General features: G+C 38.9%; 35 protein-coding genes, 1 long non-coding RNA gene, 1 other non-coding gene and 1 pseudogene across 54 annotated transcripts; 21 read left to right on the forward strand and 17 right to left on the reverse strand.

Moving 5' to 3' along the window:
* Positions 1-17827: 17827 nt before the first annotated feature.
* Positions 17828-21067, forward strand: LOC135617245 (short-chain dehydrogenase TIC 32 B, chloroplastic-like). 2 transcript variants are annotated; one of them, XM_065117276.1, is made up of 8 exons: positions 17828-18022; positions 18166-18397; positions 18480-18559; positions 18637-18790; positions 18894-18972; positions 19891-19975; positions 20065-20111; positions 20744-21067. In XM_065117276.1, the coding sequence occupies exons 1-8, from the start codon at positions 17905-17907 to the stop codon at positions 20921-20923; spliced, it is 975 nt and encodes a 324-aa protein (XP_064973348.1). In that variant the 5' UTR covers positions 17828-17904; the 3' UTR covers positions 20924-21067. The 2 variants fall into 2 exon arrangements, with proteins under 2 accessions (XP_064973348.1, XP_064973349.1); XM_065117277.1 differs by lacking the exons at positions 19891-19975; positions 20065-20111.
* A 1893-nt stretch (positions 21068-22960) lies between these two features.
* On the forward strand, positions 22961-26635 carry LOC135617247 (putative pentatricopeptide repeat-containing protein At5g59900). The gene is made up of 3 exons (XM_065117278.1): positions 22961-25955; positions 26047-26211; positions 26315-26635. Exon 1 carries the CDS (start codon positions 23098-23100, stop codon positions 25852-25854), a length of 2757 nt encoding a protein of 918 aa, XP_064973350.1. The 5' UTR covers positions 22961-23097; the 3' UTR covers positions 25855-25955; positions 26047-26211; positions 26315-26635.
* Positions 26636-27088: 453 nt separating this feature from the next.
* LOC135583838 (histone H2B.11-like) lies at positions 27089-30078 on the reverse strand. Of its 3 annotated transcripts, XM_065117283.1 has the most exons (4): positions 29505-30078; positions 28605-28725; positions 28431-28519; positions 27089-27427 (listed from the first exon to the last, which is right to left on the reverse strand). In XM_065117283.1, exon 1 carries the CDS (start codon positions 29993-29995, stop codon positions 29537-29539), a length of 459 nt encoding a protein of 152 aa, XP_064973355.1. In that variant the 5' UTR covers positions 29996-30078; the 3' UTR covers positions 27089-27427; positions 28431-28519; positions 28605-28725; positions 29505-29536. The 3 variants fall into 3 exon arrangements, with proteins under 3 accessions (XP_064973355.1, XP_064973356.1, XP_064973354.1); XM_065117284.1 differs by lacking the exon at positions 28431-28519; XM_065117282.1 differs by having other exon boundaries at positions 27089-28519.
* A 251-nt stretch (positions 30079-30329) lies between these two features.
* On the forward strand, positions 30330-36080 carry LOC103991723 (coatomer subunit zeta-1). The gene is made up of 6 exons (XM_009411258.3): positions 30330-30482; positions 33596-33755; positions 34855-35002; positions 35115-35192; positions 35642-35726; positions 35828-36080. Exons 1-6 carry the CDS (start codon positions 30480-30482, stop codon positions 35885-35887), a joined length of 534 nt encoding a protein of 177 aa, XP_009409533.1. The 5' UTR covers positions 30330-30479; the 3' UTR covers positions 35888-36080.
* A 1335-nt stretch (positions 36081-37415) lies between these two features.
* On the forward strand, positions 37416-38058 carry LOC135617250 (uncharacterized). Its single transcript, XM_065117285.1, has 3 exons — positions 37416-37571; positions 37659-37764; positions 37850-38058. The coding sequence occupies exons 1-3, from the start codon at positions 37428-37430 to the stop codon at positions 37936-37938; spliced, it is 339 nt and encodes a 112-aa protein (XP_064973357.1). The 5' UTR covers positions 37416-37427; the 3' UTR covers positions 37939-38058.
* Positions 38059-38285: 227 nt separating this feature from the next.
* On the forward strand, positions 38286-39760 carry LOC135617248 (protein SLOW GREEN 1, chloroplastic-like). The gene has a single exon (XM_065117279.1). It carries the CDS (start codon positions 38502-38504, stop codon positions 39537-39539), a length of 1038 nt encoding a protein of 345 aa, XP_064973351.1. The 5' UTR covers positions 38286-38501; the 3' UTR covers positions 39540-39760.
* Positions 39761-42925: 3165 nt separating this feature from the next.
* LOC135617249 (uncharacterized) lies at positions 42926-49129 on the forward strand. Of its 4 annotated transcripts, none has more exons than XR_010488659.1 (11): positions 42929-43364; positions 43646-43741; positions 45044-45128; positions 45264-45385; positions 45503-45527; positions 45613-45696; positions 45797-45826; positions 45945-46050; positions 46159-46223; positions 48024-48257; positions 48562-49124. XR_010488659.1 is itself a non-coding variant. In XM_065117281.1 (10 exons), exons 1-9 carry the CDS (start codon positions 43275-43277, stop codon positions 46220-46222), a joined length of 702 nt encoding a protein of 233 aa, XP_064973353.1. In that variant the 5' UTR covers positions 42926-43274; the 3' UTR covers position 46223; positions 46647-48013. The 4 variants fall into 4 exon arrangements, 2 of the variants coding, with proteins under 2 accessions (XP_064973353.1, XP_064973352.1); XR_010488660.1 differs by having other exon boundaries at positions 48624-49123; XM_065117281.1 differs by lacking the exons at positions 48024-48257; positions 48562-49124 and adding an exon at positions 46647-48013 and having other exon boundaries at positions 42926-43364.
* Positions 49130-50805: 1676 nt separating this feature from the next.
* Positions 50806-52370, forward strand: LOC103991727 (protein SODIUM POTASSIUM ROOT DEFECTIVE 3). 2 transcript variants are annotated; one of them, XM_065117286.1, is made up of 3 exons: positions 50806-51770; positions 51841-51916; positions 51976-52370. In XM_065117286.1, exons 1-3 carry the CDS (start codon positions 51318-51320, stop codon positions 52134-52136), a joined length of 690 nt encoding a protein of 229 aa, XP_064973358.1. In that variant the 5' UTR covers positions 50806-51317; the 3' UTR covers positions 52137-52370. The 2 variants fall into 2 exon arrangements, with proteins under 2 accessions (XP_064973358.1, XP_009409538.2); XM_009411263.3 differs by having other exon boundaries at positions 50815-51770; positions 51991-52370.
* Positions 52371-73786: 21416 nt separating this feature from the next.
* On the forward strand, positions 73787-75958 carry LOC135617252 (exocyst complex component EXO70H1-like; annotated as a pseudogene).
* A 569-nt stretch (positions 75959-76527) lies between these two features.
* LOC103991729 (ankyrin repeat-containing protein ITN1) lies at positions 76528-80911 on the forward strand. The gene is made up of 4 exons (XM_009411264.3): positions 76528-76666; positions 76753-77295; positions 78477-78886; positions 79844-80911. Exons 1-4 carry the CDS (start codon positions 76645-76647, stop codon positions 80669-80671), a joined length of 1803 nt encoding a protein of 600 aa, XP_009409539.2. The 5' UTR covers positions 76528-76644; the 3' UTR covers positions 80672-80911.
* Positions 80912-81557: 646 nt separating this feature from the next.
* LOC103991905 (uncharacterized) lies at positions 81558-82091 on the reverse strand. Its single transcript, XM_009411444.2, has one exon. The coding sequence runs from the start codon at positions 82089-82091 to the stop codon at positions 81558-81560; it is 534 nt and encodes a 177-aa protein (XP_009409719.2).
* Positions 82092-87095: 5004 nt separating this feature from the next.
* On the reverse strand, positions 87096-87787 carry LOC103991730 (histone H4). Its single transcript, XM_009411265.3, has one exon. It carries the CDS (start codon positions 87650-87652, stop codon positions 87341-87343), a length of 312 nt encoding a protein of 103 aa, XP_009409540.1. The 5' UTR covers positions 87653-87787; the 3' UTR covers positions 87096-87340.
* A 4877-nt stretch (positions 87788-92664) lies between these two features.
* Positions 92665-95761, forward strand: LOC135616291 (protein NETWORKED 2D-like). The gene is made up of 2 exons (XM_065115490.1): positions 92665-95400; positions 95494-95761. The coding sequence occupies exons 1-2, from the start codon at positions 92678-92680 to the stop codon at positions 95519-95521; spliced, it is 2751 nt and encodes a 916-aa protein (XP_064971562.1). The 5' UTR covers positions 92665-92677; the 3' UTR covers positions 95522-95761.
* Positions 95762-97154: 1393 nt separating this feature from the next.
* On the forward strand, positions 97155-101094 carry LOC135583850 (glycine-rich protein A3-like). Its single transcript, XM_065117292.1, has 3 exons — positions 97155-97204; positions 99815-100096; positions 100666-101094. Exons 2-3 carry the CDS (start codon positions 99838-99840, stop codon positions 100893-100895), a joined length of 489 nt encoding a protein of 162 aa, XP_064973364.1. The 5' UTR covers positions 97155-97204; positions 99815-99837; the 3' UTR covers positions 100896-101094.
* A 197-nt stretch (positions 101095-101291) lies between these two features.
* On the reverse strand, positions 101292-108418 carry LOC135617253 (kinesin-like protein KIN-5A). Of its 2 annotated transcripts, XM_065117287.1 has the most exons (23): positions 108141-108418; positions 107651-107831; positions 107439-107568; positions 107196-107351; positions 106634-107107; positions 106286-106383; positions 106050-106206; positions 105895-105964; positions 105484-105560; positions 105294-105347; positions 105129-105209; positions 104911-105022; positions 104540-104626; positions 104263-104438; positions 104009-104170; positions 103784-103891; positions 103535-103693; positions 103364-103447; positions 102453-102658; positions 102256-102357; positions 102026-102135; positions 101785-101939; positions 101292-101679 (listed from the first exon to the last, which is right to left on the reverse strand). In XM_065117287.1, the coding sequence occupies exons 2-23, from the start codon at positions 107815-107817 to the stop codon at positions 101467-101469; spliced, it is 3138 nt and encodes a 1045-aa protein (XP_064973359.1). In that variant the 5' UTR covers positions 107818-107831; positions 108141-108418; the 3' UTR covers positions 101292-101466. The 2 variants fall into 2 exon arrangements, with proteins under 2 accessions (XP_064973359.1, XP_064973361.1); XM_065117289.1 differs by lacking the exon at positions 103535-103693.
* A 2124-nt stretch (positions 108419-110542) lies between these two features.
* TRNAE-CUC (transfer RNA glutamic acid (anticodon CUC)) lies at positions 110543-110615 on the forward strand. Its single transcript has one exon. It is a non-coding gene; the product is annotated as a tRNA-Glu (tRNA).
* A 717-nt stretch (positions 110616-111332) lies between these two features.
* Positions 111333-129987, reverse strand: LOC135585971 (thylakoid membrane protein TERC, chloroplastic-like). Of its 3 annotated transcripts, XM_065117290.1 has the most exons (14): positions 129788-129987; positions 129612-129692; positions 123310-123446; positions 123116-123192; positions 121397-121484; positions 121229-121309; positions 121081-121137; positions 118751-118832; positions 118122-118171; positions 117948-118004; positions 117789-117867; positions 113331-113389; positions 112044-112101; positions 111333-111895 (listed from the first exon to the last, which is right to left on the reverse strand). In XM_065117290.1, exons 1-14 carry the CDS (start codon positions 129921-129923, stop codon positions 111801-111803), a joined length of 1137 nt encoding a protein of 378 aa, XP_064973362.1. In that variant the 5' UTR covers positions 129924-129987; the 3' UTR covers positions 111333-111800. The 3 variants fall into 3 exon arrangements, 2 of the variants coding, with proteins under 2 accessions (XP_064973362.1, XP_064973363.1); XM_065117291.1 differs by lacking the exon at positions 121397-121484 and having other exon boundaries at positions 121229-121281; positions 123105-123192; positions 129788-129986; XR_010488661.1 differs by lacking the exons at positions 117789-117867; positions 117948-118004; positions 118122-118171; ... (6 more) ...; positions 129612-129692; positions 129788-129987 and having other exon boundaries at positions 111864-111895; positions 113331-117782.
* Positions 129988-130508: 521 nt separating this feature from the next.
* Positions 130509-133873, forward strand: LOC135583858 (protein MODIFIER OF SNC1 11-like). Of its 4 annotated transcripts, none has more exons than XM_065117293.1 (6): positions 130509-130904; positions 132350-132430; positions 132528-132653; positions 133133-133181; positions 133277-133332; positions 133510-133873. In XM_065117293.1, the coding sequence occupies exons 1-5, from the start codon at positions 130555-130557 to the stop codon at positions 133301-133303; spliced, it is 633 nt and encodes a 210-aa protein (XP_064973365.1). In that variant the 5' UTR covers positions 130509-130554; the 3' UTR covers positions 133304-133332; positions 133510-133873. The 4 variants fall into 4 exon arrangements, with proteins under 4 accessions (XP_064973365.1, XP_064973366.1, XP_064973367.1 ...); XM_065117294.1 differs by having other exon boundaries at positions 133546-133873; XM_065117295.1 differs by having other exon boundaries at positions 133280-133332.
* Positions 133874-134942: 1069 nt separating this feature from the next.
* LOC135617255 (uncharacterized) lies at positions 134943-136491 on the reverse strand. Its single transcript, XM_065117297.1, has 4 exons — positions 136352-136491; positions 136134-136270; positions 135749-136038; positions 134943-135329 (listed from the first exon to the last, which is right to left on the reverse strand). The coding sequence occupies exons 1-4, from the start codon at positions 136362-136364 to the stop codon at positions 135077-135079; spliced, it is 693 nt and encodes a 230-aa protein (XP_064973369.1). The 5' UTR covers positions 136365-136491; the 3' UTR covers positions 134943-135076.
* A 669-nt stretch (positions 136492-137160) lies between these two features.
* Positions 137161-156704, reverse strand: LOC103991734 (pentatricopeptide repeat-containing protein At5g02830, chloroplastic). Of its 2 annotated transcripts, XR_672234.3 has the most exons (13): positions 156119-156704; positions 155852-155939; positions 149562-149766; positions 146252-146359; positions 145623-145787; positions 144914-145507; positions 142753-142818; positions 141488-141568; positions 140012-140109; positions 139062-139278; positions 138353-138413; positions 137492-137849; positions 137161-137396 (listed from the first exon to the last, which is right to left on the reverse strand). XR_672234.3 is itself a non-coding variant. In XM_009411274.3 (12 exons), exons 1-12 carry the CDS (start codon positions 156696-156698, stop codon positions 137548-137550), a joined length of 2565 nt encoding a protein of 854 aa, XP_009409549.2. In that variant the 5' UTR covers positions 156699-156704; the 3' UTR covers positions 137417-137547. The 2 variants fall into 2 exon arrangements, 1 of the variants encoding a protein (XP_009409549.2); XM_009411274.3 differs by lacking the exon at positions 137161-137396 and having other exon boundaries at positions 137417-137849.
* A 3028-nt stretch (positions 156705-159732) lies between these two features.
* On the forward strand, positions 159733-163411 carry LOC135617256 (L-ascorbate peroxidase, cytosolic-like). The gene is made up of 9 exons (XM_065117298.1): positions 159733-159922; positions 160018-160192; positions 160279-160344; positions 161866-161914; positions 162532-162614; positions 162701-162780; positions 162902-163004; positions 163102-163160; positions 163245-163411. Exons 1-9 carry the CDS (start codon positions 159804-159806, stop codon positions 163258-163260), a joined length of 750 nt encoding a protein of 249 aa, XP_064973370.1. The 5' UTR covers positions 159733-159803; the 3' UTR covers positions 163261-163411.
* A 152-nt stretch (positions 163412-163563) lies between these two features.
* Positions 163564-164477, reverse strand: LOC135617257 (salt stress-induced hydrophobic peptide ESI3). The gene is made up of 2 exons (XM_065117299.1): positions 164132-164477; positions 163564-164056 (listed from the first exon to the last, which is right to left on the reverse strand). Exons 1-2 carry the CDS (start codon positions 164210-164212, stop codon positions 163973-163975), a joined length of 165 nt encoding a protein of 54 aa, XP_064973371.1. The 5' UTR covers positions 164213-164477; the 3' UTR covers positions 163564-163972.
* Positions 164478-167128: 2651 nt separating this feature from the next.
* Positions 167129-167970, reverse strand: LOC135616126 (LOB domain-containing protein 1-like). Its single transcript, XM_065115308.1, has 2 exons — positions 167715-167970; positions 167129-167606 (listed from the first exon to the last, which is right to left on the reverse strand). Exons 1-2 carry the CDS (start codon positions 167946-167948, stop codon positions 167250-167252), a joined length of 591 nt encoding a protein of 196 aa, XP_064971380.1. The 5' UTR covers positions 167949-167970; the 3' UTR covers positions 167129-167249.
* A 5742-nt stretch (positions 167971-173712) lies between these two features.
* On the forward strand, positions 173713-176927 carry LOC135617258 (elongation factor 1-alpha-like). The gene is made up of 3 exons (XM_065117300.1): positions 173713-173846; positions 174938-175404; positions 176306-176927. Exon 3 carries the CDS (start codon positions 176386-176388, stop codon positions 176725-176727), a length of 342 nt encoding a protein of 113 aa, XP_064973372.1. The 5' UTR covers positions 173713-173846; positions 174938-175404; positions 176306-176385; the 3' UTR covers positions 176728-176927.
* Positions 176928-177422: 495 nt separating this feature from the next.
* On the reverse strand, positions 177423-178870 carry LOC135616345 (uncharacterized). The gene has a single exon (XM_065115533.1). The coding sequence runs from the start codon at positions 178299-178301 to the stop codon at positions 177423-177425; it is 879 nt and encodes a 292-aa protein (XP_064971605.1). The 5' UTR covers positions 178302-178870.
* Positions 178871-179007: 137 nt separating this feature from the next.
* LOC103991740 (lipid phosphate phosphatase gamma) lies at positions 179008-187780 on the reverse strand. The gene is made up of 3 exons (XM_009411279.3): positions 187167-187780; positions 186877-187093; positions 179008-179302 (listed from the first exon to the last, which is right to left on the reverse strand). The coding sequence occupies exons 1-2, from the start codon at positions 187641-187643 to the stop codon at positions 186887-186889; spliced, it is 684 nt and encodes a 227-aa protein (XP_009409554.2). The 5' UTR covers positions 187644-187780; the 3' UTR covers positions 179008-179302; positions 186877-186886.
* Positions 187781-188118: 338 nt separating this feature from the next.
* On the forward strand, positions 188119-193145 carry LOC103991741 (PHD finger protein ALFIN-LIKE 2). The gene is made up of 5 exons (XM_009411280.3): positions 188119-188394; positions 188500-188532; positions 188619-188841; positions 192439-192559; positions 192637-193145. The coding sequence occupies exons 1-5, from the start codon at positions 188295-188297 to the stop codon at positions 192886-192888; spliced, it is 729 nt and encodes a 242-aa protein (XP_009409555.1). The 5' UTR covers positions 188119-188294; the 3' UTR covers positions 192889-193145.
* A 1173-nt stretch (positions 193146-194318) lies between these two features.
* On the reverse strand, positions 194319-196649 carry LOC135617259 (jasmonate-induced oxygenase 2-like). Its single transcript, XM_065117301.1, has 3 exons — positions 196035-196649; positions 195636-195966; positions 194319-195170 (listed from the first exon to the last, which is right to left on the reverse strand). Exons 1-3 carry the CDS (start codon positions 196502-196504, stop codon positions 194907-194909), a joined length of 1065 nt encoding a protein of 354 aa, XP_064973373.1. The 5' UTR covers positions 196505-196649; the 3' UTR covers positions 194319-194906.
* A 16040-nt stretch (positions 196650-212689) lies between these two features.
* Positions 212690-216282, reverse strand: LOC135617260 (metal tolerance protein 1-like). 3 transcript variants are annotated; one of them, XM_065117303.1, is made up of 3 exons: positions 216123-216282; positions 212971-214208; positions 212690-212875 (listed from the first exon to the last, which is right to left on the reverse strand). In XM_065117303.1, the coding sequence occupies exon 2, from the start codon at positions 214206-214208 to the stop codon at positions 212982-212984; it is 1227 nt and encodes a 408-aa protein (XP_064973375.1). In that variant the 5' UTR covers positions 216123-216282; the 3' UTR covers positions 212690-212875; positions 212971-212981. The 3 variants fall into 3 exon arrangements, with proteins under 3 accessions (XP_064973375.1, XP_064973376.1, XP_064973374.1); XM_065117304.1 differs by having other exon boundaries at positions 212690-212882; XM_065117302.1 differs by having other exon boundaries at positions 212690-214208.
* A 4045-nt stretch (positions 216283-220327) lies between these two features.
* LOC103991744 (protein trichome birefringence-like 3) lies at positions 220328-222243 on the forward strand. Of its 2 annotated transcripts, none has more exons than XM_009411286.3 (6): positions 220328-220507; positions 220592-220832; positions 220898-221069; positions 221156-221355; positions 221424-221582; positions 221658-222241. In XM_009411286.3, the coding sequence occupies exons 1-6, from the start codon at positions 220363-220365 to the stop codon at positions 221989-221991; spliced, it is 1251 nt and encodes a 416-aa protein (XP_009409561.2). In that variant the 5' UTR covers positions 220328-220362; the 3' UTR covers positions 221992-222241. The 2 variants fall into 2 exon arrangements, with proteins under 2 accessions (XP_009409561.2, XP_018684449.2); XM_018828904.2 differs by having other exon boundaries at positions 220335-220432; positions 220572-220832; positions 221658-222243.
* Positions 222244-235653: 13410 nt separating this feature from the next.
* LOC103991746 (protein trichome birefringence-like 28) lies at positions 235654-238475 on the forward strand. Its single transcript, XM_009411287.3, has 5 exons — positions 235654-236592; positions 236684-236855; positions 236933-237132; positions 237214-237372; positions 238031-238475. The coding sequence occupies exons 1-5, from the start codon at positions 235961-235963 to the stop codon at positions 238389-238391; spliced, it is 1524 nt and encodes a 507-aa protein (XP_009409562.2). The 5' UTR covers positions 235654-235960; the 3' UTR covers positions 238392-238475.
* Positions 238476-238587: 112 nt separating this feature from the next.
* Positions 238588-239589, reverse strand: LOC135617263 (protein SLE1-like). The gene is made up of 2 exons (XM_065117307.1): positions 239055-239589; positions 238588-238969 (listed from the first exon to the last, which is right to left on the reverse strand). The coding sequence occupies exons 1-2, from the start codon at positions 239230-239232 to the stop codon at positions 238749-238751; spliced, it is 399 nt and encodes a 132-aa protein (XP_064973379.1). The 5' UTR covers positions 239233-239589; the 3' UTR covers positions 238588-238748.
* A 1759-nt stretch (positions 239590-241348) lies between these two features.
* LOC103991748 (probable protein phosphatase 2C 32) lies at positions 241349-245214 on the forward strand. The gene is made up of 4 exons (XM_009411289.3): positions 241349-241900; positions 242277-242624; positions 243058-243237; positions 243350-245214. The coding sequence occupies exons 1-4, from the start codon at positions 241418-241420 to the stop codon at positions 243509-243511; spliced, it is 1173 nt and encodes a 390-aa protein (XP_009409564.2). The 5' UTR covers positions 241349-241417; the 3' UTR covers positions 243512-245214.
* LOC103991911 (putative cell wall protein) lies at positions 244860-245186 on the reverse strand. Its single transcript, XM_009411451.3, has one exon. The coding sequence runs from the start codon at positions 245184-245186 to the stop codon at positions 244860-244862; it is 327 nt and encodes a 108-aa protein (XP_009409726.2).
* A 1297-nt stretch (positions 245215-246511) lies between the features above and the next one.
* LOC135617262 (mitochondrial succinate-fumarate transporter 1-like) lies at positions 246512-249247 on the forward strand. Its single transcript, XM_065117305.1, has 2 exons — positions 246512-247001; positions 248498-249247. The coding sequence occupies exons 1-2, from the start codon at positions 246576-246578 to the stop codon at positions 249032-249034; spliced, it is 963 nt and encodes a 320-aa protein (XP_064973377.1). The 5' UTR covers positions 246512-246575; the 3' UTR covers positions 249035-249247.
* A 3006-nt stretch (positions 249248-252253) lies between these two features.
* Positions 252254-253740, forward strand: LOC103991912 (mitogen-activated protein kinase kinase kinase 18-like). Its single transcript, XM_009411452.2, has one exon. It carries the CDS (start codon positions 252337-252339, stop codon positions 253732-253734), a length of 1398 nt encoding a protein of 465 aa, XP_009409727.2. The 5' UTR covers positions 252254-252336; the 3' UTR covers positions 253735-253740.
* Positions 253741-254710: 970 nt separating this feature from the next.
* LOC135617264 (uncharacterized) lies at positions 254711-258544 on the reverse strand. Its single transcript, XR_010488662.1, has 4 exons — positions 258205-258544; positions 257940-258097; positions 255873-256177; positions 254711-255050 (listed from the first exon to the last, which is right to left on the reverse strand). It is a non-coding gene; the product is annotated as an uncharacterized LOC135617264 (long non-coding RNA).
* A 286-nt stretch (positions 258545-258830) lies between these two features.
* LOC103991750 (pectinesterase/pectinesterase inhibitor PPE8B) lies at positions 258831-261531 on the reverse strand. Its single transcript, XM_009411292.3, has 2 exons — positions 260366-261531; positions 258831-259673 (listed from the first exon to the last, which is right to left on the reverse strand). The coding sequence occupies exons 1-2, from the start codon at positions 261309-261311 to the stop codon at positions 258976-258978; spliced, it is 1644 nt and encodes a 547-aa protein (XP_009409567.2). The 5' UTR covers positions 261312-261531; the 3' UTR covers positions 258831-258975.
* Between the last annotated feature and the right edge of the window lie 20282 nt (positions 261532-281813).

Genomic DNA, 281813 nt, shown 5'->3' on the forward strand with positions numbered 1-281813 from the left:
TTTCTCGACTTATGCATCTTGAGCATGTTGACCTTGTGCCTTCCCTATAGCAAATTTCTTCAGGCATGTCGGGTTTTTTTAACTCATGAGTCTTGGGCACGTTTCGCCCTATGTTTCTATAGTGGATTTCTATTGGCATAGGTCAGGGTTTTCCAACTCATATGTCTCGAGCACATTTTACCTTGTACTTTTATCATTGCAAATTTTTTTACGCTGGTTGAATTTTTTCGACTCACATGTCTTAGGCACATTTTGCCCTGCGCTTCCATTATAGCGAATTTCTATTAGAATAGATCGGGTTTTTCCTACTCACTCATACCTCTATCATAGTGAATTTCTTTATGTAGGTTAGATTTTCCCAACTCATATGTCTCGGGCATATGGCCTTGTGCCTCCGTCATGGCAGATTTCTTCATATGGGTTAAGCTTTTCTGACATATGTTTTAAACACATTAGTTTTGTGCCTTCAACATGATAATTTTTTTCTCACATGGGTCAGGTTTTTTTGACTCATGTGTCTTAAGCACATTAGACTTGTGCCTCCGTTGTGGTAGATTTTATGTGGGTTGGGTTTTCTCAACTCATGCATCTCGAACATGTTAAGCTTGTGCTTCCGTTGTGGCGGATTTCTCCTTCTCCTATTATGGCGGGCTTCAAGTCCTCCCTCTCCTGTAGCATATTTCGGGTCCTCCCGCTAAGACAAGCTTCAAGTCCTCCCTCTATCGTGATGGATTTCGTGTTCTCCCTTTGTCGTGGTGGATTTCTCTTCACACGAGTTAGGTTTTCCTAACCACGATAGCCAAAACTCTGTAGAAAACATCAATGTTTCTTCTATAGTGAGCATGGGGTGCAGGAGGTAGTCCTACATGATGTAAGCAAAAATCACCTTGAGGAGCCACCCCTCATGCTTCTCACTATTGAGGGTGATGGAACCTTGTAGGCTCTCCCACACGATGCAGTTCACGAAGGTGTTAATTATGGTGGACTTGCTAGAGCCATTTTCCCTAGCATCACGAAGATCTCTCCTTCCATCACCTCGCCAAAAATGGAATTCAATAGTGTCTTGATCCTAGAGATCACCTCCAACAGCCCGAGGTCAACAGTAGGGTCAATGAAGAGGTCATTCTTGTATAAGAGCGATAGCTTTCGATATTTCTTCACACTATATGAGAGATTTGGGAAGATGAGGATGAAAGGGATGGAGTCGGAAGGTCAAGTGATCACCGACACTACCTTTAGGGTCAAAGTCATCAAGCTCAAGGACATGGTGTTCTAGGGAGGCATAGTTATCGCTCTCAGAAATGTTGCTACTATGAGTGTCACCGACGAGCTTCAAGAGCTAGCCAAGGGTGATGGACTTTTCATCGTCGCTGCCTTTGGAGTCATAGTTGGCGTTAGCTCTGAGGCTGTGGTGGCCAAGTAGGCCAAGTGGTGGTGATAGTTTTCGATGCTTCTTCACACTATATGAGAGACCGGTGAAGATGAGAACGAAAGGGATAGAGGTGGACGACCAAGTGGTCATTGGCACCACATTCAAGGGCAAAGTCATTAATCTCAAGGATGTGGTGCTCTAGAGAGGCATAGCTATCTCTCCTGGTGACGTTGTAAATGGCGTCGATGCACCTAAAGAGCTAACCGAGAGAGATAGACTTTCTACCACCATCATCTCTTGAGTCCTTAGTAACATTAGCTTAATGATTGTGGTGGTCAAGCAGGCCATCACAGTCGATGTCCTTGGCCTTTGCCATCAGGAAGGAATGTTGATTAAATAAGAATATATTATTCATGAATTAAGGCATAGTATCGCTTCACTATCCCCTTTTATCTTGTTGGGTCTCCTATTGGCGGTCAATACTGATGATGGTTAAGCTACTGATCGAAGTTGAGATGGTGGTGTCGCTTTTTGGACTAATTGGGGCAACAGCAAAATAATAATTTGCATCATACCCATTAACGTCTATACCTACTGGGAAAGATTCTGGAACACCTCAATAAGGATAAGCAAATGGCTTGGGGTTGCCTTCAAGGGTGAGAGGCCTGGATCATTGAATAAATTGCCTATATCGTGTCAACGTTTGAGCCAAGGTGGATGCATCCATATATGAAAAAGGGTGGTTGTTGTCTTCGTTGAGTGAAAGTACTATGGGTTGGGAACATACCTTCTTGCTTGAGCATTTGTTAAGAGGGTTAGTAAGACTTTCTTATGATATCGGGTCCTTCTTTTAGCACCAAAATATTAGAAAAAAATATCATTGATGTCTTAATCAGCCTGACATGGTTCAAATCCATATGCACAAGTGTTATCCAAGGTGCCTCAGAGGTGGAAACACAAAGCTCTCGAGATGCCACGTATATGAAAATTGAGGTCGAGAGAGGTTTTTTGACCTGATCCTTTCAATACTTAAATTAGCAGTCTAATGTCCTAAAATATGGGTTTGAGTAATTCAAAAAGAGTCCTCTAGGCTTTAGATGTCTTTTTATATTATAGAAGATAAGAAAGGAGTTTGTGATTGTCTTCCTCGTCAAAATGGATGAGAAGAAAGTTTGTGATTACCTTTTTTGTCATAATAGATAAGAAGGAAGCTTGTGTTTACCTATTTTGAATCATTGTCTATATAAGCTGATGGGCGAAGGGTGATTTGGATCTCACGTGATGATCACATATCAGACATTGTATTCCCTATTAAATGTCATCACTAAAGTGAAGACAAGTGTGTGTGAGTTTGTTCAACGTAAACAGAGCCAATGTGTTGGCTTATATTCAATTATTATTATTATTATTATTATTATTATTATTTGATATGAGTTAGTTTGGGTTTGATATGAGTTCAATTAAACGTGAGACATATGAAAAGAGTGATCATATAAACCTCTAACATGATACCAAGGTAGTACAACACGAAAAGAATATTTGATGCTTATGTCTCAATCTAGGATTCAAAAGATTTGTTTTTTTTTTTTTGCTACCTTTAAATTAGGTATTGGATGGTGATAGGAAATTTAGCAACAGTTGATATGCAGTCATCACGTATCATCCAAGTCATCTACCTATATAGACAAAATTTCAAAGCAAAAAAACATAAGTTTCATTAAAAAACATAAGTTTCATTTTCGTTCATGATGACAACTTTTTTCTCTCCCTTTATGATAAATAAGGCAATCCTAAATTTTCCTCTCTTTCTTTATGATAAAAAAAATCATAAACTTTCTTCCCCTCCTTCAAGATATAAAAACACATTCTAAATAAGAGAGGGGGACTCACTCTTTTTGAACTACTTGAACCAATATTTGGGGATCTTAGATTACTAACCTGAGCATCAGAAGGGTCAGGGTGGGAAACCCCCCATCATTGATCGCTTGTGCAAGACCCTAGTGCGTCTAAGGAGCACTACAGGGTGAGGCCAAATGCACCCAAGCTTGGTTGAGGCGCCCATTACGACGATTGCAAGACCATCACCGTGAGTCAGCAACACATTAGGAGTTCACTTGTCATCTTAGCTCCTTGCTCGGGTCGCACCATCGCCCTCGAACGGGCCCCTCGGATGAATATTCACCTTTAGGATCGAACCAAGCCATGTTGGCTCCCCAGTTAATGTGCAATAATATTTTTGACTCAGAACAAAATGTGACTTATCAGATAAGGGCTGAAAAGATCAATAGATGCTCAAGTTAAGTTTAGATATTTGGATACATATTTTAGATTCATATTATCATTTCTAATATGGGTTATGTTAGGACCATATCAGCACTACAAGGGGGGTGGGGGGTGGGGGGTGGGTGGTGAATAAGTGCTTTTGAAAAATCATGTCGATTTGAAAAATTATGTTCAACGATAATCGATAATGAAAGTGAGCTCAACTTAGAGTAAGTGTAAAGTGGAGTGAGCAATAAAATCAGTAAGCAATAAAGGTAAACAATAAAGAAAAAAAGCACAATAGATTTGTAGTAGTTCGATCATCGTGACCTACTATCATGGACTTAGCTGGTTTTGCCTAAGTCGTGCGGCACCTATGCGTGTCCATCCGCATAGGTCAGCCTCCCCGAAACCTCTCATAGTCTCTTAGGACCTACAAAAGAGAAAATGGGTTAGAGAAACCGCCTCACTTGGGATCCATAAGCAAACCTTTCAGGAAACACTTCATATATAATACAAATTACAAACAGACTTTACAAGTTCTGAACGGTTACACAACAAAGGATCAAAATGGTCCACTATAGATTGATATCTCTCACAGGTGTCCACATGATACAACCTTTATTTACAAGCCTAAGAAGGCTACCAAACCCAACTAAAATAGGACTGTTAAGCCTTCGATCGTTCCTCTACATGTTGTGCAAAGCATGAACAAATAGAAAGACACGGACATACATAAATATTACATCAAACATCCTGTTTAGAACTTTGTCCATGACATTCTCCCTCACTTATTCCTTCGATGTCCTCTTCGAAGCCTTTACCGACACTATAACTCCTCGCCTTTGCTGAGTCTTCAATCTTCTGCTCCAGTTATAATGCGCCTCTTGGCTCCCAACTGCTCTTAGCTGCTGTTTTTGAGTAGTCAAACCTTTGATCCGCCATGCTGCTTCAACTTGCCAATGACTCTAACTCTAGTGTAGGGTTGGCTGAGTTGTGTTGATTCTTGTTGGTTCCTGTGGATCCTCTAGGTGAAGGAAAAGACCATCATTACTATGCGCCAGTCTCTCAAATGCCTCATACTGCTTGAACTGGGTGGATGCTTATTGGAGCTTTAACGAGCATCGCCTCGTAAACTTCTGAAGTTTTGGGTCCTTCCTCCACAAAATTTGCTCATCGACTCTTCTTTCACTTAGTTGTTACTTCTAAGTAGATTTACATCACTTTTATTTTCGATTGGCATTTAATTGAGTAATAAAGCGGATAATTTACTCCCAATAGCACTGATCACCATTGGTGAGGATTTGACAACTATTGTCTTCTAATATCTTCGAAGGGTTTTTGAACTTATGCAGAGCTCCTCTGTTGGATAGATAAGAGAATTAGGGTACTTGGTTTCGCCTATTCTCTTAAGAGTTGAGAAGGCAATGGTTACTTGATGTAATGTCCTCCGATCTCCTTGGTGTAATGTCCGAACCTTCAGCCTGATGCCCGAACTCATGGTACGAAGTCCTTCTGGCACGTTAACCATTCCTCAGGCTCAACGTCCAATCTTCTAACATATTCTACTTCGACCCAACGTCTGATTCTTCTTGCTTCAATCGAATTATCTTTCCTTGATCAAGGTTAGTCCTGCGTCACTCAAACGTATATTAGATCATAATTTGATATTCAACAATCTCTTCTTTTTTATGATGACAACTAATTAATGATGGAGTTTAAACTAAACTCCCCCTATCAATATGTCATATTGAATTAAAGTATACTCTAATTCAAAAAGAATGATAACCTTTGAATTCAAGTTGAAACACTATTATTACATACATCGTAATATCAAATCATGAGTTAAAATATCATTGCATGCATAATTTGAAATCATCATAATTTTAAAATATATCAAGTATATCATACCATGCATGATCATCATCGTAACTTCTCCTACTTTATCATGAAAAAAAGGAGAAAAGTACAACTAGCAAATTTTTGGAATATGTAAGCTAGTAAAATAACAAGTTTTATATTATTTTAAAACTTGTAAACTAGCAAGTTTTAGAGATGTGCAAGTTTAGCAATTTTGCTTCTCTAAGCTTAGCAATTTTATTTTTTTTATAATATACAAATTATCAACTTTCTCTCCTTGAAATGTGCAAGTTAACAAGTTTTCTTTTCTTTGAAATATGCAAGCTAGTAATACTTTATTCCCCTTTGTTATTGTAAAAAAGAACAGAAGAATATAATGTTGTAATTCTTTTTTCTTTACATCAATTTTCAATTCACGACAAAGATAAATAACAAAGATAAATTTACATTAATATTTCAATTATAAAAAATGAAAGATCGTGTCATGAATACCAAAAGACTGAGTTAATTTTTCCAAATATCTTCTTTTGTCAAAAGAATGAATGATAAAAAATAATCTTAATTTAAAAAGAAAACTCGAGTCATAAAAATCAAGAAATCAATATCATGATCCGAAAAATGTATAAGAAGAGTTTATACATTTGAGAGATTTAATAATTTATCTAAATTTAATATTCAAGTTAGTACTTTTGGTTCTCTTGAGATACTAGCAATTTTCTTTCTCTCTTTAGTCATTTTAAGAAAGAAGAAAAGAGAAATAATATAATGGTGCAATTTATTTCCCTTTATATAAATTCCCTAAGCATCATATAAGGTATATAACCATAAACACAATGGAATTATACATAATGAAACTCATGTCAAGAAAGATATAATATCAAAGATCATATGAATACCAAAAGACATGATTTATTTTGATCTCCTTAAAAAAAAATTGAAAAGAAATCTTAGGAGACCGAATAGTAAGGTAAATCTTAAGTTATGAATTTCGAAAAAGATATTCTCTTTAGTAAATAGTAAGAAGAAACATAGGAGAATAAAAGATCTTGATTTATGTATAAGAAATCTCAAGTTGTCAAGATTATGATTCATATATTAAACAAATTCAAGTTATAATTCTTAAAATTCACAAGAAAAACATGATTCATATAAAAAAAACTTCTCTTAAATAATAAGAAGGAATGATACAAGAACACATAATAAGATATTTTGATTTATAAAAGATTTCAAATTATAATTCCGAGGACTCAAGAGAAAAATCATTATTCATTTAGATAATACTCCTCTTTAGTAAATAATAAAAAGAAATCTTGGGAGATTAAAGATCATGATTCATAAAAAAATCTCAAGTATCAAGTTCATGATTTGGATAAAACTCATTCAAATTTAATTTGTCAAATCATCAAAATTACTTTCTTACTTCAAGAGATTCATCAAATAGATTCATCACTAAGGATCACTTGTTGAAAAATCGAAAAGCTTTAGAGATATTTTCAAGAAAAATGTATTCCCTTTTTAGTTTTAATTTATATGATTTATTTCATATAAGCATGTCTTTACCTTTTATACCAAATCCATGTATCATTATTTAAAACCAAAAAATAAAAAATTATCACAAAAATCATCAAGATCAATAAACCATAAATCATAAAAATCATTATGCATAATTTCAAAATATAAACTTATTAAGCATGATTTTAAATCATCATTGCTTTAAATCATCATTAAATCATCAAGCATGGTTTCATTAAACATAAAGCATCTTCAATTAAAATCATTTTATTTCGACTAGTGAGTTTTGTGAAGTGTGTTGAATCTCTGGTCATAAGCCTTGAGCATCTAATATCAAAATTTTATTTTGGCACCTAGCTTTCGATTATAAAGATATCTATAAGAAAAGTGAGTTTCCTTTAGATACTCATTTAACTTTAGGTCTCTCATGGTTGGATCTACCTATCTTATTTTTTGGCATTTGGTCATTTATGATTCCTTTAGGAATATCTATCATAAAAATTATACTTAACCTTAGGGGTAATATACAATGTGGGTCCTTTAACAAATAAAGTTAGTTTTTGTTGACCGGTGCTACTCATAAAATCGATTCCTACTTTTCTATATATATGACCCTTATTTGCAAGAATCATGTTTAATGATTTGCTACCAATTTTAAATTTTTCTAAAGTTTATTATAATACTATATTTTTCTTTCTTAAGTGAGTCTAATTCTTTACATTTAGTGCAAGAGGTTAACATGTAATTATCATGCTCATTTTTAAATTTTTTAAAATTACTAGAGAGAGAAGCATGATTCTTTTTTAACACTTTATATTTTTTACCAACTAATTTAAAATCATCATATAAATTATGAAAAGTATTTAATAATTTATCATAAAGTAAAGGGGTTTTGGTTGAGTCATTTACCTCGTCAACGAGAGCCATCAAAGTATAGTTCGTCACTTTATCTTTGGTTTACTTATCGTCTGCATATGCACTCGATTCATCCTAAGTCACCTTAAGTATTTTTTTTTTCTTTGGCAGCTTATTTATTTTAAGTTTATTTTTATTCTTAGATTCTTATTTTATAATTTTTTTAAATTTGCTTGTGAGGAGTTTAAAGTCATCATCACTTAAGCTTTTCTAAATGTCAAATGCTTCCTGTTCTTTAGAAGGTTATTCTCATATTCATCAAGTTCATCATGTCTTACATGTCATTTTATAGGTTATTAATGACTTAATAAGTTCTTCAAGCAAAAAATTGCTTAAGTCATTTACTTCTTGTATTGCAGTTACTTTTAAATCCTAATTTTTAGAAAGAAATAGTAAAACTTTATTAATAATTCAAGATTAAAAAAATATTTACCAAGAACTTTTAAACTATTGATGATATCCATAAAACGGGTGTACATGTCAATAATAGTTTTGCTTGGTTTCATTCAAAACAATTCAAAATCATGCATCAAAAGATTTATTTTAGACTTTTTAACTCTACTTGTACTTTTTTAACTCTATTTTATTTTAGACTTTTTAATTTCAAGAGCGTGCCAAATGTCATGTGCAGTTTCACAAATCGAAATACGATTAAACTCATTTTTATCTAAAACATAAAATAGAGCATTCATGGCTCTAGCATTTAAAGAAAAGTATTTTTTCTCCAAATTATTTCATTTATTCATTGGAGTAGAAGACTTTTAAAAATTATTTTCAATAATATTCCATAAATCAAAATTTATAGAAAATAAGAAAACTCTCAAACATATTTTCCAATAAGTGTAGTTTATCCCATTGAACATAGGAGGATGAATGATAGAGTGACCCTCTAGATTACCAGAAAAAGTAATCTCTTTGGGTGTTAAACCAACGAAGAGAAACATGGCTCTGATACCAATTGTTAGGACTATATCGGCACTAAGAGGAGAGGTGAATTAATATTTTTAAAAAATCACATCGGTTTGAAAAATTATGTTCAATAAAAATCGATAATGAAAGTGAGCATGACTTACAATAATAAGTGTAAAGTGAAGTAAGTAATAAAATCAGTAAGCAATAATAAGTTCGGTCATCGTGACCTATATCTACTCCCCATTCCTCTTCACTCGAGGCCACCGGCTTCCATTACCAATCTTCTTTCAATAGGTGAAGATCAACTACCCTTACAACTCTTTCTCTTTATGATAAGCCTAGGAGAGAACCTTTACACCTCTTTTTACAAGGTAACTCTCACACACCTCCCTTAAATCTACTTCTAAACTCAATAAGGAGGGAACTTAATGTTTTAGCAGAGTTTTCTCAGTTTTTTTCTTAAGAATTCTTGTTCCTTTCTTGCTACCCAAGTGGGGTATTTATAGGCCCCAAATGATTTAAAAAATAGAGCTAAAAATTTAAATTTTTGGGTCTTCCGAGTAGGGGCGGTACCATCGCCTGCCAATTTGACACTAGGCGATACCATCGCCTGACACACTGACACTAGGCGGCACCACTGCCCGGTCTAGCGGTAACACCGTCTGACAGTCTCGGAGACTAGGCTTTTAACTTTTCCAACTCATAAGCGGTTCCATCGTCTGACCCAACTTTTGGATCATTGAATAAGCCTCCTAATGAGCCCAAATTAATCCCATTTTAGGCCCAATTGGTCTCTAATTGAGTTATTTTGGTTACACCCAAAAATAACTCAGTTAGACCTAAACTAACTTGATCTATACATAATCAATTACAAGCATGAATCCTATATTGTTCGATATGTCATTGGTTTATCCGACGCTTCGTCCAATCCTTCGATGCTTGTCCAATCCTTTGGCGTATTGCCCAATCAACATGTTGACCTCCCACAATTTTTGATCTCCTTGGTGCAATATCCGATCCTTCGACTCGATGCTTGAACTCATTGTACGAAGTCCTTCCGAGATGTCGATCATTTCTCCGACACGACATCTAATCTTTTGACATGTTCTACTTCGACCTAACGTTTGATTTTTCTTACTTTAATCGAATTGTCTTTCCTTGATCGAGGTTAGTTTGTGCATCACTCAAATGTATATTAGATCATAATTTTATCAATTGATTTCATCATCAAAATATGAAATTCAACGTGTTACAGAATAATAATAAGTAGGATTTATTTTGGGAGGTATTTGAGTATGCTTAAATCACTTTTTAGATACCTTTTAATCAGATCTAGGATGAAAGTATTCGAGTTAGATTCAGCAAATGAAAAATAGAATGCTCTTTCGAGGAATTGGAGTTCAAAATGTTGAGTGGATCCTCCATTGGAATTGACTCCCAATCATGAAAATTTCAACACAAATGTGCTGCCTTAATTTTTCCCATGCAAGTCACTACTGAAGAAAATTGATTACTTGGGCCGAACTTGACCTTGATTCCAAACCACCTTGACAAGTGATGCAAATTTTTGGAGAGTCTGGAGGTTTTCAATAAGATTGATCATGAACATGCTTTGACCTCTTTGTTCCTTGTAAGATTTCCTTAATTTGATTCTGATATCATCACACTCCACCATATCCATGTTGTGGATCTGATTTTTTATCTGTGCATCAACATAGGAAATGCTTGAAGACAAAGAAAGCAGAACAGATTAAGAAATGCTTGAATAAGAGGTAAAATGAACTCAGAGAATTAATGCATGGATTCATTGATGGGCCTCTTGGAGGTGCCACGAAACTCTCAATCTTGATCACCAATGTAATAAGAATTCACTAGAACAATCCTCTTCTCTATTCACTTGACCCAAAGTTGGCTTTTCATACTTCTCTGTTTCTTGTCTGTGCTTTGTATCCCCATCTTAACAATCTCTTGGTGCTAATAATTTCCAGATCTAATAGTTGAACAACAGGATTTGCTAACCAAATTTTCTGCAATTTACTGCCAAAATGTGGCCAAGCCAAGACTTCATCCAAGATAAATAAACCAAATTCATGTTTATTTCTTGTCCTCCATATGAAGGAAGAAATCTTGTAGAAAATTCCAAAATCCTGTGACAGGTGGTGGATACTTAGAACAAAGAGAACATTTGTGCAAGAATCATGCCTTCAATGTCTGATCAGCAAAGCAAACAATATAACAGACTTAATATTACAGCAAGTGAGGATTTTCCAGAGAGAATTGAAGGCATGTTTTCATTGCCACTAAGATTGCTATGGGCTTATCAGATGATGACTCCCTTGGAACTGTGATAATATGCATGCACCTACTTCGACGCAATTAAGTATTTATTTAAAAGCTGAGCTATCCAATAATAATGATATCTGTAAGGCATGGTCTGCAATTAATCCTTATCCAAACCCCTTCTGAGACTGTCTGTCAATTGTCTTCTTTTTTTCGTTAAGGTCCTTTAACTCCATTTCTCCAGCTCATTTAGGATTTAGCCATATCTGCTCCTATTGGAGAACTTTCACAACTTGAGAGCATGTGTCTCAGACTAGATAGTTCACAAAGTTATGAAGAGCTTACACAGGACTGTATCTAATTTCATATGTTCATCAGTCAATTTGAGACTCCTAATCAAAGAAAAACTTAACAGTTGCAATTGCATGGATAATAAATTTCCAATGACATAGTTCTTCAAGTTTTGTGGATTCAGTCCAGGGTAGAGAAATGCATTTATATCACCAAGACAAAGCAGGCAACATCCTTGCAATGAGCTGTAACCTTCATTGCAGATGTGATTTCTGAGGACAACATCACATGCCTATTGATGGTACAGAATCATGCAAATTGACCTCAACAGTCACTCAGATGCCTCACCTAGATTGCCGGGCAGAATCTTTCAACTCTAAGTGTTTCCCAAGGCAATGTTGGTACAGTGAACTGAATTAATTGTATTAAGACTTGCCAAGATCTGGGTGGATACCATAGCTCCATGAAGGATCTGCACAAGCTTGATCAAGAAGCTCAGAGCAAGAAGTTAGTCCGGACTTTATCTGGCTGTTAGTACAGTGAACTGAATCGATCGTATCAAGCCTTGCCAAGATCTGGGCGTATGTGGTGGGGTGGCTCCATGAATGATCTGCTCAAACCTGATCAAGCTCAGAGCAAGAATTTATTCCGGCATTTAATCGAACACTTTATCAAGGTACTCATGAAGTGTGAATCTTCTCTTCTTGCCATTGAGCTCATGAGAATGTGAATGCAGGTGGCCTGAGGCAGCTAAAGCTTATCAGTCTTCTGCGTCCTCCGGCCATTTCATGCAAGCTTACACTGGAAATCTGCTGTCTCTCTCTACTTCAACCATACGCTAATATTTTCCGGCGCAGCCATGCCGTCTTCAATGCCTCATCCACCAAAAGTCGAACACATTGAAGTCCTTCAACTGCTCTGCTGGCTCCTCAGGTCCCCAGTGGCCATGTCGATCATGGAGGATGCCTCCAGCATAAAGACGAATAAACGCCGCCAAATCCAGTCTCGATGAACACACAGCAGACAGCACTCGCAAGCCGTGTACTTCTCCTAGCTTGGACCGATCCAGAACGCCACAACACGGAATACCCGAGTAGGAGAGGATGCACGTATTGATAATTGATTTTAGTTCCAGGTAATTATAGGCATGTTCTAAGTAGTGACAAATCATCTAGAAGTTGTAGGATGATTTCTATATTTAACTCAATCATGGAAGACATGATGGAATGAGGTAGTTACTTCTAAGTCCTATAAATAGAACCATAGTTCATGAAGTAAGATAGAATATGTGTGCACTTGGGAATATTTTGTAAGTATTCTTGTATTACCTCTTATTTAAATATTACAATAGTTTTTTTGATCGAAATGATTCTTTTTAATTGCATCATAGTATTCTGTTTTTATCATTTCCTTGCTCCTCCATCCCCAACATTTGTAGTATCAGAGCTAAGTTTCAATTTGAACTGGGTATTATGATTTTCAATGATAATTCCATGTCGCAACCCTTTATTCCCATCTTCTCGAGCAAATGCTATGAATTTTGAAGTATCAAGATGAAAACTCTATTCAAGTCTCAAGATCTTTGTGACTTGATAGAGAATGGATATGTAAATCCAGATGAAGAAATCGGGCTGAACGAGAATAGAAAGAATGACTTAAAGGCATTATCAACAAGTTATACATGAAACAATCTTCTCAAGAATTACAGTAATGACAACCTCAAAGTAAACTTGGTTAATACTTCAAAATGAATTTAAAGGCTCATCAAGAGTGATTACGGTAAAACTTCAAACCCTTCGTCGTGAGTTTGAAATTTTGTTTATGAAAAACAATAAATCAGTGCAAGATTTTCTTTTGACTAAAATTGTTAGTCAAATAAAATCTTATGGTGAACATCTTCCTGATCATATAATTATTACAAAAGTTTTGAGAAGTTTAACTCCGAAATTTGATTGATCTATGTTGTTACCGTAATTGAGGAATCAAAACATTTAATCTACAGTTTAATTTGATGAACTAATGAGTTCTTTGCAAGCACATAAGTCAAGATTGAACAGATCACTTAAAAAAAAGTGAAAAAAAAAAAATATTTCAAGTTAAGGGAGAGTCTTCTACTTTGAAAGAAGATAAAAAAATCAGTAGGAAGTTGACGTGGCAGAAGAGGATTTTTTGATAGAGGAAATGAAAGAGGAAGAGGACACTTTGATAGACATAATGAATAAAAGCAATCAAATTATGATAAAAAAACTACAAAAGTGGAATTCAATATCACTATTATAAAAAGTTTGGTCACATAAAGGCAGATCGCAAGAAAATAGAAAAACAAGCATGGAAAAAAATGAAGAAAATAGTAAGTGATTTATGACTCATTTACAAGTTAATGATATCTTAAATGATATTTAGTTTTTGGATAGTGGATATTCTAATTATATGTAAGTATAAGATCAATGTTTAGAGATATTGATAAAACTCGTTTCCAAGTTAGACCTGGAGATAACAAGTAAATCTAAGTGGAAGGAAAAAGAATAATTGAGGTGAAGATAAGTCAAGGGAAGATAAAATACCTTGATAATGTTTTCTTTGTTCATAGTTTATCACATTACTTATTGAGTGTTGGCCAATTGATAAATGATGGATATTCAGTTATATTTGATGATGGTTCATGCACTATTAAGGATAAAAAATATGGTTTAATTACGTTAAATATTTATATGACATAAAACAAGATATTTCTACTTGATGTTTCAAAAATTGAAAAGCATACTCTTGTTGCAACTTAAAAGAATGAGTCTAATTTATGACATTTAAAATATTACCTTAACATTAGAGGTTTAAGATTATTAAATTAAAAAAAATAGTTTTCGGATTATCCAAAATTAATACACTTGATGTATGTGAAGTATGCAACAAATCTACTAAAAAAATCTAACATGATTAATTGCAAAGCTATAGCAACACACATGAATGTAAATGAGAAATTGAAACATAAAGATGATACATATTTGACAAATGCAAGATACTATAGAACTTTAGTTAGAGATTTTATTTATCTAACTCATACTTGACCAGATATTACAATCTGTAGTATCTAGGTTTATGCATAGCCCAAGCAAATATCATCTTGGAGCTGTTAAAAGAATTCTACGTTATATTGCTAGAACTATAAGTATTTAGTATTCTCATAATTTTAAATTTAAATTATTTGGTTTCACCGATAGTGATTGAGCAGGAGTTTTAAATGATAGAAAAAGTACTTCAGGTAATATTTTTAGCATCGAATCAGGAGTTATATCTCGGAGTTCAAACAAGCAAGCAATAACTACGTTATCGACATCGGAAGCATAATATATAGCCGCAACATCAGCAGCTTGTCAAGCAATATGACTTAAAAGACTTCTAGAAGATCTTTATCAAGAACAAAAAGAAGCAACGAAAATATTTTGTAACAACAAAGCCACAATTATAATAACGAAGAATTCAACATTTCATGGAAGAATATAGAGATACGTTATCATTTCATCCGGGATTTTGTAGTAAATAGAGTCATAGCAGTGAAGTATTATGAAACAGATAAATAAGTTACGGATATCCTCACAAAGTCGCTTCTAGTTCAAAAGCATATTTATTTCATGTCGCAAATCGGTGTAACTATGAATCAAGGAAAAGTGTTGAAAATTGATTCATAATAGTTATCTAGGTAGTTATCATGTTCTATGTAATTATAAGTATGTTCTAAGTAGTGACCCATGATTTAGAAGTTATAAGATTCTTCCTATACTTAACTCAATCATGGGTGACATGATACAGTGAGATAATTACATCTAGGTTCTATAAATATGATCATAATTCATGAAGTAAGATAGAATATGTGTACACTAGCGAACATCTTGTAACTATTATCTTATCTTTTATTTAAACAGTACAATATTTTTTTATTAAAATGATTATTTTCGATTGTATTATAGTATTATATTTTTATTGTTCGCTCCTCCGTCCCAGAACCGTCCTTTTCGTAGCGACGATCTGCCAGCGAGATGAACAGGAATCGTGCTCCGGATTAGGAATCCATTGCTTTCACGGCCTGTGCTTGCCGTGTTAGCTCTCCACGGTTGTTTGAGCACTAATGGCATGGACAATCACTGCTGATAGATGGGACGTGGAGGCGACTGAGACTCGAGACCATAGCATTCATTCGGGAGCGCTCTTTTGGTAGGGACAATCGGCCGAGCGGTGGAATACATGCGGGTGTGGCACGCAAAAAGGACGCCACGTTAACGATGGACACGGACAGAACTGAACCCCCACAAGATTCGTGCCGGCACGATCACCCGATCACCGCCCACAAGTCGAGAGCTCCTCTCAGCCCGGTCATAGTAACGTTTTGGGGCCCACACCATCTTCCCAACTGCCCAACGAATCAAGTACCATCCACGGCAGCACTTAAAAGGCCTCAACCATCTCTCGTGGGCTTTTATCATTTGGTGCTGTTCAGCGCAACATTACTAATCACAAGAACACTCTAATTTTGAAGTGAAATTGGTCACAAATATTTGTATTTAATGCAATCGTCCTCTTTTATCTAACACGATTAAATGCCTTAATTCTAGCCCTTGATTTCGATTGCGAAAACTCAACCATCACCACCAAAGTGATACAATATAATTATTACATCCAAAATATACTATTTGAATATCTAACATCGATATCCAAGTCATTCTCACGTGATATAAATCCATGTGCGTAAAAAGGTCTAAGTATCATCAAGATATTCCTGATATGAAAAATTTATATCCTTTGATGTGATCTACACAATGATGAGGTTGAAGGGTTTTTTCGATCTTGTCCCTCTGACGATTAAGTTAACTCGAGGAGATATACACACAAGTGATCTTTTATATAGAAAGAGAAGAAATTATTCTTTATAATATATATATATATATATATATATATATATATATATTATCTCTTGTCGACATAGGCATAAGGGAACTTACAACATAGGCATAAAGAAACTTACAACTATCTTGATTGGACTTACATCCGTGTGCATAGATAAAGGGAGGCAGGTTTTTGCATTAACTGGACTATAACGTCTATAACCATGCATTGAATAATAATTAATTGATAATATTTTTATTATCAAATATTATTTTTGATATTTTTCATTCAACTTTATCCTCTGGCATCTAACTATTTTATATTTTCTAGACCATCAATTAAAAGATAAATAATAGAATCTTGATTAATAAAGTCTATTGTCTTTTCCATTGTTTTTTTATTATAAAAAACTAACTATAAGATAACGAGAGTTGCTGCATTATCACTCCTATTATGTTATGGCTGAACGGCCAATAAAATTGTATAATTTCTTTAGAAAATAATTATATTTTATGTATTTCTTAATCAATATTTTTATTTTATTATTTTCTCAAACAGTATATTTAATTAAAAAATATTTAAATTATCTTTCAAAATTTTTTCGTTTATTACAATGTTATAGACTTTCAACCTAAACCAAACTAATTACAATAATCGTCTACGAGCAATAACAATCAAAGAGACACATATGATATCGTATTTTTCAATAATATTTACAGTATTTTTAATACCTTAATGAAACACTATGAATATTATTTAGAAAATAATATAAATGAGTGAAATAAAAATACTATAATAGTTAAAAATAGATAAAATTAAATTAAAAAATTGATGAGAAAACTTTCGAGGGATATTTTGAATATTTTTAAAAATTAAGATTACTTTTTGAGAAAAAAATAAAAAAAATATTCAAAATATAAATATTTTCTAGGAAAAGCATGCAATACAATTCCACTCATGCGTCGTAGCCAAACACCCAATTCCACATGGTTTGGTTAGTCCAAACAAGGAAGATACGTCCCTGGTCATTTATGCTGTCGCACCCCCCCGATCACCTGCCTCTGCATTGGAGCCAACCTCCGGGGCCCACATTCCGAACGCGTGTGCCCAGAAACGAGAATTGAACCACGAAGTCAATATTTGACGTCCTCATATTTAAAAAAGAGTTTTAAACATATTTCAGATGACCTACCCACTCCGATACCTGCACTGTTATTAGACGGGACACAGCAGGCTCCTGATTGGTGGTCTTCCGGGGGCCCTCAGCCAATCACATCCCCCCAACTTCGCGCATTAACTCGAACGCAGATGCTATGCAGGCTACTATGTAGCGAAAACCATCCATCCCCCTACTCTTCCAATCTCAACCGCCCATCGGAGCGGGTCAACTCTTGATAATTTAAACAAACGGTTGATATGAACCTTTAATCCTTTCCCGTGCAAGTTACCCTGCACAGGATCGACAACGCCTCACCCACCCCGAACGCTCTCCCGGCTCCCATACAATCATAAATAACGACCCGCCTCTCTCGATTCGCTCACCTTCTCTTCCACCACCTTTCTCTCTGTCTCATCACCTTCTTGCGGCGTCGCTGCCACCCTCCTTCGGCGGAGCAGGAAGAATGGGATTCTTCAGGCTGGTGACGGGGCTGCCGGGTCCGAGCGGGTTCGGATCCGCTTCCACGGCCGAGCAGGTCACCGCTGGCATTGACGCCTCCAACCTCACCGTCATCATCACCGGTCCGTCCATCCTCTGCTTTACTTCTCTTGCTGCTCTGCTTGCCTTCTTGACGATGCAAATGTCAATCCAAGTAGAGAATAACTTAACTTGTTCGTATGTATTTCCATTAACGATCATCAATGAGGGTTTTTACCCGATGCAGGAGGTGCAAGCGGAATCGGCACAGAGACCGCGAGAGTTTTTGCGCTTCGAGGAGCACATGTCATCATTGCTGCAAGGAACTTGAAGGCTGCCGTTGGCGCAAAGCAACTCATCCAGCGAACTGCTCCAGCATCCCGAGTCGACATCTTAGAGCTCGATCTGAGCTCGTTGAAGTCCGTGCGAGCCTTCGCAGATAAATTCCTTTCCATGGATTTACCTCTCGACGTCTTGATGTATGTGATTCTTCTTGTTACTGCTCTTCCATATCCGGCATCACAACTGAGACAGAGTTTTGTGCATCAAATTTGTTTCCAGAAACAATGCCGGTGTGATGTTCTGTCCCCATCAACTCTCCCGGGATGGAATCGAGATGCAGTTTGCTACAAATCATCTGGGTATCATATGCATTTATATCAGTGTTTTGAGTTCTTAGCGAAGCTGTTGGTTTAATCAATTGAACTTTACACTACAGGTCACTTTCTGTTGACGAATCTTCTACTTGAGAAGATGAAAAGCACAGCGAAGAAGACAGGAATGGAGGGTCGCATCATAAATCTATCATCGATAGCTCACAAGCATACATACAAGGGAGGAATATGGTTCGATAAACTTAATGACAAGGATGTGTAAGTTTCAGTTGGCAACTGCTCTGCTGCATTTATATGAGAATGGTTATTTCATCAATAAAGCTGGTTGATGTTTTCTTCTGTTTCCTTGTTGCTTTATCAGATACTCGGATAAAAAGGCATATGGACAGTCCAAACTGGCCAATATATTGCATGCAAATGAGCTATCTCGGCGCTTACAGGTACTCAGTTTGATGCATAAACTACACAAGGAATCATACCAAAGAACAAAAATACATAACTACCATTATATTTGATTGATATACAAATATGTTTCTCAAAATGGACTCTTATACGAACAGTTTGCAGATATAAACAATTCGTCCATGGTCGACATCTTTTTATAACCCTTTTGCAATATTGTCACAGATAAAATGTATTACCTTAGCAAAGACAAGTAAAGACCCTGCTCTGTTCATACATCTTCTTCCTTCTCATTCCTCAAATTTATTCACGCTGTTTATGTGGAGAAAGAGGAAAATAAAGCATGAACTAAATCATTTTCTGGATTACGCCTAAGCTCAAAGGAGAAGTCTGAACTCATAATTTCATGCTTAATGTGCCATTAGGTGAATCTGGCTAACTTAAGTGCACAAACCTGACACACCAGCTGAATTGTGCATCTGCTGCTGCTCCATGTCGTCATCCTGGCTTATCCACCTGGGTGACCATTTTAGTACTTTTAGAATCACAAGTACAAAAGATCTTATCCATCTTTGAATGACTGACAAGATTGCTCTTGGTATCTAAATAGATTTAGTAACAGGGATAAACAAGCAACATACTTTTATCAGAAAGGAAGTCACTTTCTGTTGATCAAAACCTGGATCATCATCAGGGCAGGAGCATGTATAAGTTAATTTGCTCTTTGTTTCCACTTCCATTCAAACAGGTTTTGCACAAGACCTCCACCTGAAAATGTGCTGTTGAACCATGAAACACTGCATTAAAATGTCCCTGTAGTTCCTTCAGGTGGTGAGATTTTACGCTAACTGGCCCGTAAGAAGCATCCATACGTACATGTAGCCTGTTTTGTTTTCTCAATCTGAATTCTATGACAGGTTGGTTTTACACAGATTTACTACTCTCATGGTTAACAGGAAGATGGGGCAAAAGTTACAGTAAATTCTGTTCATCCAGGTCTGATCATGACAAATTTGATGAGGCATTCTTTCCTTTTAATGCGTATGCACGATGAACCTTCCGAGTTGATTATTTTATTTGAAGAGTGAAAAGTTCCGAACTCATACATTGTGCATGCTGCTTGCTTGCAGGGGTGCTAAAAGTATTCAGTTTTGTCTTCTGGAAGAATGTACCACAGGTGTGATGCACTCGGTTGATGATTAAAGCCGCCACTCTATGCATTAAAAGAATCCTTTTTTCCTGCAAAAGATATGGCAATCTGGATTAGAATCCTGCGATGCAATGGAGAATCTAATTTTCCTCTTGCTCATCTAGTATCATGCTAAGCTATATTTCTGATTAGATAGGTGCGAGTTGAAATGACAATATTAAGCCAACTTCACCTGCCAATAGTCCGGCCGGCTGGCTTCTCTCCTCATCTTGAATAGGTTGTGGCCAATTTCTGCTGGAGGTGGTGCTCAAGCAAATGTTTGACCTAGATAATTTTATAGGCTCCGCGGTTCTCAATAGAAGAAGAAAAAAAAAATCAGAAGAGAATCTCTAAAAATCTTAATAATTCTATATGATGTTAATTGCAAGGGGTAAACGTGAGAGTTGTGTATTCTACGTATCAGCAGCTACTATAATATTAGATTTTATGGCTCTTTATAATTGAATAAGATATATATAATATAATTAATTAGATTCTGATGAGATGCCGAGTTATGTAATATAATATAATTGATTGAATAAGATATATATAATATAATATAATTGAAATATATCGATCAATAGAAAAGAAATCCACTTAAAGTAGAATTATGTATGCAGGGAGCAGCTACTACATGCTACGTCGCACTGCATCCGAGCCTCAAGGGTGTGACCGGGAAGTACTTCTTCGACTGCAACGAGGAGATGCCGAGTTCCTGGGCCAGAGACAAGAAGTTGGCGAAGAAGCTCTGGGGCTTCAGCGAAAAGCTGGTTAAATCAAGCCTAAGAGATCTCCCATAAAATTGTTGATATTTCCCTACTAGCAACCTATGACTGTAAGGTTTCAATCTACCTTTCTTTCTTTCCTCCGATTACATGCTGCAAAATTGTTGAAGGTGTAACTATAGTAATCGGCTGTCTTCATGCCAAAGATCTTTTAGATCACTCTGAACTGCAACGCTCCACACCTGGAGCAACAAAATTACAACCTCAGCTTTTTAGCAAGTAGGAGACAAAGCATCATCTTGAACTAAACATCCCACTTTTATTATTATTCTTCTAAAAGTAATTTCAGAAAATTAATGCAACATCTTCTTGAGGTAATTGCATGTAACATAATGTTATTAGAGTTATCCAACAATTTGGAACCTTTGAGATTAAACATGTAGCAAATAAAATCCATGTAAGCAGTAGATCAAAAGGATTAGATCCATCACATAATAGTCTGCCACATGATAGTTTCACAAGACTAGCTTATCTTGATCAGAACACAAATGTAATCTCATTCTCACCCTCTGACAATAAAATGATCAGATTTAAGCATCCAAGTAACATCAATTTGGAACTGTATGATAGATACCTTTGCTATCTTAAAAGTTATATACAGTATATGGATCAGGAAATGTGATAAGGTAAAGAGCTTAGTACATCATTTTACCCACTACAGACAAACAACTGTGAAATAAATTTAAAAGACATCCAAAAGATAATGACCCTTAGGCATCATTTCCATTTCAAAACATTCAATCCAGCCAACCACATGATCACCAATCACAAGGATCATCTGAGAAAACCTCAACCCACCAAAACACATTTTTCACATACTCATTAGGACTTCTCAAAGTCAGTGATAGGAGGAGACATGTTCAAGTAGCAGACAAGGCACACACTACTGCACTCTTCACCTTCTTGAAACAATACTAGCTGTTATTGAACAGAAACTCATTACACAGGATCAAAAGTGAAACAGTAAAATGTCAGAAACCACAAGTAAGAACTGACATCATCATCAATCACTTAACATAGATCACTTTGTAATAGGAACAAGGAAAACAAAAATGTGCAGCTGACAAATGAACTATAGAAACCAAATGCAAAGCTGCATCCAAATCAAATCATTTAACAACTAGGCCAAATTAGCGGTCATTGTCCTATCAATTTTACAGAAAGTTAAACTTAAACAATGTCCAACCACATTGTCCTTAGCTCAAAATCATGATACAGCTGAAACAATTTGAAAGCATACAATGCAAGTTAACCATTAGCAGAAGATAGGAGCTGCCCACATTTTAACAAGAAAAATGAATGCTAGTGAAGAATATAAGAAATGACAACAGCAACTTAGCATCCCAATTGAATCATTCACAATTTGGCCAAATTCAGCCATCATCTCCACAATTCTATAGAGAATGTCTAACATCATCATCTTAATTTTATAGAGAATGTCTAACATTGACTGCCATCTTAGTGCATCACTTATCATCTTTCATAATAATATATATGTTATCTCTAGTACATTGATATTTGATTAGTTAAGTTATATTATATATGATGGATATATATATATATATATATATATATATATATATATATATATATATATATATATATATATATATTCTATGATCATTATATTATTAAGTGATTTCATGACATACACGATTCTATTCATGCATAGGAATCTATTTAATAAAATGATGTGTATCTACTTAGTAGAAAGCTCTTTATTTTTTCCTATTGGGTAATTTTGCTTATTATATTATTTTTTAATTGATCGCAATAGATTTCGATTAAAAAAATGAAAATCTCAAAACTCCAATCCTGCCTTTGGTATTTACTCTTTATAAAATAAAATAAAAATTGATAGAAATTTTCTTTTAGGATTTTTCTAGAGAAGTATTAAAGGGGTGTTCGAATCAGATACTTTTTTAGTTAAATAAACGTGTATGACAAAAGACAATTTCAGTTTCCACTATGGATTTCATGAAGTTCGTAATGGGATAAATGTTTTAGAATTCATACACGTGGCTGTTTTCTAATGGATGAAGCTTTGGTTTGGGCCGGCTTTGGGTTCGGTTCAGTTTGGGTCAAGTTGGAGCTGAACCGGGCTTTCCATTTGATCTCGACCCGGTTAGCTAATAGGTCAAGTCGCCACTATGTGAGACGGACGCGTCGGGTTCCGTCTTGGTCGAACGATGAATCGGCGTCGTCGTTCTCCGCTCCTCCACCCCGCTTGCTTCCTCCTCGCCCGACCGCACTCCGCCGGGATCCCCGTCCGGCCGCCCAACCCTCCTTCCCCCGACAACAACGAGCGCGACGAGGGCTTCGTCAAGATCCTGTGCGACATCCTCCGTTCCCGCCCGCAGGGCTGGCGCGCCGCCCTCGCCTCCCCCTTCGTCGCCAACCGCCTCCGTCCCCGCCACGTCGAGCGCCTTCTCCTCATCCTTCACCATCAACGCCACGACGATCCTCGCCTCGCTCTCCGCTTCTTCGATTTCCTCGGCCTCCACCACCGCTTCCCCCACTCCCCCCTCTCTTTCGCCCTCCTCGCCCACGCCCTCCTCCGCGCCGGCCTCCACTGGCCCGCGTCTTCCCTCCTCCAGACCCTTGCCTCCCACCCCGGCGTCCTCCCGGTGGACGCCTTTCGCGCCGTCGCTGAGGCCGGCCGCCTCTGCGGCGCCCCCCGCTCCACCATCGCATTCGACTTCCTGGTCCAGGCCTACCTTCAGATCGGCCGCCCTTTGGACACCCTCGCCGTCCTCAGTCTTCTCCCGGAGCCCCGGACCTTCAGCGACGTCATGCACGGATTGGCCAAGGCCAGGATGTTCGATCTGGTCTTCGCGGTGTTCGACGAGGCCGCGAGATCTGGGATCACCCTCGACGTCTTCATCTATACTGCGGTGGTGAAGGCCTTTTGCGAGCTGAAGGATTTGAATAGTGCTAAAGAAATCATTTCCCGGATGGAGGCCGATGGGGCAAATTCTAGTGTCGTCCCGTACAATGTGTTGATTCATGGGCTTTGCAAGAACCGAAAGGTTACGGAGGCGATGGAAATCAAGAATTCTTTGGGGTCGAGTGGGTTGAAGGCCAATGATGTGACTTATTGCACTTTGGTTCTTGGACTTTGCAAGGTGGAGGAGTTGGAAACGGCTGTGGAAATAACCAAGGAAATGATCGACTTAGGCTTGGTACCGACCAAAGCTGTTTGCTCCACAGTAGTGGATGGATTGAGGAGGAAAGGAAAGCTAGAAGAGGCTTTTGGATTAGTTCATAAGCTGGGAAACGTGGGATTGATCCCCAATCTGTTTGCTTATAATGCTTTGATCAATACTTTGTGTAAGAGTGGGAAATTTGATGAAGCTGAATCTCTTTTTGCAAAGATGAAGGAGAAAGGTCTATCTCCGGACGATGTTACCTATTCAATATTGATTGATTCGTTGTGCAAAAGGGGCAAATTGAATAATGCCCTCCAGTTGTTCGGCAAACTGAAGGAAGAAGGTTTGCGAGTTACCATTTACCCGTTCAATTCTTTGATCAATGGGCATTGCCGATCAGGAGGTTTGACCAAAGCAGAGGCTCTCTTTAGGGAGATGACTGACCAAGGATTGTCACCAAATGAATTAACTTATACTTCATTGATAACTGGATATTGCAGGGAAGGGGATTTGGCTAGTGCTTCGAAGCTTCACCGCCAGATGCCTGAGAATGGTTTGACATGGAATACTCATACTTTCACAGCCCTTATTAGTGGATATTGTCGGGCTAGATTGATGGTGAAAGCTGCTGGATTGTTTGATGAAATGGTAGAACTGAATGTGTTGCCGAACCAAGTGACCTATAATGTCATGATAGAAGGATATTGTTCTATAGGAGATACGGCAACAGCTTTCCAGCTATATGATGGGATGGTAAAGAAGGGCATCACCCCAGACAATTATACTTTTAGGTCCTTGATAACTGGCTTGTGTATGTGTGGCAGAGTGGCTGAAGCCAAGGAATTTGTAGATGATCTACACAGCGAGCATCAGGCACTAAATGAGATGAGCTGCAGTTCCCTTCTTCATGGATTCTGCAAACAAGAAAGAATAGATGATGCCTATGATCTCTGGAAAGAAATGGTGGAGAGGGGAGTAAATATGGATCTTGTCTGTTACAGTGTGCTTATTTATGGATCTTTAATGCAGCAGGATAAAGTAAGATCACATTCACTATTAAGAGAAATGATCAACAAAGGAATTAAGCCTGATGTTATTTTGTATACTAATATAGTTGATGCATATTCGAAGCTAGAAAAATTTTCAGAAGCCTCAGTTATCTGGGATAAAATGGCTGTTGAGGGATGTCAGCCAAATGTTGTGACTTATAACGTACTGATAAATGGATTGTGTAAAGCAGGATTCTTTAATAAAGCACTGATGCTTTGCAAAGAAATGCTAGTTAGTGGAGTTCTTCCTAATAGTGTTACATTTGGCTCCTTGCTCGACTGCCTTACTAGAGAAGGAAATATGAATAAAGCTGTAATGCTGCATCGAGTGATGCTTAATGGAATTTTAGCCAATACAGTTACGTACAACCTGCTAATAAGGGGTTTCTGCAGAACTGGGAGAATTCAGGATGCTGCTAGCCTTGTTGGTCATATGGTTCAAAATAATATTTTTCCTGATTGCATTAGTTATTCGACACTAATTTATGAGTACTGCAGAACGGGTAATCTAAATGAAGCTTTTCAGCTATGGGATGAGATGCTTAGAAGTGGATTGAAGCCTGATACGTTAGCATACAATTTACTTATACGTGGTTGCATTATAAGCGGTGAGCTGGCTAAAGCTTCTGCTTTATACGATGACATGATCAGATGCAATGTGAAGCCAAATTGGGCGACATATACCTCTCTTATTCATGGTATATGCTCGATGGGCACTAAAGGACGGCAAACATTTCTTATCGAGTAAATGTATTTCAGAGTAACCTGTGGTTATATGCTCTCAGCAATGGATTGATCAACAGGTGGCAGGATAGCTGCTATTTCCTCTATTCAATGCATATTGCTGAGGTTGGTTATAGTTTGTTAATCTAATAGTCAAACCATTGATGGTCAACAAGTATGATGGTTCCAATAATGATCTGGCTTGTATTCTGTGCAGGTTACTGGTCGGTCGATTTGATATAAAACCCACCAATTAACTCGGTTACAGGTGTGGTTTTGTCTGACATATTTAAAAGTAAAGCTATTTCAATGTATTGATTCTCTCAAAACTACATGGTGAGAGGCATCTTCAGAAGGGCCCTTAATTCATCTGTGGTTTAAGGTATAATCTCTATTTTCTTATTTAAGATCCAAAAACTTGTAAACTAAACGAAGTATGTTCACTGCATGTCGATATTGATGCGTGTGCCCATGATTTTATGAAGGTCATTTTAAGATGTGAAAGAGTTTCAAAGGAAAGCATTTACTGTTCCAAAAGTTCAACTTGAAGGAAGGTGATGACTGACTCTGGCAATCGATAACCATAACGCTGCAAACTAGCAAAATCTGATCTTCCATGAGTTGGAAAGTAAGAACAAAAGGAAGCATGCATGTTTCAGATATTTCTTCATTCTGAAGTTGTTTCCTGCTTCCGGTTATCCCTAAAACTATACTTCTCTCTAATTTTCCTCTGTTCAATTTTTCTGGTTGTAAATTCTTGTACAAAACTGCTTATTGATTTAGTTACACATCACAATCTTTATAAATGTTACTTGCAAGTAGTTATCGTACCATAATGCTTTGTCAGATTATTTAATGTGTTTTCTGATAAAGTTTAAGAGAGAGGAGAAGATTGGCGCCATGGAATGGTTTTTTGGTTTGTGACCTGATTGTGAAAATAATCTGTCTCTGCATTTTGAACTTCATAAAACCCTATGTTTCTGGTAGACTTTTAATCATGCTGAGGCTCATGTGTATGAAGCATGGAAATGAGCAAGAAAGTTGTATAGGGTGGGCTACCAACTGACCGGAAGCCCTCGTAGGATGTCATTTACTGAAAACAGCTAAATATGTTATGTCTCAGCGATCCTTCTGAACGGATTCTGGATAAGTTTTGATGTACCAAAATTTCTCCTGAATTTGTCATTGAAATTACTTGGGTAAGTTAAAACAATCTCTACGTTTGTAACATTATGCACTGTTGATCGAGTCTCAACAAATAAATAAGTCAATTATTCCATCAGATTAGATGGTGACTAATGTCTCAAAACATGTTACTACTAGCTTTGATTCTTGGCTATGTTACCAGCTGAGCCGCAGACCACATCAACTCATCCTACTTATTACAGACTTGAAATGCCAAGGTGGAGCAGTAGTTTTCAAATAAGGTGTCACTAATTTCTTAGATTCAAAGTTAATCTTCACAATGCAGTTGTTCCTCTTTAGTTCTCCTCGGACCTTCCATACCAGCTCTACACCTTCAACTTGCTTGGCCTCCTCCACTTTGCAAAGGACAACATCAGCAGCTAAGATTTCTCCATCACACCTGATAATGTAACCTGTATCCACAGGTCCAGAAAGGGAATCCAATGAGCCATCACATTTAATAGTGAAACTGAGATCAAATTATTTACCACAGATCTAGTATTTGGAAGAAAAACCCCTTGGAAGCCCTCAGAAAGACCTCTGTGCTAAGCATGATCAATAGTACAAGCAAAAACTTGCCCAGATAATTGTGAAACAAGGATTTGTTATGGTTAACCCAAAGAAACCAATGAGATAGCTAATAGGCTTCTTAGTGGCCATGCATCTCAAAATCTGTATCGAAAATATATCAATTTATTCGAGTACCAACATCCCAATGTGGAAAAGCTAAAAAGGAGTATAATGTCATTTACTTTTCATGGAATCATATCATCACACACGAGCGTCAAAATCTGAAATATCATGTCCAAGTATTTTAAAGACCTTTTGTAGAAGAAAATTATAGGAAGCAAGAAAGGAGAAGAGATAAAGAGCTAGTGCATAATTTGAGATAGTAATGGCAAAGGAAACTAGCACTGAAAGCATGCCATGCTAAATACTTACGCCAAGTAATTGACAGAACTACCAGAGAAATACTAATGGCAAGGTAAACTAACAATGAACCATATCCATGCCAAATACTTATGCCAAGTAATGACAGAGCACTAACAGAAAACCGAACTATTACTTTCTTTTTTGAAAAAGATATGCTTGCACTATAGCAGATTCATCGGCCGATCATCTTATGCACTACATCTCCACGTCGGCAGAGCACTTTGATCACTTGGACAATCGCTAAAAAACTTAAATGTCTCGTCTTAAACAAGTTTTTATGAAGAAATTTCAAAAAGGGGGGATGAGTGATAATCATAGCTTTGCTTGTCCAAGGCTTTGGAACAAATTTAGAATCAGAACTGCTAACACAAACATAGGCTGTAAAACAATAACTAATTTTGCTGAATATCTGAACATCATACATTGCAAAAATGACCAAACCAATCAGCAGTGATAGAACTATGATATTGAGAAAGCAGTCACCTAGCCACATGGAAACCTGCTGACTAATTGAACTTCTACATCTTAGCTACTTTGAACTTTGAAAGAAAAGTATGCTATAAGAAGTTCACCTGAAAATTGAAAAATAAGGCATCTATCAGCAGGATAGTTTAAGAACAAATAAAAGAATCAAGATGATTTAAGGTGAAAAGGCACCTGTCCGGTTAGAGACAAAAACGTATATAATTTCTTCTCCAATCTGATTTTTGCTCAAGTCTCCAACAAATCCAAGGACATTAAATAAATTCTGACCATCTATCGGGATGATTGGCAGATTCTGATACAAACATTCATAAGCAAATTAGTCACCAATCAGGAAGCCACATAAAAGATATTGAATCATATAATAATACCACATCCAGTAACATAAAAAACAAAGACAAAAAGCACTTGACCAATTACAAAAATAAAATGCAAGAAATTTCCCCAAATCCAACTTTTGCTCAAGTTTCCAACAAATTCAAGGACATAGCATAGAAATTCCAATCGTCTATCAGAATGATCTGTGGTTTCTGATACTAACATCCATAAATACATCAAGCAGAAAGCCACATAAGCATCGCATCCATAACATTAAACAAAAAGAAAAGAACCACCATGACAAAGACAATTGGAAAGGGAACACTAGATGACACACTGTAGATATGCTGAACAAATTATTCCATGGAAAGAAGCTGGAAAGAGGAAGATAGAGATATAAAGCATTGTGACAACAACCACAAATAAACATCCAACAGCCTCATGCATCAAACCCTTCGTCCAAAATCCTCATAAATGTAGAATACTTAATCTAAGAAGTCCCCCTGACCTTTTGTATCATGCATCAACAAGTATAAAGTACGCTTGTTAGACTGATAAAGAGGTAATACCTATCTTTCCCAAATGTAACGTATGAAAGCGGTGTCATTTTAAGATTTATATTGACTTATATCAAAAATCATATCATCAAATACCCCTTTTCCTCAACACAGCTCATAAACTTAAATGTAACAACCACACGCCCATCATATCCAATACAAAAAGAAAGCATTATAACCCTAGCAGCCATTTGCTCACCAAAGCAGTATAACCCTAGCGGCAGCCACGGCTCAAGAGCTGGTGAACTTGGTCACCGCTTTGGTCCCCTCAGAGACTGCGTGCTTGGCAAGCTCGCCAGGGAGCACCAGACGGACGGAGGTCTGGATCTCGCGAGAAGTGATGGTGGGTTTCTTGTTGTAGCGGGCGAGGCGAGAGGCCTCCTGGGCGAGCTTCTCGAAGATGTCGTTGATGAAGGAGTTCATAATGGACATGGCCTTGCTTGAGATGCCGATGTCCGGGTGCACCTGCTTGAGCACCTTGAAAATGTAGATCTTGTAGGTCTCGCTCCCCTTCTTAGTCTTCTTCTTCTTCTTCCTGTCGCCGGACGCGCTGTCCTTGGAGGGGAGGCGCTTCTCGGCCTTGAGCATCTTCTCGGCCGCGGACTTCTCCGCATTCTTCTCCTTGTCCTCGGCCGGCTTCTCGGCGGCGGGCTTCTTCTCCGCTGGCCTCTTCTCGGCCTTGGGCGCCATTAGAAGCGAGGGTTTCGGGAAAGCGACTTGCGTGTCGCGCAAGAGAAACGAACGATCGTGGAGGACAAGCGGCGATCGCAATGGAGAGAGCGGCAGACGTATATAAAGAAAAGGGTAGCGTTTTGATTGGAGGAGGTGTTTCATTTGGGATCCTTGACGTGTCACTTTCTTGGATCATCAGATTGAGCGTAAATATACGGCTATGATTCGACGTACTTTGACGGAGCGGAGGCGTTGGATACGATTCGATCCGATTACGACCGGTGTTATTGCTTTGCACGGACCGTAGGAGGCATTGAACGCAAACGGATCTGACCCGAACCCGACTTGATGACACCACCTTGGGTTTGGACTTTGAGGTGGTTTCTAAGACTGCCTCTTTTAATCTCGGGAGACAGACTGCGAGCTCAGCATCGGAGGTCGCTGCGCCAATTGCCGATTGGATCTCGTCGTTCCCCTTCCTTTTGCCCTTAGAATCTCTCGAATGGTACGTTCTTTGATCGTCTCTCTGCCTCTCTAGTCGATTGGATCTACAGTTTTCCTGCAGTCTTGTGAATTCTGGTAGATTTTGTCGTTGTCGTGACAATCTGGCCGACAAACCTTTAGATCTAGATCTGTTCGACGATGATCATCTGGTGTTTTTGGGCGTCATTGATGCATTTGGTCTAAGCGGAAATGAAGTACAAACGTAAAGAAAAGAATAGATCTTAAAGCAGAAAAGGGACGGCGATCTAAAACGGATGAAAGGAAGAGGATCCAAACGAGATGCTTCTTTGATGGGTGGTAGAACGGGTGACAGGCGCATTAAGTTTAAGAATAAGAATTATGCGATCCTTTTATTACATCTCATTGATAGAAGATTATGGTAGAGGGAAATAAGAAATGATAATTTTGTATTTCTTACATGCTTTAATCTTCAATCAGTCTATGATTTAGGATCAATCGTCAAGATATATGTGTATGATTTGAGCACATGGTTAAGATAAATCTCTCCCTCAAATCTGCATAAATATGTATTCCCTTGATGAATGAAATCATTCATTTCATAACAAATTATTTCTTCACTAATATCAAGAAAAACTATGTGACTTCTCCTTCCTTTTTCTCTACACTGTAATTATGTTGGTGATTGCATTAGCTGATTTAGATTATTATACAGGAATTTTTACTCTTGAAGCTTTGTTGCTGTACAGTTTTGTGTAGGAGAAATTGACAATTCATGTAGCTACGCAGTCAAGCTTCAAGTGCATTGAAGTGAGATCGGTGCTAGAATTTAGGACTGACATTGAAGTAGAATGGACTATCAAAAATCTGATCAGGTTGACTAGTATCTGCTTCAACAGATATTTGTCGGGAGTCTATGGGATCTGATCTTCAGATCGACCAACCTGGTACAGTAAACCATGTCAAGGATATAAATATCTCATCTGTAAGAAGTAAGAACCTGAATGTATATATGTCTAAAAGGTCTTGTACATACATCTTATAGTATAAGGCTATAAGCACAATGAAAATTGGTATTCTATATTCAGTTACTGTTCATACATTCTGGAGATATACATGTAGTGATAAGCATTGAAGGATGAAATGAGCTGAATTGTTGAATAAACTGAGCAAGCTTTATCTCTAACTAGTTATGTGATCTCAAACACTCAAGGAACTAAAGCATCCATTTGCATGAAGTCCTGTAGTGTAGAAATATGGGCGTCTATGGGATCTGATCTTCAGATCAACCCCATTTGCATGAAGTCCTGTAGTATAGAAATATGGGAGTCTATGGGAGTCTAGTATCTGCTTCAACAGATATTTGTCGGTAGTTTATGGGATCTGATCTTCAAATCGACCAACCTGGTACAGTAAACCATGTCAAGGATATAAATATCTCATCTGTAAGAAGTAAGAACCTGAATGTATATATGTCTAAAAGGTCTTGTACATACATCTTATAGTATAAGGCTATAAGCACAATGAAAATTGGTATTCAATATTCAGTTACTGTTCATACATTCTGGAGATATACATGTAGTGATAAGCATTGAAGGATGAAATGAGCTGAATTGTTGAATAAACTGAGCAAGCTTTATCTCTAACTAGTTATGTGATCTCAAACACTCAAGGAACTAAAGCATCCATTTGCATGAAGTCCTGTAGTATAGAAATATGCAAGTTTCTTTGATTATCACAGGTTGGTTGAAGATGTGTATTCGATCCTGAGCAAACAGAACCTCTTTATATAAGATTGTACATGAGGCCATTCTTGACAAGAAAATTAATTTAAAGACCATAGTAAAATCAATTGAGTGCAGCTGTCAGTGTCCCCACTTAAGAAGATTCTATGTTAACAATATGGGTCATAGGCAGGGCCTTTTCTTGTTGATTTACTTGGAATATACTTTGCTTTTGTGTTATCTCATAAATGAGTATCATTTTGTTCAACTGGAGTTTGGAATACTTGGGTATATGGTGTGATATATACTTGGTAGAATTTCCAATTGGTTGTGTATATATTGGTTTTACTAGACTCTTTTCCTGCTGCGAGTACATTCAATTTACAGTATGTTATTTTCAGCTTGTAACCATGGTTATGTTTAAACTGTTGGTAAAGTTCAGGTTTTCATTTGACAACAGTTTTTATGCCTTAGCTACTGTCACAACTCAAATTACAGAAACTCTGAAAGAAATTGTTAATGTTATCATATCTAAACCTTTTTTTTTGTGACTTTTCTACTTACAATTTTTTGTCATTTGATTGTATCTATTGAATAAACCATGTGATGTACATTAAAAAAATGCTAGATTTGGGTCATCATAACATATTTTTACCTCTTCATTTGTTTCTACTCTATGCAATTTTCTTAAAAACAAATGAAGAATAATATGTGAGTTTTGAGCTGGCATTCCTCTAAAATGTGGAAAATTCAGCGAATCTTCTGACTGCAGCTATTTAAGATTTCTTTTTGTCTATTTCCTTGATTCTTATGGTTTAGTTTTCTTATCAGCTTTTTGACACGTGGTTTTCCACCATTTCTCTATGCCCAGTTATTATAATTTATATTGCACCTTTCTGACCCTTTATCTATATAATCTATACCATCATAAACTCATAGAGTCCACAACAAACATAAATAAAGTCATAAAAATTTCTAAAGTCAACCACCTTTAAGTACTGATGTTGATGGCCTGTATACATATGTGTCTTGTACATAAATGCTTATTTCACTTAAAATACTAATGCATTTCATCATTATCAGTTCCACATTTAGTCTCAAATTTTTCTTCAGTTACCACTCTGATCTCTAGATGTGTCTGCCAAGACCTTCAACCTTAGCTTTTTAGTACTTCACTTGCAATACACTTTTTAGACTGATATGAGTTTGACTGTTCAAGAACGGCAGTAGCTTAATCAAATGACACCTAGAAATTCACTTGGCATCAGCAGGTGAGATACCAGTCTCATGCTCACTCGAGCACATTGGTACTCTGCCATATATGTTACCGTTTAAACTAATTTTTGTTCAACATTTTCATTAACTTTCTTTGGAGCCATTAAGGATTTTGTTTCTTACAATTGCAACCTCTCTCTGTCTGTTTAATTTGTAGGATTGTTGCCCATCCATCAAGAATGTTCTTCTCCTTGATTCTGAGGGAAAACGAGTGGCTGTTAAGTACTATACAGATGATTGGCCTACACTTGCCGCTAAATTGGCATATGAGAAGTCTATATTTACCAAGACACTGAAAACAAATGCTAGGACTGAAGGTAACATGTCTGTCATCAGTTTGTTCTACTTTCTAATTGGTTTCTGAGTACTTACAATTGGCATTCTACCACAGTATTCTTGAGCACACATGTTTATATTAGTAAGTGCATAAATTGTGGATTAATTTTCTTTCAATGGAGGATAATTTATTTGCTTTTATTGTTAATATTTTATGCTCAAAGGAAAGATTTATTGAGATCAATTATATTCTCATATCCTTATTTCTCATAAAAAATCTCTCACTGTGATTCTTTATTGCTGTCACCTTCTGTTGGCGTTCTAGATATACTTATTCTAATGGTTGATTTAGGAGACTGATTCATCAATGACTGCTTATAAATGAGTACATGCTGAACAGACTGTTTATATGCCATCTTGACTACAGAGACAATGTTCCTTAAAGTAGTAAGCATGTTGTTTTTGGAAGAGAAGAATTTAGCATGCTTCTCGAGTCATTATCTTGAAATTGTATTACCCATGTCGGAAAACATTATGTCTTAACTGGGGAAGAGATTATGTTGTTTAATCATTTCCACATGCTAAAGCAATGCAGCTTCTTCAACTCTCTATGGAACATACTTGAGAGGAGCTCTCTTATTAAAATTATTGAGCATATGTGTTAGATGTCGGTTTTTAATTTGTAAGGGATGAAGAAAATTGTGGTGCCTGAAAAATTCTGCTTTATGTTGACTTGCCCTGGCTATTTTCTTGATAAGCTTGAATTGTTACTAATTCCTTCCCTGAATATCTATGTAACTCAATTGTTGCTTTTTATCTGTTTTCATCTCTTGGTCATAGCTTAAGCATTGTCATCGACTTAAGGTAGATACACTATTTCTCTTAATGCCACAGATTGTGGATGAGTTGATATGCAATCATCCAAACTCTCCTTTATCTAGTACAGGCCAGATACTTCATCCTGCTGATTTTTTTTGGATAACTCAAGCAATTGTAGTCTTCTTGAAAATAACTGATGCAGATATGTTTAGTCTGACTATAAAATAACTAAAGAATTGACCAAATTTACCATTTTATCTGTTGTTACATAGACAGGATTTATGTTTTGTTATGCTGATTTAGTGTTGTGACCATTTACAGCTGAGATAGCAATGCTTGATGGTTACATTGTCGTCTACAAATTCATTCAGGACCTTCACTTTTTTGTTACTGGAGGAGACGATGAGAATGAGCTCATCATAGCGACTGTGCTTCAGGGATTCTTTGATGCAGTTGGGCTGCTTCTTAGGTTTCTCCATTTTCATTTGTTACTGTTTTCTCACTTAAAAGAGCAAAGAAATGCAATTGTCTTTCACTTCTATCTGCTGATTCACAGTTGTAACTGTGTTGCATGGTTCCAGGAACAATGTAGATAAAAGATCAGCACTTGAAAACCTGGATTTGATCCTTCTTTGCCTTGATGAAATTGTTGATGGAGGGTAAGATACTTCTGTTTGGTTAATTTGACTTGCATAAATTGTTTGTGCTTCTGCCATTTTTCACTATCTCCTTCCATCCATGTTGCTTAGTCAACATATAACCTAGAAAATGATCTCTCTGGAAATTCGGGACTTGTTTGTAAAGGGTAAAGATATTCTTGTGGTTTAACTTTCCAAATGGTGCTGTAGCGAAGCTGAAATTAGAAGATAATGTCTCCCAAACTAAGACCTCACTAAGACTGAACACAGAATGTTAAGAAAAAAGCCTATTGGACGAGTTTGATAAAGAACCTGAAGCTAGGATAGAAAGAACTGAAAAAAATATGACATTAATTATATGTTCAAAATTAAATCCACTTATATTTCATTATCTACTTGCACTTTAAACCATTACATGTGAAACCAAGATGTTATCAAAGTATACTTATGGATCTTGTTTTGACTTGCAGGATTGTCCTCGAGACAGAAGCAAGTGTTATTGCCACAAAAGTAGCAGCAAACAGTCTTGATGGAGCCACATCCTTGTCCGAGCAGGTGAGGATCATAACCAGATATACTGTACCTTAATAAAATATTTAACATTCACTGGACCGTGCTGAACCTTAATAAAATATTTCATTGTTTAACATTTGCAGACGATTTCTCAAGCCCTGGCAACTGCTCGTGAACACTTGGCAAGATCTCTTCTTAAGTAATGTCTTTGTCTATTTACTCTGGTAGAAACGAAAAGCTTGACAGTGATCAAGTTTAATCTTTCACTTGATCCATTATCCTTTTCTCTTTTCTCTACCTGATAAAAGAGCTAAACTATTTGGATTCAATTTTGTGACTGCTAAAAATGTAGTACATTTTCTATAATGAATGATTACAGTATGATGGTTGAAATTATTAATGGCTATGAAAACTAGTCAATCTACCAATTGCATATGGACCTGATGCATGCTCATATTATTCATTTCACATCGAATTGTCACACTAGCATCAATGACATGCACAGATGTAGGTTACAATCCCTGTAGATATGGAAGGCAGCACAAGTATTCAGTCAAGAGCCTACTAAACAAATTAACTATGGAATAAAAATAAGTCACACACTGTTGAATCTTGCAAATCATAATGTGCTGAGTAATCGCTCATTAACATGGGTTTTTAGCCTGTGTACCATATTTCGATACATTGATGTCGGAATTTAAAATCATGCTTTAATAGTATTGGATTTTAATGCCTTTTGCTCTAGGCATTGATCCATTTATTGACACCACAAAGAACCGAGGCACAATGAACAGGCAACCCCCCTCCAGCTTCGTCTCCAGCACGCGCTTGCCATCGACGCCGACGACCTGCACGCGACCGCTCCCCCTGACCACGTACGTCACCTGGAAGGCCGAGTCGCAGGAGAACCCCGGGGAGCACATGGCGTGGCCGTTCAGCCTCACGAGATCGGCGCCGAGCCCGACCTCCCCGACCAGAGGAAGGTTCTTGGTGTTCAGCACCACGACGCAGCCGCCGTTCTTGATGTCCACGTCCAGGGGCGCCTCCTCGCGGTTCAGAACCATGCCTTCCCTATCTAGCGCTGAGGACTCGGGCATGGCGTGGCTGTCCTTCACCTTGACAATGCCGGCACTGGTCTGGCTGTGGACCAGCTTCTCGGCCTCGGCTTCGGTGAGGTATGTGTCAATTATGAAGTATATAGTATATTTTTTCTATATTTAATTACCTTTGTGATCTGTTGAACTTGGGGCATGATAATATTGAGATTAATTACATCTTATTTCTTATAATTAATTATCTTTAATATCTCGATCCTTATATTTTTAGAAGTTATATTGAGATATTTATATTATAAAATATTTATCTCTTTAAATTTTTAATTTTATAATATTATAAAAACTAATTATAAAAAATAATATATAATTAAAATTTAATATTAAATTATATTCAGTCATATATTTAGGTGTCCGGTCGTATGATATGTTGGTGACGTGACACTGAGATGTTAGACACGTGGTGAGAAAATATCATTAGAAATATCACACCTCATTCTTCTCGGCGAGTGTCACCGTGGCGGATAACACCGACATCTCTGCAACGTCGTATGCGTTGTCTTTTAGTGTGACGGTCACACGCACGTCCTCAAAGCCTTGCACGCAACCCCATCTCCATCGCAGCATGCACAAGCCCCACTTCACGTGAAGTCGTGAGGCACGTACGCTCTTCGTAATCTCCTCTCCTCCAATGATCTCCACTCGGGCACGTGATCACCTCCACCCTCTCCTCCTTTTATTTGCCCACCATCATCACCACCTCGGCCGCAGCAGAACCAGTCAAGCTTTCGACATGGGCGAGCACTACTCTCCGGCCGCCGCATACATCAGACTGGTAATTTACAGGCAGATCGCTTGCTCTCACCGTGTCCTTAGATCGATACATAGATCGTGCTCTTGACCCGTGCTTTTGGCCGATCAGGTTCAGCATCTCATCGAGACGTGCCTACTGTGGCACATGAGCATGGAGGAATGCATGGAGGCGCTGCTGCTGCACGCCGATGTCAGTCCGGCCATCACCTCCACCGGTTGGTCTTTGCTGCTGCTCCCTACGCTTACCTCTTCCTTCTTTCTGTGTGATTAAACATTCATGGCGTTGCCATTTGTGTTCAGTGTGGAAGGAGTTGGAGAAGGAGAACCAGGAGTTCTTCAGGGCGTACCGGCGGCTGCCGCCGCAGTACGTCGGTCAGAGCCGGAGGTGATGCAGAAGTAGCTCCTTTGTTTCCACCCAATTCTGGCTACGGTCTCAAGTGCAGTCCTGAGAAATCGATCTAAGTTTTTGGATGAGAAGAGAAGCTAAAACCATTAAGAATTGAGATTTATGGCTTAATCTAATGTCATATTTATCGATCTAAGTTTTTGGATGAAATGACATTTGATCAAAAAAATAGTAATATATATGCTGATTAATTCGAGTTCTTTTAAGATAAAAAATATTCAGACTGATAAATATAATTTATCTCTATTTTTTTTAAAAAATAATTTATATTGTGTCCATTTTCCGGATCAATTTTGGTCTCGCATCAGAAAACACACGCCCGTCTTATACGAGCTCAAATACTAACGTTTGTCCACTTAAAAGGAGGAGGAAGCGATTGTTTAACTTCTAAAGATCTGACGGTGGAGAGGCTCCCATATCGTAGCGTATGATTTGCGCGTGAAGATACCACGTTCGTTTAAAGGATCCTCTTTATCCCTCGTAGGGTTTTTGGCCTTCTCAGTTCTCCCCGTTCTTCCTCGCCTTCGCCCCTTTGGAGACCGAGACATGGAGCCTCTCTGCCGCACCGCCCACCGCCACCCTTTTCACCTCCCTCTCTTCTCCAAACCCCTCATCTCTTCTCCTCCGCTTCTTAAGCCCTTCCCCTGCTCCTCCTCGACGAAACCGTGTCCCTCCCTCCGCGCGTCTTGCTCCTCCAAATCATCGTCGAATTCCCTCGCGCCCGTCATCAAGATCGCTTCCGTCGCTGCAGCCACCTCCATCGCCGCGGCTGCCCTCTTCCTCGCCCGCCTGTGCCCACCCGCTCTCGCCGCCGCCGCCGCCGCCGCCCCTCCCGCCCCCGCCGTCCAATCCGACGCCCTGCCCTCCGATGCCTCCTCCGAGACCACCCCCCTCACCGAGGCGGAGAAGGAGCGGATCCTCGAGGAGCGGCTGGACTCCCACCCCGACGACGTCCGGTCACTCCGCGCCCTCATGGAGCTCAAGGTCAAGGCTGGGAAGCTCGCCGAGGCCATTGGCATCGTCGACCGGCTCATCGCCCTCGAGCCCGCCGAGAAGGACCTCCCTCTCCTCAAGGCCCACCTGCAGAGCTACGATGGCGACACGGAGACTGCGAAGCGAGGATTCGAGGAGCTCCTCGAGAAAGACCCCTTCTTGGTTGAGGCCTATCACGGGCTCATAATGGCCACCTCGCAGTCGGAGGACGATGGCGACCTCGACGCCATCTTGAAGAGAGTCGAGGACGCGATGGAACTGTGCAAGAAGGCCAGGAGAAAGGAGGACTTGAGGGACTTTAAGCTGCTGATGGCACAAATTAGGGTTATAGAGGGGAGGTACGAGGACTCGCTTAAGATATATAAGGAACTGGTGAAGGAGGAGCCAAGGGATTTCCGGCCTTATCTTTGTCAGGGCATCATATACACATTGTTGAGGAAGAAGGATGAGGCAGAAAAGCAATTCCAGACGTACCGGAGACTCGTCCCAAAGGGCCACCCTTATGCACAATACTTTGACGATAACATGATTGCGATGAAGGTCTTCGGGCAGATGGATGAAAACAGAAGAAAGGCTGCACTGAAAAATTAGAAGGGTTTGATGGTCAAATAATCGACCGAAGAGATTAAATTAAGTAAAAGATGGGCTTTGGACAAATTTGGAGCAAATGATCTAATTTTCATGATCTCTGTTAGGTCAGCAAATTTCATTTTAAGAACTCACTAGAAAAGTTGTTTGTTTTGTTATTTTAGATAGTAAGAAGAGGTGTCTAATAGTACTGCTTTAATGCACATGATGAGTTTTCTTTTCCAGCTGCATAAATCTTACTGAGATAACAGCTAATCTTCTTAAGTTCATTGAATTGCATAAGGTGCATCAGTATGTCTTTTGTTTTTCTTTTCATGCTTGTTTCCGTTAGGGGTTGTGATGGAGATTCACTCAATAGTTTATCCTAATTGCAAGTCTAAAATGGCTTTTCATCAGTGATTTCTGAAATCTCATGTCCGCCTTGGTGTATTCGTCACTGACCTGTCGGCAAGCAGGACATTTGTTGACATTAAACACACACCAGCTTTATGATGAGAGATTTAGAAGATCAAAAAATACTGGGGACTTTTTTGCTACAATTCCAAATTACCTTGCTGACATTAAAATGGATGTATTTTCATTGTTGAAGCTTCTCTTAAGATCATGTTTTATCATATGCAATCCAAATAATTTCCCCTATGTACTCTATATAATTCTTTTTTTTGGTGAATCCAACACTTGAATATGATCATGTCCATTCGACTATGAACAACATCCTTACGAGCATTCATGAGATTGTCATCCACTTCCTCTACTAGATATTTGTTACTGCTTAGTTAAGAACTTAAGTGCCTAATTGCTCTAGTACTTTTGCATTAGTCATCATGAACTTGTGAAATATGCCTATTCCACCTTTTTCTAAACTAGTTGTCTTGGCATTGCAAAGGTGCATATTTGTTGGTACAGGAGATAGGATATTTTTTATGTGAATGCTAGTTCAAGGACAATGATTGTGGTGATCTGCCACCTTATGCTTTATTTCTACTGCATGTAAATTTATAACCTTGGTGTATTGAAATAATTCAGCCCCCAATCCTTCCAAGCAGCTGTGTTATGCAATTACAACATCTTGCAAAGTGTATGTGGAATAGTTATGGCCTACTGAATTTATATTATAAAATTATTGTGTAAAATATGTACAATTAAATTCTGAGGTAGGAAAAAGTCAATTGTCAATAATGAATGAATACGTTATATTGTAAGTTTAAATAAGACATTGTTAAGCACAGAGTTATGGGTAAAGCCGTAGAGATTAGTTTAATGTTCTCATGGTATATCTATATTTTGTAGGTGATAGGGAGGAAGCATGTATCGATCTATTAATGCATAGTCTACATAGTGATGGATATTGACCTGAATATATACTTATGCACGGTTCTCGCATGACTCATCTGCATATGCAGCTGCATGGGTTAATTTAGGACTCCCATATGGATGTTCTTTTTATCAATAACTTTTCTTTGGATGTTCCGATAATGGTTCTTATTTTGGTCATTAAATTTCAGGAGTCTCTTTGCTCACTAACATCTGTACATGATTTCCATTTTTAACTCTAGTATTACACAGCTAAAGATATAACCATCTAAACATTGAATGCAATAAAGACTAAGGCATTACTTAGAATTGGATTTAGCTTCATAAAGCTTGCACTAATAACCATTAGGTGTGGCCGTAGCATAACCTTGAAACACGTGACCAGTATTGTTCACAATCCTTCAAACTTTATGGCCATAGATTGTAACAAAAAATGCTAGAAATTTAATTGAATATCAAGGAGTACAGATATCTTAGTATAATGAGCACATTTGCCATACTCAACTACATAAGGGTGAGCAAATTATTTATTTGCTTTTTGATCTATTTGAATTAGTACCAAATGTAACAAAGATGTTTGAGTTGTTTGTATCTGTCTGTACACATCAAATGATATGGAGATGGTATCAGAGATATAAATTAATATATGTCTAAAGTAAATATCATAAGAGGGGTTCAATAGATAATTGAAAGTTGGGTACTGAATACATGATAGGATCCCTTGTCTCTTTAGAAAAAAAAAAAAAGCTTTATAGGATTTATAGGATGTTGCCACTGGGAGTTGACCGAGGTGCTGTAGCACTCCTTTCTAAGGGGTGCATGTCTATCAATTTCATCTCGGGGGCTTACTGGAAACAGTAATAGTTAATTCAATGATTCAATATAGCACTTTAAACAATAGAATTGAATAATAAAGATTCAAGGTATATACTGTTTGTTGCTTTTGTTACTTGTAGTTAGATGTGCTATAACACTTGGCATACATGTTCATATCAAGAAAAATCATGGATAACCTTGATGATTTCTCTCTTTGAGCTTATATTAAGATGTAGGATGCTACAAATCCAGTCTCAGACCTAAGAAGACATCTTTTTCGACCATGATAATTTTTTAGGCATTCATGAAAAATATCTTGTTACTTCAATAAGCTGGGGTTTGACATAAAAGTATATTGTTATGATCCTTTTGAGCAAGGAATGTTCAGGTGCTTGACCACCTACTGAAGCACAGAAAATGCATGAGATAAGAAAACCGAGGAAGGTATTATGGTGGGTCATCTTGGTTCTTTGATTCTACTCTAGTGTGCAAGTTTGTGGTTATCATAAATGATGCAAGAGTTCTTCGTTCCATCTCCACAGCTGCCAAACTTCTTTGCAACCTTGGTATGTTCTTTTTTGTCTGCTTTCCATTCATTAAGTAGCTGAATCCTACAAGCTTTATGCTTTCCAGTTGCTGTAGGTTTTTTCATATGATAAATAACAGTCTACCTATGTGTCAATACCTGACAGGATCAAGTGCCTAACACACCATCTTTTTGTGAAAACAGTATCTATTAGTTTCTGAAGATTGGATTCTCAGTTTAAATTGAGATTCTTGGTAGTTGTCAAGAGAGATCAGTAGATAAACTTTGGTTTTCTTGTTTACATGTATTCTCTGCAACAGAGGATGGATGCGAAAATAAAAGGTTAAATCCCTAATTTTCAAGTAAAATATGATCTTTCAAGATTAGTCTCTGCCATCATTTGTAATATCTTCTTCCCAGGAATGGCATTGTTAGCAGTAAATTGTTATGGTGAGCACAGGGAGGAGTCGTCATAAATGATTGATTAAGATGTAAAAAAATGAAAGGGTGGATCATTTAATATATCTAATAATTTGGTCTCATTGGAACCTTGGCGATATTGTTTCAAAGCATATATCGAAATAATTCCCTTGGAAATATGTTTTTATTTAGTCCTGTTTGATTGCTTTAATTAAAAATAATTATAAAAGTGGAATACAGGAAGAATAATAATTATTTTTTGCGAAAAATAAAATCTCAGCTAATTTTCGATTTAAATTAAAAAATTCATCGAAGAAAATAAATTGTAAGAAAAAAAGCGATATTTTCTGCATTGACCAGTTGACGAAGAAAGACGGTCAATGACACGCCCGCTGACCAATAGCGAATGGAGTTGTTCCACATGTAACGCCACGCCCTTTTCGGTTTTCTCTGCCCTCTCGGCTTCCTCTCTTCCGTGCAAGCTTTGCATTTGAAGACGTTGACGGCTGATCTGCTCGGACGGACTCCCCTCCTACGCCTGCCTCCGCGACGACCAGGTTCCCCATCTCTCTCCTCCTCAGATCCGAAAGGTTCAGAGCCTATCGATCTATCGGCTAAAGAACAGAAGGAAATCGACAAGAGAAAGAAACGAAGGTAGAGAGATGCCCAATTGGGAGCTCAAGCACTGCTGCGACCACGAGCAGTCCGTCTTCATCGTCACCATTGCCGTCTTCACCGTCGTCATCCTCGCCGTGAGTTCATCCTCCCCAAAATGTCGATTCTGCCCCTTATCCTTTCCGAACAAAGGGCAATTACTTTTGGTCCCTTTTTTTTAAACGAAGAAATCGAAAAAATGTACGACTTTGTGGGGGTGAAGGCCACAATGTTGAAGCAGTACTACCGTCAAATTGGTTCCTTTGCTTGATCTTGTGCTGCTTGGTTTGATGGGCAACCTCCTTAAGCTGGATCTTTGAGGTCTATGCTGTCTTGCTGCGTTCTGATCTGTTGGTGTCCTGCTTTTGGTTTCTTGTAGTTGTGGAGGACGGTGCTGCTGACACCTTTCAAGCTCATCACGGTGTTTCTTCATGAGACGAGCCATGCTCTCGCCTGCAAACTAACATGCGGTGATGTAGGGAATTCATACTTTTCACAATGCATGAGCATACATTATTGTTTTTGACATAGAATGATGAATCTTTGCCTGGAAATTTCTTCTGGTTTACTTCAGATGTTCCTTTTTCTCAGCTCTTAATGCTTCACTCAATCATCCTGGTGAATTTAACTGAACCAAGTGAGGTTTGTGTGTCTTCTGAAATTAACACTGAATGCGTGTCAGCTGTTTTCGGACATATGAGGTGATGGATGTGTTGGATGTAGAACGGGTTTAGATGCTAACAAAATGTGCCTTTCTTAGCAGTTTTAATGAAAGGGATGACTATGATGATAATTTAATAGATTGCTTCCACTCCAAAAATGCCCATGCACTCTCTTCTTCTAAGACATGCCACTGACACCAGTAAACCAGCAAAGAGAAAAATGCTGAGGAGGATTACATTTTTGAATGCCTGACACACTTCTTAGAAAGAAACAAAAATTCATTGCATTCTCAGTTGAAGTGATAAAAAAAATTGTTCAGTTTGCCTTTGTATTGTAGACTTCCTTTCAATTACATGGCCAACTAAGAATCTTTTGAGATTTCTGATTGAATTCTTTGACGCGTGTTGTTAATTATAAATGAATCATTGAGTGGGCTCTCACTCCATATTCCTTATTTCAACTTATGAATGCCAACTACTCAAACCGATCAACTTCTTTCTGATGAATTCTTTGTCAGATTGATTGTCTGCAGTAAGTGGCAATAATCACAAACATCTTTTTCCTAATATCAGCATGAAACTTTTGCTGAGACATACAAAGTGTAACCTACATTTCACTTCCTATAAAACTATCAAATTCAGATAGACTCACCAAATTGGTATAACTTGACTAGACATGGTTGACAGTAGACATGCCCAAAACATGGCCAACTAAACTTCTAGGTTCCATGACCCGTTCTTTTCTTCTACAAAGTTGTAATTTTACCATGAAATTAAATTTCTGTATTGTCCTGTGCGAAGTTGTTATTCCACAAAGTTTACTTTGTCCTGTCAGCTTTGTCTGAATGCTCATGGAGATTGATGACAGTATGGACTATTATTGACTAATTATTTGCAAAATATGCTCACTTTATCTATTGTTATGGCACCCTTAAGTTGTAGAGTGGAGTCCTTATCACTATATTTATAAGGTTTCCATTGCATGTGCATAAGACTAGTTTGTTGTTTATGCCTTATGATTTACTAAGATACTGATCAATCTAATCTTATATGGTTAACATAATCTGATGCCTACTCCGGGAATAAAGTATTTGTATTAAACATGTTTCATGCAGGTTGAAGGCATACAGGTACATGCAAATGAGGGTGGAGTCACACAAACTCGTGGTGGGATCTATTGGATCATTTTGCCAGCTGGATGTAATGATTCTTTAAAGTTTCAGCTGGAACCAATCATTTGAATCAATGATCTAGATCTAATAATTCTCTGACGAATGCTCTCAATAACATGATTCCGACTGCCTTGATTTTAGACGTTTTTATTTCTCCTCCCAGATCTTGGCTCATCATTCTGGGGAATGGTTTTCATTCTTGCATCTACTAATCTTCTCACAACGAGAATTGCTGCTGGTTGCTTCCTGCTTGCATTGCTTGTTGTACTATTTGTTGCCAAAAATGTAAGTGGTTGATATTTTTTAATTTTATTACTTGCTTCTGCATTATATAGTTGCTTAGATTGAAAATAATCCACGGTTTTCCTAATCAATCTGATTTGTTATTGATGGATCATACAGTGGTTGCTTCGTGGACTTTGTATAGGTGTGTATTAATAATTTATTTACTCGAAAGGACTCAAAGTTAATTGGAAGATCTTAATAAATTTTTTAACTCCTATTTTGTCTAGGCTTTATCATATTTCTTGCAATTGTTTGGCTTCTGCAAGAAACTACCAAGGTTCGCATTCTTCGCTTCGTCATTCTGTTTATAGGTAAGAGTCTGTCTACTTCCCTACTTTCTTCTGTTTATGGTAAATAAGTATTACTAGAAGGTACCTAGAAGATAATTTCTATGATTCTATGCATTTGCAGGTGTCATGAACAGCTTATTTTCTGTCTATGGTAAGATTGATTTTAGATATTATCTTACTGTGAGAAAACCAAGTAAATTAGCATCTTTAAGTATAATAATTATGTAGAAATATATATTTGATGCCATCTGAAGCATACACTATTACAGATATCTATGATGATTTAATTTCTCGAAGAGTTCACTCGAGTGATGCTGAGAAATTTGCTGAAATTTGTCCTTGCCCTTGTAATGGTGTTGCATGGGGAGTTATTTGGTAAGTTTTGTTGATAGACAAACTTATCCAGAAATATCATTTTTAATTTTTCTGTCATGTATATTTTCCTCAATTATTCAGGATGATCATTCTTGATTTGGTTTGTAGGGGTCTAATATCATTTACATTCCTTTGTGGATCCATTTACCTTGGTCTTGTTATTCTCTCTTAAGGTATTCTTTTTTCCATTCCAATGTATTTTTTCACCCTTTCCTTTCATTATTCTGTTTTGCCAAATTTTTTAGATACTGTTAGAGCTCATCAAGCGGTCCGCTTTGACTAATGAGAATTTTGCAAAGAGAACCTAGCACCGACGTGAAAGATGGATACTTTTATATACTTCATAGTGATATACAATTTAACTGCTCTCCACAGTAGATTTCAAAACTCTTAATAACATAGATTAGAGACGTATTCCCTTGGCATGCAGAATGGTATATTTTCTGTTAGCTTCAGAATTTTCTGAAAGGTTATCATGCAGTGCTTCTGCAGTATAGTGACTGAAGAAAATTGATAAAAAAACAAAAAGTGAAGTGGATTTCTATAGATTTCTGCAAAGCAACAATTTGGTGACTATCTTCTCCTTGGCTCCCCAGGTTTATAAAGGAGTAATCAGTTTTAGTTGAAAGCATGAAAGAGACAAAAGGGATAAAATGTTATGGTCTTCAAGGGAATGACTAAGATGTGCAAAGCTGTAGGTTCTATGCCATGCATAGTCGAAAGAAAGGTCTACCACTTCTGTATATATAACATGGGCTTTAGTATCTGCTGAAAGTCAAACATCAAAATGGCACACTTTGGGCTTCTGCATACTGCTTTTAACTCTGTTCAGATTGTATTATTATTTTCTTCAGTTGATGGATTTTATTATATATCATCTAACACTTTAGGTGCTTTGTCTTTTTGTTTCCTATTGGATGTGTCATTCCAGTTTGGTATCTCACAATTTTCTTAACATCAATGCTCAATCTTTATGTTAGTTCTCTTCCTACAACAGTTGCTATTTTAATTTTTTCCCCAATATCTTGATATTACACCGGAAAGAACAAAGACCATGATATTAGATAAAAGAAGTTCTAAATACACTCAGCAATTTTATCTAGCCAGAGTAAATTTATCATATGAATCAGTATAATGCCCTTTAAATGTGTACCTATGTTATATAATCATATTATAGTTCTTGTATTTCAGCATTGCTTAGGCATAAATAACTTGCAACATTTTTTCCTTTTCTCCATCATTTGATTTCCAAAATGTTTGGTTGGAGGTGTTATTATGCTACATGTGTAAATTACCAAAGTTATAGTCTTATACACAGACAGTTCTAATAAGTAGAGGAGCTTTGAGGTTAATCTTTGTTCTTGGTGGATGCAATAAGATTTTTCTTCTTCTCTGAAAATTTGTTTCTGTATGTTCTGTGTGCCTGATCTGAGGCTCATTGCTTCAGAACGTATATCATAAGATTGAGTGCCTTTTGCATCTTGTTATTTTATTTTTAAGCGTGTGAAGAGCTTATTAAAGCTGACCTTTTTAACTGGAATCATGCTGCATCATTCTCTCTATGTTCGACATCATTTTTTGCAATGTCCCTGTTTACTTATACAATCAGGTTTTTCAGACTTTATAAGCACATGACCATTAGCAATGTACCTCTTGCCAGCTGCTATTCATGAAATAAAACTGTTCTGGTTGTACTGCTGCCAATCCTTAGCACCTGTTGTTGAAAAGCATGATAACCAGCAACTTCTTGGTTTGGTTCTTTTAATTCATTTTAATATATATAATTCTCATGCTATTTAGTAAATTTTAAGATGATCATTGTGGATATTGAAAAAAAAACACTATTTTTTCTCTTTCTTTTTCTTTTTTATTTTGTGCTTTTCCTAGTTAAAGCTAAATAGCGACTAATTTGCCTTCATCAATTGCTGATGAAGCCGGCTTTGTGCGCTGATCTCTCTTTCCAACCTGTGCAGGTCTCATGCGTATGCCTCGGATATGCTCAGATTGGATTGAATGTGCTATTCTTGGCAGATTGCCATTAAATTGAATAGTGCCAGATTCATATGACTTTCATCATTTCTGGGTTATCATTTGAGACTTGGGTTTCTCTTGACAGTACTGATGTTTCCTGTAATCTGCATAGCAAATCATTCTTTGCAACTTGTGCCACCATTCTAATTTATTGCTTCATTTGACACTAACACTTGGTAATGTTCATGTCTCCTATCATGTTGGATTCCATGTCAGATTGAAATAGTTTCTCAAGTATCATAAATTTCTACTGTATTACTCCAGTAAATTTATGATTATAGTCACAAGCAACCACATTGACTACCATTTGTCTACATAGTTTTAAATACCATTGGCATGATCCATACCTGATGGTATATACCCGTCGACGGCATGGGGATACATGGACTAGCTGTTTTCAGATGGTTTAGGACTAACCGTACTCTCTCTCTCTCCGTGTCTGATTAATTACTTACCTTTTCTTGTATGAAACAATGACAGCTTATCAAACATGTTGGTGCCATATGATTCACAGCTCATCTTTCCTGTAACCTTTGCCATAGGATCATGAAGAACAGAGTCCAACTCTGACCTCAGTAGACAAGTTGAGTTACTGCAGACTTCTTTCATCCATTGGCAGGCATCTTATGGATGATGCACACCACTCAAAGTTGCTTTATGACTCCTCAAAGAAGCATGCTGCCACAAAGGCGGCCTTAACAGGCTGCAACTTCTCCGGTTTGAGTCGTGAGAGATAGCAGAAGCCATCCTCTTAATTCCACCAAATATTCTGTAAACTACTTCGTGATGTGAAAAAGGTGCACACAACTTTCAGAGAGAGAATACTGGTGGCATCATTGGCAGCAGCCATAGTAGTACTTGAAGCAAATCTGAAGTAGTAGTGGTAGTATTACCTCAAGTAGCAGTATCATTTGTTATGGCCTTGGAGTAATCATATATTCCATGATTTAGATGTGTTCTATGATGCTGTATTGGTAAACACTGATGAGGTTCAACTTCTAACATCTCATGTCCAATTCATTTCATTCCTACTTCTCCGACTGACCTTATGCAAATAATATGCATTCTTAGATTACATAAATGCAAAATGAGAATCTGTATGATTGATTTTGACCATTTGGCACTGAAGTCAGAGTCCACCCAACTCAAGGGGATGATCATTAAACAAGGATGATCCTCATCAGCAGGCATCATTACTTGGGTAAACACTTTGAGCATGCCTAGAGGATTAATCATGAGACTTCAACTGGCAGATTAACAATAGAAAGTTGTTTCTAACATTTCCTTGTTTCCTGCAATCTCTGATCCTATTTATAGAACAATGTCCAGGCAAAGCTGCAGCAGCACCTAAAATTGTATTCATACATACTGTATCAGTATGACTTCCATCCATCAGGTCCTTTCTATTTGTCAAAAAGAGAACACCACCTACAACGAAAGCAAACTCAACTTGCCTAATTCATAGATATTTTTTTCTTCATCAAAAGGTAATCACTCTCTCTCTCTTTTTGTGAAGCCAACCTTCTCTTGTCCTCCTGCAAAGTCTGGTGTGCATGAATTTAATTTTCTGGATCCCTTCCCATCATCATTACCCAAGGTTGCTTCCATGGAATGTGAGCATCACTTCCTTTATCTTAACCTAATTGCTTTGTTTAAAGGCCTTAAAGCAAACCCATTTGCCAGTCCATGTGTAGGGTACCAAGATACTATAATTACAAAGATAAGATTGAAACCTCAGAAAAAGCATGTAGAGAGGGTTGACACAGAGACTCAGAGGATGCACAAACAGAGGTCAAGATGCAAAAGAGACCTCCAAATATAAATTTGATGTCAAAAGTTGATGGCTGAAGTCTGAACAATCCTATCTTTCCAATCGCTAAAACACCTCATTGGCTACGAGTATTCCTGAGAGGAGAACACAGGAATCCACAAGTCTCAAGATACACAGCACAAAGATGAGTTGTGAATGGTACTGATATGATGAAGATACCAAGAGGAAACAAAACAAGTGTGTTGCATGAGAGGTAATCTCAGATCAGAGGATTGTGCTGAGAGGAAACACAGCCCACAGTGAGGGAGTGCTTAAAGCAGCAGCAGTAGTCACAATGAGCATCAGATTCCAATGTTGGGTGGGAGAGGAATCTTGAGGATGGATAAGAAAAGAAGAAAAAAGTGGATCTTTGTCTTTATTTTACTGATTTGCTACCTAACTCTGCACATTGTTCTCTCCAGAATCAGATCAGCCAAAGTGTCTTTACAAGATCTACTTATTTTACTGTTTTGTTACTTAACTCTACGCATTGTTCTCGCCCCAATTTCTCCAGAATCATCAGATCAGGTAAAGTGTCTTTACAAGATATAGTTAGTCCTACGATTCCACCCACCACATATCACCATTTTTGCAATGGTTTCTCTTTCTTCTTAGAATTCCTAGTTGCAAAAACAAAAGTTTAGTTAGATGATCTGATACGATAATCGAGATAAATCGATGATGAGCTACTCGAATAGAATTCTGAAGCTAATACGAATCCCTTCGCCCGAAAAGAATTCTTTTGATGGATAAAAGGAAGGATCAACAGGAGGAATTCATTGGACTATAGTTTCCAAATAATTCATGCAGCAATTAACTTTCGTCGAGAAAGGAAACATTACACGTCAGGTACGATATTATCATTTGTTTAGTACAATTCGCCGCTTGAGCCGTTCCTTCTTTATCTATGGCTTAGCAGCGTCGACAGGACCAACAGCATCACGACACCCATGGCCACAAATCAGGCTTAAAACGAGCACCGATGTCTTCTTCTTCTTCTTCTTCTTCTTCTTCTTCTTCTCCCTACACATACAACAGGAAGAGTCACTGAATCGTCTCAACTCTTGTTTAAGACCAGTAGGTGCTGGTGTCGTCAGTGCAAAACCGTAGTCAACGTGGCCGAAAGGTTTCAGCCGTAGCATTTGTTTTGTAGGGTTTGCTTTTTGGATGACAAGCTTCAGCTCTTCTTCTTCCCCTTGCTGTAAAAGCTGGAGGAGTAGTGTTCGATTGGTGTCGGTCATCCCTACATAAAGTTGAACTCGATCATTGACGCATCCTTTCACTCACCTGAAGGTCGTGGCCCTCGATCTTGCACTGTTGTCTCCTGCCACCTTTTTCCTTGTTTAAGAGCACATCCAGCCGACCACCCCTCGTGACATCTCTCCTCCCTCCGTCACCAAACGGATGCTCCTTCTCACTGAAAGATATGGCTCCTTTGCTCTTTAGAGAGATCAAAGCTGCGGGCTTCTCCTGTGCGTCTCCTTCTTCTGCGGCCGTTTGCTCGACCATACACCAGAGATCTATAGTTCAGCCTGTGACTGGAAGAGCCATCGATCGCCACACGCCCCACCTGAGAGACCCACAGAGAACGAGGTCTCAGTTCAGCTCCAAGCCGCGAAGCCATAACCCGAAGGCCGGCAGGAAAAGCTCCGCGAAACAAGCTGACTTTGTCAACCCCGCCGACTCCTCCCGGTGTCTCCTGAGCTCATCCAGATTAAGACTTGACGACGCCGCCTTCTACGATATATTCCCTGGCCCTCAGCCGATTCCGCCGCCGTCTCCGTTCCCGATCGAAACGCTGAGGTCGCAGCAGTGCGTGAGAAGCTGTAGCGAACGAGCCGTTCGTAGGCCATCTTCTTCTACCAGAACACAGGATCAGGTACCGCGTCAAACTCTCTTCCTCGTTTCCCATTGCTGTCAAAGGAGCGCCTGACTTCGTCACTCTTCAGGTTGTCGTCCTGAGAGTGTCCTTGCACTGCAAGGGTTGTGAAGGGAAGGTGAGGAGGCACATAGCCAAGATGCAAGGTGAGATCATCTGGTCTTATCATGATCATACTCGGATAACATGTAGCTGAAGAAAGCAGGGATTGCTCGAGCAGGGGTTTCATCCTTCAGCGTGGACTTGGCGACGAAGAAGGTGACGGTGGTGGGGGACGTGACGCCTCTGGGCGTGCTCAACAGCATCTCCAAGGTGAAGCATGCGCAGTTCTGGCAGTCGCCTCCCCGGGCATCGGCATCATTCTAATGCCATGCAGCAGATCCATCATGTCTTCTAGGCTTGGGTGAACACGAGCATCACCATGTCACATCTCCCGCCTGCAACTTAGCACTGTAGCTTCTGCTGTCCTAGGAGAAAACTTGCCGGAGTATGGCTTTGTTTAGTGTACTCGTCGAACTATGTCAAGCTGTGTACTGCAATCTTGCTGTTACTTATGGTGCTCGATATGATTAGTGCCGGTGGTACATAACACCATGCGAACGACTACAGTCGAACATAAAGCATTGTGTATGTCATGAACCATGGATGGACGACAGCTTCATCGAAAGGACCGCAGGATCGAGTAAGACTCGAGAGCAATTGGAGATGAAAAGGTCCAGTAAAAACCATGGGTGATATGATGAATAAGAGCATCATCACATGTATCAGTCGGCAGGCATGCACTCGATCCGTCGGAATTATTGCTTCATTCCCTTTCTTTCCTTTCAGAAACAAAGTTAGAGGTGATACGATGAATATTTTCATGGAACCTATTCGAACTCGACGCTTGGATCCTATTTCTTTGACTATATTCTAACTGTACGAAGAAATCTTTTTGATTTATTGAGAAAAATCTTCCCTCCTAATTTATATAAATAGGAATAACACATCAATAAACTTCAACAAAAACATATCTTCTGTCGGTCGGAATCCGAAATCATTTAGTTAAGACGTCCGTATTATAGATAGAGGTCTCTTTAGATATGAAAAGAGTTCTTTGACTCTGTCAATCGTATTCGAACCATTTTGATACTTAACTTTCATATCGGATCGAAGACATCTCGCGCAGCATTCTCACAAAACAAGTTTCGTATGAAATACTATGATCGAGAATAAATCTTCTTAGCGACATAGTTCGAACAAAGCAGATAAAGAACGAAACAATTTCAACATATATTTGACAGTGACTTCAGAAGATTGAGAAGTCTGCTTGAGAACAAAAAAAAGAAAAGAAATAACCTCGTATGTGTCGGTGTTACAGCTAACTGTTCCCGCCAAGAAGGTCTCATTGGAATCCATGAGAGACCAACCAACCAACAGGGAGACCGCAATCAAAGCAGCAGCACTGCAGCCGGGATGCAAGAGCTCAGTGCCCAATGCTCGGCAGCAGGAACGACAACTTGAAAGGATCAGCACCATATAAATACAGATTGATGGAAAGAAGACTCAACGTTCTAGGCTGAAGAGGCTGACATGAAACCCTAATGGTCCCTTGACATGAACTATGTCCTAAAATAATGCTCGTCTTCCCCATTGTTGTCGTGTGGTCTTCAGACAAGAATTCTTTGACCTCTACAGTAACATTCGTGCTCTTCTTCCCATGTCCTTAGCGTTTGATCAAATGCTAGCTTTCTGTCTCCGACATACGGGCCAGGGGTTACAGATTAAAGATGCCTCGCTTCGTTCTTTTCTCTTCTTCCATTCGTTCAAATTTGAATTGAACTTTGGAATAGAGAAAAAACAACAACCAATGCCGAGAACAATGATCATGGTGCCAAAATTCTTTTAACGGGAAGTCTGATAAAAGATCATAGTATAAATAAATATAGAATGATAACTTTATATATTTTATTCCTTAATCAATAAATAATTTGAAGATCGATTATAAATTTAAGTGCATAATTTGAACATACGATTGAGAAAAATCTTTCTCTTTTATCGTATCAGAGCCCTCTTAGTTTAAAGAAAAAACTTTCTTTTCTTCCTCCTCTTTATCTTTTTTTTTGCATCGGAACTCTCTAATCTACCCAACGATGACAATCTCCTTGCCATCTGCTATCGCTATAATAATAATCTCTTTCCTTGGTTATCTTGACCAGCATTGGAATTCCTCGAGGGAGCCTCCTCCCTAGCCTTCCGCCTCTTTCTTTCCTATCTTTTTGACCCCATCCACCATTCCCTCTCCAACCACCGCTTGTGGTTGAAGTTCATCGACCACCCTGCCTTCTCCCACCTAGATTTCTTCACAAGCGTCGCCTCCTGCTTCCGTAAGAATCTCGCCTACTTCCATGCCAACTATGTGACTATCATCGCAACCACCCTCACATCTCCACAATCGGTCATCAACCTTCTCATCGGCCATGAACGTTGCTATCGATTTCGTTAGTATCCTCGAATGCCTCCTTCGACACAAATCCCAAATCTGTGGATCTTTAGTTAAACTTCCCTCGACGCCTCCTTCAGTCAATTGTCTACCGAATACTCCTCTATTCATGCCCCTTGCATCTGGCTATCACCGTCGGCGCTCAACAACCTCATTCATATAGTACTAGCGACTCCTCTTCGATAATGAATCACATCATTCGATGGATAGTTTAGCGTTTATTCTCCTCTCCATATCGTAAAACACTAGCTATCATCGTTGATTACTTTGCTCGACGGTCTTTATTCTAATTTGCAATATACATCTTAGATCTATAATTTTCTCTTTTACGACTCCATCATTGTCACTGCCCTTATTGCCATTGTCAAAAGAAGGGCCTTCTCCGGATCTCCTTAAATAATAGATAAAATCTCCATTGTATGCCAGATCATTGATAGGACCCTAGTAGGGTTGGGTCCTACTCAACCAAGAAGTAGCTAATAAAACCCTATGAGACTTTAATAAACCCTACCTAGTTGCCTCTATCCTATAAAGAAGAGTGACTAGGGTTTATATTTGGGCCTTTGGGCTTCGTAGCCGCCGCCCTCTTTTATTGGGTTGGTTGGCTAGAGTTAAGGGCAAAAGGGGTAACTCACTTAGGAAGTAGCCCCTAGGGCTAGGGTTTGGAGCCCTATATAAGCATATAGCTTCCATCTATTTGGGAATGAGATATATCTATAATTTCAGCCATTTGACCGATTTCTAGGAGGGTGGAACCCCTATAGTATTCCAAGGAGTGATCTACCTCAAAGGTCAATCTATATAGAATTCCTTTGGAGTTCTATCATCTGGTATCAGAGTAGTGATCTTGTTGCTTTTGCTGCCACCTCTACCGCCCAACACCAGCTAAGTAATTCCCATAATTGCTCTTGACATCGCCATCTCCACCGTCATCTTCTGCCGTAGATCTACTCAATCTATTACCGTCACCTCCAATTGCATCAAAGATATGGTATTCTCCTATCATCAATACCTTTTGCTGTTGTAATTTTTCATTCAAAATATTAAGAAGAAGTATTTTTATCTATCCCGTGTTGCAAACTCCTTTCATCGTAGAAGTTATCATCTTTGCGAATGAAGGATTGCTATAGAAAATTTCAACCGTATATTGTTGCTTTTAAACAATCTATTTGCTTTCTTTCTTGAACAAAATTTCTTATATGCTTCATAGATCATCTTGACTTCCATCTAAGATTGATTTATTGAGAAATTCATCTCTAAAAACGTTCTTACGTTGCTGTAAATTTTCGTCGCAAACTGTTGAAATTTTTCGATGAGAATTCTGCTATCGCAACTTGCACCAATCTCCTTGCTATTATACTACCGAAATTTTCTTGATTAAATTTATCATCATTATGGTTTCCTTCTCAAATCTCTCGATTTTTGCGAGAAATTTCATCGAGAAACTAGTGTTTCTTTGACAACAATTATGCTCATACAAGACAATACCTATATGCGGCAACTTCCACTGATTTCTATCAAACCTTTGCTGCCATCTACCATAGATCTAAAACTTTTTTCCTAACCTTCATCTACTACCATCACAGCCCTAAAACTCCAACAAACCACACCCTAAAATTACACCCAAAACAACTAAAAAATAAGCCTAAAAGCGTAGCATACATCCACCAATCCACCAACCCTTTTGACTATCACTTCTCTCAACTGATACATACTTTTAACCCGACAACAAAAGAGAGATATTAACATTACAGATTTAGAGGCATATACTATGGCATCTGAGGAGGCAATCGATGCTAAATTCGAAACCTTTGAGACATGAATGGAGGATAAGATTCAGACTCTCTTTACCGAACTCGGTTTGGGCTGACCACCAAGCCCGAAGAAATCACATCAAGGGGAGAACTCTGACTAATCATGCCAAGCCCGAAGAGATGACTTCCAAGAGAGGGGAGGCTCTATGACCGATCCCTACTATCCATGCATAAGGGTGGACTTTCCTAGATGGGAAGAAGGAGACCCGATTGGTTAGATCTCGCGCACAGAGCGATATTTTCGGTACCACAAAACCGTAGACGCATTTATGGTGAAAATTATAGCTATACATCTTGAAGGGAATGCCATACAATGGTTTGACTAGTTCAAACATACTCATGGAGTCCTCTCATGGCAACAATTCAAAGAAGGTCTGTTGATCCGTTTCGGACCAACCGATTACAAGAACATTAACGGACAACTAGCAAAGATCCGAAAAACCTTTACTATTCAGGAGTATCAAACCAGGTTTGAAAGATTGTCTAATCAAACTTATGATTAGTCTGAAAAATAGCTATTGGAAACCTTCATTAAGGGCTTGAAGCCGGAGATCCAGGGAGAAGTTAAAGCGTGACAACTGTACACAATTATAACAGCCATCTCTTTCGCACGACTTCAAGAGGAGTGATTGAACCATGAAGCCCAGAGGAATAGGGTCACTCCTCGACCAACAATATTGAAGCCCTCAGCCTCCCCTATTGTCAACTGAGCCCCTACACCAAAAAGGTTTACAAGAGAAGAGCTTCGGGAGTGATCTGCGAATGGGTTATATTGGCATTGCGATGAGCCATGGAGCTGTGAGCATCACTGTAAAAAAGAAAGACTTCTTATGATTGAACCAATAGAAGAAGAGGTTATTGAACATCTAGAAGAGAGCCTTGAACATGAAGAAGAAAAAGATGTGGAAGAAGAGCCACAACCGACCGATTTTATGGTACATGCGCTAGTTGGCTACTCAAACCCGCAAACGATGAAAGTTGGAGGCCTTATCAAACAATAACCAATCACTGTTCTCATCGACATGAGCAGCACTAATAACTTCTTAAATAGTAAGGTTGCTGCTCGGATGGTGCTCCATATCGAAGGTTACAGCAAGTTCGATGTAAAGGTCGCCGACTGTAGAATCCTAAAGTGCGACCAAAGATGCCCGCAGGTGAAACTATTACTCTAAGACCAAGAAATTATCATCGACTTCTTCATCCTACCAATTGATGACTATGAGACCATGCTTGGTATAAAATGGCTGACTACGCTAGGTGATGTCTCTTAGAACTTTTCAAAGTTAATTATGAAATTCTACTGCAAAGGCAAACATATCATCCTATGCGGGAAGCGTGAAAACAATGTAACCACCGTTTCGACCCAACGAATGGAGAAAGTTTTATACAAATTAAATGGTGGTTTTTTTATACATCTCTAGCAGCAACCAGAAAGGAAGAAAATAAAAATTGAAGATCAAAATCTTGCCTAATTGCTTGCTGAATTTGTTGACATTTTTGATGAGCCGCGCGGTCTTCTTCCTACTCAACAACATGACCATCGGATTCCAATCCTTTCGGGCAAGCCACTAGTGAACACTCAGTTGTACCATTATTCTCATTTCCAAAAGGATGAAATTGAAAAGATTGTAAATGAGATGCTTGAAACAGGGGTGATTCAGCCAAGTTGCAGCCCCTATTCCTCACCGGTGCTACTTATATGCAAGAAGGACAGAACTTGGCAGATGTGCATCGACTACCGAACTTTAAATTGCATCACCGTCAAGGACATAGTACCCAATACCAGTGGTGGATGAATTTCTTGATGAGTTAAAAGGAGCTCGAGTCTTCACGAAGTTGGACCTCCGATTTGATTACCACCAAATTCAGGTATGTGAAGACGACATTCCAAAAACTAAATTCCGCGATGGCCATTATAAATTTTTGGTAATGCCTTTTGGACTCACTAATGCTCCTTCAACTTTCTAAAGTCTCATGAATGATATTTTTCAGAGATTTTTTCGTAAATTTGTGCTAGTATTTTTCAATGATATTTTCATTTACAGCCCTTGAGACTCACTTTCAGTATTTATTGATTATTTTGACGATTCTTCGGGAGAATACTCTTTTTGTTAAGTAGCCAAAGTGTAGCTTTCTCTAGTAAAAAGTAGAGTACCTTGGGCACATAATATCATAAGGAGTGGTGGTATACCCAACAAAAATTGAAACAATGCAAGGATGGTCGAAACCTACAAACGTGAAATTACTACGCGGGTTCCTTGGACTAACGGACTACTACCAAAAATTTGTCATTGGGAGTGGCAGTCGACCTTACAAGGGTCATTGAGTGTTGATAGAGGATCATTCACTCTCAGCGTCATGAGAGGAATATCTCATGTGTTCTTGCTCAGACAAATCCCTAGTCAGGGTCATTCGGATTAAAAGAGAAAGAGTTCTCCGGGAGAATCCGATTAGAGCGAGACTCAAGTAGAAATCATATGAGTTTGATATCGCCATACCCGGTATATGGTCTATAGGATAGTAGATGGATGAGGGACTATAGGTACATGGTAACTAGGGACAAACAGGTCCAATTGATTGGATTCCCTTGTATCATCTAGGGACTACGGCGTAGTGGCATAATACGTCCGTAGTCGATGAGTCGAGTGAATTATTAGGGAGATAATAATTCACTGAGCCAGAATGAGTTCTGACAGATATGACTCATGGCCAGCTCGATATTGGGCCTAGAAGGTCACACACATATGGTAGGCATTACGATAAATAGAGGTTCGGATATGAGATATCCATCGAAGCCCTTATCTTATTGGATATCCAATAAGCCTCTGAATTATTGGATCGTATGGATGAGATCTAATAAGAGCCCATAAGAGATTATTGGATAGAGATCTATTAATCTAAGAGGCTTAGGTAGTTGGATGGAGATCCAATAGCCAATAGGGGAGGATCCATTAGGGTTAAGTTGATAGGGGACCTCTATAAATAGGAGGGATTCAATGGTTAATAGGCTAGAGCCTTTGCTTGCCTCTCATATTCTCCTCCCCCTCTCCACCTCAAAGCAGGTCTGGAGTTTTGAGGAGCAACGTCGCTGCCTTGCTATGTAAATCACCGCTAAAGAGGAGGACGCTTGACCTCCTTCACCCTCTCTTAGAGATCTACAAGGATTTAGGGATATACGATCTCTCTAGGTAACACAATCTACTTTATACGTAGTTTTAAGTTTCACGAATTTTTTATGCATCAATCTTCGCACGACGACGAACAACTTTTAGGAAATTAGGGATTTTATTTTCTTGTTCTTCCGTTGCGCATGTGATGTCACCCCCAAAGATTTCCCAACATCCCTCCCATCAAAACATGTCAATATATGATAAGGAGATGCTTGCCATTGTGCACATAGTAACGAGGTGGAGATCCTACCTAATCGGTTGACAATTTTAAATTAAAACCGATAATAGAAGCCTCAAGTACTTTTTGGAGCAGAAGATATCATCCCTTGAGCAACAAAAATGGGTAATCAAACTTCTATGATTTGATTATGAAATTATTTACAAAAAGAGGATAGAAAACGTTGTTGTAGATGCACTCTCATGACTACCTGAGTAAGCTAAATTTTTGGCCATATCCCTTCCTACCATCGACTTCCTCTAGGACATTAGGGAAGAATGGAAGAAAGATCCAGAGATCAATAATATCATAAAAAAAATTAGAGGATCCAAGTGCAATAGCCCAGGATTCGAGAGATCTACGCTACAAAGGTCATATTGTGCTTATACCTGACTCTCCTTGCATCAAAATCATCCTGCATTAAATACGCTACCATAATGATTGATTGTTGGTTCTCATTATTTTATCTTCATGTCTTCGTTGATATTGATTGGGTAGACAACATTAATGATAAAACATCTATGTCAGCCTATATTATCTTCCTTAAAGCAAATCTGATTAGCTAGAGTTTCAGGAAATAAAATACAATCACAAGATCCATCATTGGAGTTGAATACCGATCATCACTACCATAACTGATAAGCAGATAAGATTTCCTCAAGATAGTTGAGAAAAATCCTCCATGCTGAATGTATATAACCTCCCTGCTGAGTGTGTATAAATAGCTATCAAGAGCTCACTATCAAAATGAACTAGACAATTACATCTTATACATTTCATAGTTTCTTCTACAATTTCTATCTTTCTATATTCTTTGTTTAATTTTTATCATGGTACCAGAGCCTTCTTCCTTGCGGATGTAGGCAGCTCTGCCGAAGCCTTCTACTGCTCCTCTTTTCTGTTTAGTTGGAAAGGGCAGTGCTGCAGCTTACCTCTCCTCCGGTGTCATTATTTCCTGTTCCGAAATCGGAGACTGCTCGACCACCTCCTACCCTCACAAGAACCTTGCCTATACTACCGTGGTGGCCGCCGTCCTTGCAATTGCTCCTCGACCAGCAACCTCTCATCCTCGTTCCCACATCTCACTCGAGCGAGAAGTGCTGGTGCCGCTATCCTTACCACCACAACCATCACTGCCTTCCTACGGCAATAGGAATGATTGCAGTTTTTACAGCTTCCATTTGTAGCCGCTTCCCTCTACCGTAGCAATTTCTCTACAACTGTAACTACTGTAGATTTCTTTTTTCTTTCTTTTCACCTAATCGCTGCAGCTTCCTCGCCCATCGCTGCAACCTCCTCTATAGTGCATCGCTGCAGCCTCCTCTGTAGTGCATCCCTGCAGCCTCCTCTACAGTGCATCGCTGTCGCTTCCTCTGCAGTATCGCTGTAGCCTCCTCTGCAGTATCGCTGCAGCCTCCTTTGTAGTTCATCGTTACAGTCTCCTTTACAGCGCATCGATCTACTTCTTCTCCTCCTCCCTCCCTCCTATATCTTTACATTTTTTGTAAAGATCACTTAAACCGCCACGAAATATCTGGGATGTCTTTATTTTCCTCTTCCGATATTCCTGTCCCTATTTCTACAGGGACTCTGAGTACTTTTCAAAGTCTTATCATTATTAATGCTGCAGCACTTATTCTCTTCAAATTATCCAAAGGTGGCAACTACGCATCTTGGTAGGCATAACTTTCTAATCTTTTATTTGGCTATGATCTCCTAGGTTATATTGATGGCTCTCTCCAATGAACACATGAAATGATCAACATCTCAAGTGAACCCAGTCCAGTACCAAATCCAGCCCACAAACTATGGTTACGTCAAGATCACCTAATCCTCCAAGCTATTCAGGCTTCCGTTGCTGGATCCATTGCCCCACTGATATCCTCATGTACGACTGCTGCAGAAGCATGGTGCAAGTTATATACAACTTTGGCAAATCGCTCGCATACTCGCATGCTCGGACTTCTCTCCAATCTAATGAAAACGAAACAAGAGGGAAGTACTATTGATGATTATCTACAACATATCAAAGTTATCATCGATGATTTAGCTTTGATAGGTCATTCTCTCAGTAATGAATAAGTCCTAATTCATACCCTCAATGGCCTAGGAGGCGAGTACAAAGAACTAACAGCAGCACTTCGGGCACGCGACTCACCAATATCATTCGAAGAACTTTATGATAAGTTAATCGACTATGAGATGTACTTGAAACGTGATGATAGGTTGTCGAACCACCTATTACAGCTCAGGTCAATCAAAAGTCCAAGAGGAAGAGCAACCAGTACAATAAATACATCAACAACGATTTGGCTAAGTTGCCTCCTAGCCCTATGGGGCTCAGACCAAACCCCCCTTATCCATATCAAGGTGGTAACTTTCATAATCCTCAGCTGTCGTGTCCTGACTTCACAAGCCACCAACGAGTTGTTTGCCAACTATGTGATAAAGTCGGATACTCTGCGAAAGTCTGTGGGTCTCGCCCCAGACTCCCTGCTCCAACACAGTGGCCTCAGGCGAATTTCATGGCTACTCCAACTCCTACCCAACCTAATTGGATTGTGGACTCGGGCGCCTCTCATCACATCACCTTTGATCTTCAAAACTTATCCATCCACAACAACTATGACGGAAATGAAGATATCATCATCGGTGACGGTAAAAGAATTCCTATTACTCATTCTGGTTCCTCAACGCTTAGTTCACTTACCACAACTTTTACACTCGATGATGTTCTATGTGCACCTAACATTAAAAGAAACCTTATTTTCGTTTCTAAATTCTGTAAACAAAATAATACCTCAATTGAATTCTTTCTTAACTTTTTTCTTGTCAAGGATTTGAGCACGGGGGCATCCTTGGTCCAGGGCCAGAACAAAGATAACATTTATGAGTGGCCATCTACTTTGCAAATTACCCTTCCTACTGCTCACTCTTCAGTTGCAGCTCCAGTCGATGTACGGCATCGTCATCTTGGTCATCCCTCCCCTTTTATCCAGCAAAAATTACTTTCTCGTTATTCTCTTCCTACCTTGAAGATCAATAGCACTGTTAATCATTGCGATGCTAGTCTTTGTAATAAAAGTCATAAACTGCCTTTTGGGACAACCTCCATTTCTTGCTCTAAACCATTTGAAATCATTTATACCGACGTGTGGGGCCCTGCCCCAATTCCTTTTTTTGACAAGTTTCGCTTTTATGTCATTTTTGTAGACTATTTTACTAAGTATACACGGTTATATCCTCTCCAGTCTAATGTTTCCACAGTATTTACCAATTTTTGAAAGTTGGTCAAGAATTTTTTTCAATCTTCCATTAAAATAGTTTACTCTGATGGCGGAGGCGAATATCAAGCCCTCGCATCCTGTCTCTCTGCTTGTGGTATACAACACCTCAAGTCACCCCCACATACTCCCCAATTGGTTGGCTCTGCCGAACGCAAACATCGGCATATCGTTGAAACTGGTCTCTCCCTTCTACATCAAGCATCCATGCCACCATCTTTTTGGTCAGTAGCTTTTTAAACTACAGTTTATCTCATTAATCGTATGCTCACTCCAATCTTACAATACCAGTCACCATTTGAAAAATTATTCCACAAGCTTCCAAATCTTCATAAACTCAAAGTTTTTGGCTGTTTATGTTATCCATGGCTCCGTCTCTATGCATCACATAAGCTAACACCACGATATAAGCCTTGCACTTTTATAGGCTACTCTCTTGAACATAATGCTTTTCGATGTTATGAACCCCAAACTAAAAAAGTCTTTATATCACGTCATATTATTTTTGAGGAGTCTGTCTTTCCTTTTCAAAATAATCCTACTATGCAAGCTACTCCGATAAACATGCATCACTGGAATATCCCTCCGATCTCATCACACGAACCTCCAATGACACCATCCAGTCCTTACCCTCAAGATCTGCATACTACTATTACTCCAGTTCAACAGCTTCTCACTCCCTCTATTTCTCCACTCTGTTCCTCACAAGTTTCCCCTATTAATGAAGCAATATCCTCAGCAACATTGCCATTAGCTTTACCTTCTCCTAGACCTAATGACATTGTCGTGCCGATGGTTGGCCCGGTCCATGACAATGACTCGCCCTCGGCTATACCACCAACACAATCTACCACTTCGATCCTCCCTAGACATCCAATGACAACACGCTCCAAAAGTGGTATTGTCAAACAACGTCAAGTCCTTGACTTACATGCTATAACAAGTTCCTCCATTGAGGCCAGTGAACCCACTACAATCATTCAAGCTCAAAAATCTTCTCACTGGCGTAAAACCATGTTTGATGAATATGATGCTCTCCTCCATAACTCTACATGGTCCTTAGTGCCCTTTCATCACACACAAAATATCATCGGGTGTAAATGGGTCTTTCGAATTAAGTGGAACCCAGACGGATCCGTTGCTAGATATAAAGCACGTCTAGTCGCCAAAGGGTTTCATCAACGACTTGGTGTTGACTTTGTTGAATCTCATATTTTGATGATGAAACTAATTGATTGTGTTTAGATGTTTAATTACATTTTGAGTGATGCAAGTCTACTCGATCAGGATTAGACAGTTGACGTAAGAGGAATTGACGTTGCATCGGAGGAGATCACGTCAGGATATTGGACGGCAAAAGGCTTCGGACGTCGGGCATCGGGTCAAGAAGAGTAGAATTGCGCCAAGGATATCGGGGTTGCGGAGGTCAACCACTGATTGGGCAACAAGCCGCAAGAGAGGATGATGCGCTGAAGAATCGAATGAAGCACCAACCAATGATGTGCCGGGCAGTAGAATGTCAATTCACGTTGTAATAATTGTTTAGATCGGAGTAGAGTTTTAGTTTGTGTGTGCAGGAATAACTACGATAATGACAAAGACATAAAGCAAAACAAGTGTCGAAGTCAAGCACGAAGGATTTGTTGGGAGTTTGAGAGTTCGACGGAAGTTCGAAGGTTCGTCGGGAATGCTACCGGAACTAGCCAAGAATGAGTAGGGAGCTTGCCGAAGGGTTTTTCGGAAGCTCGCCGGAAGGTTCGTTGGAAGTTTGCGGAGCTCGCCGAGAAAGATCGAAGCTTACCGAAGAAGCTCGTTGGAACCCACCAAGATCAAATCGTGAAGTCTAGGAGCTTGCCGGGAGTCCACAGAATGGTTTCTAAGAGTTTATCGGAAGATCGCCGAAAGTTCACCGAAAGCTCGCCGAAAGAAGTCTTGACTTGCGGACTTTGTAATAGCTTAGGAAATATCTTTAAATTCGTAGTTAACATGTTAATTAGGGTTAGGATTAGGTGTTAATCCTATAACCCAAGTAGGGGCCAATTGGGCCCGAGTTCGGACTGGTTTGGGCCAAGATTGGAGCCCAACCAGTGAGCTGAAACAGTGTAGGCGGTGGCACCGCCTAGAACCTGAGATCTGAGCGGTGGCACCGCCCAGCACCCGAGAGATCCGGCGATGGCACCGCCAGCCTTGGAAACCCAAGAGAATTTAAATTTTAGAGCCCAAATTTGAATCCTCTTGGGGCCTATAAATACCCCTCAATTCTCAGCAGAGAAGAGAATCTTTTGAAAAGCAATAGTTTGAGATAATGCCTTAGAAAAGTCTTAGCAAGTCTTGTTTTTCAAATTGCTTGAGTGTTCACCTCCTCCCATCTTGTTGAAAAGAATTGTGAGAGTGTGAACCACTTGTAAAGGTTGTAAGAGGGGTATTAGTCCTTCCCCTACAAAGAGATTTGCTAGTGGAAGTTGGGAGCCTCTTCAAAGAGGCTTCGCAAGTGAATATAGGTCATTTTGACTAAACCACTTTAAAACTGTTGTGTTATCTGGTTTGCATCCTACTCTTGCCATTTACATACTACAAACTTCTTTACTTAGTCACTATGCTTCCATATGCTTCTAAGTTATCAAGCCTCCAAAATCAGTTTTCATCGATATTGTTTTTTATCGTACGAAAGATTTTTCCAAAACCGAAGTTTTAATCCCTGCACTAATTCACCCCCCCCCCCCTCTTAGTGCTGCTCCGATCCTAACAATTGGTATCAGAGCCCGGTATTTCTCATTTCGGATTTACATACGAGAGAAATGGCTCTTCATGGCTTTCAAGAGGGCTTTTCGATTGTTCGTCCATCGTTATTTAACGGATTGGACTACACTTATTGGAAAACTCGAATAAGAGTTTTCTTGATTTCTATGAATTTGGATTTATGGAATATTGTTGAAAACGGTTTTCAACTTCCCTCTAAACCGATGACCAGATGGTCGGATTTGGAGAAAAAGTATTTTTCTTTAAACGCAAAGGCTATGAATGTCTTATTTTGTGCTTTGGATAAAAATGAGTTCAATCGGATTTCTACGTGCGAAACGGCTTTTGATATTTGGCAAACACTTGAAATCACACACGAAGGAACTAGTAGAGTCAAAGACTCGAAATTTAATATTTTATTGCACGATTTTGAGCTTTTTCAAATGCAACCAAGCGAGATTATAGGCGACATGTACCCCCGTTTCACGGATGTTGTCAATAATCTAAGAGTTCTTGGTAAATATTTTTTGAATTTTGATCTCGTAAGCAAGATTTTAAGATCCCTTCCAAAAAGGTGGGATCCTAAAATAACCGCAATACAAGAAACAAAAGATTTAAATATTTTTACACTTGAAGAACTAATTGGTTCGTTGATGACATATGAAATGATGCATAATGCACATGATGAACATAATGAACAAAATCACCTTCCAAAGATTATGAAGGATTTGAAACTCCGGATAAATGAATACCACTTAAGCGATGACTCAAGTGATGAGGACAATAATGAACTTGAACTTCGAATACTAATTCTTAATAAGTTTATTAAACAAAAATCTAAAATAAATAATGAACTTGAACGGAGGAAGAAGCCAAAGAAGAGGAAGGCAACCAAGGATGAATCAAAAACTTCCAAAGGTGAAACGGTGAATTGGGCTTTGACGTGCTTCGACTACAAGGTAAGTAACTCAACTCTCTTGAATTATTTTGAAATTACATAATACTTTCATGAGTTATTTTTAATTTAGTTTAGGATTAATTTTCTTGAAAATTGAATGTGTTATGTTAATGCAATAAAATGTTAGATATAAATCTAATGCTTATATACCTAGTAAGATTAATCTTTTGTATTTGCTTGAGAAGCAAGAATGTATATTTTGACGATTTCCATATTGATTTTCAATGACGATGCATGGCTTTTGAAAGGAAGGCTTGATGATTTTTTTTAATCTTGTCTTTGGTTTTCAAACATGATGTATGGTTTTGACATATGAACAAAATTTGAGTATGCTAAGATAAAGTCAATCATATAAATCAAAACTAAAGAAGTTTTAGTTATCTATAAGAATCATTCAAAATTATGTTCAATAAAACCAATGCAAAATGATGGAATAAAAATATAAAATGTTTTGATACCATTTTATACATGAGATTTTAAAAGTTATACATAATGATCTTGATGGTTTTTATGAAGAAATTTATTTTTCGATCCTAAATGATTGATGATATATATACTTTTTTTTTGGCACAAAAAGAACAAAGGCATGCTTATATGAAACAACTAAATAGATAAAAAGTATTTTTCTTGAAAATTCTTGGTTTGATGAATCTATTTTATCATCTTTTTATGAATATCTTGAAAATGATTTTGATTTGATGGTTTGAATTTGAATGAGCTTTATCTTGATTTTTCAAGATTTATAACTTGAGATTTACTCTATAAAAATCAAGATCTTATATCCTTAATATTCCTTTTTAGCATCTACTATCCAAATGAATTATGATTGGTATCATTGCACTAAAGAGAAAATTTTCCTAAATGAATCGTGATTTTTCGGAACCACAATTCTTTTTATGATTCATAATGAATTGAGATACTTTTTATGCTTGAATTAATATCTTGTTCTCTTATAAGATTGAATGAATTTTATCTATATCATGATCTCCTAAGATTTTCTCTTGATTACTTAAGAGGAGATTTTTCAAAAGAAAACGTGTCTTTTGTTATTATCTTTTCATGATATGATTTTTATACAATTCCTTGTATTCATGAAATATTTATCTCATCACCCAATAACTCTTCTTGATATTCCTTATGTGATGAAACAAAATAATGCATGAAATACAAATAAGAAGTTAATGATAATGCATGATAGGATGTAATGAATTTTGACATTTAGATACTATCATTTGAATAGCTATGATCATATTGCCAAAATGATATATCATGAATGCTTGAATATCATGTATGATATGCCCATATTGATGATTGAGTTATTTGTATCATGCATGAAAAATGAAAGATATAGTTTTGAAATTGTGCATGTTCGAATTTAAAAATATGATGATGCATGATGATGAAATTGTGTAATGAAAATATTAGACATTTTGAAACCATGTTTTAATGTCATGCATAATGATCATGCTTAATAAATTTTAAAATTATGCATGATGAATCTTGCAATTTACGGATGATTGATTTTTACTATAATGGAAGTGCCTTATTGATCTTTGTTGTAATAAATCTTACACTTTCAGTTTTAAACATTATACATGTTTTTTTTTGGCATAAATGAAATAAAATCATATGAATTGAAACAACTAAAAAGAGAAAAATATTTTTTCCTTGAAAAATTATTTTTCTCTATCTTATTGATCTTGATGATTATTATGATAAATCTATGTATACCATTTTGAATCTCTTGAAAGTAATGGTGAGATTTTGATGAATTTGACGATTTGAATTTGATGAGTTTGTATTCAAATTATGATCTTGATTTCTTGGATAAACTACTTGAGATTCTTTTTTAATGACAATCTCTTCTTTGTACACCTACAATTTTTGTTATTTATAAAAGGAAGAGATTTGATAAAATGAATCATGTCTTTTGGTATTCAAATGGTCTTATCTTTGATGATATGATTTTTTTGTATCTATGATATAAATGCCTTGAAATGATTAAAATATCACTTTTATGCTCTTCCCTACTTCTTTCTTGTTTTTAATAATAAAACGGGGAGAAGTTTTGATCATACATGGTAGGATATAATTTGACAAAATTGATACCATCATGATATGAAACATTTATGATTTGCAATGATGCATGCTATACTTATGCTTTCTAATTATGATGTGATGTATTGCATATGATGTAAATCATGATTTAAAATGCTATGAGTGCTAAGTTACACATTTTGAGAAGAAATTGCTATATTGAAACATTAATGTAATTATGAATGATGATATGATATTATGCATGTAATACTTCAACTTATGATAAAATATTCATGATGAAAAATTGTCTTGACATTCATAACTTGACTATTCATCATGATTTTGAAATCGTTGTCAAAGGAAAAAGAACTACAAAACTGTATTCTTCTTTTCTTTTTGACAATGACAAAGGGGGAGAAATATTGCTAGCTCAAGATGCAAAATTTGGAAACTTGTACATTGTAAAAGAAGCAAAACTTGCAACTTGCACATTGCAATAGGAAGCAAAAATTTGCTAGCTTGAAACTTGCATATCATGAAAATTGCTAGCTTGTAGTCTAAAGAGAAGCAATTAGTTGTTATCTCAAGAAAAGCAAACATGCTAAACTTATACATCTTTAATTGCTAGATTGCGATAAAATTTGATACTATGTTTTTCATGCAATGTATGAAACTTTTTATCTCTAAACACATAAGAGTAAGAACTTCTCCTTTTTGTTGATGACAAAGGGGGAGAAGTATGATGACATGACATTTTATGAATAAGTTTATGATGACATGTTGCTTGGATTTTTGAATCCAAGAGTTTCTATCAATATGACATATTGATAGGGGGAGTGAAGGTTAACTCCGTTAGTCATCAATTAGTTATCATCATCAAAAAGGGAGAGATTGTTGAATCTCATATTTTGATGATGAAACTAATTGATTGTGTTTAGATGTTTAATTACATTTTAAGTGATGCAGGTCTACTCGATCAGGATTAGACAGTTGACGCAAGAGGAATTGACATTGCATCGAAGGAGATCACGTCAGGATATTGGACGGCAGAAGGCTTCGGACGTCGGGTATTGGGTCAAGAAGAGCGGAATTGTGCCAAGGATATCGGGGTTGTGGAGCTCAACCACCGATTGGGCAACAAGCCGCAAGAGAGGACGATGTGCTGAAGAATCAGACGAAGCGCCAACCAATGACATGCCGGGCAACAGAATGTCAATTCGTGTTGTAATAATTGTCTAAATCGGAATAGAGTTTTAGTTTGTGTGTGCAAGAATAACTACGATAATGACAAAGACATAAAGCGAAACAAGTGTTGGAGTCAAGCGCGAAGGATTTGTTGGGAGTTTGAGAGTTCGACGGAAGTTCGAAGGTTCGTCGGGAATGCTGCCAGAACTAGCCAAGAATGAGTAGGGAGCTTGCCGAAGGGTTTTTCGGAAGCTCGCCGGAAGGTTCGTTGGAAGTTCGCGGAGCTTGCCGAGAAAGATCGAAGCTTGCCGAAGAAGCTCGTTGGAACCTACCAAGATCAAATCGTGAAGTCTAGGAGCTTGCCGGGAGTCCGCAGAATGGTTTCCGAGAGTTTATCGGAAGACCGCCGGAAGTTCATCGAAAGCTCGCTGAAAGAAGTCTTGACTTGCGGACTTTGTAATAGCTTAGGAAATATCTTTAAATTCATAGTTAGCATGTTAATTAGGGTTAAGATTAGGTGTTAATCCTATAACCCAAGTAGGGGCCAATTGGTCCCAAGTTCGGACTGGTTTGGGCCATGATTGGAGACCAACCAGTGAGATGAAACAGTGTCGGCGGTGGCACCGCCAGATTAGGCAGTGGCACCACCTAGAACTCAAGATCTGAGCAGTGGTACCGCTGGACTGAGCGGTGGCACCGCCCAGCACCCGAGAGATCCGGCGGTGGCACCGCCAGCCTCGGAAACCCAAGAGAATTCAAATTTTGGAGCCCAAATTGAATCCTCTTGGGGCCTATAAATATCCCTCAATTCTCAGCAGAGAAGAGAACCTTTTGAAAAGCAATAGTTTGAGATAATAGCCTTAGAAAAGTCTTAGCAAATCTTATTTTTCAAATTGCTTGAGTGTTCACTTCCTCCCATCTTGTTGAAAAGAATTGAGAGTGTGAACCACTTGTAAAGGTTGTAAGAGGGGTATTAGTCCTTCCCCTATAAAGAGATTTGTTTGTGGAAGTTGGGAGCCTCTTCGAAGAAGGCTTCACAAGTGGATGTAGGTCATTTTGACCGAACCACTTTAAAACTGCTGTGTTATCTGGTTTGCATCCTACTCTTACTATTTACATACTGCAAATTTCTTTAATTAGTCACTATGCTTTCATACGCTTCTAAGTTATTAAGCTTCTAAAATCAGTTTTCATCGATATTGTTTTTTTATCGTACGAAAGATTTTTTTAAAACCGAAGTTTTAATCCGCTGCACTAATTCACCCCCCCTCTTAGTGCTGCTCCGATCCTAATAGACTTCACAGAGACATTTAGTCCCGTTGTTAAACCTATAACAATCCGTCTTATCCTGAGTTTGGCCATCTCAAAGGGCTGGCACATACGACAATTGGATGTTAACAATGCCTTTTTATAGGGGACACTTATTGAAGATATCTTTATGCAGTAGCCTCCTGGTTTCATTCATTCTCAATATCCGAGGCATATCTGCAAACTTCAAAAAGCTATTTATGGACTTTGTTAAGCTCCAAGGGCTTGGTATAACAAGCTTGGCTCGTTTTTTACCTCAATTGGCTTCATCAATTCCAAGTCTGATACCTCGTTATTCATTTGCCAGCACAATGGAAGCATAATATATCTTTTAATATATGTGGATGATATTATTGTCACAGGAAATGATCCTTTGAAGACTCAGGCATTTCTAAAGCACTTGGCAGATCGATTCTCCCTCAAAGATCTAGGAACTTTAAGCTACTTTTTGGGAGTGGAAGCAACATTTACACCTTCAGGTCTCTTCCTATCACAAAGAAAGTATATTCAAGATTTATTATCAAAGACAAACATGCAAGATGCGAAAGAGGTTACAACTCCTCTCTCTACTAGTGAATCACTTAAATTATGTGATGGAAGTCCTGCTACATATTCGACTCAATATCGACAAGTCCTTAGCTCCTTACAGTATCTGACTCTCACCCGTCCAGATATTTCATTTGCCGTCAATAAATTATCGCAATTCATGTATCGACCATCTACTACGCATTGGTCTACGGTCAAACAAATTTTGTGGTATCTTAAAGGGACTCTTAATCATGGCATTTTTCTTTGCAAAAATACTTCACTCCAACTCCATACCTTTGCTGATATTGATTGGGCAGGGAACTTTGATGAGAGAACATCTATGTCAGGATACATTGTCTTCCTTGGAGTTACTCCAATCAGTTGGAGTTCTAAAAAATAAAAGACGATTGCACGATCTACAACTGAAGCTGAATATCGTCCCATTGCCACTGCCGCTGCTGAACTCAATTGGGTCACAAATCTGCTCAAGGAACTCAACGTCAACTCTACAGTTATTCCTACAATATACTGTGATAATATTGGAGCTACCTACTTATGTGCTAATCCAGTGTTTCATTCCCGCATGAAACACATAGCCATTGACTTCCACTTCGTGCGAGATCAAGTTGTCAGACATCAACTCTGTGTTTCTCACGTACATATAGCTGATCAACTAGCAGACTCACTCACAAAGCCTCTCGCCCGTAAATTTTTTCCATCTCATCGATCCAAGATCAGCATCCTTGATGGAAGCTCAATTTTGTGGGGGCATGATAAGCAGATAAGATTTCCTCAAGACAGTTGAGAAAATCTCTAAGCAGTTGAGAAAAATCCTTCATGCTGAATGTGTATAACCTCCCTGCTGAGTGTGTATAAATAGCTATCAAGAGCTCACTATCAAAATGAAATAGACAATTATATCTTATACATTTCATAGTTTCTTCTACAATTTCTATCTTTCTATATTCTTCGTTTAATTTTTATCAATAACTAATTGGGTCATCAATCTTCTACATGAACTTAACATTATTTCTCAATCCACTCCTATAATATAATGTGATAATATTAATACTACTTACCTTACATCAATTCGATATTTTACTCATAAAACACATTATCATCAAATTTTACTTTATAAGAGATCAAGTTGTCAGATGTTAATTACATGTTTATCACATCTATACTTTTGATCAACTAGTAGACTTCCTCATAAAACCTCTTGCTTATAGAAAATTTTAGTTGTATTAATCCAAGATTGATATCCTCCATAGAAGCTTAATATTGTGAGGCATAATAGAATATCATGATATAGATAAACATGAAATAAAAATTCTATATATTATAATCCTTAATCAACTCATGATGTAAAGATTTAAATGTATGACCTAAACAAGATCTCTTCATCATCTATATAAATATATATTATATTATAAATGAAGCCATCCCTTTCATAATAATTTTTTAAAATCCATCCATCACATCAAATTGTTTATGTTGAGTTACTCTTTAAAAAAATAGAGTCAAATTGATTTGTGGACCACATGACAAAACAATATTACCCATCATGATGGATCTTCGAGTGAATGAATTATCAGCATTGACTCTGGCTCATGCATCGTTAGATTTATACATACACATCACAAAGATCACGCTCGAAAACGCATTGATTCTGTCTTCCGGCCGCGAGTAAAGGTGAGGTTGACCGCTACATGTTTTGTGGATTAATCCGATGGGGCGACGGATTCAATAACATGATGAGCGTAAATTATTAGTCCAAAATATTTAAATTTAAGTTAATATTTTTTTTATATTTAATATAGAAATAAGTTGAAGTATTATAAGGGTTCGCCCCCAATCCAATCCATCAATTTTTTTACTTTAATGACGACTTCATACCATCACGCTACCATACGCCTTCAATTTTATTCACGAAGGCATGTGGGAACGGATCACTTGTTTGTAATCAAATCATTGGTTAACTTCTTTCCTCCTTTTCTCTTACATCAATGTCATCTTCTCCACTTCTGACGTTTCCAATCCAAAAACCACACAAGCGAAGTCACATTTCTACAGCGTTCTTCGACCGGCATTAAATTATTAGAGTGACAGTGACCTTCACGTCATTGACAAACTCATCACCTTGTGACGTACAATGAATCTCAAGAATACATTTCCTGTGAGAAAAGCCAAAGCGTGAGGTCTTCAAGAATCACCATCAACAATTTTCTCGGGAAAGCAAGACTTCAAGTACGGAGTTTGATGACTTCTTGTATTACATTAGTTCTTGCGAGAATACGTCAGGTGGAACCATAAGAATGGAGCAGCCAAACCCACTCTGGACGACTGAAGAAACTGAATGAAATTATCAGGCATCCACCGCAGAAATGAGTCATCGGTTATCAGCCGCCGAGCACATCTCTGCTGTTGGCCCCCGAGAAGATGACGAGACAAACGTTGCGAAGCCTCCTGTCACGCAAATCCTTCGGCCGTCGCAGCAATCACGACCTCCCTGCTTCTTCGTCTTCATCGGACATGTCGATGATGGAGGAGAAGGTGGCGCGAGCTGAGGCAATCATCGTCAAATGGGACCCTGACGCCTCTGCCTACGCCAAGATCACTTCCCTCTTCTACGAAAGCCGCTCCGAGGCTCACCGCTTCCTTGCTGAGGTCTCCGACCTGCAGCGGGCCATGCTCGCCTTCGTTGCGGCCGCCGGGCCTGCTCGCCTCTCACACCCTTGCCTCGTCCGGGCGCAGACCCTCATGCAAGCCGCCATGCGTCGCCTTGTGAAGGAGTTCTACCAGATCCTTGCAGCTAACCGTGACCTCCTCGACCCCGAGTCCGTCTCCGTCCGCTCCGCCTGCTCCAGCGTCTCCGATGAGCCCGACTACGACTCCTGGGAGTCCCGCTCGCCCGAGGAGGAGGCGCTCGCCGCTGGGGAGTCCATAAGCGAGGTCGAGCGCGCCGCCGCCATCGCCATGGCCGATCTCCGGGCCATCGCCGACACCATGGTCTCCGCCGGATACAGCAAGGAGTGCGTCACGACGTACCAAACCCTCCGCAAGTGCATTGTCGACGAGGGCCTCTGCCGCCTTGGCTTCGAGCGTCTCTCCCTCGCCCACGTCCTGAAGTTGGACTGGGCGATGCTCGAGCTAAAAGTCCGGTCTTGGCTTGGCGCCTCCAGGGTTGCCCTGAGGACCCTATTCCACGGCGAGCACGTCCTCCTCGACCACGTCTTCGCCGGCTCCGACACCGTCCGGGAGGCACTCTTCGCGTACATTGCGGGTGATGCCGCTCTCCACTTCCTCAGCTTCCCTGTGTCTGTCGCCAAGTCGAAGCGGTCACCTGAGAAGCTGTTCCGGCTCTTGGACCTGTACGACACCATCGTGGAGAAGCTTGTTATATTAAAAGATCGAGCTCGTTTTCTCCTTCGAGTCCACCGCAGTAGTCCGGGCGCAGGCCCTCGCTTCTCTCTCCAAGCTCGCGGAGACAGCCCGCGCCACCCTTGCTGACTTCGAGTCGGCGATCCTGAGGGAATCCTCTCGGTTGGCGGTCCCCGGCGGAGGGGTCCATCCGATGACCCGCTACACCATGAACTACATCTCGCTGCTAGCCGATTACGAGTCCTCCCTCGCCGAGATCTTCGCCGACTTACCCCTCCAGACCCCAAGCCCCATCCCGGATTTCTTCTTGGACACGTCTCAGGCGCCGGCGGTGCATCCTCCTGCCTCATGCCCATCTTCACCCGGAACCACCACCTCCTCCTACAACTCGGCGGTCGCCGAGAAGCTCGCGTGGCTCGTCTTCGCGCTGCTCTGCAAGCTCGACGGGAAAACGGAGACGTATCAGGACGTGGGTTTGTCCTGCCTCTTCCTCGCGAACAACCTTCAGTACATAGTGAGCAAGGTACGGTCTTGCCAGCTGCTGGAGCTGCTGGGCGAGGAGTGGGCGGCACGGCACGCCGCGAAGGCGAGGCAGCACGCGGCAGGGTACGGGCGAGTGGCGTGGGGCGGGATGGCGGCGGGGGAGGCGGGGGAGTGGATACGGGCGTTCATCGCGGCGCTGGAGGCGGCCTGCGCCACCCAGGCTGGGTGGGTGGTCACCGACCCAGGGATGCGGGAGGAGGTGAGGGAGGCGGTGCGAGGCATGGTGGTCCCGGCGTTCCGGGGGTTCTACGCGCGCTGGCATGTGGTGATTGAGGACGTTGCGGTGGCGTCGTACTCGCCCGACGATGTCCGAGAGCAGCTGGGGAAGCTCTTCTCCGGTTCCGGTTCCGGTTCCGGTTCCGGTTCCGGTTCCGGCCCGTACCGGTCCGAGATGTCATCCCGGACCGCGTAATTGAGATGGTGGATTCGGTTCATTTACGCTTCCATATCTAGCTTACAGCAGCTTACGCCTCTTCTCTCCTAACAATAGATAATACAGAGTAGAGAGAGAATATAAATAATTATAGCTTGATGTAAAATTCCCTAATCGTGAGAACCGAATTAGTTCATAGTAAATGGAATATAAACAACGACTGAATCTGATGCTATTGGGCATTGGGATCGATGAGTTCTTAGTCCGATCACATGGAGGAAATTGGAACTCAATTTGCCTAATTTATGAGGAAAGGGAAAAAGTGTTTTATTCTTAGATGTAAATTGTAAATTTATTTGGATCGAAGTCGTAAAATATATTTCGATTATTTGAATAGGTGATTTGAATGTTTGTGGCATGTTTCATTCAGCAGTGCCAACCTCACATTCTATTGATGGAAGCATATATGGGGAGGATTAATTCTAATAATTTATTGAAGGATATTTGTGTAATTATAATTCTATTGTAGTTAGGTGTCACATCGTCCGCCTAATAATTATTCCTCCATAGTGATCGAGTTGGATTGGGATCCTCTCCAATGCCGCATTGAGCAACATCTCACCGATGGTTTAGGTGGGACCCACGTAAACTGACGGCCGTAGTGGGGGTTCGATCGTCTCGCATCGGAGGTGTGGTTGGAGAGGATCCCCGGTCGTTTCCTTTTCTTGCGTCCACTTCCTCTCCTCTTCGACTGGCTTTTTGCGCCATGGCTATCTCTTTGCCCCCCTTGAGCTGATCGCTCCCAAGCCGCTCGTGCGCTTCCAATAGCAGCGCAGGAGGAGGACGAGGAGCAGGATGGGGCTCCAACTCGAGAAAGGTGTCGCCTTTTGCGCTGCTTGCACCTTGATTTCGGTCCCATGTCTCGATTTTGATCGGTATTTCGCTCCGTCTTTGGCTAAGCAGGAGAGAAGGACCTCGAATTCGGATCCACCAGCCTCAGCTCCATCTCTCCGACTGCCTCGGCGCCGCCTGCACCGGCGCTAGTGCTGTCCAACTCGGGGAAGCGGATGGAGCAGGCCTCGTCGGCGGCGGCGTCCCCGACGGCGGCACCGGCGCTTGTGCTGTCCAACTCTGGCAAGAGGATAGACCCGTCGGTGAAGAAGAAGTACGTGAAGCAGGTGACGGGGCGGCACAACGACACCGAGCTCCACCTGGCGGCGCAGCGCGGGGACCTCGCGGCGGTGAGGCAGATTCTCGGGGAGATCGATGCTCAGGTTACGGGTACGCCGGGCGAAGCTGAGTTCGACGCCGAGGTGGCGGAGATCCGCGCGGCGGTGGTGAACGAGATGAACGAGGTGGAGGAGACGCCGCTGTTCATCGCTGCCGAGAAGGGTTTTCTTGATATCGTGGTCGAGCTGTTGAAGTACTCCAATCGGGAGAGCCTCTCCAGAAAGAACAGATCGGGTTTTGATGCTCTCCATGTGGCTGCAAGAGAGGGGAACCGAGGTGAGTAGGGATATCTGTGATCAAGTTTTACTCATACTATTACTGTTGCTTATGTCTAGTGGTAATAAATGATACTGAACACTAAAAGCTACCCTTAGTTACAAGTTTTTGGTGTCTAAATTTGATTCCATTGATTGTTAGATACGTAAATTAAGGAGGATGGATTTAGACATGACAATCTTGTTGACTACAATTCCTGTATTTCATACATCATATCTCCATCACTTTAGGGTTCACTTTCCCATCTTAGAATTGTTCTATCTGTGAAGAAATGGTCAAGTAGCAGTTGCTTGCTTTTAGAAATGGGGACATGGCAAAGCTGATTCTTTAGAGATGATAACATAGTAGAGAACACAGAGGATTTTATAAGTTGGCACATGGTCATGTATGTTGTAGGGTATCCATGCATTCTTCTCAATTAGCTAGTCAACATATTTGTGTGGTTAACGAGAATCAAATATTAAATGAGAATTGATGTTTTAGTTTATGTGAAGTCTGCTCTTTGGACAGCTAAATGACTTGCATTTGTTCAGAGTATGAATTTTGTGGCCCTTGAAATCTAAGCTTAAGATGCACTAGCTGCTCTGTTTATTGGTTGGAGCACTGGATTTTTACTTGCTGACAGCAGTACTGGATTATGAGGCCTTCTGTTTGTTTTTCTTTTCAAGTGTAATCATTTAAGTGCAAAAGAATTTGTATGCTATATCATGTGTTTACTTGAGAGTTATAAATTGATTTTCCTTTCTCTTTATTATGTTTGGATCTAAATAAGGCTTGTGAATGTTATTCTAATTGTCTTCTTTCTAGAATAATTTCAGTCGGCTTTGACTACTGTTGGCTCTGAAGTGTTGAAAAATCCACCAAGTTGTTATCAAGAGTCAATGTTTTATGAACATTTATGTTGCATGTTTGTTATACAAATTGAAATTGACTTGCATATGTTTCTAAATGTTCTATCATGTTCTCGTCGGCACCCTTTGCAACATATTGAGCAATCATAGATAAATGACATGAGCTGTAGAAGCAATACGCCTGTTGTGATCGACTGAATTTCTTACAAGCAAATGTTATCCATTTGTCAAATATGTTTGTTTGCTTAGTTGATGTCTGTACCCCCTTCCCTCTCTCTCTATGGCCGAGTTATTTTGCCTGCAGGGATATCACTAATAAGTTTCATACAGAAATTGTCCAGGTACTTCTAGATCATGATCCGACTCTCATCAAGACATTTGGTCAATCAAATGCCACTCCCCTTATAACTGCAGCAATAAGAGGTCACACTGAAATTGTAAACTTGTTGCTAGAACGAGATGCAAGCTTAATCGAGCTACCAAAAGCCAATGGGAAAAATGCTCTGCATTTTGCTGCCCGGCAAGGGCATGTTGAAATTGTAAAAGCATTGCTTGAGAAGGATCCACAGCTTGCTAGAAGGACTGATAAAAAGGGGCAGACTGCTCTGCACATGGCAGTCAAAGGAACACATTGTGAAGTTGTTAATGCCCTTGTGGATGCTGATCCTGCTATAGTTATGCTACCAGACAGAGCTGGCAACACAGTTTTACATGTGGCTACAAGAAAAAAGAGAGCAGAGGTATTGCTTTTAGTGCATGCCATTGATTGCTTATCATAATCAAGTTTTGTTCTGATGTTCTCATGAGGATTGGTCTGCATTAGCTTCATCAAATAATGGATGTTTACTCCAGATTTTCTTTTGTTTTCTGCTCGAATTATGCATATCTTTGCATGATATTTCTTCACGGAAGTAGAAGTTAAGGTTTCTGATGGGTGCTACAGAAATATTTTGCTTTCTGACAAGTTAGTCAGCGAAGATCATTAAGCAAGCTTGGTCAGACTATCTTGGTAGAGTAGTTACACCTTATGATAATTGGGCCAGCTGGCCAGGATAAAACTTGGATCGCTGGAGTGGTTAACTTGCCACTACCTTAACGTTGAATTGCTGACATGAATCTCATGTATATAATTGCCTGTCTAGTGGCTTGTATACATTATTTCTCTTGAACTTTTTTCTTATATCATCTTAGATAGGGGTAGCCTAAAGAAGTTATTTCTTTTATAGCATATATATATATATATATATATATATGTGTGTGTGTGTGTGTGTGTGTGTGTGTGTGTGTGTGTGTGTGTGTGTATGTACACACATATACATATATATGTATACGTATACATATATATATATATACAGATATAAATATATACATATATATACACATATATATAAATATGTATGTATATATATGTGTGTGTATATATATGTATATGTGTGTATATATATATATGTATATATATACATACATATAAATACACACACACACACACACACACATGTACATATAGCACCTGAAAAAGAAGGCTCTTCAAAATTGCTGGGTTTTGTGCCTTCTATTTACTTAGAACCACTAAGAGACTGTTAACATGTCTTCGACTAATAGTTCTGATATAATCTTACTATGAAGAGCATTCAATCCATAAGGTGTTTGCAGTTTTCTGATGTCATGCTTATTTCAGATTTTTCCATTTTTTGTAGATAGTAAAGGTTCTCCTACACCTCCCAGATACAAATGTGAATGCATTGACAAGAGATCATAAAACTGCTTTTGATATTGCTGAAGGCCTGCCCCTCTCAGAAGAATCTGCAGAAATCAAGGAATGGCTTTCTCGTTATGATGCAGTTAGGGCAAATGAACTGAATCAGCCACGTGATGAGCTCAGGAAGACTGTAACTGAGATTAAAAAGGATGTTCATATACAGTTGGAGCAGACCAGGAAAACAAACAAAAATGTCCACGGCATTGCGAAGGAGCTGAGGAAGCTCCATAGAGAAGGCATTAACAACGCGACTAACTCTGTCACTGTGGTTGCCGTGCTCTTTGCTACTGTCGCATTCGCTGCAATCTTTACAGTGCCTGGTGGAACTCAAGAAGATGGAACAGCAATAGTTGTGCACTCTGCGAGTTTCAAAATATTTTTCATTTTCAATGCTATTGCCCTGTTCACTTCATTAGCAGTGGTGGTGGTTCAGATAACACTTGTCAGGGGAGAAACAAAGGCAGAGAGGCGGGTCGTTGAGATAATTAACAAGCTGATGTGGTTGGCTTCTGTCTGCACTACCGTTGCTTTTATCGCATCTTCATACATTGTGTTGGGCCGGCATATCCGATGGGCAGCTATTCTGGTTACACTGATAGGTGGCCTAATAATGACTGGTGTTCTTGGGACCATGACTTTCTATGTGGTTAAATCGAAGCACAGCCGTGCTATGAGGAAGAGGACAAAATCAAGGAGCGGTTCAAACTCATGGCAACATAACTCCGAGATATCTGATTCTGAGATTGACAGAATTTATGCCATTTGAAGGGAGCGTTATTGTACCAGTAATAGATTTCAGGAGACGTGCTATTTAACCATCTGTAGAAGCTATATGTACTCATAGATCCAAGCTTCGTTCTGTAGTATATAAGTGGATGATTACGGTCGTTGCTATGAGTTGCTTAGTTCTGTTTCTACCCTATCTTGTAAATTGGAAATGGATTATGTAGTTGATCTCTGCAATTGTCGAGTAATCCTTGTGGCCTTTGATGCCCTTGATTGGCAACCCTAGCTGACACTGGACCTCCATTCTTAATGTGAAGCATCCATTGTCATGCTCATTTCTGAACAGAGATCCCATGGGCTCTTTGTGGTAGTTGTTACAAAAGAAAAAGAAGGAGAATGCATCCTTCTCTTGATCTTGGTTGAAATCATCATTGTCTTTAAATTGCCTCAACTGTGTTTGATTTATGGTAGATTTCGTCACAAGACATCTGTTTTTAAGGTACTATGGCTGTTGCTCATGACAGGGAGGAGCTTCCCTGCACAGTCCGATGTTTCGGATGGCTGCAATACCATTGAGGAAAGCATTGTGAGACAACTAAACGCAATAGAGGGCGTTGGGGAGGTCTTTGAAAGCAACTAATATTGCTAATCTTAAACACCCTTGCTTTTGTGCATTGGTGTCGTCGGCATAGTTATCATCACGACATATCTAGTAATAAATGCATCTTAGAAGTCATACAGTTGTAGCTGCTGAGATATCAAGGTAGATGTAAAGAGACACACAGACAGAATACACGGTAAGATAGATAATTCAGCAACGTATCTTTCCATATACAAGAAATATAATTGAGCGAGCCAAATAGCTGAGATGGTTGGTGGAAGAGACCGCATCATGAGACTGGTTTTTGATCCAAGCTTAGCCACCTTCAATCCACCACCTCGACGCTGCCGGTGCATAACAGGAGGCGACGGAAGATGGAGGAGTACTTCCCGGTACCTGCGGAACCCTCCGCCGCCTCCCTCTTTCTCTCCGTAGTCACGCTCTTCGGAGCACTGAAATCAGAACTTTTGACGCAGCTGGTACCGCCCTCGCTGTTCTGACAGCAGATGGGCAGGACCGCAGCCGTCTGCTTGACAATCCTGAGGCACCGCCTCGTCTTCTCCGGGACCGTCTCCTTCTTGGTGAAGGTGTAGCTTCTCAGGTACAGCTGCCGGCATGAATAGCTATCGACCACGCTGGGACATGAACTCTGCTTCCTCCCCTCTTTGAGGTCGGCGCAGCAGTTGAGGCTGTGGAGGTCGCCTCTCGCTGCTCTTTTTCTGGCGGCCATCGACTTCAGGAACTCGACGTCGGAATCGGGCCACTTGTAGAGGAGCTGGTAGCTCGCCCTCACCGGCTCACGCGCATCGACGCAGCACAGCGAAGACTTGCACCCGGAGCTCATGGCTTCCTTCTCCATCCTTGCACTTCCGAAACCCATATATATATATATATATATATATATATATATATATGCCATTTGAAGGATTTCCAATACGTACGAATACACACTAATGTATCTTACGAAGTCATATAAAAGGAGAATGTCCGCATATTGATATCCCGCTGTCAAAATGCAATATGCACAAGAGTTCAAGTTCTACTGTAAGAATCGTTAGACTTTATATAAACAAAGTTAAATAAGGTTTATACAAACAATAGTTATCAACATCAGATGCAAATTAAATTCCAACAAAATTGTGGCATAAACTACTGAAATCAAACTCACAATTGTTTCCAGCCAACCGGTTCTCGCTGTGCCATGAACAGAGTTCTCGTCCACGAATAGTAAGTCAACGCTTTGATTGGATTAAGAATGATTCTTGATTTCAGCTCAACTTTGTTAGCATTAACTCCGAAATGAAACTATAGTTTCATCCTTCTCAAATTAAATATTTTTAACTTATATTCTTAATTATAAAATTAATTAATATAATTTATTTTAATGAAATATTTTGATCAAATTTGATCATGACTATATTGCTTGATTAGATTTAGATTTGATCAATCACGTTTTTATCAAATTTAAAAAAATTAAAATTTGATCGATTTTAATTTTGATTGATCTAATTAGGTTGATATTTAGCCCAAGTTTAGGCTTGTTCAATTAAATATGATTGACTAATCTTATTTAAGGGTTTCATATGAAATTAAAAATATATAAATCATGACTTTTTATAATTTTCTCATATGATATATTGATAAAATTTTATATGTGATAATTAAAAATCTAATTATTGTTCTTTGATATTTATTTTGATTATTGACATGCATATGTTTAAAAGTATAAAATGATATTTATTTTTTATATAAAGACATGATTTATGTTTCATCATGATTACAATTATCATTATGAGTTTTTTTTATATTAATTAATATATAATAATAATTATTTATTATAATTCAATTATTTTAGTATAAATTAGACTAAAAATATTTGGTAAATATTATTTGTAACTTATAACTTATTTGATTAGTAGTTGCCAAAGTGGTAGGCCTATGAGATAATATTGTTTTGAATATTTTTATAATTTAAGGTTGTATACACAAATGTGATAATACTATTATACAATAATAACAGTATTATGAATAATTTTATGTGAATACTAAATATATCAATATTTCACCTAAAGTTAAAATAGAGATGATATCAATAATTCAACATTTATTGAAAATTTTAAAGTATTAATATTATATTATGTTGTTACAATGACAATTTCTTCTTTACATTCTTATAAATATTTCTATATTTTTAAAAATTAAATTATTATAAATGACTTGAGTATATATAATTTATATTAATTGTGTTAGACCATTAATTGAAAGGCTCATAGATATAACTACTGAAAGCTGAGTGGAACAAACAAATAAGATAAATGATGGAAAAAGATATAAGAGACTTAGTTTTATGATAATTGCTAATAATATTTAGACTTCACTATAGTCTACAACTAACGCATTGAAATATTAAAAAAAAAAAATTTATTAATAAGATATTAACTAACATACTAATAAAAGAATTAACTAAAATTTAGTATGACGATGTTTAATATTTTTAATAGAAAAGTAGAAAATATTTTTAATATTTTTAATAGTACTCAAGAAATAGGTAATAATAAAAGTTTGAAGCATCCTTAAATTATTAATAATAAAAATTTATTTTAATACAAGAACTAAAAGAGTATGAAGTATTTATCGTTATATAAAATTAATTATCTTAAAGTGAAAATAATAATAATTAGTACTTATTACCTATACTATTCATTTGATGAATCTTGAGGATACATATTATATTCGTATAATTTTAAAAATTTAAATTTTTTATCTAAAATTATAATGATATTGTTTTTCTTTTGGTGGAGGTAAACTTATTATGATTCAATAAATTTTTTTTTTTAATTTTATGTAATGATTTATATAGAATTAATGTGAATTTTAAGTTTACAATGATCCTATAATAAAATATAATTTAAAAACTTCTTAGATTATATATACTTATATCTGTGAGTCACTCGCTATTCATGTTTCAGTGAAGAAAAATATTTTATCACCTTTATAAATAACATATTAAGATATTACGATATATATCTAATTCATATAAATACTTAGGCTGTTGACACCCTTAAATATACATAATTAAACTCAAGAGATAATTAGATATAAATATTAAAATTTTTAAATCTAAAAAAGATAGTAAATTTTTTGGGCAATATGATTAGATTTGTATTCAATATATTCAATATGATTATATCTAATTCATGTAAGTTCTTTTGTAAGATTCCTAAAAACACTGAGTATTTAAATTCAATATGCCTTATTAGATGTATCGTACTAGAATGAGATTATTGAAATTTAAAATCATACTTTTAAATATGATTATGAGTGTTATGAGTTATTTTTCTATACTTGAATTGAGGAGAAATTCTAAGAACAATTATATATATCTTGAACAAGATTTTTAGTAAGTCAATTTAGTTAACTTATTTTCATTTATATATGAATAGAAAACTCAATTTAAGATACATACATATTTAGGATTATCCTACAAAGATAATAATCTTCTAATCATATGAAAAGAATTAGATTTAAGGACTATTTTTAGTTTTTTTATTTATCTAGAAAACTTAAATAGATATAGATTTTATTATTCTAAATATAGTACATGTATAGTTGAATATGGTAATATAAGATTTCTTAAAAATTAACAAATCAATAAGAGTAAATCTTAAAATATTAATCTTGATATTAAGAAGATACAGATTGATACTTCTTTATCATTTTATATTTAAAAATATTATTTCTTAAATTATTAAATTATTTAATAAAGATGAATAATAAAATAATATTAATAAATTTTCACCTAATATTGATAATGTTGCTAATGAACTTGTAAAATAATCATAATCAATAATTTTGAGAATATCTAAAAAGAAAAAGAGACATTTCAATTTTGATTATATATGGTATATTTTATACAAATTAAATTATGATATATGAATAAAAAAATCTATCATTATTTTTACAAGTTATAAAAAGTAATGATTCTAAAAAATAATATAATGTAATAAAAAAATTAAAATAAATAGACCAAAATAATTTTTAAGAACTCGTCAAATTACCTAATATTACTCAAAGAATAATATTGAATGATATAAAATTCAAACTTGCAATCAAATATTTTATTCATAAAGAATGTACTAACTATAATAAGACATTTTCTCTAGATAACACAATATTATAATATGACTATAAACAATCTAGTATTACTCAAATATTAAAAAAAAAATTACTCTATATGACTATATTACTGAGTATATAGTCATATTATAATATTGAGTAAATTACTCAAATACTATATGACCTAATATTACTCAAATATTAAAAAAAAAATTTCTGAATGAAAATCTAGGTGAAAAAATTTATATAGATTAACTTAAACAATTCACTAAAAAAATAAATTTTGGTCTATAAATTTTAAAAATTTATTTATGACTATAAACAAGTTTCTAGATAATGTATGTAAAGTTTCATAATACTAGTATTTTTAGATTTAAAAAAATATTAATTAATGTTTATATCTAGAAGTGAGTGTAAGCAAATTTATTATATTGATCTATATATTGATAATATTTTACTTGCAAATATTATTATTAATTTATTATACTAAATTAAAAATTTCTCATCAAGAATTTTAAAATAATTGATATAAATAAAACAACTTATGTTATTAGTATTAAGATATTTAAAATAAAATCTCAAAAATTACTAAGATTGTCTTAGAAAGAAAATATTAACTAAATCTTTAAAGAAATTTAATACACAATATTATTCAACAAATGACAAAAGTAAAAAATTTTAATTAAAATAACTATTTTTTAAAATGACTAAAAAATCAAATAAAAGAAATTATCTCGATAATAAAAAAATCTATTTTACGTTTTACATTTATATTAATTAAAGAAATAATTTTAAAAAAGAATTATAAAATAATACATTATTATGTTATCAATAATAAAAACTAATTTTGTAACATTCTTTGAGACTACTAACGTAACTATAAATTTTTATTTTGAAACTTAAACTTAATATAGTGAAACTCAATTATTAAATCATTATAAATACTTTGTAACATATTATAATAATTTTTTTAAAGAATGGTAAATACTTAAATAATTTTATATATTATGATATAAAATACTTAATAGTTAGAGAAAAAAATTAAAAATAATTAATGTTAATTAAAAACTTAAATTTTAGTATACTGATTATTTATCTATTCATTAAGGCCTTACAACTTAAAATATTAAAAAAATATATTCTTATAATTAAGTTTATAAATAATCCAAAAAATATATGATGATGCATGTTTAAATGAATATTATAATTAATATTTTTATTTACATAATTAAAATTATTTATTTTTATTATCTTATTCTTATTCATATATATATATATATATATTATGTTTGAATTTATATAATAAAATTATCTTGATGCATACATAAAAAGAAATTTAACATTAATAACTTATAAACATTATAACTCACATTAGTAATCAAACTTAATATGATATTATTATTCTATTAGATTTATTACTAATTTTATAAAATTCTTATACACATGTAATTTTTTTTTTAAATTTTAAAACTAAATTTATATAAAATTATTTTTGAATAAAATTTTAGTTTATTTATTTTAATTTTAAATTTCTTTTATATTAGCAACTAATGAGTCAAATAAAAAAATATTAAATTATATAACCTTATTTGATTAAATAAGATATAATATAGATCTTATTAAATTCTGATTATAATTATTAGATAATAAAAAATTTAATTATAATATAGTTGTTCAAAAGATAATCTATTCTCATGATAAGGGTCTTATATAAATTAAAAAGGAAAAAAAAAGAACCCAATTATCATTGAAGATCAACATTTGCAGCTTTCAAATCCAACAATAATACATCTATAAATAAGCAAAAATTACTGACGCCAAACTAGAATTATAGATAGAAACCCCACATTAACCCAAATCAAACATATTGCAAACGTGAAAAGCCTGAACTTAGTAGTTTCTGAGCTACAGATGGTTTGAGTTGCTGCTTTCTCTTTTTCTATTAATTTCTTTTCCGTTTTAGCAGCAGCATTTATAAGGGAATATAAAACCCTAACCACCGAAGCCATAGAGGGTGCGGCCCTGCCTTTTGAGGGCGTAGACGACGTCCATGGCTGTGACGGTCTTCCGACGCGCGTGCTCAGTGTAGGTGACGGCGTCACGGATGACGTTCTCGAGGAAGATCTTGAGGACGCCACGGGTCTCCTCGTAGATGAGGCCACTAATGCGCTTGACCCCACCCCTCCTCGCCAACCGCCGGATCGCCGGCTTGGTGATGCCCTGGATGTTGTCTCGCAGCACCTTGCGGTGGCGCTTCGCCCCGCCCTTCCCCAGTCCCTTCCCTCCCTTCCCTCGGCCCGACATCGCCTCCTCGCTCTCAAAAATCTAGAACTCGATCACCAAGAACGATTCTAAGATCAGAACAAACAGGGATCGAGCGAAGTCTTCCAAAAGCCCAGGGAAGAGTTGGTGGAGCGATTGGGTAATCGAAAACCGGAGATGATTTGGGCCTGCTTATAGGTGGTTTGGGTGGCCATTTATAGTGCGTTCGTAAACCGTTGCGGGGATCCACAGGCCATATCCACCGTACAGTTCAAAATTGTGGACGGCATGATTGGGTTGAAGTTAGTGAACGGGGATCCGTGACGTGGCTGATTATTCTCCTCGCATTTTGCGCGCTCTTTTTTTTTCCCGCCAACCAAATTTAAATCCATAATATCCTATCAATCGGACGATATGTGTCCCAGTAATAAATATTCCTCTAAAATTTATATTTCTCATGCATACCCCCCTTTTAATATTTAAATATTTTATATATCATCAAATAAACTCGATTTTGCTATTGATAATCATATTTATCATTGTATTTTCAAATATTGAAATTTTACTAAAATATTCTTTCTCTTCAATTTTTTTTTGTCTTATTTCTTTTGATATTTTGAAGAAGGTATCAACGCCAATTTGAGTTTCAATATTGGTTAAATCAATCGAGTTATAATATTTTCAGTAATATCAAAAAATACTATAATATAGTATAATATAAATTTTATTTTAAAAAAATATATTATATTTATATTTGTTTTATATTATGTTATAGCATTTTCAATAATACTAAGAAAGTACTATAACGTAGTATAAAAATTATTGTAACATAAAATTGATGGGCACAAGTGAGTTATTTCCGAAATGTCAAGGACAGATATGTAAAAAGAACCCTCCTTCATTGGAGGAGGGACTTAACTACGTTTTGCCGGCTATTCTCCTTCCTTTTCCTTCTTTAACCGGCGAAGACAGCGAGGCCGTGGGAGGATGGAAGGTAACCACGCCTTCTCCTCTGGGGTACTAATCCCCTCCTTCCTCCTCTTGATTCGGACTCACAGCTCCTCTTCTCAATCCCTCCTCTCTCCGCATTTTATCCCTCACAGCCATCGGAGCACTCCATCTCCCTCCTCTCCAGGCCCCCCACAACCTCGTCCATTTCTCTCAGAAGAGAGGGGCGAGGGGACTAGGGAGCCGGGCGTCGGGCAGAGATGCTGCAGAGAGCCGCGAACAACGCGTACTCGTGGTGGTGGGCCAGCCACATCCGGACCAAGCAGTCGAAATGGCTGGACAGCAACCTCCAAGGCCAGTCTCTTGATCCTCCTCTACCTCTCACTACGTCGTCTTTTCTTCGTGATGTCATTGTGTCAACATTGGTGCTTATATTTTTTAGGGTTGTATCAAATAAACGTTTTAACTCGTTCTTCGATTGCACGATCAGCGTGTACTCACAGATTGGGTGAAACGACACTGTCTCCAGAGATGAATAGAGAAAGAAAAAAAAACAGGGAATTTGTCTGCTGTCATTTGATCAAGGCACTAGTTTTTTATCGTATGAGAAGAAATTCCCAATCTTGAGAGCAAGAAGAAAGAAAAGAAAAGATGCAATAGAGAATTGTCTGAATTGGGGATCGAAGCAGAGAAGCATAAGGTTGTTTCGTGTCATTAGCTACGAATTAAGTTGATTCATAAACATGTGTAAATATGTGATAGTAACACAATCATCTTGTTTAAATTAGGAATCAGTCCTAAGACATATTGATTTTAGCAGGGTTTTGAAGACTGGTTCGTATTGGCGTACCAAGCTCTGCTTGGTATAGTACGTACCAGTATATACCATCGGTATGTTAGGGCATACCAATGGTACATCCTAAAATCTTAAAAATATTTTCATCTACCATGCCAGTGTGTACCGATTGGTACACCTCGATACCGGTGAAAACATTGGTACTGCCCGATAGAGGATGATCCGCGTACTGATATCATCTCGAACCGGTATGTACTGCCCATATCGGGCGGTACACATTGAAATTAAGAACCTTGGATTTTAGTGAGTTGTTGAAGTAAAAAAAAAATGAAGGACAGAGTTTAACGGAGCATGAGAGCTGTGAATTGTCTTTTAGGTTCATGTCATGAGCAATAACTTGAGACTTAAGGGAAAACATTAATAAGACCATTTATAATGTTTTCCCTTAAGTCTCAAGTTAAGGGAAACTAGGAATTAATTCTTAACATAGATTGTAGTAAACCTTAAGGAACCATACATGATGGACTTTAAGACAAAGCACCCCAATTGTTTGTCAAATGATATTCTTTGTATTGCTAAATCAAGCAAATCACATGTCTTTATCAAATTTATGCCATTTGTAGATTTCCTTATGTGTGATTGAAAAAAATTTAGGTCACTAACAACCAGCATAAAATTACATCAGATGTTTTGAATGTCATTAGTGCTTATGCCCCTCAAGTTGGATTGGATGATTAAATCAAAAAAGAATTTTGGGAAAGCTTAGATGATATCATTCAAGGAAGGCTTATAATTGAATAAATTTGAATGATCATATAGGGAAAACATATGATAAATATAAAGAGATACATGAGGGCCTTGGTTATGGGGATAAAAATAAAGATGATAGTATGATTTTGGATTTTGTAACTTTGTATAATTTTATAATTATAAATATTCACTTGAAAAAGAGTAATTAATATTTAATTACTTATAGGAGTGGCCACAATTGTAGTCAAATAGACCATTTTCTCACTAGAAAGGTAGATAAAGTTATTTGTAAAAATTGTAAAGTTATATCCGGTGAAAGTTTGACGAATCAATATAGGTCGATGGTATTTGATATTTACTATAGAAAATGGAAGAAAAAAAATATGGTAAAAACATTTACTAGGACTAGATGGTGAAATTTTAAAGATGATAATATAAACACTTTTAAGAATAAGATGAAAAGGGAGGCGACTTGAAACTTAGTTGAGGATAATATTAATATTATTTGGACTATAATAACTAATAAGTTTAGAAGCTTAATAAGAAAGATTCTTAGCGAAACTAAAATTAGAGGCATAATCTTAAAAGAGAGTTGGTGGTGATACAAAGAAGTTCAAAAAATAATTTTTACTTAATGATTATATTATAAAGATTGGCAAAATTATAAAAATAAGAAAAATTTAAAAGATATAAAAAATCTAAAAAGGTTGAAAAATGATTAGTATATCAAGATATATAGCTTATAATAATTTTTATAATAAATTAGGTACTAAAGATGGTGAAAAAGATTTAGTACTAAAAAATTTAGTACTAAAGATTTAGATGTATTAAAGATGAAGATCAAAGATTACTTGTTAATAATAATTGAGATTAAGAAAAGATGATAAAATTATTTTTTATAAATTATTTAATAAATATTTCACATAGGACTTAGATTTAATGTTAAATAATAGTGGTATATTTAATAATCATAGATTTATTAGTAAAATTAGAGCTAATAAAATAAAAGACGTATTGAAAAAATAAAATAAGCTAAGAGTGTAGGATCTGATTATATCCTTATTAAGGTCTAACAAAGTTTATGGGGCAAGGGAGTAGCTTGATTAGCTAGCTTATTTAACAAAATCATGAGATTAGGAAGAATGCTTGATGAATGGAGAAAGAGTTTTTTAATATCAATTTATAAAAATAAGGGTGACATATAAAAGTATTCAAATTATGGAGGAATAAAAATCATGAGCTGTATTATGAAATTTTGGAAAAGAGTCATTAAAATTTTCATAAGGCTTGAAATAAATATCTCTGAAAATTAATTTGATTTTATGCTTGAAAGATCAACCATAAAAGTTATTTATTTATTAAGATAATTAATAAAAAAATATAGGGAGAAAAAGAAAGATTTGTATATAGTTTTTATTGACTTAGAGAAAGCCTATAATAAGGTTCCTATAGATTTCTTATTGGTATACTTTAGAAAAAAAAGATATATCTACTAATTATATTGATGTTATTAAAGATATGTATGATAAGTAACCACTATTAGCATAGGATCATACTGAAGATCTGCATTAAGTCTCAACCTTTTCACATTGATAATGGATGAACTTACTAGTCACTTACATAATAGACCTCCCAGGTGTATCTTATTTATTGATAATATTTTATTAGTTGATGAGAGCCTAAGTAGAATTAATTATAAACTTCAGTTATGGAGGTAAGTCTTAGAAACTAAAACTTTTAGATTAAGTAAGACTAAAATTAAATATATAAATATAATTATAATAATTTTAGAAATAGACAAGAGGATATAGTTAAATTAGATCGACAAAAAGTCCCTTTCAATAAAAGCCTTAGGTATATAGAATCAATTATTCAACAAAATAGAGAAATCGATGAAGATATTATTTATAAAGTCAAAATACGATGATTAAAATGGAGAGGGGTATCAAGAGTCTTGTGTGATCATCGAATATCTTTGAGATTAAAAATATATATATAAGATAGTTGTGAGATCAATAATGTTTTATGGATCTGAGTGTTGGGCAACTAAGAAAAAACATATACAAAAAATTTGTATTGTTGAGATGAAAATATTAAGATGGATACCTAGAGTTATTTGGAAAGATAGAAAAAGAAATACATTTATTCATGAATAATTAGGTATCACTTCGATAGAGAATAAGATAAAAGAAAATAGTATGAACATATGTTGAGGAAATATCTAGATGCGGTAGTCAGAATAGGTAAGATAATTAATGCTAGTGGTATGAGGAGAGGTAGAGGAAGACCTACAAAGAGGTAAGACTTATTTTTTAATATAATACTAATTGATTTGATAGTAATTTGATATTAATTTTTTTTAATTATAAAATTATAAAATATCTTAATTATGTGATTCAGAATCCTCTAGGACTTTCTAAACTTATACTGTAGAACATTTCCATTACAAACAGTGTGATTGTTCATGCAGGTTTCTAGTGAGAAAAATGTGTGCAATTCATCATCGTGTTGCATGGTTTACTTACAAATAATATTTACCTTTAATTACAGAGATGGAGGATGTAGTGAAACGAATGCTCAAGCTCATTGATACAGATGCTGACTCCTTTGCCAAGAGGGCAGAGTTGTACTTCAAAAGGAGACCAGAGTTGATAAACTTTGTGGAAGATGCCTACAGGGCTTACAGAGCATTGGCTGAAAGATATGACCACATATCAGGAGAACTACACAAGGCCAACCACACCATAGCAACTGCTTTTCCTGAACAAGTTCAGTATGCCATGCTAGAGGAGGAGGAGGATAGTTTGCCTAAAGCAATTACCCCGATTGATCCTAGTAAAATTAACAAGCCAACAGTGGAGGTATTGATGAACAAAAGAAGAGAAAATGAATCGTCTATAAGGAGGAAACAGAAGAAGGGTAATGCACCTCAGTTCAATAACGAACAGGCTCAAGAAGAGTTAAATAAGCTCCAGAAAGGAATACTGGTTCTGCAGACTGAGAAAGAATTCATCAAGAGCTCATATGAGAGTGGGATAGTCAAGTATTGGGAGATTGAAAAGCAAATAGTGGAGATGCAAGAAAAAGCTTGTAGCTTGCAAGATGAGTTTAGCACTAGTGCAGTCATTGGGGACAACGAGGCACACGCCTTGATGACAGAGACAGCTCTTAAATCTTGTGAGGATGCCATAGTTAACTTGCAGGAACAACGAAAGAAATCTTTGGAACAAGCAAAAGTAGAGTCTGAAAGAATTAAGATCGCTGGCAAAAAGTTGAAAATTTTCAAAGGTGAGTATTGTCAATCAGAAATGGTAAATGCAGACATGTCTGGTGAAAACACACAGATGGGCTTCACTGCTGAAAAAATGGAGGGAGATGATTATGCTCTAAACAAGGCAAGGCTCGAGTTACAGTCCATATGTGAGAAAATTAGGACTCATTTTGAAATGAATACTGAAAGTTCTGTGTCTGAAATGGCGGAAAAGATTAATGAGCTTGTAAATAAAGTAATTACGTTGGAAGTCACTGTTTCATCACAGGCAGTACAAATAAATCAATTGACTTCGGAAAACAATGAACTCGATGAATGTCTTCTGAAATTGGAAGAGGAGAAAAATGTTCTGATCAATGACTCAAATGCATTGTCTAAAAGACTGAAGGAAGCTGAAGAGGAGTTAAGCAGAGTTCAGGCAATTGAGAAAATTGTCCAAGACGAAGAAATAGTTTTCCATGAAAACTTGGCTGCAGCATGTTGCAGCATCAAAGGTTTTTCAGATAAGCTGCAGTCTCATGAGCATCCAGAAGATGATTGTATAGTAGAGAAAGAAGTTTCAAAATCTAGCACTGAACCACAGAGAGAGTGTCAGGATAAAAAGGTAAATGAAATCCATGAGATGAAGAAAGGTTTGGAAGAAGAGATTCATACAACTCAGGAACTTGGTCATTTCCTAAAAGATCTTTCCCAGACTGAGGCAGATTCTGGACTCAAGAGTGCTTCAGGAAGGAATGAGGACTTGATAAAAAGAAATGAACTGGCGAAGAAAGTTTCATCACAAGCAGATCTTAGCATTCGTCTAAATAACAATGAACAAATTTTGCCTGACGGAGAAGAGCAAGCTCTTAAGTTTCAGCAAATAATTTTAAGTGGTTTAGAAGGTAGAGAAAAGATTCTACTAGCTGAGTACACGTCACTCTTGCAAAATTACAAAGAGACAAAGAGAAGGCTCTCTGAAGAAGTACTGAACAAAAATCAGTATCTTCAAAGGACGATGGCTTTGACAGGGGAACTGAAGAATGCCATTGCAATCAAAGATGAGGAGATACGACTGTTGAGACAATGGTTGGCCTCTCTAAAAATGAGTTCTAGTGTCACGCTAGATGCACCTTCTGTTGAAGGCTTTTGGCATGGTCAACACAAGCTTGAAGGCATATCCAACTCTCCAATGGTCACAGAGAATCCTACTCGAGATCCTGAGATGCCCAAAGATCTAAATGCATCCTCTACCAAACAAGATTCGTGTGTTGAGTATACAGAAATAACAAGTCCCCTTGCACAAGGCACTAATGCAAATTGTATCGATGAGCCAACGAGCATTTCACCCATCGGAGAAAAATTTAGAAGAGATATTGATGCTTTGCTTGATGGAAATTTAGAATTCTGGCTAAGGTTTAGCACATCATTCCATTTCATACAAGACTTCAGAGCAAAGTTCAAAGACCTACAAGCTGATATCAGTAAGCCGAAGGACAACAAGACACTGGAGGGCAATGGTGGTGCTGCTAGTGATCGAGCTGGGGAACCTGAATCAGCACTTTTAACCACAAGACTGAGAGAATTGAAAACTGAACTACAGGTATGGTTGGAACAATCCACACTATTAAGAGCAGAGCTGCATGGTAGGATCTCATCTCTTTGCTACATGCAAGAGAAGATCTCTGGTGCCGTCAACACAGAATTAGAACCTGGAGAAGTGCTGCTCACTCCTTGTCAAGCTGCAGGGTTTCATGGTGAGGTGATGAACATGAAACAGGAGAACAATAAAGCCGCTAGTGAATTGCAGATGGGAATCGATTACATCAGGAGACTTCAACTAGAAATCGAGCAGCAGCTGTCCGAACTACGTGAGCCATTTGTACCAAAAAGCCGCCCAACCGATCACTTGGAAAATTCTCCAAAGAGGACCAATGTGCCATTGCGGGTCTTCCTTTTTGGTGCCAAGCCTAAGAAACCATCTTTATTTGCACGCATCCAACCTATGTTTCAGAGACAAAACAGCAAGCTTCGGGCTGGGCATCGGTAAGTCGATGATGGGTACTTCAAAAATTTTAAGTAACTACAAAATATTAGACTAGTTTTCATTGTATAAATTTGTGGAATTACTTTGAACAGGTCAAAACGGTTTTCTCAGCCTGAGTAGTAGCTCCAACAAAGCAACTTCAATCCCATCATGATGTGGAAGGCCTTCTTTTCTTATTTTTCTCTTCTCTTTTTATATGGATTCCTTCAATTTGTCTCGATTTTATATTGACCCATCTGTGTGCTTTGTCTCATCTTTGTATCTATTCTTTTATTTTAATTTTTTACACTGGTGAAAGTTGTGGGATTGACTTCTATAACCGTGTAATCAAGATGCTATTCATTCTTTGAAAAGAAAAAACCCCACCTGCATTTATTGTTCAAAGCCTGGATTTTTCTCCCCTTTTCCTTCCAGGAGAAGTCAGAAGCTATTCTTTTCTTTCCATGTTGTTATTGTCCATGCTGGGACCAAAAATCCTCGTGTTGAAATGCTCTGTAATGTCATAATATTATCCATAGTAGCATTCACTATTGTATTTCCCAGTTGCAATTGGAATTGATGCATATCAATCAGTCTTGGTTCGATGATTCTGAAAAGATGGCATTAAAGAGATAGTAAAGAAACATGCATACGTTTATAATCTAGTCTTCATGTGCAGTTATGCACGAGAGCTGTAGGTGCAATCGGATGCAATGCATATGTGTATCTGTTCTTTATTTTCCTTTTACAAAGATTGCGTGAAGTGATCAAGTTTGTGTGTTTATGCATCACAACATAACTCTTTTGCAACAGTAACATTTAATCATGTGATTAAGTTTTAAGATCTTCCGATATATCTTTCTTCCAAATATTATTGGATTAGAGGCCGTCCCAACAATTTTTGCATTTATTTTGGAGTTAATGCAAGTCTGCATCATTTTACCATCGGTCCCTTTTGATATATATTCTCTGCGTCGATCAGACGCCGAGTTCACAGAAACACTGAATTGGAAGATCTTGATGGGCACACAAAGATACAAAAAGATAAAAGCGTGTGGATATTTATTTCTGTCGAGCTAAAATATATGATTCATAATAAAAATTAAAATAAAATTTGTTGTAAAATGTGACACTAGAAATAAAAATCTTCTCTCTAAATGTTTATTCTTATTCCTAATTTATTTTCTATTGTATATGTAAATGGCATTCTGCCAAAACCCAAACAAAAAAAGAACAATAAAGTTAGGAACCTCAATTTTTTCATTTTAAATTACTTCTTTTTTTTTCTAATATGACTATTATTATTATTATTATTATTATTATTATTCTATTTCTCGGTATTCCTTTTTTCAGAATCTATTTTTTCGGTTAAACTCTTTCCCTTTAATAATACGATAAAAATATAATTAATTTTTCGTGGGGTCAAAAGCGCACAGCGATCTTCGCGCCCATTTGTTCTAAAATTATTATTATTATTATTATTATTATTATTATTATTATTATTATTATTATTATTATTATTATTATTATTATGAGATATTAATGCATTTCTTAGCGAATCGGAAGAGGCACTCAACCGTTCCGAAGTCAACAATTCTGGAGGTACCAGCTAGAATCACGCGTCGCTTGACAGCGTCCGCAGCACGTTTACACGTGGACACAGATAACTGGGACCCACCGTTAACTCGATGGCCGGTACGTTTGGGGTCTCGTCTCGAGGTATCTAAAGAAAAACTAAAAAATCAGTTCGAAGAGTTATAAATGAGGGCGGAGAGAGTCACCGTTCTCGTCTCAAGCTCACGATCTCTTCGCCCTCAACTCTCGGTGAGACGCTTCCTCCTCCTCTTCCGTTTTCTTTGGATTGCGCTCGTGATCTATGGGAAGTATTCTCTATCATCGGATTGTACGTCGTGGTCTTCGATCTGCATACGGCCATGTTTTTTCTTGATTTCTTTTGGGGTTGTGTGACTGGTTTTCATGCACGAAATGAGGAGTTTGGGGATCTTGGTGTGAGATATGTTGGTAATCCCTGGTTCTGTTCTTCGTCTATCAATTTCTTGAACCTTGTGATGGGTGAGACGGGTTGGTTTATGGTTAAGGTGGCGATGAGCGCGTTTAATTTCCTTTCTTCCTCCCTTTGTCTGTGTCTGTATCGGTGCTGAGATGCTAACCCTTTTTTCCTCCTTTCTCTCGGTGGAGAAGGTGAGGAAACGGGGAATTGGCAAAATTCTTGGATGAAAGACTTTAGCAATTCGGATCGATGACTGCGAGTAGAATTAAGATTGTGGAATATGGTTGATGGGGATCTGAGATGAAAGAGGGAATGGACACAATCCTTGTATGAAAGACTTTGTGATTCAGCTCGATGATTATGAATTTCGTTAGGTTGTAGAATATAGTTGGAACTTAGATGTGTATTCCGTGAGGATATGCTGTCAGTCACATGAGATCTATGAGAGAATTCTCAATTGTACACACCTTAAAAATATTCTTTTCTTCAATACATGTATCAGAAGCGAGGACGGGACCAGCTCCTTTGATTTCAATGTTAATATATATATATTATGTTAGGAGAAGTATGAAGGTCTCTTTCTTTCCTTACTTGTTTCCTTCTTTTTCCTCAATCTTTTTTGGGGTTTTGTGATTGGTTTTCATGCAAAAAATGAGAGAGTTTTGGGATCTTGGAGTGAAACATATTGATAAATTTAGCAAATAATTGTAGAGGGTGAATCCCCAGGTTTTCTTCTTGGTCTATCAATTTGTTGAATTATCATATTAGGGATTTGTGATGGTTGGGATTGGTTGGTTTGTGTTCAAAGTGGTGTAGTCACGTGTAATTTCTTTTCTTCCTCCCTCTATAACCCTTTTTTTCCTCCTTCAAAAGCGATTTTGAGAGGCTAGTTGACATGAAAGAGGGAACGGACACAATCCTTGGATGAAAAACTTACTAAGTGATTCAGCTCGATGACTATGAATATGATTAAGATTATAGAATATAATATTCGGGGATCTGAATGTGTATTCCATAAAGATATACTTTCTGTTGCATGAGATTGCTTAGGGAATTCTCATTTGTTCATAAGTTAAAGAGTTTTTTTCTTCAATATCTGCATTGAAAACAGGGACAGAGTTATTCCTTTTGGTGATGCTTACTTTCTGTGATTTCAATGTTAGCATATGACGTTTAGGAGAACTGCAAAGGTTTCCTTCTTTCCTAGTTACCTTTTCAAAGTTCCTAGTCTATACATCAAGGTTAGGTATAAGCAAATAATGGTTGAAACAGGACTAAGGCTGTGGAATTGTTTCTGGTTTGGAATTTTTGTAAAAAACTTGACATTGATCTAAATTTTACATGTGTTGGAGTGTCATTGAGGATTATACCTGATTGTGATCCTGGTGGAGCTCTGTGTGGTCAACTTAGGTTTGATCTAAGCTGGCTATCATCGTTGGTAGTGTAGCTATGATTCTACTTGTAATCTATATTTCACCCAAATTGTTCACTTGCGAATTAGTGGTGGTTCTTGAGTTGTGCCTAAGCTTGATAAATTCAGATTCCTTAAAAAATCTTCTGATTGTTTTGGAAGATGCTTGTAAATGGTGTTTCTCACAGCTCTATTGGTTGAATTGAGCCAGTTTTGGCAATGACAACGGTCATGTCAACTATTAGAGTGGAACATCTGTTGGCTCAGGTACTCAATCACATAGATACACCATTTTCATCTTTTTCCCATAAGGGAACCAGGCTTGTCTGGGGACACGGAAATGTTGTTGGGATTTCTTTATTTAATTGGTGGAGAAAATAGTTGAAATAAAAAAGATGCGTGAATGGGATGATGAATGTTCCAGCTTAGAGAAAATTTAAAGAAATGACGTATATGAAATTATACCAAGTAAGTAATTATTACTAATAATAAGAAATCATGTGAAATTCAAACATTATTCTAGTAAACTGTACTTTATTACCACCTTGTGTTATGACATCCCCATTGAAGTGAAATTTTTGGGATATGGCTATGGCAATATTTTTGCTGTTGCACTTGTGTCATGGCAGAGTAGGGTGAGACATAGGGCATAGGAAAATATTTATTGATGGCAAAATCTCATTGTTAATTACATGCTGGATGGTGAATAGAATTTCAAAATTAAAGGGGTGGCCTGATCATTAATTACGCTCTCACCATTGAGGGGTCTGAAAGGGGACAGTGCACCAGTAGAAGACCAAAGTGCTAGGTGGAGATGCGACATGTTACTTGATATCAATTTGGTATCTTGTTCAATTTACTGCAGGAACTGTGCATGTCATTGCACCCGATGAAGGACAGATAATGTTCTAGGAAAATGAATCCTTCACAATTGCAGGTGGATTTTTATTTAGTATATATCATTGCATCAAACTGTCCAACCCTTTTTTTTTTTTTTTTTACTTTTCCATAGCATCAGCCATTTCAAAAAAGAAAATGGGAGGTGGAAAGGACAAGCATGATAAAGACGGCAGCGACAAAGGATTACATGGACATGGACATGGACATTCTGGATATTATCCTCCAGCAGGGTACCCTCCCGCACCTGGGGCATATCCACCACAAGCTTATCCCCCAGCACCTGGGGCATATCCACAACAAGGGTACCCTCCACAGGGATACCCTCCACAGGGATACCCTCCTGCTGCATACCCACCAGCAGGATATCCTGGATCATCTGCTCCCCCACATCAAGGTATGGATCATCACCAAAAATGTTAAGCTATGCTCCGTTCAGTATTCATCGTTAATTGATATAAGCTCAAAGGTACCCATGATAATCATTTTACTTGCTGATCCTTGTAAGGTATGGATCGTCACCAAAAATGTTAAGCTATGCTCCGTTCATTATTCATCGTTAATTGATATCAGCTCAAAGATACCCATGAGAATCATTTTACTTACTGATCCTTGTACAATAACTGGATCTTTGACCTGCTGTTTTAAAAAGCAATTGACTAGAGGAAAACTGGTGTTATGTTCTTGTCGCATATGTTGCTTTTACTTGTTAATGGCGTCCATCAAAGCTTTTTTTTTTTTTTCTAACATAACTAAATTTCAATTGGTATATTTCCTGTTGGTTTCTTTTCATGTTTTGGAATTTGATACTATAAAGCAAATTCTCCTCATGAACAAGTGAATGTCACTGATGAATTTTAGATTACACGCCAAGTAGTACGGCCTTTGTTGTATCCAGCGTAGTTTGTCGAGAACAGTATGAGTAATGATGTTCTGTTTATTCTCTTGTCCGTCAACTACTGACAGGGCATGGATCTCATATGGGGGCAATGTTAGCTGGTGGCGCCGCAGCCGCTGCAGCTGCTTACGGGGTGCACCATATGGCCCATGGTTCCCATCAGGCTGGCCATGGGGCCTATGCTGGGCATATGCCTGGCCACCATGGCAAGTTCAAGCACCATGGCAAGTTCAAACATGGCAAGTTCGGGAAGCACAAGCATGGCAAGCATGGGGGAAAGTTCAAGAAGTGGAAGTGATCGTGTGTGTTCTCTCAGCTGAGCCTGACTCCGGTAAGAAGCTCTCTTATATTTCCGATGACGACTTGAACATCTTTCCGATGTTCAAACATGGCAATTTTGGTCACTCTGCAGTGTGACTATTTCCGATGACGACTCGAACATCTTTCAGTTTGGCTTCTGGTTGAATAATAGAGCTTCTAAGATTATATTTGGCATATTTCACCTTATGTACGCTATAAGTTCTTTTTGTGATGTCCCAAATGTGGATGCATCTTACATTATTTAAACTGTATACGTTACAGTTTAAATAGGTTTTTCCCCCACATTTTTTACATAATAATAGCCAGGCTGCTTCAGAAGAAACGCTGATAACACTCGTGTTTGTTTGAATTACAAATTCGAAAATCAATTGAAGAAGAAAAAGTGGTGATGATCGCTGTTGTAATTTAGACTCTGTACACACAACTCGGTCGTCGAGTGAAGTTTGACAAATTAGGTAAAGAATGAACTGTCAATTACGACCCGAGTAAGTAGCCATTATATTATTATGTACATCCGACTAACCCCTGCCGTATCCGATCGAATCTAATTAATTCGCCGTTAATGAAAATCTTGCGTCTCGCAAGGCCTGTGACTCTGAAAGGTGTTTCAGATCCCCATTTACCTCCTTGGAAGCAGACACTGCTTCCCAGAATGATTTCAGCAGTTGTTCGAATGATGGCGTCCTCAGCTCCTCGATGGATTTGATGCTTGGAAGATTGATAGACCGCTTCTTTGGAGTGGAACAAGATGGTGTGTCAACCTGGTCAGTTAACCAGCCAACAAACAGTGAGAGTCAGAAGAAGAAGAAGAAGAAGAAGAAGATCATATGACGGGATGTATTGCATTCGATGTCGATGCAACCTACCGTGTATTCCTCTTCGAAGCACTTTCCTGAGTGTTCTGTGATTTCCACCATCTTGTGGTAGTGTCCACTCCTCAGCTCTCTTAGCTCCCCACAGCACGGGATGAGGAGCATGCGATTAATGTTTGCACGTGCATCATGGTCGAGTTTTAAGGAACCTGGAAAATCATATGCATTATCTTTACCTTTTTCGATTTGGAGTTGTAAAATATTAACCAAAACAATATGGAATAACAAATAATACATTCGATCGATGAATGGAGATCTTTCTTTGCACTGTCTATGTCTTCCAGAGTCGTAGAGGAAGTAGAGGACAAGTTGTCACGGAGTAGTTGGTTGGCTTCCATTCCTCTCCTGCAACAATCCATAATGTACAAACAAAATACCATAACATTTGCAGCCATAGTTTTCCTAAACGTCATTGCTGAGATCAAAATTCACTGTTAAGTTCAAAGAATGTTTCACGTAAATTACCTGACTATTGAATCCACTGATGCCACATTCCCTTTATCAAGATCTATCAAGCAACTTTGAGCAACTCTCCATTGTTGCAAGCCCTCTTTTGCCATTTCCATGCTATAATCATCGTAGATGAATATCACATTTAAAAAAAAAATGATTTGACAGTTCATTGCTGTAACAACACTGCCATGATGATTTTCTATTCTTACCAACTTTTAAGACCTTCATCTAGGCTAAGCTTGCCACTTTCGATGGTCGCAATATCCTCAAGATAGTGATATTCAGTTTTTTCCACGTAATTTTTCCATTGTTCTTTCACAGAAGAGGTAAAATTGTGACGGCTTGACATTTCCTTTTCAAGATTATTTGTCCTCTCAGCAGCAGTTCCTCGAAGACTACTGACTGCCGCTTGCACCTGAACAAGAAGCTCGGATGTGGACTCATTTTAACAGAAAGTTAATGAATAATGCTAGATTGAGTAGCAAAGTACACTATGAAGCTTCTAAAGAAGTACAAATTTCTAAAGAAGTACAAAGTTTGCAAGTCGAATGTTCAGAGACCAACAAACCTACACTAACAACTTCTGAGCAACTTTCATCCTCTGATTATGCAAACTCACAACATAACACCTTCACATCTTTAACTAAAAGAATAAATGTGAAATTGACTGGCATTTGTTAGCGACTTTATCATAGTTTAAAGAAAGACCCTGAAATGATTAACATTGGCATATACCTAATCATGCTTTTCAATCTTTAAGTTGCAGATCTGATCCACTCAAGACATCCTATTATCAATCATCTACCAAGAACAAGTAGTTGAGTATTAATTTCCCTCAAAAGCCAACTATGGCCTGCTTAAACCTGGGATTTTTCCATGGCTCAACTAAACCTAAAGCAAAGATATCATACATAACTAGAATTGCCTGATAACGAAGCTAATGTGGTACTAGAAAGTCGATGGTGTCTATGGGTTACAGTTCACACTGTTGCCATTGGCCACAAGTAACATTGATGGGATCAAAAACGTCCACAAACTTTTCCTAACATGTATACGATTTGCAAAGCAAAATAGACAGCAGAAAGCATCAACATTCTTGATGAAATATAGTGTTCCATACCAGCTTTTTCTTCCGGGCGCTCGAGCTCGCAAGCATCTCCGCTACTTTTTCAAGCAGTTGTTTTTCTTCATTAGCAGCACACTCCTGCAGGAATAATAAAAAATATGAATAACAAGAGAATTATGGTTCCTCTGGACAGACCAATAGTGAAAAATATGGAATGAAAAATGCCTCAAATTTCTTCTCAAGCTCATGGAGTCGTTTGTCTTGTACAGTTTGTGATTCTTCCAGAATCTTGGTTAGCGTTGATGCATGAACATCGAGACTATGGAAAAAGTTTGAAGTTATTTTTGAAATAGACCTTGTTGCTTGGACAGTCCTGAGATGTCCCTTTTTTTCCAATGAAGAAAAATTCAGTCATGTCAAATTCCAAGAATGATGCGCATTCTTGCAGCTTTCTTAAAGGGCATAGCAACTCACCTCACGCTGCTGTTGTGCAAATGCTAATAACTTATCCTCTTGTTTAGAAAGGCTCACTTGAAGTTCATTAAGCAACTGATCAGCCTCCAAGGCTATTCCTTTAAACCACTGAATAGATAGAAAAGAATAACTGAAAAAGTGGAATATACTTGAACAAACAAGTTCACATATAAAATATAAAATTTTAAAAATTTTAAAAGAAGTTCACATCGAGTAAGTTCTTACATCCTTAAGCGTAGAAGAATGCAATAGCACTAGTGAATTTAATCTCTCAAATGTAGACTGAGAATTTTTGTCAAGTTCGCCAACTAAATCATCCAAAGCTCTGATTCCAGAACCATACATGGCCTTAAGTCTTTCAACATGCCCTCTGATTTCTTTGGTGGCCTGAATCCCGGAAAAATTCAGTTAAAAGAATGAGCTTAACTTTCTCACATAAAGTAGCACCGGATTAGATAAAACAGAAAGAATGAATACACCTCAGTCTTTGTCGAGACAAATAAATGCATGTCTTCATCCACTTCTTTCAGTTGGGTCTCTTGTTGCATCACAGAAGCTGAGACAGTCTTATGCAAAATTTCCAGCTGCTGAGTCAATTGAGATCGGAATTTCTGGACAAGTATCCTATTTCCATCTTCTATCTTATCTTTACGTTCTGCAACCCAATTGCAAAGATGATGATATAAATCAACAGAATTATCTTTTGCAGTCCAAGAAGAGGCGACTTCTAAAAAGAAACAAAGCAGCAGTACAAACCTATTTTAGAAAACAAGCCAGATAAATCTGCAGTTGCATTTTCTAGCTCTGACCGAAGCTTGTATGCATGCTCAACAAGTACCTTTTCTGTTGGAATGTATACATTCAAAGTTATTTGCTTCTGCCCTAAATGTTCTCAGACCAGAAAATTATGTAATAGGTGGATAATCCACAAATTGTGAATAATGTCAAATCAATTGTTGACGGTAATGACAAATAAATGAAACCAAGTTATACAAATAGCACATTAAGTTCTCCTTAGATTTATGAGCAAGCAAAGACATTGATCTTTACAGGCAAAAAGAGAGAATCCTAGAATGAATGGCAGCCAACCATTCAGGAGGAAATATAACTAACTACATTTTTCTCACCTGATTTGAGGAGATTAAATATCAAAAAATCCTTTTCTTTTATCTTTATATTTGCCTGTTTATATCTTTCTTCTAGGTCCAGCAATGCATGCTCAGTGTCCCCCAGTTTTTCCTGCAACGAGTTCACAAAACAAATAGAAAATAAATTAAAAGAAGACAAGAACAGCATCTTGAAAGAAATTTAAGTCATCTAATGCAAAAATCAGAAATTTCCTTACTGCAGTTTTCTTGAGTTTCTCACTTAGCTCTGCACTTAGCAGTTGTTGAGAATTATAAAGCTCTTGAAGCCCAATTAGTTGCTGCTTAAAGCATATTACACCAGATTAGATCTCTATAGAGAAACTACTTGACAAGGTAACACATTACAAGATACAATAAGAAACCTTATCCTTTGAATCCAAATCAAGTTCCAAACGCTCTATTTTCTCAGTCATGGCCTGAAAGGCGAACAATTGAATATTTTTTTTAGAGCACAAAAATCGATCAAAGACTCTGCAATCTTGTAAAGGCATGATAATAATGAATTTTCTCAGAACAAGAATATAGATGATCAGATAACATTTGCAATCCAACCTTCTTCTCAGCTTCTTCAATCAAGAAGCGATCCCGTGGAATATAAATGCCATGCTTCTCTCTTGCAGCAAATACCTCTGAAGGACGATAGAAAGGACGGAAACTTAACCGAAAAATAGTCAAAGCAATATCTATTTGTTGGTACTCCATACACTGAAAAGTGTTCTTAGGTGAAAAATACCATGATGTTGACACTTGCTCATACTCGAGAGATTCAGTTAAATCATCCCCAAATATGAAGCAGCATAAAATTTATAATACTTCTTCATTTTTTTCAATTGAATTGGACATATACAATAATTGTAGATGTGGGGCCCACATTCTATAAACAACTAAGACTCTTTTAATATAAAATGAAAAGAAAAGACACCTGAAACTGGAAAAAAAAATCAATTAAGAAAAAAGAAAAACCTTGCTTAAGACGATCGATTTCTGCACATAAATCCTTGATCATGGCAGATTTCAACATCTTTTGATTAACCTGTACGGCAGCAAAATGGCATGTATTCACTTAGTCCTTATGAATCTCATAAGATAATCAACAAGAAACTAAAGATTACGGTAACCTCAGGCTTATTCTTTATATTTTTTGCGCGGTGTGCATAATCCAAGGTGCTCAGGGTCTCTTCCAAACAGTAGATGGAAGGTGATATGGTGGCAATAATGCAGGTTTTTGTCTTGCCTCCCAGAGAATCTCTTAGTAATCTTGTCAGTTTGCTGTCTCTGAAAACAAACAACACAGTGATTCACTAGTATGTGACGGATAAGGTAAATCAAATCAGGTGAAATTAATCTGGACCACCTGTATGGAATATGGCCAGAGTGCTCGACGAGAGCATTAATTACACGGCCAAGAGTTAGCAAACTTTTGTTGATCTCTCCTGCCTCCCTTGCTCTACCCTGCAGCAGCACGTGTTTTGACAGTCATACCCAGAAGCAGCAAGCATTTCCACAGTCATCGAATCATGCACATGGAAAGATTTTCAGAAAAGGAAACTTCTGAAGGGAAAAAAAAGGAATTGCTGCAGTTCACCCTAAGATAGTAGCCTCATATAGTGACACAAATGTTTCTTTCTTTTACTTTGGGAGGGGTGAGGACGCTGAGAAGCAGAGGGTTGTAAGTGCCTGAAATGTGAAATACTTTACTCACATCTCTTGCACCAGATCGGGAAATGTTCTCAGAACCAGCAAGATCCACGAGATTAAGCTTCCCACATTTGATCATCTCTTCCCCCTCAGGGGTGCATTCCTTGATGTGAATTGTGATAGAGAATATTGAGTGAGATCGACTGCTTTGCTTGTTGAGTAGAGTCTCTGCAGTGCGCCTCTTTGTTGACCCTTTATCCAAAATTTTGTAGATTTCACTGGCGGTGTAAACGACCTCTTCTTCTAGCCCTCTCACGAAAACACCTCCTTTCCCATCTTCCATTAGAGCTATTGGCTTCTTGGACTTGTCGTCAGACAATTTTGATTCATCTTGGGCCAAAAGATCTGTTATCTCCTCATTGTACAGTTCAAGAAATGTGACTTTCATGCTGTATTCAGCACACTGTGCCTCAAGTGTGTCAAAGATTTGCCTCACTGCTCTGGGGATGACTCCGGCATCACTTGCGAAGTCTCCATTCTACGACAGTGCCAAAAGCTGACTAAGAAACCAGAGTTGAAGGAAGGTGGACCTCCCGGTCTAATCAACATTGGAGAAGAGAAATCACCTTGGCCTTTCGTCCTCCTTCCATGGTGTAAGTTTTACCCGTGCCGGTTTGGCCATAGGCAAAAATCGTACAATTGTAGCCCTCAAGGACCTCATGCACGATTGGAGAAATAGCTTGATCAAACAGATCCTTTTGCTTGGATGTCGGGCCGAACACCTACACTTAATCATCAAGCCGACAGACACTTTACCACTCACAGGTGACAGAAGGAAAGGAGTGTCGCTGAAATAACTCGGAGAGGACCTTATCAAACATGAAGGTTCTGTCGATTTGCTTGTTAGCAATGTTCTGAACGGCTGAAACTTCTCTCCGGTGCTCATTGCAGGATATCACAACCGGCGTGTTCATCCTCATCTCCTCCTCACTCAAGGGTCTGCACAACGACCAAAATCAACCAAGCAGAAGATCCAGAGGACCAAATTTCGCAATTCAATAGAAATCAAATCTTTGTCTACCTGCATCTGAGTAGGACTTGAACATTGACCCCCTTCTCCCTGTCAAACTTGCTGCTGGGGTTCCCGTTCCCCTCGAGTGACCGGAGATCTCTCCCCGTCTTCTCCGTCGACCTGGGGGTCTGGGATGGCGACACCGGAATCATCCCTTTCCTCTGTGAGCTATCCATTCGCCCACAACCCGCTACATCCAAAGCAGAAAATTCTTGATACTAAGCATTAATTCCCGAAACGAGAAAACCGCAGTTCTTGATCCTTATTCTCTACATTGTTTCGATCAACCAACAAAGAACATGCTCTTTTCCTTTTTATGGAAAGATCCCCGAATCGATCATCCGAAATCCATCAAGAAGCTCTAAGAAAACGCTTTTGAGGTTTCATTTTTTTAGAACAAGAAAACCCATTTTCACTTCGAGAAGCCAAAAATTCGAGCAAGAAACCCAAGAATCATCACAGAATGCAAGCACGAGGAGGAGGGAAGAGTAAAGAACACCTCGAGGCCGGGATGAGCGTTCAAGGGACGGCAAGAAATGTCGAAGGAACAGCAAGCGGCGACGAGGACAAGGAAGGAGAGACCGAGAGGCTAGAGCCTCCCCGTCGTTTCTTTGTCCTCGTCTCTTCTTCGATCAGGTACGGATTATTGTAGGTTGTGTACCGTAACGCTATCGATCTAATTGAGGATAGTAATTAGCGAGAGAGAGAGATAAGGGAAGGGGAGAAGAGAAGCGAGGAAGGCGAGAGCAGTGGAGGGGGAGGAAGAAGAAGCGTGCCGTCAGTACTTGTACTGTTCCATAGATCTGTCGGAGGAAACCGTTCTTTGACGGCGTCAAGAACTGTTGTCCGACCTTGTGGTTCGACCATATACGACTGCACATGGTGCATAGAAAGATAACGGTGTCGTAACACTGTTATCCATAGTGCTATCAAAACTAAGCCGGTTCAGCTAACGCTCCAGTTAGTTAATCCAACAAACCTATTCAACCACATATTTAATATATAAATATATATATATATGTATCTTTTTTTTTTAATTGTTGGAAATTAAAGGATTAAAAGCTCTCTAGGCAAATGGGTATTGCGAAACCGGTTTGATTCACACAAAACCGATTAATTGAATATGGTTCGAGGGGACGTGGACCGATCGGTCCGGTCTAATGCAGATGCTTATTGGGTCGGATCCATTTAGAACCGGGTCAAAAGGACTTGAGGATCCGTTTCACGCGCCAAAACATAGACGAGCGGCGCGTCCCCTCGCCTTATTATTGCATCTCGTGATGCATGTGGAGTGTTCGACGAAAAGCATCTCTTGATCGGGGAGGAGATGAGATGGCGATGCACACGTCCCGTCATCACGAGCTAATTGTCGTGCAAATTGCGCATTGCAAGTCGCCTTTTTTTTAGTCCGCGGCTCACTGTGCTGTGATTCCAAAAGGTGGGGTAAATGATCTTCTGAAATCGTATATACACGAACTCGATTCTCAAGCTTTCGATCGTGTCTCATCACTCCATGAATGCGGCGATAAGATCTGCAGTCGCAGGAAGAAAAGCATCCGAGGACCGGTTAATTGCATGGAGCTTCTCGGTTCAGGCGAGCAGAGTCCTCTGTGAGGTCAACCAATCACCTGAGCAGAGTCCTCTGCTGGTGTGCCACGGTGAGTCATCATGGCAAAACTGATACTGCTGACAGTGAGCAGATCGGTGGTATAACTTCACTGAGCCAAGCAGTTCATCGCCTGAAGCCTGTTACGGACGGGGACTTCAATTCGGTAGCAGCTTTGCAGTGAGGCAATGAAGGAAGACCATGAACCGCACCAAATTGGTCATGACAGAACATTCTACCCAATCCTCGACGTCTGCAGCTTCTCTGTTCAGGGAAGAGAGGGAGGTGATGTCACGTGAAGGAGGAGGGGGGGCCACTGGGACCTTCCTTGTCACGTGCGCTCGGGCAACAGCCGCAAGTGTCACTCGAAGCTTTTTGGCTTTTCTTCATTTAGGTGGGGGGAAATAAATGAATGCCCGATGAGAAATCAGTATGCATTTAGGATGTCGAAGTCGACAGAGTTCGTCACAGCGCGATCAGTTCAGCTATCATGTCATCATCAAATTAAAACCAAAGATTTTTTGATGTGTCTATTCCCCTTGTTGTTTAATCATATTTCTACCATAATCTGCATTGGATTTTGCATGGATATTATTATTGCTTCTATAGATATTTGTTGTATGCGGAGTCGTGTACAACCAACATAAGAACAGCAAAATGGCAATCATACATCCTCTGCCACACACTTCCGTATCAATCATGCGATGCTATATGAATGCAGTACTGCAGGCATGTGCATGCATGTGATCCCTGTGGTCCATCCATGCAACGCATCGATCCTGGTTTAATGGCTGAGATTTAAAGCCGAGGATATCATCGAGACAGTGGGATTGCGATTCGTGCATGATCTCCGTATAATAATGTGAGAAATCAGATAGTAATTAAGTATGAATTGGATCACTAATTTACGATGCTCGATGGACTGGTGGTCAACATCAAAAATATACTCTCGATCACTAATAAGGTAGGAGTGGACAGGTGAGGAGATCGATATCGGGAGCCGTCGGCTTTCTTGATCAAAACGAGCACCAGCCACGGGGATGAGAAGAGCGGTCTCACTTATTGGTGGACGGTTGGGGTCCAATGGGAAGCAAAGGTTTCCTGAATGGTGAGCAGGCGAAGATAGATGGATGAGCCTGACACTGTTGAAGTAGGGTGGGATGGCGTGGAACGGAAGGGTGGGTGGGTGGGTGATCGCGGTGCATGTCGAGAAATAATTGACATGAGTCGTAGTCGGTAACTTCACGAATTCGACAGTCTTAGAGATTAAAGTAAAATGAAAGACACACAGCAAATCCGTTGTAGTCTAGTTGGTTAGGATACTCGGCTCTCACCCGAGAGACCCGGGTTCGAGTCCCGGCAACGGAATTCTATTTTCTTTTAATTAGTAATGGGTCCCATGAACAAGCAAAACACCTGTTTCTGTGGGCCCCGGAGGCAGTCGTAACACTTGACTTGGCTTGGCTTACACGCTTCGAACTGCCTACGCAACAACGAAGAAGAGTGTGTTACACCAATTCTCATGTTTTCTAATTCCTAATTTAAAGTCTTATAAAAAGTGATTATCGAGTGATCAAGTCGTTTAGTGCGCAAGACGGAAACATGAAAGGAATACTTGAGGCGGTCGTCTGTCGTTTTTGTTTGCGTGTGTTATTTAGAGAGAAGCGTAGAGGGTGATGGTTGACCCAACTCGGTGGTCCGTAAGTCAAACCATGGGACTAATACAAAAGCTAGAAAATGATGTTATGTTTGATCTTTGAATGAAAAGCAAGTAGCTGTCGGCACAAAAGCCGTTGTTGACAGATGACATTTAAACTCACACCATCGATGGATTCATATTCTGAATACAACTTTCGAATGCTGTCTTGTCAAATGATATCTAGCAAATGGAACTATATGATCTAACAATCCTTTTGAGTACAATAACTGCTATCGTAAATTGATTGCCTGACGACAACAAGAATCAGCAACTAACCCTGTTACCAGTCTAAATGATCACCCAAACCCAAGAAGGATGATGCAAATATAAAGATATAACTATCCGATTGATTGCAGATGTATACATTGATACTTATATGCAAGATCTGACAAAAAGGTGCACCACCAAACTCAAGTTCTTCCAGGTTGCTCACAAAATTGAGCTTATTACATTCTGGCAGAGGGATGAGGTCACAGTGGTTCCAGATTTTATACATGACAAAACCTTATGGCTGGATATAATGGGTGTCATGAAAAGTTCCACCTAGAAACTAATTTATGGAAACAATCTGTACATATCTATTTTCCATCAGAACTATTTTAGAGGTACCTGGTTGATGTAAAAGGGTCCCTTAAAAAGTGATAGGAAGCATATCATCATACCATTATAAGAGTAGAAGTGAATACAAATCTCCTCTGGGGCACTGCATATTGCTTAGTGCACATAAGCTCCACCAAGATGCAAAAGATGAACAAACCCGATGGACAGAACAGGTCTTCAAGCTTCTTGAGTTCTTCAGCTGGCCTGGCAATGCTGCTTCTTTGGCACCTCTGTTCAATAATTATGTCTCTACCTCATTCGATCTGATTTTTTCCGATGCTCAGCAAAACTCCTGCACCGAGGGTTACAGCAACAAAACCCAAGGACACCTCAGTTGGTACATGATAACCTGGAGGATGCATATCAAAGCAGAAATCACTTGTACGATGGACGTAGGCAAGATGTATAATGCATGTCATCAACAGAGTGCTCTCTAAATATATCTGAAAGGAAAAACTATATAGATAAGATGCCAAATTGTTGAGGTCATCACTTACCAAATAAGTCAAATAGCATCTTCGTTCCTATGAAGCCCAAAACAAAACCAATAGCAGGCTGCAAAGTGGGTTTTGCTCAATTGAGTTCCAAATTGTTTGCTTGCGCAACAAGGAGTTGAAAAGAAAATGATAATTGAACATCAAGGATATGAAAAATCAGTCAAAAAAATGCATCACCAACCAATTGATACAATCTACATGCATGGACACAAACTTTAAATCTAGTGAGTGAAAAATATGCCTGTATTTACAAATCACCTACTGATCTGCAGCTACAAGTTGTATATTCTGTAATGTATGTATGTATGTATGTATGTATGTATGTATGTATGTATGTATGTATGTATGTATATATGAATTTTTCCAATAGTACCACAAGTGAATGAATTTTTCCAATAGTACCACAAGTGAATTGTATTGGTTTTACAATGTGCTATCATTTTGAAAACGTTTCTCCATGTTTTACAAATCACCTACTGATCAACTGCTGCAAGTAAAACTAACTGAGAAACTCAGGAAAATTAGCACCGAGACAAAAGCTGTATATTATCTAATGTGTGTGTGTGTACATACATGAATTTTTCCAAAAGCAGCAACAGTGAATTATATTTGTTTTACTAAGTGCTATCATTTTGAACACCTTTCTCCATGTATATTTTATAAGGTTGGTGTAACATATTCAGTGTCATCTAGTCAAGTGATAAGAAAAAACCACTAAAGGCCTCAACAAGCAGCTGGAAACAGATTAATCAATGTAAAAGAAAGCTATCCACATAAAAGGTAAAAACTCTGGTAATAGAGCACTGTAAGTTGATTGGAAAAGGATAAGGTGCTTGACAAGCAAGACACACAAAGTAACTCTTGCTAAATAAACCATCGAATTCGAAACACTATTCTTGCCACTTGTACTTGACATATTTCTGAAGCCAATCATACAACTCCATTAACCATGCTAATACAAGTTTCTTGGGAAAAAAAAAACTTCTTGGTAAATAAGCACAACTGACGAAGCAAACAAGGTTCAACTAAAACAACACAACAACTAGTAGTCCCAAGTATTTGGAATCAGCTGCATGGGTCTTTTGTTGCCATTGAGATCAAAAACAAAAAGCAATTAAAGAAAAATATCAAGCTGCACTAACTTTTGATACACAAAGCTACTCAAAAGAATATTGAAAATTATCAATGTAATATATCATATAGAATAAAAAAAAAAGAACTAAAATAAAAATTGTTGCATTATGGGAAAATGTTGCAACGTAAGTATTAAAAAGAGTTGATGCATACCTGTAAATACACTAACTCAGACATACTTTCAGAAATGAGCACATACAGTGACCTTAGGCCTACACAAGTTATTTTAGAACAATAATCAACCAGATCAGTAAATCTTAAAGCAAAATAAATATACACAACTTGGCTCCTAAATCTTTGTGCAGTTTATAAGAAATAAGTAAAGCAACTTGTGCCATAATGACATATACTGACAGATTATGTATCCGGATCCCTTTTTACCCATGCTACAATGACTTTGGAACTTCCACTATAGCAGGTAGATAAGTGTAGCAAGACAATCTACTGAATTCAGATACTTATCCACTTTTGTCATATATTCTTCAGCAAACCAAAAGTTCAATTTATCTCCCATTTTACATTGATAAGGATTTTAAAGGTGCAATAAAGTAGAGAAGGAATAAATTGGATGTCGTAGGATCATTAAAGTATACATGACTTAGAAGCCTAATTGAAGTTTAAAGGTATCAGTCCTTTTTATAGATTATCTAAATCCTGAACTATTTTTTACTTGTATTATAAATAGAAACAGTGTGTTCATTATCCACCTTTCATTTTAAAAAAGAATAAATATGAACAATCCCTTTTAGAGTACAACAAATACTCTTTGATCATTCAATATCATATTAATCGAAACTGGAAAAGGATAGATAATCATGGCCTTCGATGAGAGCTAACATAGCGGAAAGGTGCAGCCATTCCACAAAGATAAGTTTTATATGAAGTACAAGCATAAAAGGTGGCGTGTGAAAAAGGTAAGGGCAATCCTTGGCAGATTTTACATGAATGACATCATTTTTTATTGTACGAATATGATTTAATGTCAATCTATTATGTGGCCTATATTAAATAAACTTTAAGAAACTGGGATTTCATATTGGTTAAAATTACTCATGCTGATCCAAGCTTGCATGAAGCAGTAACGATTTGTAAAGTCATCAGTTGTAACAGAATGGGCAAGATGATTCTGATCTCTATGGCACTCCTACCTGGTGTTGATCCAATACTAATCCTACTATGGCGACAGATATGCATTTGAAACCCTTGCTTGAAGTGAATTAGAACGAGAAAATCCTGGAGCCATCCTCTTCATTCATTTGCAGAAACAGATAGTAAAGATAAGCATCCTTTATTGACATAGCAATTTCACCTTGATTCCATCAGAAAAGTCCTCTTAAAAATGTCCATCTTTAATCCAACAAGCCAAATAATTTTGATGCATCTTAGAATAAGATAATCAACACTAACTTTTCAACAATTTGAAGACAGTGTAGTGACTAGATAGGCTCAATAGGAGTAGCTTGCCAAGAAGGCACATTATATATAAACCAAAGATTCAAATACTAAGATAAAAGAAATATCAAAATACAGGTCATTCAACAGAAAGTGACAAGGTTACTGATAAGACCCTAAAAGTCTTATCGTAGGCTCTGATACCAAATGATAAGACCCTAAAGTCTTATCATAGGCTCTGATACCAAATGATAAGACCCAAGTCTTATCGTAGGCTCTGATACCAAATGATAAGACCCTAAAGTCTTATCGTAGGCTCTGATACCAAATGATAAGACCCTAAAGTCTTATCGTCGAAGAAACGGGAGAAATGGGGATGATAATGATCGCTTCGAGGGGATCGGCCTCCTTGATCGCTTCGAGGGGATCGACCCTCCTTGATCGCTTCGAGGGGATCGGCCCTCCTTGATCACTTCGAGGGGATCGACCTCCTAGGGTTTGTCCAAAGACATAATAGTATTTTTCATAGATTACTAAAAAGAAGCAGTTACATCCCTATTTATAGAGTTCCACCCAAAGTCTATCAGGACTTGAACTCCAATAATAAATAAATATTAAATAAACCTCTACTTGACTCTAACTGAACCAAACCGACTCAATAAACAACTGGACTAAACAGACTCAATAAACATTATTCAAAAGCTCAGAAAAAGGGTCCTAACAGTTCCTCCCTCTTCAAATCAGTCTTGTCCTCAAGGCTGAGCAACATCAATCTCGGGGAGCTTCTCTTTCAGCACTAGCCATAGACTATCTGCAACGCATCACAACCCGTTGATCAAGTAAGTATAATCTCCACTTTTTGACAGTGTAAGCAATAGGTCGATCTTTCAGTGTAGTAATCGTTGTAAGAAATTCCTGGCCTTTGCTATCATAAGTTAAGATCCGTCCATCAGCTTCGAATATATCATAGCCCTCAATGTGGTGGGCTAATTGGGCTGCAACTTTCCTGTCCATAAAATTATTAGTGCTATCTGTATCAATCAAAATAGTGACAGGTTGATGCTTCAAAGTTCCTCCGATTTTTATAGTTTGTAGGTTAGCATAGCCAGCCAATGCATGCACTGTATGTGTGATGGCTTCAATATCTTCATCAGTTTCCATACCTTCATAATCGGAGTCCAAATCTTCTGCTTTCGGTTCCTCTCTAATTGGCTCGATCATCAGATGTTGCCCTTGTTTACATTGGTGCTCCATACTCCATTTTTCATCATAGTACAAATCTCTTGCTGATCTTTCCTTGCTAATTTTTTTCTCATATAGATTTGCAAATGAGATTGCAGCTATCATAGTGCGAGGTTGACGAGCCTTAACTTCACACCGGATCTCTGGAATAAGCCCTTCAATAAATGTATCCAGAAGTTGTCGGTCTGACCAATCTCTAGCTTGATTTGATAATTTTTCAAACCTACTCTGATATTCTAACACTGTAGAAGTCTGACGAATTTTGGCAAGCTGGCAATCAACATTCTCATATTCGAATGGGCCAAAGCGAACAAGAAGTCCTCTTTTGAATTGCTCCCACGAAGGAACTCCGTGGAATGTTTCATACCAATCGTACCACTGGAGTGCATCTCCCTTGAGCTGGATTGAGGCCACTTCTACCTTGGATTCTTCTGGGGTTCTGTGAAAACGGAAAAAATTTTCTGCCTTAGAGATCCAATTGGTCGAATCTTCATCTTTCCATCTTGGAAATTCCATCTTCATGTATGAGTAATTTGTGTCACAATGTTGGGACCTTTTTCCTGTATTTTCAGATCTATGCAATGTAGAACTTGAGCCCCCATTTTGTTGAAATTTGCTGAGGCTCTCCATTAGGCTCTTTTTGAAATCATTAAGTGTTTCTTGCAGTCGATTCTCAATTCTGATTTCCAATGCTTCCATTTGTGCTTTCACTGAGTTATCAATGGCCATTGCGTAAGACTGCAAATCTGTAATCTCAACTCCTATTTTTGGTGTCGGGTCAAGGGCATCAATACTGTCGATGCGGAGTTGCCGAGGAGGTGGACGCCAAGGGCAGTGCTGCGATCGCTGCGTTGGAGGAAGAGTAGTTGCCCTGTTTCTATCGCTACGTGAGGTGAGAGTGCCGAGGTTGGAAGACGACTGCGTTGATGTGGTTGCAGTTGTTGCGACCCAAGGGTGATCGCCGAGCAACGGGGTTGAGGCAAGGCAGCGTACTTGCTGTGGTTGCTGCGTTCGCTGTTGGAGGGCGGCTGCTGCAGAACGAGGGGTTGGTCGTTGGCCGGGAGCGACGACGGTGGTTACAATCGGTGGCTGCAGCAGCCGAGGGTGCCACTATTTTTGTTGCTGCGTACTCTGTTTTTGTCGCACCACCGAAGGAGTTGGCCGGAAGGATCACGAGCAGTTGAGGAGAAGGCTGCGGTGACTGGCAGCAGCGGTGGTCGCTGGCCAGAGCGCAGCGTTGGCGGTGGAGAAGGAGGCAGCGAGGGTCGCTGCCAGGATCGACGGGGGCTGCAGCAACAGAGGAAGCTCTGTTTCTGCAACTATTGCAACGAGGGCTGCGGCAACCGGCGGCTGCGGCTGCGACCCAAGGGGGGCCACGGCGAGGGTTGCGGCTGGGAGGCGGGCGGCGGTGATAGAGCGATCGAGAAGCAGCGGCGGCGGTGGAGAAAAAGGCAGCGAGCGTCGTCGCTGGCCGGGAAGTTGCGATGCTGGAGATGGAAAACAGGGTGCTCTGTTTCTATCGCACCACAGCCGGAACCGCTGGTGATGCTGGCAACGGCGGTGCGGCGGTGATTGTGCGGCCGAGAAGCAGCGGCAGCGGTGGAGAAGGAGGAGTCGGCGGCTGTAGAGGCGACCGACGCCTGCGGCAGCAGAGGGACCGGCGGCTGCTCTGTTTCTATCGCACCACAGAAACAGCGACGCCGACAGATCGCACGGCCGAAGCTGCAACCAAGGGAAGCCAGCGATGGCGGTGCGGCTAGGGCAGCGTCGCCGACGGTATAAGCGAAAAGAAGCAGTTACATCCCTATTTATAGAGTTCCACCCAAAGTCCATCAGGACTTGAACTCCAATAATAAATAAATATTAAATAAACCTCTACTTGACTCTAACTGAACCAAACCGACTCAATAAACAACTAGACTAAACAGACTCAATAAACATTATTCAAAAGCTCAGAAAAAGGGTCCTAACAGTTACCACATATAGCAAAAAGGTTTGAAGAAAAGACGATGAAAGGATCCCTTGTAACACCAAAAACTGCAGGTATGGAGTCCACCTGTAAGTATGAACATTTTCTACTATAGTCAGATCAAGCTCAATAGCAATAAACAGTTAGTTCATAGCAAATTAACCTACAGCAAATGCAATATCACTGAGTTCGATGACTGCAACAGTGAGTAGTAATGGCGTAGCCTGCAGATATTTTGAATCATTAATGAAGCACAGAGGACAGAGAAAATGAGAATTTGCAATATTCAGCAAGAAGCACATAAATCACTGTAGACATTTTCGCGATGGGACAATACTTACTTTCCTTACACCATCTTTAATCGTAAAGAAACGATCACCATCATAATAATCTGTAAATGGAATGAAACAAAATGTTTAGTTAAGAGTCTAGAGTGAAGTGCTGGAAGAATAATTTTATATGAACAAGGAAAATACTACACAAGCATGTCAATTAACTTCTTTGGATGAAAAGATGAAACTATTTTATTGTAACCAATATATAGAAGAGATACATTTCAATTCTCAAATCTTAACTAGACAACCGATTTACAGTTAAAAATCCTTTTCTTTTCCCATATCAACAGAGAAGTGCAGACTCCCAATTTAAGTTTCCGGTACAAAAGATTCATGCACAAAGCATAAAACTAATCAGGTCCTGAAAATATCCTTTTAAGTAGAAATGCATATTGTGTTGGTCATATACTTGCACATGATAATTGATATAATTAATTAACCATCTAGAAACTTGTTTCAAGTGTCCTATATAACAAAACAGTACACAGTACATGCATCAGCCAATATTCTACCAATAGTACCACTATTATAGATTCATATATAAATCGCAATTTACCCAATTAAGAAAATCAAATTGAAAGATCTGGTTTAGTAGATAAAATACAAAGCAATTGAAGATTCTGGTGTGAGGTCACCTGTAACAGGTATAAACTTTTGGCATGTTTTTACAATGAAGTTATCAGCCAGATCAGTCTCCTCCGCTTCAGCAGAAAATAGCTGTTAGGTTAACAATAATTTTTTATATTAGTGTGCTTAAAGATATTTTGTACTATTCTACATAGTTCTCCATGAAGTAAGCAGCACCACATACAAAAACCATGAACAGAATACTATATGATAGCTGTTAGGTTAACAATAATTTTTTATGTTAGTGTGCTTGATATTTTGTACAATTCTACATAGTTCTCCATGAAGTAAGCATGAACAGAATACTATATATGTATGTATGTATCGGGTCTTATAGACTCAAATTAGTAGAATAAAACAGCATGATTTGTTTGTTAATCTTAAAAATTGTAACACAAGAACTTGAATAATCAGATCACATCAAATTGAGAAGACAAATAAATGGTGGGGATCAGAAATCGTACGTTTACAACACTTGTATCCTTAATAGATTAGGAACTACAAGATTTAAGGAACATCTGAGAAAACAAAAGAAAATCAGTGAAATATAACCACTCAGATATTCTGTGACCTATAGCACTCATTGTATAGAGGATAAGATTGTCTGCTCATTGAAACCATAATTTGAATTTCTTGTCCTCGAAAATAATTATATATGTTGCATCACTGTAACAAAGTCTATAATTTGACACGATCAGTCCGAGGACACGCTCACAAAAACATCTACAATACAGTTGCTAAATGAAAAAAAATGATAATAAAATATATTGCACATCATTAATTCGCATGCTCATATGTACTGTCAGTAACTCAATAAAAACAACAAATTAATTGTAAATTGTGAAGCTATAACAGATATATGTATGCCATAATTTAAAAAATAGGTAACAATTTCCAGAAGCTTCAAAGGTGAATTTCATCTCCTTGGCAAACCACAACCCAAAAAATTGAGGTCAAAACTCATCCCTGTTTTTCAAGATTGTGATATCTGGTGTTTGGTTAAACACTGCTTATATATATATATATACACACACACAACACACATACACATACATTATATATATATATATATATATATATATATATATATATATATATATATATATATATATATATATATATATATATATATATATATATATATATCCAATAACCTCTTTGCCAAAGGTCATATCAGGTCAACCCAGTGATTACAATAGGCGCTCGGGCGTTCGCCTAAGCGCTCGGGCGATGCGATGCGAGGCCTGAGCACCTCGCTTCATTTCCAGGTGGCGCGCTTCAAAGAGGCGCCGCCTGGGCGCTCGCCTGAGCCCAGGCGCCGGGCGCTTCGGGAGAGCGCCTGGGTTAAACCAGGCAACCAAACTAGATTTTTAGGTCTGGTTGGTCTCCGGTGCTTTAGTTGGTTCAATCGAACCAACTAAATCACCGATATCAAGCTCCCTCTCTCGATTTCCCCGACTTCCCCAACTCTACACTCGCGATTTTGTCGTTGAGATTTCTTCTCCGCTGCCACTATCGCTGCTCGCCGCTACTATCGCTACTCGCCGCTGCCACAGTCGCTGCTTGTCGACTGTTCACTACTACCGCAATCGCTACTCGCTGCTGCTGTCGCCGCTCGCAGCTCCCGCTCTCGTTGTCGCTCGCAGCTCCCGCTTCCATTGTCACTCGCCGCTCTCACTCTCGCTCCAGCTACGACTGTCGCCTGCTACCATTGCCATTGCCTCAGCAGCCTCGGTCTTCTCACTATACTATTAACAGTATATTAACAATATACTACTAACTGTATATTAATAATAATATTTTTATTTATTAGATTAATAATATATTATTTTGATTTTAATACTATTAATTTTTATTTATTTAAAATTATTGTTAAGTTTCAAAATAAATGGCAAGTGTACAAAGCAACTCAATAGATTTGATATAAAATTTTATTATTTTAATTTTTAAGACTTTTTATTAATATGATATTATGATTTTATACATAATTTTCTTAATTTAATAGCATATTTTTTTATTTAAATAATTATAATTATTAATTATATTATATATTTTTATATTTTAGCGTCTCGCTTCACTCGGGCGAGCGCCTAACGTCTCGGGCATTTTTAGACCTTGGCGCCTTACGCTTTTTAAATCACTGGGTCAACCCATTAATGGGAGAAATGGATACCCAATAGATTTCTAAAAAATCCATCAACAAACAATGATAACATAGTAGACACGAGCATCACTTCAAAAGAAAAATATTATTTAGCTTCCAATTGTTAAATTATGATGATTAACCATTTAAACTGTAAAATATTTCTATTTCATTATGTAGAAGAGGAAAGTATACCTTGTATGACGAATATAGAAGAATCAAGGCCAGTAGAAAGTTCACTGACTCAAATCTCTGAGACATAGGTTGACATCAAGATGAAATGAAAGTGAGATTTGACAGTAATACAAAGAGAAATTGATAGAATGAATGAAGATAATTTAACCTGAATTGTTGCTGTCCCAAGCAGGATCATTACTGCACGGAAGATGATTGCACCTGCAATACCATATGAGAGCACTCGATTCTAATTTTGTACATAATAAGATTCTATTAGCACCATAAGGTCAAACATAGACCATGCGAAAAAGGAAAAAAAAAAAAACCAGACTACCTGAAATTTTACTGGTACTCTGAAATATTTGAAAACCAAAACAAAGACAAAGAGATTGTCCACTGAAAGACTCTGTTCCAATATATAGCTGCAACATAGTATATTTAATCAAATACATGTTCCTAATCATTTCAACAAAACCGACTTTTGTCTCTGAAAATAACTGAAATCAACAAAAGACTTAGCTGGCAGAACATAATCACAGAACTGATTGACAACATAGAGAATTTGAATAAAAACCTACGAAAATGAATTCAACTCTCATTCATTCTTATCAATAAAAATGCATAACACTGAATGAGGCCTACAGATAATATTAAGCATACATTGCCAAAACTGCAAGTGCCTCGGTATGTCATACAGCATATGCCATGCTGATAGGGTGTTAAAAGTTCTAGCCTTCTAGGTAGAGATCAGGGTACAGTCAGCGATCATATATGAACTGTGGGCATGTGGATGGTGTGTGACCAGCATTGGCATAGTGGGTTGCCCTTGCCATGTGCAATGAATGTATACATAGACATGCAGGTTTCTGACAGAAAGGAAAACTGCTAACAACAAGTCAAACAACCAGAAGAACAGAATTAGATTATTCTAGTAAAGGGGCAAAAAAGATAATCCAACAGCTTAATACTGGGTCTTTGATGTATCCCGACCTCTTTCTCATTCTACTTCACAGATTTGCACTGTTCTAAATGCAAACTTTTCATTGCAACTATATTATTTCAAAAAACTATAATATCAGAGAATGCAGGTATCAAAATAAAACCATAGCTGACAACTTGAACAAAATAAAATAATTTAACATAGAAATACAATACTAGAAGTGATGAATCGTGAGTATCATGAGATATTTCTTACAGCTATTTCTTGCCCTTTCTTTTTTCTTAAATGAAGGTGGAGTGATATCAATACTGGTAGAGGTTGTCTGCTGTTCTTAAATGCTCCATGGAGTTATTTTTCTGTGTTCTTCTGAATTTCTGATAGAGGTTTGTAGCCCTAGTTTTTCAATGGCACAATACTTTTCCCTCCATTTCTTTTTCATTTTCTTCTTGAATTCTGCTTATTATTATTTTTACATTATAGAGACAATTCCACTTTTCTTATAAAGGACAATGACATATCATCAGGTTTGTTTATAAGAAAAGTTTGTTTACATTCAATCGAATACAAGTTTCTTGATTCTTTGAAATAGTAACAAACTAACAACTACTACCTCTCAGAAAACTGCTCTTCGATTGAATGTGTGCATCAGGTTTGTTTAACACTCATCATCCACAATAATGTGTGAGGGAAGTGTTCTGATAAGCGCCAGTTGACTCCAAAAAAGAAGAAATAGATAGTACATACACACCACATTATATACATATATATATATATATATATATATATATATATATATATATATATATATATATATATATTACATTAAGACCATACACATTAGACACAGAAGACTCAAAATCCTATCATTCTGACTATTCATATAATTCTTGTCCACCAGATTGTCTCCTCAGATAAATCAAACAAAGTTTACATATCTCAAAAAGTAAACACTTTTTTTTCTTTTGGTAAGTTCAAAAAGTAAACACTTCCTAATCAAGTAGCAAAGACACATACCAGCCTCTTGATGAAGCAAATGGTTTTAAGCACAATTATACCTATATTTATGGTACTAACAATCTGAAACATTGGTTCAGTAACATACATGTTGCATACCCTGCAAAAAATTCAGATGCCTTTTCAACACCATCCTTCAAACCCAAGCAAACTCCAAAAGTCACAGCAGCAAAGACCTGAAAAAATAAGGAAGAAATTATGATCAGAAATAGCACTCAATCCTCATTTCAAGAAACAAGGAAACTGCAAAACCACCAGAAGCATGCTTTAGCTTGTAATATAGAGGCACGCACCCAGAGAGCAACAGTTTTCAAAGAAGAAGTTTTATCTGTCAATACACCTTGGCTGCCACTTGCAACAGGATCTGAAGCAGCCACTATATCGATGTCTACCTCATCATGCAACAACGAATTGGTTTTCTCCACTTCATCTGCAGATTCATTTCAACATATATTAGTTTCAAAGAGGTAGGTATCAGAATTCTTGTATGTTTTTGAATGGCTATGAAATATATGAGTCAATATAAGCATGGAGAAATACTGAGAAAGCATAATTAACAATATTTGACCCAATTCTTTTAGTAGCTATATTCAAGTCCAATTTCATACTACAGAGAACGAATCAGTGACCCTAAAACAATAAAAAAGGTTAAATATGATAGACTCATTAGACACGAAGATTTACATTAGCGGGGTTTAGACCATCCAATAAAAAAATATATATAAACAAAAAAATTACAAAATCAAGCTTAAGCTCATCTTTCTTATAAAATTACTGCATGATGATCTTCTGAAGAGAATAGTAAGATTTTCAGCATGTGAAATTCAAAAAAAGGTAGTTCACCAAAAAGATGAGTAATCTAGCCAACAGGTTGACGGCTTGACACTGCCTTCTCTGAGAGCCATTGACATAGAATAAAGGTAACGTGATAATGTTGCATATGCACCACTGTCACGGACTTAACTGGTTTTGCCTAAGTTATGCGGCACCCTTGCGTGTCCGTCTGCAAAGGTCAGCCTCCCCGAAGCCTCTCATGTCCCTTAGGACCCACAAAAGAGAGAACGGGTTAGAGAAAACGTCTCATTCGGGATCCACAAGCAAACATTTCCGAAAACACTTCATAGAAAATGCAAATTACAAACAGACTGTACAAGCTCTGAACAGTTGCACAACAAAGGGTAAATGATCCACTACAGACTGAAAATCTCTCACAAGTGTCCACATGACACAACCTTTATTTACAAGCCTAAAATGACCACCAAACCCAACTAAAATGGGACTATTAAGCCTTCGGCTATCCCTCTACATGCTAGGCAAAGTATGAACATACCAAAAGACACGGACATACATAAGCATTACATCAAACATCCTGTTTAGAAGTTTGTCCGTGACATTCTTCCCCACTTATTCCTTCGACGTCCTCGTCGAAGCCTTTGTCGACACTGCAACTCCTCGCCTTTGTTGAGTCTTCAATCTTCTGCTCCAGCTGCAATGCGCCTCCTGGCTCCCAACTGCTCTCCGCTGCTGTTTTTGAGTAGTCGAACCTTTGATCCGCCATGCTGCTTCAACTCACCAATGACTGGTGTGGGGTTGGCTGAGTTGTGTTGATCCATGTTGATTCCTGCGGATCCTCTAGATGAAGGAAAAGACCATCCTTACTATGCGCCAGTCTCTCAAATGCCTCATGCTGCTTGAACTGGGTGGATGCTTGTTGGAGCTTTAACGAGCATCGCCTCGCAAACTTTCAAAGTTTTTGGTCCTTTCTCTACAAAATTTGCTCATCGACTCTTCTTTCATTTAGTTGTCACTTCTAAGTAGATTCGCATCACTTCCGCTTTCGATTGACATTCTGTTGGAAAATGAGACGGATACTCTACTCTCAGTAGCACTGATCACCAATGGTGAGGATTTGACAACTATTATCTTCTAATATCTTCGAAGGGTCTTTGAACCTGTGCAAAGCTCCTCTACTGGATAGATAAAAGAATTATGGTACTCGATTTCGCCCATTCTCTTAAGGGTTGAGAAGACAAAGGTTACTTGACTTCGCCCGCCTCCTCGAGGTTGTACTCCATGTATCGAGCTGGTTACTAGCCTTCGCCTGCTCTTTGCTCACACTTCTGAAGCACTTGAAGTGTTTGTACTCCTTGCGTTGAGTTAGTTACTGTGATTCACCTTCTCAATGTCATCGAACTTCTGGAATGCAGGAAGTTTTCACCCCAACTTGGAGTAATTCTCTAATAGATTTGGTCGCCTCTGGGATTGTACCGTCTTCTCCATCAACCCTGCTGCCTACTCCACTGAGTAGCAAAGGTACAGCACCGCGTACTGCCTGCTTCGTTCCTTGGTCGTGCACTCTTGCATGACCCGAAGTCCTTCACTTTCGGCTATCTTGATGAGAAGCTCGTTAACACCGATCTTACGAAGTTCCTTGGCCTCTGCCCTTCAGCCTTGTCTCGGTACTTGGAGTTTGCCTCTGCATGCTCCACCTCCTTGGTCACTTTCACGCCCAAGCGCTCTTCTTCCATGAGAGCAAGGGATCAATGACTTTCATGGAAGTCACGCCTCTGCGGTACCATGGCGCTGCCATGCCCATGGCCCTACTATCCGTCGCCTCGCATCTGCATCCCTTTTCTTCACGATTAGTAGATATGTCTCTGTGACACTCCTCCGAGTCCACCTCCATTTTAACTAATGCTTGATTTTGAGTAGCTAAGTCCCTCTGGACTCGTCGTCGCTTCCTCGCCCCTTTCGACCCCCTGCTTCAACACCTCTGTGTTCTCCAAGCAGCTCCCTTTGGTCGATGGAAAGACAGACTGCGACTCCCATGCATGGCCTCTGCCATCACGTTGTAGGATTTGCATCGATTCTGTTCTCCTTAGCTTCCTTGGTAGCAACGTTCGCTTACTCAACCTTGTCCTCTGACTTGCCGGGCTCCCTTAAGCGAATATGGGCTTTGGTGTAGTCCAACTCTCCAACTGCTTTGATCATACCTCTGCATGATCAAGTCCCTCCCCTGGGACTCACTGGTACTTACATTCGAACTTTTCCCTTGGTGGAACACAACCCCCATATGCTGATGACCAAGGCTTTCATCCGATGCAAAATTCGATGTACGCACGGAAGACCCGCCTCTGTAGTACCATGGCCTTCACTCCTTGAATCCATAACCCTTCTTGTCGTCGTGTTGTTAACCGAAGTGGAGCTTCCAGTAGCTCTTGATCATACCTCCGTGTGATCTAGTCCCTCACGGGACTCATTCATGTGTATCGCATTGCCACGAACTGTTCCACCACGATCCGCTGCACCATGTCGCCTCCTGGTGACATCTCCATTGCATTCTGATCCTTGTGGGCTGAACTCAAATTGTGATCCCTCCATATGTGGCCTTTGCCAATACATCGCAGGATCTCTTCCACCTTCGATTTTGTTCGCTCTTTTGGCAATCGACCTTCATCCACCCACTCTTGGGTCACACCTAGATGAAGCACCGCTCTAGGACAATCCGTCCCATAGTAGCTCTCGAAGTCCCCCAACTTCGCTGCAATTAGTGCACCATTGTCTGGATCCTGGGCCTTTACCCCTACCAGCACAATCTTTGCTGCGCACCGCTTCCTTCATAGCAACTTGAATGGAAACATTATGACATATTCTTCAAGAGTGCCCGCCTCTGTGTCCTCTTGCCCCGTACTAAGGCCTTCTGAACCCAACTTCGCCTCCGCAAATTGAGTCGCCTTAGTTCCTCCATCAAATGCTCCTCCGAGATAAAGTGCATGTGCCTAGAAGCTCCCTTCGTCTTTGGCACCATGCAAGATGAGTCCACTCTGTCAGAATGAATGACCCATGGAACAACATGATCCTGCACTTGCCTCTGCAAGAGTTCATGTCCTTGACCTCTGTCTAAGGAAAGCACTATGCCTCCGCTCCATATTCCATCTTCTATGCTGGCTCCCTTCATGCGGCTTGGGTACTCCGCCAAGTTACACCCAAGTTGTTCTGCTCCTCGATTTTGCATTGAGTTGATGGTGGCCCTCGCGTCCACCATTCCACGGGTCAGCCCTCCCTTGAGTCTGATCTCTATATCAACTCCAAGTGTGCCTTCATTTGTGTTGCTTTGGATTGCTCCCCCCACTTGATCTCACAATGCATCCACCGATGCATTCTCTCAAGCGAGATCATGCGACGACTCCTCGCCACTTGCTCAGTCCATTGAGCTTTGTGGAGTTGTTGTTTGTTGAGGTACTCCTCCTCAACTTGTGAGGTCCGTCCTACACGATTCTCCCTCTGGAGAACCGGAACTTATCCCTCCTAGATAACTGTCCCGTTGGAGCAACATCTCTTTTCGTTTCGGAGACCACCATCCCCTTGGACTACTCCGATCTGCTGAACAAACTGTACATTGGTCTACCTCTTGCAAACGCACTTGCTAGATTGCGACTCCACGTCAATACAACCCCGTTGCACCACTCAAGGCCTAGCAACATGCTAAACTCGTTACACACTTCAGCCTCCTACGGATGTATCCTTCACATGCCAAAGAGAAAGTTTCAATGCTCCATGGCGTCGAGTTTTGGTCGCCTTGGGATGGCCGCGAACATTCCATCGTCCGCATATAAGCCCATGTATGAGTACCGAATTCTTTGAGTTAGCAATTCCCCTCACCTCTGTGAGCTTTGCACAACTCTTACGGTCGCTGAGCAACTCATTCCACCTTGCATGGTCTCATCCTTTACCAAACGCCTCGCTTGCCTTGAGCACCATCAAGTATAGTTGTCAACGTTGAGTTGTAGCTCAAACTCAACCATCCCAACCTTTGTGCGCTCCGCATTCTTCCAAGCTTACCTGTTCTCGTGGTGCCTCTTGCGCGAAGGGTTGGTCATTCCTCTTAATGCCAATCTCAGATGCCCGCTCCTCCGAGCGACTCCAATTCCCTACATCTCCATGCCCGTTTTCCCCAAACGGTCGCACGTGTGCTGACTGCCCTCAACGCAGCCCCGTTAGGTCCCCCACATTTGCATGCTAAGTGTTTCTATGAGTGCTTGTCCCGCTCTGATACCATCTGTCACGGACTTAGCTGGTTTTGCCTAAGTCGTGCAGCACCCTTGCGTGTTCGTCCGCAAATGTCAGCCTCCTCGAAGCCTCCCATGTCCCTTAGGACCCACAAAAGAGAGAACGGATTAGAGAAAACGCCTCATTCGGGATCCACAAGCAAATATTTCCGAAAACACTTCATAAACAATGCAAATTACAAACAGATTGTACAAGCTCTGAACAATTGCACAACAAAAGATAAAATGGTCCACTACAGACCGAAAATCTCTCACAAGTGTCCACATGACATAACCTTTATTTACAAGCCTAAAACGGCCACCAAACCCAACTAAAATGGGACTATTAAGCCTTCGGCTGTCCTTCTACATGCTAGGCAAAATATGAACATACCAAAAGACACGGACATACATAAGCATTACATCAAACATCCTGTTTAGAAGTTTGTCCGTGACATTCACCATGATATTCAGAAATGGTCTCCTAGAAGGTAGAATACCAATATATCAGTTGTTATTTTCATTTAGATACTTGTCTAGCATAAGATTCTATGATAAACATGTGCAAAATGAATCTTTTACTAATCAAAGTATTATTTGCTCAAAGAAATGAAAGTTTTTAGAATATTATCCATCAGTAGAACTCATAAATTTGGGTTACTGGGTCTAGTGTGTAAAGGATCCATTGTCTTGCATTGCAGTTTAGAACATATAAGCGAGAGAATTAGTCAAGACCTTTCCATAGTTCTTGATTACCTGTCTCCCAAGTTCCATTTAGTAATCGAAAATGTTTTCAGGGAAATCTCATGTAATGCAAAGTTAAACCAAGTTCCGTTTTATGGTTGAATATTGTAAAAATTATATGTCTCATGAAGTACCGCCCATAATTTACCTTTCGCAATAAACTTAATAGGTTTGTGCATATGGTCATCCTCAGAATGTAAAAGCCTACTCTGACACAATGTGCCTCGGTGCACTCTAGGCATTGCTGAAGTTCAAAAAGTTATTCACGATCAACATCATGGTTTATCCAGATCATAACCACACAAGTAAATTCAGAGACAAGTGAGTTAAAGGAGACAGTTCATTGTACTTAGTTATAATCCAAGTAAGCATCAAAAACAACTTTTCCTCAAAAAGATTAAAGAACATCTCATCAACTGATCTCAGATGAGATGGCGAGAATGAGATCTTGCCAAAAGACAATCCAATCCATCACACACCACTCCTCTTTGCTATTCTCTCCCATTGAACGTCAATATCTACTCATTCCACCTCAACCTTGGGCTTATTATGCACATCAGAAATTGTATCACATTGTTCCAGGTAACTAAATCATTGGCAAAAAGGTTAGTATGAATATATAGGACACCTCACTTATAAAACATCATATTAGAAATAAACAGAATAAACTAGAAATTAAAAGAACAAACATTGTCCCATAAAAATAAAAAAACTCTTATCTTATCACATGATAGTTGCAAAAGAACCAAATAGATAAAATTAGTAAATGGGGCGTATTAATAGGAGAGGTCCGATGAGGTCACCCGCAACCGAGACGTCTTCTTGCTCCGTCCCCTTGACCCACCGCACGCCAATCGGACGCCTGCAGCGACGACTGCCTCCAACTGAAATCGGATACCAAAGGAGCATGAATCCGGCAAACGCAGAGTTCATACCGAGCCGACGCAAAGGATACTTCATCCCGGGGGGAGAAGACTACCTGGGTAGCGGGAGGAGCTGGCGGCAGCGCCGGCAGCGGGGAGGAGGGAGGAAGCGGAGGGCACCGAAGCCCGCCGTAGATCGAACCGAAGCGGGATCCGAACGCACGAGGGTTGGGTCGCCGAAACAAACGCCATGGGCGGCGAGGACAAAACGATATGTTATCCTCCGCCCACACCGTATGTGGGGAGCACCGGTTACCATTTTATATATCTCACTACATCGGTAACCTCACTCTCTTTATCCGTCGAGACGAGTCATGTTATGGTGACCTCCTCAACCTTTTAGGCCAACTTACACGTGTATCTATCGACGTGTCAGAAATCAAACGGCAGTGCAACAATTCCATAACGTGATGTGATTTCGAGGGACTTAAAAAAATTAAATTCAAATATATATATATATATATATATATATATATATATATATATATATACACACACACACACTTATACGTCGAATATTGGATTTAATCGATTTTTTTATGAAGATGATTAAATATCTGAATTTATCTTAAACAAAGTTAATATGTATACTTTGCTATTTGCAATGATTGTAAATTCCTTTCAAATATGAAATAATTTGATTCCTTGTCAACCTAATATTGAATTGGGATCACAGTGGACCGGAACAGAACCGAACCGAGCTGAACCAAACCAATACCCGGCCGGTGGACCGGAATACGGTGAGGCTTCTTAGACCACGTCGCGTCACCACCAAGGCTAAGCCCTCGTCGTCCTCTGTGGCCCTTCGATCCCCAAATTCCCCATGGCGTCCCAAAACCCCAATGCCGTCGCGGAGGCCGGCGAGAAAGCACCAGTTACGCCTCTCCCGTCGTCGGCCGATCCTCCTCCGTCTCCTGCGGCGATGGCCGCCAACATGCCCGCTCTTCCAGCGGCATGCCTCGAAAACCCTACTCCTGCGCCGGACGCGAGCTTCGCACCGCAGCAGCCCGAGATCCATGGGGCCGGTGCCGTTGCAGGATCCAGCTTGGGCTTGGCGAGTGCTTTAGAGGTCGGCCCCGTCACCGATCTGCAGAAGAAGCTCCGGCGAGCCGAGCGATTTGGGATGCCGGTGATGCTCTCCGAAGAGGAGAAGCGGAATTCTCGAGCAGAGAGGTAAAAGGTTTGAGCTTTGAACATTTTTTTCTTTTTCTATTTTACTTTACTTTAGGTATGTAAGCATGAGACAAAAGGGAAATGGTGAATGGGAGATTTAAGTTTCATACTAGCACATGGTAGCTTGAGAAGGCACGATCACATTGGCAAGATAATTTCCCTTGATAGTAGAAAGAATTTCTTGAATGATTTTCTATTAGAAAAATTGTCAGTCTTAAATCTTTTAAGAAGAAAAAGAATATATGTTTGTATATTGGCTTATTTTAATATTCTGAGAGGGCAGACCATGATATAAGGTTGCTCCTTTAACACCTTTCTGAGTCTCAGAAACAACCTCTATAAGAACATAAAGGTAAGAATATGTTCATGGACTCTCCTCACATCCTCTTTTATATTCTAAGAGATAAATCAACTTTTGTCAAAGTTTGATTGCGTAATAATGTCTGGTAAGATGGTGGTATCTTCAAAAATTAGTGTTAGTATGATTATTTCTCATGTCTTGTTTGAAGTATCATTTTCTTTTTTCTTCTCTTACAAACTACATCTCATGTTAACATCATTTTTTTTTTCTGCTCTTGAATGCTAAATATGAGTAATTCCTTGGTCTTGTTATGTCCATGACCTTTATTTTTAGGTATTCCACATTATGATCTAAGGGTTGAGTATGGACTAGTGTATTGTCTTTTAACTTACCAATTTATTATTTGAAATTGTTCTTTTTGTTTTTTGTGTTGGGTGGTTTAACAATTTGGCCAAGCTTAAGTTTTAACCAGTTTCTTCTCATTTATATTGTACTATCATTATTTATTGTTAGTCTGATCAATCACTTCAAGCTTTGCATTTATGAATTGTATGTGATTGTTGTTCAAGGCCATGGGAAGTGAACATTGCATTGATGATATATTATTGCTATTATCACATAGATGACATTTTCATTGTTGATTGAGGTGCAATCTGAATTGGTAACAAATGCATTCCAATTTTGGGCTTTTCATTTATTGTTAAAACACACCTGTATAAGATGTGGGCTTTGACTTGAGATGTTAAATGCGTGACTATCCATTTTTAAAGATCACCTTCTTAGGCTTGTCCCATGTGATTTTCGGACTTTAATTGCGGTGTCTCTCTTATGCTCAGGATGGTGCTTGATCGGTTACAAAGAGTATGTCACTGGCATTTGTTGTAATGATCTGGTGCTTAACTTTTATGTCTTCAAATGTTGATATTTGGTGGTTTACTGAATTCTATATGTTACCAAATTTTCTGGTCATTATTCCTTCAGGCCTTATTGTAAAGAAATGGTCTGCCTTTTCCAATTAGTACATGCTGTCCCGTAGATTTTTCTTCCACTATTTTTATAGTTTATTTAGTTAGTTATCTCTTTTTCCTTTACTGCATGAATTATAATTTTTTATGTCTTTACATATTACTGCAAATCTTGGCAGGTTTGGAACTGGGTCACCCTTAAGTGGAAGGAAAGATATAGGACAACCAGAGGAACAAAAAAGGAAGGCCCGAGCAGAGAGGTGCTTATATTTGGTTTCGACAATTTCATCCTTTTTCCCCCTAAGATCATATATTTTGTGAAGAAGCGTCTGAGACCACTTGCTTTCCTTGTTTTAGGTTTGGGCTTAAGATAGATATAGTAGTTGATGAGGAGGCAAAGAAGAAAGCTCGCTTGGAAAGATTTGCACCAAAGTCCATGATGGACACTTCAGAAGTGGAGAAAAGAAAGGCAAGAGCAATCAGGTGATTAATCTTTTTCTTCTTTTGGATGCTGTTGTCTCTGTTTTTGGTGCTATTAGATATAAGAAAAGAGAGTGTTTTTCTTAATTACTTTTTAAAGCAAGTTATTACATCTTAACTTAAGTTTAAATGTCTGAAAAAAAGGGCTCAAATTCTTAAAGGTCTTGAGCCTGATCTTACGAGTCACTGGTTTTCATCACAGAAACTTCTGGAAGTAGAAAGTTACGATGTCCAAATTTTCAGAAACCATTTGATCTTCATAAAAGAGGATTAGAGACAATGTAACTAAATATGTTTCATATCTTGGTTTCATGTATGTATGCATAAGCTTCCCATCCTAACTTGTCTGCTTCTGGAGGAGGCTATATTTACATTTATCAAAGGTCGACTTAACCTCAATAGCATAATAAATCAGGAACTTGTTTCTCTTCTCGCACCAGTAGTAGCTGAGCTGATTGTACTTCTCTATATTTTCATTTCAGGTTTTCACAAGGCTCACCTCAAGTTGGCGGCCAATCCAACTATGATCTGGTAGGTTTTTTGTAGCTCAGTATCATTCTGGATGCCAGAGAATCATGGTCAATTTTCTTAAGTTTTTACTTCTTTTTTTTATTTACTGAAACCAGAAGGCAACAACAGTAGCTCACGCTTGACGGAGCTCTCATGATATAGAGGTTTTCATGTAAGTTACCGTTGCAATCCCTTCTCCAATTAGCATCCTCCATATGTATATTATGCATGGTTGAGATTGCATCCGATGACCCTCCCTAGACTTACATTGGTAGGAGCCCCGTGGGTGCCCCCTATTCTTTAGCATCATAAGTTATTTAGTCACTTCTTGGTTAATCTTGTTTGACAGGCCCCCATATCTATTTTATATTCTTGTATCTGCCAGAGCTTTGGTGGTTGGTAATCGGGAATGCAGCATATTGAAAGAGTGGCACAAACTATGTTGAAGAAGATTTTGATATCACCAATGGGCCTCTTTTTTAATGTATTTAAGTATGATTCTAACTAACGTGATTAGGAACTCAAATATTGGCAGATTTGCAAAGCTTGTTCTTAACCTGACTGTAGTTGCAAAGAAGGTTGTTTGAACATGGATTCTGCTCGTCAGAGTAATTGGCTTGCCGGTTAATCATGGATACTTAGAAACACAGCCTTGGGTTGAACAACTTGTATGGTGAATACAGTAATATTAAGAAGTATTAGTGTTTCTGGTCTGTCATTTGGAATCAAATATTGAGACAAAAATCAAAAGTCGATGAACAAGGATTTTTGAAGCTGAATATAACCACCCTACAAAATTAAATAGCAACATAATAATAATAAGATTCATTCGTCATTACATCCTGCAGCTGAATCAATTGGGTTACATGTTTGCCATTAGCCTAGAATGATTTTGTTGTTGTCCATGATATTTTGACTTATGCAGTTTAGTATCACTGATAAAAGAAAAAATTAAACTGTATCTACATCAGTATCGAGCTATATGTATGTTTTAACGCTGCTGATCCATCGATATCATATGGATTGATCCAAATAGTATTTAAAACCTATCTCTTAGGAACATTTATTTTCTTTAAAATTATAGATGATCAAGCTATATAAGTCTTCTTCGGCAAATGCTTGATGTGTCTGATGAACCAAAAGCCGGTAAGAGAATCTTTTTGCATCGGTGTTAAAATCTGTAGGCATGTTTCTTGGAGGAACTTGTTCCTCAAGAGTTGACACTGAGAGACCATGGTAGAACTATTTACCTAACAGAGTGGGGTCCAGAAATTACAAAGATGACAAATGTATCATCATGAAAGGGTGAATTCCAATGGTGTCTCATTATGTCAAGTGTGCCAATTTTGGACCACAGAAGGGGATAAATAACTTGCAGTAATTTTTTGAACAGTTTAGGAAACTTTCAAGTATGATGACACTTAGGTTGATGATTTGTTCTGAATAATAAGGTTAAAAACATCAATCATTTCTAACTACAAAGAGACTAAGCATTATTACTCACCTTATGAATAAATAGGTAGACATGATGAAACTTCTGTTGCAAAGCTTTGTGGATGACATGCAAGACTATCCTGTTTCTCCATATCTCTGAGCTGCAGTGTGGTGTGCCATTTTACCTGGTGAAGAAAGTCAACTTCAGTCTTCGAAGTTCCATGACTTTTTATGAGTGTCCCTTGCATTTCCATCACTGCTAATAAACTGTAAAAAAAAAAATATTGAGATGAATGTTAAAAATATAAATTAGATCATATTTTATGTATTGCCTTCAAATTCTACATGGAATGGCAATGATAAAAAATACTTGGCATATCACAACGAGACCTGATCCATCATTCTTGAGCAATTTATTGGAAATCTATAACATGTATACATACATATATATAAACCATAATACCAATATAGATTTGAATAAGTCATTGATAAGAGTCTCTCTGACCAGCCAAGAGCTGTTCTGGAGAGTAAACATTAGCTTTGCTCCCCAGAGAGAAGAGTAGCAGCTCTTTAACATTTCTCAGAGCAGCAAGAACATGATGCACATCCTCCTTGTTCTGCAATTTGGGCGCCTCTGACTCCGGTTGTCTACATCCTCGAATGAGAGCGAGCATTCTCTCTTCCTTGCTACCTTCGTCCACTGATGTCTCTTTCTTGTTGTCACCACAAGATGTCCTGCTTTCAAGATACAAGAGGTTGGCATCAAGAAATTAAAACCATGGAACACCAGTTGGATGATTTTACATGCATTTTTTTTTTTTTAATTTATCTGTCTTTTGGTTAGCTAGTATCTGAGCACCAATCTTTTCTTTTCTTTTTCCTCTTTTTAGGGTTTTGGTGTTCTTGATTGCTGCTACTCAACAATTAAACTGGAAAGAATGAGTGAAAATCCAGAAAAATTTATCTGTGTAGAAAAATTATCAAACATCAAAGAGAATTAAAAGGGATCTAATTATAGAGACCATGTTGTAAGTCTTTTTTATTTTGTGTTAGCAAAATAGGTGAAAGTGTTATTATTTTGTGTGTGATCATCACAAAAAAAAAAAAACACAATGATCTGTGACAGAAGACATATAAGTTGCAAACATACGTACCTTGAAGCATCAGTAGACGATTCCTGAGACCTGAACTCGGGCTCATCCTCAACATGGTCCTGCACAGTCCCCACCAGACTGCATCTCCCTTCATCACCTGCCATCCCTTCCACCTCTTCCGATGGCCCACATTGTCCCGAATTCACCGTGGCCGAGCATTGTGAGGAAGAGCAGCTTCTCTCTTTCGCGAGCTTAAGTGACTCCAACTTCTTCAGAGCATGCTTCAGCCTCTTTTCAGCTCTTCTTCTGCACCTGATCTCCTCAGCCAGCTCCCTCTCTAACTCCTCCAGCTGCTCAAAACCAAGCACACAAAATGAGCTCAGATGGAACGCTTCTCTCTGTTACTTGGTGATGATGATGGCGTAGAAAAGAGAAGAGCACATACCCTGTTGGCCAGGTTCTCAGCTTCCTCCTTGGCCGCCTTGGTGGCCACTCTCTCTGCTAGCAGCCTCCCTCTCAGACTGTCCACGATCCTCGACCCAACATCCTGTTTGTCTATCTGTTGTGATATCTCCATCATCTCTGCTAAGATCAGACAACAAAGGTACGAAAATAGCAGTCATCGTGGAGAGATAAGGATGGAAGAGGAAAGGGTTTGGTTACCTGCATTGGCCATTTAACTCCAGCATCTCGTTCTGCAAAAGCTTCATGCCAAAGGCAGCAAACGCATGGAGATTATTAAGGAAGGCCGAGAACAGTTAGTTTCCTTTCTTCTGCAGGCCTTTGAGCTCTCCTGCTCTTAATTGCTGGGGTTGTCCTTTGCGCTCCCCTCTCCCTTGCCTGCTCTGCCACCTGCGGCAGTTACGACACACTAAGGTCATGGGTTTCATGGATGGGAGCGGGGCGAGGAGGGGTTCGCTGCGACAGGAGAACGCCGCAAGCAGGTGAACGGGTGGACGCTCGTGAGGGGCGCTGCTGGAGACCGGTGCTCACGTGAGCACAGTGCGATGACGTTTAGCTGTCTTTAATGCCAATCCCTCCCTCTCTGCTCTCTGCTCTCTGCTCTGTCTTCGACCTCCGGATTTTAGGATCTAAAAACGCATGGTTGATTCTTAGATTCTGCATCCATCCTATACGAAGAATCCACAAAAACCACAGTACAAGTCTCATGCGGCAGTGAGACATACTTCTTTACCATCTGAATAATTTAAGTGCCGTAAAGTAGCAGCAGCAAGATGGCCTCTTTGCCTGTGCCGTAAAGTCGCTCATTTACCCTTCGAACAATGTTTTCAATCACTGGCTTCTTTTATTCTACTATTTCCCGGTCCACAACATACGTGTTTTCGCAAACACCACCTAGAAACAACATTATGTTATCCTCTTCTTCTTCTTCTTCTTTTTGTCATTTATTTATGAGAAGCCATACAATACTGTCACTACTTCTTAAACAAACACTATCAAAAAGACCTTCATATGAAGAATTTATTTATTACCAACCAAAATATCCATACGCGATTAAGAACAAGAGTAACCCCTGACTCACCTTTTTCCCGGTTGGCTATACAAATCTGCTATCCAGTCAACCTCCCATAACTGTTTTTTCTTTTTCTGCGTTATTATTTTCTGAAGCAAATGCTTGATTCTTCTGCGATGCTGACAGCACTACCTTGAGATACAGTTTGTGCGCACACACACCAAGCAAAGAGTTCTGCCAAAAAGATCAAAGAATTCCGGTTTAAATACATATACATTTAAAAACTGTATGTATGAGTGTAACATTTTTATCAAAGAGCAAGCTATTACATCTTAGTATTATGTAGCACCACAATTGAATAGAACATGCAAAGAATAAAAAGAAGTTAGCAATCCGCCTCGGAGCGCCTGCCTCTTTTCTGTAACCAACAAAGAAGCGACTCCCTTGTGACCTTTATCAATCCTAAATCCTGTGGCCTCCTGGCCTGGAGATTTGAATCTGGAGGAAGAATCAAGGGGTTGCATAAGAGATGGTCAGGTGGGCCATATCTGGTCCTAACGTCAAGGCCCAATTCATCCTGCAATACTTGGGTTATACTTTGTCGCACATCAACTTCGTGGCCAGTTGAGTTCATCATCTCTTTGCTGATTTCAGTAGTGATGATCATATCATCTTCAATTGATTTTCCTGTACAAGTACACCAAGAAATTTGTTATTTTGCTTAGAAAGGTGTATCACTGTATCGTATAATAAAGCTTTGACTAGACATGTATAGGGTACTTGGACGCCAATTGTAATGCAAGATAGAACTGGAATACTTCTGTCAGTAATTGTAAGCTGAAGCTGTTCAAGGTAATATGAATGGCCAGAATTAGCTACACTAGCAAGCTACTCCGGAATTGGGTGACAATGCAGCAGAAGTGGAATATTTCAGTCGAATTAGCTAGTTTTTAATGTAGAACTGGAATACTTCTGTGGATACACATCTGGAGGATATTGACATGGAACTGGAGCCATGGCCACTAGATGTTGACACTTGACACAACTAGGCAGAATAGAATTTTAAAATACATTTTAAAAGCATCTCGCATGAGCTCATGTTGTTCGTTGATTGATGCTTATGTAAGGCTAATATGTTAAAAATTTTCTAAAACAGCAATGGTGGCAACATCTACCGTATAATCCTTTACCTAGCATGTAGTTCTCCTTGATCATCTGCAGAACTGAAAGAACAACAATTCGTGCTTCAACCTGCCAGCATGTTATGGAAATGCATCAGAAATCATGGTAATAACAATAATACTAGTGAATGGTTGATTGTGGCAACAATAAATGGAAGCGGGAATTAAGATACCTAACTACTGAAAAAATATTTGATCAAGTTCATGAAGCAGTGATACAGTGTTAAGGCCCCTCAAATATAGATGTCCAGTATGAAGACTGGAAGGTAGTCAGATCATAACTCAATAAAATCTCAACAAAAGATGACAGATAATTCTGGATAGAGCAGAAGCAAGGCTAGGTTTGCCCCCTTTTATCTTTTCATGAATGTTATGTTTATCATCATTGAATAAATGGATTCAAGTAATAAAATACAATCAGATCCCTGATTTTCACAGGCAAATATGAAATGCATATGATGAAACAAGTAGTAAAACCTAACAACACGCAATATCCCAGAATGAATGAGATTTTGCTTACATGATGATTTGACAATAACTGCAATGTTAAGATTATTTATGGTACTTTACAATTATAATCAACCTTGAACTGTAATCATATTGTCTTTTCATTTTTCTGCTTTGATAACACAGAAAACTTGACAAATAAAGACTTCATTGCAAATAGTTTAATCAGCACTAGATAATCCTCATCAATTTGCAATGTATATAGAAGTACCTTTGTGAGCCCCCGAATATCAATAGCTTGACTGTCACCAGCATCTCTTTGCAAGTGTATTGCTACCTTCTCAAGAAGCAAATTATATGGCTTTCTCGAGTTGGCTTCACTATAATTGTCAGATCCAAGCAGGTTGTGGCTTTGATCTTTGCTGCACAATACTCCTTCACACCATTCTTCGATCAATTCCTTTAGATAATAGTCATTGGATCGGTACCTGCATATTGGATAAGAACCAACAGAATTATTCTAACCATCCACAATTATTCTGTTTATGTTTTATAGGCACATAGAAAAGATCTAATTAGTTCAACCACCTTGATAAGCATAAAACACACTGTATTCCAATTTTTTTACACAACTTTATTGGCCAACACGATATAATGCAATATTGAGTCTGACTAAAGCAATATGATCAATACACGTGTTACTTACTGGCATGGCCGAGGTATGTGATAAATTAATCTTTGCCTTGGTGTAAAGAAATAGAGATGAAATTAAATGGACTGAAAACTCCTTAGAGATAGAAAAGAGGGAACTCATATAGCCCCTAATCCCTGACTTATCCAGACGGTTCTCTATCTCATTGCTTGTAGAAATATAAAATCCTAGGGGTTTCAACTAGTTGCTTAGACAAATAAGGCACATGTCACACTGATACTTCACACTATAGAATATGTTAGCCCAAAAATATGTAATCAACAATCAACACATTATCTACTAGCTCAAAGCCAACCTAAAGCTGTGGACCGATAAAGGCTAGGTAGGTGAAATTGAACGTGTTGAAAATTTTCATGCGAGATAATGCATACATGGCACTTTCAGGACTAAGCATAAGTGTTCATTACAAACTTGGACAAATAATGACTACTTCCAACAAATAACAGATCACTGAAGACATGTCTGATAAAAAGGAAATCTCACAATAGTGCTAAATTCCTTATCCATACCCAGCTTTTCGCATTTCTTGATATATCCCAAGACATTGTTGAACTTCATGTAAAGATCCATATTTGTTACGAGCTCTCAAAAGAGTATTATATGTCACCTGAAATGCCAGCATCACTGAATGTCAGACTTCTATAAGGATCATAACTCAGCTGAAATAGTAATTTCTAACATTTAACAAAATTTCAATCCTCCTACAAAAAGAATAAAGAAAAATAAGACTAACAGCGACTGTGACTATGAATTTATCATATCACAAGTGAAAAAAATTTCACCATAACACTATGACATACTTCTAAAAGGAACACATGTCAGCTGTGATAGAAATTTCAAACATTAACAAATTTGTAATTGTCCTACAAAAAGAACAAAGAAAGTGAAGACTATGGCAATTCTGACTATATTTATTATATGACAAGCGAAAAGATTGTCTTGAATTTAAAACTATGGCATCCTTAATTTCTCCCACAGCTGAAGTTAACTAATCAAATAAATTAACCAATTTAAATTACAAATGTTATAACTGTCAATCTTGAACTATGTAAGCTCACAAGTTTACAGATGAGAATCTCCATATTAGAAGCATGATTTAACTGGAATATGAATTACTTTGATGCTTATAACAATAAAGTAGAAGTTACCAGCGAAAGAACTACTTGCCCTGTGATATTGTTTAAAGTTAAACAAAATCTTCAGACTAAAATCTTAGTACCCAAGGATAACAGACATAAGGGGAACAGTATCTAACATATGAAACAGTGGATATCTGAGATCTCGGATCAACATAACCATCTGAAGCTTATAAGCTTTTACTGTCACTATAGAATTGCTTAATGGCAAAACTAAAAGAGCAAAAAGACCTTATAAATGAGTTGATAAGATTCTACAACAGGCTCTCAGTAAATATGACACCAACAATATAAAGCTGGTCCTGACTTCCATGCAAAGGCAAAACTTAGACGAGAGGATTTGCTAGAATATTAACAGAAAGGCAGGAAGAGAGCTACCTTAGTGGTAGTCCTCATACTGCTAAAGACTTGGAAAGAGTGTTGAAATGGCCATGCGGACATGCTGTACAGATAGGAAATTAAATCCATCCTCAAACAATCCCATCAGACAGTTAAATTAAAGTTGTATTACTTGTCCTTTTGTGTTTCACAACTTTGCCAATCAGATATTCTTCATAAAATCAGTGGCCAAACGTAGGTAACAAACCCATCGAGGTTCATCATATCAGGGAAATGATACCATCTAGGCTGAATGATCATACTAACTTGATATAACATATCTGATTCAGTCACTGTCCAGTAAAAAAGCCAAAATGCAACATACAGAAATGAGAAAACTATAGATGAAAACTCACCTAGTGTAGTCTGATAGGTAGAAGAAAACATAAAACTACCTCACCTTAATAATGAGAATATTCTATAGTTACTTCATACAAGCAATCCTATTATCAGACAATAATAAAAGCTTACCCAGTTTGGTCTTATTTGATATCTTTTCATCTCTTCAAACAAAGAATACGCCACTTTCAAATTATTGTTCTCAACACACGCCTGCGAATGAAAAGCTTCAATTATTAGCTCCTAGAAGTTTTCCAACAGACATGCGTTAGATATATTAAGCATATTAAGACTCAGTTGTAACTCTAAAATAGGTTTTGATAAATCAATATGTTTATGGCATGAAAAGTGCATTCTTCAATCAGTTTCATTCAACATAATTTGTCATCTTCTACCAGGCATAAGAGAGTGAGGAACTGCTCATATTTTAAATGCTTGTGTCAAGGACTGTAATTTTGTGTATCAAACCTGTGCCTGTCACTGGCATAATTTTTAATACGACCATAGAAAGTCACTGGCATAGAAAGTCAACAACACACTAACATATGCCATAGTTAAACCAATCTGTCAATACGACCATCAACAGCATCATACAGCCAAAATAAAAGAGCAAAAGCAATTGTACTACTACTATCTAACCAAGAATTGCAGTTCTGCAATAACAAGGAGGGCATATCAAAACTGATGAACTCTAGCTGATGTTCAATATTTCCATAAACTAAAACAAATAAGAATCAAATTCCTACAAACCACAAAAGTATAAGAAATTGCCTACAGCAACTAAAAACTCAACTGCTATTAAATACAGTGACAGCTCTCTATAACCAAGTTGAATATTGGAGAGTCCTTTCCAAAGACCAAATGTACAAGATCAACTCCAAGGAAATGATGATGCATTAGTTTGGTACAAGCAGCAGCCCACTTTGGACCTTAAGAAACTTTTCCACAAGAAATGTGTTTTTCCTGATTATGAATATTGATTTAATCCTTCATCCTTCATGCAAAATGATGGTAATTTTAATTCATTGTATATTGATTTTGTACATCACGCAAGGTGCATTACCTTTGCCACAATAAACAATAACAGAAACCAACAAGAGTATCTGTTTCATTGAACAATTTGTGGCTATCTCTGCCTTCGAATCCAGGAAATAGTTGAAGTACATCACATGTCAAAGTTATTTTTTTTTATTCCAATAGGCAAACGTCAGGACTAATGTTTTGGAACTTTAAAGTTTGAACTAAATCTACTTGCCAAGCATGAATAATTACACTAAACCAACAAATCTCAAAGCAAAGAAAAACAGGGCAAGCATAAAAAAAGACATCAGAAATTACTAATATTACTATGGTGCATCTAGAAATATGACATATTTGAGCACTTATCAATAACCAACCTTGATGGCTGTAGTATACGCAACAACATCAAGTTTTATACCTACATCTCGTAAAGCTCTAAATGCCTGTGTAACATAAGAAAAAACAAAACATGTAAACAAAAAAGGAGATCAAAAATACAGATAGTAGGATTCTGAAAAATATTCATCAAAAGTAAAGATAACAAGAAGAGCGAACTATTTAAATACAAACAAAATTTACAGAGTGGACTCGGTTCTTTTTTGGCAAAATTAAGAAAAGGTAAAACATTAGATATATGTATGGGCAAGCACATGGCATGCCATAAAGGTAACCCTCACAACATTTAAAGTATGTCTATATGTTAATCAAGAAGAAAATGTGATACAATATGAAGTCCCTCATTACAAGTAAAGCTATGTCCAGATGTGTACTTAAATAGTCATTGCGACTAAGCCTTGGAGCTGGAATTGGTAACCTTAGTTGTTTCATTATCTTTTACCATTTAAATTTTCTAAAAACTTCCACTGCTGGATAACCCAAAGCGCCTATATGAAAGCAAAGCAATAGGAGACTTTTAGTGAGCCCAACAAACATTAACACATGAGAAACAGTATTCTTACCATTGTGGTCAACTCTCATAGTAAGCAAAAACTTATACATAGTGAAAAAGTAAATAGCATGATTTTTATGTTCCACATTTTTCCTCTTTTTAGGATAATGATCTTGTGGAGAAGTTCACCAAGACTATAAGTGATGTTGTTATTCAGAGAAAATGTGCATATTGAATATATGGCATGCACTTCGGATGTAGGTTGCTTGGGGCTGTTCATGTTGGACATATAGTTATGTATGTATATGAGTGTACATATTATTCTTCCATTTAACTGACCCAAACAGTGTACCTCATGGTGTGAATAAAGCTCTTCATATCCTGAATCTAGTTTAAAAATCAATCTTCTACCCAAATATTTGCATGATACTAATTACAATAGGAAACAGAAAATTCTATCTTTCAGAATTACTCTCTTAAGCAGGCTGCTTTATATATTAGAAATAAAACAAAATAAGCTAATAGTATTACTATATTAAAATCTGAAAAATTAGAAATATGGAACATAAACAATTAATAGAGGATTGATTAAATAATATTGGATTCGCACAAAATACTTTACCTACCCCTTGTTAGCCTGCCTGCTCACCTGCTCTGCCCATGTGGGTTCCATTGTGGAGCCACTGTTGCATTCAGCAGCAAGGGAGGTATGACAGGCGAATAGGAGAGTGGGTTAGTAAAAGTATTAATCAATTAATTCAAGAAAAATGTAACTAGGACTCCTAGGAGTAGTCATTGTGATTAATCATATAAATACTTAGGGAATAAATTATGGGTGAGACATCTCTCCCAGACACTCCTTAGTGCATATCATCATCTTCAGCCCTCACAATTTCCTTGCCCTCTCTCTCAGTGCACGATTTAAATCAATGGTCTCGGGAACCAACCTTTTCGTTTTATATCCTGGACCTTCCAGATATCCCTTGAAGAGCTTAGGGGACAAACAACAACTTAAAGGAATGTCCCACAAGGGAGCTTGGAAGGATACATCCAACACCTCAAGTTTCCGAAAGCTTTAGATGTAATTGCAATAGAGATACAATTGTTTTCTTAAGTAATCAAAGTGTTGTAACTTCAAATGATGAATTCACTCTCACAGACATCTAAAATTGAAGACAAATAACCCCTGTTTGAACACAGTCACCTGAAGTAGAAACATCCCTTCAAAAAAATATTAACAAAGACCAGATTTAAATAGATGGCAAAGAGGAGGGTCAAAGAAAGCACTAATAAAGTTGCCATTGAAACATATATTATATGGAATTCATAAGTCTTCTGGTTGTTGACCAGGATTAAAATATTTGTTATTGGCATTAACAAGAACTAAAATTCTGAAGCACCATACAGCTCTGGACTGATAACATGAAACTTGGAATAGTGCATATCTAAAAGAGTCAGGTAATTATAACAATAGCTTAAATATATTACAAGGTTATAAGACCAAAAATGAGCTAATGTATTGTAAGAATATGAGACAAATAAAAGTACAAGAACCAGGATTGCAGACTGCAATATATAACATTCTGCAGAAGATATCACTATCACAAGAAATAATAAGCAACAAACAACATATGTAAGTTAAAACTAACCTGCATAGCCCCTTTAATATTTTGGGCAGCTCCATATATACCAATGAGGGTAGACCAGCTTATGTGGTTAGGAGTAAGGCCCATTGTCTTCATCTCATCCATCAATGCTTTTGCACGGTAGTAATCAGTACCACAAGCCTTCATCAAAATATTAAAAGTGAAAACTGTTGGCCTGAAGGGAACCACTGTGGCCACATGATAAGGTTTTGTGTCTTGCACTGATGATTCATATGAAGTATATTCATCCCTACTTTTAATTGCTAAGCTAACATCCCTAAAATCACATTTCATGTCTTTGGTAGAAAAAGGAATCTGGAATCCAGTTTCTTTCCATGCATAAAATAACCGAAAGGCTCTATCATATTGGCATGACTCAACACAAGCATAAAGAAGAATGTTGCAACACTGAGCATTAGGTTCACAGCCAGTCATAAGCATTTCCTCAAATAGCTGAATGGCACGATCAACAAGACCAGAATTGGCACAAGCACTCAGCAACGATGACCAAGTAACTATATTTGGATTAACATTGGCAGACAGCATGTTTTCCTTTATGCTCAAAGCCATCTGCCACATTTTTGCATCTGCAAAGACCTAGAATCAAAAGAAAAGTGATAAAATTAATCATTATCTTAAAGGGGGGAAAAATGGTATGAAGGCATACTGAAAGTTGTAGCCCCTTAAAAACCATCAAGACACTCCCACTAACTTTTATCATTGTAGTATATGTGAAGACGTCCAACTTAAGCGCTCCCTTCGATGCCATGTATCTTATTTCCCCATATATGTTTTGAGCCAAATCAACCCTTTTGGCATTACAGCATGCCTTCAAAAGTATGTTGTAAGATGTTACATCTGCAGTGACTCCTAGATTCTGGATATTTGCAGATATGTAAGCCAAAATTAGTCAATGTACCAAAAATATTACTAGGAAAAATTATAGCTATATCACCATGAGGTATTGAAAAGCTTCTGGAGCATGAACTTTGAAGTACGGTAATAGCTCAAAGACATAGAAAATAAAAGAACGTCAGTGTCTACGAGAAAAAAGATAACAAGCTATCACAATAAAAATATATTACAAGGCGATCTAAAATTGATTATTGCATAGCATTTTTCATCTATTGAATACATCACACAGTGTTTAACAGCTTATGACAAGCTTTAAAACATGTTCATATATTGTCAAGCAATTTGAATCACGCTTACCAGCTTAAGAGAAGTGTAAAGTGTAAACGATAAACAAAAATGGAAGGTGTCAAATCACTTGTCATATCAGTATAATAAGAATAAACAACCTACCAATTAACAGCAACATAAGGTATGAGATGGCATTACTTGCATATGCTTGTAAACACCAAAGGTGTAGCTCATATCATGGGCATTCGCATTCATAAGGCTGTTGAAAACATATACATTTGGAGTTATATTCTGAGCAAGCAACTCCTGCATCAATATAACCACATGCAAACAAATAGTTAATATCACATACAGAAAAATAACATATATTGACAATTTGACCAACAAATCTCCAAATAAATATCCGTAGTTGAATAGAGATATGCATCTTACAATAAATATATCTAGATGTCAGAGCAATAAAAGGACAAATAGCAATCCTAGCATGAGCCTGCAATATGCTTTCCTTTGTATGCATCAATAGAAAAACTATCTAACAAGTATCTATCTCTAGGTGGATAAATATCTCCAAAAATCTCTTTTTATTTGGAAAAATCATAGGTCACACCGTTACAGAAATGTCAAATGATATTGTCTTCTGTCGACAATTTCATGGAATAAATTCTTCTGATATTTATAAATCTATAAGTTCCCTGAAAATGCCATAACATATTAAGAGAACATTCTTTGATGGACCAGCCCATTTCTAGCCTGCTTATCCTAGCAACCCAACAGGATTCATCAAATATGTTACAAAGACACTATCCAAACAGAAGAAAGGAAGTAGCCCACAAAGCAACTTGATAGGAACCAAGTATAAACGATAAACTGTGTTTTTCGGATAGAACAGAAACAGAATATAGTAATTTATAAAGTACGATTGTAGCATCTCAAGATTGAAGACCGGAAATATTACAACAATAACAAAGTACAACAATGAACAAATTGTAATGAAATTTGTTTAGATTTCAGAACTTTCAAGACCATTACAGAATAATATAAGCAACCTAAAAGTGTAACCAGAAAAAATAAAAAATAAAACCAGTTAAAAGAGTACTATACATTGTTCATTAAAAAATTATATTACTGTCTGATGTAATCATGATTCATGCTAAGCAACTGCTTATATCATACACATGATGTTGCATAAAATATTGTTATTATATTCGATGATTGAAATTTCATACCGTATCAGAGTTTCGAGATTCGCTCGAATATATATATATATATATATATATATATATATATATATATATATATCATTTTCTGTGACATCGCCAAGGCAATGCCACAGAGAAACGATTTCTGCGACGTCGCCGAGGCGACATCACCTCTCTTCTCCCCGCGACGCCGAGGATTCTTCCCGTGCAAATTAGGAGAAGTCACCGACAAACGAGAAGGGAGAGCGGTGCCAACTCCACGTTCTCTTCTTCTCCCTTTTCTTTCTTCCCTCGGTTACTACCACCCTTCTCTTCTTTCTTCTCCCTCGGTCACCGCCTTGTCACGAACAGTCATCGTGCACCCGCAACAACATCGTTCAACGAACCGTTCGTCGCTTTTGCATACATGTACAGATGCTTGGCAACATGTTTTGTCTTAGTTTTGTGTGTTTTTGCTTGTAAAAATACATGTTCGAACAGGTTGTAGTGCTACAGTGCGACCGCTCGCTACACTGGGCAAAACTACCCCAAAATGGTTCCGTTTTCGCGTGCCACAGCCTATCTTCTACAGATCGTAGCTGCACGCAAAACGTCATCTATCTCAGCACCCTGGAACCCCTTGGGTGGCACCATGGGGGATGGGGCTTCGATATAGTGTCGGGCGTTAAATAATCTTCGTAAGTTCGCACGTTAATTTGACGGGAACTTGCTTTCGCATCCGGCACCCGATGAGCAGTTGTTTGTAGACTTGTAACTGTTCGTTCTACCTTCTAAAATTCTTATTTTCTCCTTCCTCTCTTTTCTCTCTTGCACTCAAGGTGCTCACCGAATTGCTTGTAAAGTTTCCCGTTTCGCGAGACATCGGGACTTGTCCGTCGCTCGTTTTCAATCAAATCAACTTTTTGTTTTACAGGTCCTTCGAGACCTGTACGAGGTTACAACTAGGCTGACCCTTTGTGGATGCATATGTCACACTAGCGCCTAATGACTTAGGCAATCCCAGATAAGTCCAAGGAGTTGGCGTAAGGGTGCTTCACGACTTAGGCAACTCCAGCTAAGCCTGTAACTTTGCTGCAAGGGTGCCTCACGACTTAAGCAATTTCATCTAAGTCCATGACAACCTGAGGTGGAAACAGCCTCAATCGATGGTACCACCCGATAGCGAGCAATCCGTGTACCGGTCTACTAGAAGATCGATACGTACTGCTTGGTACGAGCGGTATTATTCAAAATTAAAAACCTTGATTCTATTTATATGGATCAAGTATTAGTTATTCATCAAGACCATTGAGTCATAATGTTATGGCAATAACAAATCAGTCAACATTTTTTAAAATGTTAATCCAATAAAAGAAGTTCGTCGTGGTACAAAATGAAGAATTAAACTAATAAAACAAGTGAACACCACTTGGATTGCAAGATGTAAATGGCATTGATCCAAAATCCACCTGATAAAGAAAATGCACAAGCTCAGATATTATAGGTATTGCCAACGAAAAGGAGTCAGCATTAATCAAATTGATAAAGGGTCATTACTTCAACATTATGAAGGCACATTAGATTTTACAGCCTTTACAGTTTTAAGATCTTTTAATCCAGTATCGGCAAGGTCAAGTGCCATAAGAATATGAAAAATCACACTCATCCAGAGAGGAGGTAAAATTCGTCCGAGGCAAAAAAGAAAGCAAGAAGACTTAAGATTTAGAAACCAGACACAAATTCTGAACATAAACTGGAATCTCAGCATGACCAAACGCAGCCCCCAGCTTGATGCTCATTCAATGGGTACATGTAGCTGGTTGATATAATTTTATGAATCATTAATAACAAGGATATTCTGAAAATAAAATATCGAGGCAAAACATGTCATGACTTATTTACTTGTTTGCCTTCTTCCAATTCAGATATCCACACAAGTAGTAAAACACAAATATGCAACTAACTACAAGCACAATATAGTAAGTGGATTCTAGTCTACTCAACAGTTAGCTCCCTACAATTTGAATTCAATATATTGTGCAGAAGCGCAAGATTGCATCCATGAGTGCAACACGATGATTACAGAATCCAACTATATGCCATAAGCTACATATAAATGTATATAAATCTAGACCATCAAGTGCAAGATTAGCCACTTGTAGAAAAAGTCATCAACTAGAACACGCAAGAAGAGTATCATGGCATGCCTCCTAATTATTAGTGACAGCTTTCTTGTTCACAAGTTATTTTACTCAAAACTTTAAATGCATATTTATGTGGACACGAACCAAGATAACCTATCTTGGAATGCAAAAACTTGAAGCAGTTACCTCGAATATACTTCTAGATTTCAAGCAGTCCCCACAAAGACCACAAACGTCAATCATAGCTCGCCAAGCAAACATGTTCATACCACCTGACTTTGCTTTGAAAATTTCAAAAGCTTTTATAGCAGAACCAATGTCATGCTTCTTTCCGAATTCCTCTAATATAGAGCAGAACAAAAGTTGGGAATGTGAAAAAACACTTGCATACCTGAAAAACCATATACTACACTATTAAATAGCAACTATGGTCTAACTTAGAAAACTCGAATTCAAATGATCAAAGTTGCTCTACAAAAGCAGCAACTGTAGATAAAAAATTAAACATGATGACAACAGTTAGTGTTACAGTTTGTATACAAATGAGCAGTCAAGCATACAAGACCAGCAACAGTAAACTTTGCAGAAAGCACACCAAATTTCAGATGAGTATATACCACAGTGTAGTATTATTGGCACAACATATATCAATCTTCTCAAGGCTACGAATTTAAAAATATCATCACATTTGTTGAATATTTCAAACGTACAGTTGGACTAATTTGTATGACCATAAATACATTGAACAAATCTTCAAAACCCTTTTATCATCTAGGTTTGATGGTACCATTTTCTATTTTGTAGGGCAAATGGGCTTGACAATCAATATGATATAGTATTGATAGTGTATCAAAAGTCCACCATGGATTTCAACTATTTGTGATATCTTGGCCTCTAATGTTTCATTTTCTAAAACCTTAATGTGCAAAAGGTACCTCCATTTAAATCAAAATTTGTTCCATCGTGTTTGACCATAGGCTTTGACCTTCTCTAAGGAAGATAGGTCGCACAAGCCTGAATGATAGGATTCTAAGCTAATGAAATCTGTATTTCATGAGCAATAAAAGTCAGATATTCAAATTGAACACTTTATTAGGTCACTCCAGCTCTTCTTTCAGGAATATAAACATATTAACTTAAAATCATCATCCTTAGACTTTCAATTCAGCAAATGGAATGAGGGTAAAGTGCCTTTGACATGTCATGTCTCCAAGTGTACATCATAATCAAACTTTTTTGCTTCATGTATGTACGCGCGAGGACTATCATGGCTTTAATCTTGTGCCTCATTGATTAGGGATAATCTAGCACATTTCGAGCCAAACTCCAATTCAACCCAAATGAAGTTTCAATCAGACTCCAATTCGATCCCATCAAATCAAGCAAAGATCAAGCCCAATCTCAACCATTGAACCAGATTGCTGCTCATCCAAGTCACGTCCAATCTCAGCCGTTGAAGCAAGAGGTGACTTATCCAAGTCAACCCCACATCAGCCCAACACATGGCCAAATCCTAGTCCAACAAGGACTTGGGCTCAAGGTCTGCGAGGCCTATTAAGATCGCAGATTGCGTGGGTGAAAGGGAGCCGTGCACAACTCCAAGAGTCATCCCATTGCCCAATCTCAAAGGAGTCCCAATCATGTCAGGATTCCTCCAAACGCAGCCTATATGGGATCGCTGCCTTCTCAACACACGGAAGAAAACCCCAGCCCCCCGTGAGAAGCCAGATCACAGGAGAAACCAGGATTCTTCCTCCGGTTAGCACCCTACAGCAGCAGAATTCTACTGCAAGGAGGGATACTTTCCGTCGATGGCCACCAAAGATCCTTCCTCAGGTTGTCCCAACAAGATCCCTCGACCACCAACTGATCTAGAGCCTGCTCTAGTCAAGAGAACCAGAGGAGAAAGCAGTGGAAGTATTGTTGCCCAGAATCAAGCCACCAGCGTCCCTGTTTTGGGCTGCCAACCAGTGCAGGCCCTCATCTTTGTCCCATATAGCATGCAGAAGGCTTCAACATCTTCCTAACCCTCTGTCGTAGCCTCAGGAGGAGGTCTTAACAGCGGAGAACCTAGCAGAGCAACACCCAAGCCAACAGCAACAGATTCTGCCAAGAGATACTCTTTCAGCCTGCGACAAAATTTTGCAATAAAGAACCCATTGCAGAACAGCAGCTTCATCTTCATCCTTGACATACAAAAACGCAGCAGAAAGGGAGAACCGGCAGCAACCTGCATTCTGCCAAGAGTGATCTGTCCGTGCTTGTTGAGCAAGAACTTTTGAGCAATCGTTACTTGAAAACTCTTTGCTTTAGTTTCCTATTTTAGGCACTTTAAATCCATAGCAATAGTAGATTAATTTCCCCTTTCTACGTTGTGTTTATTGCAACAAAAGTTCAACTCTTCTATCAAAACTTTCATCTAAGATGCGGTATCCAATCGACGGATCATCGAACTCGAACCCCATACAATGCCAGAGCAACGATCCCTTGCATGTTGATGGTGACCATAAGGCAAGGATACAAAGCCTCTGGAAAAGAACTACAAGAGTTAGAGTTCGAGTCGTGCTCACAAACCACCGTCAGGATGACAGCCAACATCCAAATAATATTGGTTGACCTTATTGTTGCAAGCTCAAGCCAACCCTACCCCGAAGGATGACCAAGCAAAGAATGACGCAGCAAAGGAGAGAGAGTCATCTCCATCCAAGACACAACCACGAAGAAGATGTTGTCAAACAGGACATCGCAGCACGAACTCGACTGTTTTAAGTCGAGGCTCACATCAACAGACCCTCCTACAACGGCTCAATCAACGTTGAGGTATTAAACTCATGGATAGATCAATTCGAAACTTGCTTTGATCTAAGGTATATAGTTTCGAATGATACCACCCAGTACGGGCGGTATGTATCGATCCGACAGTAAACCGATAGGCGGACCGCTCGCTACCGAGTAATTTTTTTATTTATAAATAAATAATATATATATATAAAGGCGATGTCGCCTCATTTTTCTGGGCGACGTCACCTCATTTTCACCCCGCCTGAGGAGAAGAGAGGCGACATCGCACCTTTTTTTTTAACTTTTATATATAAATATATATATAAATAAAAGATTATATATATATATATATATATATATATATATATATATAAGCGACGTCACCCTTATTTTTTCGCGACGTCGAAACATTCTCCTCATTTTTCTGCGACGTCACTCGGTATACAATACCGTACCGTACCGAGAGAATATCGAAACTTCGGTACGGTACGATATTTCAATCCTTGCTTTGATCTATATGATTGCAGCAACAAGGATAGGATGATGTTGGCGTGACTCAAGTTGACTGGGCACGCACCTGCTTGGTGGAAAGCCTATCTTCGAACCAACAACGATGAAGATATGCTATGGACACGATTCAAAAGGCTCATATGACAAGAATTCTACCCTATGGGATATCTTGAAGAAAGATGAAGGAAATAACACTCCTTACGTTAAGGTCAAGACTAGTCTGTGCAAGAATACACCACCAAGTTTTGACGATTAGCGGTGGCATTTAGAATCTCCCTCGACGATCACTCGATGATGATGAAATACATCGTCAGAGTATACGATATTTCGGTCGCTAGCAACATGGCAAGAGTGATCGAGAGAAAGAATCACATCTACAACAAAAAGCCCATGAAGAAGGCCAAAGGGAGCCATCCGAAGGCCCAAGAGAATTTTGGAGATGGTAGAACTTCTTCCTCAAAACGAAGTGATCTATTTTGTGAACATTATAAAATTATAGGTCACTCCAAAGAAAAGTGTTTGGACAATTCATCTGGAACTCTTTCCAACGAAGTAGTTGAAGAATGATCAAAGTCGACGAACCGCGGCCACACCATGGGCAATGACTCCATTGAACTTTCACTGGTCTTCCACTCAAATTCGAGTCTATCACTGATGGTTATGGTTTGAAGATTATAGACTTAAGTCCGACTCTCGATCCAAAGGTTCAAAAAGAGCTCTTCACTATAAAAATCCAAGTGAAGCAAGAAGTCGTTAGTGCAATTTTTGACACCGGGTGCTAAAAAAACCTCATCTCGGTGAGCTTGGTCAAGAAGCTTGCCCTAGAGACGCACTGCATCCGCACCTATATCCTCGTGGATGGCTTCATGATATGTGGAAATGAAGATTGACCAACAATGCAAGATACGCTTTGCCATCATAGAGGAATTCATCGACAATGTGACATGAGAGGTGGTTCCGCTTGGTGAGAGGAGGGAGGAAAGGGAGAACTCGCAGCAACCTGCATGACTGCATTTGTTCGAGAACGATCTATCCTTACTTACCGAGCGAGAACTTCCGAGCAATCATCGCTCAAGAACTCTTTACTTTAGTTCCCTATTTTAGGCACTTTAAATCCACCAAAACTTCGATCCAAGATGTGGTATCAAATCGATGAATCGTCGAACCCAAACACGATATGGATCACTCATATCAATTGAACCTCAACAGCGTCAAGAAGGCACATACCTTGAACACCTTGTCAGAGGAGCCACAATTGGCACATATTAGGATACTTATATTACATTTCATAATAATAAGATCATCAAATAGATTGTTTTATTATTCGTTACATGCTTGTTCTTTGATCATTTGGAATGGGAAAAATTAACAAGGGATAATCCCTAACGAGAATGTTTTTGTCACTTTATCATCATATCCATTTCTTTCATTATCTTACTGCTATCGCATTTAATTGTTATACCTACACCTCTTGTCTTTGTTTTCTTTGTTTCTTTATTTTCTATTTTCATTGTCATTATGGTGTATCTATGTTGCTTTGTTGTCAATTTTCCTTCGATGTTTTCCTTTATCTTGTCATTGCAACATTGATGCTGCTTTTTTTTTTTGCAATTGTATTGCTACAATAGCCCCTTTCTTTTTTTCTAAGATGTGAACCTTTGTTTCATTACATAATTTTGAAATGATTTCAGTGCTCTATCATTTGAGATAATGAGCCAAAAACTTGTATCTACATTTTGGTTATTTACATACCATTGAACATTAGATATAAGCATATCTTATTGTAGTTTGATTCAAGGTTTGTTGTATCGCCCAAGTCAGTATGGTACGGGCGATACATATCGATCTAACTCGCCATCAAGACATGACTCACCCAAGTCCCCATCGACATGCTCCGATGTACCATGTGTCGATACACCGATACTGATTGGTATGCACCATACCGACAAATCTTCAAGATAGGTCCGATACCCGAAATGGCGACCCTGGTTTGATCCTATTTTTAAAAAATATATTCATTAACTATCATTTTAAGTGTCTTGCTTTAATACCACATGTGCTTCATCTCATGACTTGTGCCTAGACTCCACGAGACCGATGCACCTTAGTACATCTCAAGCATTTTTGTGCACAATATACATAGATATTTTTCATCAGTCAACGTACTTATGTAAGAAATCAAACTTCCATAGGTTACATAAATTTGGTGCCATTACAAGCTTGTACTTTTCTTGTGAGCTATCAAATTTTATGAAATAAATTACTACAAAAGATGTATATTACAACTTTTTTGTTGTATCTTAGTTTAGTGTATTTCATCCTAGGGCAACCTAGTCCAACAGTGACTCCCATTGGAGGAAAATTGAAATCTGTAATGTCAGGCCATATACAGACTGGAGACATGATTGAAATTTCATTTTGTCTACTGTGTCTCAAATGGTGTAACATTCAACTTTTAAAAAATAAAGTGTGTAGACACTTGGTTAAACACTGTTAGAATCAGATCTCATTTTTATTTGGTGGTAGCATGCTGCCAAATGTAGTTGAATGAGATATGAATTTGTGAACTTACATTAGGTAAGGAAACCTGGATTCATAGAAGAAAATGCCACTTTAGCTATAAATTGATTGTATAGAAATAAAAATATCAAATTGCTGATCTTTTATATAGAAGGATCATTGAACAAATGTCTCATGAAAAAACTTTTGAAATCATTAATGAAAAGAAACTGCAACAACATCCTCTTTAAGCAGCCTATATAAATCGTGTGTCATTCATGAGTTTGTCTCTTTTATGTCACAGGATAGTACAATGCACTTGTTTTAAGTCAATTCATACATGAATGAAAGGGCTATTGCACTGATTACTAAAGCTTGACTTTGTTTCATCTAGAGATCGAGAGTAGCATTTCAAAGTCAGCTACCAAAACACAAAATATACTCAATAATTTAACTGAAGTCTAAAGCATTGTTGCCTTTCTAATAAATAACTAAATGAATCTTATTAACTTAACATCAATATCACACAATATCCTGTCTTTAGGACTCAAAGATGAGAGCAAAAGCTAAAATGTAATGGAACTAAATGTTTCAAGGAGCTGGAATATATATTTATATGCAAGTGAGTGAAAATTGCAAAGAGAAGGTCAAATTTCATTTTGTTTAACATGTCACGTTTGCCGCACCTTACAGCCAAATCTGGATCACGAGTGTGAATAATCTTGCTCAATATATAATCTGGATCTACGATGTCTTTGATAGAGAATCCATAACCTAGACACATTTCAAGAGAACAAGGGAATTCAACAAGACAGCATCTAAAGAACAATAGATACAAAGCTGCATTAAACATTCTGTAAATTATCAAGTTGCAGAGATTATTCTACGCATGAGAAGAAATTTCACTCCAGCAAGTGCACTTTTAAATCAAGAAAGAAACGAACACTTCGCACCTGCGAGAGTTTCCATCAACTCAACACACTCCTCTAATTTTCCCTTGTCCGCGAGCCGCCGGCACTCCAATCCCAAAGCCTCCAATGCCGGCTCGTCAAAGAGCGAAGAGGGGCAGAACCCAAGCCTCGCCGCTTCGCTCAAGAAACCGGTAACCTCGTCAAGATTCCCGTCGCGAAGGACGGCAGCGATACCTTTAGCGGTTAGCCTGGGATCGATGCGGGCCACGAACTGGGGGGAATCGGCGGCGACCGCGTCAGAGGTGAGGACGCTCTCAGCGATCATCAAGAAGTCCCGGAGCTTGCCGTTCTTGGCTAGGTTCGAGGCGAGGCGGGCGTAGTACTTGAGGAGGTTACGGGTGGAAGATGAGGAGGGAGCAACGGCGGCGGAGGGGGGACCGGTGTGGTGAGGGACGGCGGTGAGATCGCGTCGAACATCAGAGAGGAGGGGTTTGGCGGGCGAACGGCGAAGCTTTCGGCGGGGAGAATGCGGGGGATTTCCGTTGGGGGTGGCGGAGGTGGGGGAGAGGACACGGGAGGGGGAGGAGGAGGAGGAGGCGACGAGGAAGGCCATCTCCACCATGGGCTTCACTGTTGGCTCGATGTGTGGAGCGAGAAGAAGCCCACCCTATCATGTTTCTTGAATTGTTTGCATACATGATATTTTCTTTCTTCAAGACATAAATATTATATATATATATATATCTTAGGCGAATTTTCATTATAAAAAATCGTTTATGAATTTTTCAGATAACGTCTTAATTTTTTTTAAAAAAATATATTTTTAAATTTCATTCTATCTTTCGTCGTGTCTTTGCCTCGTCGATCATCCCCCTCTATTGAATCCGCCCAATAACAAGGGACCCTATCGAACCAATGATGAAAGCAAGATTGTAGAGATCATGCCTCTATTATTAGGTCCAACGAAATGTGACAAAAATCATTATGTCTATGTCATTTAAGTCTACCTGCTCCAATGAAGAGACTTAACAAAAATGATAGTGGTAGGTCAAATAAAGATAAGAGTAGAATGATTTTTCATGTGATCAGGGATATTCCGTGAAATTTTTTTGAAGTTGGAACATTTAATGAAAATTTCTCAAATTTAATTTTTTTTATAAAAAAAATCATTAATATATCTACCTATATATATTAGTATGGACGAAAAAGTAAAGAGATAAATATATATCGTAGAGTCTTATAATTAGGGGAACATGTGAGTGTATACAAAGATATATATATATATATATATATATATATATATATATGTATGTATGTATATTCATCGTGATCAAAAAATGAAATAAATATTTTGTTATCGAAAGCACATGATTAACGGGACTATTTAAATTTATTTTGACTTTTTTAATGATAGAGTAAATTAATGAATCTTCCAACATGATGTAATTATGATTATGAATCCAACTTAGCAAAATTAATCCGAATAGCCCTTATGTCTCTTGACCTTGTACTCGTGGATTTTAGTCTGGATCGACACGAATCATCACTAATGAGAATTTTAAGCTGCAAAGAATTAGTTAGCTCTGCTTTAGACATCGTACAATTGTGCTTTTGGATGGAAGCGAAATGGGGTGAGTCACCCTCTGTCTCGTGAATGGACTTTATATCAATTATTATTATCATAAGAAATTATATATGACCGTGTAAAGTTCACGATGAATGTTGATATCCCAGAAGAACAATAGAGAGGATAATTCTCGTAGGTGTATTATTGAATTAACACTAACATGGTAGTGTAGGAGATTAAGTATATTAAATTAAGATATACTATAGACATGGTAGAATGTTAGGGAGTTCAAATCAAATAAAATAATCGAATCGAATAAATTATCTTAGAAGGAGACAGTTATTCGATTTGATTAATCAGGTTAGATCGAATTGAATCGATTTTAATTTAAAAAAATATCAATTCAACCCAAAACTCCAACATCAATAGTTTATTGCTCTTCTTTTTGTCTCATAATTTTATTTTTGTCATTATTCTTTATTAATAATCTCTTTTGTTTATTTATATGTATTAGTATATATTTTCGTTATTATGAACAAAGGACTACACGTGAATTCGTTATTTCTTTATGTTATATTTTAATAAAAAGATAAAGAACAACTTGTGCATTAGTTTAATTGTCTATAATATTTAGAATGATATTTGTAATATAATTTTTTTTAGAATATAGATCAAATTTGATCAAAACTCTGATTTGATTCAATTAAACTAAATCGATTGATTAAATCCAATTGATTCATTTGAAATATATATATATATATATATATATATATATATAATTTTTTTAAAAAGTTAAAAAAAGTTATTAATTAAACCAAATTAATTCGTTTGAACCGATTCAATCATATAAATCTGAAATGATTTCGATTTAAAATATATTATTTTAATCAAACTGAATCAAATCTTTTATTCAATCTAATCCGACCTTAAACGCCCCTCCTCTAGCAGATACATTATGTCGAATAAGATTGATTATGACTATCATGTTGAATAGAAATCTCTAATTACATTATAAGAGATATAGTAACAATCATATTAATATATTTTTAAAAATTAAAAAATTTATATTAAATGACATTCAGATAAATATCCCTATAAAGTTTGGAAGAAAATGAATTTGCTCATGAAAATTTAGATATAGCATATATTTTCTAAAACAAAAAAAAAACAAGATCCAATTACTCAAGTCAACCATTACTTTGACTACAAATAATTAATTTAAATTAAAAACATTTTAAAAAAATGAAAACATAACTTTATCTTTAATATTAATCGGAGTCTCAATTATATTTTTCATTTTGGATATACGTGTACATTCTTGTTTTCTTTTTCTTAACTTAAAAATCAACAGTGGCAGGATCCGCTGTGTTCGCTATAACAAGAGCAACACTTTTCATAGTAGTTTGTGGGTTAGCTGTGTTGCCTGCCGTCCCACCTAACGCCTTTGTGAGTGGACTCACCGACGCGACCCACTCGTCGAGCCAACGCTGCTCGCTCTTCGACTAAAAGCCACGACAGGCGCTTGGGTTGCTCCCCTTGACCATTTGGTGGCAGGATTCCCTGTCCGAGTCCACTAAGGTTCAGGGTTTCGTGCGCCTGATCTTCCCAGCGATGGGTTCCAGGGACGTGTCAGCCATCGGACCTTCTCATCCCGCACAGCAGATCCCGGCGCACAGCTAATATTCTCCGCACCTACGGGAGGACCCAAAGGAGATTTCAATCCATCCAGAGCATCAAATCCGCATCGTTTCTCGGGGTTTCTTTTGGTGTGTCGAAACCACTGTGCATCCTCAGCCTTATCAAATTGGAGATTGCCACGTGTCCCACATAATATTGATCTCACCTCCCTCGGAGCTACCCCTCCGCGTTCACACCTTTTCATAGTGCGAAAGGGGTTTTGCACGCTCCACATGGGCCACTACCACCTATCAAGTCACGATAACCGCACATCCGTCGAGAGTCCTTGCATCCGGACCGTTAAATATTTAACGAATCCTGTCCGCATATCTTTGCCCATCCGACGGCGTATAACGCGCTACTAGAACCTTCTCGCCGAGGGCTAAACCCTTGCTTTTTAGGCGCCCCGGAGGAACGTGCTGAGCACTCGCCGTCTCTTCTGCCTCTCGCCGTCGTTGCTGTTCTCGCATTTGCGGTTTCGAGATGGGGAAGGCGTACCCTGTGGTGAGCGATGAGTACTTGAAGGCGGTGGAGAAGGCGAAGAGGAAGCTTCGCGGTTTCATCGCCGAGAAGAATTGCGCCCCCTTGATGCTCCGCCTAGCGTACGGGATCACTTACGCCTTCATGCTGCTTTGTGTAACGTATTTTTTGCGGCGATCTAGTAATGGACGGCGCCGATCTGGGGTTGGGGTTTCAGGTGGCACTCGGCGGGAACGTACGACGTGGTGTCGAAGACCGGTGGGCCGTTCGGGACGATTCGGAACCAGGCGGAGCTCGCCCACGGCGCCAACAACGGGCTCGACATCGCCGTCAGGCTCTTGGAGCCCATCAAGGCGCAGTTCCCTATCTTGACCTACGCTGACTTCTACCAGGTCCGTCGTCTCCTGATCTAACGCCATTATCTTTTGCAGTCCTTTTCTCATTCCTAGCATGATACACATTTTCTATCAAATGGCAGCTTGCGGGAGTCGTGGCCGTGGAAATTACCGGAGGACCCGAGATCCCTTTCCATCCCGGAAGGGAGGTATATAGACTCGCTCTTGATCTCTCTGTGTGATCTAAAAAGCATTTGAATTATATCAATGGTTCGCATATGTTTGGATCTGTGATGAGGATAGGTAGGGTGGCACATTTTGGCTTCTGATGTCCTTAATATCATTTTCTCGGTCTGCGGTTTACGCCTGTTTTTGGCGATGTTATTCGCTGATTAACAAACACGATTTTTTAGAACGAAATATATATGTCCATTTTTCTAACTATTCTGATTTAGGTTAAAGCCATCTGATTTTGCGAGATTGCTGCTTATTTATGTTAGCCATATTAACAAGAAATTATGTTAATTATGGACTATGAAGTGCTTATTTTTTTGTTTTTATGTTTCTGTGTCAGTTAAATCTGTTTTTTATTCACATGAGGTCAAGCGTTGTTATCTGCACCACAACTAATGAAATCTTTCAATGGTTATGAGATTTCATTATATTACTATAGCTAATAGGACCGCTGCTAAAGCCATGACTAACCAATACAAGCGAAATGAACAATATTTGTACCTTTATGATCGATCTCTGCTTTTTTAACTTTTATTTAATTATGGATTATGAAGCGCTCATTTTGTTTATAAGTTCATGTGTCAATTAAATCTGGTTTTATAGTCACATGAGGTCAAGCTTGTTTCATGTCAACCTGTTTTATCATATTGGTATTGTTACCCAATATATTTTCATCTCTTTGATGTAATCTATTGTCTTGGTTATTCATGGCTTTTGCAGTACTCCTATTAGCTATAGGAATCTATTTTTTCAATGTAAAGAGATCTTGTAAGCATTGGAAGTTTTCGTTAGTTGTGGAGCAGATAACAAAGAATGTCTTCATAATGTTGGAGCAATACTATGGATTATTTATTTCTTTCCTTACATGTTACACCATGTAATTTGTACTATATCTTCTAGTTGTCCAGAGATAAGTTCAATGAAAGTAAAATTATATGCATTGTTGGCTTGAAGAACCAAATTAGGTGTTGCTGCTCTATCTTATTGTCCATAATTCTTTTTGCTTCTGTACTTTCCTTTTGTATTCAGTTTAATTGTGGATGATTTTTTTTCTGTTTATTTATTTTATTTGATTCCTTTCGAGATCATTTTATTTAAGATTATAACACATTTGTAAAATGCCTATCAACGCTGAAAGCAAAACTAGACTATCTAATCTTGTGTTTGTGTTTACCTGTGTCACCTAGAACAGTAATTAGATATACGGTAGTGGTTTTTATTGAGATGTGTAATGTCATTTGATATTGATTTTTCTTGAATATTTGGTGGAATAAAGCTTATATTTCGAGGAAACAATCATGGATCTTTTAAATTTCAAGGTTGACATCTTTGTTCGACATATGTTGATTATTGTAGAAACTTTATTGACTTGACCATTCCCTTGTAAAATGAAATTTTGCCCCATATAACCATTTGTTGGGTAAGATTTTCAGCTTTCAACTTCTGTGCATGAATGGGATCACTGTGCATTGACATTGTTGTTTCTGTGTTTCTAGGACAAGCCTGAACCTCCTGTTGAAGGTCGTCTTCCTGATGCTACCAAGGGTATGGGTGTTTGCAAAGTTTTGCATGCTTAAAGATAAAAAAAATCTATTTTTAAAATTTGAAGTTTCTGGCATGTGGTTTGCAGATGCTAGTTGTATGTGTTTGTTTTCAGTGCCAATTATCTTAGTTGCTGACAATAACTGTTCTGCACTGTTGACATGTTTACAAGACATCTTAGTTGTTCACTCCAGCATTTGCGGGTTCAAATTCAGAAACCCTGACCTGATGTAATATAATTGCCACTCTCATTGGACTAGTTTGTTTGCTTAAAAAGGAAGCACTTGTGCTTATGCACACAACTGCAAACTGTTATTGGATAACCTGAACTTACCTTGGGTTTATTTTTCAATTGCTGATATTCCTGATTCCTGAAATTGCCCATCGATGTGTGTTGTTGTCAAGTGCGTTGTCAAGTTGTGGATTGAGTCATCTTTATTTTTCATTTGTTGATATTCCTAAAGTTGCACTTGCCAAGTGCGTTGTCAGGTTTAGGAGTGAATCATCGGCTTAAGTCATAACAATTGCAGTTATGAAGGACAAACGGCTTTTTCAAAACCTATGTTGTTTCTGTCATAGGACAATCCTTATTAACTCAAGTTTTGTTTATAATCCTACAGGTTGTGATCACCTTAGGGATGTGTTTGGACACATGGGTCTCAGTGATCAGGACATTGTTGCACTGTCTGGTGGTCACACACTGGTAATTTTCTGGTGTGCTCTCACTTGTGATCTTTCCCATAAATTCTTTTATACTTAAGTTCTTTCACTGCTCTATGCCCTTCACAGGGAAGGTGCCACAAGGAGCGGTCAGGCTTTGAAGGGGCTTGGACTCCCAACCCTCTTATTTTCGACAACTCATATTTCAAGTGAGTTAGTTCAAAATAATTAGTAGTTCGTTCCTGCTACTGTTATATTTCCCTACATTAAGTTGTCTGAAGCGTGTGCCTTATAAATTTATGGGGAAATGACATTTTGCTTCTCTGGCAGGGAACTCGTGAGTGGAGAGAAAGAAGGCCTTCTCCAGCTGCCGTCCGACAAGGCCCTCCTGACTGATCCCGTGTTCCGCCCGCTTGTTGAAAAATATGCTGCTGTACGTACTCTCGTTCTTAATGTCTGTATAACTCAATATTTAATCATGACTTTGCCATAGGTGGTTTAAATTTTTTAACCTGGAATTTCCGCCTCAGGATGAGGAGGCATTCTTTGCCGACTATGCTGAAGCACACCTGAAGCTGTCGGAACTTGGGTATGCATTGAAGTTTCTAGAAAGTGAACTGGCAATTTGATGAAACTACTTAAAACTGATGTGTGTTTTTCTATCACTTTTCAGATTTGCCGAGGCTTGAAGAATGGAGTTGTGGATCTAGCAAGACAAGGTTTTGAGGTGCTATCTTCTCTCTAGAATCATCAGAAACATTTAGAAATAAAATTCTATGGTTGTATGCCGTTTCCTGTTGTAGTTGATGTTTGTTTAATATCAGACTTTGTTTTGTGACATGTCTCAATCTCTATCAGCACCTACAACATGTCCTTCCCATTGTGATCTTCATTTCTCGTACAGCTGATTTTGTTTTTTATACAATAAGTGACGAATCTGAGATTAAAATTGAAAACTTTACGATAAACTATAAATATTTATTTGTTAAACTAGTTAGCTATCACCATGAGATTGTCGACACTTTGCTTTAGCATGACGTCCGTAGCATCTTCACTAATGCTGTGGGTTCCAGTCTTCCATCGATAGCTTGGCACGGAAAATTATCCCTCTCTCGAGTGCCTCGGAAGCATCCAACCCACCTTTTGTTTTATAATCCAGACCTCAAGCATAACATGTAGCATTTTAAATTATCTGTACTGCTATCGTATATGAAATGAAGTGAACAGAGTAGTAACACATTTTAGTATTCTATTTCAACTCACGAACCATGTTTGCCAACACACGAGAATTCTTTATTTCAAGGAAAAGTGATCCTGGAACACCATCTATCCTTAATACATTCATCATGCCCATATAATTACTTCTCCATCTACGTTGCATCCAAAATTGTGGCACTATGACTACCCTACCAACACATACAAGGCGTAAATTATTCCTGGTATGTAGCCCAGTATCGTCAGCAGCAGGTCAATCCAAAACTCCACCTGCAGTTCACCGTATAAGATGATCACAACCTCCTTACTAGAGAGAGAGAGAGAGAGCTGGATTCAAGTGCTTACACCGATGCCATAACGGAGGAAGACACCCACAGGTGGTAACAAAATGGCCAAAATCACTTCCAGGAACGTCGCTGACCCCATTCCTCTCTCTCTCTCTCTAAAGTACCTGAAAGCCGTACAGCTTCACGGTGGCCTTGTGATGGTTGGATGATGAAGGCACGAGACCGTGAAGGTGGGATGCACTGGAACAGAGAAGAGTGACTGACAGGGTAGTGGACGTGGTTCCCACCCAAGCTTGCTCATGGAAAGCTGATGGTGTACGTGGCGAGCCGTAACATTCTGCTGCAGCCGCGTGTTGTGCTGCGAGCCACGTACCCGCCCTTTCATAATTTCCAAAGGTATTAAATTGTGGTAAAAGTGATATGTTTAGCTGCATAAATCATATCATTTCTAATTCCTTCAATTAATATGTTATTTCCTCTTCAATAAATTGATATCATTTCGTGATTTACACCAATTGATAGGTCGTAAAAAATCAGTAGATTACTGATAAAGTGAGTGCTCATACTTGTCTTGTCACAACATTGTGCAGGGCCAAGCTGGTGTTGTTGGCTTTTGGGTGGTCAGCATCGGGCTGGTGAAGCAAATTGAAGGTTGAATGCACTTAAATATCAATCAATCCGTAAAATTTTGATTGATGATCAAATAGACGAGTGAATACACCTAATAAATGGAAGACATTTTTAGTGTTCGGATGAGTATGCGCTGTTTCTGGAGGAGGAGGAGGGGAAGAGAAAGAGGGAATCACACACCTTCGACTACAACTTCTACTTCCCATCTTATAAACACATGCACTGTGCCTGCAACACTCACTTTAGAATCTAGGAGGGATCAAACATGTGCAACTCTTAATGTGAAGGACATGGTTATTGCTAGTGACTACAAACTTAGGCTTTTGGTAATTTAGGATGTTGAATCCCATGTCAGTTTAGGAGTCGGTGAAGGATGTCAGGGAGTCTCCGGATCAGACAATTCCTCGTAGGCCCAATGAGGATGTCCGTGCGCCAATGAGGATGAATGATGCTTCCAATGATGACGCCGAAGACATCTCGACTCTCCTACTAAGAAACATTAATGGGGAATGGACGATTTACTGTACTTTTCATGAAGTTGTTCTTGAAGCAGTGTTTTTGCATCAAAAAGCTTGATGATATTTTCTCAGTTGCAGATTCAGCATCAGGCAGGTTTTAGTGGAGAACACTTTCACCAGGAAAAGAAACAAAAGAGACTTTACTCCATGCCATGTGATTCACGGAAGCTGTAGGATCTTTTGCATCCTCCATCAAATTAGAGCAATCAGGATCATAAGTGCTTCCAATCTCGCTACAGTGAAGTGTTTGAGATATTACTCGAATGATGGTTCTTTGGACCTGAAGCACAAGTCTTCTAATTAGGAAGGAGGAAGCAAACATAGTTCTGGGTGCTTGTACGCCACCAAGTGAGAAAGCAAGGATGGAGTGTGGGAGCTGAGTGGAGACTGGGCCATCTTGGATCACCTGAAAGCTCTTTCCAGAGTGAGAACGAGACCTGCCATATGTTCCACAGCTCACGACTGCTCCATAAAGTGAGATGAGTATCAAATGCTGAAGGGCCCCATGAAGCTTGGGAGAGACACTGCCATGAGAAGCGCTCTCATACACACTAAGGTATCCCCATCGTTTCATACTCACATCTTCTGCTAACACTTCACATCCACTGATCATTATGGTTGTTCACACAACATCTGGTTCCAGATGAAGTCAGAGGTAGGCACACATCATGTGTACCGTAATATGGATGCAGATGAATCATGACCTGCAACCTTTAACATATGTGTTTCCTGCATTCCAGCTTGTGGGTCGTGGTCCTCTCCTATCTTGTTTCTCCATTTCACCGTGGGGAGTGTTCTATCTAATTAAGCTAGCTTAGAAGCACATGCATCCACTTAAACTCTTCTAATACAATTATTATTTTATGGATTGGACTAGAAATAATGTTAAAGACCTTCTTTGGAACTCAGTGCTTGTCACCTATTAGAAGATAGTCTTCTCTGCCCACCTCCTCCACTAGGCTACCAGAATTTGTTCTCTCTCACTCTCATGAAACCCCAAGTCATAGGTTCACAAAAGAAAAAAGAGGAAAGTTGGCAGACTTGAGTCTTAAGTCTGAGGTACTCTTCAAGTTTTTTCTATCCATACATTGAATTTATGAGCAATGGGCCCGCTTGGAGTCAAATCTACAGGGAGAATATTATGTGTGTTACAGTTCACCTTCCCTACTCTTCTAGGATTCATATTTGTTATCCAAGGAGGAATTGCTAACCAATGGCAACCTTATTAGGACCCACTTTAGGTGTATGTGGTTGCTCTAAGATAAGATAATGCAGCTTTGGCTTGGTGTGATCTTTAGTCAAGCTCAAGACTTTTGGCTCTTCATTTAGGCTTACTTACTTTGCTGACTGCGGCCACTTAGGATTTCTACATCTAATCGAGGGATAACAACAGCATGCATGTCGACCTCTTCTGCACATGAGCTTATCTGTGTTTGACAAAACACACAAGCTTGGATGGCCTACATAATCCAATAGTGCTCTCTGTAAACATGGTGTCAGTGTTGATTGATTAATGTGTGGTTAGATTGCTGCAATAATAGCTAATCATTGCTGTGGTCAGTCGATCGAGAGCTGACATGGTGTGAATCTGACCTGTGCACATGATGGTTGCATTCTTATTAGGGTTGGCAGCTGAACTAACCCTTAAGAATGTGGATATTGTTTTGTGGCTTTTCTTGATGGATTCCGCTTCCACCCAACTGCAGCTCGATCACCTTTGAACTTCCATCTAAAGTCATAGGAAAAGGACTCTTCCGAGTTTGTAAACCTCAAGTTGTTGTCGTGATGAGGAGATCATAATCGTTTGAAGTTGACATGTGTTACATGGCATAGCGAAGTCATTTTCAAGCTTGAGTTCCTCGTTGGCAATGTTAAGGAAGAAAGTAATAATCAATCACGATCATAAGTTGTACGAAAACAAATCAGTTCACGTCTCTCGACTTGGTCGATCTGCTGATGGTTTATTGATCGGCAGTATACATAGGTCTTGGAACCATTATTTGCTTCTGCGATTAATCCAAGCTTGGCTCATATCCAGAGAGGCTCATCCCAAACCGAGCCGTGGCTGATCTCGTCAAGGAAGTACGCATCGTTCTGATACATGTTGGGGCTGTCAGCGAGGGAATTGGTGGATTGGGGTGTTGTGCAGTAGCCCTGCTGTGTCTGAGCCATCTCCATGCAGATCAACGCGATCAGGTTCTTCTGCTGGGCTTGCAGGTTGATGAGCTCGGCGTGCGCCCGTGCCAGTTGTGCTTGCAGCTCGCTCACCTGTTTCTGAAGCTGGAATATGGCACCGGCGCAGCCGTACACGGGATCCCGGATCCGTGCGTTGGCCTCGTACACCATGCTGCTCACGGCATCGGCCCTCTGGCTCGCCGGAAGTTCCTGAGACCATCGAGTTCGATCGTTAGTAGGAAAGCGGTTTGCAATTGCAGTAGAACACGTAGAGGTAGAATGAAGCTTCGGTGTGATCATTCGATGCGGAGCGCTCACCTGCAACAGCTTGATGATGTTGCTGGCACCGAACACGCGATGCGCGGTGGTGAACTTAAGTGGCTCCGTCGGGGGGAAGTAAGGAGCGAGGACGCACTTGTCGGCGCATCGCCGGCGGAGGATCTTGCAGGCGGCACAGGGGCTGTGAATCGCCGCAGGAGGAGACGAGACGGGAGAAGATGTGGGGGAGGAAGAGAGGTGATGGAAGCCGGTGGTGGTGTCACTTGAATCCATGAGAGTGGAAGAGGGAGGAGGAGATGGTGGCTTGTTCTCGTCATGGAGAGGAAATATATAGCGAGCAGGAGATTATGACGCTATGGCTCCACAAATTTGAGGTCAGCAGATTAAAGCCTCTTATTTTGACTAGCCAAACGTATAAAAAGGCACAAAAGTAGTCAGATCATGCCATTTAACGTCGTGAACAACTGGAACTATAAACAAGTAGTAGGTTAGTCATTACTGCACAATATATAGGCAGTCAGTCATACTCGGTGTGTGTCTTCCTGGACATCGACCGGCTATTGATTGGCCTATAGCCACCCACTATTTCTGGCACCGCTCAACATGATAGAAATCTTCCTCATGTTGTGTGCTTCATGGAATCAATTAAGCTGCCTAAAAGGGAGGATGAAGGTTTTGTGGTTGTCACAATCATCGGTATGAGAAACTTTGTGCACATGGACGCACCCCCATCCACAGCCAGGTTTTATCACCTCAGTGGTATATGTATCACCAGGAAATGAAGGAGAGAGAGAGAGAGAGAGAGAATCTGAATGGAAGATGCTTCATTTTAGGAGGATTTCTCCATCTTAACACAGACTTGTCAAGCTCTTTGTCCTAAATCCTAGCAGGTTATATGGTATAGAGAACATTCTATTTCCTGATGAAGGGGTGTGTTCTGCGTTTCTTCAGCTGTAGGGCCTATGAGATGAAATCCATGCGTCGTGAAACACTATGCAGCGGTGCTGCCATCCATCGACAAGAAGGTGGCTTTCGTTATCTATTCAGGAAGCTAAACATCATCTTTACGGTGCTGAAAACGTTGTGCCTCGTAAGACTTCTGACTTCCTGCTTCCAAGAACTGGAATGGGTCGTATCACCTGCCACACGTTTCCAGCCGTGTGTGGGGTGGGAGTCCCGAAGCTGGGTGTTGGATGGGGAGATGTGCTGCATGCACGTTGAACCCATGAAAGCAACCTTCCACGGCTGCCACTCCAGAGCTCAACACCGGGTGAAGCGTTGAAGGTGGAAGCTCTGTGAACCATATCTTGGTTGACTTTGATATCATATTTATTGAATTTTTCTTAAAATTTAAGAAAGAAAAAAGAAAAGGAGATTAGGAGTACTTCTAATCTACAGTACTTTCGATTGATCCAAAAATATATATTTATATTGATCAAAATAAAGTATAAAATTTTTAAAATAATAAAAAATTTTATCATATCCTAATAAATCTTTTACCATCATCTATTTATTTAAATCTAAATTTCTATCTTTTATTTTATCTAATCTTAATTATTTAAATTAATTTTAACATACTCTCTTAATTCAAATAATTGTCACTTAAGTTGTTTTCTGAATAAATTCACCATAGCTTTTATGAAGATATCAACAAGTTAATCTTTGGCACTACAGTCATAATTTTTATATCATTAACCTTCTTCGTAGTTTACTTATCTTCACTTTTCTAACTTTACTCCAAAGACTCGTTATAACCACTATTGCCTTTTATGCTTGAAACTTCTTATTGCCCTTTTAAATGTTTAGCATCAAAACTTTATTTAGAGTTGTAATCCTTATCTTCATCACTATTAGTACTCTCCTTTTTTATAGCATTTATAATAGTTTTACTAGTGTTAGATCGAATATAATTTTAGTTTTCGCCTCTTGAATAGTGCATTCTCATCACTCTCATCAGAACTTGAGACTAAGTTAGAATTTCAAAAGGTTCATCGTATGAAATAGTTTATATAAATTTATAAAAATTAAGATAATTATAATTTTTATGTCATAATGTCGATTCATTAATAACAGTAGCATGAAAGGAAAAATCCAAAAATAATAAGAGAAATATTTTATTTTTTGTCATCCTCATAGTTACTATCAAAATTTTAATTTTCTTATCATAAATCAATCATTTTTCATCATAAAAAATATGATAATATACTTTTCTTATTGATAAATATTTTAGTAGATTTGGTGTTCATAGAACTATTTCTTTTCCTTCCACTTAAATCTTATTATCATTTCCTATTTTATACTATAGATCTGACTGAATCATTAAGTCTTTAGAATAAATTTTTATTTGTTATCATATAATTATTGTATTCACTATCCAAAAATCAAATAGAACTAGAATATTCTTTTATCAGATGCTATAAAGAAAAAAAAATATATTTTTTTAATAATTATTTTTCTCATGATAATTTCTTTGATCTTTGTTCCAATAATCTTTTTCAAGATAATCATATTTTTTACAATAAGAGCAGAAAGGAACATTTAGATTTTTATTTTTGTACCAACAATCCTTTTCAATATGTTTATGTTTTGTAATAAAAACATCGACAGGTTTCTTTGTTATCTTTATTTGAGTTGCTCCGACCCTTATTAGATCAATCACGACCTCTATTATTTTGATCTCTTTCTTGAGATTTAGCTTTTAAAATTTTCTTTTGGTTCTTGTACGTTCGTTTGAAGAATATATTGCAGTTTCTTTTGAAGATCTATTTACTTTTTGTTCATAAACTAAAAGAGAACTTATTAATTCATCAATAGATAATGTATTTGTATCTTCGGCTTCTTCTATAGTAGTAGAAATTATATCAAATTTTGAAGATAAACTTCATAAAACTTTTTTTACTATAGTTTGATCTTTTAGACTTTTACCATAAGATCTTATTTGATTCACAATAGAAGATACTTTTGAGAACAAATCAACAGGTTCAGAATATTTAATCATAAGAGTTTCGAATTCAAATCAAAGAATTTATAGTTTTAAAATTTTTTTATCGTATGCCTCCAAACACACTTTTTAATATTTTCTAAGTTTATGTTGATGTTGATGCCATCATAATTTGGGGAAATAAGGAATCAATTATTGTTTGCTATAGGATATAGAGAGCTCTTACATCTTTCTATATATTCTCATTCATCTGATTTTTTTGATCTTTAGTAATATTAGAATCTTGTAGATCATACTTAACAAAACATCTTCTATCAAGTTCTACAATCCTTATGAGATAAACAAAGTTTTTATCTTAACAATCCAAAATTGATAATTATCGCCATTGAAGATAAGAAGAAATTGAATAGGAACACTTACTCCAGTCATATTCTCTTTTCTTTTTCTAAATCTACTAGTCTTTTCTTTGTTTTTAATCAATGTATTCCTTTTGATCTTTTTCGAACTAGGCTCTAATACCATATTGTTGACTTAAATACCATACTAATTGACTTTTCTATAGAACTTAAGGGAGAAAGAGAAAAAAATAATAAAATATACTAGAAGTATTTCTAATATGTAGTGTTGCGGATTGATCCAAAACACCTTTTTATATGATAAAAAAATAAAGTATAAAATTTTTAAATAATAAAAAATATCACATCCCAATAAATCTTTTACACTAATATATTTATTTAAATATTTTTTTTATTTTTTTTATTTTATATAATTTTAATTATTTGAATTAATCTTAACATTCTTGTACGTCTCACATGTCCTACACCGCGAGAGAGAGAGAGAGAGAGAGAGAGAGGCGGTTTGTTTTCTTTGCTAACCTTAGCATGACCAGATTAGATTATGTCCACTTAAAAAGCAACTTGAATCCAACGACGAACAATGAATTGGAATGCTTGTACTGCGACCTGCTTTTGCATCAAACGTACCGATCAAGAACATATCGTCTGAAAAGGGTTGGTGTGCCATTAATTACTCGAACAAAAGAAAAGTATACTAATCCCGTACTAGTCAATTGCCCATTCTGCACTGCCATTCTATCATGTGTCAAGTTTTCTTGCTCTCTGGTCAAGGAGAATGATGATTAATAGGACAACGAGGTGGTAGCATCTTCTTCTTCTTCTTCTTCTTCTTCTTCTTCTTCTTCAACAAAGAAAAGAAGCACCTACAGTTCGACCTAGTGCACGTCAAATCCAAATCTACGTCACCTGCATGCACACAGGCCCACACGGCATTCACTTTCTGCTTGGATCTTAGCAATTTCCCACTAGCTCGGACCTCAGAAATGGATTGAGATGCTGCCATGTAAAGCTTTTCTTCATCCTTTCATTGCAGCAAGTGTCTCTCTCTTTGGTTCCTTCATGCAGACAGGTTGGGGTGATGATGATGAGCGAGCTTTTGCCTTCCCCACCTTTTCTCCCTCTTATCTCTTTCTCTCCTGAGCTCTCGCTATCGTTTGATGAAGAGAGGGACCGAGTGTCAACTCAGAGGGTTGGAGAGCACTTGTGCATCAAAGCCAACTCGGCCATCATCATAACATTGTGGACTTTATCGATAAGGTCTCGTGGTATCTCGAGACTCCCATGAAAGAAGAGAAGAGGAGAGAAGCCATGAGGTGGACACATTTCAGAATCTGTAGCTTGGAAAAACAAACTCAACTGGTGATGAGCTGCATCAGTCGATCAATGCTATTTGCTTTTGGACCAAACATTTCACGTTGTGAGTAAACACATGTACAAGAAGAGATACAGAGTCACAGATGGTTGACTGACTACTTGGTGGATTGTATCTGGAAGTCACTGTTACGATGGCCAGCCTGTTGGATCATGTTCTTCGTCTGATGGATGATGGGCTAACTTCTGATGTCCGATCCAAATAAAGAGTCACGTATGGCTGGGCTGTTGGATCGTGTACATGTTTATCCAGATAGTAAGCTTCTGAATGGATCGATCGATAGTGATCGATAGCTTAACATGGCATTAGAGCAGAAGGTCCTCCTGTCTCACCTACTGTTGTTGCTGTGGAAGCTGAGGTGGTTCTCTTAGGGTTATTTGCTATTGAGATTTGAATCTGCATTAATTAATTGCAAACACTAATTCCATCTCCTAATTCTTCTACCATTTCTGGGCATCAAAGCTTCATGTCTGAAGCAGAGCATGGTGACTAATTGCTACCAACAGTTGCTTGACTACAGGTTGTGAATTCTTCATGCATGAGTCAACGTAGTTTGATCTACTATGTTCTTCTCGGTCTAGACTTCTCGGCAGCAGCGTCCGTGAAAGCTAGCTATCTCAGCATGGTAATAGTTAGCAATGTTGCATCGTCTTATAATAAGCTTATGTTATGCTCATTGCTTCGACGTCATGCTGCCAAAGGTCATCCCTCTTTCCTTCCCTCTCTCTCTCTCTCTCTCTCTCTCTAAAACATCTGCTAAAAAATGATCGAATATACTTATAAGGCTGGCTCCATATCCTCTCTTCCTATAATAGGTGGTCTAGTCGTAGCACATAAGATCGAATTCAAGTAGAGAGTACAAACCTATGAGGTGGAAGAAGGATATTACATACATATAAAAATTATACAAGGGATGAAATAAAGGGGGATAATTACAAAAATTCAAAATATGACGCTTTGACACCAATGATAAAGATTTAGGATGAGATAATTACATTTCTAAAAAGTTGAGCTTTTTTTTTATTTATTTTGATTGGTTGACCATTAATAATCCTCAACTATATTTATGTTTTAATATTCAAAAAAATAAAAAGAAGGTGGATAAGATAAAGAAAGTATTAAGTCAATTTCTTTTTTATTTACAAAAAATAAATATAAGTATTTTTTTTATTATATTATCGAAACAAGTATTTATTTATTTATTTATTTTATCTCCTACTGGATCTCTGGGCAAGGCTGCCACTGCTTTGGCTTTCACGAAGGCACAAGTACACGTGGCAACCAAGGGTCGGCTCGATCCTGATCGAAGGCTAGATAAGTAGTATCTGACGTGCTCACCGTCAGATGCTTCAATCCGACGGCCTGGATAGAAACCCTAGGCTGGGCTTTCGGCCGTCGATATAAGATGGGCGACATGGGTGTCGTTGAAACCCCGTTGATTCTCTCGGCTGCCGGCTCTCCGCTCTTGGCGCTTCGGTCTGTCTTCTCGAGAGCGTCATCCGGTGAGATTTGTCGGTCCTGGGTGATCGTTTGCTGTTTCGGGTTCAACGTGGCCGTTCGTTGTATTGGAATCGTAGTTGAATGATAGAGCTTGGGCTAGCAGTTTTACATGTGTTACAATGAATTGGGTCGACCATCCGCTCGTCTTTTTCTTCGTCTTTAAGTTGAAGGGTGTCGGATCTACTTTCTATTGCTCTGATGGTCTTTGGTTTGCTTTCCTTACTGAATCATTCATGTTCTGGCCATTTTTTTCCCTGCTGTTGTTGCATGTTGTGCACACATAAGTAGTTCTTATCTTTGAAACTGAAGTAAAAAAAGATAATTTTTTCATGTTAGCATACCGGTCACCGAGCACATGTATCTCCGGAAGCAAAACTGAAGGAAAAAGATCATTTTTTTTTATTTTCATGTTAGTATGCTGGTCACCGTGCATATGTATCTCAGGAAGCTTTGCCCTAGAGGCATACAATAAGGATCGATGAGGAGGTTTTCATGTCCTGCGTTACATTCTGGTTGCCTCAGGATATCATTACTACCTTACATATATGCAGGATTGCATTCATCGTATGCTTTAGTTAATTGTTTGGGTTTTTTTATTATTTTTGGGGAGAACTGATTGCTGGAGTTAGTACACTAGCCACAGCTTGAATATGCGATGTCATAAAGTCTGCCAGTGTTCGGAATTGTTTATATCATTACCCTCTACATATTTACAGGAACATGTTCGTTTTATGTTTGAGTTTATGTTATGGATCAATGCCACTGTAAAACTGATTTTTGGAGTTACTCTATTCAGCCCCGATTTTGATATGCAAAGGCATAAAGTCTGCGAAATTTTGGGAATTCTTTCTGGTGTTGCCAGTGATGATAGATTAACTTCATATTTTCCATTTCTTGTCTTTGTAATATCAAGAAACAAGTCACTTGGCAAATGAAAATGATTCTTTTGCTATTTGAGACATGCTCAAATGTAATATTTGTTTCCAACTACTTGATGCTTGTCTTTAAAGTAAATTTCTTTTTAAAAAAATGTTTTCTTCGCTGTTAATTTATTTCATTTTTGATCTTCTCTTATCATATTCTTGCCTTCCAGCCATCATGGTTAAGGAAAAGGTACACATAAACATTGTGGTCATAGGCCATGTCGACTCTGGGAAGTCAACCACCACCGGCCATCTCATTTACAAGTTGGGCGGCATTGACAAGCGTGTAATTGAAAGGTTTGAAAAGGAGGCAGCAGAAATGAACAAGAGGTCATTCAAGTATGCTTGGGTTCTTGATAAGCTTTAGGCTGAGCGGGAGCGTGGTATCACCATCGATATTGCACTTTGGAAGTTTGAGACCACAAAATACTACTGTACAGTGATTGATGCTCCTGGGCATCGTGACTTTATCAAGAACATGATCACAGGAACCTCTCAGACTGACTGTGCTTTTCTCATTATAGATTCTACTACAGGTGGTTTTGAGGCAGGTATTTCAAAGGATGGTCAGACAAGGGAACATGCCCTTCTTGCATTCACTCTTGGTGTCAAACAGATGATTTGCTGCTGCAATAAGGTAATCTTGAGAAGTCCTTAGGACCGTAGTTAAAATTAATAATTTATGTTATACGACAGTTAATACTTAATTTGTTGTGTCAACACATGGTTTATACATTTTTTATATTGTTTTTCTTGTTCTCATTCATCAAATGTTATCTATGTTGTTCAGAGCTCCCATCATGTAACTTTATGCTCTAGGGTTTTAATGTGAAGTTTCCTTTCACATCTATTATCGTGTCAAATATTCTGCTAGCCCGTATTTATTAGAAGTTTCAAGTGCTTTTGTTGACATTTATTTTATTCAAACACTATCTTGATTGTGGTAATTCTTCTATTAACCTACCTTCATGGCATTTTTGGGGCAAAACCATGACCATTTTAAGGTGTGGTGGCATTCGATTTTTGGATCTCACTTCTGTTTCTACTTTGTCCTAACAGAATTGTTTACATCAGATGTTTTATATATGCCACCACTTCATTTTCTTCAGTATGTATCCTATATATCTGTTGTGCTACTTCTTTTGAGAAACTGGAAATGCAGTTTCTTTTTTTGGATTATAAATTAAATTAATTTTGTTATTTAATGATTAATAAATTTTGTAGGTCTTCCTTTTTCTTTAACTTTAATGTGTTACTTGTTATCGCTTGCAGTTATTTTGTTGTGTTAATTTTGTTGAATGTGTTACTTAATCTGAGTTATTGAATGATTATGTTAATTATGTTACTTAATCTGAGTTACTTAATTGTGTTAATTTTGTTATTGAATGATTATAAATTCTGTTGTGTTAATTTTGTTGAATGTGTTACTTAATCTGAGTCTGAGCTATTTGTTATCGCTTGCAGTTATTTTGGCAAAGAATGTGTTTTTTTAATGAACTTCATGCGTTTATAAATTATTCTTTTCCATTTCATAATAGATGGATGCCACCACACCAAAGTACTCCAAGGCTAGATATGATGAGATTGTGAAGGAGGCTTCACATCACAGGTTATTATCATGAACCATCCCGGTCAGATCGGTAATGGATATGCACCTGTGCTTGACTGCCACACCTCCCACATTGCTGTTAAGTTTGCTGAGCTTCTCACCAAGATCGATAGGCGGTCCGGTAAGGAACTTGAGAAGGAACCAAAGTTCTTAAAGAATGGTGATGCTGGTTTTGTCAAGATGATTCCCACCAAGCCCATGGTCGTCGAAACCTTCTCCGAGTACCCACCCCTCGGTCGTTTTGCTGTGAGGGACATGAGGCAAACGGTGGCCGTGGGTGTTATCAAGGCAGTTGAGAAGAAGGATCCTACTGGTGCCAAGATCACCAAAGCTCCTGCCAAGAAGAAATGAGTTATGACATCAAAGTGCGTTGTCGTGGTGGAATGTAGTTTCAAATTTTCCTTTGAATAGATATTAGTGTCAGGTCTTTTTTTGTAGTGTAGTGTTTGAAGTGTAATCTGGACAATTTGATCATTTGATTTTGAGTCGGACATGTTGATTAATATTTTGACAGACAGTTGTTGCATTAATGGATCGTATCGTTTGTTTAAGCTTGAAATCAGCAATACTAGCGTCTGCGAAGATGTAGTGCAGTTGTATGAACACTTGTCTCAGTAACTCTCATGTTTGAGTTCCGATAGAGATCATATCGACGCGAGGAGTTCAGGTTGAGGCGAGCATAGTCGAGGTGAGCCCAGATCCAAAGACCTCGACCTGTCCTGCAGTAGGGACGCACGTAAGCATCTTTTTTCTCTCCCTTCGTCGTGTCGGTGTCAGAGAGTGACGGCCACTGAGGGTTTCAGATTCCCCTGCAAGTGTATCTGCTTCAACCTTCACAGACGAAGAGATATCGAGGGAGAAAGGAAGGAAAGAAAACATAGCTTCCAAAAACACTCTTTTATGTTGGAATATACAAACTACCGTTTCATACATCGGATCCCATCAGCCAGCAAACACCGAGAAAGAAAACTACGAGGCAACCAGAAATGGACAGGAACAGAGGAACGGAACACGACAGATGGGAACACCTCGTGCTTGCTTGATGCCTACGCCGCCGCCCTCCTCCTCCTCCTCCTCCCCGGCTCCGACCTGCTTCGCGTCAGCACCAGCGGCCGCTGTGATTCCGACCCTGTTCCCTCCTCCTCCTCCTCCTCCTCTTCATCTTCTGCCAACTCTGCTGCCGCCGGGCTGCTCAACCTCTCGTTGGTCTTTTTCTTCTTCTTCTGCTTCCTCACTTCGCCTGGTTTGGGCTCCGGAAGGGGGGAGACCGCGTAGCGGGCGGTGGTGGCGAGCGGGGACTCGCTATTGTGCGGCGCCGAGCGGCATCTCATCAGCAGGAGCGCATTCTTCGGGGGCCTCGTGGCTGCGAACAGCCGTGCGTCTTCCTCGTGCTCCTCTTCTTCGTCTTCCCCGTCTGCCTTTATTACGATGAACTCCAACGGCGGTGCTTTGGGCGAATCCGGTTCCCGCCGTTGGTACCTGCCCGATCGGCCGCCCAGCGACGCCCACCTTCGCCACAGCGACCGGCCGTCGCCCCCACCCTTGGGCTTCTTCCGAGCAGGAAGAAGACTGCAGAGCAACGCCTTGTGGAAGCACTGACAAGGCGCCATATCCTTCGGCTGACGCGTTCTGGGCTGCGACGCCGCCTTCTTGTTCCGGATTCGAACCTGACCGATGCAAGTCACCTTCGGCGAGCAAGGCTCCCCTTCCTCCCCCACCGCTGCCGCCGCCACGGCTACCTGCGTCGCCACCGAAGACGAGCGGCCGACGCTCTTGTTGCGGGAGCTGAACATAGGGACGGAGCGGGCGGCAGGCCGGCCGCGGCTCCGGCTGCCAATGCCGGCCAGGATCCGGGCGAGTCCCGGCACTGGGAGCTTCTCCCGGCCGGGGCTCGACGGCACCATGGCGCCCGCAGGCCTCATCATCTCCTTGGCTCACGAAACCAGAAGAGGAAGCGACATATTTTAGGAGGCTGTGGAGAGGTCTGTGCACGCCGAACTGTGAACTGTACCGATACCAGATGAGTCCATGTGACCATTGTTTCCTTGACATAACGGTGATTGTAACGGTTTCTGAAACCGTTTTATATATGATTCGATATAATCGGACGAACTTACGAGAAAAATATTATTATTATTTTTATCTAATTCTGAAACCTCATTTTCAGAATTTCCTGATAATATATATATATATATATATATATATATATATATTTATCTAATACCCGAAAATATTAAAAAAATGCTAGTCGTGCAATTTTCCAATGTATATAATAACATTCTTAAGTGACATGGAAATTATCTGTATTATCATTATATAATCCATATCAGCACCGCAAAATGCTGGACTTCCGACATCAAACATGATATAGTTCGGGGATTGTGCGCCACTACATGGTTCATGCATTATATCCATATGGGTTCACGTGAAGCCCCCTGTAGGCCCCTACCCCCACTCCGTTCCACGTCGGCACTTCATTGTGATCTGCACGTACGAGCTCACACATAAAATACCATCGCATTAAATGCACCTGTAAGCATCTTATGCACAACATCTATAGCACGTGACTCCCACACCTTCACATAGTTTGACCAGATTCCATAATTCTGATAACGGACGGCTCCAATCCGATCGTTCGAATCCATCAATGATTGATGTATTCGTATTCATATCACCCCCACACGTACACATATCCAACACTAATGAGCTGTGTTTGCTGTGTAACTACATACTGTTCGACATTACAAAGATGCACGATAATAGAGTGCAAATGTGCAGTGCTGATATCAGTTTTTTCATATGAATCAGAATGGTGATAAGCTAAAGGACAAACAGTACCAGGAGGAAGATCATCTCTCTAGACCTTGTCAGTATGCCTTCGGAGATTCAGGTTATTTTTGTTTCTTTTTCTCCCAAGCAGATCAACCTGCACCAAAGGGATGAAAACATTTCAAACTAATACATAAATCGACCAAACTTCATCAAACATATCCGAAAAGCCTTACACGGAGGTCACTCAATCTATGATGCTGAGAGCACTGATGCAATAGCCAAACATTCCGAAATCATCTGATTTTACTTAAAAAGAATATTTTCATGAGAAATCAGAGAGCAATTACCAGAACAGAAATCTTCTTTCGGAGACACCCCGATAGTTAAGATCATATGCTGATAATTTAATCTATCATTTTTGGACTATACTAAAGATGACTGCTACCATTTAGTTACCATAGTCACTCAATATTTCTTGCTTTCTACAATTAATCGAAAGAAATTATGGTTAAAAAGTTCCTAAAGACATACATAGTTATACAGAATTTTGAAAAAGAAACCCCATTTTGGTGCAAGGTCCAGCAGAAAAGCTGATGTATCAATTTCCTAAAGACATACATAGTTATACAGAATTTTGAAAAAGAAACCCCATTTTGGTGCAAGGTCCAGCAGAAAAGCTGATGTATCAATTTCATGTATTCCTATCAAAAGCTCTCTTTTGGAACTGGGAAAATGCAGTTTTAGTCGAGATAAAGTGTTTCTTATAAAACTATTAAATTGTTATGAAACACCTGCAGTCACTTGTTAAATTTGCTTGTAAATTGTTCACTTATGATTTGATTGTAAATTTAGCTTCAAATTTCAAGTCCCTTGTTATACTTGACAATTCCAAACACTGTTTAAGTTCCCAATCCGCGAGTTTCTCCCCAACCACACCTTAAACATTAGTTTGGTAATAGTGTACCAAACTCACATAACAAAAGTTACAGGTTCAAAATCTCATCCAACATAGTTGACATTGTCAGCTAACTTAGTTGGTAAGGACTTCGGTAGTATATCGCAAGGTCCTGGGCTCGAATTCTGCCTTCACCCTTTACCCTTTATGAAAAAAAAAAAAAAAAATCTTTCCAACCATACTTTTACTAAATTAACCTTGTCTCCACATTTTTTCTCCCCCAAAATTCTTTCCTCCAAAAGTTCAACCAAATCGGACTGTGAAATTTTTATTCTTTGAATGCTGGCTAACATACTAGATGTCTAAGGTGTATAAACCAGATACAATTTTCTTTTGGTAATTTTACTTTGCTTTTCAGGAAAAAAAAGGTCCATATTAAGTTCAATCATTTTGGAAAACCTTTGACTTGCAAGATTGGAATATGAGATAATGGATATACTCAGATAAGCAAAATCATAGCAGCCAGGAAAATTATATAACTCTAACATATCATTATAAATGTATTGAAAACACAAAATGGGGCAACTCAAAAAGGATCTAGCTGATAAAAAATAACAAAGAAACCTCAAAGTGTTAATATTCTACTTACTGAACAATATAAACTGAAGCAGATCAGATTAAAACGGGTTTGGTCATACTACAATGCAGGACAATTTTAACTTATTTCTCATTTGAATAAAATTTAATAATTTAAAGGGCATTTTGTAATTGTTATAAGTTGTCAGATAACAACAATTTCCATATTTCTTCATTAATTATCAAAGTTACTCAAGGAAAAGAAAAATAAAGTCAACAAAAAAATAAAAAAAATTGCTTTAGTTCTAGTTGATCTTATTTTTACAAGGACATTTCACAATTTACAAAGATAGAAACCTACCGATCAAATACATTATCAAAAAAGGAAAATTATCTGTTGAGAAAAATCTAGAGAATACACATGAATGACTTGATTTGATGTAATTTTATCATTTCCCTATTTCTATAAATATGTATATATATATATATGTATATGTATATATATATATATATGTATATATATATACATACATACATACATACATATATATATATATATATATATATATATATATATATATATATATATATATATATATATATATATATATATATATATTTGTTCTTGTACTTTGGAAGTTTACAAAAAAAAAAAGAAAAGAGATTATAACTGTGATATAGACAATCAATTATCATATTAATGGATCAATAGTTCTATTTTGTGGATTCTGTGAGTGGTGTGAGACCCATTCTTTCTAATTTTTAATGGTATGATTTAGCCATCCAATTATGAGACATATGGAAGTTTGGTCAAAGGCTCAATATATTTGGGATATTCGACCATCTATTGGATTTGGTAGTGGCACCATATCAAGAAAAAAGCTGTGGGTTTCTAAATTCTTGGCTTGTTGGATACATTAATGCCAAAGTTTTAATTAGTTTTTAGACAACTCATCACTTCTTGCTATTTAAGACAATTTCTTATGCTCGATATTATCTCCTTATCTCATTGTTTATCTATTGATATCCTATCATATATAAGACCTTCAATAGATATGCATATAAGAAAAGGGATTATATAGACAAGATGTTGGCACTTAGCGTACCATAGGATGTGTGAGAATTGTATGACAAAGGCCTTTGTTATGCACACACATATGCTCATTCATTTCAATCTATCTCACTGTAATTGATGTCTCATTAGATGCATGCACCAAAAATTGCTATTCAACTTTGGATTTTAGCAAGGGCTTAAATAGGCGCTCGGGTGAGGTGAGGCGAGACGAAGCCCGAGCATCTCAAGGGTCGACTAGGTGACGTGCTTCAATGAATTGTCGCCTGGGCGCTCGCTTGAACCCAAGCTTGAACCCAAGCGCTAGGTGCCTCGAGCGAGCGCTCGATTCAAATGAAGCGACCGAACCAAACTTTTAAGTCTGGTTTGGTTAAACACTAGCTAGTTAGTTCGATTGAGCTAACTAGCTACTTTCTTTTACTGTACCCACAAAACCCGCCCCCTGCACCCTTGCATGACCCCCAGCCATCAACCCTAATGCAACTTCTGCCTCCACCGTTGACGCTTTCTCTACTGCTGCCTCCGTCGTTGACGCACAGGACCGAGGCTTCCTCTATTGCCGATGGATGGGTCCGACGGTCTAGCATTCGTGCGTAGTTCCTTCTGCTACAACTGCTTCCATGTGCGATTCCTTCCACTGTAGAGAGAGAGGACAACAACTTCTTCAGCCACCGACGGACACCTTTGAAGCTTCCTCCGCTGATGACATTACCATCCACAGCTTTTGCCATTATCGCTGTTGCCGTTCGCAGCTTCCTCTGTCACCATGGCTATCATTTGCAGCTTCCTTCGCTACTGTCGTCGTCGTCTCAAAGTTTCTCCATCACTGTTGCCCTCTCATTCCTCACTTTCCACTGTCGGTGACACTTTTCTCCCCCTTTAACTACCGTTAACAGTAAATAATATACTGTTAACAATAGATTCTTAATTACTGTATAAAACAATCTATATTTAGATTGATAATATATAATTTAGATTTTAACACTACTAATCTCTATTTATTTAAAATTATTATTAGAGTTTCAGGATTAATGATAAGTGTACAAAGCGATTTAGAAATTTTTTTAAAATATTCAAGAAAGGATCCTGCCTGAAAATACAATTATCTAAAGGATCCTAAAAATCCTAATACAATTACTTGCATCTTTTATGATAAAACTACTAGAGGTGGTATTTTTCGTGCAAAACAACATCTAGCAAAGAAATTTCAACAATGCATTAGCCTGCAAGAAGTGTCCACCTGATGTAAAAGAAGAGCTGCTAGCTTATATGATTGAAAAAAGGATATAAAGGAATAAATCTTATGAGCTTTTACCGAAGGATAATGTAAAACATATTAGAGATAATGAAGAAGATTATTACTTTGAAAGTGTCAATACAAGTGAGAAAAGAGCATATTATAGAAAAGAAAAAGAAGCAATGGCTATTAAGAAGGCAAAAAAAGGATCGATGGACTTATATATGTATCAAGGATCACAAAAGCAACAAGGGCAAGTAGGAGCAAAGTTAAGATAAACAAATATAAGTAATGTTTGTGATAAAGAAATAAGGGAAAGAATAATTTAGCACATTACTTGCATTTTCTATTAGGCTAGCCTTCCCCTTAGCACTTATCGTCAGTGATTTAAAAAGCGTTAGGCGCCAAAAGACGTTAAGGTCCAAAAACGCCCGAGGCGCTAGGCGCTCGCCCGAGCGAAGCAAGGCACTAAAATATAAAAATATATAATATAATTAATAAATATAATTAATTAAAATTTTAAATAAAAATATGCTATTAAATTAAGAAAATTAACAGTATTAAAATCAAAATAATATATTATTAATCTAATAAATACAAATACTATTATTAGTATACTGTTAACGGTATACTGTATACTATTAACAGTATACTGTATACTGTTAACAATATATTGAAGGAGAAGAAGGAAGAAGAGTGTAAGGGGGTGCTAACTTAGAAAAGATGAAGCAGCAGCGGTAGTGGGAGCGGGAGTGTAAGGAGGCAGCGGGAGTGGGAGCGACGACAACGACAACGAGCAGGGTTAGGGTTGGGCAGCGATAGCTGATATCGGTGCTTTAGTTGGTTCGATTAAACCAATTAAAGCACCGGAGACCGAACCAGACCTAAAACGCTGGTTTGGTCGCCTGGTTTAACCCAAGCGCTCGCCCAAAGCACCCAGCACCTGGGCTCGGGCGAGCGCCCAAGCGGCGCCTCTTTGAAGCGTGCCGCCTGGAAGTGAAGCGAGGCGAGGCGAGGGCCTCGCCTCGCCCGAGCGCCTTTTTAAATCACTGCTTATCGTTTAGACAATTTAAAGAAGATAATTGAAGCTATTGGAAGATATGGTGGGGGATTAAAACCTCCAAGTTATGATGATATGCAAATTCTACAAAGTTGGATTATACAAAAGACTTATTAAAAGGCCACAAAGAATCATGGGTAAACCATGATTGCTCTATTATGTTAGATGCTTGGACCGATAAGAGACATATGAGTATAATTAATTTTATGGTAATTGTTCTTTAGGAACCATGTTTGTGAAGTCAATAGATGTATCATCTTTATGAAATCTAATGAAAAGATATATGACAAGTTTGTGGAAGAAATTGGTGAACAAAATATCGTCCAAGTTATAACTAACAATGGAAGCAACTATGTGTTAACTAATAAGATTTATCTTTTAAATTTTTTAATCTTTTAATTGCTTTGTCTCCAATTTGAATGAAAGGACTATGCGACTCTTAAGTCTTATCAATTTTGTTATCCTTTGTTTTAGGTAAATTACTTAAAGTAAAAAGACAACACTTATATAAGACTCTATGTGTGGCACATTGCATTGATTTAATGTTTGAAGATATTGAAAAAAATTTTAAAATAAAAAAAACTTTAAAAAAGACAATCTTTGTCGTTGGATTTCTCTATAATCATACTGGAGATTTGAATATGATAAGAGAATTCACAAGCAACAAGGAATTGGTGAGATATTGTGTCACCCAATTTGCTACTTCCTTCTTGATATTACAGAATGTGCATCGTAAAAAACATAACTTGAGAAACATGTTTACCTCGAAGAAATGAGTGACAAGTAAATTAGCAAAATAAGCGAAAGGTAAGAGGGCCAACGATATCATCTTAATATTATCTTTTTGGAATCTTATACTTTATATATTAAAGGTAATGAACCTTTTTGTTCGAGTCCTTCAATTGACAGATAATGTAAAGAAACATACAATGAAATATATTTCTGAGGCTATGAATAGAGCAAAGGAGAATTCAAAAATATTTTGATAAAAATGAAGAGAAGTATTAGAAAATATTTGAAATCATTGACGAAGAATTGTTAATTTCATCGTGCATTATAAGCAGCAAGATATTATTTGAACCCAGAATTATTTTATAAGAACACCTTCGTTGAGCTTGATGCAAAAGTTATAAATGGGTTGATATAACAATGCATTGCAAGATTGATTCCAAGCTTTGAAGTGTAAGATAAGATCATACGTGTATTATTTTTACATAAGAATGTCGATGATCTTTTTGGAATTCCAATGACAGTTCAATATATGACAACTACATCCCTAGGTATTAATAAATTGATATAATTAATTTCATGTATAGTGTGTAATTGCTAATAATAAAATAAATTTTGCAATTGAATGGTGGAGTCTATTTGAAAATTCCATCCCGAATGTTATGAGCGAAATTGGAGTGTATTTGAGCATGTAAGGATCATAGAATATTTTGTTTTAATTAATCTATTCTTTTTTAGATAGATGTATTAATATATTTTCAAATAATATGACATGACAGATTCACATAAAGAGAAAAAATATGTTAAAGCATCAATGATTACATGATCTTGTTTATATAAAGTATAATCAAGCATTGAAGGCTTATCATGATTTGCCAAATAACATTGATCCAATCTCATTATAAGACATTGATGATTCAACTGAGTGATTGGTAAGAGAATGGGTGCGAACTTGCAAGATACCGAAGATGAGCTTGTATTTGAAGATAACAACTTGATATGGGGAGATGTGACAAAAGCCTCAAGTGTTGGAGAATTATAGATATGTACAAGACAGATAATGAAGGAGAAAATGAGTACAGAAGCTTTAAGCTCATCTCATACTATTGTCGAAGAGGAGAAAATATATTTTGATGAAGATGGATGAGAGGAAGAAAAAGATGATGATATGTTTGAGAATGACGATGTTGATTATAATGATAATTAAATTCGATCCAAAACTTTATTGTCTTGAATCTTTTAATATTTTGTTATTAAAAGATAGATAATGTGTTATGTGACTTGTACTTTAAATCTTTTTAATTTAATATTATATTTTAATTTATATAATTATATTTATTAATTATATATATATTTTTTATATTTTAATATTTCAGAGTATCTCGCTTCGCTTTGACGAGCGCCTAATGCCTCGGGCATTTGGAGACCTTGGCGCCTTTTAACACCTAACGCTTTTTAAATCACTATATTTTAGCATACCATCGTATGGATCTGTTTTGATGAATCCTCTTTAAAACCCCTTGTATATAATTATATAAGATCTAATTAGTGAAATAAGAATCCTTTTGATCATAATTAGTTTTCAATTGGCCAATAGGAATAAACTACTATGCAGATAATAACTGACACAGACATTATAAAGGCCATGATCAATTGATCACACAGATTCCTAGATTGCAAGACACCAGATACAAGATCTATCATACTAGAAGCGCATGAGGTAAAGTTCCCAAGAGAAGTTGAGAGGGCGAATGTGTGCTCCTACAAGAGAGCATTAATTTATAAAGATTGAAAATTTGCCAGATGAAAGAAGACACTGTGGAGGATCAGCTGAAACAAGCCTTGCCAACAACAAACAATCTTTGTTTGACCAAAAGGTTCAACATCAGATGGAAGACCTAAAACGTAACATGATAGAAACTTGCACAAAAGGTCATGAAGAAGTAGCAAACAGATATAGCCCTTCATAAAAAGTAGAAACATAATAACAATCCAACAGTCCCTGTTTACTGATAATTAACCCTACAAAATTCCAAGGATAGCATTCTAAACATCCAAAATAACTCGAAGAAAATCAAGTGAAAACAAGAAGTAAATCACATAATGACTACCAAAGAAAAGAGAAAAGAGAAAAATAAAGAAAGGTTCCAACAACGTACAGAGAAGCAATCAATCCTTGGCTATCTTCTTCCTGGCAAGCCTCGCATTGTCGTACTCGAACTTGAGCACGTTCGGGACGTGCGAAGAGTCCTTGATGTAAAGGAATCTCCCGATCGCGCTCTCCTCCACCGCCGGAAAGTAGTCCACCAGCATCGTGTTCACAATGCAGAACCACCCCCCACCGAGCACCAGCCCCAGCGTCGCTCCCGCGGTAACCTGACCCATCGATCAAATCAGATTGAATCTTGAACAGATCCGGGACCTGCGATGGTAATAAAAGAAGAAATACCTGGGGGACGGTGTGGTAGCCGAGGTAGACGCGGGAGTATAGGGTGAGGAAGGCGGAGGGCCAGGGGAGGAGGGCGAGGAGGCGCCTGGAGCGGGGTGAGGAAACACCGATGCCGTTGAGGAGGCATAGGAGGGAGAAGTAGGCGGCGAAGAAGAACATGTACTGGGAGTGGCTGGAGGGCCAGCCGTGGGAGTCGCAGACCTCGAGGGCGGCGCACATCGACGAGGGGCGGGACTGCTGTATGGAGGACTTGATGAGCTCGTTGAGAGCCTGGGAGAGGAGGAGGCCAAGGAAGAAGCAGAGGCCCTGCAGCTCCCGCCGGAAGAGGAAGTGGGAGACGAAGCCGCCGAGGCTGATGAAGACCGGCATGAGGGACACCCACGCCAGAAAGTGGCCCAGGGCGTCCCCGCGCCGGTACCGGACGTGGGTCAGCGTGACCGCCTTCAGCACCGCTGCCGCCGACGGCGTCCCCTCCATTCCCCCGGTGGGATGGGACGAGGAGGGGTTCGGGTCGATGCGTCGGCGATCGGCGATCGGCGATGGAGGTGGGTGGGAGGAAGGTGTACGACCTATTAAAACATTAAATGTATGATCGAATAAATTGACCGACCTATTCAATTAATGACACGGTAATCTGAGATTTTATGCGATGCCATCGCACCGAACAATCACAACCACACAGACGACAAGTGGCTTTCCATTAGGCACATGGTTTGCACGTGCAATGATCGACTCCGATTTGATCGGCTTTAGTAAGGCCCAATGGGCCGATAAATCGGACATGAAACTGGGATTAAATATAATTTAGTATCGGTTCAATTACATAACAAAAAGGCACGCACAGCAATATGGGAAAAAAAAGCAACGGAGACAGAAAAAAAAAAAAAACTGTAATAAATACAAAAGAAAACCCGCCTATTAGAATTGTTATTTATCTTTTTTATTTCCCTAACATATTCCTCGGCGTCCGAATAGATTGCAGCCCTCTCCGTCAAATCGATCGCGAATACACTGCCGCTTCGCTCCTCTTGGAGTGTTCTCCGTATGCGTTCCGTCTCTTCCTCCTCTTGCGGCGATCGGTAGCGCCGGATCCGCGGGCCGCCGATCTCAATCTCCGCCCCCCGCGCCATGGAAGTCGGCCCCATCTCCTCCGCACCCCGCACCGTCGAGGAGATCTTCAAGGACTACAGCAGCCGCCGCGCCGGCATCGTCCGCGCCCTCACCCACGGTCCCCTTTCCCCTTTCTCTTGATCTCTTTGTTGTTGTCGTTCTTCTTCTTCTTCGTGTTGTTGTTCTTCGGCTGACCTCTTTGACGACGCCTTGTTGTTGTCAGATGTGGACGAGTTCTACGCCCAGTGCGATCCGGGTGGGTTTCTGTCGGCCTTCACCGCACGGATCCGGCTTATTTGGTGTTTCTGCGTGTTTGCTTGACCGGATTTGTGGGTGGTGCAGAGAAGGAGAACCTGTGTCTGTACGGACACCCCAACGACTCGTGGGAGGTGAACCTCCCGGCGGAGGAGGTGCCGCCGGAGCTGCCGGAGCCGGCGCTCGGGATCAATTTCGCGAGGGATGGGATGAATCGCCGCGACTGGCTCTCGCTCATCGCCGTGCACAGCGACTCCTGGCTCTTGTCTGTTGCTTTCTATCTTGGGGCGCGCCTCAACCGGAACGAGAGGTATGGGTTTGATTCAAATCAGCGCGTTACTCTATTCTGTTGTTTGAGCAGGAAGTATGAACAGGAGGTTTGAGAGTCTTATTACCTTTTGTCGAATATCTCTAAATGCATAGTAGATGCGTTGGCTCGTTTTGATGGTTACTTGATTGGAGTTACAAGGTGGACATATGACTAATATTAGACCATAAGTAAAGAATATCTCTGAATCTGTGCGTTTATGGGTTGATATTATCGGACATGAGGTTAATGTGTAGGTGGGAAATACCTGAGAGATGTGAAATTGCTGATGCTTTGTCCTAAGTATATTCTCTCCTTTGCCCATTTACTGATTTGAGAAATCTAGTTGAAATAGATGGGGGATTAAATGGTCTTTCTTTTGTGTATTTTTCTTTTTGTGTTCTTCCCAAATGTATGCCATCATTATATTGACTGATGTAATCGATTGCAACTAAAAAGCATTGCATTTACTAATCGCATACACTGTTTCATTGAAACCCACTTCAGTTGTAACATTTTCAACAGATGGTATACCCCATTCCAGAACAATCTAATTTCACTTTCTCCCATACCGACCACAATATAGAGAAATTTAAGGAAGAGAAGAAAAAACTTTATCATTCTTTCATTTTCCTTTTGCTATAACTTTATTCCAATATGGTATCAAGAGCTCTTGACTCTTGTCCTATGGTTGGGTAGTTTGGCATGATTGCTGAATTTTTTAGTTTTGTGAATAAAGAAGGTTGATGAAGACCTGCTTAACACATACACGAGACCTGAAAGATTGGTGTTCATTTTTCTTTTTTCATTTTTTTGTTGAAAATGAAGATCTTAGTTGAGATTAAGAATATGATTCATGCATGAATCATTTATTATCTATATCGTTGATCCAATAGTAAAATAGAACACAAAATGATTTCCAAACCCCTATGTAGTTTGTTTTCTGAATAAGTTGTGCATGTATCTCGAACTTGCTCTTTTACATGAAAAAATGTGGAGACTACTAGAAGCTAAAGAATGAGTTGGATGACATAAATGGACCTATGGTCCAGAACTATGTGGAGCTTGTTTTAACTGTGTTCATTCTGTGTTGATAGTATCAGAACCAATTTTTTTGCTCAATGACTTAATGTGAGCAAGGAAGTTAGCAGACCATCACAAACATGGAAAGCTAGACTTCAGGAAGGCTTTTGATGTGGTTAACTGTTGCAAATTGTCTTCAAAGTTCTTATCGAGGGAATCCTGCTAAGGAGATAAAAGACAATTATTTTGGTTGCTGGTGTTGGCAAAACACAACCAAATCGTGAAACAACCAATCGTTTATTCTTGAATTTTTGCCTCACCAAAGTGATGGCCGGAGATTTTTGTAACATGGAAATACACCCTTATATGAAGTTCCACCCATGTTCTGGCATCACACTCAGAGATTGGACATGAATATCAATTGCCAGGTGTGTGGTCATTCATGCAAATTCGTATAAGCTGTTTAAAGTACAAGGGTGCTGCCAAGTTGGATTTCCATTAGTGAAATATGTATAAAGTGATGTTCATGGAGTAAAAAGGAGCATGGTACGTTAGTGAGAATTTTACCATGGATGATTCACTGACCTGAGCACCTAGATTGTGAGTAGAAGAAACCAGTTGTATGCATCAAGTGTTGTAGAAGCATGTTGGTGATTTATGTTGCTTATAAATTAGGATGATGGAATTGTTAGAATATCTTGGGTTTGATGTTTTGTTGCATCTGTCCCGTGTGATGGTATGTCAAGGCCTGGTGCATCTTTTGTTTTGGATCTCAGTGGAATTCTGCAACCCAAAGTCTTTGTAGTGGTTCGAGTTGTTAATTTTTTTTCTTTGGAGACTACAAGTTGCACATCCACTAGGATTTTGACATTCTTTTATGGCTTTCTATTATTTGGTAAAAGCAGTGGTTTAAAAAGCGCTAGGCGCCAAGATCCTAAAATGCCCAAGGTGCTAGGGACTTGCCCGAGCGAAGCGAGGTGCTTTGATAGTGGAACTTTCAGACGAGGAGAAAAGAATTGTTAAGAGGGGGAGAAAATAATTGTGCTCGAGTGAAGCGAGGGGGAGAAAAAAACTGTTAAGAGGGGGAGAAAAAGTTACCGACAATGGAACTTTTGGACGACAACGAAGGTGGTGGAGGAAATTGCAGACGACAGTAGTGGCAGAGATGGAAGCTGCGAACGACAACAGCTGTAGACGGCGACGTCGTGGATAGAGGAAGCTTCATAGGTGTCCATCGAGAGCGAAGGAAGTTGTGGTCCTCTCTTTCGATGGTGGAAGGAGCTACACACAGAAGCAACGACAGTGGAAGGAAGCTGTGGATGAAAGCTAGGCCGTCGGACCAGTTTGTCGGTGAGAGAGGAAGCCACGATTCACTGCATCTGCAGCAAAGGCAGTAGTAGAAAGCGTCGGTAGTGGATGCAGAAGCTGTGCTAGGGTTGATGGCTCAGGGTCATGCGGGGGTGCAGGGGGTTGCTTTTGCTGGTAAGAAAGTGGCTAGTTGGTTCAATCAAACCAACTAGCCACTTTTGGACCAAACTAGACTTTAAAGTCTGGTTTGGTTGCTTCATTTGAACCGGGCGCTTACCCGAGGCACCTGATACCTAGGTTCAGGCAAGCACCTCACTGAAGCACGTCGCCTAGCCCACCCTTGAGGCGCTTGGGCCTTGCCTCGTCTCACTCGAGCACCTAGGCGAGCGCCCCGGTGCCTATTTAGACTGCTGGGTTAAAGTCATTACTCCCAATTATAGAAAAACATTATTTTCTCAATAATAAAAAATATATCAGAAAGATATTGTTATTATATTATTAATCTACTGTACACTGGCATCTTATTTACCATCATCCACTGCATACATGATTTGGATTTGCATGACTTGAAATGTATACAAAGAACCCGCTTAATTGGATGTCTTTAACAAATAGAAGTGACTGAACTATGCTGAAGTACTAGTACTACTCAAGAGTGTACTGAAAAGTATGTTCTATTTATCCTTGGTTTTTGACTTGGGAGTGTAATGTTGTGGTTTAAGTTGCCAATTAGTCATATTAGTTTATGCGAGGAAGATGCAAGAATTATGAAGTCCTTCTCTTCTTTTTGATTTCTTTATATTGTGGTTAGTAAGTAAGAAAGCAAATTCAAATTGTTTTAGAATGTGTATACCAGCTATTGAAAATTTATAACAGAAGTGGTTTTTCATGAAACGGTGTATGTGATTGGTTCGGTGCTGTATATAAGATCATATACTAGGTATAGAATTTGACCTAAACCAGTATTTTCTTATCCTGACCGTACGTTGTCATTCCTGAACCAGTGATCGTATTATCTTGTAGCATTCGTCTTGTTAGACTGTTGGTTTTGAGGATTTGCACACATTTATGCTCTAAGGTGTCCACTTACTCACTGCTTTGGTTTCTGCATACTGTAAATGAAAATTAACATAGAAGTTCAAGTGAATGAACAGTTTGTTTGTTGTTATATATTGTTCGTACTAGCATGGAAGTTCCATAGTCCAATTGACTGCTTTGCCAGCTTGTCTTGGCACTCAAAAAGTATTTTATTCTCCTTTGTAATGACAGGAAACGTTTATTTAGCATGATCAATGAACTTCCGACTGTTTTTGAAGTTGTCTCAGATAGGAGACAGTCAAAGGAGAAGTCTAGCATGGACAGTGCTAGTAAATCTAAACTCGCAACCAAGGTGATGTTAGTTGAATCTTCTGCTTGTCTTTGCTTTCCTTCCAAATTTTTTGACCAATAACTAATTTTACTCCACAGAGATCAAGTGATGGACAGATTAAAAGCAACTCGAGGACAGCTGATGAGGGTTATGGTGAGGAAGATGATGAACACAGCGAAACCCTTTGTGGAACTTGTGGTGGAAGTTATAGTGCGGATGAATTTTGGATTGCCTGTGATGTATGTGAAAGGTGGTTCCATGGGAAGTGTGTGAAGATAACTCCTGCAAAAGCTGAGAGTATAAAGCAGTACAAGTGCCCCAGTTGCAGTTCAAAGAAAGGAAGGCAGTAAGAATTCGTTTACCAAGTAAATCATATTCCTCCATTGCAAACCAAGTAAACCCTTGAGACTTAGTTTCCCGTGATGTTAACTGTAGTCACTAAGTAGTGGTAGGGCCTGTCAAACTGTTCTCATCCGATACAGAATTGCAATGCTGAAGAAGTTTTTATCATTGTTATCTGTAATTTATATTAGATCTGGATTCACGTATAACTAGTCTTCTCCCTGTTTCTTTCCCTGGAAAATTGTGGGTTACTTGCTTGATTTCATCTTTTGCTATCACTTACCATGGATTCCCTTCTGGCAGTGAAATCAATTCAGCTATCTGTATATCCCAAATTGGTAAAACATTTTTATCAAAGGTAGCTGAATGCCTGATTTTTTTTTTCTTCTCATTATTTTATCTTCATTCATGTTGAGATTGGGAAGGAAATATGGAGAGATTGTAATTTTCAGCATGGTGATGGATTCCTCCATCAACACTAACAAAATTGCCTGCAGCAGGTGAGGTTTGGATGGATCAGTTCTGAACAGTTACCTTTTTAATCCACTCTATATAGCCTGAGGTGCCCACACGACTGTCCTCATGCTCCAGTCACATTTTAGAGTGTCTTGAATGGTTGTGCAGTGCAACATGAAGGTCCAAGTAGAACAGGCTGAGTTGAGGATCCTGTTATCATAGCTACCAGAGAAGGCTTTTCATGTCTAGTAGACATTTAAACAATGTTATAACGACATTTCTTTGTCAATCATTTCTTCATGTTTAGTACTAATATGATATATTCTGGTATATGCACATGCACGTGCCAAGAGTCACTTCAGCATCAATGAGGAGGTTCAAGACTAACGTGATATACTGTCTCGAGACACCTTGCCCTTGCGTTGTACAAGACGACGACGCATAGTACAGAATAGCTCTTCCAAGCTTAGAATGGCATCGTGCAGCGTGAATCCATGTAGATCAATCAGCGCTTACACATGAGGTACAAGTCAATTGCCCGAGGAGTTGATCGTCATTAACACTGACTCCCTGATCGACATAAGGGGGAATACGTCGAACGCTTCAACTCCTCTTAACCCCACTCAACATTGACTTGAGTTTTTGATGGGTCGAGTCGAGAAATTTCCCTTCCGGCTCTGGTCTTTGTGCAGGGACTTGATTGAGAAGAAACAATAACCCATCGAGGGAGAAACCACACTCGGGTGACAGCTTCGACCCGACATTGACCTCTTCTGTTCAAGCCTTCGTGTGGATGACTTTGCGTATTCGGGATAGGATCAATCCATGCTAACACTTCGGCCATAAGGTTTCCCAACAAGCATGGGTCCCTGCCCATGTGCTAAGTTGACAACAAATTTGAATTTGATCCTATCAAACATTTAATGGGATTAGGATTTTGATTGATTTAAGATTACAGTTAAATCCTTGAGATATTGTCCAAGAGTAGGTTCTACATCCTTACCCATTGCCATTATATTCTAACACATCGGACCAAGAAATCACAGAAAATTTTATCGGTTCTTGCAAGCTTATCTCATCCACGACCATCAGGAACAAGTCGCCGACGACGGAAGCCATGTCAGAGGACGAAAGGACAGAAACCTTAGTCGAAGGTAAACAAACGGGAACGATCAAGACTGCAGGCCGTCGCTCCTCCTCGTGTCAGGTCGGCATCAGGCCTTTTTCCTCCTCGTCTTTCTTGTGCGCGCCGAATGGGAGCTGCATCCTCCACGCCTACTATACTGACCGCTTTATTATTAGCTTGACAATTCCGGGTGAAAGCTGATGAACAGTCGTGCATGTGGAAGAAAACCCACTACCTTTTACAGACATCAACATCGAATCGTTTGCTTACTGTTCTCGAGTGAAAGAAAGGAAGAACGGGATGTCTATGCCAAATCGGTTGTGATATTACTTATCATTTGTCCCAAGCTTTGCTCTCTGTGCTCCCTCGTCGGGTCCTCATCGTTCTTCTTGGGATCGGAAGAGTGTCGCGGAGCAGGACGACGACGGGGGGGGCGGGGGCCGGTCAACTCCCTGGGATGGCCATGGCCTCGAGTGACTCGACCTGGGACTTGCCGCGAGGGCCCTTGCGCCGGATGAACAGGCGGTAGTCGTCGAAGGTCATGGGCCGGTACAGGGCGGCGCGGCCGGTCACCGTGAGGAGCTCCGGCACCGGTCCGATGGGGATGTCGCTCCTTGGGTTGTAGAAGAAGGCCACGGAGAGGCGCTCCTCCTTGGCGTGGACGATCGCCCGGTGCTCGACGCTCTTGTACTCTGCGTTGCTCAGCACCTAAGGACGCGTTCACACATACATGTGTTAATGTTGCATTTCTATTGTTTGATTGAATAAGGTACATATATAAATATATGTATACATATATACATACATATATATACATAAATATATATACATATATATATATATATATATATATATATATATATATATATATATATCTCGGTGATTGGACTTGCACTGTGTGCAGTGGTCCATAAGGTCTGATTGGGTGTCATTGGCCAGCTCAACATGGACCTGATGAACCGAAATGCATCTACCCTTGTTGTACCCAAGTGTTTCCCTCGAGGAACACAATGCAGCAGAGGATAGTGGTTCATGTTTTGGACTTTGTAGGTGCATGATTGTCTTCAGATGGATCCTCTAGTAATAGCGCAGGAAGCCCAAAACAGGTTTGTGCCATGGTTGGCGCAACAGACAGCAAGATGAGGACAGGAGAGAGCTCGATGACGAAGTTACCTGAATCTGATCGCCCACGTTGATGATGAAGGCGTTGGGGAGGGGGTGGACGGTGATCCACACACCGTCCTTGCAGACCTGGAGCCCGTGGACGTGGTCGTCCGCTAGCAGCACCGTCATGCCGCCGGGGTCGGAGTGCGGGGACAGCCCCAGCGCGAGGTCCGGCCGCGGGCACCTGGGGTAGAAGTTGACCCTGATGCAGACGCCCTCGTCGTCGCCGCCCAAGGCCTTCTGCAAGCGGTCGGCGTCCAGGCCCAGGCCGAGCGACAGCGCCCTCATCACTCTCCTGCACAGCTTCCTCACCTCCACGCCGTACTCGTCCGTCGCCTCTCTGGTCTCACGTGGGCGGGAGTCAGAATCGACTCATGGGAAGGAGCGGAAGCCAGGGTTTTGCGGTACCTCAAGCATGGTGGGACTGCAGGCCACTTGTCATGGTCTTTGAGATAGCAAGGCAGGAAGTGAAGGAAGTAGTAGTCTCCCCAGTCCAGATTGGCGCCCTCGTCGACCCCGAGCCGGCTGCCGTAGCCCTCGTAGGTCCTCGGCGAGTTCGCGTATCTCTTCTTTTCCTCCATGGGCAGATGGAAGAATCCCCTCCACGCCTCCCGGAACCTCCTCACCAGCTCCAGGCTCACGCCGTGGTTCACCACCTGGAAGAACCCCCAGTGCCTGCACGCCTCCGACACCGCCTCGACGACGCCGCCACCGGGCAGCATGGCGAGGTCGACGACCGGAATGTCGAGGCTGCGTGCGGCGTCGCCGACCGAGGGCCGCTGGGACGGCGGCTTTACGTAGCGGTCGGGAAGGGTCGGCGCCTCCGATAAGGACTGCACGGGGACGATCGGCTCCGGCCACTCCTGCAGGCAATCCATGAGCACCTCCAGTTGGGCAGTTTGCTTCAGAAGAGATGTGTGTGCTTCCTTGGATCCATCAGAGTGCAGAGATGAGGCATGAAAAGATAGGAGGAGGAGAGCGAAGAGGGGACGGGAGGAGCAGGTGGTGCAGTGTGGGTACACACGTACGTTGACAGGGCGAGGATGAAGGGGACGTGATCGATGAAAAACGTGTTATAAATGTGGAATTGCAGGAATGGGCATGTGAGGGGTTGTCATTGTGGGGGCTGTGAGAGATGCGTCGAGGAGAGGGAGACGACGCTCAGAGAAAAGATGCTCAGAGTCATCTCTGTCCACGTCATGTTCATCTATCCATTAATACATTGTATATATATATATATATTAATAACCTAAAAGCCTAATATCCATTAACGACTATAATATGTCACTGCATGCACCATGCAGCTCACCCTGGTTTGCATTTGAGTAGTCTAATATAAGTGAAGGGTTTGGAACTCAACCAGCCCTCTCACAGTGGAGGTGTGCGACTATGATCTAAAGGCGAATCTAATAAGGGTTCTCAGAATCCGAGCATAGATCCTTGGCCGTTTGATACATACTATAAGGTCAAGTTGTGTACTTAAGATTCATATTTAATCTGTATCTCATAATTCAGTGTCTTCTCTGTGACAAGCCGCTTCTTTCTCCAGTGACACTCCTACTCACCTCTCTCTCTCTCTCTCTCTCTCTCTCTGTGCATGCACCAGTTTAAGCATCATTCATGTCATTTTTCTTTATTCTTCAGGAAAAGGGTAGGTCGAGAAAATAATAGAGTTGCTGAGATAATAGTTTCTTGTAGATAAGATGGCAGATAAGAGCGAGTGGCTGGGAGTTTAATTGGTATCTTCTACAAGGGTCCACAAAATATAGCAGTGTCTGGGAGTGAAAACATGTCAGGAGCACATGGTTTACTGGAGACATGAGCAGGGGAGATGTCTGTGTCTTTTTAGTGCCCTAGAAAATTGTTTCCACTTGCTCCTTCCAAAGATCAACCCTATCTTTCCCAATTTGGTATATGGCAAATTTGACATGTGCAGGGGAGATGATGAACAGGTTTGCTCTTTGTACCCTCTCTCTCTCTCTCTCTCTCAGCTCTCCCTGGTTTCCTCTTCATACAAACAAAGAAGAGCTGCTGCTTTTGCAGTGTTGACATTTCCATAGAATCTTGTGACGATCTGAGGCCATAAATGGCTTTTGTGTCTTTACAAAGCCTTCGATCGATGAATGAAACACGGACCTCTTTTGGAGGAAGATGACCAGTTGTCTTTGCATGCCATGCCTAATCAATGCCATCGTCTTCAGCAACTGTAGCGTGCTACCCACCCATACTACGGATGGAGATAAGGATGGGCGATAAAAAGGGATAGCTTTTGTGTTCGGGTGATGTTTTCCTCTACTTTAGCGTACATAATATACTTGCAAATCTAAGAATTTTCACATGTATGTCATTATAATTAATCGATGTCTATTAACTAATCTTTGATCGTTGATTGATGTTCGTTCTAAATGGTATTAGCGTCCTTTAAAATTAAATATGATCAAAGAAACACATCAGGGGTACTTTAGGTATTTAATTTTTCCAATTTAACTATGGTTAGCTGTGGGTGTTTTTTTTGGATGAATGGTAAGAGTAAAATATGTGTGAGAGATTAATATTTGTGAAGCATCTTAACGTTCGGAATATTTGTGATTTAGTATTAAAGGAAATATATGTAAAAATTAGCTTCATGAGAAGATTTCCAATAGATTTAACTATCATTCACCAATTCATCAAACATGAAAGTATTTTGGATTAAGAAATTGCTTTGATCAAGTGAAGAGAACATATTCCATCAAGTAGTCTTTTGACTCACTAACTTGGATAATGTGGATGGGTCAAAATTTATCTTTTTGTTATAAACTTAATTGATTTTATCTAAGTCGTAAGTTACCTTTGTGTATTCATCTACAAAGGGTCAACTTTCTCAAAATCTTTTATCAGTCTTTACAAAAAGAGAAAATGAATTAGAAGAAACATTGGACTCGAGATCCTATAAATAGATATTTTAATAAATACTTAATAAATAATATAAATTATAAATATAAACTTTATAAGCTTTGAACGATTATGTGACAAAGGATTCGTCATGGTTAAAAGTCCCCATAAGTGCCCACATGACATTACTACAAAATAAAGTAATGAACTAACCATAGACACTACCCAAAAGCCCATCCAACCATATATCACTCGAGTAGCTCCTAGTTGTTGTATTGGATGATACTCCTTACCACTCTATGGAGCTAGAAAATTCCCAAAATGATCTCGCTTTGATGGCCTATTTTTGGACAATTTTACCTCTATGTGACGATTGTTGTAATATGCATTTATAAAACTAAGACGACTATAAAAGACAACCAAAATGAGGTTATCAAGCCTACTACAAACCCTCTACATGCTATATAAAGCATGAATAAAATCGAAAGATACCGATATACATAAGTATCACATCGAACCCTTTATACAAACTTATCCATGATATTTTTCCCTACTTATTTCTTCGATGTTCTTGTCGAAACCTTTGTGAATGTTGCATCTTCTCACATTTATTAGATCTTTAATATTATGCTCTAATTACAACGTATTTCTTGGCTTCCAACTACTCTCCGCCACTATTATTAAGTAGTTGAACTTTGACTCACCACCATAACTCCAACTCACTAATAACTTTGACTCTAGTGTTGGGTTGATCGAGTTATGTTGATCTTTGTTAGTTTTTATGGATCTCTCAAATGAAGAAAAAGACCTTGTTTGTTGTGCATCGGTCTTTTCTCTAAAATATCTCATGCTGCTTGAATTGGGTAGATGCGTGTTAAAGATTTAACGAGCAACACCTCAAAGATTTAAGATATTTCCTCTATAAAATTTGCCTATTGATTCTTCTTTTTCTTAGTTATTGCCTTTAAGTAGGTTCATATCACTTTTACTTTCGATTGATATTCTATTGAAAAATGAAGTAAACAATCTACACTCTATCAAAGTAGGAACACTTTGCACCGTTGTAGAGCAATCACTTACTAGAATAGTAAAACAACCCCAAAATGGCCCAGCTTACACGTGCCATGGCCTATTTTCTATAGGCTACAAGAAAAATGTTAAACATCTCAACACCCTAAAACCCCTACTGTGACACCTGGTTGGATGGGGGTTTGGGGTTGTGTTGGGCTGAATTCATAAATTCACACGTTAAGCCTACAGGAACTTGCCAATACACTCAACACTCGATGAGCAATCAATTGTATACTTATGATTGTTCGTTTGCTTTCCAAAGTACTTGTTTTCTCCTTCCTCTCATTTCTTTTTTGCACATCCAATGTTTGCTGAATTGCTTGTAAAGCTACATTTTTCATGAGATATCGGGATTTGTTTATCGCTCGCTTTCGAACTAATCAATTTGCTCTTTTACTAGTCTTTTAGGACTTGAATGAGGTTGCAACTAGGTTGACTCTTTATGGATGGATAACATAAAGGTGCCTCATGACTTAGGCAATTGTAGCTAAGTTTGTGACATTATGGTATCAAAGCGGATAAGTAATTTGAGCAAATAGTAAAAGTTTCATAATTTCACCATAATAAAACATTACGGCGAATCGAGCAACATGAGGCAAGCCAAACAATGGCCCCAAGTAGTCACAGGTGGGTTGCAAGTGCAAACTTGCTCTCAAGCTATTGGAGCAACTCAAAAGGAGCACAACAACAAACAAGACGGACGAGAAGTTGGCCATTCTTCGCGAGTGGAGGAAGCATAATTCATAGTGTCAACCAAGAAAAGAAACCACTATGAGAGACTTATTGTTGTGGAAACTATCTTGATATTATTGAAGTGAGTCTAAAGAAACTTTAAAGAGGATGCAAGGCTAACAAAGGCCTCTTGGTGTAGAGAACTTTAAAGAGGATGCAAAATCTCGGATCGACAAGGTTGAGTCTCTAGTAGATCGATTGACGGAAGACACCAAAGACTCCATACAACATCTATACGAAGTTATGGTGGAACTTATGTCCAGGATTACATTGTTCACAAGGGCTCTTAATATGAGAGGGAGCAATACCTACATTGCTCGGCCATAAAACTTAAGGGCACCAGAGCTGCATTGCAACGGGAGTGTTAGAGATGTGAAGGAGATCAAAAATTTTCTGTTCGATATATAATAGTATTTTTGAGTTACGAGGCAAGAAACCAAAGTTTCGATAGCAATTATGTATCTAAATAGAGATGCAAAACTTTGGTGGCAAACATGTTAAGAAGAGACCCAATAAGGTCGATGTCGAGTGGATACATGGGAGAACTTAAAGTGAGAGTTAAGTACCCAGTTCCTTCCCGAGAACATAAAGTTCGTTGCAAGAAGGAAGCTAAGACAACTCCACCAAAGTACTTCTATTCGAAACTATGTAAAGCAATTTTCTGCACCGATACTAGACATACAAGATATGTCCGAGAAGGACAAGTTTAGCTTCCTCAATGGCTTAAAGCCATGGACATAATAGGAACTACTTCAAAAGAATATCACCGATGTGATTAAGGTAATCACAGTTGCGGAAAGGCTAATCAACTTTTTTTTTTTCCTTGGAGGACTTGGGGAAGATAAATAATCTTTAAAAAATCACCTATCTAATTATTCTCGAGAAAAAGAGTCCGAAAGAAAGTAAAAGAAAAAGAGTTCCCATAAAGGGTGAAGCTCAAAAGGTAAGGCCGCGGATAATTCTTGTGTGGAAGACCGCACAATGTGCCCACAAAAGTGCCTACAAAAGCAAGTACTAATTGCATTCACAACATCAATCCATCCCCCAAGATCAAACATGGGCAAGACTATTGCCCTTAGTTCAAGTAGTTCAAAATCTAGTGGCAATGATGAAAACTCACAAGAGCCATATATGGGAGCAATGCATTTGTTAAATGCATTGCAAGGTCAAGTGGGGGACAACATAAAGACAAAACTACAAAAAGTAGGAAGTAGCGAGCTGATATATGTAAACATTAAGCTAAATGGCCAAACAACCCATGTGATGATGGACATGGGTGCTACCTACAATTTAATTATCGATCGAGAAGCAAAGCGACTTAGGTTGAACTTAGAGAAAAAACTAAGTCGAATGAAGGCTATACACTCGAAGGTTAAGTAGATAATCGAACTAGTAAAGGGGGTCCTCATCAAGATCGGGATATGGAGCGGAAGCACAAACATGATGGTAGTGTCGTTGGACAATTTCCAAGTGATCTATAGAATGGAGTTCATGCCCATAATGAAGTTGGTGCTAATGACGTTCTTGAACTCCCTATGCCTAATGGGAGATGATGACACCTGTGTGGTTCTAATTTCTCAAGGAGAAACCAAGGACCTACAATAAATATCTACTTTTCAATTGAAGAAAGAAGTGTGAAAAGGTGAATTAACTTTCATCGTTGCATTAAAACTAAAGCTACTTGATGTGGAGGCTACTTATGAACCTGTTATGGTGGTGAACGTTTTGAAGGAGTTCATTAACGTTATGCCACCCAAGTTGCCAGAAACTGTACCACCACAGAGAGGCATGGATCATCACATCGAGTTGGAGCTAGGAGTGAAGCCTCTATTGAGACCACTATACCACATGACCCATTTAGAGTTGGTAGAGCTTAGGAAGCAGTTAGATGAACTGCTAGGTAGTGGTCTCATCCGCAGTTCTAAAGTACCATTCGGAGCTTTAGTCCTCTTTCAAAAGAAATAAGATTGGAGCCTTCGATTAAGCATTGATTATTAGGCCCTAAACAAGGTGATGATAAAGAACAAGTATCCTATCTCACTCATTACTGACATGTTCGACAACTAGGCGAAGCTAAGTATTTATCTAAACTTGACCTTCGATTGGGTTACTAGCAAGTACGCATTGCTTAAAACGATAAAGCTAAGACTACTTGTGTGAATAGGTATAGAGTGTTTGAGTTCTTGGTGATGCTTTTTGAATTAACTAATACTTCGACCATATTCTATACTTTAATAAAACAACTACTCAAGGAGTATCTGAACAAGTTTATGGTCGTCTACTTGGATAATATCATCATTTATAGTCAAACACTTGAGGAGCATATCGAGCACCTTTGAACAAGTTTTAAGATTCTCAGGATGAACACTTTGTTCATGAAAAGGGAGAAGTGCTACTTTGCTCAGATGAATATTTTATTATGAGAGCATCAAATTGGCAAATGTTCCATTCAGATGAACAAATTAAAGATGCAAACTGTGGCGAAGTGGCAAACACCAAAGAAGGTACTAGAGTTGAAATCCTTCATTGGTTTCGTCAAGTATTATCGATGCTTCATAGCTAGGTACTCAAAGCATATAACTCCACAAACATAGTTACCAAAGAAGGAGTAGCCTTAGCGATGATCAAACAAATGTGAAGTGATATTCTAAGACCTAAAGGTTGTTATATTAGAAGAACCACTACTTAAATTGTTAGACTATGGAAAATATTTTGAAGTCCAGATAGATGCTTCGAACTTTGCTATATGAGGAGTACTTATATAAGAGAGTCACCTAGTGGCCTACGAGAGCTGTAAGTTCAACAAGATCGAGCTATTGAATCTCGAATTTTGATGATGAAATCAATCGATGAATTAATGATCTAATCCATGTGTTAAGAAAAGTGATGTAGGACTAACTACGATCGTGAAAAGAAAAAATAATTAAAAAAGAATCGAATGTTAGGTCGGAGTCAAAGATCAAACATCGAGCTAAAAGAATTGAGGGATATGCCGAAGGTTTGGATGATGCGTCGGAAGCTCACTAGAAGTTCGCTGAAAGTTCGTCGGAAGATCGCTGGGAGTGCGCCAGAAGTTTCGCCGGGAGTTTGAATGAATAATTGACATGTGGGATAACGAATTACTTACATTATAATTGTTTAGCATTAATTATCGTAGTTAGGGTTTCAATTTGAGTTAGTTTTAGAAAAAAAATCATACTAACTCAATTATGAGTCAATTGGGTACCACATCAAGCGGGGGCACCGCCAGAGCTAGCGGTGGAACTACCTGAGGCTCAACCTCCTAGGGAGTCTGAGTGGTGGTACCGCCCAGACTGAGCGATGGTACTGTCGGTAGTTAATGCTGCCAGACGATGGTACTGCCAGAGCCCAATCTCCGAGGCTCTGTCAGGAGGTGGCACCACCCAATGTTAGAGTAATGGTGGTGGTACCACCAGTACCCCGAAAACCCGGGATGATATATTTTTTGGCTCCATTTTTAAAGCTATTTGGGGTCTATAAATACCCATCTCATCTTTGCTCAACATATAGAACATTTTGAATGAAAATTAGTGTTAAATGCTATTGCAATTCCTAAAAGTTCCCTTTCTCTAGCTCTAAGTTTTGAATTCAGTTTGAGAGAAAGGTGAGTGAATTGTAAAGGTTGTTTCCTAAACATATGAAAAGGAGAAAAGGGTTGTAAGAGGGTAGTTGGTCTTCGCCCATAGAAATAAGACTGTTAGTAGACGCCAGTGGCCTCAACGGAGGAGAAATCGGGAGTGGACGTAGGTCACAACAACTGAATCACTATAAATTTGGTGTGCATTTTCTTTCTGCTCTTCATTACTATTATTTTTCTGCTTTAACTGCTTATTATGTTTACTCTAGATCAAGCACACTTTGATATCATTTCTGATACGGTTTCATTGAATCAAGCTTTTCCAAATCATTGAAGTTTTTCGAACCGACGTTGTTTTCCTAAAAATACTAATTCACCATCCCCTCTTAGTGTCAATTTCGATCCTAACAGTTGGTATTAGAGCCAAGATTTTTTTCATTTAGTTTAACACCTAAAAAAAATGGCCTTTACTAATAATCAAGAGGGTCTTTCTATTACTCATCCTCCTATGTTCAATGGAACGGACTATACGTATTGGAAAACTAGAATGAGAATTTTTTTGCTTTCTATGGATTTCGATTTATGGAACATTGTTGAAAGTGGTTTTGAAAAGTCTTCCAAACTAATGAATAAATGGAATGATTTAGAGAAGAAGACTTTCCCTTTGAATGCTAAAGTGATTAACGCATTTTACGCTCTTAATAAAAATAAATTTAATCAGGTTTCTATATGCGAAACTATATATGAGATTTGACACACACGAAGTCACACACAAAGGCACAAGTATGATTAAAGAGTCAAAAATTAATCTTTTGGTTCATAGCTATGAGTTGTTTTGTATGAAACCAAGTGAGATCATTGGAGACATGTACACCTGTTTTATAGATGTCGTCAATGATCTAAAAATACTTGTAAAAGTTTTTCTAATTTTGAACTTGTTTATAAAATACTAAGATCCCTTCCAAAAAGTTGGGATCATAAAGTAATGACAATACAAGAAGCAAAGGACTTGAACAATTTTTCGCTTGAAAAACTTATTAGGTTTTTGATGACTTACGAAATGACATGTATTGCACATGATGAATTTGAAAACAACCTTCTAAAGAACATGAAAGACTTGACACATAGAGCCAAAGAAGATCACTTAAGAGAAAACTCAAGTGATGATGATGATTTGACACTTATTACAAGAAAGTTTAAAAAATTCTTAAAACGGAACAAAACAAAACAAGACACTAAGAATAAAAGTGAATTAAAAAAGGATCAAATAATTTGCTATGAAGGCAAGAAGTTGGGACACTTCAAAAATGAATGTCCCTAAGTGAAGAAGAAACTACCAAAGAAAAAAAAAACGCTCAAAGCTACTTAAGATGACTCAAGTGCATTTGAAAACGATGAGCCTACCAACAAACAAGAAGTTACAAATTACGTATTAATGACATTTGACAACGATGTATGTAACTCAAACAAATCTTTTTTATCATACGATGAATTATTCAATGCCTTTAATGATTTATTTGATGATTTTAAATTAGTTAGTAAAAAGTATAAATTGTTAAAAAAAGAGAATGCTTCTCTTGTTAGTGAATTTGATAAATTAAAAAATGAGCATGATGATAGTATGTTAGCTCCTTGCACTAAGTGTGAAGAGATAGATTCACTTAAAAAATAAAAATATTTTACTACAAGAAATATTAGAAAAAAATTAAAATAGGTAATAAATCTCTAAACATAATCCTTATTAATAAGGGTCATGTTCATAGAAAGGAAGAAATTGGCTTTGTAACACTAAACAAAAGCCAACTATCTTCGTTAAAGGATTTATATTACATGTCTCACCTAAAGATAAATATAATTTTTATAGAAAATATAGATATTATACCTATAAATATTTATTTAAAAAGTATAATATACACAAATTAGCTTGGGTTCCTAAAGGAATCTTAAATAACTTAACACCAATAGTTAAAATAGGTAAATCTATTAATGAGGGACCCAAAGTTAAATAAGTACATAAAAGAAAACCCCCTTTATTATAGATATGTTTACAATCAAAAGCTAGGAGCAAGAGATGATACCTTGATAGTGGATGCTCCAAGCACATGATCAAAGATTTAACACATCTTTTAAGCTCACTAGCTAAAACAACAATAATAAGGAAAGATCATTTGAATCAAAATAATTAAAACTTGAGGATTTTTGTGATGATAAACCTTTTGATTAAAGATGGTCTATGTATTATCTTTCGATTTTAAATGATGACGCATGGTTCTTGTATGGAATACTAGAGCATACTAAGTATAAAAACAAATTAAAACTAAAGAACCTTAGCTCTTTTAATCTTATAGGAAACTATCTACATCTTTCATTGGATTTCTCGAAAAGTGATTTTGATGATGATGTTAGATTTGTTTTCATATAAGATGATATGTCGATGTTTACGACTTGAGATGTACCATACATGAAATAATTTTATTGATTCTCAAAAATATTTATCCAAACAAATCTTGATTCTTTCACCTGATATATTTTGAATTTATTTATAATTTTTTCATTAATTATTCTCCTACGATTCTATCCTATATTGACCGAGGAAAGGATTTATCCAAATAAATCATGATATATTACTAGAGTTTTTGATGTGCATGACTTGAATTGTATTATAAATTTTTTTATATTTATGATTTGTATATCTTATGATATAATTGAATCATTGATGTACAAGGACAAAAAATTGTTGGCCTGCACATCTCAAAAGTGCTGTGAAGCTTGCACTTTCAATGAGCAAAAAGTGATGTCTTGAATGCTAAATTACGGATTGGTATCATCCACTTAAACGTTAGCTTGAATATTATTGATGTTGACTTGGATGTTAAATATTAGCACAATTTCAATATTAAATATGGCTACTGGGTTGTTAAAGGTCAAATGTTGATGAAAAAAAAAGAAAACTCAATAGTACCCCAATGTGTTATACTCCTTAATATGTTGTACTCCTTATCCTTACACTCTATGATGATGTACTTTTCGATGTTATGTGATTTTTAATATTATGGTACACTTCTTTATGATATTACGATGCATGCAACCCTCTAAGAATTAGGTATGTTAAATCTTCTGAAAGTTCCTCTTATACCTTTTTCGGATTTCTCGACTTTTGAAAATTGAGTTTTCTTTTTAAATTGAGATCGTTTCCTATAATTTATTTTATAATTTACAAAAGAAGAAATTTAATTCAGGGACTTTTGGTACACTTTTTATGTGATGATTATTTCCTATGAATCTCTCCTCTACCTACTTACAAAAATAAAGATTTGATTTATAAACTTTTGGTATGCACAACTTGATCTTTTATGTGATCATTTCCTTGAATCCCTCCTCTTGCTATTTACAAAAATAAAGATTTGATTTATAGACTTTTGGTATGCACAACTTGATCTTTTATGTGATTATTTCCTTGAATCCTTCCTCTTTCTATTTATGAAAGTAGAAATTTTATTAATGGACTTTTGGTATACTTAATTCTTTATATGATGAATGAATTCTTCCTTTCTTCTTCTTTTTTTTCTTTTTTTTTCTTTTTTTTATGACAAAGGAGAGAAAGAAACTCGCTAACATCTTAAAAAAATAAAAAAAATACTAGCTTGCACATCTCAAGAAAAACCAAAAGTGCTTGCACATCTAAAGAGAAGTGCTAACTTGCCCATTTCAATAAGCAAAAGTTGCTATCTTGCACATCTCAAAAAGTTGTTATTTTGCTAACTTCACTTGTTAGCTTGCATGTTCTAAAGTGATGTAAAACTTACATGGTCCAAATATTTGTTGAACATGTCTCCTTTTTGTTAGTGACAAAGGGAGAGAAATGATGAATGTTTGGTGTCATGAAATGATGAATGGTATCATGCCCAAAATAATATTAATTTTGGTATCATGCATGAAGTGATAACTGGTCAAAATTTTAATGTTTAGTATCATGTATGTTATGCCAAAAATGATTTTACTTTTAGTATCATGCATGAAATGATAAATGCGTTAATATCATGTATGTTATGTCTAAAGTGATGTTGATTTATTTTTTGGTCTCTTGTAATGTTTTGAAATTGTGCATGTTACATTTAGATGCACCATGAAATTTTAATATGATATATTGTATTTGATCACTATGATTAAAATTGTTTCACTTAAATTCAAAGGTTATGAATCCTTTTGATGAATGGCCCATTCAGTGACCTAATGCCATGTCAGGCAATGGCACCGCCAAAGCTGACAACGGAACCGCTTAAGGCTTGGCCTCCGAGGCAGTGGTAATGTTGGCAATTAATGTTGCCAGGTGGTGGTATCACTATAGCCTAATATTCAAGGCTTTGTTAGGTGATCGTACCGCCCAGACTGGATGATGGTACCGCCTAATGTCAAAGAGTAATGGTGGTGGTATCGCACAGTATCCCAAGAACTCGGGATAAAAAATTTTTTGGCTCTATTTTTGAAGTCATTTGGGGTTTATAAATACCCCTCTCATCTTTACTCAGTATACAGAACATCTTAAACAAAAAAATAGTGTTAAACACTATTATAATCCCTAAAAGTTCCCTCTCTCTAGTTCTTTGAATTCGGTTATAAAGAAGGGTGAGTGAATTGTAAAGGTTGTCTTCTAAATCTGTAAAAAGAAGAAAAGGGTTGTAAGAGGGTAGTTGGTATTCACTTGAAAGAAGACCGTTAGTGGATGCTGGTGGCCTCAACGAAGGAAGAATCGGGAGTAGACGTAGGTTATGACGATAGAACCACTATAAATTTGGTGTGCATCTTCTTTCTGCTCTTCATTACTATTATTTTTCTGTTTTAACTGCTTATTACGTCTAAGTCAAGCACACTTCGATATCATTTCAGATGCGGTTTCATCAAATTAAGCTTTTCCAAATCATTGAAGTTTTCCAAATCCACATCATTTTCCTAAAAGAACTAATTCACTCCCCTCTTAGTGCCGATTTCAGTCCTAACACGAGCGATAGTATTCAATACATGAAAAGAAGATGCTACATTCTCATAATATGATTTGTGCTAAATACAGAAAACATCACATTGAGTTACTTTCAAACTCAAAAGAAACTATCTCCAAAGCAAGCACGATGGTAAGACTTCCTAACTGAATTTGAAAGAGAAAGAGTTCTCCGAGAGAAAACAATTATAATGAGACTAGAGTATATTTTATATGGGCCTGACAGCACTATGCCCGATATACGATCTTTGGGATATTAAATAGATGAGGGACTATAGATATATTATAATTAAGGATAAACAGATCCAATGATTTAATTCTCCTGTATCGTCTAGGGACTACGTCGTAATGGACTAGTACATCCGAAATCGATGAGTCGATTGAATTATTATGGAGGTAATAATTTATTGAGTCAGAAGGAGTTCTGACAGGCATGACTCACGACCAACTCGATATTGGATCTAGAGGGTCACACACGTAGAGTAAGTGTTGCGACGAGTAGAAATTCAAATATGAGATATCCGCTAGAGCCCCTATTTTATTTGATATCTAATAAACCCTTGAATTATTGGATCTTGTGGATAAAGTCCATAAGAGCCAATGAGATTATTGGGTAGAGATCCATTAATCCAAAAGGCTTGGGTAGTTGCATAGAGATCTAGTACCCAATATGGTAAAATTTATTAGGGTTAAGTTGAGAGAGGACTTTTATAAATAGGAGGGAACCAAAGGGTTATAGGCCAAACCTTTTTTGGCTACCACCTCCTATACTCCTCTCTCTCTCCTCATCCAACAACCCTAGATTGGGACGTGTGGACAATAAGAAGGGTTGACCCCTTCTTGATCGTGTGATGTACGTGAAAAGGAGGATTGTGCAACGATTTGATGAGCGACTTTGTAGCCCGGCCATGTGGATCACCGCTAGAGAGGAGGACATTTGACCTCCTTCATCCTCTCCTATAGATCTGCAGGTTTTCATGGACATACGATCTCCCTAGTAATATATCTTTTATATATGCATAGTTTTCGATTTTGCATGTTTTTGCGCACTGATCTTCATAGGACGACGATAAACTTTTTCTACGAGATATTCTAGGATTTTATTTTTTTATTTTTTCGTTGCGCATGTGATGTTGCCCTAGATTTCGTAACAGACCCACCTTTGTGGTATCATGACATCCACTTCTTGAATTAATAGCCCCTCTTGTCATCATGTCACTCACTAAAGTGAAGCTCCTAGTAGCTCCCGATCATGCCTTTATATGATCAAGCCCCTCACGAGATTTCTTTTGTGTGTGATGCATTGCCTCAAACTGTTCTATCATGATCCACTAAACTATATCACCTCCTAGTGATATCTCTATTGCATTCTAATCTTTGTGTGATAAATTCAGACTATAATATCTCCATGTGTGATCTTTACCAGCACATCGTAGGGCTTCTATCATATCCGATTGTGTTTGCTCCTTTAGCATTCAATCTTCGTCCACTCACTCTCGGGTCACACATGAACGAAGTATAGCTCTATGATAATACATTGCTTAATAGCTCTCAAAATGTACCGACTTAACTAAAATTAGTACGTCATTCTCTAGATCCCAGATACCTACCTCTAGCACAATCTCTATCGTGCACAACATCCCATGCAACAACTCAAATGACAATATTATGATATATTCTTCAAGAGTATCAATTTTTACATTCTCTTGCCTCGTGTCAAGGCCTTCAAGCCTCAACTTCACTTTCACAAGTTGAGTCATCTTAATCCCTCTGTTAATTATTTTGCCAAGATAAGCTACATGTCTCTCGTAGCTCCATTTGCTTTTGCCATCATGCAAGATGAGTCTGCTCTATCAGAACAAAAGACCTATGGAATAACATGATCTCGCTCTTACCTCTGCAAAAATTCATGTCCATGACCTTTGTCTAAGGAAAGATTTGTACATTTGCCCCATATTTTATTTTGTATGTTGATCCCTTTATGTGACTTGGGTACTTCACAAAGTTCCACCTAAGTTGCTCTGGTCCTTAGTTTACATTGAGATGATGATGATCCTCATGCCCACCATTCCATGAGTCAACCCTCCATCGAGTTCGATCTCTATATTAACTCTAAGTATCCCTTCATTTAGTGTTGCCTAGGGTCACTCCCTCGCTTTATTTTGTAATGCATCCGCTGATATATTACCTCGTGCAAAATCATGCGATGATTCCTCGTTGCTCGCTTAGTATATACGATTTGTTACATATGATTCTCTCTATGGAGAACTAGGATTTATCCATCCTAAATATTTATCCCGTTAGAGTAACTTTTTTTTTTTATCGCTCTCTAGAAGTTTCAGAGACCACCATCCCCTTAGACTACTCGACCTTATTAAACAAACTATGCACTATCCTGCTGCCATGAACTCGCTTACTAGATTGTGACTCTTCGTTAATATAGTCTCGCAACGCCACTCGAGGCCAAGAAATATGCTAAACTTACTGCACACTTTATCCTCTTATGGACGTGTCCTTCCCGAGACGAAGAGAAAATTTCTTGCTTCATAACATCAAGTTTTAGTCACCTTGGGATGGCCACAAATAGTCCATCATTCAACTATTGCATGAGTATCGAATTATTTGAGTTAGAAATTCTCCTTACCTCTATGAGCATTATGCAACTCTTTCAATCAGTAAGCAACTTATCCCTCCTTACATGGTCTCATTCTTTGCTGTCAAGCACTCATTTGCCTTTAGCATTGTTAAGCTTAGTTGCCAATATTGAGCCATAACTCAAACTAAACCATCCAAACCTTTGTGTACTATGCATTCTTCATAATTTACTTATTCTCATTGTGGTTCACATGCGAAGGGTTGATTATTCTTTTGAATAAGCTCACACCTCAAGTTCCTTATATCTCTACGATTATTTTTCTCGAACGATCACGCGTGCTAGCTAACTCCGCTCCTCATGTTTACATGCCAAATGTTTCTAGGTGTACTTGCCCTGCTCTTATATCATCTATTACAAACTTAATTGGTTTTACCTAAATCATTCGACACCCTTGCATGTTTGTTCGCAAAAGATCAACCTTCTTGAAACTTCTTAAGATCCCTTAGACTTGCAAAAAAGAATATGGATCTCACAAGCAGATATTTCAACAAATACTTAATAAACAATATAAATAATAAATATAAATTTAGTAAACTCTAAATGACCACATGACAAAAGATCTAAGGTAACTACCGCAACTAAAGGTCCATACAAGTGCCTACATGATGCTGTTACATAACAAAGCAACAAATCAAGTTTAAACACTATCTTAAAGGCCCATCCAATCATAACCACCCGAGTAACTCTTAAAGCTATGTTGATTGACACTTTATATCACTCTACATAACTAGAAAATTCTCAAAATGACTATCTAAATGATTTATTTTTAAATAATTTTATCTCTGTATAACGATTGCGTTCAACTTATATTTATAAGACTAAAACAATCATAAAAATCAATCATAATAAGGATGTCAAGCCTACACATGCCCTCAATATAAACAAAAAGTCAAAAGATATAGATATATATAAATATTATATTAAATACTCTATATTCATATTTATCCGTGAAATTATGATCAAAGATCTTATAGATTTTGTTGATCCAAGACACTCAGCCGGTCAATTGTTAGCAAGATCAGCCAAGGATCAAACTGCTTGTGCCTTTATATTTGGACGAGATCCATAACCCTCTCTGGTCCAAACATTTCAGCCATGTAGAAAAATGAGGATTTTAGCGAGGAGCCAAACATAAATGCAGAAAAAGCTCAGATAATTACCACAATCTGCATCCATGAATCAGCAACAAGGTACAAGAATGCAAGGCTGAACACCACCCATCCTACCAGCCATAATTCATCAAATCTCACGTGATTGCCGATCAACTTCTTCTTCCACACTTTGCCAATGCGAGGATCAGCTGAAGCACTGAGATGCATAGGCTGACAACTAACTGGAGATTAGAAGACTAAGAGACCACGGTATCGTCGTACACAGAATTCTTAAAGAGTTATGACCAGTGATTATTTGAACTCACATCGAAGAAGCCTACTGTCGCTCTATCTGGATGGTCACATGACTGATGTTGTACTCCCTCCTGATGTATCTTATCACCAGATCGAGCACATGATCGGCATCTGAGTCTGGAGTGATCGTGACATGGCAGGCAAGGAGGACCTTCCCCACCGTGATCGCCCATATGTGGAGCTCATGAATGGCAACCACGCCATCTAATTCGCAGAGACCTTTCTCCAGCTTGCTAGCGTCTATCTCTCGCGGGGTGCTCTCCATGAGCACCTCCAGGATGTTCCTCAGCATCTTGATGGTAGTCAACAGCACGACGACGGAAAAGATGAGCGTGCAAATCAGATCGATGATCTTCCACTCGGGTTTGTACCATACGAGAGCCCCTCCAATCATGACTCCGATGCTTTGGATTGAATCTCCAAGAACATGTAGATAAGCACTGTGGACATTGATGTTGCGCTGCTGCGTCCCAACACCAGAATTCTCATCTGGAGAACGTTCGACGTCTCCTAAAAGTGGGATCTTCTCCTCACCTGTATGATGATGATGGTGGTGGTGATGGGTTGTGACAGAAATGCCATGACAACGAGTATGCTCTGCGCCATGTAAGTGGTTGTGACGGTGGTCAGCATCATGCTGAGAGTGGTCATGGTCGGCCTTGGTGTGGCCGTGACTGTGTCCACCGTGTCCATGGCCGTGCTCATGACCCAGCACGGCAGCCATTATAATGTTCACCAACAAGCCAAATGCTGCAACAGCAAACATCAGTTTGCCTTGGACCTCACCGTTGTCATGTATGATTCTGTCAATAGCTTCATAAACCAGTATGCCAGCTAAAAGCCATATCATCTGAATGGAGACCAATGTTCCAAGAATCTCTATTCGGAAAAAGCCATAAGATTGCTGTGGTGTTGCCTCCCATCCAGATGCCCAGAGCGAGAATAAGGAGATAGCGAAAGCGGCAACATCGGAGAGGAGATGAGCAGCATCAGTTAAGATTGCAAGACTGTTTGCTGCAACACCTCCAGCCACTTCGACGCCCATGAATACGATGCAAAGGATAACAGCAACCATAAGTTTCCTCATCGAGGCAGATCGCTCTTTGGCATCATGTGAACTGCTTCTGATATCAGAAAAATCACAAGCTGCACCCCCGCAAATCTTGTTCCCGCCTAGGCCAGAAACCCCGGGAGGCACATCCATGTCTACTTCAATAATTTGAGCTGACTCGGAGTTCTGCGTCTCCATCTGAAATAACAAGTAAAATGCCTATCAGACATTCTCCCTTCAATCAACGTGTTTTTAACACTAGCAAACAATGTCGAGAAGCGCTTCACAACAAAGAAAATTCACTGTGAATGGAAGTTCCCACGTAGCATATGAAAATTACAAGTTTTAATCATGACAAATTCAACGTGAACAATTTAATGATCTGAAATAATAACTAAACCAAGCATTACAATACTTTATAATCAGAAGATGACCACAGAAACTGATGGAAATGTCACAAGTTTCCAATATTCAATGTCAAGATATCACAAGTCAATAAAACGAAGAAATCAATAGCAAGGAAACCTTAGAATTATAATATTACCAACCAACTAAATTAAGCTATGGAGAGTGAAGAACGAACGTACAACAGGTTTGATGCAATTAAATACCACTGTCCCTTGTAAAGAGATCAAGATATCTTGAAGCATAAGGGGTCCGTACCCTGTAATTTAGCATGTATGCTCAGATAAGATCCTGGCTATTTGTATGATCAAGGACTCTTTAAAAATTGAGATAGGCTATTCATTTTCTAGGTTGAGCAGTTCTATTTTTAATTATATAATGAGTTGTCACATCAGTAGTTATCAAAGTTGAATAATTCTTCTACGAATTGCTTTCAATCCGAAAGCAAGATTAAGCCACCAAGTAGGACGTAGTGATTATGTCTATATTCTAAGAACTTGTTTTCATTGGCAGATTGTGCTATTGAATAGGCAAGCACTAGCCGATGCATCAAACATTCAAGATAAAATAAACTATCAAATCAATCAATTATGGCTGACAGAGAGCCGCCCAAAAGGAAAATACATTAGGTCAAAATGTCTATCAAACTCAGAAAGTTGACTGCACTGAGTATTCTAATTTACTGAACAAAAAAAATTGACTATCATGATGCTGAATTTGATGTGGGTAAAATAAAAGTCCTGACTGCTTTGCTTTAAGGCAAAAGTTGCCTTCAGGTACGGAGGATAATTTCAAATCGGTGGAGCTATTAATTCCTCTGGAATTTTCTTAACCTGGCGACAATGGTGTAAAGGCAGAACTCCTTTTCATTTATATCAATAATAATTCCCTACTCAAGGCCAAGTTCATGTTGAAACTACAATGATTGCGAATGTCACGATGCGGTGACAGAAAAGAGTGACAACTCACAGAGGAAGACAATAAACATATTTTAACAGTACAGTGAAGGAAGATCTTATATAGGTTCATTGACTATGATAAAGCCAAAACAACCACACCTAAACTCCCTCTTATATAATTTTCCAAGGCTTCCAAGATATGATTCACCAACAGTGATCATTTACTCAAACAAGAAGCCACTGCCGTAAACCCCTTTTTTACGCCCAAATAATATATATATATATATATATATATATATATATTCTCACTTTTATCTGTGACAATCACCCAGCAAATGAGATCAATCTGATCACCGTCAAAGATCAAACCAACGCCAGATGAACCATTGCAAGAACCGTAAACACCCAGCCTACTGTTATGCACGATCTCCAAGTTTCTTTGGACCCTACTTTTGGAATAAAAAAGGCAAATCTGCGCTCATTCCAAGACACAAAATCGAACCCTAAAACAACATATCTTTATCGACAAAGAAGAGAAGCAAACCCAAAATATCAGAGATTATTCAACAAGAACAAACATAAAGACCGTAGAAAAGAGAAAAAGAAATGCAAAACGGGAAAAGAAATTTGTTCTCATCAATCAAGACAAAAATATTCATTATCGATCATGACTGCAATCAAGAATATAGCACCCAAAACCGAAACGAAATCTCCCAAGATTTTGCCCATATAAGAGGCACAAAAGAAGCGAAAAGAGTTGGAATCGAAGGCAGCGATCGAAGAGAAGAAGGGGGGAAAGCGTTGGTACCTTGGGAGACGAAGGGATGGATCTCGAGCGGCGGCGCCTCCGAGTCGGATTTGGGTTGGGAGAGAAGGAAAGCGAGGCGAGCGGGCGTCAGAGAGATTAGCGTGAGGGGGGAGATTGGATACAACCGCCTCTCGTGGGATGAGATTTAAAACGGACCGGATTAGGTAGCACGTAAGTTCCAGGGAATACGCCGCGCTCGACGGTCACTACGATCTGTACTCACCACCGGAACTGCGGGGTCCACAGCAAAGAACAAATTGGTTCAGCGGTAGGAAAATTGAGGTCATCTAAAGGGACCGCCGCCGTGGCTGCACGCCCACAGCAGTTGCCCCGCTGGACTGTGGAAGGGAGGCGAGTTGGAAAGTCAAAATTGGATACCGGTTCGGATCAGCAGACCCGCGGATTTCCTGACTAATCGCGCGTCCTCCGATCGAATCGGACCGGCGGCAAAGGGGACCCATTGCTTGCGTAGTCCGCCAGGTGGAAGGTGACGTAGCTGTGACAAGCTATTTGGTCGTTCCTTCTTCACGGGATGAAGCTGTTGAGGGATTCTTTCTTGTGAAGGAAAAGGACGGAAAGCATTCAGGGCGTTGTCTCCTTCCTCGTCATGTCTTTGAGTCGATAAAACAATTTTTTTGGGTTTATAATGTTTTTGGACGTCAAGAAATCTAAATAAGGAAATCGTTTTAAAGGAAAGAAATATTAAAATTTAGGACTTGATTGTTATATAAATATTTCATCTCATTTTAATTTTTTATCGGAATGATGAAGTGTGAAAATACATTGTGGTGTTTAGTTATTATATAGATATCTGAGAACTTGTTTGGAGACATGGTAATGACATCAACATAGGACTTTGTCCTCCAAATATTGTAATGACTCCTTCTGCTGCTACTTGCGTTGAAGGTTGAATAATTAAGAAAAGGTCACAATGGATCGCCCATTGTAATGACAACTTGTAGATGTATTCCGGAAGTCGATTTTAGCCATGTTTAGCTAATTTATGGAGACTTCAGTATCTTAGCTACTCTTCCAAGGTATTCATCCGAGCCGTGGGACTGACTTCCCATCGCCACCGAATACGCTTTCACCATCGATGTCCTTCTCTCTAATGCTTCCAAGTTAGGGAGAGAGAGAGAGAGAGAGAGAGAGAGAGACCTGCAACAGATGGCTAGCTGTGTTCACCGTTAACTAGTCTCACAAGCAATATATGTTCCTCTCTCTAATACTTCCAAGAAGAGAGAGACATAAATCAGAAGACTCGAAAGCATGGCTTCTTTTTGCATAGAATTTTCTGTAGGAGTTATGAAGTTGACGGACTGATAATGACACTGCTGAAATGTATACACCTTATCAGAGAGTAGTTTGAGAGTGACAACGTTGAAAATCCAGCAGAAGAATCCATGACAATATCATCAATTCTTCAGCAATTGATGCAAATGGATAAGTACTTCGAATGGATCCGCAACTTTCTTCTATCTTTGTACTATTTGAAATGTGAAACTCACATCTGTAGGGTAAGTAAATATCGATGATGTCCATGTCAATTCGAATTATCGAGACGAAACAAGAGCTCAAACATCTATTTGGTGGCCAACCTATATGAAATACTAAGATTGAATAGGATTCTCGATAAGATTCCTAGATGAAAAACAATAGCTTCCAGTAAAATAGTATTTGACAATGATTAATTCAAGAAAATATGATATGTATGAAATATTGAACATCAATATGGTTGACTTGTTAATCGAAACTCGTTTTTATTTACAGGAATATATCCTCTACCAATGTCAAATGCAGACCACTATTCTTACTTTCTCCTTTCCTGATATAAGATTTGAAGTGCAACCTACACATAATGCTCTGCATGGAAAGAAGATTGAAGATACTTTCTTAATTTAATGCTCTGCATGGATGCAACTTCTTAGGTTAGTGCACATATTCTTTTCATTCTATAATGGGTGACGCAATGTTCGATTTGGACACGAATGGAAAGAAGATTGAAGTCTAAAATCCATATCAATCCTACTCAACATGGCTTCAATTAGTGACCAAAATTATTGTCCTCTCTCTCTCTCTCTCTCTCTCTCTCTCTCTCTCTCTCTATATGTATGTATATATATATATATATATATATGTATATATATATATATATATATATATATATATATGTATATATATATATGTATATATATATATATATATGTATATATATATATATATATGTATATATATATGTATGTATATATATATATATATATGTATGTATATATATATATATATATATATATATATATATATATATATATATATATATATATATATATATGTATATACATACATATATATATATATATATATATATATATATATATATATGTATGTATATATATATATGTATGTATATATATATATGTATGTATATATATATATGTATGTATATATATATATGTATGTATATATATATATATATGTATGTATATATATATATATGTATATATATATGTATATATATATATATATACATATATATATGTATATATATATATATATATACATATATATATACATATATATATATATATATATTTATGTATATACATATATATATATATATGTATATATGTATATATGTATACATATATATACATATATATATATATATGTATATACATAAATATATATATATATATATATATATATGTATATATATATGTATATATATATATATATACATATATACATATATATATATGTACATATATATATATATATGTACATATATATATATATATGTACATATATATATATATATATATATGTATATATATATATAATCATATTAAAACACAAAAAAATAGGAAAAAGAGAGACTAAATCTTTAGTTGATGCAAGAAAAGTCTCAAATGTTAGGTTTAACCAATTAACACTGTTACGAATTAAAAAAAATCTAACTAGTTATTGAAACAAATACTCAGCAATTATTTTAAGACTACGTATTTAGTTGGTGATTAATTGCTATATTGACTATAATTGCAATCACTAAACAAATTATGAGGGCAAAAAGGACAAAAAAAGTAGGAATTTTCAGATTAGCTTAATTATAAAAAGGCATAAGCTAGTTTTTCTTTGTTATATTTGTTCAGAAAAAGGGTTCTTGATATGTTTGGTTGTCTATAACTATAAATAATAGCTACAAATAAAACCACATGATGCATGTATTTGGATGTCCGGATGAATAATTGTCATTTGTGCTCACAATCAAGAAAGCGATTGCTATATCTCCAATAAAAAGGAACCGAACCAAACCCTGATATGCATTAGCTCATCCAATCCATGTTTAGCAATGGCGTCTTTGTGCTCACAATCAAGGCCGCTTCCTGTAAATTGATTTCATCCCATTCCATTCGTTACAGTACTGTTACAGTGTGTCCAAATAAGTTCCTACATTAAGCTGATAACCTTATGGATTGCTAAAACTATATGATTCTTTTTTCAATATATTTTTCTTTTTCCAAATTCATATTGACCAATTCTTGATAATATATTTTTCTTTTTTCAATTTATCTCATTTTTTCAATATATATATATATATATACATATTTATATATATTTATATTTATGGATAAATAAAGTGCCTTATTTGGGCCTACCTCAGTGGGATTTTTGTTTAGTGTGAAAGCCCATATGTTGGACTTGCTAGTAATCATTGCTACGCCACCTTCATCTCACGTAAATGGTAAGTATGAAGCATAACGATGATTTGACTTTCAGACTTCACACAGTTGTCGTTCTTCTGCAGACAAACATAAGTTGAAGTTGCCAGCAGTAGGTCGTGATTTGCCAACCCATGCAATGAACGATGCACTCCCTCCATGCCATCAAGACCATGATAACGAGAGACATATGTGGTATTCTTCGACCTCGATCATGTTGTTGGCAACTCCCCCGGACAATCTCCGAAGCAATGAAGATTACTCTCTCAACTTTCTCTAAAAGCTAATGAGTAGCCACTAGAGAAGTGCTTATGGTTAATGAGCAGTGGTTGCATCAGTAATGGCGGAGATGGCTTTAGCTTTACCCCAACTCCATAACCAAACCCTAGTAGTAATATACTCCTTTCATCATTCTTCCTTGCACCACCTGCCACTTCCTATAAACTTGCCCTGGAACAAGCACTCCTTCCTCGCTTGCTCCCTACTCGATGAAGATACCAAAAGGGAGACTCCCTCTCTCGCTCATGGCGGTTGTCATCTCTGCCGTCGCGTTCACTGGGTTGATCTTCACCGAGGACCTTCGTGCTCTTACTGGTACATCGATTCTTAAGCTTACAGCTTGTTCTAGAAAGGATGATGCAGTAGCCAAGTCTAGTAAGGTGTCTTCAGGTAACCACGTCTTGGGTAGCCACTGCGGATCTCCTAACACTGCACTGTCGTTTTTTTATTTGAGCTGCGTGTGCTTCTTGCTAGAGGAGAGAGACAACATGTCTGTTCTCGACGACGACATCGTTGATGAAGACAAGATCGGATTCAGTGCCAGGGAGTGCAGCGTTACGGAGGGGAGGTGGGTCTTCAACCGGTCTCATGAGCCTCTGTACTCCCACCGAAGTTGCCCCTACTTAGATCGGCAAGTACAATGCATGAGGAACGGAAGGCCTGACGACAGCTACCTGTACTGGGTGTGGGAGATGGATGACTGCACACTGCCAAGGTGAGTGCATCCCCTTCAGCCTGTCATCCTTGATGTCGTCTCTCTGAGAAGCTGTGCTCTTACAGATTCAATGCTGCTGTGGTGCTTGAGAAGCTGAGAGGGAAGAGGCTGATGTTTGTGGGGGACTCGCTGCAAAGAGCCCAATGGCAGTCATTCGTCTGCCTCGTGCAAGCTCAGATACCACCGGAACACAAGTCCATGAACCGCAGTCGATCTCTCTCTGTCTTCAGGGCGAAGGTATTCTTCGTTGGCCCTTCAAACCGTCAACCAGAATGCAGCAAAAGCTTTTGGTCTGTAACCATTTATGTACTAATGATCGCAAGGAGTACAACGCCACCATCGAGTTCTACTGGGCGCCGTTCCTCGTCGAATCCAACACAGACGGACACATTATCGCTGACACGAGCAAACGAATCATACGAGTAGATTCCATCACCAAGCATGCTCGTCATTGGATCGGCGTCGACATCCTTGTCTTCAATACCTATGTCTGGTGGATGAGCGGCCAACGAATCAAATCCTTGTAAGTAAATGGTCTTCGACTCCGAACAACCCCAGATCGATTCATGTCTTTGTGAGTACTCTGATCAGGTGGGGCTCCTTCGCTAATGGAGAAGAAGGGTTCGAGGAACTGGACGCGGTGGTCGCCTACAGAATCGGCCTCAAGACGTGGGCTAATTGGATTGATTCGACACTAAATCCAAATGCCACAAGAGTCTTCTTCACCACAATGTCCCCTACGCACATGAGGTTCATGGTTATCACCCTGTTTTTGCTCGCTCATGATCACTGGCCATGAACGCTGTCCTTCCGCTTACACTGCAGGAGCGCAGACTGGCACAACAGGAACGGGATCAAGTGCTACAATGAGACGGAGCCCGTCAGGGAAAGAGGATACTGGGGAAGCGGGTCCGATCGAAGAATAATGCAGGTGGTCGCAGGCGTAGTGGGGAGGATGAGAGTCCCGGTGACCTTCCTCAACATAACGCAGCTCTCGGAGCATCGGATCGATGGGCACACCTCGGTCTACACAGAGGTCCAAGGGAAGATCTTGTCGGAGGAGCAGAAGGCGAATCCCCTGCGCTATGCTGACTGCATCCACTGGTGTTTGCCAGGAGTTCCCGATACATGGAACCAACTCCTCTACGCTTATCTGTGAGACGAAGCACCGAGGAAGAGTCCATGTAACCACAATGCTCTTTACCTTGAAGCAAGTGTAGGGAGAGAGGGAAGTCACCAATTATTTGTCAGATTCCAAATGTGATCGGGAATTGTTCTGTACAATCTATAGCAGATTTCCATCATCATGATTCTTCTGACCATATCAGAAAGCACAAAACCATTGCAAGCTCTATCAAGGATCAGCTTCTAAGTAGTCTTCAAGCATGGAGAAAGTGAATAGTGTGGTGCTTGAGGGGGAAGTGGTAGTATAAAATATGTAATCATGCGAAAATTTTTTTGTCAAAATTAAAATTAAATAAAATTAGATCTAACAATATTACGATATGCACATTTTATTGTTGTTCACCTTATCTGATATACAAGTGCCTCATCATCGTCGGATAAGAGATATCAAGGAGAACTAGATCTTCTTCTCTAAATTAAAGAGCTTAAGAGAAAAACTTTAATCTCTCAACTATATTGAGATGCATCGTCATTAGTCCATAAAGGTCCTATCTATTTATAAGTGAGAGCAGATGGTATAGAATAAATTATTAGGAGAGTTCCTCCCATTAAAATTATCTCATAAGAAATCCAATTTTAACATAAATTTTTTTCTATTAACTAATAACCATAATCAGAATTCAATCATATCTATAATATATCTTATCTAATTAAATAGGACCACATAATCTAACAGAAAGATGAAACAAATGAAATAATGATAGCACTTGTTATCATCTTAATTAGTAAATGACTCCAACCTAAAACATTACTTAACATTGCCAAGGCATGTGTTTTTCTTCCTAGTTTTAGCTTTCTCATCCTATCACAAGTGGACAGCAACAATTACATCATAAAAACCAGATAATGAAGAAACGATGGCACCATAAATCACATCACGCCAAGCTCATACTACAAATTAATTGAACCAATGCACAAAGGTTTAAAGTATTGGGTGGGGTGACATTTGGGTAATACGATTTGACTTTTGCCTTTTAAGGGTGATTGTGATGGTAGCATATATTCTTTTTCCCTTTTCTTTAAAGAAAGGATTTAATATTCTGTTAAATGATGGTCCAGCAAATCTACAAAAGATCAACAGTGATGTGTGTTGGGCTGACAGTTAAGAGTGGGTTCAGCTGCTCATGGTGAGCTTTATCATTTCACAGTTCACACTCTTTCTTAATCTAATCTTAGATCAATATAAGGGGGGTATGGTGACTATGTTTTTATATGAAGGTGATTGTATTTTTTAGCAAAAAAGGGAAGCAACGTGGTGATCTTCGCAGCAGCAAAGAGGAGAAGAAAAAGATAGAAAAACAAGAGAAAGAAAGGGAAGAAAGCAAGGACAATGTAGAGAGACTATTCTCAATCATCTAGTAGTATTCTCATCTCAGGTTAGATCAAATCTATAATAGACTCTTGCTATGATTACTTGGGGAGATTTTAGATATCGTGGACAGTGACGTGATCCTTGTATCTCAGCTGTTCTCTTGTGATTGTTACTAGGGTTTAGGGCAAGAGATTGAGATTTGTATATTCATTATTCTCATAGTGGATTATCTCTAGTTTGTCCCATAGTTTTTACCCTTCATATTGGAGGGATTTTTCACATATATCTTGGTGTTCTATTTGATTGTAATTTCATTTAATTCTGCTGCATATCATGGTCTGCTAGTATTTGTTCATATATAAAGATTATTCCGCTTTATATCCCATCAATTGGTATTAGAGCAAGGGTTTTAGTGATTTAATTTTTGTATTTGAACATGGAGACTAGTAATGTTTCTCGTATGATTAATTTAAATGGAAACAATTGGATGATATGGAAACCAAGACTGGAAGATCTCTTGTATTACAAAGATTTGTATGGACCTTTGCAGGGGGATAGTGTAAAACCCACAACTATGACAAATGATGAGTGGAAGATGTTAGATCGAAAAACAGTTGGGTTTATTCAACAGTGGCTTGATGATAGTGTCTTTCACCATGTTTCTACTGAAATTTCTACATATTCTCTTTGGAAAAAGTTGGAAAGTCTCTATGAAAGAAAAACAGCTAGAACAAAGCTTTTTTGATCAGAAAACTTGTGAACCTAAAATATAGAGAGGGTGCTTCTATTGCTGAGCATTTGAATGAAATGCAAAGTATTACTAACCAGTTATCCTCTATGAAAATGTCTCTTGATGATGAGTTGCAGGCATTGTTACTTCTCAGTTCATTACCAGAAAGTTGGGAGACACTGATGGTTTCCCTCAGTAATTCTGCGCTAGATGGTGTTATCACTATGAGTCCAGTAACAAGCAGTTTGTTGAATGAGGAGTTGAGAAGAAAGAGTTCAGCAACATCTCAGAATGATTCACGGGCACTTATCTCAAAGAACAGAGGAATGTCAAAGTCTAGAAGCAGTTCACGCATGAGTAGGAGCAAGTCAAGATCAAGAAAAGATATTGTTTGCTATAACTGTGGTGAGAAAGGACATTACAAGAACCAATGTAAGCAACCTAAGAAGAGCAAAAAAAAAGGGAAAAGAAGTGGAGTCTATAGAGTCAAAAGATAATATCACAACTATAGTGCAGAGTGATGATTATTTGATTTTATCTCCTTCTGATGATATTTTTTCTTGTGTGTGTTAGGATCTTGAGTAGGTGGTTGACACAGATGCTTCTTATCATGCTACACCAAGGAGGGAGTTTTTTGCTATATACAAGTCTGAAAATTTTGATGTTGTCAAGATGGGCAACTATGACACAACAGATATCATAGACATGGGTGACATCCATTTAAAGACCAACCTTGGCTGCAAATTGGTACTTAAGAATATGAGGCATGTGGTTGACTTAAGGCTGAATTTAATTTCAGTTGGAAGGCTAGATGATGAAGACTATGATAGCAGATTTCATAGAGGGATAAGAGTTCTCTTATTATAGCTAATATAAAGAAATGTCATACTTTGTACAGGTTGCAAGCTAAAGCTTATGGTGAGCAGTTAAATGATATAGAAAAAGATTTCAACATGGAGTTGTGGTATAGGCGATTGAGACACATGAGTGAGAAGGGACAGTAAGCTCTTTCTAAGAGAGAGGTATTACCAGACCTCAGAGGTATACATCTGAACCCTTGTATTGATTGTTTGACAGGTAAACAACATTGAGTTTCATTTGCTAGTCCTTTTTTGTCTAGAAAAATGTATGTCTTAGACCGTGTTTATACAGATGTATGTGGTCCTTTGAGGATAAAAACTCCTGATGGATTTGTTAATGTTCTTGGTATAAATAGTGCACTTTATTTTGTCACTTTTATAGATGATTTTTCTAGGAAAGTTTGAGCTTATGCTTTGAAGAACAAAGATCAGGTTATTAATGTTTTCAAAGAGTTTTATACCAGGGTTGAAAGGGAGACAGAAAAGGCAACTGAAATGCATAAGATCAGATAATGGTGGTAAGTATACAGGATTATTTAATGATTATTACAGGTCACATGGGATCCAACATGAGATGACAGTTCCTAGTACACCTTAGCATAATGCTATTACAGAGAGGATGAACCCCACCATCATGGAAAAGATCAGATGTATGCTTTCACAAGCCAAGCTACCCAAAAGGTTTTGGGATGAGGCTTTGAGGATTGTAATTGATGTGATCAACTTATCACCATGTACAACCCTAGATGGTGATGTTGTAGAGCATGTATGGTCAGGGAAATATGTTTCCTACAAGCATTTGAGAGTGTTTGGTTGTCGTGCATTTGCACATATTCCAGACAATGAGAGGTCCAAGCTAGATGGTAAGTTTAAAGAATGTATTTTTCTTGGCTACTCACATGATTATTTTGGTTACAGGCTTTGGGATCCAAAAAAGCAGAAGATGCTTAGAAGTAGAGACGTAGTCTTATTTGAGGATCAAACTTTTGAAGATTTGAAGAACAAGGCACTAGCCAATACTTCTGTAGAAGCATTAGCAGATTATGATCTAATTACTCCTCCAATATATCAGGGTGATGGGGGAGATGTGCAGGAAGATAGTGTAGAGCCTGATGTTAATATACCTGCAGGACATGTTGAGCAAGAAGAAGTTAAAGAGCAACTTCCCGTAGAACCTCAATTGAGAAAATCTTCTAGACAATGTTAACCTTCCAAAAGGTACTCTAGAGATGAGTATGTGATGCTTACTGATGCAGGTGAACCAGAGAATTACCAGGAAGCAATTGAAAGTGAGCAGAAAGAGAAGTGGTTAGTTGCTACGCAGGAAGAGATGAATGCTCTTCAGAAGAACCACACTTATGATTTGGTGCTACTACCAAATGGAATGAAGGCCTTGAAGAACAAGTGGGTTTTTAGGTTGAAGACTCAAGAATATTGTTCTCAACCAAAGTACAAAGCTAGATTGGTTGTAAAAGGCTTTGGTTAAAAGAAAGGTATTGACTTTGAAGAGATTTTTTCTCATATTGTTAAAATGTCTTATATTCGTGTTGTTCTTGGTATTGCTGCTAGCCAGGACTTGGAGGTTAAATAGTTAGATGTAAAGACAACCTTCCTTCATGGGGATTTGGAGGAGGAAATTTATATGGAGCAACCAAAAGGCTTCAAAGTCAAAGGTAAAGATAACTTTGTCTGCAAATTGAAGAAGAGCTTGTATGGGCTAAAGCAAGCTCCAAGACAGTGGTACAAAAAGTTTGATTCATTTATGACAGAAAATGGATACAAAAGAACGGCTTCAGATCATTATGTGTACATCAAATGGTTTGGTGAGGATTTTATTATTCTCTTACTTTATGTTGATGACATGCTTATCCTTGGGAAAGATATGTCTAAAATTGACAGATTGAAGAAGGAATAGAGTGAGTCTTTTGTAATGAAGGACATGGGCCAGCAAAGCAAATATTGGGTATGTAGATTTCCTGTGATAGGAAAAATAAGAAGATTTAGTTGTCACAGGAGACATACATCGAGAAGGTATTGAAAAGATTCGGTATGAGCAATGCAAAACCAGTTGGTTCTCCTCTTGCAGGTCATTTCAAGTTATGCTTAGAACAGAGTCCGTCAAGTGATGAATAAAAGGAGAAAATGCAAAAGGTTCCTTATGCTTCAATAGTTGGAAGTTTAATGTATGCAATGGTATGTATGAGGCCAGACATCGCATATGTAGTTGGTGTTACTAGCAGATTTCTTGCAAATCCAGGCAAAGAGCACTGGGCGGTAGTGAAGTAGACGTTTAGATATCTCGAAGGGAGCTCTAAGGTTTGTTTAAGCTTTGGAGGTGGACCACATGTATTGACAGGTTACACAGATGCAGATATGGCAAGAGATATAGATACGAGGAAGTCTACTTCAGGTTATGTGCTTACTTTTGGAGGGGGAGCTGTGTCATGACAATCCAAGTTGCAAAGGTGTTTTGCTCTCTCCACCACAGAAGCAAAATATATTGCTGCTACAGAAGTATGCAAAGAAATATTATGGATGAAAGAATTCTTACAAGAATTGGGGCTGAAACAGAAAAATTATGTGGTGCATTGTGACAGCCAGAGTGTCATCCATTTGTGTAAGAACCCAATGTTTCTTTCTAAGTCAAAGCATATAGATGTCAGATACCACTGGATTCGAAATGTATTTGAAGAGAAGCAGTTGCAGCTTCAGAAAATTCACACAGATGACAATGGAGCAGACATGTTGACAAAGACTTTACCAAAAGAAAGACAGAAGATATGCTAATAGCTAGTCGGTATGGCTTCACATTGCGGAGTCATGGGACAGCCTCCCTTATGGGCTGAAGGGGGAGGTTGTTGGGCTGACAGCCCAAAGTGGGTTCAACCCATGGTGGGCTTTATCAATCCGTAGCCCATACCCCCTCTTAACCTAACCCTAGATCAATATAAGGGGGGTGTGGTGGCTGCATTTTTATGCGAAGGTAGCTGCGTTTTTTAGGCAGAAAAGGGCAGCAATGTGGTGATCTTCACAACAGCAAAGAGGAGAAGAAAAAGGCAAAAAAATAAGAGAAAGAAAGGGAAGAAAATAAGGACAATGCAGAGAGACTATTTTCAATCATCTAGTAGTGTTATCATCTCAAGTTAGATCAAATCTACAATAGAGTCTTGCTGTGATTACTTGGGGTGGTTTTAGATATCGTGGACAGTGACGTGATCATTGTATCCTAGTTATTATCTTGTGATTGTTGCTAGGGTTTAGGGTAAGAGATTGAGATTTGTATATTCATTATTCTCATAGTGGATTATCTCTAGTTTGCCTCGTGGTTTTTACCATTCACATTAAAGGGGTTTTCCACGTATATCTTGGTGTTCTATTTTATTGTGATTTCATTTAATTCCGCTGCATATCATGGTCTGCTAGTATTTGTTCATATACAAAGGTTATTCTGCTTTATATCCCCATCAATGTGTGCCTGATTTGTTATTGCAGCAATTTTATTAGTACTTGAGCGAAAGAACAAGAATACCAAAATAATGGCAAAATGGTAACATGATTTGATACTCATTATGCATGGAAGCAACAATGGAGATCATAAACTGGAAGCTTATAATTTGCGACAACTAAGAATACATATAATACCTAATTTGCAAGCCCTTAACTATGATTGGATGATAGAACCAAGTTTTGTTTTACCCTCTAAACCGGCATGTCGGTTGGCCAATTGTACAGCCGTTCTTAGTTCTCATATGGATGTATTGAGTGTCGACATGACAAGGTATACTAATGGCACTGAAAAAAAAAAAATCCTCAAAATTTACCTAAAAATAAAAAAAAAACTTAGATTCATATTTTTAAGTTAAAATAAATATAAATTTAGTATAATTTTGGTCAAAATATTCTAAATTAGAATAAGTAGTGGTATATATATCTTTCTTGGACTCTAGGAGCATCATCCTTGATATTGAATTATCTAGACAGAAATTATTTAAATTGTTAGATTTTGAGTTAAACTTTAAGATTCAAATAAATAAAGTGATAAATAGATCGATAGATATACCTATATCTATCACCAAAAAGAATGATGGGACTCCATTGACAATGGATTAGGATATTCAATCTTGTATATCTTCTTATATATCTATATATCAATATGATATGTTTGAAAGACTCAATCCTGAAATTGATCCTATGACTTAATATATCGATACATCGTATATCATTGATGCATTAATATGGTGATGGTCGTAGTTTAAATATCATTCATCGCACATGTCTGAGAGGACTTTAAGGTAAGTATAATTATAGCACATATTTGTGCAAATGTTAGAGAATGTCATAACTTTTACTTTCGTCACTAATTATCTACTTCATGTCATAAAATTGATCATTGTATTACTACTTGAAGAAGAATGATCAATTATCACTATATTACTATTGGCTATAAGATTCTCCATAAGACAATGGTCGGGAATACGATGAGCTCTGCTTTGTATCTATGTTGTGTAAGCTCTATTGCATATGTTTAAAATCATCCATTGTATTCTTCTTTGCTATTTGTGTATAAGGTTGACCAACATCTCATCAAGATTCATGATGTAAATCTTAAGTAGCATACGTAAAATACTGCTCCTTAATCTATACACCACCCTCAAACTATGTAGATGAGATCATCAACTCTCTAGCATCATTACCATCGTCGGTCGAGACACTACTGTCCACGTCACTGTTATGTCTATGGATCGAGCGAGTTGCTAAAGGTATCTCATCATACTCCTTGATTCTTCAAAAGGTATGGTCGATGTTATTGCCTTCCCCTTTGCCTTTGCCTTTGTACATTGGATAAATAATTTGCTAGTCATAGGTGCTCTACAAGCCAATCACATGAGTGATGGCATGTGTGACACGACACACATTCTTTTTGCTTATTATATTTTAGCATTTTATCACTTTATATTGCTTGTTGGATATATGCATATATATTGTGATGTCCGTGGATTTGTGTAATGGAAATCGAATCGTGATGAGATCACGATAATGAGACCGATTCACATTTAAACACAAACTCTAAATAATTCTAGTCATAAGTTACTCAAGAAGGACATTGAGATAACCAGACAGACTAGTGTGTTGTATACTGGTCTATATGATGGAGGCAGTTGGTATCATATCTGCTCATATGGGGACACTAAGGATACAATGCAGGTACTCATTGGAGAATGAGTTCACTGATTGATTCGCTCACGGAATATTGGATGGTTGCTGATACCTTATTGTTAGATAGTGATTCTGTAGTCCTAATATTGTATTTGGTCCTTAGACTTAAGATACCAAAGATGTCTTGTATGAGTACTTCACTTTTTGATATTGGACTTAGAGGTTTGGAAGTTACAAATCTAGTACAGTCGGTTATTGGGAGTGGCAACCAACCTTACAAGGGCTATCGAGTATCGATAAAGGATCATCCACTCTCGGTATCATGAGAAGAATATCCCATGTGTTCTTGCTCGAACAAATCCTTAGCCAAGATCATTCGGATTGAGAGAGAAAGAGTTCTTCGGGAGAATCTGATTAAAGTGAGACTCGAGGAGAAATCGTATGAGTCTGACAGCACCATGCCCGGTATCTGGTCTCTAGGATATTAGATGGATGAGGGACTATAGGTATATGATAATTGAGGATAGATAGGTCCAAAGGATTGGATTCCCTTGTATCGTTTAGGGACTACGGTGTAGTGGGCTAGTACGTCCGTAGTCGATGAGTCAAGTGAATTATTATGGAGATAATAATTCATTAAGCTAAAAGGAGTTCTGACAGGTATGATTCACGGCTAGCTCGATATTGAGCCTAGATGATCACACACATATGGTAGGTGTTGCGACGAGTAGAGGTTCGAATATGAGATATCCACTGGAGCCCCTATCTTATTGGATATCTAATAAGCCCCTGAATTATTGGATCCCATGGATGATATCCAATAAGAGCTAATAATAGATTATTAGGTAGAGACTTACTAATCTAAGAGGCTTGAGTAATTGGATGGAGATCCAATACCCAATAGGGTAGGATCCATTAGGGGTTAACTGAGGGCCTCTATAAATAGGAGAGAACTAAAAGCTCATAGGTTGGGGCTTCTTAGTAGCTACCTCCTATTCTCCTCTCCCATTGTCCTTCTCCCATAGTAGGCTTGGAGATTTGAGGAGCGTCATTGTAGCCTTACTGTGTGGATCACTACTAGAGAGGAGGACGCGTGACTTCCTTAATCCACTCCTACAAATCTATAGGGATTTAGAGATATATGATCTCCCTAGGTAACACAACTATCTCACACGTGATTTTTTTGTGTCATGGATTTTGCACACCAATCTATGCATGACGACGAACACGTATAGCGAAATTTGGGATTTTTTGTTTTATGTTCTTCCACTGCACATGTGATGTCGCCCTTAGATTTTCCAACACAATTATCATAGTTGGATATCTCTGGTTTCTCGAATAGTTTAACTCGATGTTGTCCAGCTCATGCTATCACGTTCTAATCGAAGGAGATCTTTTTTCTTTTGGGGATATGCTTCCTCTTCTTTTATTACCTTGATGATAAATTGTGAAGAACGTATAAGATCTCACACCTCAAATAAAGGATCCTCTTGATTCCTCATTGCTAAGACTTATTCTAACATCGGTTGTAAATCTTTGTTGTAATATTTGAGGTCAATGGGATCAATCTCAACCTCCTTTGACTCCTTATCTAGTTCAACACATCACAATCTTAGTCACATATTATAGTGGATATATACTAATTTCTTCAACTATCTATACGATAATCTATTGCAGATCTTCGTGTGATTCAATGTAAACATTTACTAGTTATATTTGTAACCACTCCATGTTATCGTTTGCGAAAATACATGAATGGCAACCATTCTTAAATTTGGTGTATCCCCTCTAAATTGTAGCCACGACTTGATTACAAAAAAATATAAATAAGACTTTATTAGCATAATAAATAATAAATAATAAATAATAAATTTAATTTATAATCAATGTATATATACATTTTTTCTACTAGGATCTATATTGTAATGACATGATGCTTGTGTATTGATTAGTGGTTTGATATATATTATAATTTCATCCGTAGTCTCCCAAAATCTAAAAGAAATAAAAATATTTTCACCTTTTTTTTTTCATCGTTCGATCTCAAATACTTAGAATCAAACTATCACCTTTGAGACTTTACCTCTTTTGCGATTGAGTTTAAGAAAATTTATAGCAAGGTATGTAATTTTGAATAGTACCGCTTGATACAAGCAGTATATATCAGTCTAACAACATACTAGTACACAGACCGCCCGCTATCGGATGGAGCATGCTACAGTGCTGCACTGTAGCAATGCTATAGTAAGAGGAAAAAATATTTAAAATCACTTGATAACAGTGATATAGTGTTCCAATGGTCAAATTGACCGTTGGAGCCCTTTATCATGTATTTAAACCCTTCTTCTCCCCTATTTCACTCCATTACATTCTTATACTTTCTTAAACTATCTTAAACTCTTTTTTTCTTATATTTGTCTCTCCTAAACTCTACAAAACAATAATTTTTGAATTAAATTTAGGTTAATTTGGGAAGATTAAGAGGAAGAACTTTCTAATTGACTGAAATACGAACATTGCACAAAATATTCTTCAAAGACCGAAAAAAATATGTGATACTATTCTTACATAATTTAGATTGATTTTGCTAAACTTATGTTATTACTTTATTTATTTCTAACTTAAAAACCCTATCATAACTTTTTTTTTATTTTCAGGTATTTTCGAAGGGTTTTAAACGTAAATTAGGTGTACCGCTCAATATGTCCTGGCATACCATTCGGTACACAGTACCATATCGTACTTAGCTAACCTTGAAACATCGGTATGATACGGTATTGCATACCTTGATTTATATATTTTACATTAAAATGTAGACTCAATGATGATTATATACAAACTTTGTGATTGATTTTGCCAAAGCTATACACTTAATGACGGTAACTTGTTAAGTCTATATAATAAGCTACATATAGAGTCCAAAACAATATTTTTCTTTTTTTTCGTCAATTGCAAATTAATTTGGTTTCATTCTAGGTGAATATCTAAAAAATATATTATGATCCAATATCTTCTATCATGATGTCATTAGGTTTTTAATATAGTTTACATTTTAAATTTTATCAGAAACATTGATTGACTTATGAAAAATTATCCGTCTTTTACAATATACAAGAAAATTGATGATACTCATTCTGTCCAATTGTCGCACATCAATAAATAAGAAAATTAATGATACTCATTTTTGTTTGATATATTTATAATAATGAATGATAAATAATTAAAAAGTAATTAACTATATTTATATTATATTTAGTATATTTAATAATGATTTCAATTATATAATCATTAAAATAATTAATCACATTATTAAAAAAACTTAATTAAAACCTATTCTACCATGTAAATCACCATAATATGCATGAAATATAAAGATTTCACCCAATATATCTCTAATTTCAATTAAATCAACATTAAATAAATTAATCACAATATTAAATACATTAATTACTTCATAATTAACCCTATTTTATCATCATAAAAACCTCAAACAACATATTAGATATTAAGAACATTGAATAGGTTTAATCATCTTATAAATCAAAAAAAATTATGAAAAAAAAAATTTGATTAGAGAGTTTTTTCTTAATTTACATGTTAATCCTCTCTTTCCTAGTTGATTCAATCTACCAATCATAATTTTATGGGTTTTAATAGAGTGTAAATTAGAGAATGAGAGAAATATGTAAATGAAAAAGAGATTGAGAGGGGAATGATACTATAAAAAGGATTTAAAAATCCTTTGAAATAGTTCAAATGATCAATTTGACAATGTGAACTAAATCAATCCTAGACATTGATCGGTATTGATTGAATCAATAGTATTAATTGAAATCCAACTTTTATCGATTAGTACAAATTAGTATAATCAAATTTTGATTGTTCCAAGATAATTCATATGTCAATCTCTTATCCATATGTATCACCCATATTGTTGACTTTATCGTAGAGTCTTCATCGCTCGATTTGATTGGTGTTTAACATCTAACACATCACACCTGCCATATTTGTTCTCAGACTTCGATATGCAAGTCAACGATCAAATGGCATACCGACGTGGCATGGTAATGGTTGTTGCCTATCGCATGCTCACCATGCTTTGCTAAGTTTCACTTCTGTAACACATGACACCTGCCATATATGTTCTCGGATTAAGATATGCAAGTCACTGATCAAATGGCAGACCAACCTGGTACAGTTGTTGCCGATCACATGCTCACCATGCATTGCAAAGGTGCCTTTCCTAGAGAAACACTTTTTTGAGAGGTAAACTCAACTTGGCAGCAAATTTTGTTTGTTTTTGTTTTTTTTTCTTTTCTTTCCAGGATGAATTATTCAATAATCATAAGCCATGAGCATGTGATATACAAGTGATCAACAAAATTTTCAATCTATTAAACCATGAAAAGGAATTCATTAATCATGCATCTGTCACATCCAGCACATCTGAACATTTTTCCCGTGGCTGTTATATTAAAAAGAAGATATTCCAACGAAGATTACACTGTAGCATGGCATCACCAATCTGCAAGTGGTTCTAGTGGGAATGTGGAGATCCACTTCAACTCATACTGTCACCTACCAATCAGATATCTCATCAAACAAGCAACAATCAATGTTAACTACTCACACTGCAATCAAAAGGCAATGATTCCTGTCATCACTCATGTAGTAGAAATGTGTGATAACATAAACAGGAAGCAGATGAACTCTCTTGCACTGCTTCGCTTCAAGAGAAAGTGATCACTCCCCCCAGCTTTTAAGATTCTGATTTCAGCAAAGCTGCACTCAATTCGACGACTTGAGCATTTAATATTGTCCTATCAAAGCCTTACAAGGACATATAAATCGAAGCTTGTATTGCCTTACAAGTACTTACAACCTTGTCATAGAAATATTTGTATGCATTTTATATATAGGATCAAACAATATACTACATGTGGACTTGTTCTTTATGTTTGCAGAGTCAAAGCTGTCCTTCCACTTAGTTTACTCCTATACATACCAACTTCATCGATGGACTGTGATTGTTCTCTAAATTAATACATTAATAATGTCCATGTGAAACAACTCTAAGCATTCATCTGCTAGCTATTCACATTTGAACTTTTTGTGACAAACCATGGGGCCCTCAAGACATTGTTTTATATGCAAAGTCAATAATATATTTGTTGACCAAATTTCCATGCAAACTTATGTAAGTTTTGCTGTAAACTTGAGATTATGTATAATTAGCAGCTTACATAGGTAAAAGAAGTTCCATTGGTGGATCATTCCACATATGAAATAATGCCAGCTGCAAATACATGTGCTATTGCCAGCCAGCAACTACAAGGAAAGAATAGTTCCTTGTATTAGATAAGTAGGTGGCTTGTCTCCTCACATGAATAGAGAGAGGTCAAAGAATCTGAGCGCAGCATTGTTAGGACTTGTCAGCCTTTGGCTATTCTAATTACACCAAAAGATGCAACCTACCCAACAACAAAAAAATATTGATGGAGCCCATCCTAGGGTTCTTCCAATAGCAGTACCACCACCTAATTATTATCTCTCTTCTGGAAGCTTATATGTTGTTGTTCATTGACGCTTCTTCTTCCTTCATCTTGTCCATCAATTTGATCCTCTCATCTGCTGTTCTTGGCCCATGGTGTGAGCTCATTAAAGGAACTCTGAAAGCAACACTTTGCAGCCAGCCAACGGGAAAGCCTGTCGAGAAAACCTCACTTCAACAAACCCCTTGAAACCTACTCCCTTATCGTCTTCTTCTTCTCCTTTGTATTCTTTGGGTTTGCTTCATTTCTTTCCTCATCTCCTTCAAACTTCAACCCTTTCTTGTATCTTGCTTTCTTCTTCTCTTCTCTTCTCTCCTTCATTTGAATCTGAGATGGTTCTGCCTCGCCGGAAAGCATCGGTTCTCGCGTCGGAAACGTTCAACGTGAAGCACTCGGCTTGGTTTAGCAATGGCCGGAAAAGGGGCAAGTACTCCGTCTTCGTCATGGTCTTCTCGGTGTTCCTCGTCTTCACGTTCATCTACAACGACGACGTCAAGTCGATCGCCGAGTATCGTCCTAGTGGCGGAGATAAGTCTCCGGGCATCACCCACGAAGAATTCCCCATAGCTGAGCCGAGCAGGAAGGACGACCGAGAAGTTAACGGCTTCCACCAAACAAAAGAAGCCAAGAGGAGCATGGAGACCTCGGTGCAAGAACAGCGGAGTGCACCCGAAAGGGAAGACATCGTGCGAGTGGTGGAGTCGCAGGTCATAAGAGAAGAAGTGCATGAAGAGACAAGGGAGGCGCCCGAGCCGAAGCCGAAACGGCGACGAGTGGTCCTCGACGTGCCGGAGAGCTGCGACCTGTTCACTGGCCGATGGGTCTACGACGACGTGAGTTACCCCGTGTACAAGGAGCCGGAGTGCCAGTTCCTGACGGAGCAAGTGACGTGCATGAGGAACGGCCGCCGGGACGACGGATACCAGAAGTGGCGGTGGCAGCCTCGAGACTGTTCTCTGCCCCGGTATGATGCTGTTCTTTGCCGATCGACGGCACTGCTTTGCTCTCTTACCAGCAATTCTAACTGGCTTTATTTGGATTCCTTCGATGCACAGATTCGACGCGAGGGTGATGCTGGAGAGGCTGCGGGGGAAGCGTCTCATGTTCGTGGGTGACTCGCTGAACCGGAACCAGTGGGAGTCAATGGTGTGCCTCGTCCAATCCGTGGTTCCATGGGACAAGAAGACCCTCACCAAGAACGGCTCGCTCAACGTGTTCCGCATCGAGGTAATCCCTTTCTTGCTCGACCAAGCAAAACCCCCTTCTGGCTCGATCGGAATCAAAGCCTTCTTTAACGCGAGCAGGAGTACAACGCCACCGTGGAGTTCTACTGGGCCCCATTCCTGGTCGAGTCAAACTCCGACAACCCGAAGATGCACAGCATCCTCAACCGCATCATCATGCCCAAGTCGATCGCCAAGCACGGCAAGCACTGGAAGAACGTGGACTACCTCATCTTCAACACCTACATCTGGTGGCTGAACACCCCCACCATGAAAGTCCTGTGAGTAGCTTTAACCGGAGGAGCTTGGCCATACGGCAGACACCATTATAGCTGGTGATGAGCTGAACTTGATGTCTGCAGGCGTGGATCCTTCGATCAAGGATCGACGGAGTACGATGAGGTCGACCGGCCACTGGCGTACAGGAGAGTGTTGACCACATGGTCGAAGTGGGTGCAGAAGAACGTAGATCTCAACCGGACCATGGTGTTCTTCATGAGCATGTCACCCAACCACATCAGGTACGATCAACCCCATCATCAACCCTAGATTATATACAATGATACAGGACAGTAGATTAAATGAGACGCTGAGTGCCCACATGCTCTGATCCACAAGTTCTGAGATTTGAAGTACTACCATTCAACGTAATACATCATCGTTCCCCAAGGTGGCGTTGACAATGGTGTCCTGGGATCAAATCATTCTAGCTTTTCGTGACATTTACTGCATTATTTGTATGAATTTAATGATGGACGACCAATCAATATGGGGATGGTTGACGGAGTCAGAACCACGTATCAGCAATAATTCAACTCCGTCCCCGCAAGGCAATTCGACTTGAGGCTACGCACAGTCGCCATAGAAAGCTACTTTTAGGACGGCGAAGGCCCACCGCCGCTTTGGATCGAGACGGCTCCTTTGTGCCACGTTAGTCAACGAAAGATAATTGAAGGGAGCGGAATCAGACTGCGGTGATGGGAAACTCCACAGCTCGTTCGTGCTTTAAAAAGGCCACAAAGACAACCCACAAGACGTGGAAGAAGGAATCGTCTCGACTTGTTTGTGGTTATGCCAATCCCATCACGCATGCAGTGGCTTTTCGTCAACTGCATGTTGCCATGTGCCAACATGTGGCGTGGTACAGTACAATGGCGTAACATCTGGTAACAATTGCAGGAGCACGGACTGGGACGACCCCAAGGGGATCAAGTGCGCGCAGGAGACGCAGCCGGTGGTGAACCTATCCCACCCGCTCGACGTCGGCACCGACTGGCGGCTGTTCGTGGTGGCGGAGAACGTGATCAAGAAGATGAAAGTACCAGTGACGTTCGTCAGGATCACCGGGATGTCGGAGTACCGCAAGGACGCGCACACTTCGGTGCACACCCTCCGGCAAGGGAAGCTGCTGACGGCGGAGCAGCAGGCCGATCCCGCCACCTACGCCGACTGCATCCACTGGTGTCTACCGGGACTGCCGGATACCTGGAACGAGTTCCTCTACGCAAGGATCGCCTCCCGGCCATGGCGTGATCACTAACAGCAGACTGCAACTACTCTGCAACATTGTATTTTTCTGTAAATTTGCAAAAGAAAAGTACTTTTTTATAGGGGGAACGATTCTTATGCAGTGTTACGACTCCTCTCCTCTTGACTATTTTTTGGATTATTAGATGGCCGTCCGTTGATTTATTGGACGGAACATATTTGAGACACGGACCACTGCGTCATGCATGTTAAGCTCCACAACTCGTTAGTGTTATTACATGGTTTTGGAGTCGAAGCTCATGGCTGAGGCAAAAGGCCACGAGATGCATGCATCACACAAACTACAAACCGTACTTGCTACATCGACCCAAGCAACACTACCTACAAACGCTATCCACGAGCGCAAGGCTTAGTGCATCCTGAACTTGGACTCGTCGATCTCGATCCCTTCCCTCCGCGCCCGCTCTCCTCCCGACTCCTCCGTGGTGGACAGCCCGCCCTTGCGCCCCATCTCCTGGTACCCCTGAACCCCGATCTGCTCCTTCCTCGTCTGCCCTCCCTTGTGCCCCAGATCCTGATACCCTTGCGTTCCTAGCTGCTCCCTCCTCGTCTGCCCTCCACGGCTCCGTCCTGCGAGGAACCACCGTTTGTAAGCGACTCGATCCATATCTGGTGAGAGTACGTACTGTTATGCTATAGAACTTAGGAACAGGACCTTCGGCGAGGTGTTCCTGGGCCTCGAAGCTCTTCCCTCCCGTCCCACCAGGGACGACAGTCTCGCCCCGCCTCGCCCTCTCGTCGAGCTCCCGCCTCTCCTGCTCCGTCGACATCCTTCTCACTCGTCGCAACCACCACCCGCGCGAAAGCCTTTCGATCCCCACTTGCCTCAGCATCTGACGACACTCGGATGAGCTGCTGCCAATGGCGATGGCGAGGTTAAATGGAGGAGAAAGGGCGGTGCGGGGCGGGAGGAGACGGCGCCACCTGGGAGTTTAGTTGGAGGATAGCGAGGTCGTGAGCGCTCGGACGTGTGGGGCGCTGCTCTCTGGTTGGATCGACACGAGTGCAAGCAACGTGTCGGGCGCTGCTCTCTGGATGGAGCGACACGAGTGCCTGCTTGCATGCAAGGAGACCGGCAGCTCACACCTTTTTCTCAGGGCTGGCAGAAGCCTTGCGGCGGACACGGAGAAGACGAGCTGAGCTCGACTCTGTAGATGGACTCAGTCCCGTCTGAGGAACGAACGGACAACATTCTTCTCGGTCTTTTCTTGCCCGCTCACCGACCTGCTCTACAGTTGAAGGCAGAAATGCCCTCGCAGTGGGACCCAGAGATGTACGACATGGCTGAGCGGGCGAGACATAGTCCACCCTCGTGTTGGAACGTGAATGCAGTCGGGCAAAGACCGTTGACGTCGGTTCACGAGTCACGTGTAATTGACTAAATCTAAAGTAGATTCTCCCGCCATCCTATAAAGAAAAATAAAAAGTAAAACAAAGACGAAGATGAATTCAAAGCAACACCGTCACTAAGAGATGTTGCATCCTCTCACCTTGGGAATAACTGAAGTCGGATCCGTTTGAGTTTCTACTAGATTAGGACTTGGTAATTTGGAAGATCTAGATCGAATCACTTCAGCTACCAAATGTACAGAAACTTCTTATTTGACCATAAAACATAATCCGATAATTTAATTTGACTTGCTCTGACCATGTCAAAGACCAAACAACCATAGATCCCTGTTTGGCTATACGATTCGCCTTGGATAACCAAATGATACTTTGAAATGGTTGTACATGTTAATAAGAATTTAATTGACCTTATAGACTGTTTTACTAGTCAACGGTGTCTGCAGCAAAGCAAGGCTGCTTAGTTGACAAATAGGAGGTGTCGAACAATTGTTTCTTCAGTTAAGACTTTGTTTTTGCTCCTCCAAACAAATGTTATCACCTTTCATGACCTATTTTTGGATTCTACCTTAATTTCAAATGAACAAAAAATAATGAAATAGTAACTTTCTTATCGACTACGTATATCTCCGATTATTACGTGTATGCAATACCAGCACGTCACCGTGTGCATACTTTATCCCGTACCTATTGCACACTCTTAACTTCATTACCGTGTCGGGCAACGCGAATTAGGGCGACTTGTAAGTCGTCGCGTGTGCGGCGACCGTAGTAAAGCATTTGGTTGACTCTGTCGCCGCTACGTCGGAACAAGTGGAACCTGCCCGGCTACATGGCGGCACCACAATTAAAGGACGCGTGTGCGCGGCTCAACGGTTTGCTTCCTGCTCTGTTCCAACGGTCGTATTTTTATTTTCATTTCTATACTCCTGTCACTTCTGCTAACGTTCGGCTCTCCGGACCCCACCAAGCTGTCGATCACGTGCATTAGCTCCACTTTGACCCAAGATTCTTAGTAGCCCGGTCACCCGTCGCAACAACTCTCTCGTTTCGGACCAACCAGGCACGGGGATCGTCATTTCATGGCGTGCCACGCAACAGATCGACGCGTTCGCAGCATGATCTGTCGTGGTTAGATTGGTGTTGTGTGTTCGCGAAAGAAGTCTCTCCTTCCAGAAAACACTTCCATTACCCACTCCCTTCATACTCGTTGGTCGTCCTGTCTTTGGTTGGAGGTCCTTTGTGGGTCCCGATGGAGTGTCAAATAGAGAGGCGGGTGAGTCAGCCGAGCGAGGACGGGTGACACGTTACTCTTTGCTTAGAGAGATCGCTTCAAGCGACCGCGTCTCGATGTTGGAAAGGAAAGGTCGGACTTCTCACACCTTCGCCAACACGCCATTTACGTTGCTTTGACTCATCTGCCAAATCTTCCGATCCAGTGCCCTTTCGGGCTTCTGTTTTTCATCCGGCACCGATCGATAAGTCCAACCTCTATCAGATCCTTCTGATCCTGTCAGATGATCTCAATCGTCCAAATCTACTAGCGCTAGTTCTTGAGGAGCATTTTACCAACACTCGAGCGCTATAAATATCAGCTCTCCGACGGCGAGTTCAATTTGGTGAAAGGAAGCGACTTGGCATCAGAAAGAAAAAGGAAGAGAAGACTAGACGATGTCGTGCTCTGTGGCTATCGCCAGCTCTCCTGTGTTTTCCCCAACTCGGATCTCGATCTCGTGCAAGGGGTCCCCGGAAGCCCTCTCCCTCAACACGGGCTCGCCCGCCGCCTCGCCGTGCTCGTCGTACTCGTCCTCCCCGTTCCGGTCGCGGTTCCAGAGAGCCTCAAGAGGGCTGCGGGCGATCAACGCCGGAATCGGCGCCGCCTCACCCGCCTCGCCCTCCGTTGACACGGCCAGGTCCTCCCCGCCTCCTCCGGCTTCGGCCGAGTTGGGGTCGGTGTTGAAGAGGAAAAGGCCGGCGCGGATTGATATCCCCTTGATGGAGGGGTTGCCCTTCGCGTCCGAGGGATCGGATGGTAAGAAGGAGGTGGAGGCGGAAAGCGTGAGGTATTCGATGTATTGCAAGAGGGGGAGGAAGAGGTTGGAGATGGAGGATCGGCATAAGGTGACGCTGGACCTCAATGGAGACGCCAAATTGGTAGGTGTCCTTCGAGGGTTTCATTTATCTTTGTTCTGTTCTTGAACTAAATATTTTGGAGTCCAGATTAGGCGTAAAATTGAGATTTTTCTGAATAATTATCATAAGAAGTCGATAATTCTATGCGCGAAAACTTCAAACGAATTAAAGATAGGCTTTTGCGGTCTTTAAGTCGGTCTAATTTTCTGCTCTGTGAATTGAGCAGTAAAAGATTGGATTTTGTTCATAAAGTATTAATCGTGGGGTTTGATGAGGTACAGATAGGTGATTAAAGGCTTGAGATTTTGGTATGCTAGAAAATTTGCAATGTATTTGTGGCATGAATTCTTCAAGTCCTAACTTGATCTCATTTTTTCCCTCCCCTTTGTGTTCGCAGTCTTTCTTCGGCATCTTTGATGGGCATGGTGGCAAGAGAGCCGCTGAATTTGCTTCTGAGAACATGGGAAAGTTTATAATCGAACAAGTGTCGACAACAAGTGGAGCAGGCTCCAGCGCTATGGAGGAAGCTGTTAGGATTGGATATATGAAAACCGATAAAGAGTTCTTGAAGGCGGAAATGGATGGAGGTGCTTGCTGCGTGACCGCCTTGCTCATAGATGGTGATCTTATTGTCTCAAATGCTGGCGATTGCCGAGCCGTATTGAGCCGAGCGGGTAAAGCAGAGGCCCTCACATCCGACCACCGGCCCTCTCGAAAAGATGAAAGGGAACGAATTGAGAGCCTTGTAAGTATTTCTACATCATTTGGTTCATCCCTTCTTTTCCATAGTTTGATAATATGACTGTTGATATGTGTGGGAGGGATTTCTTCCTGTATGCCATGAACGAATTGGTTAATGACCTCAATCAATTTAGTTTTTCCATGAATTAGGGTACCACCATTTACTTAGATTGATGAGAAATGAGACCGACGAGAAATCCTGATCACTAAGATTTGATGCTAGTATCAGCTGATGACACTGTTAACAGAGCATGGAATCAACAAAATTTGCTGAAACTTTACATTTGATGCTTCTTGATTTCAGAGTAACTTAGCGTGGGTTCAGTACTATTAATTGATCTTAAGATGATCATGAAAATGTATGCAAAAATAATATGTCTTTGCAATTTGATACCTTGAAAAAATTTGCTCATGAGCATGGTGTACATCTCATGCAGGGTGGCTATGTCGATTACTGCCGAGGCACATGGAGGTTACAAGGTTCCCTTGCTGTATCCAGGGGAATTGGAGATTTGCATCTGAAACAATGGGTGATACCGGTGCCGGAGACTAAAATCATTAACATTGAAACTGAATGCGAGTTCTTAATTCTTGCATCTGATGGGCTATGGGACAAGGTACAATTGCTCTCTGGGTTTATCTATCTTTTGTTGGACTGCAAAACCTTTCTCCTTTTATCTCTGCTCTCTCGAGTGAAGATGACAATATGCTACTCCTAATTCTTTTCAGGTTAGCAATCAGGAGGCTGTAGATATAGCTCGACCATTGTGTATCGATGCCGACACTTCATCATCATTGTCTGCTTGCAAAAAGCTTGTGGATTTATCGGCTACACGAGGATCACTGGATGATATAAGCGTTATGATAATAAAGTTGCAGCATTTTGTTTGAAGGGTTATGAAGTAACAATCCCGAATAGCATTCATTGACAAACAGAATTAGGAATAGATGTTAGTTTTGTGCCGCAAGTATTATTTTCATGGACTTGCGGCTATCACCATTGGAGTTAGCTAATTCTCTGATTTGTATTTAGATTTTTTCCAAGATGATGGTTACTAACTTTGTACTGTAAGAACTTGTAGAAATTGACATGAGATAGATACTACATTATTTTGCATGTCTGATACAAACTTTTCAACCCATTGTTGTCTTATTGGTGTTTCATTTGTTTGGCATGAAATAACTATTCCACAGCTAGCTTGATAATGAATGAATGTCAAGGAGAGATTGTGCATGTAATGTAATAAAACAAGACAAACTAATCATTTTTGCAGATGAGAATTGGGAATCTAAACCATAAGACCGGAGTCTTAATATTGCCATAACTTTCAAGAGTGTAAGCCAACCATTTCATCCATATTCTCCGATCTGTGTTCTTCAACAATCAATACTTTCATGCAACAATTATACCTTATTTCTAGTAAATGTCTAAATAAGTATCTGCTAATGAATTCTGAGATATGCTACTTTTCCCTGAAACCTGTCACTATGAATATGCCTTCAATCTGGCCTCTTCTTTCCCAATATTGTTCCATTTGCTTGCTTACAAAGGCAGATTACACCACACAAGAAGTGCCATCAACCTTACCACCAACCATGTTCTTGGTGACCAAAATCATCAAGACAGGTCCCATCTCTTCATTCATTCATTCATGTCTCGCCGCTCTGGGTTGAGACAGAATTAGTCAGATCTGGAACATCTTTCGCCCAGCTTAGTTTCCTGTTGCAAATTGGAATAGATGGAACTCCAATGGCAACAACCATTGGGCATATCTAACTTTTCATCCTTTATTTACAGACCTCTATACTTCTTGGCTGAAATAAATGTTCATTGAGCCAGGAGAAGCATCTGACAGTAGCAGCAGTTCTTCTTTAGAGAAAAAGGGTAAATTAGCAGTATTAACTGAGCACTGAAGATTGACTTTTGAACTGAACTCTACTTCTTGCATGCAGGCAATTGAAGGAAAAGTACAGCAGCTACTCGATGCAGTGATTGACACAGGTAAAAACCATGAACTACAAGTCACCCAATGACTCCACTCTCTGCAACAAAAACCATCAAGTACAATCTCAGAATTCCAGAGATCATCAACAGAACCCAATGACTCTTTCACTCTCTACAACCAAAACCATCAAGCACAATCTAAGAATTCCAGAGATCACCAACAGAAGCAGTGGTGAAGAAGCTTCACCAGTTTTATTCAAAGCTAGCAGTCCACTACAACTCTGCTGCATGCTCTCATGGGATCACTCCGCGGAATGGATTGGGGACCTCATACCCGGGGTTGGGAACAAAGGTGTCATCGTTCCCAGGAAGATACTTGCCATTAGCTGCAGCTGGGATGCTGTGGTCTAAACCACGGAATCCAGGCATCTCATGGCTGCCGATCATGTACCGCCCGATACCAGGAATCAGTACAGTGCCTTCATGGCCGAGGAACTCGGTCTCCTTCGTGTCCGAATTGGCCGGAACTTTACGTCCGGCGAGTGCAACTTGAGCTACGGATATCAGTCCCAGGAAGAGGAGGATGAGAGGGAGAGTAGGGCAGCGTGAGCAGCTCCCCATTGACACAGACAACGACAAGAAGAAGAAGGAAGTAGTAGTAGAGACAGCTGTGTTGGATTGCTGCTGCAAGCTCTGCTGCTTCTTATATAGGCAGAGAAGAGTTCATGGTGTTAGGTGGAGAAATGGCGGTGATTAATTCTGGCTTGCCAACCTTCCGCGAGTGACAGTGGGAAGCTTTGTTACATAGCGTGAATTAAGTAGGCTCCGAATCCATCTAACCCGATTCATTACAAGAAGCAGACACCAACAATCATTTCCTGCTCATTCATGTTGCCACCTTGTCCATCCAAGGATATAAATTAGGGTTTACGTTGCTGTATGTGGCTTCTCCTTCCACGTACTGGTGGACATTAAATCGAGGGCATGACCGAGCAGGAGGCTGCTCCATGAGATTGTTGGGATTCAATTAAATCCCAATCTCTCATCAACGTCATGAGCATCAAGTCGAGCGGAATACCATAGTCCTCTACACAAACTGATGATGATGATTTGGTGGCTTTTGTTCATATCCTCATCAAAGCGTTTCACCATCTGATGCAGTCAAAGCGCTTCGATTTATTTGTTACTCTTACATCCAAAATTTCCTCGTGAGACCGACCATTCACATCCCACGAGGATTTCTAAACCTAAAAGTTATTTATGATTACAGATTTCTCGTATGATATCTCCTCTTGTTAACTTGATCGAAATCATCTTTAACACACGTAAATCGACTACATTTCCTATCGTTCCTTCTTTTGAATTTGACCCAAAGGTATAATAAATATTATGACACCCATCTATTATCTTCCCAACCATCCGACGATTTCGTCACGGTAAAGTGTCCAAATACCTCTCCTGGATCGAACACATTCGTACCCGAGTTCGCACCCCAGCATGGGCCAGCACTGCCGACATGGTCCACCTGGCTTTGAATCGAGACAGCTCACTCGGGTGGTTGACCGAGTCTCGAGTGAGCCCAGTGGAAACCAGTGTATCAATTGGACCGCTGCGTGCCCCACAAACAGGCTCCTATTAAAATAAAGACTCCTCTACCCGTTGCCCCACTGCAGCGCTGTAGAAGCCAAACGTGCCGGATTTCTCCACCGTAACGCGTGGGTCTTCCTGTTATCACGGACGTCCGATCATGATCGGACCGCTCTCGTTCGAAGATCACGTCGGTGATCGCGCACGCACTCGCAGTTGGCAGCCGAAAAGCCTACCCCTTTTTTTTTGGGGGGGAGGGGTATTTGACGGCACATGCGCCACCAACGGTGGCGATCCGATCTCGTTCCGACGGGGCACACCAACACTAAACTATGACGGTTCAAAGCGTTGAATAAATGCTGATTTGGCGTCGGTTCGACCCGTCTCTCCCTCCTCCCCATCTCCGTTGGGGATTCATCCCACATGGCCACGACCGTCAGCGAAGCAGGCGGCGCTGGCGATGAAAGAGGCCGCAGGAAGGGCCGGACCACGCCGCCGCACGTCAGGGCGCTGGCGGGGTCTCTCGGCGGGGTCGTGGAGGCGTGCTGCCTGCAGCCCATCGACGTGATCAAGACACGGCTCCAGCTCGACCGCACCGGGGCGTATCGCGGGATCGTGCACTGCGGCGCCACCGCCGCTCGGACCGAGGGGGTGCGCGCCCTGTGGAAGGGCCTCACCCCCTTCGCCACCCACCTCACCCTCAAGTACGCCCTCCGCATGGGCTCCAATGCCCTGCTCCAGTCCGCCTTCAAGGACCCCGTCACCGGCGACCTCTCCAACCGCGGCAGGGTCGCCGCCGGATTTGGCGCGGGCGTCCTCGAGGCCATCGTCATCGTTACCCCCTTCGAGGCGAGCCCCGCTGCCCCTCATCTTATTATCTAGTTCCCAATTTCTGACCTTGATATTGTCATTGTAGTCGTTGCTGTCTGATTGCTTATTAATATATGTTTCTCATCAATCTTTATCGTGCTGTTTAGGTCAAAGATTTTGATCTTTTTTACTGTTTCTAAATTGGTCATCTATTGGAGAAAAATTTATACTAAAATCTTGAACTTGATATTCTTGATCTAATGATTATTGCAATATCAATCCACTTAACATTAATGTATGAAAAGGAGGTCAAACCTTTGAAGGAGAAAGATCGTGTTATGAGTTCTTTCATTCCTACTAAGGCATGCTATTGAATTTGCCTCAGACCAAGTGTCCTTTTATGGAAGCCATTGTTCGAATGCATTTTCATATTGTACATGAGTTTGTGATCCCCCTTATTGTTGTCATAATCAGCATATTGGTATGTGGCATTCTTGATCAGACACTGCATTGAATTTGACATCTCGTACACGGAAAAAGTTTCAGGACCACCGATTAGGTATTGGTACAACTGATATAGATCTCTTGTTGGTCTTAAAATTGATATACTTCCCTAATCATGATATTGCTTTAGCATACTTGCATCTTTACCCCAAAGTCTCATTAAATCATAGGTTTTCTTGGAAAGGACAATGCTGGTATAACCATCCAGTTGTCTGCCCATGAAGACCTGATAATTATCTCACACCTTGTCCGGCAAGAGTCACCAGCATAAGTGCAACTCGTATTGATTTAGCTCAGCAGGCACAACTCCATTTGCCTTAGAGGTGATTGGTTTGGACCTTCATGATGAATCTATATGCATTCCTCTCTAAACTTTTTCTGGAAGTTGCCAAACCTTTATTCAAAACATAGTGGGTGTGAAAGATAGATGTCGACCATCTCGAACTACATGTTTATTCTTCAGTTTTTTTTTTTATATATATATGTTTCACTGAAGTATTGTTTACATTACCAAATTGAGGAAATGACATTGTGCACAATGAAGATCCAAGAGTCTTCTTTTTGCAGAAAACCAAGTGGTTTCATTAGGATAAAATTGGACTGAGCTTTTGTTACAGTATTTGAAGTTTTTAGTTGCTTTGAAATGCTAGGAACTGCATACACCTTACATTCTATTGCCAAGAAAATAATTTTGTGTCAGTCAGCTGAGACCTTTATGACCCAATGATTATCACATAATTCAGAATAAGAAGATAAACAGGGCTCTGGGTCTGTAGATATCAGATATAACTGCGGAGTTATATCCTGTTTTATAGATTGGATTTAACCTGTTTATTTACAAACATTTGACTCTGCATAATATCCGCACACAAGGTCATGCACTTCAGGTTCATTAGCACTAGGTGTCGTTTGCTAGACATGTGTTCTTCTCCAGAATTCTCCTTTTTTATAGTTAACTTGTGCTGGATTGCTGTTTCATACTTGTGCTCTTTCACAGTTGCGAAGCATTAATGTAGATCTCATGAATACAGGTGGTGAAGATTAGGCTGCAGCAACAAAAGGGGCTGAGACCGGAGCTTCTAAAGTACAAGGGTCCCATACATTGCGCAAGGATGATCATTCGCGAAGAAGGCATTTTGGGTCTTTGGGCCGGAGCTGCACCGACCGTCATGCGTAACGGAACCAACCAAGCCGCCATGTTCACGGCGAAAAATGCGTTCGATGTTGTTCTCTGGAAGAAGCATGAAGGAGATGGCAAGGTGCTTCAACCGTGGCAGTCTATGATTTCAGGCTTTCTTGCGGGGACTGCTGGGCCAATCTGTACCGGCCCCTTTGATGTTGTCAAGACAAGGCTGATGGCCCAAAGCAGATCAGGTGGTGATGTGAAATACAAGGGCATGGTGCATGCGATCAGAACAATATTTGCCGAAGAAGGGTTGCGTGCGCTTTGGAAAGGATTGCTTCCCAGGCTGATGAGGATCCCACCTGGGCAGGCCATAATGTGGGCTGTTGCTGACCAAGTAACCGGACTCTATGAGAAGAGCTACTTACATCGGGCTCATCTATGATCACCCTCGTCGATTGCTTTGCCAATAAAAAGGACTTGGATGATGAATGTCCATCAACTTTCATTTAGCTTTCTGAGAAAGGATAAAGCATTAGAGCTCACACATATCTGCTGAACATGATTCTGTAGCAAAGGAAGATTACATTGTTGTTGTAGTTTACATGTACAAGATATTGGTTGGTTCAATCATTCATTTGATCCTATGCTGTTTATATGTCTGAATGTGAAATCTGATCCATCTGACATCTGAATAAAGCTGTTCAACAACTACTCAGAGCTTTTTTGTGAGACAATTTTCTCGATACATATACCTTCGCTTGGCATATACTGCGTGACATCATCGCTCTGTTTGTGATCTGTAAGCCATTTCTGAGTTGTATAATGGCAAAGATGAACTGCGCAACAGATGTATGGTTCAATGGATGTACATTTCTTTTGTTCCAAAGCTGTGAGGCAGCATATTTCGTGGGACGAACCAAAACCTTGGAAATTGAGACTGGCAACTCGTGACTGCATCACCGCAAAGCACCATAAATGCTCGTCTCCGGCCATTGGCTGCGTGCTTTGCAGCAACAGAGGCTGGTGGCGTGGGACCCGCCGCCCTCCGCCCCACTGCGTGCCAGCTCGTCTCGGGAAAGACAAGCAGGCGTCATCGTCCCCGTTGGTGCTGCTCAGCCGCAAAGCTCTAATACTTTCTTTAATTCTCAGATAATCATTTAATATCTCAAAAAATACTCCTTCAAAAAACTATCATTTTAAATAGTTTAATTTAAAATTTATTATTATCATAAAAAATATATTTTTTTATTTTGATAAATAAAAATATTAATATTATAGTATTATTTTTGAAATAACCACATATGTGAATCATTGATATAATAAATATTTATTTTATTTAGAAAATATATGTTATCCGATTGGATCATATGGTTATTGATTGTCAAACGTATCCGAAGTGAAAATAGGAATAGTTTTATTTAAAATTTATTACTATCATAAAAATATTTTTTTATTTTGAAAGAATAAAAAATATTAATTTTATAAAACCTGAATAAATATTTCAAAATATTTAAACTTAAGTTAATAACAAGAAAAAAATCATACATTTATGATTTAATTTTAATCTTTATTCACTTTTTATTTGAGATTAGAATAGGATATTAAACAGTAATTTCGATCGGAGAAGCAGAAGAGAACGGAGGATTAATTCTTTGCATTATATGATCGATATTACATAAATATTGAACAGAGCAGAGCAGAGCAGAGCAGAACAGAGGACATGACATAAATATTTCGATCAGAATAGCAGAACAGAACAGAGGATTAATTCTTTCCATCATACGATCGATCGGACATGGTAAAAACTCTTTTATATCTGCTTGGCACAAATTCCAACATTGTTTATATTGATGAGGTGAGGTGAGGTGAGGTGAGGAAAGCTGCAGGCCAGCTTTCCATGTCGCCATTATTATGGACTTCAGGGGTGGTCAGATACGAACTCTGTGGACATTGTTATTGCTGTTTGCCTCGAGAGGAGCGTGTGCCGAGTTTGATGGTGTGCTACGCATGTGGGATTGGCTTTAATGTCCATCCACAACTATCTCTCTGTCTCTCTCTCTCTAATTCTTTTGGTCCTTCATCCTTGTTATGTGCTTGAGTCTAAGACATAAGAACTTTGGTTAGTAAAGATCTGAGAAGGATCAATGCACTAATTTTATCTTTATACTGATCGTTTACTGTATCTAAAATGAGATGAATCGCAAGAGAGAGAGAAAGAGAGAGAATGCGAACTTGAGAGGCTTGCATGTATTAAGATAAAACTCCATATACAAAAGACCCAGTTAATATTCTTGTTGACTGAATCATACATAATATGTTAAACATGTTTAATTATCAATCATGTTGATTTGATCTCTAAATTTTATAATATATTATTTAAATTTAGATTTAAGCATCACAAAAACATCAATAAGTTAATGAAACAATTATTCTATCGAATCAGATCTTCACAATTAATATCAAAATCAACAAAATTAAAATGTCTACCACTAATTCACCTCAGTATTAGACACGAAAAGAAAAGGAGAAGGAGAGGCCCCCCTTTTCCCCTTCTCTGCGTCACACACATGTGGTGTGTGTGATGTTTTGTGCCCTCACTGCATTCAATACTACATGAATTCTTCAAACCCTTCCCTTCTCATGTCCCCTCCCCTCCATGTTGACATCTCCTAAACAACACACCTTTTATCTTCCTTGCTAACATTCTTGCCGAATCTCCTTCTCCCTATTTTTCACCAACCAAATATTAAGGAAGAACACGCAAAGTGAGAAACTGTGCACGTTAATGTCGCCGTCGTTAATTGAACACGATGCAGGTTTGCCTGCATGTCTCTTTCTCGGCAGACACCCCGCCGTAATCAACTCCTCCATTGCTGAGAACATGGCCTCCAGCTCCTGTTCTTGGATCACCTCCCGTTTCCACGGCTGCTCCTTCGTTACGAGACACCGAATCGGACCGATACGATCGACCATGATCTGTTCGTGTTATAGCAGGAGACACGGCAGGGCGACTCTGTTTTCTTCCTTTGTTTCTTTCTCTGCTTCGTTGGTTGGTGTTGGACGGAGAAAGATGGATGCCGAGATGTCTCGTGCATTACAGCCATCATTCCCTTTCTTTATATGCATGCAGTGCTCGATCTCGAGCTGGCCGGTGTTCCCGCGCGGCAGGAAGCGAGCACGCCATGGCGTGCCGTGCCATCATTCTGGGCCATGACGTGCGCCCACCGAATCCCCACCACCGCCACCAGCAGGAGGAAGGAAGACGGTCGTCGTCCTGCACGTCTACTGCTGCTGCTGCTGCGGCCACAGCAAGCGTCGTGCGCCCCTCGACCGCATCCCACGAGCCACGCAGCCACCACTACGTCGAACTTGCCCCATCCCACCAGTCTCGCCATCTCCATGAAGTCAAACGAGCTTAACTCCAGCAAAACTTAAACCACGTTCGCAATCAGTCACTCGATGCCGAGTCGGCTTAAATCGAATTGACCAAATCAAGACCCAATTCGGATGGGTTCGTCGTCGTCCATTTCCATTACGTCAAAGAAACCGTTTCCGGTGGAGCCTTTTTCCCACGCCCCGCTCCCACCGTTGGCCACTTCCCCCCTTTCTCTCCCCTCTCACGTGCTCTTATTTACTGGACGCCTAACTATATATACCGGTCCTGCCGTTTCTGCTGCCCTCTATCCGCTCCGTTCCCTTCTCACTCCCGGCTCCTGTCTTAGCTCACCATACCAGCCTTTCTCCATGGAGGGCCGCCGCCGCCGCGATAGCAGGAGTTGGGTGAGGGGGCGAGTCATCGGAAGCGGTTCCTTCGGTACCGTCAGCCTCGCCTTGGACGAATCCAGCGGCGAAGTCTTCGCCGTCAAGTCCGTCCCTCTGCATTCCTCCAACCCCGCTCCGACCCTTGCTCTCGATAACGAGATTCGTCTCCTCAAGTCCCTCCGCTCGCCTTACGTCGTCGAGTACCTCGGCGACGACACCACCCGCGAAGCTCGCGCCGGCGCGTGCCGCAACTTGCACATGGAGTACATGCCCTGCGGCACCGCGGCGGACTTGGAGACTGCGAGGAAGAAGAAGGGGAATTGCCCCATGGACGAGCTCGAGGTGCGAGCTTACGTTCGGTGCGTCGCCTGCGCGCTTCGTTACCTCCACGACGTCGCCGGCGTCGTGCACTGCGACGTCAAGGGCCGGAACGTGCTTCTAGGCCGAGCTCCCGGCGTCGCTAAGCTCGCGGACTTCGGCGCCGCGGTGAGGATTTCCGATGGAGGCGAGCGTAACAGGGTGCGGGGAACGCCGCTGTGGATGGCGCCGGAGGTCGCGAGGGGGGAGCGGCCGAGGCCAGCGTCGGACGTGTGGTCGCTCGGCTGCACGGTCATCGAGATGGCGACCGGAGCGCAGCCGTGGCCGGACTACGCGCCCAAGGATGCCGAGGCTGCTATGTTCTTCGTCGGCTACGGCGACAAGCTGCCGGAATTCCCTCCCTGGCTGTCGGAGCTCGGCCGCGATTTTCTCGACAAGTGTTTGAGAAGGAACGCGACCGAGAGGTGGACGGCGGAGCAGCTACTGCGGCACCCGTTCTTAGCTGAAGCAGACATCGAGACGCCTAGGGGAGTGCTCGAGTGGGCCAATTCGGAGTTCCGTGACGACGCCGACGATTGCAGCAGGGAAAACTACAGCACGGACTACAGAAGCGTTGCGGATTCCATTGATCTGATGGCTTGTGGAGGAGAGAGAGTGAGGGAGTTGGCTTCGAGTGTGGGAATTATAGGGTGGGATAGTGATGGTTGGGAGGAAGTGAGGAGCGCAGAGGAGCACAATTGGGCAGGGGATGGAAGAACAGAATTGGTCGTGGGTGGGTGGAGGGGAGAAGAAGGGGGGAGGACATGCTCGGAATATTCCAATTGCTGCAGCGTGGGAATGGCTGACGAGGATAGGGCTGGCAGTGCTGCTGCTGCTCCTCTATGTGGCTCTTGTAATGGCGGTTCGGTCGGTTTACATGGGACCGATGATCTCAATAGGAAGGTGTTCTTTGGATGGTGTGGTTTACTGTTACTCCTACATGTGAAAGTTGATGTTCCCATGCACTCGTCCTTTATCATTGCAACATTCTCCGTAGTTTCGGAGAATGGATTATTTTTGTGACTCAAATTCTGACCTCTCAGATTATAAAGAGGCCGCACAGAAGAGTATTTTCTTGATGGAGTCTGGGCAACTGTTCCAAGTGATGCAAGTTGAAGCACTTGTGTCTCTCATGCTTTCAGTACGAGAGCCACACACACCAAGAGCATGGGGGGGCGGGGGCGGGGGCGGGGATGCTCCACTGCCCCTCTCTCGGTGCTCCGAATAAAACTTGAGTACATTCTCATCTTACTTTATGCATGATTGTGTCTGTGGTCATTACTCGAGTCAGAGAGAGAGAGAGAGAGAGAGCTGAGGTGGCCTGTCTTCTTCCTCAGCTTTCGGCCAAGCTCATGCAGTATGGATTATGTGGGGTCGGGACTAACTCTCCCTCGCCTCAAAAGATAAGTGGTTGCAGATGGCCCACATGACGCCTTCTCTTTACTTCAGTCACGCTGCGGCCACCCAAAGATGGCTACAAAATTATGGCGGAGTACGGTGCATGGGAAAGACGAAGGCGGACGGCCAGCTTTTTCATAGTTATGCCCTGTGCCAAGTAAGTGACAGCTGCCGCAACCCCAAACTATGAATAACCGAAGACGACATTTGCGGGCTTTTCATTTTGTGGTTGGGTCATATGATTCGAGGACGAACCGTAGTATATGGTACTGTTGATGAGAAAGCATTTCAAGTTTGCACAGCCATTGCAGCTTCACCTATTGGCATCCGAGGAAAGAGGAAGCATTATGAGAAGAGACGAGAATAAATGTTGGGTAATAAATAAGAACATTGCTTTCGGTTCTTCCATTGTTTGTATCAATAATTGTACATCATGGCACGACTGATTCATATCAAATGCTTGTTCAAACTGAGGTAAATTGTAAATGCAGCAACTACGCTGGGGTTTAAGCTCGACAATATGATTATGATGCTCCCATTCAGTAAGTAAATATTCGCAGGGACTATGTTCTAACTCATATAATTGATCAAATGATTCCCAAAAAACAATTGGTAATTTACCCACGCAAGAAAGATTATTTTCCATGACGAGTTATATTTCTTTGAATTCCCATTCCAAGTTCCACACAGCCACTGACGGAAATGTGCAAATATGAATAATCACCATGTAGCAGGGTATCTAAAAGTGTTACCTGCTTCTCAGGGACACATTCCCTTCAGCCAAATGAACTGGAGTTGAACATTCATTCATTCAAGATGGACATCCGGCTGCGAGTTTGAAGTACTTCCAGTGATTGTTATTTTCGAAAGGTCTGTAAAGTTGGATGGATCCAGAGCAATGTGGGACGAAAAGTCAACAAGCTACACCCTTTACAAAATACCTGAAACAAATAATTCGAATATTAGTTGCCGGTTGATTTGCTTCCAAACACGAATAAAATTATGGATGCATCAAGACTCATTATGCAATCACCTATAGAGTAACACAAGGCATCACACACAAAAAGAATAAAGAATACATATCAAAATTTCTAAACCATCTTTCATGCCTGCTATAGCTGAACAAGTGCTGATGGTTGGAATAGCTGCATCAAAAGATGCACCTCCATGAAAAGAAGCACAAGCTTTTACTTTGTCTTTCAGCATAGTTTTCAATTGTAACTGTATAATTGGATCTGAATCTTCACACGCACACACACACATATATATATATATATATATATATATATACGTATATACATACATACATATATATATATATATATATATACATACATACATACATATATATATATATATATATATATATATATATATATATATATATACATTCATATATGCATATTTATATATATATGTATACACACACGTGTGTGTGTGTGTATTGACCCACTAGAGAACGAAGGCTGAAATGCCAACAAACATTCATCTCTTCTCTAAATGTTGACCCAATACAAAATCGCTGATGGTTTGACCTACTGCTATTTTTACGGGGATTCTATCAATCATTGTATGATCCCTATTCAAGATCACTGCAGTTCCTCTTCGGGCAAGACTATAAAGAAATCATCAACAAGAGCTATGAAGATGTGAAAACATGTTGCATATAAAGCTGGCTAAAGCAATCACACAAGTCTAAAGCTAGGCTAAAGAAGAATTAGCAGTGAATAAATTTGAAGGCAAAGGTTCATATCATTTCGAACCTTATCAACCCATATATGAGCCAAACAAAGAATTACTTTCTGGCTGATGGAAAGTCCTGCCTGCTGAAGGGCCATAGCAAGAGATGGTTCAGATGCTAATTGAGCAAAATAGTTGGTATTCATCACCAACACCCTGTCAAGAATGGTGGCAGAAGAAGCACACACTGGTGTCACGGAAGGATTATGAACAGGGCCCAGTTAGGATGAGTTTCTAGAAAGCAGGGCCCAGTTATCAGAAGTATGAGAAAATGTGCCAAGTATAATGCCCATGCAAGCTTTGTCAATCCAATAGAACGCTCAAGTACCTGAAGAACTCCAGTAATCAGTGGAGGGGTCTCCACAAAAAAGCACTACAGATCGAATGAAATTGATTGACTAATAATTAATAAATATGTCCATATTCATTTAAGCATAGTAAATTAATAGTGAAGAACTACAAAATAGGTGATCATGTGCTGCAAACAGCAGTAATAATAATTAGTATAAAGCACCACTTTGATTATGTTCAGTGTAGAATATGACTGATGCAATAAGATGCAAAATCTAGGTTTGCATGAGTTGAAAAGCTTAATTCTATCAGAATTTGATAAATTCAACGTAATCACCATACAAAGCTTTAATAAGTCAAACTTAGAATCAGGTAGGATCTGAAATATATATGAGAAAGAAATGAATGCAAGGCCAATGAAGAATTCGGTGTATGAAAGAAATAATAACAAGAATATTAAACATTCTTTCAAGATGTTCCTTTCAAGAGAATTACCTTGCTCGGTGCAGCACAGTCAGTGTGACGTATCATTGAATTTGTTGGTTCCTTTCTTATACTAAGTTGATAGTCCTGCCATGGATTTAAGTACTTGTTCGTACTGGTTTCAGTAATCTATGAGACCGGTACAATACCAGACACCAAGCAGTATACCAAATAATACCCTCCATTGTCATTGAATAAAATAATAACAATAATTTAAAGCCAGTGTCAAGCTATAAGCTTCTATTCTAGTACTTGGTAAAACCGATAAAACACCAATCAATATGTAAGGGTCCATCCGGTATTTAAATTCTTGGGTCCAAGTTCAACGAGTAAAAAGTACAATATTCAATATTTATTCTTTATCATTCCCCCTATCATGAACAACATTACAATGGACATCTTAAGGGACTACATAGAAGTATTCATAAAAAAAAAAGTATGCTTATGAGAAAGGAAAGATGCAGATGCTGCAGAAGATTTCTCTGGTTTTTTTTCTTCTGCACCATTATCAAAAGCGTTCGACTGAACTACACCTACCTTATGCAATTATAAATAGGTACATCAGGCATAGACCAAAATCTATTCAATCCATTATGACAAGAAAATTGGCAGGAGTCATATTTTCGGTTATTTTATATCTTACCTTTTTTCTCCTTTCCTTTTAAGTTGCTTTCTTTGCACGTCATCAATATAATGGCCACAATTTTTATTGGCAATCTTGGCTTTTGGTAGCTGTACTTAAAGGGCGAAGAAATAACAAATTAACAAATGGAAGCTTTAGCAGTGACTTGTATAAGAACAGGGGCAACCATTGCAAACAATGTTCTTAAAAATGAATGTGAAATATAGAGCAAACAATAACAAAAAGATAAAAGGGTCACTAGGCAGTCTAAATATATCAGGATGCATCAAAAAACAGAGATGCTAGAATAAAAATCATTAAGGTAAGTCATTAGAAAATCTTCTTATTATCAAATCCCAAATTTTATGGAGAGGAGATCAAGTGAAAAGGCCCTCCGCAGTCATAATCTTTGAACCATCTCAATTCATGTCCCATCTCCAATGCACCTATTTGTAATTATGTTTATAAGCGAGCAGGGCAATGGAACAAGTCAGTGATGCAATTGTAATAATTCATTAATATGCCATCAGAGCACTCTAAAGTTGTACCTCACCATTCGAATTCATCCAATTTGTGCATCCTTCAGAAATTTTATTAATAGATTTGATCTAAATTCTCGTGGATTTTTAATCCTACGGATTTTTATCAAAATAAATCCGAAAAAACACACAAAGGCAGACTGAGTAAAACTCACAGCAGTCAAACCATGGAAAGTTCCATGCTTCGAGTGGGACAGCTGTCAGGATATCACGGCGAGGCCTCCAGGAGCGGACCGATACTGTTCTAGAAATACACGGAGGCCAGGAGGCGAACATCATCCCGGCGACCCGAATCCCTCGCCGTGACGATCTCCTGCATCCACCATTTCCCAAGTTCTTGAGTTGAATTCATCGTCGAATTGAAACGAACCACGGGCGAAATAGAAATCCAAGAAAGCAAGATGGGTTTGTAAAGATTACAAGAAGGCAGGAGCAGAATTCCGGGCGGTTCTCGATCTGGGCGAGGGCGGACTCATCGAGGCTCAAAACATTGGAGAGGATCGGGTACACGGTCTCGACGTCCGCCGCGGAGAGAGCCACTCCTCGACCGGGAAATATACGAATGCGAGTCTCTCTTCTCCCAAATCTGGCCATGGCGATCGAGGGTTTGGATTTCCTGATAGAATCGGTGGATGCATTCGCGAATGACGCGGAGAGTGGATTCGCTGGGGCGTGGGCAAACGACGGTGCCGCAGACAGCAGGGGGCGTGCAAGCGGCGAGGAAAAGGCCGTCGGGGAAGAGGGCAGAGAGGCATGTTGTATGAAGGCGCCTTTTCTTTTATTTATTTTAATTTTAATTTTTTGCGATTTTACATATCTAAGTTCTAACTTATGGGAAAATAATATTTACACTCACTAATCTTATTCCAAATATTATAATCTTTGAAATATTATTTATTTCATGAATATTTCATTCCCACCTTATAAATAGCAACCATTCATGATACTTTTTCCTCTCCAAGGAAAAAGAAAAAGAAAAAAGTAATACGTTATTTGGTCATAAAACAACAAAAATATAATATTACGTGATTTTCCAAAGAAAAAGATAAGAAACAAGAGAAGAGATTCATAAAGTCAACTCCATTGCCCCATCAATGCCTCTCAGTCACAAAACAACTATTGACTTATATTATGAGAGTAAACAAATTATAATTACTGAAACTTTTCCTCTCTCTCTATATATATATATTATTACACGGTCAACCCAGCTGTGTACTTCACACCAGTTGACGGCAACCACATGTTTCCGTCTATGAACTGAGCCACCGTGAAGTTGGCAGCCATGGCCGGATCGCTGAGTGCGTGGTAGCCTGGCCACTTGACTCGGTTCCCCAACCCGGAACCCGGCCCGTAGTTCATGTACTCGGCGTAGTACAGTGTGTCCAAGGCGAACTCGGCGTTCCACTCCAGCCACCCCTCCGGTCGGATCAACGAGCCCAGGTAGGACTGCATGAACACGGTGCGGGAGTACTCCTTCCACGGCCGGCCGAGGTACGTGGGCGTCGAGTTGGTGAAGCCGACGAGGTCGGCGTCGGCGGAGACGTTGCAGAACTGGAAGGAGAAACCGGTGTTCTGGTTCGGATCCTTGCGGCCCTGGGCGGTCACTGAGTTCTTCTGCTCGGGGAGGGGCCGGCGGGGGAAGAGCTGGCAGTTCTGGAAGACCGCGGCGGCGTTGCCGAAGACGAAGTCGACGGTGCCGGTGACGCGGCACTCGCGGAAGAACTGCCGCAGCGAGTGGGCGTAGAGGGTGTCCTGGTAGCCGGAGAACTCGCAGCGATAGAAGACGGAAAGGTCGGAGTCGGAGCGGAGCGCTACCGCCTGGTGCTTCTGTGGCCCCGCCGTGTTCTCGATCGTCAGGTCGCGGGCGATGAACCCCTTGCCGGCGACAGCTGCAAGAACACATTCGGTGACACGTATTCCCCAAAAGAAGAGAGAGAGAGAGAGAGAGAGAGAGAGAGATGCATGCAGCGTAAAGAAAGGACTCGCTTTTGACTCGAGAGCACATGGAGATCGATGGTGATGGTGGCCTTCAATCACATAGGTGGGTGCAGCTGAGGACGGTTTGAAGACGATGGGGAGGAATGATACTTTCCATCTGAGGCCAGTGACATCTTGTCAGATCCAAACATAGCTTCGATCAGACCAGGAGGGCAATCGAGAGACCACTTGAGGAACGATTCTTGACAGCAGACACGGGAATAGCATGAACAAATGAACGCTAAGGCCGGCAATGTAATACGGGTACCGAGGACCTCACACAAAAGCTTCGCCATCCAGCGTGGCTCTCTCGAGAACCAGAGCATGAGAGAGCCAAAGGGAAGGGAGGTTGGGACACACCGACACTCTCCAGGTCTAAAGGTCCTAAAGCCGGAAGAAAAGCCGGTGACGGTCACGTCACTTAACTTCGTCTCTTCCGTCTCTTCCTTTGATGCGCCGCAGCGCATGTGACTGGTGTCGTGTTCTCAGTAGGACGACTATTTTTGACTACATAAGTACGAAGCATTGACCAATTTTGACTTTGGATATGTGTTAGAGAAGGATAATGCCGTGACGTGGTGAAGGATGGGTTCTTTTGACTCACCGAAGGTGGCGCTGCGGTAGGTGGTCCAGCCGTCGACGTAGCTGCGGCTGCCGGAAATGACGGTTTGGCCCATGCCGTCACCGACGAGCATGAGGTTCCACTTCTTCTTCTTCACCTCCACGTTCTCCTTATACACTCCCTTCTTCACGTGTATCACGTACCTCCGCGCGCCCTCCGTCGGTGCCGCCGCCACGGCCGCCTCTACCGTCGTGTAGTTACCACTCCCGTCCTGCGCCACCACGGCATCCGCCACCGTCGTCGGCTGGGCCTGCAGCAGCCTCCGGTCGGCCGCCGACACCCACTCCGGGAACCCCATCAGCCTCCTGCTGCCGCCTTTGCCGCCGGTCCCGCCGCCCGCCGCGATCTCGCGGAGGCCGTCGGAGACGAGGGAGGTGACCATGTCGAGGCCGCCGGCGACGAGGGTCTCGACAAGGCCGCCGGTCCCGTCGAGGCCCTCCTTGCAGGTGTCCTGGTTCCCAAGGGCGGCGCTCATCCAGGAGCGGAGGTCGGACCGGCGGTTCCCGGCGCCCGAGGCAGACGCGGAGGCGGTGGTGCGCTGGGACGCAGATAGGGTCCAGGTGAGCTCGTCGGAGGAGAGGTCGAGGAGGTCGAGGCAGTCGTCGACGGCGGAGGAGAGGCGGAGGTCACCTCCGAGAACTCCAGAGAAGGTAGAGACAAGTGACATGACCTTCTTGATCTCCTCGAGGGTAGACTGCAGGGTGGAGACGAAGTCGGCAGAGGGGACGAAGGAGCTGGCCGACGACGACACCCGCCGCGGTGCCTTGGGCGTCTCGCATTCCGGATGCCATGCCGTAGTATTCAAGGAGCTGCCCTGGGCGGACGTTAACAGGAGGAGGAGGAGGAGGAGCAGAGAAGCAAAGGTGGGCCGGGAAGAAGCCATGATGCCGGTATTGCTGCGGAGAGGATAGAGGAGGGAGGGAGTCATTAATGGAGAGGTGATGAGCTTCACAACTACATGCAGATTGTGCTATATAGAGCAAACAGAGCCGCGTGCCAGCTGCACAAAGATAAAAAGAGATAGCGTTGGAACAGCCGCGCCCTCCATCGAAAAGCTTTCTGCTAATTGAGCTCAAAAGAGCAAGGAAATCAAGAAGAAGACCCACATAAAGCATAGTTTCGGTGGATTTGGACCAACGTAGAGAACTTGTAGTCTAGTTTCATTCTTATGACTGTGGAAAGCTGTGGTGAGGTTGAATTGGTTCTTGTAATCTTCTATCCGAAGCTTTCAAAGCCATGGTCGTTTGTTGAGTACATAAGCGGTGGATCGGCGACACGTATGAGCTGCATTTAGCTTGGTTAAATTTGGGGCATGTCCACTTGGCTTTTGAGATTCATTAATGCAACTTGGTTGCGTGCAATCTACTGTACCATAAAGACATGGCTTTAATCTTCATTTTTCTATAGAACAAAGAGTTCATAACCTGATGATATTAATGTTTCTATATAAGTGGGTGAGAATTGAGTAGTGAGATAAAATGGTAACGCCAATAAGAATCGCGCCCACATAAGAAGGGCTGTACTGCACTACTTTAATGCGTCTCCGCGTGAGGCTCTGTTTAAAGATCGCTTTCTTCACTTCAGCAATATTCTTTGGAGTTGTTTATTTGCGTTGGCAGTATCCGTCTTCACATCAATCTGCAGTAGCGCAATAAAACCACGTCCGACTCCCCACCCATGCAAAAGGATTTGACGGTCTTCTTCGTTTACCGTGGACGGAGAGACGAAGCAGCGCCACCACGTTTCGTCCATCGCTGCTGTGTCAGCGGCCGCCGATGCTCGTCCTCGCAAACTGTACGTGATCCACATCACATGAACCGACGCGGTTTGCGGACAAAGCCCATGCACGGATGTCTGCTTCGACGTGGGGGTGTTGACCGAGAGTCCTCTCCTATCATCATCCTTTGAACCCTAATCCTGTCCGTGTACTTGGACCAATAAATACCCCCATGTTCTTTTTCAGCCACTGTCCCTACGATCGATCTCTTTCTCTCTCTCCCCCCAACCAACCTGCTTTATGATGCAATATCTAAGCTCGTGGTAGGGTCATCGATTTGAGTTGCCTTTCCTTCAAACGATGGCATCACAACATTTTTGAGCTGTCCTCACAAATATTAATTTATGAATAGCATATACATCATAGCAAATCCTAAAACCTTGTTTATATTTAATTTATGGACATTGGGGTTGTACATTTTTTTTTCTATATATTTTATATATACCTCTCAAGTGAATCTTTTAATTTGTTTATATTATTTATGTTTCCTATTTGCAACCTAGCAAAAAATCTAAAAACTAGCATATATAGGCTTACTATCTTTGAATATTAGTTAATATTAGCTATGGCTAACAGTAGTCTAATTTGATTTTTCTAGATGGATATATGTTCACAAGAATGATAATGATATTTGCAAATATGAGCTTTCTAAACATTGCAAGATTTTCTATTGTGTGGAGCTGAAAAGGATTGGCATCACAAGGAAGGAAGACATTGAAGGCATGTTATGAGTTTTATTTAATGGGGACAAGCCTCACCACATCAACTATTCAAGTCTTTTCAAGAAGGTTGTGTAAAGCTCTTTATTATTGTGATTCTTCACTTTTCCTTAGTGAGCTTAAACATTTAAGCTCTTTATTGTGATTCTTCACTTTTCCTTAGTGAGCTTAATATTTAAGCTCTTGTTCAAACCTTGTAGAGGTTCGACTACAAAGAGATAAAAGAACATCGAATTTGTTGGTTGGGTTAAGTAGAACACTTTATTCGGTGGCTTCTCGAATTAATATTTTACTGATTAAATCGATTACTTAATTTAGCTTACATTGTTCTGACTATATGTTAGATAAATCAGGCTATTCAATCATCATATAGATTGTACGTGATTGAATTCGTCAATGTAAATGAAACTTAAATCTTCAATCCGAATCTTCGAGAGATGGCAACGCCCAAAATGAGTCATTGCTTCGCCTTCAAGAGAATGCAAAGTCCCACAAACAAGCATTACGATTGTTGTATGAGATGTGTTGTTACCTTCATTGACCACATTGCTTTTAATTGATGTTACAAACCATCTTGTGCTATCTTTCAAAGAAATTTGCACATAACAAAAAACAAATTATTTGCAAAGATAAGATTATATATATTGATCAGCTTCTTATTTCATATTGGTAAAAAAAATCTTTTAAGAAATTATTTATTACTTGTAAGTTGATGTGTATGTTTTGTTCCACATCAATTCAGAATTAAGGGAGGAGCAAAAATGAACCTATTACTTGATTGCTCAATTTCTTTCTTTTCTTCTTAATAATGTTTATGTGTATGGGAAAAATATTTCTTTTAATTTTATGAATAAACACCAACTTTCCAATTTTCTGAATTATGCTTCTACGAATGGTGGATTGACTTCTTTCAATTTCTTGAGTAAATACAAAGTTTCTCATTTTTCAAATGTATTTTGTTTTTGTACTATAAAAAAAATGGTGTAAAATTTTTCTTAATATATTTTGTTATTATGAACTGCTTATTAATCATATAATTAATATGAGGATCTTTGAAATCTTTTTTCTAGAAACACTGATAGGTTGAAGAGAAGAGAACTTTGTGTACGTTCAATATCAAATAAGTTACATAATTCTTTAAATATTTAAAAATTATGATTACCTGTGCGAGTATTTCTTTAACGCTTTGGATGTCTTCATGTTAGATTTTAATTTAAATTAGATTAAAAATAGATTATGAGTTTGAATTGTGTTTGAGTAGATTTTGATAGTTCGAACTGAAAGTTAACTCAGATTCAATCTATTTTTTCTTTGAGATGATCTAAGATAGAACTTGCTAATTTGGGCACTTGAATCTTATAAAACTAAGTCGGGGAGCATTCTCAACAATACTCTTTTAATGTGGTATGATCTATCACAAATAAAGCTATAAATAAGGTATTCGATGTAATGTTTTTGTATGTCTATGTCTTTCAATTTTATTCATACTTTGTACAGCATATAAAGAATTTATAGTATGCTTAGTAGTCTTATTTTGATTGGCTTCTAAATAAATATAGGTTGTACACAATCATCACATATAAGCAAAACTACATAGAAACAAACCATCTAAACAATTATTTTAGATATTTTCTAGCTCCATAGAGTGATATAAAGTATTAACTAACACAATATCTAGGAGTTACCTAGGTGACATATGGCTAGATGAGCATTTGTGTTAGAATCGTTTCTGCACTAAAAGGGGGTGGTGAATTAGTGCTTTCGTAAAACTTTGACGGTTTGAAAAATTTTGTTCTTTAAAGCCGTATCGAAAATGTATTTAAACTTAGAGTGCAAGTAAGAGTAGTAGATAGTTAAATCAGTTTGCAATATGAGAATGAAAGGCATAACAGAATTACAAACCGAGTTTATAGTGGTTTAGTTGTCACGACCTACATCCTATCATGGACAGAACTATAAACAAGATGTTTAATGTAATGTTCATGTATGTCCGTATCTTTTAGTTTGTTCATGCTTTGCGCAGCATGTAGAGAGATGGTCGAAGGCTTAACAGCCCCAATTTAGTTGGGTTTTATGATTATTTTAGGCTTGTAAATAAAGGTTGTGTCATGTGGACACTTGTAGGAGATCTCGGTCTATAGTGGACCATTTTGGATCCTTTGTTGTGCAACTGTTTAGAGCTTGTGAAGTCTGTTTGTAATTTACATTAATTATAAAGTGTTTTATGATATGTTTGCTTGTGGATCCCGAGTGAGGCGTTTTCTCTAACCTGTTTTCTCTTTTGTAGGTCCTAAGGGACCATGAGAGGTTTCGGGGAAGTTGACCTTTGTAGACGGACACACAAGGGTGCCACATAACTTAGGCAAAATCAGCAAAGTCCGTGACAGATGGTATCATAACGGGACAAGCACTCATAGAAACACTTGGCATGCAAACGTGGGGGACCTAACGAGACTACGTTGAGGGCAGTCAGCATGCATGACCGTTTGAGGGCAAGCGGACATGGAAATATAGGGAAAATGAGTCGTTCAGAGGAGCAGGCATATGAGATTAGCATTCAGAGGAATAACTAACCCTTCGCACAAGAAGTACCACGAGGACAAGTAAGCTGAGAAGAACGCATAGCGCAAAAAGGTTGGGATGGCTGAGTTTAAGCTACGGCTCAACATTGGTAACCATACTTAATGGTGCTCAAGGCAAGCGAGGTGCTTGATAAAGGATGAGATCATGTAAGATGTTATGGATTATTCATTGACCGAAAGAGTTATGTAAAGCTCACAAAGGTGAGAGGAATTGGTACTTAAGGAATTCGGTACTCATGCAAAGGCTTGTATGTGAACGATGGAGTGTTCGTGGCCATCCCAAGGCGACCAAAACTCAGCGCCATGGAGCATTGAAACTTTCTCTTCAGCATAATAAGGATACGTCCGTAGGAGGCTGAAGTGTGCAGCGAGTTTAGCATGTTGCTAGGCCTTGAGGGGTGCAGTGGGGGCTTTATTGACGTGGAGTCGCAATCTAGCAAGTGCGTTTACGAGAGCAGAACAATGCATAGTTTGTTCAGCATAGCATATTAGTCCAAGGGGATAGTGGTCTATGAAATTTTCAAAGAGAAGAAAGCGAAGAGAGAAGTTGCTCCAACAGGACAAATATCTAGGAGGGATAAGTCTCGACTCTTCAGAGGGAGAACTATATGCAATGGACCACACTTGTTGAGGAGGAGTACCTTAAAATAATTTCACAAAGCTCAATGGACCGAGCGAGTGGTGAGAAGTCATCACATGATTTCACTTGATATAATACATTAGGGAATGCATTGCAAGATCAAGTGGGGGAGCGATCCAAGGCAACACAAATAAAGGCACACTTGGAGCCGATATAGAGATCAGACTCAACGAATGGCTAACCTGTAGAATGGTGGGCGCGAGGGCCACCATCAACTCAATACAAATCGAGGAGCAGAGTAACTTAGGTGTAACTTGGCGAAGCACCCAAGCCACATGAAGGGAGCCGACATAGAAGATAGAATATAGAGCGGAGGCACAGAGCTTTCCTTGAACAGAGGTCAAGGACATGAACTCTTGTAGAGGCAAGAGTAGGATCATATCGTTCTATGGATCCCTAATTCTAATGGAGCGGGCTCACCCTGCATGGTGCCAAAGATGAAGGGAGCTTCGAGGTACATGCATCTTACCTTAGAGAAGCATTTGACGGAGGAACTGAGGTGACTCAACTTACGGAGGCGAAGTTGGGTTTAGAAGGCCTTGGCATAGGGCAATAGGACACGAAGACGGGTACTTTTGAAGAATATGCCATAGTGTTGCTATTCAAGTTGCCATGAAGGGAGCGGTATGCAGCGGAGATTGTGCTGGTAGGGGCATAGGCTCAGGATCCAGACAATAATGCACCAATTTTAGCAAAGTCGATGGACTTCGGGAGCTACTAGGCGATGGACTATCCTAAAGCGGGGCTTCATCTAAGTGTGACCTGAGAGCGGATGGACGAAGATCGATTGCCAAAGGAGCGAACACAATCGAAAGTGGAAGAGACATTGTGATATGTTGGTAGAGGCCACATATGGAGGGATCACAATCCGAGTTCATCCCACAAGGATCAGAATGCAATGGAGATGTCACTAGGAGGTGACATGGTGTAGCGGATTATGGTGGAATAGTTCATGATAATACGATACATACGAATATAGTCCCGTGAGGGACTATATCATACGGAGATATGATCGGGAGCTATTGGGAGCTCCACTTCGGTGAACAACACGATGGCAAGAAAGGCTATAGATTCAAGGAGTGAAAGCATGGTATCGTAGAGGCAGGTCTTCCGTCTGTGCATCGAATTTTGTATCAGATAAAAGCTTTGGTCATCAGCATATGGGGGTTGTGTACCTCCGAGGAAAAAGTTCGGATGCAAGTACCAGTGAGTCCCATGAGTAGGACTTGATCATGCAGAGGTATGATCAGAGTAGTTGGAGAGTTGGACTACTTCAGAGCCTATATTCGCTTAAGGGAGCCCGACAAGTCAAATGACAAGGCTGAGTAAGCGAATATTGCTACCAAGGAAGCTAAGGAGAACAAAATCGGTATGAACCTTGCAACATGATGGCAGAGGCTATGTATATGAGTTATAGTCTGTCTTTCCATCGACCAAAGAGAATTGCTTGGAGAATACAAAGGTGTTGAAGCAAGAGGTCGAAAAGGGCGAGGAAGCGACGATGAGTCCAAAGGGGCTTAGCTACCCAAAACCAAGCATCGATTAGAATGGAGATGAACTTAGAGGAGTGCCATAGAGACATATCTACCGATTATAAAGAAAGGGATGCAGATATGAGGCGACGGATAGTAGGTCCACGGGCATGGTAGCACCATGGTACCGCAGATACGAGACTTCTGTGAAGTCATCGATCCCTTGCTCTCATGGAGGGAGAGCGCTTGGTCGTGAAAGGGGTCATGGAGATGAAAAATGCAGAGGCAAACTCTAAGTACCAAGATAAGGCTGAAGGGAAGAGGCCAGGGAACTTTATAAGACCGATGTCAATGAGCTTCTCATTAAAATAACCGAAAGTGAAGGACTTCGGGTCGATGCAAGAGTACACCACCAAAGAACGAAGCAGACAGTACGCGGTGTTATATCTTTGCTACTCAGTGGAATAGGCGGTTGGGTTAATGGAGAAGACGGTACAATCCCAAAGGTGACCAAAACTATTAGAGACTTACTCCAAGTTAGGGTGAAAACTTCCTGCATTCTAGAAGTTCGATGGCATTGAGAAGGTGAATCACAGAAACTAACTCAATGCAAGGAGTGCAAACACTTCAAGTGCTTCATAAGTATGAGCAAAGAGTAGACGAAGACCAATAACCAACTCGATGCATGTAGTACAACCCTCGAGGAGGTGAGCGAAGTCAAGTAGTATTTGGCTTCTCAACACTTAGAGAATGGGTGAAACGAGTATCCCAATTCTCTTATTTATCCAACAAAGGAGCTCTGCACATATTCAAAGACCCTTCGAAGAAACCAAATGGAAGACAATAGTTGTCAAATCCTCACCAATGGCGATCAGTGCTACTAAGAGTATATTAGCCGCTTCATTTCCCAACAGAATATCAATAAAAAATGGAAGTGATGCGAATCTACTTGAAAGTAACAACTAAATGAAAGAAGAGTCAATGGGTAAATTTTGTGGAAGAAGGACCCAAAACTTTAAAAGTTTACGAGGCGATGCTCGTTAAAGCTCCAACAAGTATCTACTCAGTTCAAGTAGCATGAGGCATTTGAGAGACTAACGCATAGTAAGGATGGTCTTTTCCTTCATCTGAAGGATCCGTAGGAACCAACAGGGATCAACACAACTCTACCAACCCCACACTAGAGTCAGAGTCATTGGCAAGTTGAAACAACATGGTAGATCAAAAGTTCGACTACTCAACAATAGTAGTGGAGAGCAGTTGGGTGCAAAGAAGCACATTGCAACTAGAGCAAAAGATTAAAGACTCATGAAAGACGAGGAATTGTAGTGTCGACAAAGGCTTCGACAAGAATTTCAATGGAATAAGTGGGGGAGAATGTCAATGACAAAATTATAAACAAGGTGTTTAATGTAATGCTTATGTATGTCCATGTCTTTTAGTTTGTTTATGCTTTGCGCAACATGTAGAAGGATGATTGAAGGCTTAACAACTCCAATTTAATTAGGTTTTATGGCTATTTTAGGCTTGTAAATAAAGGTTATGTCATGTGGACACTTGTGAGAGATCTCGGTCTGTAGTGGACCGTTTTAGATCCTTTGTTTTATAACTGTTCAGAGCTTGTGAATTCTGTTTATAATTTACATTAGTTATGAAGTATTTTCTGAAATGTTTGCTTGTGGATCTCAAGTGAGGTGCTTTCTTTAACCCATTTTATCTTTTGTAGGTCCTAAGGGATCATGGGAGGTTTCGGGGAGGCTAACCTTTGTGGACAGACATGCAAGGGTGCCGCATGACTTAGGCAAAATCAGCTAAGTCCGTGATAGTCCACTCTTGATTCCTCTTCCGTCGAGGCCATCGGTGTTCACTAACATTCTTCTTTGGTGAAGACCAACTACCCTCTTACAACCCTTCCTCTTTTTCATAGGAGAAAAACTTTATAAGTCACTCACCCCTCTCTTAAATATAAATCTAAACTTAGAATAAGAGAATGGGAACTCTCAAAGTATTACAATAATATTTTCTTAAGTTTTTGTTCTCAGTTCATATATAAATTGAGTAGGGATGAGTGAGGTATTTATAGGCCCCAAATAGATTCAAATTTGGAGTCAAAATAGTCTTATCCCGAATTTTCAGGGTACTGGCGATACCATCGCATATTAGTTTGACACTAGATGGTACCACTGCCTAGTTTGGCGGTACCACCGCGTAACATACTGACAATGGTGGTACCACCACCTAATAGCTTGGAAAAGTGTGTTCTTGACTTTTCTAGCTTATAGGCAGTTTCACCGCAAATTTGGTAGTGTCATCGCTTGACGCAACTTTTGATTTATTGAATGAGTCTCCCAATGAGCTCAAATCAGTCCCAATTTAGGCAAAATTGGCCCGTAATTGAGTTAATATGATTACACCAAAGACTAACTCAATTAGCCCCCTAAATTACTTCGATCTAGACAAATGATTACAAAGCATGAATCCTTTGTTCAACATGTCATTGGTTCATTTGGTGCTTTGTCTGATCCTTTGGTGCATCGTCCTCTCATTCGGCATATTATTTAATTGGCATGTTGACCTTTTGCAACATCCGATCTCCTTGGTGCAATGTCCGATTATTCAGCCCGATGCTCGAACTCATGGCATAAAGTCTTTCTACTAGCATGTCGATCGATTCTCTGGCCTAACGTCCAATATTCTAACATGTTCACTCTGGCTCAACGTCCGATTCTTCCTACTTCAATCTATTTGCTTTTTCTGATCGAAGATAGTCTTGCATCACTTAAACACATATTAGATAATAACTTCATTAATTGATTTCATAATCAAAATCTGAGATTCAACAATCTTCCTTTTTTTTGATAATGACAACCAATTGATGACGGAATTTAAACTAAACTCCCCCTATCAATATGTAATATTGAAAGAAACTTTGAATATAGAAAATTATGAGTATTTCATCATTGCATACTTCTTTATTATGTTGAAGTATTGCATGCATAATATCAAATCACCATGTATATTTTTAAAATATAAAATCATCATTACATGTATGATTCTAAATCATCATACATAATTTTAAAATATAAAATTACATCATACCATGCATGATCATCATCGTAACTTCTTCCTCTTTGTCATAAACAAAAAGGAGAAAAGTACAACAACAAGTTTTTGATATATGCAAGCTAGTAATTTTTTAGAGATGTGTAAGTTAGCAATTTTTGCTTGAGATGTGCAAGATAACAAGTTTTTGCTTTTCTTGAGATGTATAAGATAGTAATTTTTTACTGCTTCTTGAAATGTGCAAGTTAGCAAACTTTGCTTCTTCTCTTTTGAGATGTGCAAGCTAACAAGTTTTTCTTCTCTTTGAAATGTGCAAACTAGCAATCTTTGCTTCTCTTTTGAGATATGCAAGATAGTAATTTTAGCAAATTTTACATCATTTTAGAACATGCAAGCTAGCAATTTTATTTTTCTTTATGATGTGCAAGCTAGCAATTTTGCTTTTCTGTGTGATGTGCAAGCTAGCAAGACTTTCTCCCCCTTTGTCATTATAAAAAAAAAGGGAAGAATACAACATTATAATTCTTTTCCCTTTACATCAATTTTTAAATTATGATAAAAAAAGATAAATATAAATCAAGAGTGATGAGGTATGCAATTCATAAATACAAGAGAGTTATACATAATGAACATCATGTCATGAAAGATATAATATCAAAGATCATGAAAGATTAAGTCATGAATACCAAAAGACATGATTCATTTTTACAAATCTCTTCTTTCGTAAATAGCAAAAAGAAACATAGGAGATCAAATGATAAAATATCTTGATTCATACATAAGAAATCTTAAATCATTAAGATCATGATCATCAAATCATCAAAATCATTTTTATAGTTCAAGAGATTAAAAAAATATATAAATAGATTCATTAATCTCTTTATGAAAGATTCGATGCTTTTAAGGATAGAGATATTTTCAAGAAAAAATACATTCTTCTTTTTTTATTTAATTTATGTGACTAATTTTATATAAGTATGTCTGTTTCTTTTATGCTAGAAACCATGCATCAATGTTTAAAACCCAAAAATAAGTTTCATCACAAAAATCATCAATATCAATAATATAACCATTAATAAGCCATCTTTAAGCAAAAGATTTGATTAGTTACAAATAATTCTTACGCCAATGATTTTTTCTTTATTATTGTTATTTTGGTTAGTGAGCTTTGTAAAGTATTTTGGATCTCCAGTCATATGTCTTGAGCATCCATTAACAAAATATTATTTCTGTCTTTGCTCCTAGCTTTCAATTATAGATATTTCTATAAGAAAGGTGGGTTTATTCTTGGTACCCATTTAACTTTGAGTCCTTTATGTTTAGATCTACCTATCTTGTCTTTTAGCATAAGGTCATTTATAGTTCCTTTAGGAACACAAATAAATTTATGCAAGTCATATTTTTTAAACGAGGATTTATATGTAAAATGACTATGTCTGTCATAAAAATTACATTTGCTTTCAAGGAAACATGTAATGTGGATCATTTAAGAAATGTGGTTGGCTTTTGTTGAGTGTTATTACTCACAAAGCTGATTTCTTCTTTTCTATGATCATGACTCTTATTAGTAAGAATCATGTTTAAAGATTTGTTATTAATTTTAAATTTTTCTAAAATTTATAGTAATAATAATTTTTTCTTTTTGTATGAATCTAATTCTTCACATTGAGTGCAAAAGATTAATATGCAATTATCATGCTCATTTTTTAAGTTTTTAAATTCACCAGAATGAGAAGCATGATCATTTTTTAATAATTTATAATTTTTATTAACTAATCTAAATTCATCAAATAAATCATGGAAAGCATCAAACAATTCATTGTAAGGTAAAGGAGTTTCGATTGAGTCATTTATCTCATCGTCGAGAGCTACGAAAGTGTAGTTCGCCACCTCGCATTTATTGGTTTGCTCTTTGTCTTCCAATGCACTTGATTCGTTCCATTTCGCCTTAAATACTTTCTTTTTTTATGATAGTCTCTTCTTTTTAAGTTCATTTTTATTCTTAGATTCTTGTTTTATAAACTTTTTAAATTTTCTTATGAGGAGTTCAAAGTCATCATCACTTGAGCTTTTGCTCGAGTGATCTTCTTTTGTTCTAAGTGTCAAATCCTTCATGTTCTTTGGAAGGCTGTTCTTATATTCATCATGTCCATCATGTGCCTTGCACGTCATTTCATAACTCATTAATGACCCAACGAGTTCTTTAAGTGGAAAACAATTCAAGTTTTTTGCTTCTTAAATAATAGTTACTTTTGGATCCTAATTTTTAAGAAGAAGTCGTAGAATATTGTTTACAAGTTCAAGATTAGAAAAATATTTATCAAGGATTTTAAACTGATGGGGATATAAAACGGAATAACCTTTGTATATGAACAAATACTAGCAGGCCATGATATGCAGCGGAATTAAATGAAATCACAATAAAATAGAACACCAAGATATACGTGAAAAACCCCTCTAATGTGAAGGGTAAAAACCATGGGGCAAACTAGAGATAATCCACTATGAGAATAATGAATATACAAATCTCAATCTCTTGCCCTAAACCCTAGCAACAATCACAAGAGAATAACTGGGATACAAGGATCACGTCACTGTCCACGATATCTAAAACCTCCCCAAGTAATCACAGCAAGAGCCTACTGTAGATTTGATCTAACATGAGATGAGAACACTGCTAGATGATTGAGAACAGCCTCTCTGCGTTGTCCTTGTCTTCTTCCCTTTCTTTCTTTTTCTTTTCTGCCTTGTTTTCCTCCTTTTCTTTGGAATCCCGTGGCTGTTTTCTTCTCCCACGTTGCTGTCCTATTTATGCCTTTTTCTACCTCTAAACCACAGCCACCACACCTCCCCTAATGTTAATTAGGGTTAGGTTAAGAGGGGGTGAGCTGTGGGCTACCCAAGCCCACTATGGGCTGAATTTATGGGCTGCCAGCCCAACAACCTCCCCCTTCAGCCCATAAGGGAGGCTATCCCATGACTCCTCAATGTGAAGCCATGCCGACCAGCTGTCAGCATATCTCCTGTCTTTCTTTTGGTAAAGTTTTTGTCAAGATGTCTGCTCCGTTGTTATCTGTGTGAATTTTCTGAAGCTGCAATTGCTTCTCTTCAAATACATTTCGAATCCAGTGGTATCTGACATCTATATGCTTTGACTTGGAATGAAACATTGGGTTCTTACACAAATGGATGGCACTCTGGCTATCACAATGTACCACATAATTTTCTTATTTCAGCCTAAATTCTTATAAGAATGCTTTCATCCATAACATTTCTTTGCATACCTCTATAGCAGCAATATATTCTGCTTCTGTGGTGGAGAGAGCAATACACCTTTGCAACCTGGATTGCCATGACACAGCTCCCCCTGCAAAAATAAGTACATAACCTGAAGTAGACTTTCTCGTATCTATATCTCTTGCCATATCTGCATTTGTGTAACCTATCAACACATGTGGTCCACCTCCAAAGCTTAAACAAACCTTAGAGCTCCCTCTGAGATATCTAAAAATCCACTTCACTGCTGCCCAGTGCTCTTTGCTTGGATTTACAAGAAATCTGCTAGTAACACCAACTGCATATGCGATGTCTGGCCTCGTACATACCATTGCATACATTAAACTTCCAACTGCTGAAGCATAAGGAACCTTTTACATTTTCTCCTTCTCCTCATCATTCGACGGACTCTGTTCTGAGCACAACTTGAAGTGACCTACAAGAGGAGAACCAACTGGTTTTGCATTGCTCATACTGAATCTTTCCAATACCTTCTCGATGTATTTCTCCTATGACAACTAAATCTTCTTATTTTTCCTATCATGGAAAATCTGTATACCTAGTATTTGCTTTACTGGCCCCATGTCCTTCATTTCAAAAGACTCACTTAGTTTCTTCTTCAATCTGTCAATTTTAGACATATTTTTCCCAAGAATAAGCATGTCATCAACATAAAGTAAGAGAATAATAAAATCCTCACCAAACTATTTGATATACACACAATGATCTGAAGCTGTTCTTTTGTATCCATTTTCTATCATAAATGAATCAAACTTTTTGTACCACTGTCTTGGAGCTTGCTTTAGCCCATACAAGCTCTTCTTTAATTTGCAGACAAAGTTCTCTTTACCTTTAACTTTGAAGTCTTCTGGTTGCTCCTCCTCCAAATCCCCATGAAGGAAAGCTGTCTTCACATCTAATTGCTCAACCTCCAAGTCCTAGCTAGCAGCAATACCAAGAGCAATATGAATAGAAGCCATTTTAACAACAGGAGAAAAAATCTCTTCAAAGTCAATACCTTTCTTTTGACCAAAGTCTTTCACAACCAATCTAGCTTTGTACTTTGGTTGAGAACAATATTCTTGAGTCTTCAACCTGAAATCCCACTTATTCTTCAAGGCCTTCATTCCATTTGGTAGTAGCACCAAATCATAAGTGTGGTTCTTCTGAAGAGCATCCATCTCTTCCTGCATAGCAACTAACCACTTCTCTTTCTTCTCACTTTTAACTGCTTCCTGGTAACTCTTTGGTTCATCTGCATCAGTAAGCATCACATACTCATATGTAGAGTATATTCTGGAAGGTTGATGTTGTCTAGAAGATATTCTCAACTGAAGTTCTACGGGAAGTTGCTCTCCAACTTCTTCTTGCTCAACATGTTCTGCAGGTATATCAACATCAGACTCTACACTATCTTCCTGCACATCTCCTCCATCACCCTGATATACTGGAGGAGTAATTGGGTCACAATATGCTAATCCTTCTGTAGAAGTATTGGCTGGTGCCTTCTTCTTCAAATCTTCAAAAGTTTGATCCTCAAAGAAGACTACATCTTTGCTTCTAAACACCTTCTGCTTTTCTGGATCCCAAGGCCTGTAACCAAAATGATCATGTGAGTAACCAAGAAAAATACATTGTTTAGACTTACCATCCAGCTTGGACCTCTCATTATCTGGAATATATGCAAATGCACGACACCCAAACACTCTCAAATGCTTGTAGGAAACATCTTTCCCTAACCATACATGCTCTGCAACATCACCATCTAGGGCTGTACATGGTGATAAGTTGATCACATCAACTGTAGTCCTCAAAGCTTTATCCCAAAACCTTTTGGGTAGCTTGGCCTGTGAAAGCATACATCTGATTATTTTCATGATGGTGTGGTTCATCCTCTCTACAATTGCATTATGCTGAGGTGTACCAGGAACTGTCATCTCATGTTGGATCTCATGTGACCTGCAATAGTCATTAAACAATCCTGTATACTCACCACCATTATCTGATGTTATGCATTTCAATTTCCTTTCTGTCTCCCTTTTAACCTTGGCATGAAACTCTTTGAATACATTAATCACTTGATCTTTAGTCTTCAAAGCATAGGCCCAAACCTTCTTGGAAAAATTATCTATAAAAGTGACAAAATAAAGTGTACCACTTATACCAAGAACATCAATAGATCCACCAGGAGTTTTTGTCCTCAAATGACCACATACATCTGTATAAATATGATCTAAGACATGCATTTTTCTAGACAAAGTAGGACTAGCAAATGAAACTCTATGTTGTTTACCTGTCAAACAATCAATACAAGGGTTCAGATGTATACCTTTGAGGTCTAGTAATACATCTCTCTTGGAAAGAGCTTGCAGCCCCTTCTCGCTCATGTGTCCCAATCGCCTATGCCACAACTCCATGCTGAAGTCTTTTTCTATAGCATTTAACTGCTCACCATAAGCCTTAGCCTGTAACCTGTACAAAGTATGACATTTCTTTCCATTAGCTATAACAAGAGAACCCTTACTGAGCTTCCATTACCCTTTGTGAAATCTGCTATCATAGTCTTCATCATCTAGCCTTCCATTACCCAAAATTAGATTCAGCCTCAAGTCAACCACATGCCTCACATCCTTAATCACCAACTTGCAGCCAAGGTTGGTCTTTAAATGGATATCACCCATGCCTATGATGTCTGTTGTGCCATAGTTGCCCATCTTGATAACACCAAAATTTCTAGACCTGTATGTAACAAAAAACTCCCTTCGTAGTGTAGCATGATAAGAAGCACCTGTGTCAATCACCCACTCAAGATCCCGACATACACAAGAAAAATTATCATCAGAAGGAGATAAAATCAAATAATCACCACCCTGCATTGTAGTTGTGATATTATCTTTTGACTCTATAGACTCCACTTCTTTTCCCTTTTTCTTGCTCTTCTTAGGTTGCTTACATTGGTTCTTGTAATGTCCTTTCTCACCACAATTATAGCAAATAATATTTTTTCTTGATCTTGACTTGCTTCTACCCATGCGTGAACTGCTTCTAGACTTTGACCTTCCTTTGTTCTCTGAGATAAGTGCACGTGAATCATTCTGAGATGTTACCGAACTCTTTCTTCTCAACTCCTCATTTAACAAACTACTTGTTACTTGACTCATAGTGACAACACCATCTGGCACAGAATTACTGAGGGAAACTACCAGTGTCTCCCAACTTTTTGGTAATGAACTGAGAAGTAACAATGCCTGCAACTCATCATCAAGAGACATTTTCATAGAGGATAACTGGTTAGTAATACTTTGCATTTCATTCAAATGTTCAGCAATAGAAGCACCCTCTCTATATTTTATGTTCACAAGTTTTCTGATAAAAAAAGCTTTGTTGCCAGCTGTTTTTCTTTCATAGAGACTTTCCAACTTTTTCAAAGAGAATATACAGAAATTTCAGTAGAAACATGGTGAAAGACACTATCATCAAGCCACTGTCGAATAAATCTAATTGTTTTTCGATCTAACCTCTTCCACTCATCATCTGTCATAGCTATGGGTTTTGCACTATCCCCTGCAAAGGTCCATACAAATCTTTGCAATACAAGAGATCTTCCATTCTTGGTTTTCATATCATCCAATTGTTTCCATTTAAACTAATCATGCGAGAAACATTACCGGCCTCCATGTTCAAATATAAAATTAAATCACCAAAACCCTTGCTCTGATACCAGTTGATGGGGATATAAAACGGAATAACCTTTGTATATGAACAAATACTAGCAGACCATGATATGCAGCGGAATTAAATGAAATCACAATAAAATAGAACACCAAGATATACATGGAAAACCCCTCTAATGTGAAGGGTAAAAACCACGGGACAAACTAGAGATAATCCACTATGAGAATAATGAATATACAAATCTCAATCTCTTGCCCTAAGCCCTAGCAACAATCACAAGAGAACAATTGGGATACAAGGATCATGTCACTGTCTACGATATCTAAAACCTCCCCAAGTAATCACAACAAGAGTCTACTGTAGATTTGATCTAACCTAAGATGAGAACACTGCTAGATGATTGAGAACAGCCTCTCTGTATTGTCCTTGTCTTCTTCCCTTTCTTTCTCTTCATTTTCTGTCTTGTTTTCCTCCTTTTCTTTGGAATCCCGTGGCTGTTTTCTTCTCCCACGTTGCTGCCCTATTTATGCCTTTTTCTGCTTCCAAAACGCAGCCACCACACTCCCCCTAATGTTAATTAGTGTTAGGTTAAGAGGGGGTGAGCTATGGGCTGCCCAAGCCCACTATAGGCTGAATTTGTGGGCTGCCAGCCCAACATAAACCATTGACGACATCCGTAAAATAGGTATACATGTCTCCAATGGTTTCGCTTAGCTTCATTCGAAACAATTCAAAAATATGTATCAAAAGATTAATTTTAGATTCTTTAACTCTATTCATGTCTTCATGAGTTACTTCTAGTATATGCCAAATCTCATATGCAGTTTCACATAAAGAAATATGATTACACTCATTTTTATCTAAAGCACAAAATATAGCGTTCATAGCTCTAGTATTTAATGAAAATAAATTTTTCTTAAAATCATTCTATTCATTCATAGGTTTAGATATTGTTTAAAAATCAAATTCGACTATAATTCATAAATTGAAATCCATAGAAAGTAAGAAAACTCTCACATACGTGTTTTCCAATATGTGTAGTCCGTTCCATTGAACATAGGAAGATGAGTGATAGAGTATCTCTCTAGATTGCTAGTAAAAGTCATTCTCTTAAGTGTTAGACCGATCGAGAAAATTTTGGCTCTAATACCAATTGTTAGAACCATTTCGGTACCAAGAGGGAGGGTGAATGAGTGTTTTCATAAAACTTCAAGGGTTTGAAAAATTTCATTCGATGAAACCATATCGGAAATGCATTTAAACTTAGAGTGCAAGTAAGAGTAGTAGATAGTTAAATCAGTTTGCAATATGAGAATGAAAAGCAAAATAAAAATTCAAACTGAGTTTATAGTGGTTCGATCGTCGCGACCTATCTTGATTCCTCTTCCGTTAAGGCCACTAATGTTCACTAACGAACTTATTTCAATGGGTGAAGACCAATTACCGTCTTACAATCCTTTCTCATTTTCATAGGTTTAGGAGAACACCTTTATAAGTCACTCACCCCTCTCTTAAACAGAAATCTAAACTTAGAACAAGAGATGAGGAACTCTCAAAGGATTACAATAGCATTTTCTTAAGTTTTTGTTCTCAGTTCATACATAAACCGAGCAGGGATGAGTGAGGTATTTATGGGCCCTAAATGGATTCAAATTTGGAATTAAAATGATCTCATCCCGGGTTTTTAGGGTATTGGATAGTACCACCACCCAATTTGGCGATATGTCTAATACACTAACATTGTGCGGTACCACTACCTAGTTTAGGTAGTACCACCTCTTGATAATTTTAAAAAGTGTGTTGACTTTTTCAGCTCATAGGCGGTTCCATTGCCATACTCAAGTTTTAGGTTATTGAATGGGCCTCCCAATGAATCCAAATTAGTCCCAATTTAGTCTTAATTGGCCCTTTAATTGAGTTAACATGATTACATCAAAAACTAACTCAATTAGTCCTATAAACTACTTTGATCTAGATAAATAATTATAAAGCATGAATCCTTTCCGGCTTGCCATTGGTTCATCTGGTACTTTGTTTGATCCTTCGGTGCATCGTCCTCTCCTTCGGCGTATTGCCCAATCGGTATGTTGACCTTTTGTAACATCTGATCTCCATGGCTCAATGTCTGATCATTCAGCCCGATGCTCAAACTCATGGCACGAAGTCCTTCTACCAGCACGTCGACCAATCCTCCAGCCCGACGTCCAATCTTCTGACATGTTCACTCCGGCCAACGTCCAATTCTTCCTGCTTCAATCGATTTGCCTTTTCTGATAAAAAATAGTCATTCGTCACTCAAAAATACATTAGATTGTAACTTCATCAATTAATTTTATCATCAAAATTTGAGATTCAACCCTTTGGGATTGTATCTAGGGTTAATTTGTTATCTTATTCCATAATAGTATTATGTAAGCATTTGTGGGGACTTTTGACCATAGCAGACCATCTTTGACCCTTTGTCGCATAACCGTTCAGAGCCTATGAAGTTTATATTTATAATTTACATTACCTATTAAGTTTTTACTGAGATGACTACTTGTGAGATTCGGAGTTAAACGCTTCATTTAACATGTCTTCTCTTTTGCAGATCCCTAAGGAACTATAAGAGATTTCGAGGAAGTTGATCATTTTCGGAAGGACATGCAAATATGCCACATGACTTAAGCAAAACTAACTAAGTCCATGATAAATGGTATCAGAGCAGGACAAACATACTTAGAAACATTTGGTATGCAGACATTGTTAGGATCAAGTTGGCACTAGGGAGGTGAATTAGTGCTTTCGATAAATACGACGTCGATTCAAAAATATTCGTTCGATAAAGCTAGTATCCAAAAAAGTGTTTAAACTAGAAAATGTTCGTAAGTGATTGAGGGTAGTGAGCAAGTAAATTAGTGACTGATGACAAGCATAAAAGAAATGGAACAGAAAGAAAGCACACCAAATTTATAGTAGTTCGGTCGTTGTCACCTACACCCACTTTTGATTCCTTCTCCATTGAGGCCACCGGTATCCACTAATGGTCTTCCTTCAATGGGTGAAGATCAACCATCCTATTACAATACTTTTTCCATTAAGACAACCCTTACAAGCCTCACACCTCTCTTGAATAATCATAAAACTAGAAAGGGAGGAGGAGGACACTTAGCAATTTTACAACCCTAAATCTCAATATTTTTATTCACACTTTTATGCTCTTTTATGCAGGAAAGAGTGGGGTATTTATATGCCCCAATAACTTCAAAAATGAAGTCAAAAAGTGTCTCGTCCTTAATTTTCGGGGTATTGGCGGTACCACTGTCATTATTAGGCAGTACCACCGCCTGTAGACTAACATTGGGTAGTACCACTGCTTAGTCTGGGTGGTACTACCACCTGACAAAGCCTTGAAGACCAGGCTCTGGTGGTACAATCACCTGGTAGCAATAATTACCGACGGTACTATCGCCCAAACTACTTGGGAGATCGAGCCTCAAGTGGTACCACTGCCCAGTCTGGGTGGTGTCACCACTTGACGTGGCTCCAAGTGGCTGAATGGGTCATCCAACCATCCCAATTCAACCTTATTAAAGGCCTATTAGCCCCTAATTGAGTTACTAGGATTTCTCCCAAAACTAACTCAAATTAAAGTCCTAACTACGATAGTTAAGACTAAAATAATTACTTTAGTTGTAATTTAAGTTGCCTGCACGTCAATGGTTCAACCAAACTCTCGATGAACTTTTGGCAAACTTCCAACATAATTCCGGTGAGCTTTTGGTGAACTTTTGGCGAGCTTTCACCACATCGATGATCCTTCGGTGTATCCCCCGATTCATCCGGTCCCATACCCGATCATTAACTTTGGCCCAACTTCAATTCTACTTTAATCGTTTTGCCTTTCTTACGATTGTAATTAGTCCTGCATCACTTATTTTAACACATGGATTAGATCATTAATTCACCAATTGATTTCATCATCAAAATTTGAGATTCAATAAACGTGGGAGACCTAGTAGGGCTCATTGATGGTAGTTAACATATGTTGTCATTAGGTGGGAAACGAGCATTGACATGTAGGGAAATCTAGGGGCGACATCATATTCGTTGCGGAAGAACAAAAAATAAAAATTTTTAGATTTTTCAAAAGGTGTTCATCATCGTATAAAGATTGATGTGCAAAAACCTATGAAACTAAAAACCATATGTGAGATAATTATATTACCTAGGGAGATCGTATATCT

Source organism: Musa acuminata, chromosome BXJ2-7 (assembly GCF_036884655.1).
Source record: "Musa acuminata AAA Group cultivar baxijiao chromosome BXJ2-7, Cavendish_Baxijiao_AAA, whole genome shotgun sequence".
Taxonomy (NCBI): domain Eukaryota; kingdom Viridiplantae; phylum Streptophyta; class Magnoliopsida; order Zingiberales; family Musaceae; genus Musa; species Musa acuminata.

Excerpts from the sequence above, each read along its gene's own strand:
- LOC135617245 (XM_065117276.1), top strand. The coding sequence starts at position 17,905 with ATGGGATTCTTCAGGCTGGTGACGGGGCTGCCGGGTCCGAGCGGGTTC. Across the intron at positions 18,023-18,165 it reads CCTCACCGTCATCATCACCG|GAGGTGCAAGCGGAATCGGC; the intron begins GTCCGTCCATCC and ends TACCCGATGCAG. Across the intron at positions 19,976-20,064 it reads GCATTCTTTCCTTTTAATGC|GGGTGCTAAAAGTATTCAGT; the intron begins GTATGCACGATG and ends GCTTGCTTGCAG.
- LOC135617247 (XM_065117278.1), top strand. The coding sequence starts at position 23,098 with ATGAATCGGCGTCGTCGTTCTCCGCTCCTCCACCCCGCTTGCTTCCTC.
- LOC135583838 (XM_065117284.1), bottom strand. The coding sequence starts at position 29,995 with ATGGCGCCCAAGGCCGAGAAGAGGCCAGCGGAGAAGAAGCCCGCCGCC.
- LOC103991723 (XM_009411258.3), top strand. Across the intron at positions 35,193-35,641 it reads GATGAAATTGTTGATGGAGG|GATTGTCCTCGAGACAGAAG; the intron begins GTAAGATACTTC and ends TTTGACTTGCAG. Across the intron at positions 35,727-35,827 it reads CCACATCCTTGTCCGAGCAG|ACGATTTCTCAAGCCCTGGC; the intron begins GTGAGGATCATA and ends TAACATTTGCAG.
- LOC135617250 (XM_065117285.1), top strand. The coding sequence starts at position 37,428 with ATGATCTCCACTCGGGCACGTGATCACCTCCACCCTCTCCTCCTTTTA. Across the intron at positions 37,572-37,658 it reads CCGCCGCATACATCAGACTG|GTTCAGCATCTCATCGAGAC; the intron begins GTAATTTACAGG and ends TTGGCCGATCAG. Across the intron at positions 37,765-37,849 it reads TCCGGCCATCACCTCCACCG|TGTGGAAGGAGTTGGAGAAG; the intron begins GTTGGTCTTTGC and ends ATTTGTGTTCAG.
- LOC135617248 (XM_065117279.1), top strand. The coding sequence starts at position 38,502 with ATGGAGCCTCTCTGCCGCACCGCCCACCGCCACCCTTTTCACCTCCCT.
- LOC135617249 (XM_065117281.1), top strand. The coding sequence starts at position 43,275 with ATGCCCAATTGGGAGCTCAAGCACTGCTGCGACCACGAGCAGTCCGTC. Across the intron at positions 45,697-45,796 it reads CTTCGTCATTCTGTTTATAG|GTGTCATGAACAGCTTATTT; the intron begins GTAAGAGTCTGT and ends ATGCATTTGCAG. Across the intron at positions 46,051-46,158 it reads GTTGCATGGGGAGTTATTTG|GGGTCTAATATCATTTACAT; the intron begins GTAAGTTTTGTT and ends TTTGGTTTGTAG.
- LOC103991727 (XM_065117286.1), top strand. The coding sequence starts at position 51,318 with ATGGCTCCTTTGCTCTTTAGAGAGATCAAAGCTGCGGGCTTCTCCTGT. Across the intron at positions 51,771-51,840 it reads CTACCAGAACACAGGATCAG|GTTGTCGTCCTGAGAGTGTC; the intron begins GTACCGCGTCAA and ends GTCACTCTTCAG. Across the intron at positions 51,917-51,975 it reads GCACATAGCCAAGATGCAAG|GGATTGCTCGAGCAGGGGTT; the intron begins GTGAGATCATCT and ends TGAAGAAAGCAG.
- LOC103991729 (XM_009411264.3), top strand. The coding sequence starts at position 76,645 with ATGGGGCTCCAACTCGAGAAAG. Across the intron at positions 76,667-76,752 it reads GGGGCTCCAACTCGAGAAAG|GAGAGAAGGACCTCGAATTC; the intron begins GTGTCGCCTTTT and ends TTGGCTAAGCAG. Across the intron at positions 77,296-78,476 it reads TGCAAGAGAGGGGAACCGAG|AAATTGTCCAGGTACTTCTA; the intron begins GTGAGTAGGGAT and ends AGTTTCATACAG.
- LOC103991905 (XM_009411444.2), bottom strand. The coding sequence starts at position 82,091 with ATGGAGAAGGAAGCCATGAGCTCCGGGTGCAAGTCTTCGCTGTGCTGC.
- LOC103991730 (XM_009411265.3), bottom strand. The coding sequence starts at position 87,652 with ATGTCGGGCCGAGGGAAGGGAGGGAAGGGACTGGGGAAGGGCGGGGCG.
- LOC135616291 (XM_065115490.1), top strand. The coding sequence starts at position 92,678 with ATGCTCAAGCTCATTGATACAGATGCTGACTCCTTTGCCAAGAGGGCA. Across the intron at positions 95,401-95,493 it reads AAGCTTCGGGCTGGGCATCG|GTCAAAACGGTTTTCTCAGC; the intron begins GTAAGTCGATGA and ends TACTTTGAACAG.
- LOC135583850 (XM_065117292.1), top strand. The coding sequence starts at position 99,838 with ATGGGAGGTGGAAAGGACAAGCATGATAAAGACGGCAGCGACAAAGGA. Across the intron at positions 100,097-100,665 it reads ATCTGCTCCCCCACATCAAG|GGCATGGATCTCATATGGGG; the intron begins GTATGGATCATC and ends AACTACTGACAG.
- LOC135617253 (XM_065117287.1), bottom strand. The coding sequence starts at position 107,817 with ATGGATAGCTCACAGAGGAAAGGGATGATTCCGGTGTCGCCATCCCAG. Across the intron at positions 106,207-106,285 it reads TCTGGCCATATTCCATACAG|AGACAGCAAACTGACAAGAT; the intron begins GTGGTCCAGATT and ends GTTTGTTTTCAG. Across the intron at positions 103,892-104,008 it reads ATTCTTCTACGCTTAAGGAT|TGGTTTAAAGGAATAGCCTT; the intron begins GTAAGAACTTAC and ends CTATCTATTCAG.
- LOC135585971 (XM_065117290.1), bottom strand. The coding sequence starts at position 129,923 with ATGGCGTTTGTTTCGGCGACCCAACCCTCGTGCGTTCGGATCCCGCTT. Across the intron at positions 118,172-118,750 it reads AAAGTTTATACCTGTTACAG|ATTATTATGATGGTGATCGT; the intron begins GTGACCTCACAC and ends TTCCATTTACAG. Across the intron at positions 111,896-112,043 it reads GATGCTATTTGACTTATTTG|GTTATCATGTACCAACTGAG; the intron begins GTAAGTGATGAC and ends TGCATCCTCCAG.
- LOC135583858 (XM_065117293.1), top strand. The coding sequence starts at position 130,555 with ATGGCGTCCCAAAACCCCAATGCCGTCGCGGAGGCCGGCGAGAAAGCA. Across the intron at positions 130,905-132,349 it reads CGGAATTCTCGAGCAGAGAG|GTTTGGAACTGGGTCACCCT; the intron begins GTAAAAGGTTTG and ends AAATCTTGGCAG. Across the intron at positions 132,654-133,132 it reads AGAAAGGCAAGAGCAATCAG|GTTTTCACAAGGCTCACCTC; the intron begins GTGATTAATCTT and ends TTTTCATTTCAG.
- LOC135617255 (XM_065117297.1), bottom strand. Across the intron at positions 136,039-136,133 it reads CTGAGAACCTGGCCAACAGG|CTGGAGGAGTTAGAGAGGGA; the intron begins GTATGTGCTCTT and ends GGTTTTGAGCAG. Across the intron at positions 135,330-135,748 it reads TCGTCTACTGATGCTTCAAG|GACATCTTGTGGTGACAACA; the intron begins GTACGTATGTTT and ends TCTTGAAAGCAG.
- LOC103991734 (XM_009411274.3), bottom strand. The coding sequence starts at position 156,698 with ATGGTGGAGATGGCCTTCCTCGTCGCCTCCTCCTCCTCCTCCCCCTCC. Across the intron at positions 140,110-141,487 it reads ATCAAATAAGACCAAACTGG|GTGACATATAATACTCTTTT; the intron begins GTAAGCTTTTAT and ends CTGGCATTTCAG. Across the intron at positions 139,279-140,011 it reads CAAGAAATGCGAAAAGCTGG|GTACCGATCCAATGACTATT; the intron begins GTATGGATAAGG and ends TCCAATATGCAG.
- LOC135617256 (XM_065117298.1), top strand. The coding sequence starts at position 159,804 with ATGGGGAAGGCGTACCCTGTGGTGAGCGATGAGTACTTGAAGGCGGTG. Across the intron at positions 161,915-162,531 it reads TCTTCCTGATGCTACCAAGG|GTTGTGATCACCTTAGGGAT; the intron begins GTATGGGTGTTT and ends ATAATCCTACAG. Across the intron at positions 163,005-163,101 it reads TTGTTGAAAAATATGCTGCT|GATGAGGAGGCATTCTTTGC; the intron begins GTACGTACTCTC and ends TTTCCGCCTCAG.
- LOC135617257 (XM_065117299.1), bottom strand. The coding sequence starts at position 164,212 with ATGGGGTCAGCGACGTTCCTGGAAGTGATTTTGGCCATTTTGTTACCA. Across the intron at positions 164,057-164,131 it reads TCCTCCGTTATGGCATCGGT|GTGGAGTTTTGGATTGACCT; the intron begins GTAAGCACTTGA and ends GGTGAACTGCAG.
- LOC135616126 (XM_065115308.1), bottom strand. The coding sequence starts at position 167,948 with ATGGATTCAAGTGACACCACCACCGGCTTCCATCACCTCTCTTCCTCC. Across the intron at positions 167,607-167,714 it reads ACATCATCAAGCTGTTGCAG|GAACTTCCGGCGAGCCAGAG; the intron begins GTGAGCGCTCCG and ends CGATGGTCTCAG.
- LOC135617258 (XM_065117300.1), top strand. The coding sequence starts at position 176,386 with ATGAACCATCCCGGTCAGATCGGTAATGGATATGCACCTGTGCTTGAC.
- LOC135616345 (XM_065115533.1), bottom strand. The coding sequence starts at position 178,301 with ATGATGAGGCCTGCGGGCGCCATGGTGCCGTCGAGCCCCGGCCGGGAG.
- LOC103991740 (XM_009411279.3), bottom strand. The coding sequence starts at position 187,643 with ATGGAGGGGACGCCGTCGGCGGCAGCGGTGCTGAAGGCGGTCACGCTG. Across the intron at positions 187,094-187,166 it reads GCTACCACACCGTCCCCCAG|GTTACCGCGGGAGCGACGCT; the intron begins GTATTTCTTCTT and ends TCGATGGGTCAG.
- LOC103991741 (XM_009411280.3), top strand. The coding sequence starts at position 188,295 with ATGGAAGTCGGCCCCATCTCCTCCGCACCCCGCACCGTCGAGGAGATC. Across the intron at positions 188,533-188,618 it reads CTACGCCCAGTGCGATCCGG|AGAAGGAGAACCTGTGTCTG; the intron begins GTGGGTTTCTGT and ends TGGGTGGTGCAG. Across the intron at positions 188,842-192,438 it reads CGCCTCAACCGGAACGAGAG|GAAACGTTTATTTAGCATGA; the intron begins GTATGGGTTTGA and ends TTGTAATGACAG.
- LOC135617259 (XM_065117301.1), bottom strand. The coding sequence starts at position 196,504 with ATGGATTGCCTGCAGGAGTGGCCGGAGCCGATCGTCCCCGTGCAGTCC. Across the intron at positions 195,967-196,034 it reads GCAGTCCCACCATGCTTGAG|AGAGGCGACGGACGAGTACG; the intron begins GTACCGCAAAAC and ends ACGTGAGACCAG. Across the intron at positions 195,171-195,635 it reads ACGTGGGCGATCAGATTCAG|GTGCTGAGCAACGCAGAGTA; the intron begins GTAACTTCGTCA and ends ACGCGTCCTTAG.
- LOC135617260 (XM_065117303.1), bottom strand. The coding sequence starts at position 214,208 with ATGGAGACGCAGAACTCCGAGTCAGCTCAAATTATTGAAGTAGACATG.
- LOC103991744 (XM_009411286.3), top strand. The coding sequence starts at position 220,363 with ATGGCGGTTGTCATCTCTGCCGTCGCGTTCACTGGGTTGATCTTCACC. Across the intron at positions 220,508-220,591 it reads GTCTAGTAAGGTGTCTTCAG|AGGAGAGAGACAACATGTCT; the intron begins GTAACCACGTCT and ends GCTTCTTGCTAG. Across the intron at positions 220,833-220,897 it reads GATGACTGCACACTGCCAAG|ATTCAATGCTGCTGTGGTGC; the intron begins GTGAGTGCATCC and ends GTGCTCTTACAG.
- LOC103991746 (XM_009411287.3), top strand. The coding sequence starts at position 235,961 with ATGGTTCTGCCTCGCCGGAAAGCATCGGTTCTCGCGTCGGAAACGTTC. Across the intron at positions 236,593-236,683 it reads CGAGACTGTTCTCTGCCCCG|ATTCGACGCGAGGGTGATGC; the intron begins GTATGATGCTGT and ends TTCGATGCACAG. Across the intron at positions 236,856-236,932 it reads TCAACGTGTTCCGCATCGAG|GAGTACAACGCCACCGTGGA; the intron begins GTAATCCCTTTC and ends TAACGCGAGCAG.
- LOC135617263 (XM_065117307.1), bottom strand. The coding sequence starts at position 239,232 with ATGCTGAGGCAAGTGGGGATCGAAAGGCTTTCGCGCGGGTGGTGGTTG. Across the intron at positions 238,970-239,054 it reads CCAGGAACACCTCGCCGAAG|GACGGAGCCGTGGAGGGCAG; the intron begins GTCCTGTTCCTA and ends GGTTCCTCGCAG.
- LOC103991748 (XM_009411289.3), top strand. The coding sequence starts at position 241,418 with ATGTCGTGCTCTGTGGCTATCGCCAGCTCTCCTGTGTTTTCCCCAACT. Across the intron at positions 241,901-242,276 it reads TCAATGGAGACGCCAAATTG|TCTTTCTTCGGCATCTTTGA; the intron begins GTAGGTGTCCTT and ends TTGTGTTCGCAG. Across the intron at positions 243,238-243,349 it reads CTGATGGGCTATGGGACAAG|GTTAGCAATCAGGAGGCTGT; the intron begins GTACAATTGCTC and ends AATTCTTTTCAG.
- LOC103991911 (XM_009411451.3), bottom strand. The coding sequence starts at position 245,186 with ATGGGGAGCTGCTCACGCTGCCCTACTCTCCCTCTCATCCTCCTCTTC.
- LOC135617262 (XM_065117305.1), top strand. The coding sequence starts at position 246,576 with ATGGCCACGACCGTCAGCGAAGCAGGCGGCGCTGGCGATGAAAGAGGC. Across the intron at positions 247,002-248,497 it reads TCATCGTTACCCCCTTCGAG|GTGGTGAAGATTAGGCTGCA; the intron begins GCGAGCCCCGCT and ends TCATGAATACAG.
- LOC103991912 (XM_009411452.2), top strand. The coding sequence starts at position 252,337 with ATGGAGGGCCGCCGCCGCCGCGATAGCAGGAGTTGGGTGAGGGGGCGA.
- LOC103991750 (XM_009411292.3), bottom strand. The coding sequence starts at position 261,311 with ATGACTCCCTCCCTCCTCTATCCTCTCCGCAGCAATACCGGCATCATG. Across the intron at positions 259,674-260,365 it reads CTACCGCAGCGCCACCTTCG|CTGTCGCCGGCAAGGGGTTC; the intron begins GTGAGTCAAAAG and ends GTGTTCTTGCAG.